Source organism: Centroberyx gerrardi, chromosome 22 (assembly GCF_048128805.1).
Source record: "Centroberyx gerrardi isolate f3 chromosome 22, fCenGer3.hap1.cur.20231027, whole genome shotgun sequence".
In the NCBI taxonomy this organism is placed as follows: domain Eukaryota; kingdom Metazoa; phylum Chordata; class Actinopteri; order Beryciformes; family Berycidae; genus Centroberyx; species Centroberyx gerrardi.
In genome coordinates this window covers 23,568,371-23,829,693 of record NC_136018.1, presented here as the reverse complement: position 1 = coordinate 23,829,693, position 261,323 = coordinate 23,568,371, and the positions used below count along the sequence as shown (strand labels likewise).

At 40.9% G+C, this 261,323-nt stretch overlaps 7 protein-coding genes and 3 pseudogenes across 9 annotated transcripts; 7 read left to right on the top strand and 3 right to left on the bottom strand.

Moving 5' to 3' along the window:
- Nucleotides 1-35,273: 35,273 nt before the first annotated feature.
- Nucleotides 35,274-41,951, top strand: steap2 (STEAP family member 2, metalloreductase). 2 transcript variants are annotated; one of them, XM_071895343.1, is made up of 6 exons: nt 35,274-35,324; nt 35,364-35,688; nt 36,749-36,915; nt 38,332-38,859; nt 40,148-40,312; nt 41,658-41,951. In XM_071895343.1, exons 1-6 carry the CDS (start codon nt 35,274-35,276, stop codon nt 41,949-41,951), a joined length of 1,530 nt encoding a protein of 509 aa, XP_071751444.1. The 2 variants fall into 2 exon arrangements, with proteins under 2 accessions (XP_071751444.1, XP_071751443.1); XM_071895342.1 differs by having other exon boundaries at nt 35,274-35,688.
- A 2,286-nt stretch (nt 41,952-44,237) lies between these two features.
- On the top strand, nt 44,238-47,380 carry LOC139908585 (E3 ubiquitin/ISG15 ligase TRIM25-like; annotated as a pseudogene). Its single transcript, XR_013507937.1, has 2 exons — nt 44,238-46,230; nt 46,268-47,380. The product of XR_013507937.1 is annotated as an E3 ubiquitin/ISG15 ligase TRIM25-like (transcript).
- Nucleotides 47,381-51,799: 4,419 nt separating this feature from the next.
- On the top strand, nt 51,800-73,716 carry ift74 (intraflagellar transport 74). The gene is made up of 19 exons (XM_071895341.2): nt 51,800-51,928; nt 52,232-52,373; nt 52,614-52,662; nt 53,123-53,221; nt 54,400-54,460; nt 55,511-55,570; nt 56,212-56,273; nt 63,583-63,721; nt 63,891-63,953; nt 64,409-64,552; nt 65,841-65,881; nt 66,199-66,278; nt 67,907-67,960; nt 68,252-68,349; nt 68,803-68,929; nt 69,751-69,914; nt 71,594-71,719; nt 72,249-72,309; nt 72,906-73,716. Exons 1-19 carry the CDS (start codon nt 51,800-51,802, stop codon nt 73,019-73,021), a joined length of 1,815 nt encoding a protein of 604 aa, XP_071751442.1. The 3' UTR covers nt 73,022-73,716.
- On the bottom strand, nt 57,072-60,831 carry LOC139908582 (leucine-rich repeat-containing protein 19-like). The gene is made up of 7 exons (XM_078291506.1): nt 60,770-60,831; nt 60,214-60,458; nt 59,822-59,884; nt 59,336-59,472; nt 57,938-58,150; nt 57,279-57,463; nt 57,072-57,248 (listed from the first exon to the last, which is right to left on the bottom strand). Exons 1-7 carry the CDS (start codon nt 60,824-60,826, stop codon nt 57,072-57,074), a joined length of 1,077 nt encoding a protein of 358 aa, XP_078147632.1. The 5' UTR covers nt 60,827-60,831.
- A 2,046-nt stretch (nt 73,717-75,762) lies between the features above and the next one.
- zcchc2 (zinc finger, CCHC domain containing 2) lies at nt 75,763-113,896 on the bottom strand. Its single transcript, XM_071895345.2, has 14 exons — nt 112,893-113,896; nt 102,076-102,196; nt 100,510-100,580; nt 96,707-96,778; nt 95,907-96,007; nt 92,343-92,446; nt 90,791-90,853; nt 88,714-88,774; nt 87,474-87,597; nt 84,717-84,784; nt 83,717-83,790; nt 82,938-83,054; nt 80,576-82,189; nt 75,763-79,356 (listed from the first exon to the last, which is right to left on the bottom strand). The coding sequence occupies exons 1-14, from the start codon at nt 113,694-113,696 to the stop codon at nt 79,295-79,297; spliced, it is 3,456 nt and encodes a 1,151-aa protein (XP_071751446.1). The 5' UTR covers nt 113,697-113,896; the 3' UTR covers nt 75,763-79,294.
- Nucleotides 113,897-117,295: 3,399 nt separating this feature from the next.
- Nucleotides 117,296-190,242, top strand: LOC139908589 (uncharacterized). The gene is made up of 33 exons (XM_078291415.1): nt 117,296-117,403; nt 123,459-123,592; nt 124,231-124,367; nt 125,944-126,063; nt 126,670-126,786; nt 127,254-127,440; nt 130,528-130,693; nt 131,778-132,000; nt 134,960-135,133; nt 139,261-139,338; nt 139,448-139,459; nt 139,952-140,041; nt 141,908-141,961; nt 142,496-142,549; nt 143,488-143,541; nt 143,641-143,694; nt 145,997-146,053; nt 146,744-146,797; nt 147,981-148,034; nt 163,426-163,479; nt 173,644-173,688; nt 173,841-173,894; nt 175,568-175,621; nt 176,223-176,276; nt 180,974-181,045; nt 181,568-181,603; nt 183,556-183,600; nt 184,895-184,927; nt 185,887-186,033; nt 186,299-186,353; nt 186,815-187,009; nt 188,876-188,953; nt 189,441-190,242. The coding sequence occupies exons 2-33, from the start codon at nt 123,508-123,510 to the stop codon at nt 189,629-189,631; spliced, it is 2,883 nt and encodes a 960-aa protein (XP_078147541.1). The 5' UTR covers nt 117,296-117,403; nt 123,459-123,507; the 3' UTR covers nt 189,632-190,242.
- A 6,491-nt stretch (nt 190,243-196,733) lies between these two features.
- Nucleotides 196,734-213,677, top strand: LOC139931635 (C-C chemokine receptor type 3-like). The gene is made up of 3 exons (XM_078291477.1): nt 196,734-196,769; nt 197,068-197,270; nt 212,576-213,677. Exons 2-3 carry the CDS (start codon nt 197,089-197,091, stop codon nt 213,435-213,437), a joined length of 1,044 nt encoding a protein of 347 aa, XP_078147603.1. The 5' UTR covers nt 196,734-196,769; nt 197,068-197,088; the 3' UTR covers nt 213,438-213,677.
- Nucleotides 203,994-207,426, top strand: LOC139931633 (uncharacterized; annotated as a pseudogene).
- Nucleotides 213,678-220,953: 7,276 nt separating the features above from the next.
- LOC139931636 (uncharacterized) lies at nt 220,954-225,295 on the bottom strand (annotated as a pseudogene).
- Nucleotides 225,296-228,988: 3,693 nt separating this feature from the next.
- On the top strand, nt 228,989-232,105 carry LOC139931637 (C-C chemokine receptor type 3-like). Its single transcript, XM_071925191.2, has 3 exons — nt 228,989-228,994; nt 229,110-229,249; nt 231,199-232,105. The coding sequence occupies exons 1-3, from the start codon at nt 228,989-228,991 to the stop codon at nt 232,103-232,105; spliced, it is 1,053 nt and encodes a 350-aa protein (XP_071781292.2).
- The last annotated feature ends 29,218 nt before the right edge of the window (nt 232,106-261,323 follow it).

Here is a 261,323-nt window from a genome sequence, read left to right as displayed (position 1 = left end):
AAGAAAAGAAGGGTTAAATTCTGGCTTTACTGGCAGAGGGATACAGCGAGCGTCCGGTTGCTTCTATCCTTAAAATTTCAAAGACGGCGGTTCATAAGAACAAGGTCAAGCAGCAGACATTGGGGACAACAAAGCTACAGACCGGCAGAGGGCGAAAACGACTTTCCACTGACCGGGATGACCGTCAACTAATTCGAATGTCACTCAACAACCGTAGGATCACATCAAGTGACCTACAAAAAGAATGGCAAACGGCAGCTGGGGTGAAGTGCACAGCGAGGACGGTTCGAAACAGGCTCCTAGGGGCAGGGCTGAAGTTGTGTAAAGCTAGAAAGGAGGATCGGTGATGATCTGGGGGTGCTTCAGCAAGGCTGGAATCGGGCAGATTTGTCTTTGTGAAGGACGCATGACTCAAGCCACGTACAAGGTTGTCCTGGAAGAAAACTTGCTTCCTTCTGCTCTGACAATGTTCCCCAACTCTGAGGATTGGTTTTTACAGCAGGACAATGCTACATGCCACACAGCCAGGTCAATCAAGGTGTGGATGGAGGACCACCAGATCAAGACCCTGTCATGGCCAGCCCAATCTCCAGACCTAAACCCCATTGAAAACCTCTGGAATGTGATCAAGAGGAAGATGGATGGTCACAAGCCATCAAACAAAGCCGAGCTGCTTGAATTTTTGCGCCAGGAGTGGCATAAAGTCACCCAACAGCAATGTGAAAGACTGGTGGAGAGCATGCCAAGACGCATGAAAGCTGTGATTGAAAATCAGGGTTATTCCACCAAATATTGATTTCTGAACTCTTTGTAAGTTAAAACATTAGTATTGTGTTGTTTAGAAATGAATATGAACTTGTTTTCTTTGCATTATTCGAGGTCTGAAAACACTGCATCTTTTTTGTTATTTTGACCAGTTGTCATTTTCTGCAAATAAATGCTCTAAATGACAATATTTTTATTTGGAATTTGGGAGAAATGTTGTCAGTAGTTTATAGAATAAAACAAAAATGTTCATTTTACTCAAACACATACCTATAAATAGTAAAACCAGAGAAACGGATTATTTTGCAGTGGTCTCTTACTTTTTTCCAGAGCTGTAGGTTTGTCAAATTTAATTTATCATTGCTAGTTTTCACCTTCATAATGTATAATGACTTTGCGAGCTGTAACTTATGGAGGACCGTAACTGCCAAAATCAAAAATAAATAAATAAATGACTCAATAAATAAATTAATATGCCATTAAATGCACCAAAAATAATATTAAAAAATGTAGGCATTAATTAATTGATAAAATGTGACATAAATGTATATTTCTGTATATTTCCTTTGCATTAATTCCCCTATTTATTTATATTTCTGTTTTAATTTGCTTCTGTATTTATTTACCTTTGTATTAATTCCCCAATTTATTTATATGTCTGTTTTAATTTGCTTCTGTATTTATTTACCTTTGTATTAATTCCCCTATTTATTTAAATTTCGGTTTTAATTTGCTTCTGTATTTATTTACCTTTTTTATTAATTCCCCTATTTATTTATATTTCTGTTTTAATTTGCTTCTGTATTTATTTACCTTTGTATTAATTCCCCTATTTATTTACATTTCTGTTTTAATTTGCTTCTGTATTTATTTACCTTTGTATTAATTCCCCTATTTATTTATATTTGTTTTAATTTGCTTCTGTATTTATTTACCTTTGTATTAATTCCCCTATTTATTTAAATTTCGGTTTTAATTTGCTTCTGTATTTATTTACCTTTGTATTAATTCCCCTATTTATTTATATGTCTGTTTTAATTTGCTTCTGTATTTATTTACCTTTGTATTAATTCCCCTATTTATTTAAATTTCGGTTTTAATTTGCTTCTGTATTTATTTACCTTTGTATTAATTCCCCTATTTATTTACTTTCCCATTTAATTTTCCATTTTATTTATAAATGTATTCATTTTTACATTTACTTATGTATTTATTTCTGTATTTATGTCTGTATTATTTTCCCTTTGCATTTTCCCCCTATTTATTTCCCCAAACTTATTTATTTCTGTATTTTCTTTTTACATTTACATTTCTTTATGTGTTTCTGCTTCATTATGCAAATAAGGGGGCTGTCATTCAAAGTGTGTCATGGGGTCAACTTTTCGCCTATTGGTTGATCAACATCAGAGTGCCTAGATCGACTATACATGCCTTGCTCCCACACTGGTGGCCAGCAGGTGGCCAGGCTAGGAAGGAGAAGTGTTAACCAACATGGCAGCTCCTTGTAGAAGAAAACTCTGTGACACAACATGTAAAACCGTACATTTTTGAGGCGGAATCTGTCAACCGAACAAGAGGAGGCAGCTGCCGAAGTTTTACAGACACGGTTACAGCAGGATGTCTCTGAACGGTAGGTTGAAATTTCAGTGTGTTGTTCGTACTTTCTCACCATGCGTGTGTATGTGGTTGCGGTGGCTATGTTGTCTTTCTGGACAAATTTGTATCCCATAAAAACAATATCTAACGTTACCTGCTGGAGTGTCTCGCACGGTAACTGTACCATATGGTTTGTTTGTTAGATTCATTTTTAGCCTGCAGTTCACCGGTGCCGGTGGTTTGAGGTTGTCTAGTAAGCTCGTCAACACAGTAGGTGTCTAGCTTTTAGCTGGCTAATGTTACTTGGATAGCTGCTGTAATGTTATTCCATGAAGTGTCTTACAATTGCTGTTGTACTGGCTAGCGATAGGAAACAAATCCATTATGTAGTTATTACGTTCAAATACATCAAATTGATGTGTGATGTGTGCAAAAGAAGAACTCCTCTTCAGGGGATACAAATATAGTCACGACACCGGCAAACATATGGTTATGTCAAATGCTATCTACCATTTAGACATATGACTGCCGTAATGTATGCCAGTGTTATTCAGCTACAGCTCAACAGTTTTAGAACTATAGCTGAAATATTCAAAAATTGCATCTCATGGAGGCCTGCTGGTCATTCCCCCTGTACATAACATCTTACCTCTTTTAGAGTTGACACCTTTGTTTGTCCTGTACATTAGTTTGTACAATACTCACATCTACTCTAAATTGTCTGTGCTAAATAATGTATAACATATAATATAGATAAACGTAATTATCAGTGTAATGTTCTTATGAAGCTAGCAAAATTCATTAAGTTACCCTTTCTCATTCCCTAGGTTACCAGAAGAATGAATCAGCTTCAGAATCCACCTACATGCATGTTGATCATCCTGGTCTGGAGCCTGTATGTTTGAATGTGTTCTCACTACAGAATGCAATGAACATTTATAAAGCAGACTATGGGCCCTTACAGCTTAGAGGTATAGAGCAGTAAGTTTCTTTTATGCATTCTGTGCATGAATTGATATGAACATGTGACTGGATAATACTTTACATAACTATAAATTTGAGTAAAAGAACTGTGTTGTTATACTTTATTACACATCCATGTAGAAAAAACTTCAGCACACCTAAAAGTCTTTTAGTGACAGGGGCATAGGACAAAAGTTACTGAATAAGTAATATAATCCCACACACTGTCTACACTTGCATGGTGCTTCATTACATTTCAGTCATTGAAATGTAATAAAGCACCATATAAGTGTAGACACTGTGTGGGTTTATACGTTTTTCCCTTTACACACCCATGTAAATTAAATGTGAAACCAATAAGTAACCACAACACTGACTGTTCATACAGAATAAAATTATTTCATTTTAGAAAAGGCATAAAAAAGGCACATGTAAAAACATAACACTGCTTATGCTGTGAGTGTACACAGGGGAGTGTTCCACTGTAGCAGTTACTGCAGTGTAGTAAAGTAGTGCAGTATCAATCACCAAAATGATTTATAATTTGATGTTTTTAGTTATCTGTTATGTATTCGTGGAAAACACCCAACTACAACCTGACCTCATGCCAGATAACCAAAACAACAAAAAAAGAGACTAAGTATTCAAATGAAATATATTGACAGTATGTGTACCTTCCTCACAGTGTCTAGCCTACAGATCCTTTGTCAGCTAGTGCTGGGGCTTTCTAGGTCGCAGGGTCAGAGTAGTGATACCAGTGTGTGTGGTGCTGTGCATATGCTGTGAGCTCCCTGATGCTGCCAGCTACGTCGGGTTCAGACTGCCTCTTGACTGAACCGAGACACGTGGCTGCAATGACGTCCTCCTTGGCTGGCCTGTCAGACTGGGCGCACGGGTCTTCTGGGACGGGGATCTTCAAAACCTGGCTCACATAAGGTGCAGGGTCCTGGAAGACGTAATCAAAGATGAGGTCCATCAACTCATCGACGTAATCTGTTGAGTAACAGAAACACAGAAGTCATCAGTTGTTCCATTACAAAAGAATATACATTGGCAAGTAGCAAAATGTGCAATTCTGATTCATAAATTATTTTATACTATAGTTTATACTTTGTTATAACATTTGTATATTTATTTTAATGACTGTCTGAGATGTGCTGGCCTCATAGCAGGGAATAGCAATGTTTAATGCAACCAATTATCTCAAATATTTTTTAGGATATTGCATCATGAGTAATATATAATAATAATAATAATAAAAAAATAATAATACCTACGCCTTACAATATACTGCAATCCAGTAACATTACCACAAACTACAGCCTCAATAATTACTATGTAGTTGATTCTAAACACAGTCTCAAGAAAAAATAGGACATTACAACCTCGAGAAAGGTAGCGTTTATTGTAGTCTCGTTGTTCAGGTTTTCTAGTTATTTTTTGCCACAACCCCAGCTGATTACAAGACTAGAGTTGCCAGACTAGGTGCAAAGACAGAAGATGAAATATTACATCTCATCAGCCAGTAACTTCCTTCCATTCATTTGGCGTTAGAAATGAAATGTTTGCGGTGACCAGAGTCCCCGATAAACAAAGTACTGTTCGAGTTTTGCCACATTACAGGTGCGGCTGTCTAGTAAGGAGATGTGTCCGCAAAGTGAGCCAGAGGAGCTAACCTTAGCTAACGCTAACGCTAGATTAGCATGCCACTAACGGCACTAACTTAGCCCCTAACCTCGATCATAGTAGGTTTGTCCTTTCGGGACCTGGTTAACTAGATGATTGCTAACTGTTGTCGTTGTGGCCAACAGGCTTCCTCGTATTCACAGGCCTGCATCAAACACTTTCTCATTGGGACTGGAGCTAAATCGCTAACGTTACCCGATGCTAATTGGACTGAAATACCATAAACTACCGTATCCATTTCTCATTCTCATGCTACGTTAGCGGACACGTTTTGACGGCACACAGATTTCAGTGTAACACCACTTGCTATAATTTTAAATTCTTACAAATACATAAAATCCTGTAACTTACCGCAACAGCAACCCACCCCTAGACCTCACATGCACACTTACCTTATGCCATACTCTGCCATCCGAAGGTGAATTGTTCTTTCACCAACCCCAAAAAGCCTTGCAATGTCACCGATAGACAAACCCGCAAGCAAAAAACTTTCCAGGGCTTCCGCAGGCAGCATATGAGGAGGGCGCCCAACTGTCCCAGCATTATTTGTGTGGTATACGGACATGTTCAGGCGATGAGCCAAAACAAACAAAAGGGTCAACCTCTGTGTCCGTGTATGCCGCTAATTGAAACACACAGAGCGTCCACACGACAAAGTAAATAGTCCTGACTGACAGTATTATTTTCAGCTAGATTAGCTAAGCACCTCAGTTTTCTAGCGATCTCCTGACTGGAGGTAGCCATTTCTGTAGTGAGTGAGCCTGGCCACCGGTGTGGGAGCAAGGCATGTATAGTCGATCTAGGCACTCTGATGTCGATCAACCAATAGAGAGCCTAAGTCCCTCCCCTTCCGCTGTCCCCCATGGGACCTTATTTCGGAAAAAATATGTATGGTAGTCAACGGCGAGAGACAAATAATTGTTTGATCCCGTTTGAATTGTGCCATGACTTACACATATGATGTTTTGTCAATTTAAAAGATAATTTTGCAAGTCAAGAAAGTCGCAGTTTGTTGTAAAACAGTACAGTAACGTGTAGTTTTGTGTGAAACCGCTCAGTGAACTACATCTCTCGTCTCGCACAATATACGTCACCAACACCAACATGGAACGAAACATAGGAAACACACACAGGAATCGCGTTAACGTTAGCCCCCACTGTACTAAAACTATCCTAAACCAGTTTAAATCCATTCTTACTGTCTACCTTCCAGGTTGTGTATAATACTCCTGCTATCTGAGAGGGACTTAGCTTCAGCGGCTCTGGGTAGCTTGTGGAGAGAGGAAGTTACGTCACTTGCGCGACTTTTGGGTGTGTAGTCTTTCTAATTACGTATTTTTACAGTCTTATAGTTCAACAGTTTTACCACAAACTGCGACTTTCTTGACTTGCAAAATTATCATTTAAATTGACAAAACATCATATGTGTAATTCATGGCACAATTCAAACGGGATCAAACAATTATTTGTCTCTCGCCGTTGACTACCGTACATATTTTTTCCGAAATAAGGTCCCATGGTGGTGCACCGGAAGGGGAGGGACTTAGGCTCTCTATAGGCGAAAAGTTGACCCCATGACACACTTTGAATGACAGCCCCCTTATTTGCATAATGAAGCAGAAACACATAAAGAAATGTAAATGTAAAAAGAAAATACAGAAATAAATAAGTTTGGGGAAATAAATAGGGGGAAAATGCAAAGGGAAAATAATACAGACATAAATACAGAAATAAATACATAAGTAAATGTAAAAATGAATACATTTATAAATAAAATGGAAAATTAAATGGGAAAGTAAATAAATAGGGGAATTAATACAAAGGTAAATAAATACAGAAGCAAATTAAAACCGAAATTTAAATAAATAGGGGAATTAATACAAAGGTAAATAAATACAGAAGCAAATTAAAACAGACATATAAATAAATAGGGGAATTAATACAAAGGTAAATAAATACAGAAGCAAATTAAAACCGAAATTTAAATAAATAGGGGAATTAATACAAAGGTAAATAAATACAGAAGCAAATTAAAACCGAAATTTAAATAAATAGGGGAATTAATACAAAGGTAAATAAATACAGAAGCAAATTAAAACAGACATATAAATAAATAGGGGAATTAATACAAAGGTAAATAAATACAGAAGCAAATTAAAACAGAAATGTAAATAAATAGGGGAATTAATACAAAGGTAAATAAATACAGAAGCAAATTAAAACAGAAATATAAATAAATAGGGGAATTAATACAAAGGTAAATAAATACAGAAGCAAATTAAAACAGAAATGTAAATAAATAGGGGAATTAATACAAAGGTAAATAAATACAGAAGCAAATTAAAACAGAAATATAAATAAATAGGGGAATTAATACAAAGGTAAATAAATACAGAAGCAAATTAAAACAGAAATGTAAATAAATAGGGGAATTAATACGAAGGTAAATAAATACAGAAGCAAATTAAAACAGAAATATAAATTTATGTCACATTTTATCAATTAATGAATGCCTACATTTATTTTTAATATTATTTTTGGTGCATTTAATGGCATATTAATTTATTTATTGAGTCATTTATGTATTTCTTTATTTATTTTTGATTTTGGCAGTTACGGTCCTCCAGAGTAACTTACAATCATGGATGTATTAAACTATGGATGAGGCATTCAAAGATGGCGGCCCATTCATTTCAATGAAAGTTGCTCACTCAGCGCATACCATTGATGTATTAAAATGAGTTGAAAGTCTTAAGGGCTTCCGTTGCCCAGTAGCTCCAAGTAGGCTACCTTTGCTGTGTGTGTTTACAAATATGTTGCGGTTTCTGTCACCCTCTAGTGGTCAGAAAAAATTGCTTAGTGTAGCTTTAAGGGTTGTTGCGCGTGTGATCCGGCAGCATCAGCCAATCAGAGGCCCTGATACCCTTCCATCGGCTTGCAGAAGACTCCCCGCCAGACGTTAGACAGAGGTTAGCCATTCAGCGCCGCACCGTGTAAAAAAAAGCTAGTGGACCGACAACTGTGTGCTATCTGGGTTGCACCTGAATGTAAGGAGCATTTTACCAAAGATAGACGAGATTCGCCTGTTAATTAACAAAACCAAGGTGGGAGTTTTCTGCTTATCTGAAACTTGGCTCGATTCCAGTATTAGTGACACTGAAATTGAAATTGATAACTATTGCCTCTTACGGAAAGATTGAAATGGCATTAGTGATCACTTTCTAACCTACTGTACTAAAAAGTCACAAAAGGACACTATATATAAAACAATCATAAAACAATGAAAATTAGATCCCATAAGCATCACACTCAAGACGGGCTCAGAGAGGGAGTTCATAAGATGGACTGGTCACCGGTTTAATAAAGTATGACACTGATATGGCATGGGAGAATTTTAAGGGTTTATTTCTCTCCATAATTGACTTTGTGGCTCCAATCAGATCAGGATAAAACAAAGGTCTAATTTTTGTACCAACTCTCCTGCCCTTCCTTCTTTTATTTTAGGGGTACCAGAGCTGTGGGTAACCATTACAAGTATGGCTCTTGGAACAGTCATGTATGAGATGATCCTGGCCAGAATAAATATTTTAGTGACCAACCCGAGGGCCAGTGAACATGTGTACAATAGCAAGGTAGAACAAAGCACTTTGCTGACTCACAGTGATTTAATGTCTGTATTGTAGTCACATATCAACCCAGATGTATTTCTCATTATATTCACCGTTTCAACACTGGAGGGCAGTATGAGCATGATGTAGAGAACGCATATGTCAAAGATGCACCTTTTCACCCATGCTTGCACTGGGTTGGTTATGAATAAAAAAGTGTTTCTAAATAATACAACATACTGCCATAAACCAAACAGCAGATTATTATTATTTTTTAAAAATAGCTCTGTGTCATGTTGATGAAGCTTTAGTGCTGTGTAGTCCTTCTTCCTTATGCTTTCCAAAAGATGCTCATTGTGCTTTTGGTAACACATGTTATTAGATATCAATCTCTTAACCTTTCTAACCCTACAGTACAGTGAAATAGCAGAGTACATGAGGCACCATCGTCTGCCCGCAGCACTGCACCACAAGATCACTGAGCACATGGAAAACCGCTAAGTGGCACCGGGCAAGTGGTTTGATGAGGAATCCCTCCTGGACGAGCTCTCTGAGCCACTCAGACGGGTACTGCAACAAAGTTTCCACTGTTGATCTGGCGGACGCGGTGGGGGGCAGTTTCACAAATTCCCTTACCGTGATTTGGGATGAAGAAGCTGTAAACCTGTAAATGGTACCGAGCAGCAGCTTCACCCGTAAAATAGTTTTGCCCTGCAAGTCTTGATTTAGGCCCAAGATTATTTAGTTGTTCCACTCATCTCATCTTGAGTTACCATTTCATTGAATGTTGTCTCTTTCTCTCTCTCCTACTGGTTTAGGGAGTGAGGACTTCCAAAACCAAAACTGGGAGGGGATGTTGGACAAGGTTGTAGCTAAGCTGTCTAAATGCCAATGGTTGTTGCCACTAATGTCCTTTCAGGGGAGAGTTTTGGTGACCAATAACCTGGCTGCCTCAACACTTTGGCACTGGCTGTGTGTGCTAGAGCCCCAAGAGGTCTGCTAGAGGAGTTACAGAAAAAGCTGGTGGACTTCTTCTGATCGGGGCAACATTGGACAAAAGCAGCGCTGTTGTACCTCCCGGTACAGGAAGGGGGCCAAGGGCTGGTCGACCTATGGAGGAGAGTGACTGCTTTTTGTTTACTATCAGCCCAGAGGCTGCTGTACCATCCAGAGCTCAGCTGGAGGGGATTGGCTTGGACTCTCCTGAGGAGGACAGGGGGCTGGGCTATGACCGCCAGCTGTTTCTGTTGAATCCAGAGACACTGGACCTTTCTGCACTCGTGACTTTTTACCTTTCTGTAATGCAGTCATGGTTTAAGTCATTCACCATCACCAAGACCGTGTGCCAATCCCGCTCCACCTGCCCACCGTGGGCAGACTGGTGCAGCAGATTGTGGACGGGGTCCGGGCTTCTCTTCCTGGATCCTTTCGGGCGGCTCTGAGGGGTTAGCGCAGCTTGGCTGGACAGAACTGGCAGAAGAGGGGTGTCCAGCTGTGGCTGTAGCTGCAGCTGTTGACAGTCAGCAGGATGCAGAGAGCTCCATACTTTCCCTCAGCACACCTCAGCTGGGAAAGTTCCAGCAAACTAGCAGGAAGGCTCTGTACTGTGGCAGTGAAGGTTAGGGCTGCCTGTTCTGTGGGGAGGTGGAGACTGTAGAGCACCTCTTCCGTAAATGTGCCAGGCTGGAGCGCTTGGTGGGAACAGTGAGGGGCTGGAGCACGGGCCTGGGGCTGAGCTTCTCCAGAGAGCTGTATAAAGGGGGGCCGAGGTACAAAGTGGCCGAAAAGAGGAAGGTGTGTTTGCCCAACTTTATTTTTGGGCAGGCCAAGTTAGCCACCTGGAAGAGCAGGAAAAACAGGAGGCTGGGGACAGGATCAGTGGAGGCAGAAGGAGGCAGTGTTTTAGAATTTGAATTCCCTCTCCCTCTTGTCCCTCTGTCCCCTGTCTCCCCTCTGTGTTGCTTTCAAATCTCTACAGGAGGCGATATTTGAAACCTGTACCGATCTGGTCTCCAACACACCCATGTTCCAAAAAACAGACGCATTCTTCGTTTTTCAACTTCTGGAGGTGCTGGTATTTGAAATGTTTGAGAAGGATGAGCTGATCATGAGGGAAGGCGAGCTGGGAGAGAGCATGCACAGCAAATTTCTGGGATTCAAAAACACACACATCTGCTCCTGCTGCCTGAGTTATTCCTGGGACCACACTGCCACCTATGGTCCGATTATATTTACACATTCTTGGCCCCCACATTGACAATTTCAACTTAACAAATTAACAATATTTATTTCATTGTTTCTCTATATTAATCACCAAGGTTACTATGTGTTTGTGATTCAAATATTAAGAGTGTAAAGTATGTATGTAGGCTATTCTGCTAAAAGAACGTAGTTCATAGCTATAGCGACTATCCTGACCAGCAATTAGCCACTCGGCTGGGTGCGGGAGAAGACCTTGTTTTTGACGCGCTTCAATGAGTAGATGTCCAGGCAGTCTTCACTGTTGGGTGAGGTTCCCGTTTAATAAAGGTTTCGGTTTACAGCAAAATCACTTAGCTGAATGATATTGACAAACTGATTCTACATTGCAAACAAAACCCGTATGGCGACATGATGGCTGACTTGGCTCTCTGGTGTGGCTGCCGCCGTACAAGCATGCGAGCGGTAAAAACCGTGAGACCTCCCCGTCACCCATGCATGATTAGACCTGTTGCAGCTGTGCCCATATAGATTTCACCTACCACACTAATCTACACTGCCATCCAGTGGTAAACTTGATGTAGGCTACAAATTATAAAGACATAAATACACAGACATAATTAATGGCTCCTACACACCAGCCCCTAATTGTGAAGGTATGAACAATTACATTAAAATCTGATCTTCCTCTGTTTTCTTTCTTCTTTCTTCTCTGAGTCAGGGGTTACTAACACGTGATTCAACGTTGGGTCATGACCTTTACACTGCTTCTTGAAGCAGAAAAAGCTTGGATATGGGCCGCTCCAACTGCCCTGTCTTTGTCTTTAACTGTACTGCACGTACAAGTCCTTTCTTGTCCAGGTAAGTCTTTGTCACTCTTCCCATGATCCATGATTCACGAGGAGCAGTTTGATCCATGACAACGACAATGTCCCCTGTCACGAAACTTCTCCGAGGCTTTGTCCACCTTTGTCGTTCCTGCAATAGCGGCAAGTACTCCCTTGTCCACCTTTTCCAGAACAGATCCGACAGGTACTGAACCTGTCTCCATCGTCTCCTGATGTAAAGATCGTTTTCTTGAAAGAGTCCAGGGGCAAGAATAGGTTTCCCTTTGAGCAAAAGGATATGATTTGGAGTGAGAGCTTCCAAGTCATTGACATCATCAGAAACCTTGGTTATGGGGCGGTCATTGAGAATGGCCTCTACTTCACAAAGGATGGTATGAAGGCTTTCATCATCTAAAAATTGTTGTTGTAGAACAGAAAACAAGACCTTTCTGACCATTCTGATGAGTCGCTCCCAGACACCACTGTGATGGGATGCAGCAGGGGGGTTGAAAGTCCAATCAATGCCTTTTTGCAGGAGAGCACTTTGAATCTTGCTGTGGTCTATGGCAGCTAAGGCTTCTCTTAACTCTCGCTCTGCTCCAACGAAGTTTGTGCCATTATCTGACCTCAAACGACACACTTGGCCTCTGCGACACATGAACCTTCTTATGGCATTAATACAGGAGTCGGTATTCAGAGAGTAGGCAATCTTCAAATGTACGGCTCTGCTAGCCATGCAGGTAAAAATTACTCCATACCTTTTGACCATAGCACGCCCTCTCTTGACCTCAATGGGCCCGAAGTAGTCCACTCCCACGTTGGTAAAAGGAGGCAAGTCTGGACTAATTCTCTCTTTTGGCATGTCGGCCATTTTCTGTTCACTTGGCTGTCCTCGATATCGTCGACAGACCACACAGTCAGATATTATCTTTCGGCAGGCAGAGTTGGCATTTGTGATCCAGTATTTCCGTCGCAAAGTTGAGAGCATATGATTTCTCCCGGCATGTCCAAGCTGTTGGTGAATGTATTGCAAAATGAGATTGGATACATGGTGACCCTTGTAGAGTATTACAGGATGTTTCAGCTCCTCAGGTAAGGCTGCCCGACTGAGTCTTCCACCCACTCTCAACAAATCATCCTTCAACACAGGATCCAATCTGTAGATGGTTTTCCTTACACCAGATGCTCCACTTTTCAACGAAGAGATTTCTTCCCTGAATGTTGCTTGCTGATTGAAGCGGATAATGGCAAATTCTGCTCTGGAGAGGTCACTTACAGATAATGATTGACTACCAACTGCATCTCTGGCCTTTCTCATCTCCTCTTCTACCTTTTCTGGTTGTGTGGATGAGCCAGCAACAATTAAAGAAGCAACGACTTCCTTCCTCCTCCTCCTTAGCTCCAGAAGAATAGTTTTGAGCCTAAGGAACCAAGCGACTGAGCTCTTGAGTTTAGTCCACTCAGAAAAGTAGTTCATGAGTTTGGTGGTTGCACCTTCGGAATGTATGATGATGACATTCGCCATGAGGTCCCTTTTGACCTCTGGATCTTCTGAGGAAATGGGCTGTGGATCGAAGGGTCTTGGCCAATCCACCTCTGGCTTTCGAAGAAAGTCTGGGCCCTCAATCCACCTCCTACATGCTAGGAAGTTATCCGCAGTCAGACCTCTGGAGGCTTTGTCAGCAGGATTGTTCTTTGAGCTGATGTACCTCCACTGAACAACATTTGTTGCTTCCCTTATAGAAGCCACTCTATTTGCCACGAAGGTGTGAAATCGTTTGGTCTCGTTATTGATATACTTCAGCACCGTCTGACTGTCAGTCCAGAAGCACGACTTCTCCAACTGAAGTGGTAGTTCCTTCCTCAGCATTTTGTCGACTTTGACAGCCAGCACAGCAGCGGTAAGTTCAAGGCGAGGAATTGTTGTCTGTTTTAATGGCGCGACTCTGGCTTTGCCCAACATGAATGCAAGATGTACCTTCTTATCCTGGTTCTCCAGCCTCAGGTAGGACACTGTGCCATAACCATGGTCGCTGGCATCTGCAAAATGATGCAGCTGTGCATGTATGGGTCCTCTGAAGTCCTTCGGCTTGATGCAGTGGTCCACTTTAAGTTCCGCCACCTTCTCCAGGTCCAGCAGCCATCCTGTCCATTGTTGTGAGAATGTCTGGGGTATAGGGTCATCCCAGGACATGTTTTTTCGACACATTTCTTGCAACAGCAGTTTTGGTAGCAAGGTGAATGGTGACAAGAATCCTAATGGGTCGTAGATGGAACTGACGATTGAAAGAATCCCACGTCTGGTGTGTGGTCGCTTCTCCACTGCAGGCTTGAATGTGAAAGTGTCACTTTCGGCACACCAATTCAATCCAAGTGCCATCTCCACACGCAGGTTGTCTTGCTCCAAGTGCAGCTGCCTGGTTGTTTTGGACCGCTTTGCCTCAGGAATAGATGACAATACAGCCCGACTGTTGCTTGTCCACTTTAACAACTGAAATCCCCCCTTTGAGCATATGTCAGTAAGGTCCACTACCAACTGCATTGCTTCTTCCTCTGTGGGCAAAGATTTCAGACAATCGTCCACGTAAATTTGTTGTAGATGGTGTCAGTCACTTCCACTTCGAAGTCATCCTTATTGTCCACTGCAGTCCTCCTCAAAGCGTAGTTGGCACAGCTCGGTGATGAAACTGCTCCAAAGATGTGTACCCTCATTCTGTGTTCCACTGGACTCTGTGACATGTCTCCCATGGGCCACCACAGAAAGCAGACCGGTCAGTCTGAACAGTCTTAGAGTCTTGGAGCAATCAATTATTTCATCTGTTAAGATGGTGCATAGACATCAGAGCTTTGTTTTATAATGCACTCATTTGCTTCTGCTGTGTAAGATGTCTGTGGTGTCTATGCAGGATAGATGGAGAATTAATGCATGAAGGGGGGCTTCTACCAAGGCTGTAGCAGATATATTACAGCTGGAGAGAGTAGAGGTAGAGTGGATAAAGTTTCCCTGCTCCCTACATGGCTTTCTACAGCATTGGTTTGACAACATCGCCCTCTTTTGGTGATTGATGACACAGCAAGGAGCAGATGAACAATCTGTATGTAGAAAATGTTTCTCAACTCGCTTGGCAGGATCACAACCCCCCAAAACAAAATGATGCCGATGTCGAAGGCATAAACATACAATATGGTCAAACTTGACACCAAATGATGACTTTTATTTTTGTTTTTTGTAGTTAGTGGAAGAGGCCTAGAGCCTGATACTATAAAACATTTCAAGAAAAGGCGAGTATCACAAAAATAAAAACAGTATCAGAAATATATATGAGAAATGCATCCTACTGATCATTTTGCAATCGCCAAATTCATCTGGCAACCTGCTGTGAACCGCTGGTGGAAGTGAGACACCAACAACATGGCATGTGTGGTATGAAAAGTTTCCAAATTATCATGGTTGTGTGATCCGAAACTTTTCTTCCGGCCAAACCTGTTGAACGGATTCAAATTGTTGTTAAAAAAAACTCCATTTGCTGAAATATAAAACAAAGTTCTTCCTGGTCATTTAGTTCAGTCAGTCACATGCCTGAACACAAATTTCACACCATCAAAATGTTAAAGTTGGGCTTTACATCACTCATTTCACTTGGTTAATGTAGTATTTTCCAAAGAACAAAAATAGGCTAATAATGAACATTTAATCTCATAAAATCACCTTCAGACATGCAAATGTAGCCGGCTTGGCCTGACACTCCGTTTTGCTACGAACTCTGCGTTGTGTTTGTGGATGATGAGGAATGAGGCGAGGAAAACTGCTGCCTTGCCAGCCGGAAGGGATTTATTCTGTGTAAAACACAATAACATCAGTACAGCAACTTGACCGGGTTTCTACATGCACACCTCTCCTCAGCAGGGAATGCAGCCGACTGACCGCATGACTCATGTGCCACTTCATTTACAACATTCAGTCTTCCATTAAATCAATAAAACAAAATACATCTCATTCTGATAGTGTAATTACAATTACAATATCCGTTTAAGAACCTTTTTTTTTCCACCCACCAGTGGCAATTTTTGTATTTTATGGATTTATATTAAATTTAAAATGTGAACAGGAACATACACAGAAATATACACTATGTGTATGAAAAAAAAAAAAATCGAAATTATCAATACAAAACAAATTTACATAACAAAATAGCAAAGAGGGAGCTCACATACCTGTGTAAAACACAATAACATCAGTACAGCAACTTGACCGGGTTTCTACATGCACACCTTTAAAGGAGAAAAGGAAAGAACAGCGGACCGCATGAGAAACCATGTCTGTGCCCCGTTAGCCACACATACACACTGAAATAAACATTATGACAATAAAGAACAGCATTTGTGACCTGTACAAAATAAGATTTGTGCCTCTGTCTAGCATTTTTACCACGTTTGAACCCGCTATTGACGGGAGCACTCGTATAGAGAGCCTAAGTCCCTCCCCTTCCGCTGTCCCCCATGGGACCTTATTTCGGAAAAAATATGTACGGTAGTCAACGGCGAGAGACAAATAATTGTTTGATCCCGTTTGAATTGTGCCATGAATTACACATATGATGTTTTGTCAATTTAAAAGATAATTTTGCAAGTCAAGAAAGTCGCAGTTTGTTGTAAAACAGTAAAGTAACGTTTAGTTTTGTGTGAAACCGCTCAGTGAACTACATCTCTCGTCTCGCACAATATACGTCACCAACACCAACATGGAACGAAACATACGAAACACACAGGCATCGCGTTAACGTTAGCCCCCACTGTACTAAAACTATCCTAAACCAGTTTAAATCCGTTCTTACTGTCTACCTTCTAGGTTGTGTATAATACTCCTGCTATCTGAGAGGGACTTCGCTTCAGCGGCTCTGGGTAGCTTGTAGAGAGAGAAAGTTATGATGTCACTTACGTGACTTTTGGGTGTGTAGTCTTTCTAATTACATATTTTCACAGTCTATAACTTCAACAGTTTTACGACAAACTGCGACTTTCTTGACTTGCAAAATTATCTTTTAAATTGACAAAACATCATGTGTAATTCATGGCACAATTCAAATGGGATCAAACAATTATTTGTCTCTCACCGTTGACTACCGTACATTTTTTTTCCAAAATAAGGTCCCATGGTGGTCCACCGGAAGGGGAGGGACTTAGGCTCTCTATAGGCTTACCTCTCCTCAGCAGGGAATGCAGCCGACTGAGGAGAACGGCGTGAATCCACAGGAAGTGACATCGCCAAAATGTCAAAGGTCACACAACAAAAATACAATTAACAAAAAGCTCCCCAAAAGAAATATATACAGAAACAGGTGTATACATGAAAAACAACAACAAAACGTGAACAGAAATGGAAAATGGATTATTGGTGAAATATAAACCTATTACATTAATACATCGGTTACACAAAGACACATATTTACATCAGGTTTCTCATTCAAAAACATTTCCACCTCGTGTCAGAATACAGATGTGTGAGGACATTCAAAAACAACGGTTCAATAGTTATAAGTTGTAAGTTATACATAACTAAGAAAGTTATGTTACACGTTATAAATAATGACATATTTAATGAATTATATATATATTTTTTCTCAATAATAATACTTTTGATGTTCCCACTAGCTATCACTTCCTAGCTAGCTATCATGGCTGGAACATAGAGATAAAACTCTGAGATAAAACATCAAACATAAAACAAAACAAAACTTCACTCTGCTCACAGACAGAGGAGACAGAGCTGCACCTCCTTCTGAACTGCACCAGCTATAAAAATGCCACAGAGACATATTTTCCCCAATCCAAAACATGTCATTTTGAAAAACTTCCTCCTTCTATTCTTTCTATTGTTCAATTATTGTTATTGGTATTACTACTTTTTTTGATTATCACTGTTTTGCTTTGGCAACATTGATTTGAATTTGAACTTGATCAAACGGTTTGGAACTTCTGGTTGCTAAGTTACACTGACGGTTTCCATTTGATTTTTATCAAGCTATCAAACTATCAGGAAAGCTAGCTAATTAGAAAATCAGTTAGGAAAGTTGGCAAACGGCTAGCTAGAGCTACGGATAGCTAGAGGGCTATCCCCAACAGCAGAGAAGGTAACATGGAAAACGCGGCACAGCAGCCGGCTTCACGTTCCTGCCGTGATGGGTGGAAAAATTTCACCTCCAGACTCCGCTCCGGAGTCCACTCCACACTCCACTCTTGGACGCATCCACAGCTTAACGAGGAGTCGCTGTTCATGTTTGGCAGTGAGAAAGCTGTGGAGAAGGAACTGGCCAGGCAAGAGGAAGGCGGAGTCTGGGTGATTCATCCTCTGAGCGCCTTCAGGTAGTCAACGGTAACGGCAGCTTACCGGTTTTCTTTTGCTAACAACCGTGGTAGCTAGCTAAAGCGGTAGATAACTATAAACCTCCTTGCAGCTAAAGGAACTAACTTAGTTACAGCTAGCTAACGTCTCTTTGGAGTGTTCAGTTATCACTGGCATGAACATTTAACTAGTGATGATGACTTCTGTTATAGAAACACAGGACCATCTTTTAGTATTGGTGTGACTCATTGTCACCCATCAACAGTTAATTTATAGGCTACTTGCTACCAGTTGATCATTACAAATTGCCACTTCACCCTAAACTCACAACAGCTAAATGTGACATCAAACTATTTTCTTTTGCTGTTATCGGTCCTCTAATTTTCAAGTGTTCATCCACAGCCAATACTACTCAATTCTCATGGTCTTCATCACATTTGAGAATCTTGTACAAATTCCTCTGGAAATCGCCTTTACCCAAGAACAACTCAATGAACCTGGCTGGATGATGGGCTGCAGCATTTTCTCAGAAGTCATGTTCCTCATTGACATTTGGATGAACTTCAGAATGGGCATGCTGAGTGATGACAGCGAGGTGAGATGTTTGCTGTAGCAGTGGTTCATTTTGATATGGGTTTATTGGTGCTTCTAATGACATAAACCCATACATTTGCATTTCATTTGTAACTTACTAATCTACAGGATCTAGTTAGGCCCATGGCGGTAAGAAATGGTACATTTTTTATGGTGATGACTATGGATCTGTCTCCATCAGTTTGTCCATTTGTCTGTTTGTTCAATGACTGTCATCTGCAATATCTCGGTTTCAACAGTTCAACAGTTTTGATGAAACTGATGTCACTTAGTTCTGGCATTTACGAAATTGCACCGGTTGGCCCGAGGGGAGCCCAGCATCATCTGTTCGTTCGTCCATCGTGCAATATTTCAGCCACCGCTGGTCTGATTTTGACAGAGAATGGGAAAATGATACATCTTGCCACCGCATTTCAAAATTTACAGAAAGATACTGATTGGCCAAAGGGGGGGCATGTCAAAATTACCAAGCCATATCTCTGACACAGAAGATCGATTGATGTGAAATTTGGTACATATCCAGCTATTCTAGCCTCCATATTTGCCCCTTGGACCAATAATATACGCCATATTGGATTTCTTGAAAAAAAAAAGTTTTTCTACTAAGACTTTTTCATTTTTGACCCACAAAACTGGGTACACAGCCTAAGAAGACTGAGATATGACTATGCTACCTATATGTATACCATTAAGGGGGTTTAATAATACTGCTTGATTATAATTGTTACTGATTGGCCCAAAAAACTGCATCATTTGTGGGGGATGACATATATATAATAATAACTAAATAAACTCACCAAAGTTAACATGCTGTCCTGTTAATCTAGGTCATCCTTGATCTGCAAATGATCAAGATGGCATATTTGAAGACCTGGTTCTCACTTGATCTGGCACTAGTAGTCCCCATTGACACCATCCTCTTCTTTGCAGTAAGCTTGTTTTCTTATACACCAACATGTAATATTACCCAGCACATACTGTACACCAAGAGTCAAACAGTTTTGTCACACCAAAAGTCAGACGGGACTCATTTTTTCTCTTAGGAACAACACATCGCTGACCCGACTGTACTGGTTGCTGGAAAGATCATGCGGATCCTGATGTTTGTGCGCATCATCAGTTCGATCCGTGCAATCCGTGTCTCCAAGCTTGAGAGGTTCTTCAGTGTTTTACAGAGGGTAAGCTTGAAGTGATGTGCAGGCAGGTTTCTTAGGGTCATCACTCATGAAAGGAGTGAAAGGCAAGTGACAGATCTTGCAGTCTCAGGTCAGTTCAAGTCAGATTTTACAACAGTATTACGTGGTTCTCAGGTGAAAACCAAGAATATATACATAAGGATAATTACAAAATGTACTGTTGATACCAGTCTATATACCGTTGATACTCCACATTCTGCTGCACAGTACATTCCTCTATCATTGGTTTTGTTTTACCTTTTGGTTTTATTGTCAATTTCTAGAAATTTACAATTTTCACATATTGAAACGATATTCTTATTCCTTCCAGATGTCAAATTCCGACCTGGAGGGTTTTCACTCGTTCTACAGAATCATACGTCTTATGATGATGACGTTCCTCCTGTGCCACTGGAACGGCTGCCTCCAGATCTTTGTCCCCATGGTGCAGGACTTCCCAGAAGACTGCTGGGTCCGGACACTAAACCTGACGGTAAAGCACAAGCCATCAACAATGACATAATCAGCCCCAGTGGTTTCTGTTTAGCTGTGATGACCACACAGTTGCAAAATTCCCGCCTGAGCTAGAAAATGTAATTACAATTGAAATTCATCAGTTACTGCTCAAAAATGATAATTGAAGTTGCAATTAGACCACAGTCCAGTCTAGTCTAGTCATGTTTATTTATATAGCCTAGCCTTTTATCATAAGCATGTGTCAAAGGGCTTAACATATATCATATACATACTGCATCACTATGCCATACTACATCATACACATACTACATATATGTCATCGACTACATCATATAGTTATCCATATATCATGGTTAAAAAATCCAAATAAGAGCCATTCTTAAACTGCAACACCTACTGGAACTTCTGTTGGAACCCAGGAGTGAAGCAGGGTTTATATCCAGAAACTGGTGGAACAGAAGAACAGCTGACTGTACACAGATCACAGAAACTGATTCTTCTCCTAAACCCTGAATCAAACATGATGTCGACTTTGCATGTACGATATTACTGACAAGACTTGGTTATTTCTACAGAGTGCAACAACTGGAGAGATGTACCTTTTTGGTATTTTCCGTGCTTTCTCCCATATGACCTGCAACTCCTATGGATCCGACGAGCCACCGTCAAGTAGGAGCTCAAATCACCAACATCAGAGGATTCACTCTTTATGTCACAAACGCTGTCATCAGGACTCATGCTACCCCCCTAGATTTCAATAACTATATCTGTTTGGCATCTTCTGATTTTGAATTAATTTTCAAATGAAACTTATATCTGCATTTTGCCTTCACGTTTTTTTCAGATGAAACTGAGATGTGGGTCACCATGGTCAGCGTGGTCTCTGGAGTTGTGATCTTCACTCTGCTGGTGTCCAACTTTTCGGCCATGATGTCTGAAACGGACGTGGTGTCGGTCAAAGCCTACAAGAGCAAGGTGGGAGGGCGGATGAAGTAAAGAGTGCATGGGCTGATTTTGGGTTCAGTGTTCATATTAAGTGGGGCTTAAGTAGCTCTCTAAAATGAGGCATCCACCAACCTGCTCTTACAAAATGATTGCATCAAATCAAAACAAATGATGATTTTGAAAGGATAGTTGGTAACTTAAATCTTTGGTTAACAAAATGATAGCACTTTAACATGTTTTTGAGACACTGACTGGTGAACAAAATGTATATACAGCATTTTAGAATAGAACTGATATTGTTACATATGCTACTTGGCGGAGGCTGTTATCCAAAGCACCTCACAGCACTGTGAGAGCTTACATTTTCTGTGTGGGTGTCCCCAGTAGGACCTGAACCCCTACCACTGGCAGTGCAACGCTGTAGACCAGTTCAGTTCACAACCCCCCCAAACCAAAGTGATGCCTACTTGCAACCCCTTGTTGTAGGCGTGAATTTGCCACCTTTCTGACTTTGCGGTTGAGAACCACTGCTTTACCCAATGAGCAACACGCTCAAGAGATCACTACATCCTCTCTGTTTCAAGAGATCACTCAAACTCAGAGTTCATTTGCTGCTTAGTGGTTTACCAGTCTGATATCCTGACAGTCTGTCTTCCTGTTCTTGTCTTTTGGGCTACAGATAGATGAGGTGGAAGCCTGGATGTCGTTCAGGAACCTTCCCAAGGACCTGCGCCGTCGCATCAGAGAATACTACCAGACACGCTATGATGGACAGTGGTTTGATGAGAAGAACATAGACAGAATGCTCTCCAAGCCTCTGAGAAAGGTAAAAGTGCAAAAGTGTTATGAATAGGGATGGGACGATATGCTTATCTCACGATGCGATTCGTTACTCGATATGGGGTTCACGATTCAATACAACCACCATACCATGTAATAAATAAAAGTTCAATGACAACAAAGTTTGTCTGATTGTGCAGAACAGATCTTTCTAGCGAGGCCATTGGCTGATAGAATGTAAACAACAAATTAAAAATGTCATTACAAAGTGACAATAATCTAATTTGGATGGAGAGCTTGTGAAATTGTGATGTTCAAGCGTCTCATTTGTTATTACAACAGCAGAATAACATGGAGCTGACATCGCGATTCATTTTTCTGGCCCATGATATGTATCGTCACATTTTTGTATTGCGATATATTGAATTGCGATATATCGTCCCATCCCCAGTGATGAATGTTGAGACAATCCTGCGGTATGATTACAACGATAACAAAACAACAATAATAAACAATGCAGTGCAAGATCTTGTCAGAAGGGTTCCTCACAGGAACCAGTGTACAATAAAGAGCAAGACAATAGAACCCCACGTTGCTCCAGTGCAGCTGCTCAGCAGCCAACAGCACTGTGCCAGACTGCTGGGCTGAAGAAGAGCATGCATGCTTAGCCCACGCTCCCTGGGTAAATAGAGGTTAAATAAACATTTATTAGTCGTCCCTGGAATCACACAGGTTCAGAATTATAACATTAGGTTCAATGCAAATTATGACATGAATATAACTGATATCACAGTCGATAAGACCAAGGATTCAAATGAACTATTGAAACTACCAGAGCCTAAAAGAAGATGAAATAATTATGTTGCTAATGGTAACCCTTTTATTGATTAAATGCCATACTGTAGGCTTCAGTCAGTTCAAGAATTTGATATTAAATACATGTTTTACTGTTTGGCTGCTCTGGTGCGTCGATTTCAAACAGGCTTCATTCAAGAACCAAAACGAGAAGATGTGCTCAGTAGAGCCGAATGTGGGCACTATAATTAAAGGTGGAAGTTTTTAACTCAAATGTTCCATCTCAGACACCACTGATCCAATTTTGATTAAACTTGGCTGGATGACGCATTTTGGCACTGTGCTCTGGCGCAAAATTTAAAACTTTGAAAGGCCATAACTGCCACACCACCAGTCCAATTTTGACAACATTTGGAGGGATGATGCATCTTGTCACAGATTGGCCCAAGGAGTGCCTGTGTCATTTGTGAAGGACAGCATGTTTCACTTGTTGTTTCTGTCTCTCTTCTCTCTCTCTCTCCTGTCAGGCTCTGAGTTCGGAGCTGGCCAAGGCGCAACAACACCAAACCCAAAACGACATGCTGCACGCCGACACACACAGAAATAGAGACAGACAGATCAATATAGACACTGACAAAGACATAGAGGGAGACAAACAGAGGTAATGCACACAGAGAGATAGAAATGAATAGATAGAATAGATATATGCATAAACAAAATGAATAGATAGGATAGAATAGATAAATGAAATGAATAGATAGAATAGATAAATGAAATGAATAGGTAAAATAGATATATGAATAGATAAATGAAATGAATAGATAGAATAGATATGAATAGATAAATGAAATGAATAGATAGAATAGATATATGAATAGATAAATGAATAGATATGTATATGAATAGATCAATTAAATGAATAAAGCACCTTGAATTGAAAAATTGAATTGATTTATTTTTATTTGTTTATAGCTAAATTTCATCTGCAGTCCCTGGGCAGGCAAATTTACAAAAAATGACAGTATCAAATGTTAAAAATCATACAGGGTATAGTAAACAAACTAGATAGAATAAAATGCTCTATGTTTGGTATCTAAGTGGTTAATGGTCACATGGTTCTGTTTCAACCATGATTTCCACTGGGATTTAAAACTAGTGAAGGTGGAGCATTGTCTGATAGTGCTAGGTATTGTGTTCCAGAAGTTTTAGCTCTATGTTATCAGAGCATAGTGAAACAAACTGTCAGTGGGGGAGGAGCAAGATTGTGGGTAGTTTTGTACATTAAACTGGAGTTTGATCAAATGATCAAAGGTCAAAAGGTTATACTTTGTAATTATATGACAGTGATGATACCTTGCAGGCTTCTTGTCCAATATTTGGAGTGTTCTTTTGTACAAACTCTGCATGGGCCTAAGAGTGTTTTTTCCTGCTTGGGACCAAGTGGTCATACAATATGACAGATGTGGAGAAATCATAGAATGCATGTACAATTTAGCAGCATCTGCTGACAATTGGTGCCTAATGAATTTGACATTTCTAAGGTTCAGTTTGGCTGTACGGATGATTCTTTACACCTGTTTTTCAAAGGTTAGGTGGGAATGGATAATTATCCCAAGGTCCTTAAAATCTGAGACTATGTGGAGCTTTTCACCCTTAAAGATTTCAGGCTGATAAACATCCAATTAGAGCACAGTCTAGTCTAGTCTAGTCATGTTTATTTATATAGCCTTTTATCATAAGCATGTGTCAAAGGGCTTAACATATCATATCACATACATGTCATATACATACTCCATCAATATACTATACTACATTGTAGCGTGTAAAGTTGAAAATCTCAATTTTAGAATTTAGTAAAGGTATGAAAATATAAGAATTTGATGAAGGTATCAGTTTACACTCGTTTGGGTCACCACTCTCAATAGGAGATCAATCAGTCATCAATCTGAAAATCATGATATATTTTCAGTTCAGGGATTACTTTTCTCTGTAGAGAAGGAAACACAGAACAACCCACTTTATAATGAAGGATAAATATTTATTCAACTACTTACTAGACAAAATGATAAATGAAATGGATGAAATATGTGACAAACGAACAGATGATGAACCAGAATAAAACACTGAAACTATAGGTTGAATAATGAAATGAAAATGAAATGAAGGGAAAATTGGAATGAAATTGAAATGAGAATTAGGAGTAATAATTGACAACAGTAAATAGTGTTATGTCAGTTTAGATCAATAAAATCAGTAAAGCTTTTGCATCAACTCTCAGCAGAAAGACATAGAAAATGTTGTAACTTACTGAAAAGAGAACTGTGGTGGATCCATCATCTTGGAACTATGGCACCCATGGGACTAAATGAGGAATTTGACATCAGACCCTATTTATAAATATGATTCCTGACCTAGGGAGGATCTGAATTTCTCAACATCATATTTGTAAACTCTAATTGTTGAACTTGCAACTTATAAATAGTAGAATATATATTAATACTGAGGACAACAAATAGTCTTAACCTGATATGATATATAATCGAATAGATTTTTCATTGTTCCAGAGGTAGTTTTTTGTAGCCATTTGAGAAGTTTCCTATATTAGGCAATTGTGTCAACTATAGTCATGGCACCTGGCTGACATGCCTTGTACCTCTTAGACCATTTTAATGGGATGAAGTTTGCATCCACTCTGTTATGCAACCAGGACTATTTACCTATGCGAGTGGAATATATGATTCACCTTTGGCAATACCCATATGAACATAGGCCTATTTGATATACATATATGTATATATATATATTTTCTCATATATATTTTTTCTATTTTTTCTACTTTTTTAGATTTTTACTTTTTCTCTACAATGATTGATGTGATAGCCTACATATGATGATTTTTCTAGTGTTATGATGTTGTGCTTTTGTACCTGCTGGAGTGAAATTGGTTTTGGGTCCACCCCTCCACCACCAGGTGGAATTGATTAGTCATCGAAACGTTGTCTATGTAACTAAATACATTTGTTGGGAGCATTCAACAAGAGTTGCGAGCCATTACCAAAGTAATCTACCCACGTTGGTGAATGGTGCTTCGTCAGGTAAGACTCTCTCTTTTGGCAAATCTGCCATCCTTTGTTCTCCCATCTTTCCTCTGTGACGTCTGCACATCACACAATCGGATATTATTTTCCTTGCAGCTGCATTGGCGTTGGTTATCCAATATTTTTCCCTTAAGCAGCACAGCATGCTATTTCTCCCTCCATGGCCTATTTTTTGGTGGATATGGTGCAGAATAAGTGTGGAAACATATAAAGATCCTTTGACAGAATTATTGGATGTTTAGTATCCTCTGGCATTGCTGATTTACGGCCCCCCACTCTAAGGACTCCATTTTCCAACACTGGATCCAGCTTGTAAATCTTTCTTGACATTTTTGATGCCATGTTTCAATACGTCAATTTCCTTTTTGAACTTGTTGCCTTGCACAAAACAAATGATTGTTTTCTCTGCTTTAGCATGATCATCAGAACTCAAGCTTTGGCTGCTGAGAGTGGCTTTAAAATCATGAATCCTCTGCATCTCAGTCCTTTGAACTTCAGGGTCCTTGTCACTGATACTGACAGCAGCGAGGATTTCTTTTCTGTTGCAGCAACATGAGAATCTGCTTCAGAAACCAGGCCACCGCTGTTTTTAGCTTAAAGGATAAGGCTGGTGTTTTTAATGCATTTCTTACCGTCAACAAATCCTATGAAAATAACAAAATCAGCAATTGTTTTGTTTTGCCAACAAGTCTCGTCCATGTAGCCGATACCCAATAAAGCCATGTCCCAGCAGCCATAGAACTCCATTGTATTAAAAAAACTATTAAAAACCCGTCACAGAGCCATGCCGCTGCTCTGGCAGCATATTTCTTCACTGTGATGCACCGGCCCGGTGCACCGGCCGGCCAACTTTTTCCTCAAACAACTTAATAAGCCAAGGAATTTGTTCCCATTTGATTTGGTAATAACTACAATAGCCTGACTTTTCATAGTAACAGTTAGCGATTTTGAAAATAGAAACTATGTCTTTGTGAGCTGTATTTAAAGGTTTTTAGCTGACAATTGGAACCAATGACTTCCGGGTTGAAGGCTAAAAACAGTACGTGGGAAGTCAGAAAGTAACAGGAGTAGAGCAAACACATTGTTGATTTTGTTATTTACATAAGATTTTTTGACAGTAAGAAATGCATTAAAAAACACCAGCTTTATCCTTTAATCCAAGATGAAAAGTGGTTGATCAAGCAGTTGATAGGACTCTCCTTGTCTGTGATAATGGCATTTACAACTAGGTTCTTTTTGACCTCTGGGTCATCAGAAGCAATCACACAGAGATCCAAGTCAGGTTTAGGCCATTCCTCCTCTGGCCTGGAGAGGAATCCTGGTCCATTCATCCATCTCCTGCTAGTCAGAAAGGTATCAGCCCTCATTCGTCTTGATGCCTCATCAGCTGGATTCTCTTTACTGCCCAAGTATCTCCTCTGATGAACATCTGTTGCCGCTCTTATGAAAGCAGTTATATTGGCAACGAAGGTATGGAAACGCTTGGTCTCATTGCTGATGTATTTCAGTCCAAAAGATCGACTTCTCCAACTGAAGTTGCAGCTCCTTGTTCAGCATACGATCCATTCGAACAGCAAGGACAGCAGCAATGAGTTCCATCTGAGGAATTGTGGTCTGCTTAAGTGGTGCAACTCTGGCCTTTCCTAAGATGAATGCAATATGAACCGTCTTTTCTGGATTTTCTAGCCTTAGGTATGACACAGTACCATGGCCATCTTGACTGGCATCAGCAAAGTGGTGTAACTGTGCCATGAAGGGCTTTCCAAAGTCGCTGGCTTTGATACAACGATTCACTCTGAACTTAGCTACTTTCTTGTGCAGCCAATCTGACCACTGCTGAGAGAATGACTGGGGAATTTGTTCATCCCAAGTAAGGTTACTCCTAGACAACTCCTGTAGCAGCAACTTGGCCGGCAGGGTAAAAGGCGTCTTTTAAGCATCTTTAAATCTCTCTCTCTCTCCAGGCCTCCAGGTTTGGAGCACCAGATCCTGCAGTCGTGGATCGTGGTTAACCTGGTGGTGGCGCTGTTGGTCTGCCTGGCCTGGGCCTTTGTCTCCACACGGCCCGAGATAGACTACTATAAAGAAGGTAGGACGCATGAGATGGGTTATATTGTGGGGCTTACAGGTGATGTAATACACCTTCTGGAATGTTGGTATGGTATGAAACAACGTTTTACACGTTGTTTTATACATTAAACAATGCATGCAACAATGCAACTCTGTCTCTCTCTCTCTCTCTCTCTCTCTCATGCTGTTTTAAAATCAGTTTTGTTCTTGTTTAATGTATGTTTTTGTATTATGGGTCATATAGCACTTTGTACTGCAGAGTGTGATTTTTGTAAATAAAGAAATACAGTACATGTACAGTAGTATACTGTCAGCTGTTTGATGTTTTTACAGCTTTTCACCACAGAGTGGCGCTGTTGCCCTAGAAAACACCCAACTGAGGAACACTAACTATTCCTTAGAATTTACTGCTGTTTGTATTTCACTTGTGCTCCACACTTTATATCACACAGCTGATAATGCACAAGTTACTAAATTCTCCCTCCATTGTCACATATAGATTTATACCAAAATGGAACAGAAAGCGCTGGTTAACTGGACCACTTTCCACCTTTAGTAAAAACCTGAAATGAAGAGTTGGAAGAGTTTTGCTGAGCTCCTTGCTCTTTTCCCCTGCCTTGCTTCACATTCATGCAGTTCAACATATTCAGTGTGCTGCAGTAATTAACCATGTTAAATTTAAAGTAGAAATCCTGCAACGTTTTCATATTTTAAAAAAAAGTGGCCATTTTGCTCCTCTCTGTCTGATTGCTGTAACTCAACAGTGATCCAACCTATCTCCAGTTCATAAATCTTCTCCACTGTCTCTTCTAAACAGCCTGAGTCTGGTAGCTCTTTCCTGGGGAAAATCCTCTGCCACACAGGAAGTGCTGCGTTTTACGTTTCCGTTTGCATGAGCAGCGACAGCCACCATGGCTGAACAGACAAAGAAAAGAAAAACTCAAACTGCAGCAACAGGGAATCCGTGGAAGACGTACCACAGTACCGCCCACACTGTTACAGAGGAAAGCAGTTATTAGGTCAGTGTTTCTAAAACTGTGGTTTGGGACTGAAAATGGGTCGCCAGGCTGTGTACATTTACATTTTACATCATTTAGCTGATGCTCTTATCCAGAGAATAAGCTTCAGTTGCTAGATCACCAACATTACAAGCAGCCAACAGTATGGAGGTCAAAATACTTAATTTCTCATCGGAAAAGTGGTAATCTGCATTTTGGACATGATCACATATCTGTGTTACTGTACAACACAACATATATTAATAACTACTGAGATAACAAAACACAAAAACTCTTCAGCATCAGAGTATTGACTGGGCTAGGGGCCCCAGTGTGATATCTTTTCATTATCTACATTATTCTCTAATTCAGAAAATTTTCTACAGTATACACATTTTATATCAACCAAAGATCCACACAATACAAAGGCTCAATGCAGTGCTGATAGCTGTTCTTGGTGTTTTCTGGGTCAGTATAACAGACTAGCCTACCTGACAAATTAGTCTAGTCAGCAGATGACAGTATCTGCTGCTTTGGTTGACTTCCTCAATTTTGGGACTTCATTATTTTCAGAGCTTGAAATTAAACAGCGTCTTAGTGTTGGCAGTTTTGGAAAACTTAGTATAAATGCAACTTGTGAAAATTGTAAAAATGGCATCTTCCTCTTATAAAAATATGGCCGTGAATGTGAAGGGAGGCAGTGTCAACACATTTCAGACACATTTCCATGAGTCTGTCAGTGACAAGTGACAGTCAATGATCAGTTGTTTGTCAATGTTTAGGCCACATAAATAATGATTTATGGTGAAAACATGCAAAAGTCTGTGACATGAAAATCTCGCTTCAGCCAGCTGACCAAAGTTGGCAACCTTGAGATAATGCTAGTGACTGCTATCCCTCAACATAGTTTATGCTAAAGTGTTAGCATGGATGCTGGAACCAATGATCAACCGGCAACACATGGAGGATTTTTGTGTCCGTGTCGTCATCTATTTACCGGTAAGTTGACCAATGAGACAATCTGTACTGTACTCTACTACTGTAGTGTGTGGAAAGAAAACATTCACTTCCTCCCTCAACCACTTCACTCGTGTGAAGTGGTTGAGGGAAAATGGTTCAGCTTCAGATGAATGAAAAGAAGGCTCCATTGATACAGAGGCTTCTAAACTAAATATAATCACCAGTTAGCTCACACACACACACACACACACACACACACACTTTCAAAGTCGTCCAACAAAAAATTCTTCCCATTGTTTGTGTTGCATATCCAAGTGTGTATACAGCAGCCAGTAGTTCACTGCCATGCTACCAGCAGAGCTGAGATTTACTCTTATGTTAACGCATCACTTCTGATTGGTAGAGCTGACTACAGGCTTGACGCTGCTGTTATGCTGCATTCATATGCAGTCGGGATTATCAGATGTATGACTTTCCACCAGGACGTAGGCTACTACTAGAAGTGCAGTGCAGAAACACCACAGAAATGAGGCTGAGCAACAAAGATGTTGCCGAAATATGGAAGTTTTTAGTGGATTTTAATAACTGTAACCCACAGAAGTGCAGCAGATGTGTACCATGTTCCACAAATATTTCAGCATCCACAAACATTTTTCACTTTAAGAATTACCAAGCCTCCACTAAATTGATCATTTAACAGTTTATTAAGAAACGTTGATAACTTATTAGCATACATAGATTTGTTATGTATGTATGTTAGGTGAATCATTTGTCTATTTCCAATAAAAAATAAATGAAAAGAATGATAAGCATGACTTCTGAGATTCAAATAATTGACTTGAAAGACCATTCCATTTCATTTTCCATAGTAGGAGGCCGAAATCTCCTACTTTTCCCACCTGTCCAGAACGCAGCATCAGTCAAACCTGCGCATGGGCTGTGCTGCGACCACATTGCGCGCGGTAAACTGCAGCCGTGCGCGAGCGGTGATTGTCAAGCGCGCGCGGACCTTCATCCGTTGAGCGCTCTGATGCTGCGTTCAACACCGTTCAGGGAAAAACGGTAAGACTTTAGGCTGGAAGAGTTCACGGACTCAAGATTCGTTTGAATCCGTCAAATTGCCACGATTGAAGTTTTCTGTAGACTTTGATTGCAGCATTTTACTCTTAACACACATGAAGCCGAGTTCACAATAAATCCGACATTTCAATGTGAACCACAAAAGAAAAATCCAGCAACTAGTTGGGTCCTGCCGTGGCATTTTAAGAGATGCGATCACAAATGGCTTATGTAATGAAAAATGAGGTGAGGTTAACAGTACTTTCTAGTAGCCTAGTATTTACCATGTGAAAGCTGAGGTGAACGGTATTTTCTAGTGGGGTGGTGATATCTACCGACTCTGCCATAGGACGTGAACGCAGCATGTGTTCCAGACAGCAGAGGATGGCCAGCTGGCAGCTGTTTTGCTTCTATGCAATAGCGGTATCCATAAGGGCTCAATGAAAGGTGGGTACGATTTACCGTGACAGCCCTGTCATAGAGTGTATTATGTCTAATTGTGAACGGTGACAGAATGTGATCCCACCCCCCCACCCCCGCCGGTCGGTAAAAATGTGTGTGCGCGTGAGTCCTGATGTCAACAGCTTGGTTGTGTGTGTTGTGTCGGTAAACGGTTGAGCATCCCCAACCGTGCTGCAGCTCTACAGGTGCAGACATGCTGCAGGCGGACGTTCAGGCGGCTTTGCCCTTCAAAAGCACGCAAACCGGCGGTAGATGTGGAAGGTCATTGGAAGACGCAGCAGCTCCCGGTGAACGGACGTCGCGTACCGCTGACCTGAGAACCGATCCTACGTCCTGATGGGCTGCACAGATGATGGATAGCGAGGACGACAACAGGGAGCAATTTCATTAATTTGAAATGAGAAATCTCGCCTCGTGTCCCTATTGAACTCGATCATTCTAGCCAAAACCTTTACTAACCTAGAACTTTGATAAAGCATTACGCTACTTTTACTGAATATTACAGACTTGGACCATTAGTTTGCTGTCATTAGTATATATAATAATTGAGAGATAATGCATTTTCCCCTAGAGCTCTAACTTCCTTCCCTTTGTGAAATGGCAGGAAATCAACCATCTATGCCCTATTTTAGTCTGGTCCCAGCTGATACTAGTATCTTATAATTTCATATCACATCATATCAGAGCTTCCCTACTGCTGCTGCTGGGTGTCTCCTCAGTTTTGGATCAAGCAGTATCAGATCTCTTCGATTATATAGAACAGAATAGAATAGAATAGAAGCATAATGTGCAGATGTGGAAATTTCCCTTTAGTGTGGTACAAAAAACGGATAAGTTAATAAATACATGTTCAGACACCACAAGACACAGAGACAGCATAATAGAGCTTCCAGTACATATTCATACATGTTCATACTGTGTACAAAAAAATGGAACAAGTGCAATTCCTGGTGAAGACGTGGTAGAAATTCAGATTAAGAATTCAGTAATGGATTACAGGCGATGCTGCAGGTTTTCAGATTCATTCAGAAGGGAGATGATCACCCAAAATTTGAACATGTACATCTCATTTACTGGCTATATTTACAGTCTTTGCCTGCAAAGGTGTTCTTGGCCGCAAGGTTGCCATGCCAAGCTGAACTGTTAAAAGTCACAACACTCTCAATGGGGTCAACTCTAGAATGTCTTGGCTTCTAGCAGATCTATCCAGTCTCCTCGGGAGATGCAAATGTTGCTTTAGCCTCTTTTAAGATGTAGGCCTAGTCTGCTGTGAAACTCAGCTTGTCATTCACAAAAAATCCTCTACTGTTCTACGGCTGGCTGTTAATTATTCTTTTTTAGGGCGGGGTTTACTCACGTGAACAAGCTAGGATAACGTTAGCCTAGCTTGCAGCCAAGTTTACACTGCTTGGAATCATTTAAATCATAAATACTCACCGGTAGCCCCCATAGAGAAGAATGCAGTGATGTTTCCACAAAGTGCGGTACAAGTGATCTGCCCCGCTCTATTTCTATGGGCAAAACAAAAAAAATCAACATTTTCTGTGGTTGCTTTTTCTGTGTTCTGATAATTTATGTGAAATGTAGCCTACATGGTGTAAATAATTTGTCATTACCTTTTCACAGTTATCAACGAACTGCATTATCATTAGAATGTTTTTTTTTCTTCTGTAAGTCACAAAACGCTAACAAGCTAGCAAACGTCCATGCAAACTTCTGTTCAAAAGAGGATGTTAGCATTTTGACACTTAAAGAAAAAAAACATTTTAATGATCATGCTGTTGTTTGACAACCATGAAAAGGTAATGACAAATTATTTACAACATATACGTACATTTCACATCAATTATCAGAACACAGAAGAAGCAACCACAGAAAATGTCGATTTATTGTTTTGCTCATAGAAACTGACTAGGGTTTCGCACTTGTACCGCACTTTGTAGGTGTGGCCTTTGTTGCCGCATCAGCATCATCACCATTGTTATCTATGCCAGCTTTTCCTCCATGTATGTTTTGCAGTCTCTCAGGTTTAACATAAATGTTGATTGGTCGGCTGTGGATGACACTTTAGCTTTAGCTCCATACAAAACAATGAAAAGGATTGTGCTTAAGCGCGTGCAAAGGCGGTCTGAACCTTTTATTTACAGTCTATGTCTGAATGTTGGACTTGCCTAGTACTGCTGATAACCAGTTCCTTAGTTTTATTATCATTTATGACTGTGAGATCGACTTTGACACCAGCAAATCATTACACTTCCCTGTGTGCATCAACCTCGTCAGCTCAAGACCTGTCATCGCCATAATGCAAATAATAAGAATAAACTGAAACTTTAATCTGCATCATTAGTGTAGAGAAGAGCACAGCATCCCTGAGTCTATGGCTGGTCAGAGATCCATAAAATAAGACACTATTAACACAGGTTAAAAAGCATCTGTAGTCAAATGTGTTTTTATTGTATTAAAAGCTGAGCTGAAGTCTATGAATAAAAGTAACCTTCATCTCCAGAGCCTTGGCCATTTTTATAAGTGAATTGAAATAGGTCAAGATGGTTTCATATAGAGATTTTGTAGCCTAATTGTGTCAGATATCTTCTATCAACCAGGTCGGCTCCATCATGGAGGTCCATTGGAGAATTGACTGTGTGCAAGTAATGTCTAGGCCTAAATATAACCAGGCTAGAGAAAGAAAGATAGTCTACCTGAAAAACGATTGTTGTGGTGTGGGTTTAGGTCAATTGAGCAAGTAAAAGTGAATAGTGTGATAAGGTGGATTTGTTCCCAAATGTAGGTTACTGTGACACAGTAAACTGTCTTGTCTTTAGCCCTAGTCTCTACTCCAAAACACTCTGAGTTGTAGCTTGAGAAGAGTCAGCTCAGTTAACCTGAACAAACTGTTAGCTAGCTAACTAGCCAGCAAACACACTGCTGACACAAGCTGACAATATCTAAACCAAGTCAATCAGATGTATCAGTGATGAAATTATCAGTTCCCAGTCAAAAACAGCTAACCCTAACCCTGTTCAATTCTGTTGTGACGGCCAAGTTGTTAGTTTAGAAACACAATCGTTCTCAGCCACTGTTGCCCAAGAGGCCCCCTCTGGCGGCCTCCAATATGGCCGCCAGAGGGGGTGTTACATCACCTGTGTGAGAGTAACTGGTCTATAATCCCTCAGATCCAGTCTTTTTGGGCACAGGGATAATTGTAGATTAATTTCATGACAGTGGTATGGTAAAACATTATTAATAAGCAAATACTAAAACAAAAGGATAAAACAGTTTTAAGTTATATTGAATCAATTTGTATTATATAATTTGCACTGAGTATATAGGCCTAGAGTAGTGCCTACTACTCGAATCAGCCTGATAGTCTTAGTAATTAATATGGTAGCCTACTCACAAAATGTATCTAATTTTTTATAAATGTATCTAATATTTTTGGTATATTTTCATAGCATACATATTCTGCATTCATTCTTTTCTTTGTCTCCGTAAATCCTACTGCTGTTATTTTGCTGTAATCCATACTTAATATAATTATTATACCATAATTTTAATTCATACACTCTACCTTACATGTTCTAGTGTTGAAACTATCGGTTGTGCAAGTTTATGTAACCCCCGTTTGCTCTTTTCTTTTTTTTATAGTTTATATTCTATCTTTACTGTATCCTATTATTTGCTGCTGAAATAGCACAATTCCCCCACTGGGGTCTGTAAAGTTTCTTCTTATCCTATCTTATATCTGAAGAAACAACCAAAAAAGCCATAGCTCTGAATTTTGTACCCCCCTTATCCACCACTCTCTTTCCCCATAGGACCGCTGAAGTCCTCCTAAGCAGAAAACTACAGAGAGAGAAAGGACAGGGAGGAAGGATGGACTCCATCTCCATGATGGGCGGCAGCAGCAGCCCCGTCTTCATCACGGCCTCCTCCTCTTCCTCCCACCACCTCCACCACAGCCAGGCCTCCTTCCTCCCCAACGGCCTGAAGAACGGCGTCCGAGTCGGAGACGTGGGGGTCTTAGGGGGGAACTCCGGCGTCCCCGCTCAGCCCACGGTGGCTATCCTGGGCTCAGGCGACTTCTCCAAGTGCCTGACCATCCGGCTGCTGCGCTGTGGCTTCCATGTGGTGGTGGGCAGCCGGCAGCCCAAACTGGCGGCCCAGTCCTTCCCCCACGTGGTGGACGTGACGCACCATGAGGACGCCGTGGGGAAGGCCAGCGTTGTGTTCTTGGCCATCCGCCGTGAGCACTATCCTGTACTGTGGGACCTCAAGCATCTGCTGGAAGGTATAGATAACCCAACAATGTACCTGCATGGAGATGGTAGAACACCTCACCACAAACATGAAAACAGACACAAGATACTTCAGGGGGGCTGTGTGAGAAATGTTCTATTACTCTATTAACTATAAGCGAATGAAGCTAGCATTAGCTAACTTCTGCACCCTTAGCTGACTATTATACTCCCTAAAACTAAATCTGGCAGTTTTGTGTAGGAGAATGATACAAGTTACACAAATTAAGATAAAACTGACATTGTTTTGAACTAACAGGGACTACTTTCCCTGTTTCCAAGGTTGTTGGCAATGTGAGACTGTACAGCTAAAAGTCACTGCACAGTGGATGAATGAATGAACCTGGCTACATCAGCAATATTGAGTTGATAATATTTGATTTTTAAAATCTAGAATGCCCTGTATGACTCTACTGCTTATATAAAATAACACTAACAGCTTTTTATTACTATAAAAGTAATTACTTTGTATAATGCTTTGTATAGGGCCTACTGAAATGTATGCTAAATTTTTAGCATGGAGCCTACTATCACTCAACATAGTGTATGCTAAAGTGCTAGCACGGACCTACTCAACATATGCTAAAGTGTTAGCATGAACCTACTATCACTCAACATAGTGTATGCTAAAGTGTTAGCATGGAGCCTACTATCACTCAACAGTGTATACTAAAGTGTTATCATGGAGCCTGCTGTCTTATGCTAAAGTGTTAGCATGGAACCTACTATCACTCAACATAGTGTATGCTAAAGTGTTAGCATGGAGCCTACTGTCTTGTGCTAAAGTGTTAGCATGGGGCCCAGTATCACTCAACATAGTGTATGCTAAAGTGTTAGCATGGAGCCTACTATCACTCAACATAGTGTATGCTAACGTGTTATCATGGAGCAGTAGAGCCAACGAGCTACCGGGGACACATGGATGATTTTGGCGTCTGTGTTCTTATCACTTAAGGTAAATTGACACAGGATAATCTAACAAAAACTTGGTATATTCCTTTAAGGTTTTCATTGCAAAAGTCATCTGTTGTCTCTCTGTGTGTTGTCATGTAGGGAAGATCCTGGTGGATGTAAGTAACAACAGGAGGGTGAACCAGTACCCAGAGTCCAACGCTGAGTACCTGGCTTCACTGCTGCCAGACTCCATTGTGGTGAAAGGTTTCAACGTCATCTCAGCCTGGGCCATGCAGCAGACCTGCCCTAAAGACGCTAGCACACAGGTACAACCACAATGAAGCATATTCTATTCTATTGTATTTTTTCTATTCTATTCTATTCTATTCTACACAAGTATAAGAAAATAGTACTTGAAAGAAGTTAAGACATTTCTTGAAAGTTGATTTGCATTGGAAACAAGTGGAACTATCTTACCCCACTAGCAGATTTTTCACTTGCTTGACAAAAATAAGATTTAAAGGCTCAATACTAGACTAAATGACTTGTTAAGACCTCTTTGTCCTCCCCTCTTTAATTCACCTTCATATGGCAAGGGATGGCAGCCAGTAGATCTGACAGAAGCATTAGACAGTTCAGTCTGTACTGCTGCTTTGCCAGTCACTGAGACACTAATTCCTTTATAATTTATGCATGGATTATTAAAAAGCCCTGCCAGCCTTTTCAGCCAGAGCAAATAAAGTCCCACACAATACACTCACTATAATATAGCATCACTGTCTGGTTGAAACAGATTTGATGGCCACAGAACATTTTTTATTTTTATTATTTAACATGCTTCATTTTTATCTTATTCTTATTTTATTTTTTATTTCAGCATCAGAAATAATCATTCAACCTCTCAACTCTCCTCATCAGTGGTATTGGATTGTCAAACTACTGCACACAACTTCAATAAAGAAGCTTCCTTAACCTAAACCTAAAGTCACCTAGGGTACTTAGGTGATTGTAGATTTCATGGATACATTCTAACAATGCTAAGAAGCTGAAGGACAGGTGTAGAAATGTTTTCCCTTAGAGTGACAGTGGCCAGTGAACAAAACCGATAGAATAAAATTCAAAATATCATGGCATAAGAGGGAAAGAGTATGAATGGCAAATGGCAGCGACAGGTAGCTATTTGAAAAATTTGAACTCCAATACCCAGAGATCCTGTAAGGCGACGTCAGTAAACTGCCACAGCCCGAGCCAGTTTATGACGCTGGACTCAACAAGGTCTGACATTGTTTGTTTGTCTGCGCACGTTGCGCTTTCCTGGAAAAACTCCTCCGTTGTCAGGTGAAGCAAAGCAGCTGGCAACTCCATTTGTATCGGAGGAGACACATGGTCGTCTACACTGTCCCTGTCCGACAGGGGGGGGTCACGCAACGATGGCGACCATTGAGCACTTTTTGGAATTGGACATGACAAAATTGGGAGAAAACAGGGAAAAAAGGCCAAAAAAAGAATAGGACATGTTTGGGTGTTCTGGTGGCTCATTTGGGTAAGGTTCATCTCATATATCTGCCATCTTTCTGGGTTCAGATCCATCCTTGGACCATTGTCGTATGTCATCCCCTCTCTCTTATCCTTCCTGTCTCTCTTCATTCAAATAAAGCAGACATGCCATAAAAGCAAAAGCATGTCTTTGCTGGTTTGCATGTCTAACCAGTCCTACTCTTTGTAATCCTGGCCTTGTATAGGTGTTCATCTGCAGTAACTCGGTGGAGGCTCGTCAGCAGATTATCGAACTGGCCCGCCAACTCAACTTCCAGCCGGTGGATATGGGTGCTCTGTCCTCCTCGCGGGACATCGAGAACATGCCCATACGTTTGTTTCCTGCCTGGAGGGGTCCCGTCCTGGCCGCCGTGGCCCTCTCCATCTTCTTTTTTGCTTACTCCTTTGTCAGGGATATCATCCACCCGTATGTGAAACACAGGCAGAGCGACTTCTACAAGATTCCCATGGAGATGGTGAATCGGACGCTGCCCACCGTGGCTATCACGCTCCTGGCCTTAGTGTACCTGGCGGGCCAGCTAGCGGCCGCCCACCAGCTTTACTATGGGACCAAGTACAGACGTTTCCCCCCCTGGCTGGAGGGGTGGCTGCAGAGCCGGAAGCAACTCGGCCTCCTCAGCTTCTTCCTGGCCGCTGTCCACGTCCTCTACAGCCTCTGTCTGCCCATGAGGAGGTCCGAGAGGTACCTGCTCCTCAACATGGCCTACCAACAGGTCAGATAGCTGGGGAGAGGGCTCTGGGACTGTGTGTGTGTCAGTGTGTGGTCTTGCACTTCTACCCTTGTGAGAACCAGTTTTAGACCTTGAGGACATTTTTGCACAGTGATGGTCATTGTGGCTGGTCCTCGCTTCTTCAAGGGGCTAGTTTAGGATTAGGACTTGGGTTTAGGGTGAAAGGTGCTCTGTGTGTCATTTTGATATCAATAAATCATTACCACATCAATGTTGAAACAGATGCAGCCTCTACTCTGCATTTTACTTTGTGCGCCAAGGGTTGGATTTGGTGGGAAATCTGATGGATTGCTTTACAGCACCAAACGGGAAGTAAGCGCAGTTCTTACAGCGCAAACGGAGCTAAAGCTTTCAGAGTTTCTGGCAGTGGCAGATGGTGGAAGGAGTGAAAGGCCAATAGTTTCTAACATGTTTATCATCTTCAGTAAAGACGAAGATACCAGGGAGGGGGTGAGGGTGGGGCAGGAAGCAAAAGGGTTCATGGGAAATGTGGTCTTACCTCTAGCACTAACAATACCACTGGTGTGTGATAGAGGCAACCAGTCGTCTCAACCATGGTCTCATTTGTTTATAGTAATTACCGTATTTCCTCTAATAGTGGCCGGTAGTCAATTAAAAGCCAGGTCTCCGATAATGGCCGGGGCCGTGGTCGACACGAACAAATAAAGGCCGGCCTCAAATACAGGCCGGAGGAAAAAAACAAAGAAAACAAGACTAGGTCAAAACCTAGTATATGGCTGGACCGTGTCCGTCTCCTCTCGCCGCCGCTGCCTCTCCACCGCGCCCACAGCCCGCATTGATCCTCCCGATCCAAGCCCCGGACGCCCGGTGACGCATCGGCTTTGTAACTGTAGTTTGTAGTAACATACAAGTGCCACAAGATGGCTCGGCCAGCGGAAGTCTCTGGAGCATGCCGTCGTTGATTACCGTAATTATCGTAATGCATTGCAGTAACAAAAAAACGGCTACCTAACGTACCCCAACAGAAGCAGATCAGAAAACAAGGAGGCTTTGTACTAAAATATGAGCAAATATACTTATCAAACAGAGGGAATTAGAAATGAAGGCCTGTCTCTAATATAAGCCTGCTTCCAATAAAGGCCTGGTACCCTCTGCAGTTGAGGTAAATAAAGGCCCGGGCCAATATTAGAGGAATTACAGTATACCAAGGTAGCAGTGATCATTTGGTATATTGATGTTTAGAAATGTTACATGTAGCACCTTTAATGTTTAATGAATTCCATTTTGAGCATGCCCTGTGTTGGTATAGGTCCATGCTAACGTGGAGAACGCATGGAATGAGGAGGAGGTGTGGAGGGTGGAGATGTACGTTTCCTTTGGGATCATGAGTCTGGGCCTCCTCTCGCTTCTGGCTGTCACCTCCATCCCGTCTGTCCACAGCGCCCTCAACTGGAGGGAGTTCAGCTTCATACAGGTACTGCCGCCGGGCCCAAAATGTTAATTAACAAATGAACAAATCAAGGGTTTAAAGCGAAAGCAGGCGTAAGTGACATTTTCCTAATTTTGTAGCAGAGCAAAAACAAAACTTTAAATCATTGCATCTTTTTTTATTGAAAACAACATAGGAACCATTCACACTTTTACAGAGATTACGATTCAGAAAATTGATATTCTATAAAAAGCTATTAAAGCTACACTAAGCGATTTTCTGACCACTAGAGGGTGACAGAAACCGCAACACATTTGTAAATACACCACAGCAAAACTACTGGGCTACAGAAGCCCCTAAGGACAAACCGTGCATAAAAGCTAATAGCTAAGCTAAACGTATCTACTACGGAGAAGTGTCAGTGGTTACCAGTCTCGCTTTGCCAGATTTTTCTCCCGCTGAACGTTACATGTCCCACAATGACAAGTGAAGAGGTAGGCAGCAAGTTTACTAGTTTAACAAGTTTGCTAGTTTAACAAGTTTACTCACTCACTTCATCGATTCCGCCATTACGAGAATTTGTTTCAGGGATGGGAGGGGGAGAGCGGCGCTTTTAAACAGCGAGGGAGGAGACAAGCTTGTTTTAAAAAAAGGAAAAGCTACTGTTCAGTCCGACTTTGACAACAAGCTTTAGAAAAGAGGCTGTGGCTATTTGTTTATATCATTACGTCTCATGGAAATCTCCACATAGCACACGTTAGTTTCAGGATTGGTTATAGGGTCTGAAATGGCTTAGTGCAGGTTTAAGTTCCCATTTTACTTTTGTTTATGATCACAAATGTGTTCTTTTGACCATCAGACACAGCTCAAGCACGCCCCTTTCGCACCATAGCCTCGAAATGTTTTGTTCCAAAACACTGCATTTTAATTTTAGGGGGAATAAATGCTAGCATAAATTCATCAGTCAATATTTCAAAGACACAGATAATTCTTTCCTTAAAAGCACAACTATTTTGCAAGCAAAGGTTGTAAGATGACTCATAGCTTTAACCCATATTTAACCTTCAATTAGATGTATTTGATCTAAATTAGGGATGCTCTTCTCTGTTGCGGCCCTACTTTGTGATTTACACTGATAAGACCAGTGTAGGTTTACATAAAATCTTGCCTAGTGCAGCTTTAAGTATATTTATTCTTTAATTAGACAGTGGGAAAACAGTGAGGGAGACAAAGAAAGGTCTGTCAGGAGTTGATCCCAGGTCAGTGGGGGAATACATCTGGTTTCAGAGGCTGCAGACACCCACTCACCATTTCATATGCTAAATGATCAGTTATTGACAGATGTATATTTGGAGTTTGTACCATCATCAGTCCCCCTGTCTTTGCCCAGTCCACGCTCGGCTACATCGCCCTGCTCATCGCCACCTTCCATGGCCTGCTGTTCGGCTGGAAGCGAGCCTTTGAGGAGGAGGCCTACCGCTTCTACCTGCCGCCCAGCTTCGTGGTGGCCTTGGCCCTGCCGGTATGCGTCATACTGGGTAAGGTGCTGCTGCTGCTCCCCTGCGTGGACCGCAAGCTCCACCGGATCCGCCGGGGCTTCGACAACGGCGTCTACCGGTGCCAGCGCCTGGAGCCGGTGGGCTCGGCCGCCCACGTCTCGCCAGAGAGAGTCACCATCATGTGATAGCTGGAGGACAAAACTGTCTGTTCCTTTATCTGGATTTGCACATGAGCTGCCGTGGTTACTTGTTTTGTTTACACAAACGACCAAGATATTACCATTTCCATCTTTCTTTATGCAACTGCATATTATTATATATTATTTTATAACAATATGATCATTATTTTTCCAACATTTGTGTCCTTAGGTTGCAGTTGTGTGTTCATTTGGGCTTAAAGCTAGTAACGCTGCATAATTGCATAATTGATTATGCCTCCCTTGTCAGTACCTTGCCAATGTGCCACCGATACCCATACTTTACCAATATTTTGCCTTTGTCCTGCCAGTCATCGCCCTGAGATACTGATAGTGGGTGACTACTTTAATTCTGTATTTCTGCTCATAGGCTGCCACATGCAGCCTATGTTGTTGCAATAATCCCAGTGCTACCTTCCTTCCTTTTCACAGCTCTCAAACATTCTTGCAAACAAAACACCATTGAACTGGACAATCAGCAAGAGTGACACAGAGGAGATCTCATGTACTTGTCAAGTTGGAGCATTATGGATCATTACCGACAACTATTATCGCATTCAGTGCTTTAAATGTGCCGATCATTGGTGACTAGAAAACACTCCAAACTGCAGTGAGAAATTAGGCATTTAGGTAACTGTTGATTCTGCAAAGTGTGGCGATGTGTTGCTCTTGTTTGTTTTTCTGTCTGACTATTGTAATGTACTATATTGTGCCCATCTGTTGTGTGCTCTAATACATGTGAGACCCATAGCTTTGATGAAGAATTTAACAGACTGACTTTTTGTTTTTACAAACTATTTTTTCCAAGAGTCTTCATTGTGACAGCCTTTTTCATTGAATCCAGTAATGATGAATTACAGCACACCAGTTTGCCGACCTCATTATACACATGATGTCATGATCCCATTCAGTGTCATTAGATATATGCACCTTTTGCATCAACATTGTTGGGTGTTGAGGTTTCATTGTGGTCTGATGTGGTTTTATTGTGGTTTAATGATTCTGTCCAATGCCAACAGCCAACATTTGTTGTATACAATACTTCAATCCCAAACATATGGAGCTGTTTGAACTAATTACACTATGTACATGTTTGTGCATATATGAATATACACACAGTATAATTAGATGACTAAAGGGTCAAAGCCCAAATTACTTTTGCTTGTCTGTGAAGCCTGGTGAGTCTGTGAGGGTGAGTCACTCTATACATGTACATGATCAAACTACATATTTGTTTAAAAAAAATTAAATAAAATCATTTTGTACAAATCAAGTCTGTTATTGAGCAGGATCGAATCAATAAAAGGAAGTAAGAGTTGAATTATTGTGATAATTTGACTTTATCTTCCTATTTTAGCTGTGATTTTTCACACAATCTCATAATCCTCTTCTTGTATGCAAATGAATTTAGATGACTTCAGAATGTACTTCTGTGTTCTTGATATTAATGACAACGCTACATGCTGTATGTAAATGGTTAGATTGAAGGAATTGTTGAATTTTGCCATAGCTTTTGAATGCCACACATTTACAATGCAACAAAGTTATGAATATGACCAAAAAATTTCAAAGCAACAATTTGTGTTCTAAGTTAAAGGGCAGCAAAATTATCACATGATAGAACTTTTTAAAAGTTTATAAGTTTAATACAAGTACAAGTTTTATCTAATACACAATATAAGATTAATTTTTAGGATACTGGATTGCATTATTTTCAATTAAGAAAAATATTTTCATGTGATAAAATGAATGACTGGGAGTTTAGAGTTGCAGACAATACATGAAAAAAAAAACAAATATACCCCTATAACCTGTCTGAAAGTAGATTTTGAAAGTGACAATTTCAGGTCACTCACTCACTCACTGTTTGCATGGCGCCTGCGCAAATCATTTTTGCCTCTTCAAAACCGCTCCTCTTCCTGTAATGAAGCAAAACCTGATAACCTTCAAGAAAAAACACACAACCACCGTCTGACACACTCTCCACACAGCAAACGCCCACGCATAAGTGAGAGAGAGAGAGAGAGAGAGCAAAAAGTGTCTGCTTTTTTAATATCCCACTGAGATCACTGACCCCAAGTTTAACTATTCCATTTTTATTTGTCATAATCTTCACTTCATATTGTAAACGAGGGCTAAACACACACTGCCTCTTCAAAACCGCTCCTCTTCCTGGAATGAAGCAAAACCTGATAACCCCTCCCTCTTCTTCCTGGACTCAAATACAGCCAGTTCCATTCTGTCCACATATTTCCTTCCCCTTTCACAGATCTGCCACTTTAAAGATGGGTGTAAAGAGCATGTTGTGAAGTGCAAGAGCTGACAAGGCCATTCACTGCAGATCAGCAAATGAACATGAAGAAAAGGAACAGAGGTTTGGTTTGGATCAGAACCCAACTTCTTTCTGTTGAGAGAAAGTGAAACTATCTGACATTCACTGTCACTGAGAAGTGAAATGGCACAGCGAGGAATCCAGCTGGGATTCCGGGACAAAATTCTGCTGTTCCATCTGTCTGGATCTACTGAAGGATCCGGTGGCTATTCCCTGTGGGCACAGCTACTGCATGAGCTGTATTAAAAGCTGCTGGGATGAAGAGGATCAGAAGAAAATCCACAGCTGCCCCCAGTGCAGACAGACCTTCACACCAAGGCCTGTCCTGGTGAAAAACACCATGTTAGCAGAGTTGGTGGAGGAACTGAGGAAGACAGGACTTCAAGCTGCTCCTCCTGATCGCTGCTATGCCGGACCTGGAGATGTGGCCTGTGATGTCTGCACTGGGAGAAAGCTGAAAGCCCTCAAGTCCTGTCTGGTGTGTCTGGCCTCTTACTGTGAGCAGCACCTCCAGCCTCACTATGAATCCTCTACCTTTGAAAAACACAAGCTGGTCGACCCCTCCAAGAAGCTTCAGGAGAACATCTGCTCTCGTCATGACGAGGTGATGAAGGTTTTCTGCCGTACTGATCAGCAGTGCATCTGTTATCTCTGCTCCATGGATGAACATGAAGGCCACAAAAAAGTCTCAGCTGCAGCAGAAAGGACCGAGAGGCAGAAAGAGCTCGGGGTGAGTCGGCAACAAATCCAGCAGAGAATCCAGGACAGAGAGAAAGACGTGAAGGTGCTTCAACAGCAGGCGGAGGCTATCAATCGCTCTGCTGATAAAGCAGTGGAGGACAGTGAGAAGATCTTCACTGAGCTGGTCCGGTTCATTGAGAAGAGAAGCTCTGATGTGAAGGAGCGGATCAGATCCCGGCAGAAAGAGGAAGCGAGTCGGGCCGAAGAACTTCAGGAGAAGCTGAAGCAGGAGATCGCTGAGCTGAGGAGGAAAGACTCTGAGCTGGAGCAGCTCTCACACACAGAGGATCACATCCATTTTCTACACAGTTACCCCTCACTGTCACGTCTCAGTGAATCTACAGACTCACCCAGCACCAATATCCGTCCTCTGCGCTACTTTGAGGATGTGACTGCAGCTGTGTCAGAGGCCAGAGATAAACTACAGGGCATTCTTACAGAGGAATGGCCTAAGATCTCATTGACAGTGACTGAAGTGGATGTTTTACTGCCACAACCAGAGCCCAAGACCAGAGCTGAATTCTTACAATATTCACATCAAATCACACTGGATCCAAACACAGCAAACACATGGCTGTCATTATCTGATGAGAACAGAAAAGCAACATGTATGAGAGAAGAACCGTTATATTCTAGTCACCCAGACAGATTCATTTACTGTCAGGTCCTGAGTAGAGAGGGTCTGACTGGACGTTGTTACTGGGAGGTGGAGTGGAGGGGGGGAGGTTCAATAGCAGTCGCATATAAAGATATTAGCAGAACAGGGAATGAAAGTCGATTTGGATACAATGACAAGTCTTGGGCATTAGATTATTACAATAGTTTTGAATTCGGACATAACAATATCAAAACTCCCATCCCAGGCCCTCTGTCCTCCAGAGTAGGATTGTACCTGGATCACAGAGCAGGTATTCTGTCCTTCTACAGCGTCTCTGAAACCATGACTCTCCTCCACAGAGTCCAGACCACATTCACTCAGCCTCTCCATCCTGGATTTAGGCTTCATACTGGAGCCACTGCTGAGTTGTGTAAGCTCAAGTAGACAGGAGGGATTGAAGCAGCAATGTGTGAGATTTTTAAAAAAAAATATTTTTTGTCTCCATCTTTGTTGCTCAGCGCTCATTGCTGTGGTGTTTCTGCACTGCACTTCCCAGAGATCACCTGTCAATCAAACAGTGTGGGCGGGACTGTGACGTCTTTTTCTTTGGATTTTCTGTTGATAAAGTTTGAGTTTCTGTAGGTGGCGCTCTTTTCTTTGCGTTTCCTTTTCTTTGTGTTATATCAGTCAGTGATAGAGAGTATCCGAACTGACATTTATTCATATGAAAACATAAACTGTTGTGTGGTCTATATAGTTCTGTTTGTTGCATATTTGTATTGTTGCTGTAATATTTTCTGCTATTTCTGTTCCACTGCATGGGCCTTAATGGAGCAGCACTAGAAGTTTCCCTTTTATTATAGCTGAATAGTTGTTAATATGTTGATTTTGTTCCCGGCCCCTTGTAACTTTGTTGAGAAAAGTGAACTACAAATGTAATCATTATTATTATTATCAATAGGGAGAGCATTCATTGTTTTCCTCCACAGTGATGACATACTGGTTTAACAGATTGATTGTGTGGATGAAGTTAATATGTAGATGGAAAGAATGAACCAGAGTCCTTTACCAGGCTTTGTGATTGGATGTGTGAACAAAGTGAATGTTTGCAAAAATGAATAAAGTTTTTTTTTTTCCAAGAATGAATGAAATATTTCTTGTGTATTCATTCCAGGAAGTCTATGAAAGCTGCTAGAGAAAATGTGAAACTAATATGACAGTATAACTGAGGCGATTTTCCCCCTAAAACACAACAAAGTGCAGTCTTAATGTTTAGAGCAGATGTGGAATCAAAAGTCAAATCAAGCAGCAGTGTTACCAAAGAAGAAACACTAGTGAAGATGAAAGAATGAAGGACAATCCTGTTGTTAATGGAACTGGTTAAATGTACGAATGAAGTGAATGTTTAGATGGAAAGACTGAAGGAGGTGTGAATGGATAACATTTACCAATCAATCTCTATCCTTGTAACTTTCTTCACTGAAACAGCTTTGTCATGGAGGACTAAGCTCACAACCTCCCACTTTTCAATCATTTGTTGCTTTTTACAAGCAAGATTGTCTTTGTGCACTTGCTCAATAAACAGGTTTTCTTCCGCAGGCCTGAAAAGCCTGGAAAACCATGAAGAATTCATCTGATCATTTCCAGGTCAAGTTTGGGAATCGCATAAAATGTGTGAAAAAGTTTTGTTCAGTCACACATATGAGTGATATGTCATGTGACACACATATGAGCACAGATTTGATGTAGTCGTGGACCTGCTGTCATTTCAGATATTGTGATGAAGAATAAACTTCAAAGTGATATGAGCTAGTTAACAGTCAAACTGCCCAGCCACTATCAGAATATTTCACATTGAACTGAGCAGAATCTTCAAAATCCAGCCAGGAAATGATCTGGAAAAATGATTGAATACTGAAACAGAACATGTGTAGAAACCTTAAAATGTAGTGGAAATATTATTGAGGTTATTTTATAAATCAAGGTCCTTGCCTCCTTCCTTTGATATCTATCTATCTATCTATCTATCTATCTATCTATCTATCTATCTATCTATCTATCTCCAATAGATGGAGTCCTAGGCTACATGTTTCAACAAAGCATCCAAAATAGTTCATCCATTAAAACATACACATACGCACACAGGTCACGTTTGGGAATCGCATAAAATGTGTGAAAAAGTTTTGTTCAGTCACACATGAGTGATATGTCATGTGACACACATATGAGCACAGATTTGATGTAGTCGTGGATAAAGTCAGCCTCCTAGGCAACCGTGTCGCAGTGCTTCAGTGCATGGAACTGAACACACGCGCCGTGGGTCTGTACAGGATCTGTGCTTGTTTTTAAAGAAACGGGGTGGTTAGTTGGGACCGGCTGGGACGTGTGTAGGTAGACTTTTATTACAAGTCTAGAACACAAGATGGCAGTAATGCAACATTAAGGGAAGCCAACTGCCCCAAACCATCAAAGAAGAAGAAGAAGAAGAAGACTGTGTGGACGGTTGCTGGGGCAACGCTTCTTCGGGTAACGCCAACTCGGCTTGCTAGCTTTCTCTACTACTGTCTGTTTCATTTTCTACTCAGGTAACCTAACAAACTTTCGCTATGGTTGGAGCTTTTAGGGGATCATACTGCACTACTGCTGGCAACGAAAATGTGTTTAGTTTAACTTACAAAATCCTGGCTACTGTTGTTGAGGATAAATTCGTGTTAGCTAGCTAGCTGGTTTTAACACTGGCTAACGGTGGTGTGACATTTGGCAAACTCAGTTAACGAATTCAGCTAGCTAATTTAACTAATATACGTAACGTCACATAAAAAACAGTCGAAAATGAATAACGAAGTGCTTAACTACTTGCTCGCTAAAGCTAAAGTTGGCGCAGGTATGTTCATGAGAGCTGCAAACTTGATTAACGTCAACGTTAGGTTAAGTCAACATATTGTTAGCCTAAGCGTTGACATTAACGTTAGCGCTACATTAGCTAAACGTTACGGTAACCCTCTGGAAAACATGACCGTGACATTTTAATTGTCTGTTCACCCAGCTACTGGAAATGGCCCCTTCAAAGGCATGCTAGCATTGTTAGCTTTCCTCATTGAAATCAATGTCAGCAGCAAGCTAGCCAGGTAGCATTAGCACATCAGAACATAGCCTCATGTCATATAACACGGATACATACAAACACAAATGAATTGCAGTGAATCACAGTCACTATCAAAATGTAATAACGTTTCCAGCCTGTTAAAATATTATCATTTTGTCAGTCAAGCTCTTGGGGGCAGTATCAAGCCAGCAGCACAATCTTCAATCTGCTTTTGTATATTTTGTGCTTTTCCTGTTTGTCTTATATCATTCTGTTCTATGGTTGATTGTTGATCAGTTAGATCTAGTAAGGCTCATTCACTGTAAAGTCCTTTGAGACATGCATGTGATAAAGGGCTAACTTACATAAGTAAACAAACTTGAACTTTACATCCGGCCAAGGCGGGTATTTCTTATTTACTTTATGCTGCACATATGCTTAACTACTGCTTCAGGATTTGTTCTTCAGGAGAATTTGTTCCTTTATGTTATGGAGATTTTTTCCTATCTTTAATCAAGAGCGTGGTCTTTCAATTTGAGAGCATGGTTTATTGATTTCACGTTCAGATTTTGTAATGCTTTCCCTCAAACCCTGTCCTCGCACTCAAATATCTCCTGCTTGCACTTAGATTTGCTCTGCTTCTGCTCAAACTGTATGCTTGCACTCAGATATAATGTTGCTTGCACACAGATTTCCTGCGCTCCAGCTTCAGCCCTTCTCCTCGCACTCAGGCTGCTTCTGTACACTCGTGAAACGTCTGCTCTCGGATTTCTGCTCTGCTCTCGGATTTTTTGTGCAACAACCCTGTCAAAATTCCCCAACCAATAGAATGCCAGGTGTAGTGTTGACCAATGAAATGATCCCTGCCTCGTTGCGGGTGCGTTCGCTTTACTTCTTAGAGCATCCCGTACGGGCGGTTACTGTTTAACCGGGTTCATCCACTCCCGCCCTCCGGGGCTTTATTAAATACGACTTTTGGAATAAAAGGACAGTTAATGTATATACCAGCGCCTGTACTTTTTCCTTTTACTATAATAGCTACATAAAATAGTAGCCGTATAGCACACCGGCCTCCCGTCGGTGTGCTAGAGGAGAAAACAACGTCACCTTCATGACTCAGGAGCGGGAGTCTTGCGGATCACTGGCCAATATGGACCGCCAAAGTCAAGGACCTCAAGTAAGTTTTTTATTTTAATGGTGCTATTACTTCCTTCAAATTGAATTGGTTAAGTCATATTTGCGGCATAAGAATACATCCATGATAATATGCTTGGCTTTCAAGTGTTGTACGTTATGGGAACATTGTTGCTAGGCAACTAACAACAAAATGGACGCCGCCGTGTTTCATTTTCTTCCTGTATTTTAGTGTTTAGGAATGGGAAAAGTACCAACAGCAAAAGTAACCAGCTAACACATTAAGACAGTAGAAAACAAAAGTAAATTCAATGAGCAACTACATTTTAAAAACGCAATTGGTGTGTTGTGTATATATCCTTCTCTTCAAATGATGTTTACCGTTGCTGTGTCAAAGTGTGCTCTATCAGAAAGGTTTCACATATTGGAAATACGGTAAACACGTCCCCACTTGCAGGTATCATATTCATATCTGTAACATATCTACAATTAAATCAGTTACATTGCCTATTAATGACTTCTAAATGATTTTCAAAGCATTAGTAAATGATTTATTAAAAATTAATGAAGCCATTAATTAATGCTTATAAACCCAGTCAAACCCAGAGAAATTATGAGTAGCTAAATGTGTATCTCAATCTCCAGTAATCACGCTGTAGCATTAACTGAGATTGGAATAAATTGGAATAATATCTGTGACACAATTTAAGGATTTCCTCAGCTTTAACAGTAACAGACCCCTCGTTGTTCAACTGGAAAGCTAGTGCTTAATGTCTGCAATGTAACTGATTTAATTGTAGATATGTTACAGATATGATACCTGCAAGTGGGGACGTGTTTACCGTATTTCCAATATGTGAAACCTTTCTGATAGAGCACACTTTGACACAGCAACGGTAAACATCATTTGAAGATAAGGATATATACACAACACACCAATTGCGTTTTTAAAATGTAGTTGCTCATTGAATTTACTTTTGTTTTCTACTGTCTTAATGTGTTAGCTGGTTACTTTTGCTGTTGGTACTTTTCCCATTCCTAAACACTAAAATACAGGAAGAAAATGAAACACGGCGGCGTCCATTTTGTTGTTAGTTGCCTAGCAACAATGTTCCCATAACGTACAACACTTGAAAGCCAAGCATATTATCATGGATGTATTCTTATGCCGCAAATATGACTTAACCAATTCAATTTGAAGGAAGTAATAGCACCATTAAAATAAAAAACTTACTTGAGGTCCTTGACTTTGGCGGTCCATATTGGCCAGTGATCCGCAAGACTCCCGCTCCTGAGTCATGAAGGTGACGTTGTTTTCTCCTCTAGCACACCGACGGGAGGCCGGTGTGCTATACGGCTACTATTTTATGTAGCTATTATAGTAAAAGGAAAAAGTACAGGCGCTGGTATATACATTAACTGTCCTTTTATTCCAAAAGTCGTATTTAATAAAGCCCCGGAGGGCGGGAGTGGATGAACCCGGTTAAACAGTAACCGCCCGTACGGGATGCTCTAAGAAGTAAAGCGAACGCACCCGCAACGAGGCAGGGATCATTTCATTGGTCAACACTACACCTGGCATTCTATTGGTTGGGGAATTTTGACAGGGTTGTTGCACAAAAAATCCGAGAGCAGAGCAGAAATCCGAGAGCAGACGTTTCACGAGCGTACAGAAGCAGCCTGAGTGCGAGGAGAAGGGCTGAAGCTGGAGCGCAGGAAATCTGTGTGCAAGCAACATTATATCTGAGTGCAAGCATACAGTTTGAGCAGAAGCAGAGCAAATCTAAGTGCAAGCAGGAGATATTTGAGTGCGAGGACAGGGTTTGAGGGAAAGCATTACAAAATCTGAACGTGAAATCAATAAATCATGCTCTCAAATTGAAAGACCACGCTCTTGATTAAAGATAGGAAAAAATCTCCATATTATGTTCAGGTGTTTTTGTGCCATGGCGAGCCAGCGGCCTCCCTCTGGTCTGGGCAGGCCAGCGAGCCGTGGTGGATCTCTGGTTCCAGGGGCTGGAAGACCCCCGACGGCTGCCAGACCTCCTCCCACAGCTATACGTGTTGCAACTGGGGTAAGTCAGCTACAGTTCTGATACATGTCAGCCATCTTAGTGCAGATCCCCAATGGCCAGTGGTTCCCAAACAGGGACCTTTGAGGTAGTTTCAGGGGGTCCTCCAGCAAAACAAGAACCAGTATTATCAGAGAATGATGGGTGGCATAGGAGCCCACCTGTCAAATATGGTTGCTGTAGGACTTATGGTTTCTGAGCTGCAGACACTTTTAGCAGAGAAAAATAAATAAATAAAGAATAGTAGGAGTAGAATAGTAGGAGGAGGAGCCCTGTCTTATGGTCATTCTTTCCTCTTCCTTCCAGATGGTTCCAGGTACGGGGGGTCATCCTGGTACGAGGGGGGGCGGCCCCATCACCATCCCTGGAGTCCTGTCAGCCCAGATCAAAGTGACGGACAGGCCCGTCACCCAACAGGGGCTCAGTGGGATGAAGACTGGCATGAAGGGTACGTCTGAAGTATAATTACTGTCATTTTTTGGGAATGCTAGGGCAGACTCCCATGGACATTACATCTGGTATATTAGTGTTAGTCATGCTAGCATGGATCGCTCTACACATTTCAGTTGTGAGTCTCAGTTCTCTCTCTCTCTCTGTCTCTCTCTCTCTCTCTCTCTCTCTATCTCTCTCTCTCTCTGTCTATCACTCTATCTCTCTTTCTCTGTCTCTCTCTCTCCCTCCCTACCAGGACCTCAGAGACAGATTCTGGATAAGTCATACTACTTGGGACTCCTTAGGTAACACACGCTACTATTAGTACTGCTTCTGCTTCTGCTTCTGCTACTGCTACTAATACTACCACTATTAGGCCTACTACTTGTGACAGCGGTTCACAGTCTATGGGAAGGGTTTTCTGGTTTCTGTGTTTTCTGACCTAAATACACCACAACTTGAACAGAGCACTATAATAAATAGTCCAACAGTCTATGAGAATTAAAAGGGTTAGGGCTATTCTCTCTTCCAAAGATGGCAAACTACTACTACTACTGCTACTACTACAACTACTACTACTGCTACTAAACCTCTAGGCTACTGCTACCCCCATAATGTGTATATATCACATAATGCTCTTTTAAAGTTTGACTTGCAGTTGGGATATATACGCCTTTTTGAAAGTTTCTTCCCCCGGTCATACCTCTTCCATGCAGGTCCCTCTCACTGTTTAAAAGTGAATATTGTCGCTGTTTTTGTTGTTAGGAGTAAGATCAACGAGTTGACCGCAGAGACCAGCAAACTGCACAAAGAGATCGACAACTTCAACCAGGAGAACTCTGTCTATCTGTCCTATGAGAAGAGGTGAGGAATGGTAGTACTATACAACTGCCATTTTTTGCCATAAAGCCCTAAATTAATAGTCGTATTTTTTTCACCATGCAGCGCAGGCTTATTTTTAAGTTTCATTTTTCAATGCCAAATGTAGCTAGTAGTATTGGTTCTTTACATAGAGTTATATTTAGGTGAGGCAGAGTTGGGAAGTAAAGCGTCAGGAAAATGCCATGAATTGTGTCGTTCACCAAAAGATGTGAATGGGACCGGCAGCTGTGTTGGTTTTATTTTCTCATGTTGTATTACATTACTGACATAGCAAGTTTGACCCACGTGCATGAATCTTAGATTAATACAAGACAGGCTTATACAGTATGCCAAACATGTTGGACATCATGTCACTAAACTTACTGATATCCTTTATGTTCTGCCTATTTATAGTTCAGAACTTGCATGGACTTTCAATCAAATCAACTTTTTTTGTTTTTAAATTGGTCTCAAATCCAATTCTAGGTAGCATTAAAAAGGTCTTAAAAATGTAAATTCACTTTCTGATATCTGCACTGTAAACCTCACCTTGTTTCTGTGGGTCAGCCACTGCACAGTAATTGGGTAAAGGTTTGAATCGAACACTAATACTGTGCAAGACAAAAGTAAGCACATCACTTTTCAGAATGCATACGTTGATTATAGGTCCTCACCGCAGCACCCCCAGACATCCTCAGCATTCAGCATTCACAGCAGTCAGTGACTATGTAACCCTTGCTTGATAGAAAAAGTGTGTTATTGGAATCACATTGGTAGAGCAAACGAACAAATTAGTTTTCTCTTTTCACCTCTCTTTCGCCAACAGTGAAGGAAATGAGATTGTTGAGAACTGTGAGATGAATGTGCGAATATAATCTGTTAGCTCTTGAATGCAATCCCAACAAGAGAAACAATGTTTGCTCTGTTCATCGCTGTCTTTTACTAACAAGAAAAATAGGAGAAGAGATTTAAAACCACTTGTTGAAAACCAATCTGCACTAAAATACGATCATACCATCAAAATGATTGAGGCTTAGCATAATAGAATGTCACACGTCACCAGTGATGACAGGGCGTCTCAAAATTGGGTTTAGAAACGTGGTTGATGCACTGACATGTGCATAATAACTGACGAAAATTTCCTAAATGACCAACCCTTTGTTGTCTTCTGTCCTCTGCAGAGCGGAAGGCCTGGCTGGAGAGATTAAGGATCTGCAAGGCCAGCTTGCCGACTTTAACATGGTAAACAACTGTAAAGTGGTAGATGTTGCCCAACTTTATGATTTCACATTTACATTTCAGCCATTTAACTGATGCTCTCATTCAGAGTTACTAACAAGTAGCCACTGTAGAATAAGCTTCAAGTCCACTAATAGTAAGAACATTTATATTTACACTTTATGCATTTAGCTGATGACATGATATCCAGAGTGACTTAATGAGTGCAACAGTAGAATAAGCCAACATTTTTGAATCACCATCTTCACCAGTGGGTTAGTGCTAAAGGATTGCAAGCAGGGTGGGAAATGGAACCTATCTGGCTCTTAAAGTACAAGGTGTTTGAAAAGTCTTGACTGGTTTATGCAGGACAGCACCCCCCCATTACACACTGCCAGTGCATGGCTGGTTGAATGACACATTTCCTAAGCAATGAATAGGAAGGTGGACTCTAGGAGTGGGTGATATTGCCTAAAAATAACATTCCGATATTTTCAGGCATTTTGACAATATTTTTCAGCTCTATAAAAATGTAATAAAAAACATTTAATTTTCCATCTTGCAACACAATGAGTTAGCTGCGCCACTGTGTGTTATGTTGGCATACAAACTTCACCAGTGTTTCAATTGACATGAGGGTGACAAATATAGTGACAACTTTTTTGGGTGAACATTTCTTGTAATAACGATTTTACTGCAAACAATATCATATTAATTTCATTTTTATAAAGCTGAAAAATATTGTCAAAAGTTGGCTCCCAGATCCCCTTACTTGAATCCTCTCAATTTTGCTCTCTGGTGCTTCCTGAAGGAAAATGTTTTTTCTGTGAAAATCCAAAACCAGCACCATCTGCAGCAGTGAATGACTGACGCCTGCTCTGGATATGCTGAGCCACTTTGGCAGCCAACCAGCCGTCATTTTGAGTCCTATTCTATTCTAGAAATCCAATTGTTTGGTAAAATAGCGAAGATGGCTGGTGAATTTTGAAAACAAAAAGTGTCTTACTACTGCAAGCAAAGCTGGAGGAATAGGTTTACATTGGTGATATTTATTTATTTTTATTGTATATCTAGCTGGTGGACAAGCTCAACACCAGCACCGAGATGGAGGAAATGATCAACGACTTCAACATTGTGAGTACCACTTGTAGACGGAAACATTATCTTCATTCATGAGTGTTCAAGCCACCAGCAACTCTAGGAACCAGCCTCCAGGAGTCGCTGTTTATATTCTGTGACCTGAGAAAAGTTGCCCATGTTGACCTCATTTTGTTGCCACAGAAAATGTTGACCACCAATTTGTGGACATTTCTGATAAAGGTTTTACCATAGGTATTCCTGTGTGGATATAGGTAAATATTTGTAATAATCAATTGTAATCAATTGATGACTTAGAATTTTGATGATATAAAAAAATCTAAACAGTAAAGAAAAGTAAACAATGATTTATTTTGCAATTGGGATTTGAGCTGTTTTACAGAATGAACGTCTGTTTTGAAATATTAAGTGTAAGAAATGTGCCAAATAGAGAAAAATCAGGTTCTAATGCTTGCCACTCTGAGCGCTAAAAACATGGTAAGCTTTCAGTGTTACAGTCCCACTTACAGCACTTCCTTTTTGTTGAAAATGTTGTGAATCAAGAGGGAAACGAGAAGATGTAGGAGAAGGAGATGTGATTCAGTGGGGAGAGGGTCTTCACATAGACTCTGTTCCTGCAGTCTTTCTATTCACGCATAGTGAAAGCAGCCTCTCTCCTTCTCTTTCTTTCCTCCCAGTTGAAAGCCCAGAATGACAGGGAGGCAGAGAGCATTGATGTCATCTTCACTGAGAGGAGGGAGTAAGTACCTGGTGGGAAAGCGTTTGCAGGCTTCTCTTTGCTTTGCCAACCTTTTTTATTCATAGGCTACAGATAATGTAGAAAACGCAAACACAAGCTGTTCCACAATTGACAAGAACATGGTATATGGGTGGCAACATTCTCCCAATAAACAGGCAGTCAGCCCTCCTTTTCACTGTTACATGTTAACAGCGGGGTTAGCAGGTTAATTCAAGTTTACAGAGAAATTAGAATGAGCCTAACTAGGTCTAACTGATCAACAATCAACCATACAGAATGATATAGGACAAACATCAGGAAGAGCAAAACACACAAAAACAGATTTTAAAGAACAGACTATGTTCTTTAATCAAGTTGTCGATCAGCAATGCTTTGTTTGAGTGCGATCTAATGTTAAAGAGCCGCACCCAGCCGCACACGCTCAGTGTCACTAATAGCATTGGGACGTTCAGTAGCAGTGCAAGTAGGTTTAATCTCAATTAGGTTAGGTTGTTTTCAATTCAACAGCACACAGCGTTAGTTCTGTAAACACTACGTCACATCCGTCCTGTCAGGAGAGGTCATGTGACTTTCGTCACCTTTAAAAGACTAAAACATCTTTGTAAGATTAAACATCTTTGTTGATGTTTAATCTCAGTATTGGCTAGAATCTTCTAATGTCAGTATTGGCTCTGTTTGGACCCTAGAAGAAAACCAGAATGAGCTCCTAGTTTTTAGAGTGCAACTGTGGCAAATTTCCCCTTGTGACGTCACTGCCCAGTCCTCTTTCCATTGTTTCACAAGCCACAATGCGCTTCCTCATGCTTCCTCCTCCGTAGCAGCGCTGCTGTACCCCTTCCCTCCTCCAGCATGATAGTCTGCCCTCTCGATGTACAGATCCTCAATGTACCCATCCTCCTCCTCCTCTTCTTTCTCTGCCCTCCCGTTCTCCTGGCCGTAAGTGAACATCTCGGGCTGTTGCGCGTCCAGTCTGTGCTTAGCGTATATCCTGGCCGCCATGAAGACACCTGGCACAACCTCCTCCTCCTCATTGTCCTCTTCGCGAAGTCGCTGATGGCGGTAGCTGGAGAGGAGCTTGTGCCAGGTGGGCCACTTGATGGCACACACGATGACCATGGAGGTGCTCAGCGCAATGGCCGCGACACACAGCGTGAACTTCCAGGTGTTGCCCAGCACTGGAGTCTGGTTTTCTTGGGGGGGGGGGGGGAAGACAGGTTGTTAGATCAGAACACAGTTTAGATTGTTATGTTTTGTTTGTTTGAACATTCACACAAATGATAAAAACTCAGAAACAGTGCATCAGAAAGGTTGACGAATAAGATATTGGGTATGATTACATGCACAGTTTTGTAGTTTTAACCTGATTAAAGAAATACTCTGTACTACTATGAGGATAGCAAATCTTGTGTAAATGCCTTAGTCTGATTATCATCATAATTGGTGTAAGCATGACCCGGATAAAACACTTTTTGCAGTCTTTCCACTTATTAGGCCATGCTAACAGTCTGATCTTTGTCTGATTTCATTCAGTTTTTCAATATTGCGCATGTGTCAAAAAGGTTGCAGAAGAAGTTAACCCAGATACAGTGGCAGTGTGTTTGTTTACACAAATGACAACGTGGTTAATACTCAATACAAGTTTTTCTCTCTCTTCCTTGCCGTACCTTTGTTAGAGATGCTGTGGTTCTGGCTTGACGTGGCCCTTGACATACTGGGTAGGCCCCGAGGTTGCTGGGTGCTGACCGGTCCTGGTGATGTTAGTAGTGGTGGTTTTGCAGTAGAGGAGGGTGGCGGTGATGGGTAGCATATAGCTGTAGCCTCCAGAAGACCGCCACCAGCTTGCTTCTCTGGAGAGGCACACAGGGCCCCGGGCCCCGCTGTAGAGCCAGACAGGACAGCATCACATTTAGCATTTATTTAGTTAGTGTCTATTTTTCTTACTTCCTCTCTTCCTCTCTAAGCTTTCTTTCTAAGCTTAATTTCTCCAGGAAAGGTTTTTTCAGCTCCATCCTGCAGTTCCGCACATTCCTACTATTATGGCCTCACAGATTTGGCTCCATCATAAGAGGGCCGCAGTCATAAGAGGCCGAGTTCCTCCCCTTTAACGACCAAAACAATTATAAGAGACCTAAACCTACAAAACTGCCGGACCCCCTTCCCCAAAAGAAAGGGGGGAAAGAGAAGAACTGTACAAAAAATACAGAAAACAGAAACAAGTCTTGCAGTGAGGCATGCTGTTCCCTCCTGTCATTCCCCAGGGAGCTTTTATAAGCACCACCCAAAGGTGCCAATAAGGCAGCTGATTAGAGCAACTGGGAACATATGAAGAAAAACAGAGAGGGAAAAGGGAGGGAGAGAGAGAGAGGGGAGCACATAACGCCCACATGGGAGCTCCCCAAAAACTAAAAGATGAAAAGGTAAATACAAGTTGTGCCAATGTAACTAGGGTTACTATTACACTACTATATCACTACTACTGTAGTATGGCTAGGTAACATCTGGGCCAGGGATTACATTAGGTTCAGCTTTAGAAATGAATGAGTCACAGCTACTGTTAGGGTTGAAGGGTTGGAAAATAACAAAGTAATTATTAATTAATTCTAAAACTAAAATAATAAACCGGTTACAGTGTCCAATGTCAGTCAGTCAGTCATTAGTCAATGATTGCTGTAAATGTTAAACCCAGGTAAGTCTGTGTATCAGTTTAGTTTGGTTGTGTGTGTGTTGCTACTCCACATATTTACACTTAAATATCTAAATTGGCATTTTACAACTTTAAGCAGTTGGCAACATGAACCAATACAACCTTATTAATCTTACTCAAAAGATAGAAATTGTACAAAAACATTTTAACAGTTGGCACTAAGCCTCAAAAGGCCAATGCCCCACCTTGCCCCCACAACCTGCATCTGTGATGACACATAAGGTCTGCCCTGAGACCAGCAGACCAGCTGCGCCTTCCCCATAATGTCTGCAGTGTAGGAATTGTAAGTGTCTGGATGAGGGTGTCAGCTAAATGACTAAAATTTAGAACTGTAAATTGTAAAACTGCAAAATCTTACCGATGGCAACACCTGATGCATTGAGCTCTCCAATGCTGTGCAGCAACAGACAGGAACAGTTCCAGGGGTTTTCCTGCAGGTCCAATGACCTCAGATGACCCAGATTGTCCGTGGTGTTGCTGTCCAGAACCTCCAGACTGTTGCCCCTCAGGTCCAGCGCCTGATGGAACCACAACTACTGTAACCACTAAGTCCCAGTTTCACCAATCTACAAGATGGGATGAAACTAGCTTCTAGTGCTTGAAAAGAACAATTAACTCATCCCAATTGGTATAGAATAGAACTGTACATATATTCAGTATATACACCACAGACTCTACCAGCACTGACCGACGTACAGAGCCCAGCTCTTATTCAACTGCTCCACCCAGAGTACCTAATAAAATGGAATAGATTGGAACAGAACAAAGTAGAGTAGAAATCTACTGTGGTTTTACCTGTAAGTTGTTTAGCTTTCTGAATAGTTGTGTAGGGAGAGTCATCAACAGGTTGTGGGAGAGGTCCAGCTCTACCAGGTCATCCAGGCCAGAGAAAGCCTCAGGGTCCAGCCTGCAGCGACAACACAGAGTAGTAGCAGTATTAATACTGTAACAGTAACAGTAGTAGGAGTAGCAGTAGTATTATCAGTGGAAGTAGTAGCAGTATAATAATAAAGCAACAGAAAACATGCCATCCTCCACCAATGATGCAGAACATGTCACCTTGTTTTGACCTGTAATTGCAGCGCCTCCTTGGGCCAGTCAGTGTAATTTATAAGATTCTGGAACAGTGATGAGATGCATCATTCCCCCAAGGTTAATCAAAATCCACTGCTGGATTTTGTTGAAACCACAAACGGTCGCTTGAATCACACACTCCCTTTTCCTTTTCTTATTTACCTGCTGATGTTGTTTCTGGAGAGATGCAGTACTCTGAGGTCTGGTACTACAGAGAAGTACTTGGCTGGTATGACGGTCACCAGGTTACTGTCCAGGTGGAGTTCGGCCAGCCCAGAATAGGTAGCCAGGGCTAGCCGGTCGGTCTCATTCAGAATGATCTGGTTCCCCTTGAACACCAGCTTAACACATGGACGATTCCCACCATGAGGAATCACTTGCAGTGCCCTGTTGGTCAAGTTCACTACCTGTTGAAGAATGGATGGATAGATACAATGAAGCAGTTGTGAGAAAAAATGTGTAAACCCTTTGGAATCATTAAACATTAATTTCTCCTACATTGTGGTCTGATCTTCATCTAAGTCATAATAATAGATAAACACAATCTGAATAACCATATAAGGCACAAACAATTGGACTTAAAACATAAAGACATGAAAAAGTATAATTGTAATCTAGGAACTGAAGCTTATACTACCATTTCAACTCATTGTATGTCACTCTGGACGAGCGCTAAATACCCAAAGTGTAAATATAAATGTAATAAATACTTTCCCACCGATTCATCCTCTGCCGCAGCCTTTGTGGAATAGTCCAGGATACTCATGGCTACCATCCCAGTCAGCCATGGTAGTAGGAGCAGTCGCCGCCACATCGCTATGATCCTTCTGTCCTGAAAGGGAACAAACACAAAACCCTCTGGGTAAATATGGGCGTCGCACACATGAACACGAGGGATCACACACTAGCCGATTCTTTTTCCAATTCGTCCGGAATGCTCCATGGTTCAGAACCTACAGGTTACAGTTTACTAAAGTGACATTATTACAATCATAACATTGATGAAGAATTTTGTATGACTTTTGTAATTGTATACTTATCCAGGCACATTGCCATTTTATGCCATTTATATATTCTAGTTGGGAATCATAGAACGGGAGTTGTTGTAAAAGTGACTTCCCCTTCGGTACATTCTCTTTTTCTTCTTCCTCGAGCTAAACTCCCATTGGCTGTTGACAGGATTTCTCTCAGATTTCAGTCTCAGTGAGTCTTTGATCGCTTCACATTACACAAGCCCTGCCAGACTGGGCCTGACAACATCAAACCGAGTCTTGACCGTGTGCACCGACCGCCAGGCCCGAGTGCCACCCTGTCCCTGACTCACCCCGATGATGGGGTTTGGGGCTTAGAATCAGTGCTGTCCATGGCAACTAGCCTCCTCCGTGGTGCTAGGGATGCTTGGCGTGTCTGTCTGTCTATCTATCCTTTAAAAAAACGAAATACTAGCTCCTCCTGACTTAATTAATTAATAAATTTTTCCTCGTGCAATGGCACTGTCATATGTTTCTGCCTCCCACCCCCATTCCCTGTGTAGCTCAATGTATTGAGCAAGACCCTACCACTGCCAGGGTTAGGGGTTCTATTCCATGTGTAGCTCAATAGAGCAAAGCATTAACACTGTTAACGTGAAAAGCACCAACAGCTTTCAATATCTGTTACAGGATCTTAACTAGGGCTGGCGGATTTTGACAAAATTAATATGATAATCATACAAATTATTTCAACATTGATATACAACAATATCTGCTAACATGCAAAATGTTAAATAGTTAAATTGATGTTCATGTCATTGAACTGCATGGTAATATAAAGCATGCTAACTAATTTTCTAATAATATTTCCTAATGTGTCTCAGATCTCATTTTGTGAGATTTTAGTTAATATTTGCTTTTTATCATTAATTTAGACTACAGAATTATGTATCACGATAACCCAATATCACCACTTCATCATGATATGATTCTATTGAAAGATGATAAACGCTAATATTGAATTCTTGCCCAGCCCTAATCGGAACCATTTTAAACTTTTGGCCCAAGATGGCCTACAGGCTACTGAAGAAAATGTAGAATTGTTTCAGAAATCTAGCAAGTGGTTAGTGAGAAGGTCCTATTACCCCCTAATTAATCAAACCCCTAACCTGCTGTCATTGTTAAGTCACTTTGGATACGAGCACTAACTGCATGCCTATAATGTCAAATGTAAATGTCCTTACTGTTGGTTGTTTGTAATGGTGATGTCGGAATTGATGCTCGTTCAACTGTTGCTACTCAATCACTAAGATAAGAGTGTCAGCTAAATGGCTTGTGATCTCCGATTTGAACCATATTCTGTTACTTATCAGTATTATCGAATAATAACCAAAGATTCCTTGAAATTCTTACCTGTAGCTCTACGAATGCTAAGCTGAATTGATGTTAAACTCTGTCACCTTGAAGCAGCCAGCACAGCAAGACCTTTGTTCCTTGTTGTAAAAAGTAACGGCTGACCTAGTCTGTTTTATGCTAGCTAAACATTAATGATTTTACAAGTCACTCTTCCTTCCTTCCTTGCTTCCTTCCTTCCTTCCTTCCTTGCTTTGCTTAGAAATATTCCAGCTTTTGACTGTAAATACCTTTCATTTAATACCTAGAATAATACTTTAGATACTTATTTATAAGAGGTATTTAAAAAGTTGGCTTTCGACTGGTATAACCTATCCTTATGAGGGAATAAATATAGAAGGAAGGAAAGAAAGAAAGAATGCAGAGTAAATAAAGCAAGGGTGAGGGAGAGAAGATGATAGAAGGAAAGAAAAGGGGTTAGAAGGCTGGGAGGAAAGAAGGAACAGAGGGAGGGATGGAGGGAAGATAGGAAGGAAAGGAGGCAGGACAAAAGGAAGGAAGGGAGGAAGGAAGGATGCAAGGAAGGGAGGAGGTAAGGGAGGGAGGAAAGGGGGGTGGAAGGAAAGATAGAAGCAAGGAAATGAGGTAGGAAGGAAGGGAGGGATCCAGTGAGGATGGATGTAAGCAATTTTAGAAGGAAAGAAAGATAGAGGGAAACGAAGGAGATAGGAAAGGAGGAAGGTAGTAATAGAGGAAGCATATAAGGCTTTGAGGCCGGAGAAAGGAATGATAGAAACTCCTCCCCTCCTTTTTTCCTTCCTGTCTTCCCTCTTCTTTCCTTTCCCTCATTCCATTCATTCTTTCTCTCCCCCATCCCTTGTTTCCTGCTTTCCTTCCTTTTTTCCCTCCCACCCTTCCTCCTTATCACCTATCTTCCCTTCCACCCTTCCTTCCTACCAGCTTTTCTTTCTATCTTCTTCTTACCTCCTCCTCCTTCCCTCCCTCCCTTCCCTCCTTCATCCCTCCTATCCTCACTCTCCTTCCTTCCTCCCTACTTTCCGCTCTTCTTCCTTCCTTCTTTCCTTCTTCCTTCCTTCCTCCTACCCTTCCTTCATCCTTCCCATCTTGCCTTTAGCTAAACACCTTAACTGTAAACTTAAGCATTAGCAAATCATCACTTTGTGTGTGTGTGTGTGTGTGTTTGCAGGAGAGAGGAGGCCATCAGGGCGATCGAGGAGGACATCGGGAGAGAAAGGCGAGTTGCTGACGAGGTTGTCAAGGCGATGCCGGCCGCCAAACAGGAGAAGTACATCGCCATGACAACAGCCAATGAGGAACTGCTACAGGTATTACTGTAGTGTTAGTGTAGTTTACTGTTGTATTAGTGTAATATCCTTATGGTGCTGCTGTGTGTACAATAAATGTACATCCCTCTCTTTCTCTCTCTCTTTCTCATCTCCTCGCCTCTCTTCCTCTCTTCTCCTCTCCTCTCTCTTCTCTCTTCCTCTTGTCCAGGAGCTGTCTGTTCGTCAGGAGGAGCTGGATATCCTGCTGACCAGGAAGGAGGCCTACGAAGCCGTGAGTCGGTTCAAAGGTCAAAGGGCAAATGGATGAAGGAAGGAGGGGGAGAATGGAAAGAAGAGAGGGCGAATAGAAGGGAGGGAGGAGGAAGGAATGAAAGAAGTGTGGAAGAATGGAGGGGTGGGAGGAATGAAAGATCGAAGGGAGGAAAAGCAGGAACTTGCAAGTTGCAAGTACATACATCCCGACCCTGTGTGGGCTATGATAGGAGTAGTAGTGGCAGTAGTTGTAGCGGTAGTAGGAGGAGTAGCAGTAGTAGTAGTAGTAGCAGTAGCAGTAGTAGTTGTAGTAGCATTAGTACTAGTAGTAGTAGCAGCAGCAGCAGTAGTAGTAACAGTAGTGGTAGTAGTAGTATTAGTAGTAGCAGTAGTAGCAACAGTAGTGGTAGTAGTAGTGGTAGCAGTAGTAGTAGTAGTAGTATCAGTTGTTTAAATGATATTCCCTGTGTGCAGGAGCTGTCCCACTCCCAGATGAAGCAGGAGGCAGTGCGGCTCCATGAGTCTCTGTCGGTGCTGGAGGCGAGGCGTGACGGCATGGAGGCTGAGGACAAAAGCCTGGGCTCCCCCCAGGAGGAGAGGGAGAAGTTATTTAAACAGGTTGGCTTCACAACTAGCTAAAGGATGGCTAAATATGACTAGAATAGACTATGATAATGATAATGAATTTTTATTTATAGAGCACCTTTCATACAAGGACAGTAGCTCAAAGTGCTTTACAGGATGGCAAAAGAAGGCAGATAAAAGTAACACAGCATCCAGTCAATGTATTTTAAAAACAGGGAAATTAAAAATGGGGAGAGAGAACAGGATGTACAGAGAAATCATGCAAAGAAATGTGTATTATTTCTATACATCAATATATCATTGTCAAATTAATTGTGATAGCTTGGGAAAATTACCATAAACAAATGGGACCATGGCTGAGACGAGTGGTAGCCTCTAACTCATGTCAGTGGTATTGTTAGTGCAAGTGTCAAAATTAAGACCATATTTCCCATAAATCCTGTTGCTTTCTGTCCCTTCTTCCTCTCCCTGCTCTCTTTGGTATTTCCATCAGTCACTCTTTCCACCAGAAACTCTTAAAGCTTTAGCTCAGTTTGTGCTGGGTGCCCTCTTCATGTTTTGTACTGTAAAACAATTCCCTTTGTGCCATAAACCAATCCAGCAGATTTCCTGCTAAACTCAACCTACCAGCACAATGTAAAATGCAGTGTAGAGGCTACCTGATGGTCTCATTTGTTTACTGTAATTATACTGATGTCTCAGAAAAATGGTAATGATTTATTGATGCTAAACTTAGCTAAGATTAAAGCTAAGATAAACTAAGTTGATTGAAACTACACTTGGCTAAACTAAACTAAGGTATAGTTAACTAAGCTAAACCAGACTGGACTGAACTAAACTAAACTAAAATTATTTAAAGTAAACGTACCTAGAATATGCTAAATTAAAGTAAATTAAGCCAAATTAAACTAAGTTAGCCCTTGCAAGCCAAAGTAAAGCCAAACTAAACTTGAGTAGACCTGACAAAACTAAACCAAGTGAATCTAAGATAAACTGAACATCATTACAATAAAATAAAGTAGAACTAGAACTATACCCAATATCAGACTAAGCTAGACTTGATTTGACTAAACTAAATTAGAATCTGGATCAGAATCACTTTAATTTGCCAAATACAAAGCATGTAAATATAGGTTACTGTGACACAGTAAACTGTCTTGTCTAAAGCACTACGAGCTGTAGCTTGAGATCAGCTCAGCTCAGATTTTTGTCTTTGCTAGCTAGCTAACTAGCCAGCAGGCTAACAGCTGCTAACAGCTAACAGCTTTTAAAACCAAACTTCTAGTAAGCACTTGACTTGAGCTCCTGTTATGCTTTCCAGGTGAAGGAAGACAACCAGGAAATCGCCAGCATGGAGAGACAGTAAGTATTAGACTAAACCAGAACACACTGCTGTTGTCACACCAAAGCCACGAATCTGCAAAAAAGCTTCTCAGGAATGATTTTTATTTTAGTTAATTTTATTTATATATTTTTTAAATTGCTTTCGAAACTCACTTTCTGGCCCATGCTCTGTTTTGGAAAAAAAACTTCCCACCCATTGGAGTTTCAAGGCACTCCTTGTAGTTTTGATAATTTAAAAACTGAAGCTCATTGTACTGCTGCATTATCACTGTGTGTGTGTGTGTGTGGTGTGTGTGTGTGTGTGTGTGTGTGTGTGTGTGTGTGTGTGTGTGTAGGCTGGTAGAGACCAGGGAGAGGACCGGTCAGGTGGCTGAGGAGATCCGACGGATGGAGCATGACACAGAGGAAGCTCATGGTAACACACTGGATGACCAGTTTACTCACTGACTGGCTGCTATACTGACTGGTTTACTGACTGACTTTACTGGTTGACCATCTGATTTACTCAGTGACTGACTAATTGACAATTGACTGGTTTACTGACTGATTGGTTAACTGACTAGCTGGCTGACCCCCCCCCCCCCCCCCAGCCTGTATCAAAGTCTTCTATTCTCTTTTTGTCTTCTTCTTTGCTTCCCTCTCTCCTGTTTCCAACAACCAGGCGGTAAGACAATCAACAGTTCCGCAGTTGCAATTAACCAGTTCATCTGGTTTTTAGATGCGAAGCAACTCATGAATCTGTAAAGTAACTCAGTCACTCACTCACTCACTCACTCACTCACTCTCTCAGTGATATTTGTACTACATCAGTGCTACAGTAGTACTACCTCCCCCAGTATCTGCCCTGCATTAGTACTGCAATAGTGCTCCTTCACCCAGTATCTATACAGCATTAGTATTACAGATGTACTACAGTACGTCACCCTGTAGGTGAGGTAGTAGGCTGCTACATTTATCCCTCAGCTACCATGAAAACCACTATTTAGTATTATTAGCATTCCCCATTGAAACCATTGAGGTTGGCTAGCCACAAGCTAGCTTGTTAGCTTGTGAATAGTGCTACATTTGTCTGCCAGGTAACGTAAAAACAGCTTGTGGTGGCCAAACCCGGACAGTGTTCTACTCATCATTTTACCAGGGGTGGAAAGAGTGCTAAAACATCCTCCTCAAATAGAAATACTGTTAACTTGCTGAAATTTTACTTAAGTAGAAGTAAAATCACTGGTGTAAAACTCTAAGTAAAAGTAAAAAGTAGCTAATTTAAAATGTAATCAGAGTAAAAGTTACAAAAGAGAACTTTTCCAGTTCTAACTAGATTCTTTCAAAGGGAAAAATTAGAAATTACAAAATAAAGTGCACAAAGTAAACCCAGATTACTCTTCTCTTGTTTGCTGACTGACCGTTCACTGTGAACGGCTCCACAACTGGCCAATTTACAATGGCCCAGTTTCTGCTGATGGAGAGCCCACAAAATGTTCACTCTGTAATGGATGTAATTTCAAATGTAGCTAAGTTCAATACACAAAACAAACAAACAAAAACGTAGTTTAGTAAGTATTTAAAATTCAGTCAGTAAGTAAAGTCAGTAAGTCAGTAAGTAAAATTACTGACTTTAAAAAATATTATAATAAGTACACAAAAAAGCTACTCAGTTACAGTCATGGGAGTAAATGTAATTAGTTACTTCCACCCTTGCATTTTACCAAAAATTCTCCATCAGTGATAAATGTAACTCACACTACTGTTTAAGTTGAAAGTTGTTTTTAGCGTACCTTTTTGTCCAATGTCCGCTTATGGATGTTAGCACACATCATTTTGCAACATGAATGGCCAAATACAAACACTTAATTCAGTTCACGAAGGACCAGAAACCACACCAAAGAGTGTGTATCCAGGCTTGGCCAGTGATCTTTGAATGTGTCTGTACCTAACCCACTCACACACACACACACTTGGTAGCAATACTACCAGATAACATATACCTTTAATAGATAATATGGTTGCCCTAGTAACAAAATATTTGATTTTTGTCTTTCCTTAAAGGGGAGTGTCACCAGAAGTACAAGGAGCTGAAGAGGAGGGAGGAGGAGATCGACCGTGAGTTCAACTTCTGATATTTTTGGATTGAAGCTACTGATGGCCATAGTCAATATCTCTAAATATGACAATTTTCATGTTAAGTATTCAGTGTTTACCCCACATTTTATTTTTGTCAGGTGGAAAGATTTCTGAAACAGCATTTAGACCATGGGACACTAAAACTCTCCATTGAAACCCAGGATAATAATTTAAAAAAATATTCTTTTCTTTTCTTTTCTTCTTTTCTTTTCTTCTTTTCTTTCTTTCTTTCTTTCTTTCTTTCTTTCTTTCTTTCCTTCTCTCTTTCAGGGTTCCTGGACTCGTTTGAGGAGGCCAGGGCTCAGGAGCGAGAGAAGACGACGCAGACCCAGGAAAACATCGTCTCTCTCCTGGAGCACTGCAGCAGGGTGAGGAGGTGGAGGGAGACGGACGGAGAGAGGAGGGGTACTGAGGGAGAGAGGTGGACTGATAGAGAGAAAGAAGGGAGGGAGCAAGGGATGTAAGTAGAAGAGTAAGGGGGAGAGAGGGAGAGTAAACAACAACGTGGAAGGAGAAAGAAGTGAGGTGGGATACAGAGATGGAGGAGTTAGAGCGAAGGAAGGAAAGAGAGATGAAATAATGGGGGGAGAAACGAGGGAAAGGAAGGCGAGAAAGAGAGGGGAAGTGTGTTAGGGAGGGAGAGGAGATAGGACATAAATGGAAGGAAGGAGAGAAAACGAGAGATGGATAGGGGAAGGGAGTGAAAGGAGGAAGGGACGGAAAGACACAAGGTTTGGATTTGATTGTGTGTGTGTGTGTGTGTGTGTGTGTGTGTGTGTGTGTGTGTGTGTGTGTGTGTGTGTGTGTGTGTGTGTGTGTAGAACATGGCGCGGCTGCGTCAGGTTGACACGGTGACAGCCAGCGAGCTGAGGAGCATGCAGGAGGTGCTGGTCAGCAAGGAGACAGAGGTGGTCCAGTCAGAGAGCACTGCCAGGGGGCTGACGACTGGTCAGTAACACACACACACACACACGCATACACACACACTACCCCCAGTAAATGCTCCCATCACCAACACGCTAAACACAGAACTTGAATAGATAGAGCGGTCTTTCCCATTCAAATCAACGTTCCTAGACGGTCGGAGCGGCGGCCATTTTGATGTGAACTGTTAGACTAGCTTCTGTATAAACCCACTTACGGCAAGTCACTGAGGTGAGAGGTTTTACAACAAGGACCAAAGCAGTGGAACACGTATCGCAGCTGAATGGAGTTGTCACTAGATGGAGCTCTTTTACAAGTTTCTGACATCTGTGCAGTTAGTAGAAGTGGTTATAGTTGAGTTGATCTGTTTCAGCCGATGTCCGTTAGCTGTTTGAAGTTAGCGAATACTAACTTTTCTTCTCCAGTAAAGGTAGGCTAAGCTATGTTAGTTTATATTAAGGGGCTACATTAAGTTAAATGTACGTGTTTGATTATGCTAATATGCTGATTTTGACGAAAAAGAGCTAGAGAGAGAAGCACATCTTTGATAAAGCTACGTTAGCCTCGACGCACACGTTAGCTGCACAGTTCTCAAACAAGTGTGACACACTTTACAGCCTTAATGACCAGACTTGTGTTGTCACCATGGCAATTAACCCTTAAAATTTCATAGTCACCATTTTATGGTGTACTAGCCAAATTACCATGACAAACACTGGAAGGATCCATTCAAGTTCTGGGATGCTAACAAAGAAAATGCTAACTCGATCACCAAGAAAATGATAAACTCTAACCAATAAAATGCTAACTTGCATGCTGTCCTCATCTCCCCCGCCACCATCCAGAATCCCAGCGTCTCCAGCAGGACCTCGACAAGGTACAGCAGCTGGAGGGGAAGATCAGCGGTGAGCTCAGCACCCTGAAGGAGCGCGTCGCCACCATGGACACCGAGCTGGGCACTTACCGCGACCTGGACACCCTGAAGCGCACGGCGGAAGACAAGAAAAAGGTCAGAAAGACTGGCCCGTAAACCAGAAAGGTCCAAAGTTTAATCTGCATCCAGAAATGGAGGAAGTAGCAGGCAGGCAGTTATCAAATTCCTTGGTCATGCATAGTCATGTTAGCACATTGGCTGTGTTGTGGGGAGGTTTGAAAAGAGTCCACTCTTACAAAGGATGTGCCATTTTTAACACATCATATGTTAACGACAATACGTTTCTTCATACACTTCTTGTTGGGATCTGGGACAAGCAATTCCTTGATATAACGGGGAGCAGGGTCATTCAGAGTGTCATATACAAGTAGGAGGATTTAAAAATCAATTCTAGTATTTACTGGAAGCCAATGCAAAGAGTCGATTAGGGTTAGAAGAATGGATGCAATGTGGTCATTGTTCTTGGTCCTGGTTACAATTTGTGCAGCAGCATTCTGTATTAGCTGTAATCGCACTATAGTTTTCTTGGGGAGTCCAGAGAAGAGACCGTTGTTATAGTCAAGTCCAAAGTTCCAGTCTCATTTAGACATTAAGCCTCTACATTTTTTATATATTTTGCAATAAATGATAAAAAGCTAATTTTGTGACATTATTGATCGACAGTGAAAGTTAACACATCATATGTTAACGACAATACGTTTCTTCATACACTTCTTGTTGGGATCTGGGACAAGCAATTCCTTGATATAACGGGGAGCAGGGTCATTCAGAGTGTCATATACAAGTAGGAGGATTTAAAAATCAATTCTAGTATTTACTGGAAGCCAATGCAAAGAGTCGATTAGGGTTAGAAGAATGGATGCAATGTGGTCATTGTTCTTGGTCCTGGTTACAATTTGTGCAGCAGCATTCTGTATTAGCTGTAATCGCACTATAGTTTTCTTGGGGAGTCCAGAGAAGAGACCGTTGTTATAGTCAAGTCCAAAGTTCCAGTCTCATTTAGACATTAAGCCTCTACATTTTTTATATATTTTGCAATAAATGATAAAAAGCTAATTTTGTGACATTATTGATCGACAGTGAAAGTTAAGATCGGCATCTATGATTACACCAAGCATTTATCAACACACAGGTTATGATGTTAATATCCCTTGTGCATAATACAAGGTGAGCGTTCATGTAGAGGCCCAATTCAGAGTTTAACAGAATGATATGCTACCATGCAAATGAGTACCATAGAAACCATCAGGCTATACAGTCATACATCTACAGCACCATAAGACAGGCAGCAACATTCACCAGCTACCTACTCTAGCTTCAGGGTGAGTGAGAGTAGGTGAGTCATTGGGGGACACTAACACTGCTATGGTTTGAGGTTCAATTCCCATTGGTAAGCCGTGCTAAAAATGTATGCAATCATACAATCAAAAACTGTAAGCTAGCTTAGCCTATTCTTTCTGTTTCATCATATATTAAGCTAATACCACTTTGGTTGATATATATGAATGAACTAGCTAATTAGCTCAAAATAAATACAAATAAAACTATAACCTAATCATTTTTGGTTGATGTGTATCAATTGGCTAGCTAGCTGGTGAGCTCAGAATAAATGATTTCAATACAGATAAAACTATAAACCATGTATTTGTGTTTAGTTACACACAGCTTAGCTAAGCTAAGCTAAGCTAAGCTAAGCTAAGCTAAGCTAAGCTAAGCTAAGCTAAGCTAAGCGCTTGTTTGTGGTTACGGTGCAGAGACTGCAGGAGGACCGTGTTTCCCTGACTCAGCGTCGGGATTCGTTTCGACAGCTGTTACAGGAAATGAACCAAAAGCACGAAGCTTTGAAGACCAAACTTCAAGAAAACGAGACCCATGCTCAGGTTCATGCATTTTACACTTTCCATTTACTTACCTGAGCTTCAAACATCAGTCTTAGCTATATACAAGTACAAAAACATTTAACTACAGTTATAAATGATGTTGTTCCAGACACGCTTATTTTACAAGTTGGTTTTTTATATTACCAACATTATTATTGTTATAGATGTATTTCTTCAGATGATGATGATTATTATTGAAACATTTTCATCATATCTTTTTCCATTATTATTAGTATTAGTTTTTAAATTTGGTTGAAATGTACTTTTGTTTTAAATGTTAAAATAACTAATGAAATCATTTTATATTTTTATAATTTTTAAATTGTTTTATTTTTCCATATATTTATCTATCATTTCCTATTTTTTGTGTTATCTTTTTTTAATCTTTTTTATTTTTTTTGTTTTAGGATGTTGTTACAGCAGTTGCAAATTTGTACAGCTCCAGACATGCTTATCTGTGTTCTTGTGTTCTTGTGTTTCTGTGTGTGTGTGTGTGTGTGTGTGTGTGTACGTGTGCTTGTTTTTCCAGTTGGCTAACCTGGAGCGGAAGTGGCAACACTTGGAGCAGAACAACTTTGTCATGAAAGAGTGTATCCTTCTAAAATCTGAGTCATGATCTGCTTGTTAGTCATTGCCTTATTAAAGACATCAGTTCAGTTAGGAATACAAAACTACAATGGTAAAAGTTATTTAATGGTAAAAGTGTTATTCTGCTTTTCTTTCCTTGGCCCCAGTGTGCGGTAGTCTTTGCCTCTAGAAGCAGCAATACAGACCAACAATTGTGCCACTAAACAAACTCTCGAACTCCGTAATTTCAGATGTCATTTGTTTTTGGTGCACAATTTCTTTTTCTTCTTCTAGACGCACGATTTCTGTCTTCCTCCTGACATGAAAAATGGAGGCAGTAGTGGAATCTAGGGGAAGGATTTGAATGAATGAATTTTTGGCACCAACTTCAAGTTTTGCTTTGCTAAATCAGGAAGTGACAAATTGTAGAGTTGTATCCGGGGTACCAGTGATTTCAGCAAATTTCATTATCCCAAATGAATTTAATATTAGTCCTGTGCGAATAGGGCTTTTGTCACTCATCACCTCCAAACATGATAAGGATGCGAAAAGTTGTCCCTATAAAAGCGATCCATTGGCTATCGCGGTGATCTTTCCTTAACTCCAGCATCCATGTTAGTCATCGCCTCCAAATCCCAGGAGAGCGACTACACCTCGGTCGCCAAGAAAGTCACCCAGCAACTGGCCGACTACAACAAGAGCCTCATAGACGCCCTGCAGAACAACAGGAGCTGAACGCAGTCACACATACAACGGACCAACGGATGTGTTATATATAGTATATGATATTTACTACTCAATATGACATGTTTATTTTCATTGACATGGCGTTGTGGATGTGTTTCGTGTTGAAAAGTAGAACAAATGCACGTCTCGCCAAACTAGACAACAGTGAGTCAACAATATATCTATCACACACACACACACACACACACTGAAACACTTCTTCCTTCCCCTGAGGTGCATGTGTAAAAAAAAAATTGATGTAAAATTTAGATGCGCCAAACAATCTAAAAAGATGTTTCATTGAAAAGGACATGAAAAGCTGCATAATACATTTTTGGAAATATATTGTTACGTGTAGTAACAATATATTTGCTACTTTAAATTCAATTGTCTTTAAATTCCTAATAAAGGTTTTTTTTTTACCAAAATGAGTTTTACTCTCAAGTTAGTACTCATTTTACCAGATAAGCATTCAATATATGAAATCTAGAGGATACAGTGTGTAAAAGTGGCACTGTTCTGTCAACTGAACGCTTGAAAAGTACCTTAATTTAGCGGAGGTTCGTGACTATTTCTGAGCTATATTTTGTATGTAAACATATAGAAGATTGCATTGCGTTGGTTGTAAATAGTTTTCTTTGCCAGTGTGAATGTAGCTCCAAGTTCCTCTGTATTAAAGTAAAAAGTTTTGAATAAAGATTTTGAACAAATACTGATGTCATAATGAGTTAGGCACACTGTCAGTCAATGTGAAGCCAGATATTTGGGAGTAATTTTTTGTGATGCTGACAAGGTTTTTATGTAAAAATCCTTGATTCACCAAGTGGGGCTGCAACAGACAAGAGTGTCCCATCCACACTAACTGCATAGATTCCCCCTATTTGCCCACTTTAAATTCTGGTGTTGGTATGGTGGGAAATCTTCTCCACACATTTCCATTTCCACGTGAAAACTGCATATTTATTGCATACATTTTTGTCATATGTGAGTAAACGTGTACATTATCAAGTCCAACATTTACTGAACTGGAAATGTGCACTATACGTTTTCACTATTACATTTCACTGCTTTTTTCCTTCTATATGTTGTGTGCCAATTCTGTAAAAAGAAATGAAAATGGCACTATGGCAAACGAGTATCAGCTCATCAGCCATCAGTAATGCGAGTTCATGAGTGAAGGAATGAGTCAGTCCTGATGTTCATTTATTTTATTGATACCTACTCATTCACTTTCAATCATACTGATGTTGGAGAAATATTTGTGTTCTGAACCATTTTCAAACTTGCCAAAAATGAAAAATGTCTGATCAGTGGGTACTACCTTTAACAATTCACATATAAATTCTAAAAACAATAAGCAACATTTAAACAATTAATTGAAACGGACTCGAGGCAAATTTTCTTTTTTTCATATTTATTGCTTTTAGTTCCAGGAAAACAGATCAACAATTTGCATAAAATCCAAATTCCGCTCTAGAAATATATTTGACCCTTTCCAGTACATAGATATCAAAGAGTACAGTAAACATTACAACTGAGGGTGGCAGCGTAGTGACCCTCTGCAAATATACAGTACAGCATCTTTCAAACCATTTAAAAGGTCAACAAAATGACATTTGGGTTGGTTGTTTCATCCTCATTATGTACACTTGTCTTCCTCTCTTCATCCAATACAATATGTCAAGTGGCCCACATGTAGATGTGGTTTCACTGGATCCAGATCAGTGCTGGATCCCAACTTCAGACCAAAACCGAACCCCAAGTGTTAGGCGCAGTACAAGTGTTCAGTAAAATCTGGAATAGTTTAGTTAAAACCTCCTTAGCTGGATGGAACACACCTTCAAAGCACATCCACGCAGGCCATCAGGTCCGGGTGCTTTGTGGGGCTTGATCCTTGAGAGGCAGCTGCCAACCTCCTCCTCCGTCAGCTGAACTGTGAGCTTCATGGGGACATTGGCGCAGATGGCGTTACTTTTATCTTTAAAATAATGGTATCACATCTTCCATAAAACTGGTGAAGATCATTCACAAAGGAGAGATGATCCATAAAACCATTGTCTTGTCTTTTGGGCCCTCCACCCATCATTGAGTTGAGCCCCTCCCATGTTTGTCTGGGTTTCCCTGAGCAAAACTGTCTCTCTACCTTATTCTTCAAATCATTTTTAGCTCTCTGTATCTTGGCCCTGAGCTCCTTCCTTTTGTCTTTAACACCTTCCATGTCCCCCTTGAGGAATGCTACCTTTTTGTCATTAAGGCACATTCTCAAGTCTTTTGATAGCCAGGGCTTGTTATTAGGGAATGCTTTGATTTTCTTGGTGTTAATGACAGATTCCTCACAGAACTGTGTATATGAAGTGATGCAGTCTGTCAGCTCATGAGGGTCCATACATGAGTCAAAGAACATGCGCCAGTCTGTGGTTTCAAAACAACTCATTAGCCTTTCCTCGCTCTCCTTGTCCCAGACTTGAATTGTCCACCAAAGTCCACCGCCAATAGATTTCCATGATTTGACCTTGTTTCTGTCTGCTCTGATCCTAGTGTGGTTGCAGAGAGATGCGAGCACTCACATTGTCAAGCTGCAACCATTTTCTAAATTGCCAAAATGAAAAATGTCTGATCAGTGGGTACTACCTTTAACTCAAATATTAATTTAAAAAACAATAAGCGACTAGCGGCATATGGTACCCAACCCCATAATAAACAGCATTTAAATAATGAATTGAAACCAACTTTTTTTTTTCCATATTTATTGCTTTTAGTTCCAGGAAAACAGATCAACAATTTGCATAAAATCCAAATTCCGCTCTAGAAATATATTTGACCCTTTCCAGTACATAGATATCAAAGAGTACAGTAAACATTACAACTGAGGGTGGCAGCGTAGTGACCCTCTGCAAATATACAGTACAGCATCTTTCAAACCATTTAAAAGGTCAACAAAATGACATTTGGGTTGGTTGTTTCATCCTCATTATGTACACTTGTCTTCCTCTCTTCATCCAATACAATATGTCAAGTGGCCCACATGTAGATGTGGTTTCACTGGATCCAGATCAGTGCTGGATCCCAACTTCAGATCAACTTCAAGTCTCGAATGAGATCCAAAACCGAACCCGTTTCAACCAAGCACTTGGACAGCTGAGGAAAACAGCTTTCTGGGAGATAAATAGTATTAAAAGTGGGACTGTTCATGAAGCTTGACACAGCTCATCATGTGAACAGAGTGTGTTTTTGATGTGTGTGTGTACACACACACACACATCCTTTATGCATTTTACATCAAGTAGCATCCCATAACCTCCTCAGTCAAGGATCATATTCCAACCATGACATCTTCAAAGCATTCAAACCCACTGACAGGTAAAAGAAGTGTATATGCATAGATTTTCATTGCATTCAGCCAATGCACAGACATGGAGTTCAGCGATAATGGCTCTTATTTGGGATGTAAAATATCAGGACAGAGATAAAACCAAAACAAGTGGAGCTTCCAGCAAGACTTCTGCCATGTCTGGACTGCTGAAGCCCTGAAATGGCAGAAGAACCGCCTGAGCTTTGCCCGTACAGAAACATCACTGCAGCACACGTGTGGAATTATGCAATTAGCCAAAATGATGCAAGCATAGATTAAGGGTGCTACACAACATTTTACCATCAATAAAATATTGCCACGTTAATTTTGAAACGGTATAATTAGAGTAGCCACACAAACAAGAAGATGGAGTGGGGGAATCATTTCCAACATGTTTATCCTCTTCAGTACAGACAAAGATGCTGGTGAAGGGGGGTGGGGGCAGAGGAAGCACTGGGGCTTATGGGAAATGTAGTCTTAATTTGGAGAAACACTAACGATACCACTGGTGTGAGATAAAGGCGACCAATCGTCTTCACCATGGTCTCATTTGTTTATGGTAATTATACCATGGTAGCATTATTCATTTGACAATAATATATTGATGTTTGGAAATGACAGCACCTTTAAAGAATCTAATTGGCTAGTTCAGTGATTGCTAAAGGAGACTGAGAAAAGAGCGATGTCCTCTATAAAGGTATCAGAAAAGAAACCTATTTTCTCAAGGAGTCTTGTCCAGTGTCTAGGTGTCCCTCTTGCACCATCCAGTGGCCAAACACCACACACACACACACTGGACCAGACTACTGCCAGCACCTCCACACTGCTTTACACCCCTGACCCTCACCTGCGTTGTTGAAACACAGGCTCCTTCCTAGTTGGGGAATTACTCCGACCAAAACTTGGTGGCTTAAGTTAGTGAAAGCTGACACTTCAGATTCGAGAAACACATTAAAGGAAAACCCCGTCTCAAATCCTCTAACGGTTAGATATCAATTTGTAATGTTCAGTTCATTGCAGGAGTTTAGTGATGAAGTGTTACAGCTTACTTTTTTTGGTGTACCCACTTTCCCTCAACCTGCCTCATCTATTTCTACTTAGGTTAGTGATTTCCTGTATTTCCCAGAATGCCTTTCGACAACCCCCAGAGAAGGGGGTTGAACTTGTTGCTGTCAGTCAAAGATGGGCGTGTGGACATAAATATAGGTAGCTAGCTAACTAGTTTGTGAACATTAGGGCGTGTCTATGATCACGACCACACCACTTATTCAAAATGCAACAGTTCTTGAGGCTGCATTGCATTCTGGTCTATTGAGGCTACTGTCGGTGGAGAAGTTGGTGTCTCTGCCTCTTTTACGATGGATTTCTCCCTGTATGATTGTTGAACGTCTATTGGTGCAAAATGGCGGCTCTAGAAAGAAGCCCTTGCTCTTCTGATGCTGAGGGACTGACACCAAAACCTGACGTTTACTGCTGATGTTTTAGATCACTGACATTTTCTGCTATCAAACTCCATTGTAGCTGCTGGAAATATCTGGAGGTGACGTGACGTCATCTACGTTTGTCCAATTATCTATGGGAAGAAGAAAAATACACCAAACTACTAAATGGACCCAGAAATGCAAGGTACATTGTTTAAGGTTCTAACAAAACTTCAGTGTTTTAGAGTGGAGTTTTTCTTTAAAGAGCACACCTATTTAAATGTTTCTGAGAAGGATGCTGATCTCAGTTCAGAGGATGATAAAGACAACAGTCAAGAGCATGTTGTCAGTCAGATCCTGGATCAACGATGAATAAGGACTGACTGCTTATGGAGAACCAGTATGGAGAGTAAATGATGCCATGGATCAGTGGTCATTGGGTTTTCAATTCAGGAAATTGAGTAATCTCACTCTCCTAAAAGTGTTTGCCATAAAAAGCCATTTCACTAATAATACTTAAATACTACATGTAAACTAAAATTGTAAAAATGCTGAAAGATTTGCAATTTCATGTAGATTTTGAAACTGTTGAGGTGAAATTGAATGAATCCTTACCTCGGGTTGGTTAGGCTGAGGACTGTTTTAGTGCACTTGTGACACTTCTAGTGTTCCTGCTTTGCTATAGTGCATATCACCAAATAATACAATTTTAAAACTGGAAAAAATAAAATAACACAGAGCAGCATTTACCTTCTGACAAAACAGACATGATGCTTTTCAGAACCTCTTACTTACTATGCACTTCACATTATATATCAAGTGGCAAAAATGCATGAAAACAAAACATTTTTTCCATACAGTCAGATTCCTTAACAATTCTTAAAGAAAAAAACAAAAAAAAAAACAAAAACGAAGACGTACATTCAAAAATGCAGCGAAAAACAAGAAAGAATATGGAACATAAAATCCCAGCGTTTTGCTTACATTACTTTTTTTTATTTGCGTTTTAATCTTCGCAAACTGCCGTACAGTTTGTCGGACGATAAAATCCTAGGAGAAGAAAAGCAATGATGGGGAAGAAGCATAAATATACTGTTGTAGAAAACAGAAGAATAAAAGGGAATAAGAACCTTTTTGAGTTGAGACTAGTCTCGGCTTCCCAAAAAGTTCCTGTCTTCCTAATCGTGAAGTAATAAGTTAATCGTTTCCAACTTTCAGTGCAAAAATACTAAAAATCAAACTGAAAGGGAAGGGACCGGGAGTCGCTGTGTGAGAGAGCGAATCGTCTCAATGGGAGTGAGGCTGCTTCGCTCTCATTGGTCCGTGACAAGGTTTTCTCAGGCACAAGTACTCAGGCTTCATCCGTTGAGCCCTTGGCAGCTCGCTCTTCCTTTTAGATAAATGCTCGATCTAAAAGATCGCCGGATCTCCGAGACGCTACCTGGGAAGAGCGGTGGACCTGCGTTGTGGAGAGCGGAGGTGAAGAAATCCTCGTCCTCCTTTTCTTCTTCAGTCGGCGTTGTCGAGCGCTTCTGAAATGTGAGAGGCTGCGTATTTTAGCCGGAAGCCACCTGCATCCAGACACACGACAGACAGAAGATCAGCGGATAATTCAAGAAACAAAAAAAGTCAAATACTAAAAGCCTGAACATACAGGGAGTAAGGGAATAAGAATCATACAGCGTCCACTGAAGTAACACTTGGAAATGACTTTTAGAACGTACAACCAGCGTTTTCCTTTGTGCAGACAGCTATTACATGTTCCTGAAGATTTACAGAACATTGGGAAGGAGATGATTAATAGTGGCCTTGACAAACTTGTCTGTCTGTGCCTGGCTTGGAATGAGTTTGTTAGCCCATCTGACTGCTTCAGCCTTTGGCCTGAAACGCTGTCTCATTACTAACTTCTCCCTAGAACAGAAGCAAAAAACACACCTACAGTTTGTTTTCGTTGGTCCGAACCATAGTGGAAAAGTTGGCTTTGTTGTACTTGATTTGTTTAGGTTCACACTACCCAATTACAAGGGAACCAGGGCTTGTAAACAAAAGTCACATGACTCACAAGTAGCTTGTTTATTGGACAGAGTTTTGGTGACCTGTCATCCTGCCGGGTTTCGCAGTATGGCGATCAAAACAAATTACAGTTGCTGTAACGTCAGCTAAGCTCTTGTCTGTGCTCTTTGCTGTAATTTGCCTTCTCTGGTGTTCATACCAGTTAAGAACACATGAAGAAGCAGCTGAATATAAGCATCAGTCCAGACTGCGGTTTGCCCTCGCTTCATTTTGTGATGCTAGGCTTTCCAAGAATGAGGAACGGCTCGCTATCAGATGTCAACATCCGTCTCTTTATACCCATAAACCCCAAGTGTTTTGGGGTCATTTCCTGTAGTTGGCTCGATTACGTTCTCACTCAAATGGCATTGTTCTCACCTGGCCAAACTAACTTCAGAGTTCAAATAAAGCGCTCAGAACATGCTTGGTGTGAACGTGCCCTAAGTCAGGGTTCTTCAGTTCTGGTCCTTGTGGGCCGGTGTCCTGCAGACTTTTAGTTCTACATGGTGGTTAATGAGCCACACCTGGTCTGTGTCTACTTGAGACCAAGTGTGCCACATTAACTGCCAGGGAGGAACAAAAACCTACCAGACATGAGGACCAGAATGGAAGAACCTTGCCCTAAGCTTTCAAAGTCTTGGCTGGATGTTGGACTTTCTGATGCCTATGTCTTCTGGGGGTATTGGGGTAGGAACAACCAGGGCTTCCCCTTCTTCCTGTCCTGTATAGTTGCATTACCTTGCTGTGTGGAGTCTATGGAAGGCTGGTTGCAGTCCTGAGCGTAGTGGCCGCTCACGCCGCAGTTATAACAGGACACGTTGCCGTTCTTCTTGTTGATTCCGGCGCCCCCGAGCGTAGCAGCAGGCAGCAGCCCCAGTGCGTTGGGGTAGACGTGCTGGTAGAAGCGCTGGCAGAACGCTGCCGCCGGCGCCATCTGCTGGTGGAGGCTGTAGTTTGCGGCTGCCACCGCCGCCGCCGCCTGGGTGCCCAGCATGTGCGATGGAACGTCCGCGTGGCTGTGGGAGTGAGTATGGAGGGGGCCGTAGGGAGGCGGCGGGGCGGGAGGCGGAGGGGTCGGGAAGAAGGGCGGCAGGGTGGCGGCGCCGTTGGCCTGGTGAGGAGGCTGGGCCTGGGTGAGGTAGCTATTGCTGCACAGGGTGGTGAGCTGGAAGAGAGCCGGTGGAACGCCGAATACCTGCCGCGCCGTTGCCGCCATCTGGTGGGCGGGGAAGAATAAGGGGGCGTGGCTGGCTGACAAACCGCTGGCACTGTTGTTGCTGCTGCTGCCTCTGCTACCACAGTTGTTGTGACAGCCACAAGTCCCACAGCCCATTGGTTGCTGCTGCTGTGGTGGTGTTGGTTGCTGGGGAGCCACTTGTTGCTGGGGTTGCTGCTGGGCAACGGGGTTGCCAGGGGCAACAGGGGCACTTCCACAGGAGGTGCTGCTGTTGATGTAGGATGTACAGTCGCTATGTGCTGTGCTGTGGGTAAGTGCTGGGCTGGGGCTGGGGGCGGGACCGGGGGTATGGGTGGGCACCGCCGGAGGTACAGCTGCCTGAACCTGCCCAGGAGATGGAGCTATTCCCCCAGCACCCACAGGTGCTCCTATAGTGGGCATGACAGAGGTTGGGATAGGTGGCATGGTGTATGGGGAAGGCAGGCCGGAGGGTAAGGTTAGGCCCGGGTGCTTGGCATGTGAAGGCTCCACCAGGCCTGAGCTGACGCTGGCTGGGTCTGGGCTGGGGAACGCCTGCTGGAGAGGAGAGGAGTAGGATGCGGGGCCTGGAGAAATGACACTGATGGCCCCTACAGGGGCTTGGTGAGAAGCCTGGGGAGCAGCTGGAGTAGAACCACCCCCTGAAGCTCCATCAGTACCACCTTGGCTCTGAGACAAAGCCGTTTTGAACCTCTGAGCCACAGGCTGGAGAGCAGGACTTCCCGGAGGGTGGAGGCCCAGGGCTGGAGCCCCAAAGGCGGGGAGCGCTTCCCTCTTCTCCGGGTCTCCCAGAGTTCCAGGGCCCGCGATGGCCGGAGGCACCAGGGGTATCTGCATCATCAGTGTCCCGGAAGAGGGCTTCCCATCAGGGATGACGCTTTGGCCGGGAGGGGGGACCGCTGAAAGCGGAGAGTCGGCGGCCCCGTTGGGGAGCACATAGGGCAGAGAATGCATGAAGGAGAGAGGGGGGAAGTCGGCGCTAGTCTCTGGGCAGAGGCGCTCCATCTGGGCCGGGTGGTTGTTGGAAGACAGAGGGAGGACAGAGGTGACATCCCCCACCACAGCTTCAGTCTGGTGGGGGAAGAAGATGTCAGGGACTGGGCCTTTACTGGAGTCGTCAGAGTGGCTGTCGGTATCTAACAATGAAACAAGGTTAGGTAAGAGGTTATGTCAATGTACCTTCAACAACAGCTGTGGGTATGAGGACAGACAGAGAAATGCACAGCCAAACAACCTGACTACATAGAAGTCACTTAGGGATTCAACACAGGAGAGAAATCTTTGAGCAAGACGATTTGATGCATTCATTTTTGATGTGATTTGATGTGATACGATTGGATTCACTGCCATGAAGAGCAATTCAGACTTTACTCGTTCTGGTGTCTTTATTTTCACACTGGTCGGGACTCATCAACAGTATCCAGCTAACTGATTCAACATTATCCAAATAATTGAATGTTCTGACCAGTTGTTTTTTTTGACAAATTTCTCAATGTCTCAATCTGACATTCTTTCAGCAATAGGGAAATTTGACCCACTGCCAGAAATATGAAAATCTTCCAATCCACCCCACCAAAGAAATGAAAAAAGAGGAGGAAGACATTTTATATTCTCATATAAATTAAATTGATAAATTTAATTGTTCCATTCTAAAATCATATTCTATAGTTATATGCTATATGTTCTGTAATATTATATAAGTATATTCGATAGTTCTATAACATACTTTACACATTCTGTAACATTCTAGTTATATTCAATAGTTATAATGTATTCTACAAATATATTCTGTATCATCTAAAGGAGGTGAAACTTGAAGGTGGTCCAGAAATTTTGTACGTTCAGTGGATTGTGTGTGTGTGTGTGTGTGTGTGTGTGTTCTACCTTTGTTGTTGTCGTCCTCACTGTCCAGGCTCTCTGGTTCATGGTGTTGAGGGCTGGATGGAGAGCTGTAGCTCTCTGATGACGTTTCACCAAACGTATCTGGACCGGAACCGCCATCTACAACAATTTTTGAGTGTTATACTACTGACCCTTAAACTACTACACATCAAACTACTGCGTATTAAATTACTGAACATTAAACTAATGAGTATTAAACTACAGGGTGTTAAACTACTGAGCATCAAACTACTGATTATCAAACCAAGTATTAAACTACTGAGCATCAAAAAAACACTTGAGGGCAGAATTACCCATTTTTCTAGACACAATTATATGTAGGCTAAGTGAAATGATTTCATGGTAATTTCTACAGTCAGCTGGCTATTCTTTAAGTACCCCACTGAGAAAAATGATCGAAAAACGAAAAAGATCTGAATGTGGCTTCAAACAGTTTAACATGATGTACATGATTCATCTTGACAGCCTCAACAAGGACAGCCTCAACAAGGAAATCAAGCCTTCCTTGCATTGTGTAAAGCACATAAACTGACATTTTGACCAGGTCTGATATCAACACATCAACAACTGGCAGCGTAAACATTCAACGACAAACAGCAGCACATAACTCCTATTACAGGAGACCATGTGATTTGTCGTGAATCTTGTAATTTCACATCCATTACATTCATTCACAGTGATCCTGGAATAATTACAGGTTGTTTCTGTTGGTGCATTAACACCCATCCGCCCATCTGTCACAACAGCCATTAGACACCTACCTTTCCCCCGGGGTGTCGGGCGTGGCACCAAACTACCATTAGTCATATAGGCAGCTCCCTTATTCCCCTTCTCCCTGATGAGTGAGAGAGATGGGAAACAAGGACGATTATTACAATTATTATCAACAACAACAAATATCACAGTATGAGGAATAAACGTAAACAGGTACATTTCTGGTGGACGCCAAAGCCTTTTCTTCAAGTGACAAAGTGTTTTTGTTTTGAAGTTTAAGAAAAAACATCTCTTACAATCATTTCACCTTTGCCTCAATGTTGCCATCCAAACAGCAGAGGGCGTGTGTTAATAACACAACTGGGTAATTGGCTAAGCAGAAGAACCAGCATGTACAGGTGGGACTTCCCACTGTGCTGCTTGCTTGACTGAAAGCTGTTGCAGAATGGTGACTGACACTAGCTTCAGGGACTTTTCAGACCCCCTGACTACGTTATTAGTGAGAAATCTAGTTACCTTTTCAGACTATGGGAAAACCCTTCATCTCTGGCATCTAGTGGGAGAAATCAATGTGCTGAGAGGGAAACCTTGCCCTATCCATCAGTGGAATATATGGGATATGATGAGTGAGTCTCTGGCAGATTATAGGCAGATAGGCCTTTTACAGATGCCGTGATCCACTGATATAAGCAGCTTTAGCGTCACTGACAATATGGGCTAGCTTAGTGCTAGCACACGGCTTGTCTCGTATATACAGACTACAGCTTGAGCAGGCTTTCCCCTGATGTGAAAATGCTGAAAACCTCAATCAGTCCTTTTTGGACTCCTAGGATGTGTGGCTTTTACTTTGAAAAACTGCTGCTGATGGCTTCTGGGTGACGCACATCGAGCATCGTGACTTTGTTTTCGCACTTTGTCGCATACGATTTCACAGTTTCAAATGTTAGGGTCATTACTATTATTTCTGTATTTGTAACACATGGAGTTGGCTATCAAAACAAATGATGTGCATTGCCATAAAAATCATAGGAGTCGTCTCTGGCCTACCTCTCGGTGGCCGGAGCTCGGCTCTTGGTTTTGCCGACTGGGTGGCTTCTCTTCTCGCTGTCCTGGTGCTGTGAGGAGGACGGCAAGTGTCAACGACATTTCAGCATCTCAACTTTCATCCCAAACTTCAAAATTGTTAACATAGAGTCCCTCCAGGATTTTGGAGTTTTTTGGTGATTATTGCTCAACTCAAAAACACAATTTTGTGGCGGGTTTTCTCAACGATTATGATGCAATGTGTGGAGTTTTAGGTGTTAATTTAGTAGTAAATTTGCGTGAATTGGTCAAAATCACAAGTCAAGGAAATATGGCACTGAAGTGGCACTAAAAAGATACAGAAAATGGGATATTTATAACTACCTCCCATCAAGAATATTCACTTTGTGTTTATAAGCATACTATATATATCATATAAACTACTAGAAATACAGAAAAAAACATGGAAGGAAAATACTGTGCTTGGATTGTCTCAAATATTGTGGTGACTGTGTGCGCTATTATTGCAATTGTAAAATCACATATTCCTGGAGGGACTGTATAGAGAAAATATGATATTCGGTAATACAGATGACAATGCAACACTGTCCAGCAGCACAGAGAGGCATTTACTATGCTATTACATAACAAGGTTTGACTATACACTTCTACCATCACATGACCAGGGAGTTTGTGTTTGTGTCACATTGGCTGCTCATATTGCTGCTGATTTTCACAGTTACACACACACACACACACAGTCTCATACATACCACGGTTAATATGCCTATCTATTATTCCTGAAATGCCTTCTCATATTGATAATGTAAAATAGCCAGCGTTCACTAGCCCTATTTTTGGTCAAACTATGAATTGTGTGGATCCAGTAGCAAGGTATTCCTGTGTATGGACGGATGAATGGAGCAATGAATGAGCTGTGAATGACTCTATTGTGATAGTGTGTGTGCGTGTGTGTGTGTGTGAGAGAGAGGGAGAGAGAGAGAGAGAGAGAGAGAGACAGAGAGAGAATGTGCTTTGTCAGCAGAGTGCTCTCTCGCTCTCTCTCTCTCACACACACACATACACACAGTCTTGACCTACATCACTAAGCTTAGTGGTGAGTACTCTCATTCACGTGGCTTAGTGCGTGACAGATCCTCTCAACCACACACACACACACACGCACAGAGAGTTGAGTAGTATAGGAGAGAGTTCATATAGGAGTAGTTATGTGAACAAAATCCTGCAGGCCCTCATGTAACTATAACCCATAATCATTAACTAGTGTTCAGAGATTTGTCCTTAAATTTGACTTATGGTGCTGGGCTTCATAGTAAAGTTAATCATTGGCCCGATTCTGCTAGACACCTGTGCTGCTATCACATGCCGAACACCTTATCTTGACCTAGCAAGAACCTTATTTTCCAGTTAAATATGTTTCAGCACTCAGAAAATAGCATTTACACCTGCTTTTTTCTCTTCAGCGAACACCTTATTTCTTAACTTCACTCTCAGCTACCTACTATAATTGTGTACATTTTTAATTGTGATCTTTGTGAATCTACTGAGTTTAGTCCTTAACCTCATCTCCATTACTGATTGACAACTTTATTAATCCCCCAAGTGGGAAACCTGGCCCTTTCCAAGGATGTCATCTAGCCTCAGCCGCTTTAAAGTCCCCATGAAATGAACTCCCATTACTTTTCCCGTGACCTCATGCTGCACCAGCAGGCGTAAATAGAAATTACAACCAATAAAATCATCACAGATTTTTGAGCAGTCCTGCCCACTCTGCCCCTCCCATCAAATCAAACTGCCTTTCTCTCCCTAGCTGATCTCCCATTGGTTTACACTTTTGAATGATCCCTCCCTGCATTATGTCCTGCCCCCAACATCCTGTTTCTCCAGGAAATACGTCAAATCAAGGAAGTAAAAATGCCGTGTCACGGGGTCTTTAAGTTTGCTGGTTGTGTCTGTTTATGTGTGAAGCATGAACCAAAACCCCTACAATTTCTCTGTTAAAACGCACCGTGTCACGCCATGTGATGTGAGCTGCTTAAAGAAGGGCTTCTGGTGCCATTGTATATATTAGTACATTTATTCGCAGCATGTCATACACAGATGAAAAAACAAAGAGCTCATTTCTGCAAGCTGACTCAAGGCTATAGCTGCAGGCATACAGCTAAGAGCTAAACAGCAGCGTTCAGGCACAAGAAAGCTCTGTGAATAGATGGAAATGATTAGGACTTGCAACAACATGGTTCTGTCAAATGAGCCGTTATTTTTGAACAGAGTAAGTGTAAACTACATTCACATGTGGACTTTCTACTGCATGGAGTACAGAAGTAAATGTTAATTCATGGCATGGGGTTTCTTTTGTCACAGGAATAGTTTTGTCAGTTGTAACGTCCTTAACATCATCTTCACCTTTTAGTAAATCTATGTGGTAAACTGTCACTGTTCCAAAATACGACGTGTGTAAATACATGTATCTATCTGAAAGAAGAAAAATTAAACATAGGATGAGAAATGGCGAAGAAAAGCGTCGCAGAAAACAAAGAGGAACCTTTTTCTTCACCTCAAATCAAAACACGCTGTGGAATATGAGGAAAGCAACAAATAAAGCAAGTGAATTGTTGAGCAGCGGTGGGAAGATGAACGCTGGTAAACGCCTTCAGAGGGTTTGTTTGTTTAAATTTTAAGAGAAGCAAATATACCGTGATATATGCTGTCCATGCTTCAAATGATATAGTGACGTGAATTTTAGGCCTCTTTCCTCACCTGTTCAGCATCCTGGCTGCTCTTCAGTGTACAACCCTTCTTCCTCCACTCTGCGGGACCGTTGTGCTCCGAGCTGTGCCCCCCCCTCCGACTCTCCCCCTGGGAACCTTTGGCACTGGAAAGTCTGGTGGAGAGGGGAGGAATTAGGACGTCGACCAAAATAGCGTTCTCAAATCGGCAATGAGAAGTGGGTTTCTTTACTGCTACTGTATTGTATAGAATGACTGTGGAAAAAGCTAAGAGAGTATTGGACGGTATTGAATTCTGCTACAGTAGAATGAATTTTTAGACTAGATCAGCTGCTCAGAAGTTCAGAAAAGTGAGAAAGTAGTAAGTAGAAAAGTGAGAAAAACACCACAGTTTAAAGTCTTATTATGTTCTATTGCTACTACTGCTTAGGGCTGGGTATTGAGAACCGGTTGCAATTTAGTCCCGGTTTTGTCATTATCTTATCACCCTCATGTTAGTCAAAACACAGATTAAGTTTGTATGTCCATAACATACAGCGAGTTTGCTGTTGCAGTTAAAAAAAGACCATAAAATTACTCCAAACAGCTTATGCAGCATAATCCAAATGTTCTGAAGCTGAACGACTGCACTGTGGGTCCAAAAGTCCAATATTTACCTCATTATCTCCTAGATTTTCCCCACTTGTTCTGCACCGCGCCAACAGTCACAACAGCAGCAAGCAGATGCTGCCTTCAAATGCTGTCGGAAATATTATATGTATAGAGTGCGCTCAAATGACCAAAAAAAAATGGTAAATACAAATGGGGAAGTTGAATTTTACATGATACTCAAGATGCGACAATCTCACTCTGTTTAACTTTTAGGTGTCACGCATATTCAGCAACTTTTAGCCAATAAACGTATTAGAAGAATCGAAAATGGCACCAGTAAAATATGTAAAATCCTAACGATACCCAGCCCTACTACTGCTGTTATTTTGCACACACAAATGCTGTCATTGATACTCGATTTATACTTTCATCCATACATTTCTACTTGCTGTAGTGTACATGCTATTGAAATTGTCGGTTGCATATGATAAAACGAACATCTTAGCAATGTTTCTTTGCTCTATTGCATTACTATTTGCTGGTAAACTGTCCCAGTTTACCCATGGGGGTCGACAAAGTTTTATCTTATCTTAGAATAGAATGAACATGCACAACAGAAAAAGTAGAGAAGATAGTCAAAAGAGCAGAAGAGCAGATCAGACCAGAACTGGTCTACTTACCCTAGAGAGGGACTCTTGGTTCCATGCTTTTTCTTGTGCCCCTGAACATACGACTCTAAATCTGAGAGAACAGCAACAAAACACCATTAGCTTTTACCATTAGCAAATAGGGTTAGACCAAACTATTGGGTTGCCAATATATTGGGCTGATATTGTACTTGTACTAATGGGATCGGGTTCAGTGAGCATCGTCCACCTCTGATATGATTCAGTTAATTTGATTACACATTTATTGTAGAATTTATCAATAAGACACCGGTTGTATATGGGAAGCCCTTACCCTGAATTAATTGTAATGAAATATTTTGATCAGATTCCACACAAGTATGCAACAATTTGTTTTCATTATTATTATTATTATTATTATTATCATCGTCATCAAAGAAGAGAGTTTGTGTCCCATGGTCTAAATGCTATTTCAGAGGCTTTTCCACCCTGACAATAATAAATTCTGGGGGAAAATGGACAGATTTACAGATTATTGACAAAAAATACAGCAGTTTCAATTTGAACATGTCTATATCAGTATTTGCCTTTAAAAACCCATTATGGGTTGAACCCTAATTAGAACCCATAGCACACTGTTAAATCATTACACAACACATACTGCACTATACTGTGTCAATGTCTTCAGTCCATAGGAAATTCAGTGGTTTAAGTTAAGGCAGCAGTTAAAGTGAGATATTAGTGTTTAGTATTTTACAGTGCCATATTAGTGTTTAGTATTTTACAGTGTGTGTTGTTGTGGCAAGGCCATGGATCTAGGCCCAGCAACCACAACGCAATGCCAACACATCATCAACAAAACACCAACAAAACGGAAACGCAACGCCAATGCAATGCCAACACATTACCAGCAAAACACAAATGCAATGCCAACACAACGCAGCAGTGGAGCAGCTGTCAGTTATTTCAAAGGAAGCACTCCCTCCATGGGTAATGGGTGTAGTAGAGCTTGGGGGTGAGCCACTCCTCAACACATCTCTCTCTGGTTATCATAAGCGCTTGAGGTGTAACTAAGTGCTACTGCATGCCAAGCTTCTATTCCATTCTGTCACATTCAGTGCTTCGCTCACAGTGTCCGTTTATTTTCCGGAAATATCCCAACCTAAGTTTGACAAGTGGTTAGCCTATATTAGCATAACTGTAGGCTAACATATACAAGTTACTGTAGCATTAGCAATGCTGAAGCTAGTATTAGCCAGGCCAGGGATGTGATTACTGCTGGCCAGGCAGAGCAGAGTCCAGCACACAACCAGGCAAATATAGCCGTGAAATATGAGGGTTGGAGACGGAGTCAGGCACTCAGCCTTTCCCAATGGCCTCCCAAAATAAACACCAGTTAGCTTATCATGTTAGCCATGCAGTTAAAGCTAGCACTGAGGCACCGGTTAGCCAGCCTTTCCTTGCCCTTATTGCTGACACGGTAACTCCATAAAAGGCTTCTCTCACAGATACATAAAGCATTGCTGAAATGCCACCAATGAAGGGCTTGAAACACAACTGTCTGGGCGTTCTTTCCACAAAAAGCCCTATTTAGTCCAATAGCAGCAAATAAACCATTGTCAAAGTGCCAGAGTTGTGTCACTGCTTGTGGGTCTTAATATACCAAGATCAATCAACATTATTAAAATGGCACACATCCACAATTGACATGTTGGTCTACATTCTATTAGTTATTGTGTTCAGATAGCTTATACATGTTAACATTCATGATAACATACACTAACTTTTGATCTAAAGGCTTATGCTTAAATGCTTGAAATGTGTTTCTTAGACAAATATAAATAGTGAAGTTGATGCCTTTGTATGAATTTCTTTCCAAAGCCTTTGCCTTTCCATCAAGGCAAAGGGCGGCTACTTTAAAGAATCTAAAATATAAGACAGTTTTGAATGTTTAACACTTTTTTGGTCGCTGCACAACTGAGCCTCATTCGGTCTTGTGTATTCCTATCCTCGTCTTTGCTGCTCTGTCCTTGTCGCTCCTCTTCTCCCAAGGGAAAACACCTGAATCAGCGGCTAAACGGTCAGCGTCATTGTGGGAAATGCGTTGTAGAATAAGTCCGCCTCTGCTCACCTTCCTCCTGGCTGGAGGCGTCGGAGCAGTCTCCTTGGTAGGCCTTCCCCAGCTGGCAGTTGCCTATAGGGAGAGACACAGTTCACGATGAGTTATCAAGGTCAGACGCATCATTCTGGATGCAGAACTTTGTTGATGTTTTTGATATCTGAAAATCTTTCTGCTGATTCAAGGAACATCGGCAATAGCGGTTCTTTGACAGTGTTGAAGTGTTTTAAGGTGGATTTTCCCTTTAAAATCTGCAAGCATCAGGATTCTGTGAACACTGTTGAGGTTGGCACAGAATGGTGTGAAGGATATTAACTACTACTGGCTTACACATATGCCAGAAACACACACACACGGAAAAAAAACACACCCATAGACAGGCAAGGCACTGCTTCAATACCTTATCAACACATCCTACCTTCATCGCTTTTCCCTTCACACTTTGTAAATTGGTTTCTCTTCCTCCGTTTTCTCTTCCTCCTCTTCTCACATTTTTCCCCTCACTCCCCGCCTCTCTCTCCTCTTATCCGCCCTGCCTTCCTCCTCTTCCTCCCCTTCTCTCCATCCCTCCCCAACTCTACTTTTTAGTACCAATGAGAATGAAATGTAACAAACATCAAAATTAAGAGCACAAACTACAATATTTTTAAGACTCTAAAACGGAATTTGAGATTTAAAATGCCATATTCAACTATTCAAGTCTCTTTAAGACCTTGAGTTTAGATAATACACTTTAAGACTTTTTCAGAACCTGCAGACATCCTGTTTAGCTTTTTTTCACGTTCACTCCCTTTATTTCACTTCCACTTTCACTGGATTCCAGCGTGAACAGGATGTGCGAAATAGCAGCAGTAGTAGCGTAACTTACTATGAGAGAAAAACAATGTGAGATTATGAAAAAAGTCGAGAATCATAAAAAAGATTTAAAAAACAAGTAACTGACTAAAACCAGCAATAGCTGTAGACTTTACCATAACCCCCTTGTGGTGTAACCCCCTCTAATTATTGACCAGTGGAGCTGGTCCAGTAGGACCAGTGTCTTGGCACTGGTCCTGGACTGATCCTGTGTTTCCCAGCCAACGCCCAGCACATCTGCCAGAAACACCGAGAAAGCTCCCTAGTTTCAATGTGGACAAAACTCTGATGACAATATTTATTAATCTGTTTTTGAGTCAGTTCTCAACCTTACATTTACCCGCAGACAATATTGGCTCCAGAGTCAGCTGTCGGTTGAAACGGCGAGAAAGACGCAAACGCAATGCTTTCTATGTAACACAACATTTGACCAATATCAAGATAATGTCGTCCCCTATGAATGATGAAGTCCCCTGTCTGGGCCAATCAGTAACAAATATGTCACCTTGTTTGGAGCTGTAATTGCAGTTACCCCTTGGGCCAATCAGTGTAATAAATGATGAATCATTCCACCGAAGTCTCTGAATAATCCAGCAAGTAAACAAACGTTGCAATGCCAACCTTGGGCCAATCAGTGTAATTTTGAAAATGCCAGAATGAAGCAATGAGATCAGATATTTCTCTCTCTCTCCCTCAGTTTGATACTTACATCTACAGCATGTTGGTTTTGTAGAGTAGCTGGAGTCACAGTTGAAGAAGCTACAGACCTTTCTGGTCTGTCTGAAAACTGGAGGGGCAGAAAGGAACCTTTCCCTGAGAGAGAGAGAGAGAGAGAGAGAGAGAGAGAGAGAGAGAGAGAGAGAGAGAGAGAGAGAAGATCAGTTGTTTTTCAGCAGGCAGTGGAAAAACTAAAATACATTGGTGGTAGGACTTAGTACGCTTATTTAACAAGACAGGTCACAAATTTGACAAATGTTTTTATTTTATATCAAATCCTCATTGCTTTTCCTTCCTGGAAAACAGCATAGGCTAGCATCCATTTCTTCTGAGTCACTTTCCATGTTTGCTCAAAAGAAAAAAACTAAAGCTAAAAACATTTGAACGATCCCTCCCCATGTTGTGTCCTGCCCCCCTCATCCTGTTTCAGCCGGATATACATTGAATTACTCAAGCAACAGACTCTCAAAATGCCGTTTCATGTTGCCTTCAAACCCCCCAGACTTCCATATAGCTCTGGTGGCCTTTTCCCGCTGCCAAAAAAACAAAAACTCTCACGGTGCCGCCTCACTTAAAAGTATAAGAAATGGAGTCTGTTATTTGCTACACTAGACACTTGTCATTGTGGGGAAAAAAAAGGTTCTAAATTTATCTTTCAGTTTTCCTAAAAGGGCTTGTTAGCATTGTTAGCAATTTTAACATTTTAACCAAAGGTCATGGGTGGCCACAAGCTAGCTACCCATTTATAGGGAAGCTGCTTTGAGATAATAAGTCCCGCCAGCACTTGGCAATCCATCTAAAAAAGGAAAAGATGAGTATGGCTGCCTGGTTGGTTTCTAGACTGACATTTGCCAGTCTTGGTTTTGCACTGGGATGCATTTTTAGTTACCAGTTACCACTTGTAGTTTTCTCAGCAAGTCTTTGAAAAACTGGATGAGTGTGACTGCCACGGACTTCTAGACTTCGAAGACCTTTGCCCTTCTGCACAAGCGCTGCATGCAAAGGTCAACTTGGGAAGTCTAAGCCAGCAGGACACTGGAATTTTAAAGGGCTAAATCTGGACATAGAAATGCTTGTGTCTGAGACATAGTAAGATCATTTTGACAGTGAAATTGAGCTTTTATGTGACTTTTCTTGTTTCTATATCTCCAAGGAGGAAGGCATCATATTAGAATCACTTTTAGACAAGCCAGAGTTTTATATTACATCTATGTAGAGACTCTAGATGCAAGTAAATACAAATTAAAGTGAAATCTTGAAGGCGTTTGGACTACACTATGGTGTGAATGGGTGGACTGTTATCCCTGGTCTCAAGCATGAGACCATGAACCACTACCTACATTAAACGTATGGCGTTAACACTAGGTCTACAACTGCTCATTATTTTGTTAACTTGTTAGCGGCCAATTATTCTATCAATTAATTATAATGCCAGAGTTACAAAAAAAAGTATGTGAACGATGACAACAAATCAGACTGATAGATGTGAGAGCAAGTTACAGTAGGAAAGGCCATAATGCAGCTGGGCAGTCAACATAAGGTTCACTGATGAAAAGCTTGTGTTCAGACAGATAGGTTTCACTTTCAGTACTTTCTCTTTACACAAAAATGAAACTGATGGACACTAGGTTGTGTACGTGTGTGTGTGTGTGCATGGTACCAGGAGGGGGCGTAGTTGGCTTTGACAAACAAACACCTGCACCTCCCCTCACTGGCCAACACACACACACGAAAACACACACTACAAGGTCCCTTTCAAACATACTTGCCCTGTTGTTACTAAATGTTGCTCCAGGGCCTTCCAAATATTTGATTTTCTTTCTTCCCCAAATGAAACTGGCTCAAAAACTATCATTCCAAAGATGACTGTAGTTAACACTGAATATATTGTGCTCATTTATTGATGTGATGATAATGGTCATTATTGATGATTAGAGTTAGAACATACACAGGGATGCAAACAAATGTATGGTGAAAAAAGAGAGAGCTACCCGAAGTCAAAAAAAAAAAATGCGACAGCGTAATATATAACCATGTGACGAAGGCCTGTGCTATATGCTTAAATAAATAGGAAATTCTATTTAATATACTCAGATCAATAAGAGACAGGCAGATGTTAAGTAGTAAAATTTTTTATTTTCAGAATTAGAAAAGTATTACTTTTCCTCGCAACAGGTCCTGACAGTTGAGTAGAATTTTTTGCTCAATGCAGCTCACTCATATGAGCGTGACAGAAATACACTGTAGGAATTGTTAAGGAGATTCGTCCGTCATCCACCCCCCCCAATAAAAAAAACCTCTTTGGATCTGGACGATTCACACAAGTCACCCAAATTGATGTGAAAAAAGCGACATTTGCCGAAAAGCGAGTTGTTTGCGTCCCTGATACAGTATTTGAAACAGATAATCATATAATCTTGGTTGAAACTGTCCTCTCTGGCTTGACTCATTTTATTATCTTATCTTGTGTTTTCCTGGTATTGTCACTGTATGTGCACCCTGCCAATATGGAACACTAGCATGAACGCAGCCTACTGGCTGCAGCTTGTTTGACTATAAGGATTACAGTCATGTTGTGTAACCACTGAGGGCGAATTTACATCAACCATGTATGGAGCAGTGTATTCAAACTCTGGAGGGCCTACTCCTTTACTGCTCAGTTGTGTGTGAAAACTGAACAGCTAGAAAAATAGTTGCATCTAGTCAGATGAGCATGTTAAGTTTGGAGTACTTCAAAGTCGAATGACAAATTTGACAAACGACAAGGCTTTATTGCGTTCATTTCTTTCCGTTTTGTTTTGAAATCCAAAATACACCCACACATCTGCCTTGAGACTTGGAGCGAGTTTAATGGGATCCACCATTGTCCATCACTCACTGGAGAGCCAGTGGACAGAGTGGTTTGGTCAAAGGGGCTACCGTACTAATCAAAGCTGAGCTATAACGCCACCACAGGCAGGAGCAGAGTCCAAGATAAAAATGCTAAAAATGAAATGCACTCTTGTTCTTGTTCTATTATTTATTTAGGCATTAGAGTAATAGCTACTAACTTGACCTGTTACATTTTCTGCGGTAAACTCTGACACTGAGATGGGAAAGCACATACAGGGACAAAAACTACATTTCAGTTCAAGTCGTGTGTGTGTGTGTGTGTGTGTGTGTGTGTGTGTGTGTGTGTGTATCTGTGGGTGGATCTGCGAAATTACCACCAGCCACCAGATGCTGGTAAGTCTTGACTGTGGCTGGTAAGTTTGTTTACCATCCAACGGGTAACCAATCATTCGGAGGGCCTATTCTATTCCACAAAAATCTTGTTGGCTGGTAAAACAGTGAAGTGGCAAAAACATTCCTGGCCTATGGCATTAATAGTCAATGTAAGGTATGGTGACTGTGGGACAAGAGCCTCTAAAAACAGTGCATTAGCCTATTCAATAGCTGCAAAATCAATTGTGGGTTACAAAAAAAAAACATCTGAAAATGATTCTGCTGAGAATAAGTTTGAAAACATGTGATATAATGTTATGAGGACGATGTTACATATGAGGATTAGACATACCTGAGGGTCCTCTCCACCTCCCTGCTCTCATACTGGTCTCCCTGGTTCAGGAGCCTCAGGATGCCCTTCTCAAAAGACTCAGTACACTGATCCTTAGGAAGCTGCGGAAAGAAAGAGTTAAATAAACAACAGCATGATACACTGAGGCCCGTGTTTGCACAAGTGACACTTTCCCCATCTGCCTTTAGAAGAGAGCTTGAGCTAAAGTATTTCTGTGTATGAACACTGGTTTCAAATCTAGCTTTAACCTGAGAATTTAGCTTTAGCCTGAGAACCTTGCGTTCGAAATCTAGCTTTGGCCTGAGAAACTGGCTTCAAATATAGCTTTGAACATAAAGAATTTGGCTACAAATATAGTTTTAACCTGACAATCTGGCCTCAAATGTAGCTTCAGTCTGACAATCTAGCCTTGAATCTAGCTTTAGCTACATTCAGTCATTAAATATCCTGCTTTGATCCACCACCTCCAGAGGTAGCAAAGCCAAAGCTAGATTTCACCCCATATTCTGCCAGTTTCTGTTGCCAAAAAGCATTTTCAATAGTGTAAACAAGGTCTAAGTAGGATCTCAGGGAGAGAAAGGCAGTTTTATTTGATGGGAGGGGTGCGGAGGGGCGGGAGTGTTCAAAAATCTGAAGGTTAGAAATTTAGATTTACTCCTCTTGGTGCAGCATGAGGTCACCATTAAAGATACTCTGTTTTCCAGGAGGTAAAAGTAATGGGAGTTCATTTCATGGGTAAATATGAGGCTAAATATGAGTCACTGCATTGCATGGGTGAAAACAAGAACAAGAGTGAGTACCTTGAGCAGGAAGTTCTCTAGTTCCAGGTGGGTTTTAGTCACACTGCTGGACGAAGAGTCTGACCACTTCACCTGAAACACAGCACAGGACATTCTCCATCACTACACAGACTACAATGGGGCACTAATTAGTTATGTATCCATGAAGAGGATAAGACCTCTTCAAGTACAATGACCGCCGAAGCAACACGAATGAACACAAGGTTGCATGGGTGGGAGGTCAACGCTCGGTGTTTAAGTAAGGTCATCACTGTCAGAGATGGCCACTGTTGTGCAAGATGATGCATGCCTGTTTATTTGATAAGGGGTGAGTACTGTGTGCGTGTGTGTGTGTGTATGTGTGTATCCGTGGTTTGGTCCAACACAAACAGATGGAGAGTGGGAGCGACTCGCTGTTGTCTGGCAAAGCTTTTACTCTCCCCTCTCCATCTGTCTTACTAAATTTTCCTTGAGTAAATGAGTGCAAAATATCCCTGCTAGTTACTGTGTGTGTGTGCTTGGGGAGTGTGTTCATTTTTGCAAGAATAATCCACCCTAAAACACTAACACTGTTAAACAATAATTTATACAATAATTAATATTTTCAACGTGGGCTTTATTTTCATAGTTTTTTACCATCATGCCAATAAATTCAGATAAAAAATTTTCAATTACTCCACTGTAGTTTGTAAGGAGCGCTGTTCTACAATACAATTTGAATGGACAAAGGGAAACTCAAACTGCCAAACCTGAAAAGCGATTCAAATGCCCTTTGAAAACAAACGCCCTTTGAACACAATAACACTCACTGCAGTTCCATGTCTTTTAATGGTTGTGATAGAACAATTATCACAAGACTTTTCAGTTATAATAGTTCATTTCATACTTTAGGGCATTGCTCACGCGCTCCCTTGTTTACTCTACTGGCTGCCGTTCTTCATGTGCGCATGATGGGGCGTGGCAGTGTTGTCTATAATCTAGAGTTCTTGAACTTTCTACTAAAATAACTAATCTAATATCGCAATATATTCAAGTTTCAGGCCATGGATAAACAGGCTATTGGATGTAGGCAGGTCCCACAGTTGTTTGAATGCTATTGTGTTGAAAAGGACATGTTTTGGGTGCTTTTGGGTTTGACTGAATTTCCCTTTGCCCCATTGGTTTGCATTGGCGAGCAGCGTTCCCTGCAAACAGAGGTAGGTAGCTCGACGATGAATTGATGCAATTGTGATCAGAATCGATTGGCATGATGGCAAAAACTAGGAAAGTAAGGCCCAGGTTGAAAAGAGCAAAAACAAAAAAAAAGCTACTGATGATGCAACTTGGGCCCATATTGTTGTTTGGTGGTGTATTTTTCTTATATTGGTGGCAGTGTGTAAAGTAGTGTTGTTGGTAGAAAAGGTGCAAATGACAGTGTAGTGGACTTGGGTCTGCTGAGTCTGGGTAAAGAGGGGGGTGTTTCTGGGACGCTGGAATACACTGTTGAGCCTTCTTGAGGTGTCGTGGGCCTAATTCAACGAAACATTGGTGAAGGAGGGTGCCCACTTGATAACCCCAATGATTTGCCCACACTCTCATTCACCCTGAAGCTAGAGTAGGTAGCTGGTGAATGTTGCTGCCTGTCTTATGGTGCTGATTTATGACGGTGTAGCCTGATGTTGTCTAAGGTGGTCATTTGCATGGTAGCATATCACTCTGTTAAACTCTGAATTGGGCCTCTGCATGAATGTTCACCTTGTATTATGGCACAATGGGATATTAACATCATATCCTGTGTGTTGATTGACATTCCTGTGGAGATACAAAGTGATGCCATGCCGACATATTTCCAGATTTCTTCCACTATCTCAATCAGTAAGACTCTCTTACACATTTTGGACAGGTTTTCTTTGATCTCCACGCGGTGAGTAGGTGCTGTAAAGCGTAGGTGTTTGTGTTGCACTCTAAGGCTATAGTCGGATACCCACGTCATTTTGAATATTTGAATAACTGTGCCCATCCCTAGCAGAGATGGTGCACTCTTATAGGTTCCTAGGAGTGCAGCTCAACAACAAACTGGACTGGTCGGACGGAGCGCCTCAGGCATTCCTTTGTGCCGGCAGCCATTGAACTGTTCAACACCATCGGCGACTCCTGTGCCAGTCAGCCGTGACCATCTCTCCCCCACGCAACCTGCACAATAACTTGGCCCCTGGACCCTAGCCCCTTAGACCCCCCTCCCCCTAACCGGCATTAATAACTTAAATCTCTTGACTATGTTGCACATGGATATTATACGTACCTCTGGACTATATCCTTGGACTTATCCAAATCTGGATATTTTATTTGTATTTATTTGCACTGTCACTTATATTTATGTACATTACCTTTTCCATATTATTGTATTTTATTACCTCTTTTTTATTGCCTTTCCTGTACTTGACTTCCTTGGCGTTGTTCCACTAACTGCTGCTGTGGCACCCGAATTTCCCCCAGGGGATCAATAAAGTGCAATCTTATCTTATCTTATCTTACAATGGATAGGAACCTCGTCTTCCATGGGGCTGCCAACATGTCAAAATTGCCTTGTGCAGCTTTAGATTAGGTTTCAACTCTCTTTACCAAAAAAATGTAACTACAGTGTCTACACAGACTGTATGTAGAATGTAATTTACAGTAATGCTTTGCAAACACCCCTAGTGTTGAGTTTCTTTCATTTTGTTAGCCACAATATTCTGTAATTAATAATCTAGCCATAATTCTTAGTAGTCCATTATCAAAATAATTGTTTGTTGCAGGCCTAAAGCCCAGCAAACTGGCCATCTCCCAAAGGCTGAGAGCACACACAAGCAAACACACACACACACAGACACACACACAGGAAGATGTCAGCAGAGCGGAAAGCAGCCAGCGGTATCCTGCCTGGTCCAGACTCAGCAACGACTCTGGCTCTGAGCCATGCACTCTCTCTCTCTCTCACACAAACACACACTTTAACACTATCCTCGATGCATTAGCACACACTCACACACGCAAACTACACACTTTCACCATCACGCACACACGCACGTCATTCTTACTCATGCTCTCTCTTTCACAGTTTATCTCTCTCTCTCTCTCTCCTGGGAATCCCAGGAAACACTCCAGCAGATGTTTATCCTCTGTTCCCACTGCCCGTTTCATCCAGACTGTGTGTGTGTATGTATGCGAGTGTGTGTGGTGCCCAGTAGCAAAGCTAAAGCTACACTAGACCCAACCGGACTGACCAGGGCTTAGTCTAAACACTGAACTAAAGCCTACACACAGAAACACACTCTCTCCCACTAGAAAACAATTCCAGCAGACTTCTTTACCAATTTAGGCCTCAGAATAGAGCTTTGTGTGTGTGTGTGTGTGTGTGTGTGTGTGTACTAGGGATGGGCATTTTAAGTAATTTCAATATTCGAGTACTCGCATTAAATTATTATAGAGTACTCGAGTACTCGCAAAAAAAACTGATGTAAGAATATGGTCCGAAATTAACACCCAAGTGAAAATGCGGGTAGGAGTCCGTGTCCGACTGGAAACACACAAGCGGAACCAAAGTTTGGCTAACGCTAAACAGTTAATTTCGTAGGCTATAGGCCTGTAAGAATATCTATTACTATCTAATGCTTTCACATTTATGTAAATTGGCCAACAACGGAAAACAAGTGCAATTTGAAATTCATTTATTAAACAACCAGGCTACCCTTGTCAGGCAGATCATCCCTCAATTTCACCGCGCTTTCCTCATACATCTTCTCCACTCTCGTAGCTGTTGGCTCAACAAACGCCATCAGCTCGCGGAAGTCTAGTGTACCTACCTCAAAGTTGTATTCCTTGTCTATCCTGGTCCGAGAGATGCCCCTGAGCACGATCCCCTCTATATGCACCGCTGCAAAAGAAGAGACCAACAGCACAGTTAGTACAAATTATAGCAGAATCCTTCAAAACAACCATCCAAGGAAAGCAAAAGTCGACAAATCCGTTCAATTTGCTTTTTGTAATCAATTTTTTTTATAACACAACACAAAAGGGAGCAAAGACAAGCCATCACATACAGAAAAAAGACTGTGCACCTCATCACACTGTTGTTCTGAAGTGGTCAGCAGGATATACATTTTGACCAATTTGCAAACATATTTGCTTTTTTTCAAAGTTAATATGGAAGTGGAAAATTCTTAAGGGGAAAACAAAACAATTATTATTATTCATAATTGCAGATGGCTCCTATAATCGCGATTACTTGATCATTCAATTAGTGCAGCAGTAGTGATCATCACAACCTGCAGAGGGGTAACATCCTAACTCTTCTCCAAATATGTATGTTCACACAAACTGAATCATATGAGAACCAAAAACAATACAGAAAATAAATAAAAAGACATGATATAAGACAAGACTCCCTTGTAGCAAATTAATCAGTCACAAAACATAACTGGAAACCTGAAGGACTTGGCTGAAGAGATATCTTTTGAACCCAAAACACCCTCCCTAGAGATTTAATAAACTTAATAATTAATGCTCAATATTCTTTAAGTTATTCTGTCTCATCTTCCCTCACTTGCCCTAGTTCTTACATACCAAAAACGGAAAAATGTAGCAACTCCACCACTACATGAAGATGACTAATAGGCTTAAGGCCATTGTATATAAGAAAGAAAGAACAGAAAAATGCACCTTGCATATAAAACATGTTTACATTTTAGTTTTACTGTAGACATTTGTGATGTGACTCATCTACTTGATCAAAAACCTTTTTCATGGACTTCTGCATGAAACATCACAACCCTCTCATACAATATATATGTAAATGTGCACATGTATGAGCACGTGCAGTAGGCAGTTTGATAATATAACAGTTTGACAATATAATCTCTTCAATAACCACTTCAATAAAATTGGCCATAAAGGAATAGTTGATCATAGTAAGGTGAAACAAAATAGCTGGCACAACCATAAACAAGTGGGCAAAAGTCTATCATAGTCCTAGGCTTGGGCTGCTATTGGATATTATCGAATATCGAATATTCGATATTATCGAATATCGCAATATTTTGTAAATATATTATATATATATATATATATATAGCGATATTTCCCGTAATATGGGATATCTGTCTTTTTTTCTGTCTAACTCTACTTTGATCGGTCCAATAAAGGCGAAAATGGCAAAAAAAGAAAAAGAAAAAGTAGTTTATTGCAGGTAATTGCATTCATTTTGCATCCAAGGTGTAAAATAGTCCCTGATTAGATGAAAACCAGCAGGGCTGTAAAGCAGTAGTTTAAACTCTGCTTTCAGATAAGTGCCATATGAATTGAGTTTCATTATTATAAGCAGAGATTATGGATATTTGATCATGTACAGTATGTGCATTGTGTCCACTCACCATCCCTCTGCGTGACCCGGCGGCTGGAGCGTCGGCTCTGGCCAGGAGGATGGGAGGCAGTGCATTCCCCCAGACCCAGACCTGGGGGGGGCAGGTAATCCGCCTTCTGGCCCTTCTGCTGCTGGAGGGCGACAAACACAAAGACAACATTAGCATATATTTTCCCTTTATTCAGTGCAGTTTTCTCAGTGTAGCAGCAGCTAGAAAGTATTGTTTTCACTCTTACTGTCTTATCTGTCTTATTGTGGTCCCTACTTACAAAATTCAAATAATAATTGATTACTACTTTATTATTTTGCACAGAATCTGTTCTTGTTTGTGGTCATCTGGTTTGTGGTAATCTGGTTTAAAACCAAAGTATCCATGATGATCCATTTTTAGGAACTAAAACATTGTTTTCAGGATTTTCCTCTCTAACGTTGGGCCGATCCGTTCTTTTCCACTTTGCTCATCTCTGTGTTTTTCCAAAGATGCTCTATGATGCTTTGCCTGCTTCTCTATCTTAACTTTCGTTTTGGTCTCATGGGGCACGTTGCGCATTCAAAGGTTGTGACTGGTCAGGCGTAATGGAAGCACTTAACCACACCAGGACTTTGGGGAATTTTTTCAATTCCCCTGAATTTGTACAAATGTAGATTTGTGCAAATAAAAAAATCTGGCAAATCGGACCATTTCATACATTCTTAAAGGGTTCTTTATAGCACCACATAAAGGTTATAAAGGGGTAATTCCGTGTCAAATCAACCAAATTTCAGGAACTTCGCCGGCTCGAACTTTTGATTTTGATAATTTTTCTCCTGGTGGAAGATATACATAAATGATGAAGAAAGCCCAAATATTAAACCTCACTGATCATTATTTACTGAGTTTCCCCCAATTTTGTAGAGTGAGGGTCAAAACGATAATTTTCGGCTATTATTTGTAGCAAGTTTAGGGGTCTAAAAGCGACACTGAGAAAGGTAGCAGCTCCACTATTTTTCTTTTACAGAGAGGCTTGTAGGTAGACTACAAGATTCTGGCAGTTTCAGCACTTGATTTTGTGATGTGATGAAGTGTTTTTTTAAGAGTTTAAATGCTAATCACTCCAAATCTATCAAAGATACCTCAATATCCTTTTACTTCCTGGTTTAAAATAAAAATATCTTGGTGTCTATGCATTTGCAAGGACCTGGCAGTTATTCTCTGAGATAATGACCTGTGAATATAGCTCCAGAATTAAGTAGTCATTAAGTAGTGCTTGTTTTTTGTCACATTTGCCGTAATTTTTTTTAATGAAGGAAAAAGATACATTTCCAATTTTTATATTATTCTTTACTTCAGAACCTCTTCTTTATGGACACAAAAGACTGGCTTCCTACCATGTGTCACACAGTTGGTTTTTGACATGTCCAATTTGACAATTTCATTCTGGAGTCATATTCACAGGCCATTATCTCAGAGAATAAACCACCCAGGTCCTTGCAAATGCATAGACACCAAGATATTTTTATTTTAAACCAGAAAGTAAAAGGATATTGAGGTATCTTTGATAGATTTGGATTAACATTTAAACTCTTAAAAAAACACTTGTGATGTTTTTTTTTTTTTCATTTTTCAGCTACTGCCATAGGCACACATCACAAAATCAAGTGCTGAAACTGCCAGAATCTAGTAGTCTACCTACAAGTCTCTCTGTAAAAGAAAAATAGTGGAGCTGCTACCTTTCTCAGTGTCGGTTTTAGACCCCTAAACTTGCTCCAAATAATAGGCGAAAATTATTGTTTTGACCCTCACTCTACAAAATTGGGGGAAACTCAGTAAATAATGATCAGTGAGCTTTAATATTTGGGCTTTCTTTTCACCAGGAGAAAATTTATCAAAATCAAAAGTTCGAGCCGTCGAGCTCTGGTTGAGTTGACACGGAATGACCCAAAGTTTCTATAGAGCATGATGTTCTAAAGGGGTTCTTTAAAAACCCTGGTACAAACCTAAAGAGCAATTTACTGGTGCTATATAGAAGCCTTTTTGTTATATGCCCTTTGTTTCACAAAGAATTGAAGTAAGACAAGTGATTCGTGAAGAAAAATAATCAACTAAAATTCAAAGTGTCAAGACAAGTTTTAAGATCATATTTGTTGAATTGATTTTCATATTAACATAATCACTGTGAAATTAGTCGTGTTAGCACATTGGAATGCTAGCAGAAACCTGACATGGTTGACCTAATAACAAAATAAAATGAGTCGGGTCCAGTCTGCTAAGACCAAGTTCAGTGTGAAGTTATTTTTCTGTCAAGGCCAGTGAGCAGTTCTATTATTTTTAGCCTTTATTTATCGAGGGAAAGTCGACCAGAGCTCCATACTCTTTTCCATCAACACCCTGCATCACATTCATACACTTCTATTCATTCACACTGGGAGCTGCCCAGTACGACCACGGTCTTCTACTGTTGGTGTTACTCACTCACTTTCCCCAACCGCATTTTCCCAGCTGGTCCGAAGATTTGAACCGGTAACCTTCTGGTCGTGAGACTGTTTCTCTGACCTCTAAGCGACTGATTTTTATCAATTACCAATGTGTAATCGGCTTAATCAGCACATGTACTTGGAGCAGCAGCTGTAGAACAAAATCTACATGCCGAGAAAAGAGGTACAGTAGTCAAAAGGCCCTCATCTCCCTCTTAACCACTCTCTCAAACACACACATTTTCAAATTCTGGCAGGTGAGTGTGTGGTGGTCTCTCAAAACTACCGCTAAAACACACCATCAGCTAAACCCAAGCAGAGCATGCTGACAGCTATCACACAATGTGCAACATCTACCATTTATGCCGAATGAGACTTTTTAATAAACAGGTCTCATGATGTAGGCCAACACTAGCGATTTGACGTTCTAGTGACAATCAGCATCACTTTATTCACCAAGTTACAAATACAGAGGAATTGGCTTTGGTGATTTTGGTGCAGCGTGGCATACAGTATGGTGATAACCATAGAGGAGCTGTGGTCAGTTTCCAGTATTATACCTGGATTCTTGTATATAGTATACTTTATTATACAAGATACAAGTACCGATCCAAATGCTATTCAATTATAGTAGTCATTCATGGTGCCTTGTGTTGGTTTATTATAAAAAAAATAAAAGATACAGGAAGAAGTGCATCAATTGTTTATTTGTTCATTTGATGAAATTACGCACATTGTCTAACAATCCTCAATGAAGGAAAAATAAAGTGCACTAGCGCTTCTTAGGTGCTTGAGTGTTAGAGTTTGCATTATTGAAGTGAGCGAAACTACATCGACTTTAAAAACTCCACCTATTTCATGAGAAAAAGCACAGCTGTAAAGACTCTGGGACTTTGGGTTGCAATAAACGGTTTTCGGATTGTGATCCTGCATTTCTTTGTGTTGCAGCAAGGGGACAAAATTAATTCCATACCCTCTCTCCCTACTTCCAGCCTTCCTTCCTCTCTCACTCTTTGTCCCTCTGTCCATCTTTCTCTTTAGCAGGTTTGACACAGTCCAGAAACGTTGTGGCAGACTAAATACGGCAAGGGTGATTTTATTTGGGAGCAGTGTGAGTTACCAGGCCAGGCCCTGACTCACGAGGATGAGGTCAGCATCATGGGAGAGTCCTGCCGCCTGTTGCACCAGCTGAACATAATTTGATGGCAAGTTAATGGTGTTAAATCGACAATAAACATTACGTTGAAACTGGTAACTAATTGGATACTAAAGCTGTATTTAGTTACACCATTAGGAACCGCTAGCCACATTGTTGCAGACAGTGACGTTTTCACTTTCTGTTTCTAATAACACGCAAGCCAAAATAAATTTCCTCGTGTCCTAATTAATGGTAGCCTAAGGTAATGTTATCTAACTTGTACGAAGTAATAAGAGAAAAAGGATAAACCTAGCTAATGTAACATCACCAAGCGTCAACAAATAGGTATGTTAACTAATATAACATGTTAGGATAAATTGGTAATTTGTGTCCCAAACCCACTACAACCACAGATATAAATCTATACAACTAGATGTAACTAATACAGACCTCAAAAGTGGCATTGGTTTAACCATTAATTTCAACAGGTTAAAAGCTATGTAATCGGTGCAATTCACCCTATCACCACACCCAGTCAGTGTAAGTTTGAAGTTGTACTGTCCTTATGTCTATGTTGGAACTACTTCAGTTGGGGTAACCGTTAAAATTTTAGTACTGCGTAAACTTGGAATTAGTGAGAATTTATATTCAAACTACCTTTAACTGGGGCAACAGGCAGCTGGACATCATGAGAAGGTTGATCTGTGCAATGCCATGCTGGCAAGCTGGCCAGTTTGATGTGTGGATGCAGAGAGAGATGGAAGGTATTGTCCTCAAGCAACAACAGATGAGTTATGTCCTACTACTTATATTAACGTTGGTGCCATTTGACCTGGAGAGCAGAAGTACAATGGACCACTCCACCACTTATTCCCCTGAGGCCTGAAATGCCTCGTTTTTGTTGGTTACCATATGCAGATGAAAATAAAGAAAGTCTGATTTGATGGATTTTCATTGCAGGCCTCGAGGCAATAAACGTAAGTGTAGACTTTTGATATCTGCTGTAGAAAGAAGAATCAATAGGTAAAATGAATGGACAGAAAAGGCATTTTGATTCCTAATATAACCTTAAATAAACCACGGCATGTTAGTCTCCACTCGGCGCCAACTCTATTCTTGCTGAGTGCCATCTAAATGATAGAGTACTCTTTCAAAACCATAATCTTCAGTTTACCAGTAGCCGTACTGGAGGGATGCTCGCCAGGAGGCCAGTTAAATGACAAAGCAGGCATGCAGCAATCACTCTGCACAATCGCTGATTTACATATAATCACACTTTGAGCCCGTTATATTGAAACAAAACAGATTCATGAATTAAACATATTAATCTGCACCTATAAAGCGTGACTACGCTCTCAAATACCAAGAAGTTGTTTTAAAATATGAAATTATTGGACATTAACTATGGGGCCATTCCAACTATGGCTTTGGTATTGAATTAAGATATTACGATATATATTGAATTCAGAAATCTGTCAAGCCTTTGGTAGCCGCCAAGCTACACTTTAAAGGAAAAATCCAACTTAAAACACTTTAACACCCACTTTGTTGTTTGGTGGTCTATTCTTCTGTATTTTCTGGATAATTAGCCAAATGTCATGTCAAGATATTTCCAGCGCACCTACTATGGAATTTGATAGCAGAACATTTTTCAAACATCAGTCACCATTTTGCACCGATGTTCAACAATCATACAGGGGGAAATCAGTCGTAGAAGAGGCAGAGAACTCCAGGAATGCTCTGAACACATTTTACCTTTGCATACACTCCAAATTCAGGAACAGTAAACATTATTACAACATTAGCTGCCCTGGAAATCTGTAGTCACTTCTAGCATTCTGGTTTATTTCACAGCTCGTAAAAAGCAGGAAATTATTTCTTGAAAAGCAGGACCCTGGAAATAGTGAAGCAATATTACCTGTGTCTACTGATTTTTGGACTCGTTTTTTCAGCACAGGAGGAGTCAATCGCAATCGTTGAACTGTTGCATAGAATTATTTTGCTTTTGCTCAAAACATTAAACGATGGTTCAAAACCGGCATCTCAAATGAAGTTGATGCCTTCACAACTGTTGCAATAATTTTATTTCAAACGTGCGCTACAGTGTAACGATCTCAGAGACGCCTGAGTGTCTGTGTTTGATTTAAGATTATTGTGATTTATTTTAAAATCTTTTTGGAACCCAGGTTCAGGTGAAACCTCAGAGCTCAATGTTTTGTCCTCTGAATATAACACAAATTTAAGAAACTAAGAGAGAGTGTCATATGTTTGACTGGTTTCCAAGGCAACGTAACCCAAGGCAGGGACGCACCAACCAACCCACACAACTTGGAAATGTAGGGAAATTCTAAGCTCTAAAGCTAATCGTGCAGAACAAGTAGCCTAAATAGCCTACATTTATATAGTGAGCAGAGTGGCGCCTCTTCACTTGATCTGATGGAGCACACTAGTCAGGCAAACACTGCGCCCGTGTGTCTGTCCATCATAATGAAGCAATTCACAGCAATCAAACAGCAAGATGTCAAAACAACTCTACTGATCAGGTGCACGAGAGGGGGGAAAAAAGGGAGAAAAAAAGAATGCAAAAGCACAAATTAAAGGTATGCTACTGTGCCATGGATGAATACAATGTATATAAAATTACATTGTTGTTACTGTGCCATGGATGAAGACTATAACTTTTTATATACATTGTATTCATCCATGGCACAGTAACATGGATGAATACAATGTATATAAAAAGTTATAGTCTTCATATATCATGACTGTCAACAACAAAAGGTTAATGGCTTTGTTGCCACTATGTACAACACTGCTTAGGGCCCCCATAGAGCCCAGGACAGTTCTGTGGTCATCACATCTCATAGGTCCATCTTTCTCCAGCACCAACTTTACTTTGTAAATTGATATTACATTCTACCTTTCATATGCTGACCGGATTGTTTTCCGAGAGATAAATGCAGGGTTCCTGCACATTTCCCATTTCAAAATTCCAGACCTAAACTTCCAGACTCCGCAGATGATTTTTTTCCATGTAAGAACTACAACAAACATACCAGTTTACCTACGTTGAGGGCCAGAATTAATGTCATAGAAGAAAAGTACAGTAAAACATTTATTGAATGACCATGTTACTCAATAGCACAGAATTTACTGCATCATGTTTCAACTTCATAAGTGCATAGGGATAGAAATTTTGGTTGACTCTGAGCCCAATCAAACTTCCCATATTTAGAGAGCCAGCTCTCAAAAAGCTTGCGATTCCCATGGCCCAAAGTTAATTTCATGTTTGCCTGCATGCAACTTGCTAAACACCGTCGAGGTAAGTGAATGGTTTGTACCATCTCAGCCAACCAATCATAACTCTTTATCACAAAAATGTGAAAATGTTTTTTCTCCCATATAGCCTAATTAGAACACAAATCTGGGAATATACCATTTTCTACACGCTCACAACATAATCACAGTCTTCTTGTAATTTAGCCTACATACCATTTCAGACCTGCAAATTAAGATAATCATTTTCCATTCTTTTTATGACTTTCCAGACCTGCACAAGAACCCTGTAAATGACCGCACCATTACAACCATGCATAACCAGGCTTCTACAGCGCTACCATTTCAGTAACACATGCTCCTAAAAATGTAATCAATGCTACGTCCTTATTTTGAGAACCACTGCTCTGTCTGACAAGACCACAACCAACTAGTGGCATTGTGAGGCAGGGAAAGGATTGCAATCCCCAAAGCCAGAGAAGGGAATATCTTCCCCAGTTGTGTAAATAGAGTCTCTCTCACACACATGGTCCAGTTCTCAGGCATGCCACTATTTTTACTCATTTATTATCTTTTCTGAACACCAACAATATTTTTGAGAAATGCCAAATCAGGTTTTCGATCACTACATAGCACAGAGACAGCCCTCCTCAAAGTCACTGACCTTCTTTTAAGAACAGATGAAGGAGACAATTTGATTTTATTTCTTTTAGGCCTGAGTGCAGCATTTGACACTGTTAATCATTCAGTGTTATTTGACTGCCTGGAGCACTGGGTGGGTATCTCCAGCTCAGCACTCGGCATCAAATAGAACCTTTTCAGTTACAATAGGCAATTCCTCATCTTTTGCAGCAGACATCACTTGTGGCATCCCTCAGGGCCTAATTCTAGGCCCCATTATTTCCCCCCCCTCTATATACTCCCTCTTGGTAGTATCAGTTTCCTTCCATCGCTATGCAGACGATACCCAGATATACCTCTCATTACAACCGGGTGACCCAAACTCCACTCACACTCTTAAGAAGTGCCTCGCTGACATTAAGGTTGGACGTCTCAGAACATTTTACAACGGAATTACAGCAAATCTGAAATACTCTGGCTCTCCCGACTCCAGACATCTTGTTCTAAAGGATCCTGGTTGTCTGTCTTCCAACACAAAGCAGCGGCTAGAAACCTGGGAGTGACCACCTGTCAAAGCGACTTTTGAGGAACAGATAAAGACTACACAGGAGTCTTGCTTTCTACAATTGAGAAATCTATCTAAAACCAAGTAATTTTTATCCTTCTCAGATCTAGAGAAGGTCATCCATGCTTTTATCTTGTCTCGTTTAGACTACTGAAACTATTCCTGCCCAAGTCAAAAATCACTGTCTCATCTCCAGCTGGTTCAGAATGCAGCAGCTAGGATCTTAACTGGTACCAAACAAAGAAACCATAGCCTATATCCCCAATTATAGCATCTCTCCACTGGTTGCTGGTTAAATATAGACTTGATTTTAATATTTTACTGATCACGTTTACAGCTCAGCTAGGTCCGGCCCCTAGGTACAGCTCAGCCTGAGATCCTGAGGCAGGGCCCTCCTGCCTGTTCCTCAGTCTAAAGACTAAAGGCCCTGACACACCAAACCGACATCAAAGAACCAGCGGCGACGAAGGCCTGTTGCGTCGCCTCACATCGCCTGTGTCTGGTCCAAAAAGTTGCACTTGAACACACCGCAAAGACTACAGCCAACGGCCAACTAGCACGTACATTCTGCGCCTGCGTGAGGGGAAATAACTCTCCATACCAGCAGGTGGCGGTAGTCTGTATTTGTCATTCAAAAAGGGAAACCGGAAGACCTAGGACTGCGGATATACAAACCGTAAACAAAGCAGCGTTTGCTGCTTTGGCCATGTCGTTGTGAAAATATTCGCGTATTGGAATAGAGATGGAGAATGGAGAAGAGCCTTCTGTGTGTGCCCTCTTGACTTCGTCATTTGCTTGCTTTCGTCACTTCCGTTTCTCTTCTCGTGCCAATCAGAGTGATCTCTCTCACCGACAGGCTTCACCGCCGATTCAACACGCTCAATCGGCCGAAAAGCCGCCGACAGGGGTCTGACTAGTGCCAACGGTGTGGGACACACCACAAAAACTAGGGACACAGATGCTTACCAATGGCCCGACATTGGCCGACGTCGGCCTGGTGTGTCAGGGCCTTAAAGGTGACTGTGCTTTTCCCATCAGGGCTCCTAGACGGTGGAACGCCCTGCCTGAGGAACTTAGGCTTGCTGAGTCAGTATAGTCTTTTAAATGACTTCTTCAAACACACTTTTAAAGACTTGCCTTTAGGTAATAGTTTTTTTTTTATCCTGTTCACTTTTAATGTAGTGCTGTTTCTTATGCTTGTTTTTAATTTCTTCAATGTATTTATTTAGCTTCCTTTCAATGTTTGTTTCTATTGCTTATTTTCTGTTTCTTATGCTTGTTTGTAATTTCTTCAATGTATTTATTTAGCTTCCTTTCAATGTTTGTTTCTATTGCTTAAGCTTTTCGTTTTATCCCCCTCATTATGTGTGTTACTTTTGTTTTTATGTCCTCTTGTAAAGCACTTAGTAAACTCTACTTTTTAATAAGTGTTATATAAGTATTATTATTATTATTATTATTATTATTATTATTATTATTGTTAGAATTAAGGGCACCTCTTTCCTTTTTGTCAAAGGCTCTAATAGTATTCCCATGATGTCACATGCATTTCCTATCAGTATGGTACATGACCATATACACAGCTGTGGCAGTCATTTGATTATAATCACCTGTTAATTCATTACAATCACCTGTTAATTCATTACAATCACCTGTTATTTTCCTACCAAGATGGCAGTGTGGTAATGTAACAGAATACTATGAATAGCTTAATCTACTAATTTAGGCAAAAACTTGGTTGGCTAATAACCTAAACAGTTAAGATTATTTAAGCAAGCAAATTTTTTAATGACATATGGCTTTCACCTCTCTCTCTCTTTTTCTGCGTTAGTTTCAGTTCTGCTTTTAATTTCTTATCTGTCTGACATTATCTCTAGATTGTTTGTAAATAACTTGAGCTGAATTCCCTGCTAAATATGCTTACCTCAAGTTTTTAATGTCCTATTCACCATCTAGCATGGAGTGCCAAGTGTCAATTGGTTTACCAACCAAACACTACAGCAGCTGATTTTAATAATTATTCATTGAATTCACATGTGTGAATTCACATTGTATTGAATGTGTGTTAATCAATGTAATGAATTGCAGCAGTGTTTGGTTGGAGTGAAAACCTGCAGACTCTTGGGTCATGATGCACATGGTTAAGAACCACAGGTAAATCAGTACTTTGCAAAACACCTGCTGCAGCAGCTACAGCAAAGACCAGCTGGAATTCAGCATCTGGCTGTTTGGTAATTTGGTAATTGTCAGAGCAGGACTTGGCATTGTATCTGGATATGGCTTTGAAAGGGGCAACGCCTATCATCCAGTAGCCAGTTTGGCTTGAGGGCAAAATGAAGTACTTGAGCTAGCTACTACTTTTACATTGTAGGAGGCGTTTAGCGAGCTAGCTAACCAATGTATGTCGATATATGATCGATGGCACTGACAGATAGCTAGTTACATAACGGGACCCGTCCACGGAGTCACAGCAATATCCCATATACGTGAACCTGGCCAATGTGACCGGTTGGAACCAAGTCGCTAACTTTAGCTGTTAGCTTAGCAAGTTAGCCGGCTAGCTGTCTAGCTAACTAGCATAAGCTGCTCTGCCATGGAGGCCAAGGAAAGGACATTTCCTAATAGAGCCGACCACTTAGCATGGCAGCTAACTAGCCCACACTATGTTATAACGTTAGTAAGCTAAGCTAGAGAACTACCCCTTCCAGCATACAAGTTGGGCAACTTTTGAGCTAAATGGCACTAAAGTTAAACTCACTTGCTCAATCATTACCGTTATCTGGGCGTTTATTCTGAGCTGTATTTGCCGTCTTTCCTCCTCTATGGCAAGATCAATTTTGTCAAGCTGCCCTCGGACCATCTCCCGTTGGTGAAAAGGGAAAGCTGGGTGTAAGGAGGCCATGGTGAAAAGCAGCGCCAACTGCTCCAAGGGTCCTGTCGCTGCTTCGCTACTAGCAAGCCCGCAGTTCTGCTCCGACCTCCCGAATACGTTCCCGTCCTGACACGGTGGATGGGACGAGTGGTGGTGAGAAGGGTCCCTGAATGGAGGAAGGGAGTAGCCGTAATTTTTGTAGAACAAGGCGGGATCTACATGGCTCAGTATCCGAAAGAGTATCCCAGCACATTCCCTGCTGTCAGACCCGAGTAGGGACAGGCAGACTAGCAGTTTAGACCGAACCACAGGATCAATCACGTCCGTTAAAATCCCCAAATCGCTCGGACTATTTGCCCGAATCTCAAAGTCCCGTAGGACATGGAAGTCTTTCCTGGCGAGGTCCTCCAGGTAAGATCCCAAAAAGCGGAGCTCCAGGGGTTGGCACATATGTAGCAGCCCGCACATGAACTCGATCCGCTTAGCAGGGTTTAGATGCAGGCCGAACCACTCGAAAACGGTCTCCTTGTCCAACTGGGATGGATATACACGATGTCTCGGGGAGTCATCCAGTCTGTCGGACACCGATGAGGGAGAGACCGCCCTGGGAATATGCTGGAGCTCGGACTGTTCCAGAAAGTCGTCCTCGGCCGTTTCGTCGCCTCCTTCCTCGCCCGTTCTCATCGGCAGCTTCATTTTCAGCATTATCAGCGCGACGCGAAAGGCTTCAAGGTGTAAATTATGGACCAATATACATTATTGGCGATCTTAACCGTTTCGTAACGCGGAATAGAGTGAGGAACTACCGGTTTACAGTGTTTTAACAATAATAATCTTTGACGCGGCGACGGGACTGTAGTTTTTTCTTGCACTAGATGGGCACTTGGCTGTCCTGTCAATCATTCACAAACTCCTCCCACTGGACAGCGCCTTCCACTGGGTCCTAAACTCCACCTGCCATGTCAGTAGGACTTGCCACATGCTGACAAACAGCTGTGAGATGAGAATCTATGGGACTCCCAATTCATCAGTTTTTTTTCATAATTTAAGTGATGTAATTGATTTAATTGATTATGACATATGTTTTATATTTGTCTGTCTCTAGCGCTTTAGTTCTTCACAGGGATGTAGTGGATGGTAAAGTCACCTAAACTCAATAAACCCACCTTTTTATTTACCAAATGCAGTTGACCCACTGTTTCAGGCTGACATGAGTTTTTATCATGTAAATTCATAATACACATCATAGTAAGCTAATGTAAGTTATGTGATGATGGGGTCTTTAAATGAAAAAAGTGTATATATGTATACACTTTATATACACATATTAGGGCTGTGCATATATATATACAGTATATCAAATTATTTCCCTCAACTTAGAGATAATAACTTACTATCTTACTAACTTAATATCCAACTTGCAAGATACTACGGTATATGCAAGAAATGTGAAATATTCCAACATCAAACCCACTAGGGTCATCTTCCATATGAAACTGTGCTGTAATATTTCACGTTTCTTGCATATACGGTATCCTGCAAGTTGGATATTAAGTTGGTAAGATAGTAAGTTAGTATGTCTAAGTTGAGTGAAATAATTTGCTAGAAATCAATTGGGGGCAGAAAGGGCCTTTCACCACTTTCCTTTAGGCAACACTGTCCTCTGGAGGAGAAAGATGAGCACTGCAAATGAGAGAAACTAGAAGTGGGATGGGTAACTATGTGCCATGGAAGGAGTTCCAGTCCTCTGATTTACATGCCTTCAACCAGTGAAGAGGAACTAATCAGTCAAATGAGCTGCTGTAGAGTTTGGTTGGAAAGAAATCCTGTAAGGTGACATCAATAAACTGCCACAGCTGCACCCAGTCTGTGATGCTTTATACCAAACGATCCCAAAAGGATGAGAGAGGCAAAAGATCTAACGTTGGTGAGTCCAGCTTTCTCTGGACTGGTGCGCTCACTCACTGCTGTTTAGGAGACAGTTTGGATTTCACTCTGAACTTTGGATTCATCACTTTCTGTGTGGAGAAGATTTCCGACCAGTGACCATACCAACACCAGAATTTAATGTGGGCAAATAGGGTGAATCTACAGCATCTAAATCAGGTGCATAGGCATGCTTTGGTGAAGGCAGCCAATGGACAGCCACTTTTTTACAATGCCACCCAAAATTTCTGCTATGAGCTGCTATTAACCAATCAAAGACACAGATCCCGAAATTGTTGAACATTAATGTACCAGATGCAGAACTGTCCGTTTTTATGCAACATATGAATCACAAGTCAAGTCAATCTTGCAGCAAGGTTTAAAAGCATTTAAGACATTTTAAAACATAGAACAGATACAATTAAAATAAATAAATAAATAAATAAACATCAGCTCACAAATAAATCAAAGAATCCATACGTTCTTATTACTTTCTTATCACAATGAGTCACACTAAGGCTGCCAAACCAGATAACTATACACAAGGTTAAAACTGATTCAATACAACTCTTATAAAAAAGACACATCATGGCAGTGCTCACACTGACATGTAATTTTACGTAAAAAAAAGAAAAAAAAAAGATAGATATATATATATATATATATATATATATATAACTGCTGCTGTACCTTTTTACAAATGATCTGTATTGGCCTCAAAATGTAATTGTCTAGAGTGGAAAGGGCTGCTTCTGTTACTCATTGAGGTGTTATGCACAAATTATATTTGGCCACTTAGAAAATCCTGGCTGCGCCGTTGGTCTCAATTAGTGGAGATGGGACGCTTGTCTCTGTTGTAGCCCCACTTTGTAATTTAGGCTGAGAAGACAGCTGGATCTTTACATGAACATCTTGTCTAGTGCAGCTTTGATGACTGTACCTCCTGTCTGGTTGAAGAAGTGTTGATCAGTGCATAGAGCTGCTGCAGTGTTGGAATAAAACTCTGCAGGCTCTTGGCCTTTGGTGACACATTGAATAGAAGAATAGAATAGAATAAAATAGAATAGGATAGAATACCCCATCCACCCCTTGATGTTAGGTGAATGGCTGAAGATAATAATACTGTAGATACATCCCAAACTTAATTCTAGTAATGTTCCCCTAGTCTTCCTCTGAGATAGGCAGAGACTTAGAGCTTATCATACACATATGCTGTATCCGGCCTACGGCACATTTGTGGAAACTATTTTCATCCTACAAGTGTGTCTGAGGACGACTTCACTGTGCTGCTCCAACAGGGGGCAACGGTAGTGCAGAGTTCAGTATCCTTGTATCCACATAGCGCCAGAGAGAGCGCTCTGCACCTCTGTCAAACAGATTCTCTTTTTTTTTTTTAACCTTTATTCATCCAAGGAAAGTCAACTTGAGCTCCATGCTTAAGCACCACTCTACTTAACACTGATACCATTCCACACATTCACACTGGGAGCTGCCCAGTACAACCACAGTCTTCTACTGGTGGCCACTGAGCAGCTCCACTGGAGCGGTTGGGGGTTCAGTGTCTTGCTCAAGGGGAACCTGGACAGTAGTTGTTGAGGGAGAGAGTTACTCATTCACTTCCCCACTCACATTTTCCCAGCTGGTCCTGGGATTCAAACCCTTCCATTCACAAGCCCACTTCGCTACTAGTCCAGTGATTCTCAACCTTTTTCATATCAAGGACCACTAATTTAGTCCACATTAGAGCCACAGACCCCCATTTGATGAAATTTTGTCTCTTGGACCCAAATCTGCAAATATTTTTATTGTTAGATCTGATTTTGTCCAGAATTCCATGACTATCTGTATTGTAGGTAGAGAGATAACAGTGAAACCATTCTTCTACATGCTCTAATTGTGTTAACTTCTTGTAAATTAAATAATGCTGAAGTTTAACAATTCATCAATTTGCTGGGGACCCCCTGGAACCCCCTCAAGGACCCCTGGTGGTCCCTGGACCCCAGGTTGAGAACCACTGACCTAGTCCATCGGTGCCCCTTTCAATGTTAGATCAACCAAAAAAAAAAAGATTAAAATTAAACTTAAATCATGTTGATTTTGTGCCTGTTTTCAGTCCATTTGTAATGTTGCATCAGCGTCAGATGAATGAGCAAGAGCTTGCTGAATCAATGTCAGATTTCAGTGTTTGCTTAACACTGAAACTCACACATTCATACACACAAACACCAATGCAGCTTCACAATCACTGTGACAGCGCACGTCATAACTACACTTATCAAGTGTGTGTGTGTGTGTGAGACAAAACACAGTGTGGCACAGCCAGCCTTTATAAAGGCCGCTGCCCTCCACTGCGCAGACACTCCTACCCACCACTCCCTCTGCCGACCAGAAGGAGGACTGTTACTCCCAAGGAAGGATTCCACTCTCTTCACTCTGTCCCGGGAAAGTGACACTCATCTTTGCCTACTTGCAGCTGAAACAGAAAGGTAAGGCCCTCTTGTCAGTTATTTACCGTATGTGCTGTTATGTACAGGGAGGGTAAACCCACCTAAAGACAGAGCAGAACAGAGTTTATCACCTTTATAGACTGGCATGAATCTATATAACATAAATCCATAGTATACTTCATAGTAAGTAGTATCAAACAGATGTAAGTTATGCGAGGGTTTTTTAAAGGAGAAAACGCCTAAATTGGTGCTTTTCTGGAAGTATGATTGATTTCTGTTTATTTTGATGGTAGTTTGTCTTATGATGATCACCAACTTTACCTTCCTATTTATTTAGCACCACATCACTGGCTGTGTGTATCTGTGTATGTACCTTTTCTACTGTCTTTTCCTCACTTTATTTCACCATGGCACGGTTTTGGTGTGGCCACCCGTGGCCAGCCATCAGGACAAAGAGAAGACATGCTAAATATACAGTACAACTGCATACATCAGACTCTGCCTGTGTGATTATGGGTCAGCGAGGTCCTGCGCTTTAGGAAACGCACCAGTCTCTCCGTCTCTGTCTCTCGCCACGCCAAGGTTACGCTGTTAGTTGGTTCTATAGCCCGAAATAGCTTTGCCCTGCATCCTGATCATGTGCGACGAGTACATGTAGAGGCAGAATGAGATGGAAACGGTGGAGGGGCCGAGTGGGATGGTGTTCAAGAGGATTTAACAGGAATCAGGACACCTGAACTGATATAAAGGTCATTGAGACAAATGTTCCCCCGGTCCAAAAAATTGCATTCGCAGGCTTTGCATGACAGCCAAAAGACAGTTACTTTTGCTTTGGGTGGGAGTTGTTAATCCCTTACATTCGCCATGTTCTTAAATTCTGAAATACTTACATTTAAGGAAGATATTTAAGGGAGTTCTCCATGTTCTTAAATACCAAAATACCTACACTGCCCGTCAAAAGTTTGGGGACACCTCATTGAATGTACTATGTTTTTAATACTCTTAAAGCCATTTTGATCTAAAGGCTTATGCTTAAATGCTTGAAATGTGCTTCTTAGACAAATATAAATAGTGAAGTTGATGCCTATGTATGAATTTCTTTCCAAAGCCTTTGCCTTTCCATCAAGGCAAAGGGCGGCTACTGTAAAAAATCTAAAATATAAGATAGTTTTGATTTGTTGAACACTTTTTTGGTTGCTGCATAATTCCATTTTTGTTATTTCATATTGGAAAATAGTACAAATAAAGAAAAATGTGGTGTCCCCAAACTTTTGACAGGCAGTGTATATTAAAGGAAGATATTTTAGGGAGTTCTCCATGTTCTTAAATACTGAAATAGTTACATTTAAGGAGGATGTTTAACGGAATTATTCATGTTCTTAAATACCATAAATACTGATTGGGCTGTCCTAGAACAGAAGAATAATGTGTGAAGTCAATAGCATGTACTGCTCTGACCAGTATTCCCCTCTACCTGGCAATGATTTTACAGGTGTCATTTGTTTCCTCATGAACTCCCACAGCACACAATGATTACTGTGCCTTGTAAAAACCCCACACAAAGTGAATGTGCATTTACTTGCTATATCTCAATGCGGTTGATTATATAACGAACCCTTAATAAATAGCCAATAGAATGAAGCCAGTCATCCATGGGGGTCAATTGAGTATGATAAGGTGCAGTAATCTCTATGCCTTATCCTGGGGCCAAATTTGACCTTGTAGTTTATTCCAATATAATCAAATGCAAAGATTAAATCACCAGCAATTTATTTAGAAGCCAAATCTGAAATAAAAAATCCCATCAGGAAGCATTCAGGAGCAATGTTCCCTCTAAGCTGATAGTTTGGTGATCTATGTCTAATAATTTATCACACTGACCAAATAATATCTTGTCAGTCATTGGTCAGAAATCTAGTGGACACGTTTTGTGGTAAATTATATTGCCATAGCTTAGAGTTTAGTGACTTGACATCCCTGCAGTCATCCTTGTTCTGTAAACCAGTGGTTCTCAACGTGGGGAGCGGGGACCACCAGGGGCCCTTGAGGGGGTTCCAGGGGGTCCCCAGCAAATTGATGAATTGTTAAACTTCAGCATTACTTCATTTACAAAAAGTTAACACAATTAGAGAATGTAGAAGAATGACTGTTTTGATCATAGTTTCACTGTTATCTCTCTACCTACAATGGAATTCTGGATAAAATCGTATCTAACACTACAAATATTCTCAGATTTGGGTCAGAGAGAAAATATCTCATAAACAGGGGTCCGTGGCCCTAATGTGTACTAAACTAGGGGTCCTTGATATGAAAAAGGTTGAGAATCACTCCTGTAAACCAACCAAAAACGTTGAGCAATCCCAACAACGTCTGTGCACATGGCAGGCTTTGACACTGATGCCAGTGGAAGTGGTTGTTGTACCGCACCGCTGGTTTGCCAAATGTAGCGTGAGGCTCAGAGGAATTCAGGTTCAGCACCCACCTCTCCACACTGTGTGTTTGTAATCGTCTGTGTAATGACTAATATGCTTTAAATGAAAGAGTGAGGAAGGGAGGAAAGGATGGATGGATGGATGGATGGATGGATGGACGTAAGGAAAGATAAGGTCCTTGATAAAATATGGGCCCATATCAGGGATGTAGTGGAGGGTACACCCACCTAAATTCAGTTTACCCACCTTTTTATTTGTAGAACAGAGTTTATCACCTTTATAGACTGACATAAATCTATATGACATAAATCCATAGTATACTTCATAGTAAGTAGTATCAAACAGATGTAAGTTATACGAGGATAGGGTCTTTTAATGGAGAAAACTCATAGGTATGAATGTGGGTGGCTGTCTATCTGTGTTAGCCCTGTGATGGACTGGAGACCTGCCCTGCCTTCCACCCAGTGCATGCTGGGATAGACTCCAGACCCTTCTCATGGATGAATGAAGTTTCTCCACTTGTTTTTCCTCTGAATCACTCGTTTGTTTCCGCATGTTAACTACGTCTACTTTGAATTTTTCGGTGCTTTGTAGGTGTGGTCGCCTCCTGGAGGGGGCCTTGAAGGGGGCAGTCCTGGGATGGGCACTGGGATGTTCTAGCATTTTGATTGGATTGTTCAGTTTGTGGACATTGTCTTGGATGGTGTGAACCTGTATTAAAACCCGAGCAATATACACTTTTAAAAGCAAGATTTGGGACAAGATGCATTTGATGTCTTGCCAACGAGAAGCCTGATTGATCAACTAGTCCCACTTGTACATGAGGAGATGGGTTGCAATGGGCCTGTTGTTTTGGTAGTTTCTCCCCTAATAGCATTTATGGGGGATCAAGTAAAGGAGATGAGCAAGCTTGGAATAACTGCACTGCAGCTTGGGGTCAGTCAAGAGAACGATATTTTGAGTAGCGATTGTTCACTCATGTTTGGGAGCCCGGAAGCATGGCTGCTGAACGATAAGTGGAGGCAGATGCTAGGATCTGTGCTTGTTGGATTTTGAAGCCAAAATAAACAAGCCTGTACAGGCCCACGGCACGTGTTCAATTCCATTCAGTTCTATGCACTGAAGCATTGCGACACGGTTATTGGTTAAATGACCTAATTCCACTAACGTTACTTAAATACCACAAGGTAATAATGTTGCCTACCGTTAAAGTTTGTAGGGCAGCAGAAGATGAGTTATCAAGTTACTGTTTACAAATCCCGTTACTAACACAAGCGAGTTTGGAGCAAATTGTGGAATTTTAAGTTTCACTTTTGTTTTCACACCGGGGAGACTCTGTGGGATTGAATACAATGCTGCTGGTCTGCTGGTCTGTGCTTCTCCAAATGACAGACATGACATGATGTGCACATTAGAGATCGATTTAGATCAATTTCTATACATTGACCAACTTTAGATTTTTGGCGCTGCGCCACAGATGAGCCTATGTATGGGAAACTTCAAGACGCTCTCTAGAGGCCATCTCATGAAGCGTTGATGACTGACTGCCTGGTTGACTGATCTGAATGTGTCTTGCAATATGTGCTAGTTTAGCAAATCAGGATTTGTCCATTTTGGCCATTTTTGGCCATTTAGCAATACATTTTAAAAAAATAAATTAAGCCACTTAAAAAGATGTATTGTATAACAAACACAATCTTTTTTCACACGACAAGTTCTGATCACTGAGAAAATAATTCTCCATTCATTTGCTCCAGATGAACTCGTTTTATGATGATATGATGTTTTTGAAAATGATGAAAGCACTTGAGTGGCCTATTGGCCTTCAAAAACCCATATCAGTCGAACCCTGGTGTCACATTGCTCCAGTAGAGTTCAGTCAGTTGTATACTCTCTGCCAATGTTCACTGAAGCTGTTCTGGTGGCTCATGGTGCCCCAACAGCCTGCTAACACACTTTATGTTGGTGTTTCCTTTATTTAAGCAATCAACTGTACTTTAATGTGCTTTCATAATATCATTCTACAGAAGGAAATTCCATCACTTAGATACAGAGAAAGAAAGGGGGGACAAGAGCTGGGTCTTTGAAGGAGAGGTTGTAAGAGAGGTTGTGGTAGGGCTGTACCCTCTTCAACTTGGTACACTTGAATGTGTATGTTCGTCATTGACCGATCCGCCCCTGTCTTTAAAGCCTCTGCCAGCACACTGCAGCCCTCTCTGCCATGTTTATATTTCTGTTTTCCCATCCCGGCATAGTGCTCACATTGTTATTTTCTCTGGCCCCGGGCTTGTGGTCGGCGGAACCATGTTTGCGCTGCGAAATGAAAGCGGGGAGAGCTCCACAAAAAACACACTCGACCATACGGCGCATGGCACAACATGAAAACCCTCACCGAAAAACAGTTTACAAGGGAGGAGGGGAGGAGGGGAGGAGGGGAGGAGAGCTGCGGGGATAGCGGAGAGGGAAAGAGAGATGTGGTGATTTGACGAGGCAGTGAAGTCTCATTCTTAAGCCGTACATCCTAACACATGCTGGTCTATTTAGGGGACTTTACTGGCTTCCTAGTTGGAACGAGTCTCTCTGACGTGCACACACAGTATGTATTAGTGTGTGTGTGTGAGTGTCTTTATGCGCGTGTGTTGTATATATGTGTTAAGAAATGCAAAGTCTCAAGACATCAAACGTCTTTCTCATGGAAACATACAGTCGGCGTTAGCGCTGGTATATAAATGTGTGGGTGTGATGAGGCTTAACACACACACACACACACACACACACACACACACAAAGCACACAAAATTGCTTCCTGGTGACAGAGAAAAAATAAAAGGCTACATGCTGTTTGCACAAACAGCACAAATATGATGACGCTGTCACAACTCTTCTTCTTTTACTTTTTAATTATTATTCAAGTGGACTGTAAATGTTTATTGGAAAAAGCATGTAATTTCATACAAGAGGCACCCACACTGTCTGTGGACTAACTTTTATTATTTGTAACTTGTCAAGTATTTATATCTTTATTTATTCATTTAGTCACTCACTTTTTAGCCATCAAAGCCTCTTGTGTTCTTATCTGTTGTGTTTTAATGTATTTTGTCATCTGTGTGTCTTGGCTGCTATGACGACTCAATTTCCCTTCTGGGATCAGTAAAGTTTTTCTATCTATCTATTTATCACACTTGTGACAGTATACACTGCTAACTGCTTTGGAAGTCCCTCCATTAGTACTGCAGGATTTACCCATCAATTCCTCTACAAGGCCCCATTCACATGAGCATTTGTGTCAAAATACAATATCCCATGTATTTCAATGAGACCTATGCGTTGACGGATGACATGGATTAACGGAGTGCAGTGCGTGAAAATATCACAACCCAGTCCGTCAAAAAAGTTGAAACTTGAACTTTTGACAGAGCACAGGTGAATCAGCCAATGAAATTTGTACAGACTGCTGACAACAGGTTACAAGACACGCCCACAACAATGCAACCAAGGTGGCATACTTGTGGCATACTTGTCCATGAATTGGACCAATGCCAAATGTCCCATGTGAACGCCGCCTAAGGCAGAGCAGCACCACACCAAGCATGTAAGGACTTCTATGATAACCAAATCTGTATTTTTGGTGTGCTGTACCTTTACATTGGTGTTGTTTTCAGGTGTAGCAGGGTTGGACTGGACAGAGGTGGACTGCTCTGCTACAGAGCCATGTTGCTGTGGTCAGTATGGAGTCTCAGCACACTACTGCTACTGACCCCCATCCAGGCCGTAGAGGAGGAGGACATCCGAGCCGGTAGGGACGACACAGTGACTACAGAAACACTTAGCAGCGTAACAGAGGTCATTAAAGAGTAGCTAAACCCCAACCCAAATTTGTGGTGAAGCCTCATATCTAATAGTGAAAACTAGGGGACTGAACTGGCCATCTGCTATAGGCTGATCTTTGGTACCAGGTGATGTCACCACCTGTCAGGCTTCACCACAGATTTGGGTTGGGGTTTAGTTACTCTTTAATGTCTCAATGAATATCCATATAACCTATTTAACAATAAATGGCACCAAAAAAATGTATTTTTTTTATTTTCTCATATTTTATATCAAAATTCCATTACTTTTACTTCTTGGAAAACAGTGTATTTTTAGTGGTTACATGGTGTACCGGGAGACGTACATAAAAAAAATAGTGACAGAGGTGAAAACCTGTTTCCTTTTCCTAAGACATATTTTGAAGAATCTGTAATTTGTGAGGCTGAAGATTACAAACAAATCATTTCACAGAGGATTGTTTCATCAGAAGTGTAGATTTTAGATTCTGTATCAATTCAAATAAATGAGATCTTTCACCTTGCATCTCATGTGTGTGCGTTTGTGTGTTTGCATATGTACCCATGTGCATATATATGTGGTATGAATGCATGTATGTGTGTGTAGGTTGTAGCACAGCAGTAAATGACTTGGTGTATATCGTTGATGGGTCGTGGAGTGTGGGCTACACAGACTTCGACACAGCCAAGCGGTGGCTGGTCAACATTACCAGCAGATTCGACATCAGTTCCCACTACACACAGGTACTATAAAGCACATCATATATACTGAGCATGCATTTTAATCTCATCTGTGTACAAGATTGAGAGGTTTGGTGGTTGCATAGTCAAACATCAAACCCCAGTTCAAATTCAGATTGTAATTCCCGTTCAAATTTAGCCAGTGGTGTCCAGTCCTGTAGCATGGAAGAGTTTGCAGGTTTTTAATTCCAACCAAACACTACAGCAACTGATTTCACTAGGAGGCATATTAATCAGTGAAATCATCCTCTGTAGTGTTTGGTTGGAATGAAAACCTGCAAACACATGGCTCTCGAGGGAGTCCACTGGCTTAGGCCATAAAGTTCCAGTGGTCATGAAATCTGACCAGCAATAGAAGATCAGTGCTCTATTCTTAATGCCTACAGCCACTCATTTTGATTCTGACTGTGCTATGGTGCTGGGAATGGGCCAGACTTCTTATTGAGTTTGGTGACTGATATGGTGAGTGAGCCTGCCACGGTAAACGATTTGCTGAGGAAAGCCAATGAGGGTCCGGTGGTGGTAAAAGAGAACTCCTGCCTAGGAGGCTGGCTACTCTCTCTTGTAGGCTAACTATTCACTCTCCTATCTCTGCTATTAAAGTCCCCTCTGACCATGCATTTGACATCATAGACATATAAATAGATAGTGATCAGGCTTATGGTATCAGTACAGCATTATATATATATTTTTTTCTGTTTTTGACTACACGTTTCACTACACCCTATTTATCTAAGTTATAGTCCCAGTCACTTCAGTAGCCACTGCAACAGAATTAAACAATGAATTGGCCCAGCTACAACTGTCCATGACCAGTCATCGGCTGTGTTTTGCTGCTGTTGAAATGCCCTGCACACTGAAGACACTTAAGTGTTCATTTATTGAAGATAAATAGACCCACTTTTTCTGTATGCAGTTAAACAAATTCGGAGTTGTAAAACAACTGGCTAATTCTCACTTAATTAATGTTTGTAAACTAAGGAGTTGGCTATGACCTATCCCGGTTGGGGTTAGGGTTAGTTTACAGCTAGTTTTAGTTAGGTAGCACGCTAGCTAGTAAATTTATGAAGCACTGTCACATTTTGCTAGCTAATGTTAATGCTAATGTTAGCCCAGGATAGCAGTTGCCCTAAAGTAGAACAACCAGTTGCCAGGTAAGAAGAGCACAGTAACTAGCCAAGTCAGCCGCCAACCTCAGTAAGTGAGTTACCAAGCAGCCAAATCTGTCACAGCCTTTTTAGTCTATATTACAGACAGCAAGCTGATAGGCCTATTGAATCAACCTAGAATTCTTTTACATCTCAGTTATCAGCATTGACTCTTGCCACTTTTTAATAAAGCTAACATTGATAAAATCTTCAACAATCAAGGTTGATTGTTGCTTTTTCAACCTCAACCAACACTGATGATCCTGATCAAATTTCAGTGTTGGAACAGTGAAGTCTTGCTATCATATCAGTTGGCAGCCTCAATAAGAACCTAGGCTCCTCCAGCCTTTTTACCCATTCCAAGTAGCATTGAGCAGCAGTAAATCAGCACTACACCTTCAGTAGATTGTGTGCCTGTTGTGTTGCTGTAGGTGGCTGTGGTCCAGTACAGTGATACTCCTCGTCTGGAGATTCCTCTTGGGAAACACCAGGGTGGAGCTGAGCTCATCCAAGCCATAGAGAGCATCTCTTACCTGGGAGGGAACACACAGGCAGGAAAACTTTTTTGTCTCTGACAACAACTCTATCATTCATAGGTGTACACAAACATGCATGCACACAAATTGCCTGCTCTTACTGTGTGTTCACACTGTCAGCAACTTGGTTGATGTGTCGTTTATTCCTGTAGTCTTTCAAATAGAAGTTGCAGAGAACTGGGTCACTTTGAATAGCTCTAATCAACTTCTCATCCTTTTTTCACTTGCCAGAAAGAACTATTATTCATCAAACAAAATCACATCGGTATAGGGAAACAAGGAAGTGACGAAATGTGATGTTGTCTGGCTCTTGACGGCCAATGACCATGAAAAGACAAGCTTGTTCAGCATCCACACATTGGCCGAATTTACGATTGCTCAGCTCTATAAGAAATGAATGGACTTCTGCTGACTTGATTGTGTTGCTCACAGTGTGAACACGTGGTTCATCTTATATATGTTTGTATATAATTTCACACTCACTTGCACTCTCTGCCCTGCAGTGATCCATGCCTGGAAGCTGGTGAACAGACCGATTCACAAGCATGATCCCTAACAGCATCATGGTGTTTTCATTCACTCCCAGCAGGGGATCATCATTGTTTTCTGACTGTGTTGCAGACGGGCAGAGCCATTAAGTTTGCTGTGGACCACGTCTTCTCCTCCTCCCAGCGGGCCAGCCAAGTCAAGAACCGCATAGCCGTGGTGGTGACTGACGGCAAGTCTCAGGACGATGTGGTAAATGTTACATTGCCATGCTCAAGGGCACAGGTCAAGCCAAGTCAAGTTTATTTGTATAGCCCTTAATTACAGTTACAGTCTCAAAGGGCTTCACAACGTCCACATTATCAAAACTGCAAATGAAAACGACACCCCCAACCTTAGACCCTCAATGAGAACAAGGAAAAACTCCCACAGTAACCTCATGAGGAAAAACAATGGAAGAAACCTTGAGAAGGACCATCACAGAGAAGGTTCCGCTTCCAGGACGGTCAATGGCTGCAATGGATGCTGAGAGTGGGCAGACAAAGATTAAATGTTGATAACAAAATGAGCATTAGTACACAGAATAAACACAATAAGGAAGCTTGGGTAAAGAGTCTGGATCAGGTGCAGGACATTCGGTCACCATTGTCCTTATCAGAAGTCTTTTGCCATTCCTATAGAAGGTTTGTTTTCACCACAGACACCCTATCTTTCTGTAGGTGGACGCAAGTGTGGAGGCGCGAGCTCAGGGCATCATAGTGTTTGCCGTCGGAGTTGGCAGTGAGATCACCACCTCGGAGCTGGTATCCATCGCCAATAAACCGTCATCCACCTACGTGCTGTATGCCGAAGATTACACCACCATCGACCGCATCCGAGACTCCATGGAGCAGAAGCTCTGTGAAGGTGAGAGAATATCTAGTTAATGTGTGCTGTTTGTCATCTGTTTCCTCAATTCTCCTGGCTCCAGTAGTACCATTGTTTTATGCTGTGATTGTACCTTCAACTTCCAAAATATTTTTATGTCCCTATGGTGCTTTTAGATATAAACTAAGGAATATGAATAAAACAATGCTCATTGTCAGTGGAAGAGCTTCAGGGTTTGCCTCTTGAAGTCTTGGCTCTCTTGTTTCTTGCTTTGAGAGAGACCTGTTCATGTTAACAAACTAAGACTAAACTGTCCACTGATCATAGCCATAACGTATGCCAGCGGTTCTCAAAGTATGGTTTGGAAACCTCCAAGGGTCCTTGAGGGAGTTCCAGGGGGTTCTTGAGGGGGTTCACTAGACATGTCCTAATTAGATAATGTATAATATTGACTATTGTAATCCTAGGTTTCACTCTCACCACTGTCACACAATTCAATACTAAATCAGCCAAGTTTATTTTATTTATTTATATAGCCCTTTATCACAAGCATGTCTCAGAGGGCTTTACAGAGAATGTGTCTAGCTAGGTCTAACTAAACACAATCAGTGGTAAACAAAATTTTGTAGGACAGCATGATGAAAAACACAAGGTAGGTAGGAGCAGATTTAGCGAGACAAACAATCTACCTATTCTATATAGCCTAACCTACCCGGCACCCCAGCCTTAGACCCTAAATGCACACAAGGAAAAACTCCCAGGAAAAAATTTGGAAGAAACCTTGGGCGGGCTGAGGCAGATAGGGATCCCCCCCCGGGACGGCTTAGCGTGCAATAGGTGCCGGGCAAAACATTGACAGAGTCATGGGCAACAATGATGACAAGAGAAAACAGAGAGAGACAAAAGAAGGGGAGGAGCATGCGGCGGTGGGGGGGGCTGAGGCCAGCAGTAAAGGAGCGAGGGCAGCAGTCGTAAATCAGCGTCCAGGAGGGAGCAGCAGAAAGGAAGAGCAAGGCAGCACTGACGACGAAGAGCCAGGGCAGCACCCGTCACTGCCAGGTAGAACACTGACCTGGAGTCAGAGAGGAGGAGAGAGAGGAAGCCGCGTACACACACACAACACACCCAGACACACACACACACGTAAAGAAGAAGGGGGGAAACAGCTGCAAACAGAACACACAGGGTCAGAGACACACGGGGGGCAGCAGTATCAGGGATGTGGGAAGGGACCGAGGCCGGCGCTGACGACCACTGGACTGCACCGGAGTCTGAAGGGGGGAGAGAGTAAGGGGAGAAGCAGCAGCAGCAGAACACAAGACAGACACGTTGGGTGGGAGCAGGACCAAGGCCGGCGCCAACGACCGGCCGGAGCAACACCTGGCCACTGGCAGGTGGAGCACTGGACCGGAGTCTGAGGAAGGGGAGAGAAGCAGCTGCACACAGAACACACGGAGTCAGAGCACATCGGGTGGGAGCAGCAGCAGGGATGGGACTAAGGCATGCACTGGCGACCACTGCACTGCACCGGAGTCTGAGAAAGGGGGGAGAGACACAGAAAGACAGCGAACACACGGAGAGAGAGAGATCCAGGTGGGAGCAGCGTCAGGGATGGGGCTAAGGCCAGCACCGAAGACCATCAGGGTCAGAGGAATCTGAGAAAGGGAGGAGAAAACCAGCCGCGCACACACACACACACACACACAGAGCTGTGCAGAAGCAGCACAAGACCCAGATGTATTTGGGCACAGACACGCTCATACAGACAGCAGATAGGAAGTGATTAGACACAGTGTAGCCAGAGGGCATCCCTATGCTTATGTTCCCAACGGCAAATTTCTATATAAATACTGTCTAGGCTAGGGTAAGAGAAAAGACTGTGTCGAGCCCAGGCCAGCGGTGCTAAGGTAGGTCGTAAGATTGCGAGAAAAGATAGGTTTTGAGTCTAGATTTGAAGATTTCGACAGAATTAGCTTCCCTGACTGTAAGAGGTAGCTGGTTCCAGAGATAGGGAGCTCGGTAGGAGAAAGCTCTACTGCCTGCTGATTTTTTCTTGATTCTAGGGACAATAAGGTAGCCAGCGTCCTGCGAACGGAGGGCACGAGATGGAATATAAGGGATGATGAGGTCGGATAGATATGATGGTGCAAGCCCATGTAACGAGGTTTAGTTGACTACTAAATCAGCAACAACTAAAGTCTTCCCATATGGATCCCTGGCACTAAATTGAATCAAATTGGGGTCTATGGTCTAATGTGTGTCTATGTGGGTGTCCGTGACATGAAAAAGCTGAGGAACCCCTGACATATATTATTTATTTTTTAGACTAAATATTTCCATTTAAGCCATAAATATTTAGTCACCTTAAAGGGAAAATCCACCCTTGGATCCTCTTACACTGTTATATATCATTAGTCGTTGATGTTCAATGCATTCCAGGAGTTATTTTGTGATGAAGTGTTGTACTTTCCATCAAGCTGCCTCATCTACTTCTACTATTTTTCCCAGAATACCTTTTGACAACCCCCAGAGAAAAGGTGTGAACTTGTTGCACTTGTTTCAGTCAAAGGTGGCCATATGGGCATGTAAATATACTGTAGCTAGCTAGCCAGCTAGTTCATGAACATTGGCGTGTGTCGTGCCTTCTGCTACTCAAAACACAACATGCCTTGTGGCTGCGTTGCATTCTGGTCTATTTTCTGCTACTGTGGGTGGAGAAATTGGTCTCTCTGCCTCTTCTATGATGGATTTCTCCCTGTATGATTGTTGAACATCAGTGCAAAATGGCAGCTCTAGAAAGAAGCCCTTGCTCTTCTGATGCTGAGGGACTGACATCAAAACCTGACGTTTACCATTGATGTTTTAGATCGCTGAAACATTTTCAGCTATCAAACTCCATTATAGCTGCTGGAAATATGTCAATGTGACGTCACATTGTCATATTATCCACCAGAATAAGAACAATACACCACCAAACAACAAAATGGACCCAGCTGTTTTTCAGTTCAGTAAAGTGTTCTTTGTCATGCCTCTTCACCCTCTCTTACTCCCAATGAAAACTACAGTCGTTTTTTGAATGTCTATTTAGAGCTGAGCTGTCTCAACACATGACCCTTCTCCTTTTAGAGTCTGTGTGTCCAACGCGAATCCCAGTGGCGTCTCGCGATGAGAAAGGCTTTGAGCTGATGGTAGGCATGAACATCCAGAAGAAGGCCCAGAAGATCGCTGGCTCTCTGGTATCTGAGGCAGCCTACACCCTCACCGCCTCCACGGACATCACTGAGAACACCAGGTAGGACACGGTTACAGGGCATGTGGGCCTTTAAAGAGTCTGAAAAATGTTTAGAATAAATTATCTAAATTCAAGGCTATAAAGTGATGTGGAACTTTGGTAGTACTGTACTTTGGGTTGTGGCCAAAATTGCTGATTCTCTGTTATGAGTGTCTGTGGTAGAGACAACTGGAGAATTGTGTTTTTTTTCTTGACCAACTCGTTTACTTTCTCCTTCCGCGTTCGCAGTCGGTCCTGGGTTTCAAACCAGCAACCATCTAGCCACAAGCCTGCCTCTTTAAGGTTGCTCCTGGAAGTGCTTTAGTTTTTGTTCATTTCCTGCATCCTACACACTTACACAAATGTCCGCCAATGCATGCAACACCTCTCATACTTACTGATATCCGCATCCTATTCTCTTCAGGGTTTGTGATTGATTTTGCTTGATGCAAGCAATGATTTATTGTAGATTAACAAGTGCTCATAACACTCTCAAGGAAACTGGTGTATTTCACAAGACGTTCTCAAGACGTTTTCCTTTGCAGACTTCCAGAGTCACAGACAGTCTTCCAAAAATGCTCAGGTTATTTTCCATCCAGTGACAGATGCTTGAGGTCTTCACAAAATACACAACATAACTATAAACACTGAGCATAGAGCATAGTAGAATATTGTCCGAGCTCTCTGGAATTGTGTGTTTAAGCCTGGCATCCATGAGAGAAATACTGGCAAAGTGGACCAGTGTGAGTTTGCCAGTCCAAAAGTAGTTTTACAGGCTCCAAGTTGTTTATGTGTAAGCACTTAGAATATTGGTTGTAAATTTTTAAGGGGTTGTTATGAATTTGCGATGCCTGTCAACAATCACTAAAAGCAAGGGTAGGTAAAACTGAAAAATATCAACATGTAGAGATCAGAAATAAATGTATTATATATATATATTTATATTTATATTCTATTCTAGTTAACAACTGTGAGGCTAAGAGGCTTTAATTACAAGCCCAAAAGAGTCAGTTAATGTCATGAAATTTGACCATCGCTTCATGATTTTGACCCATATCCTATAAGCTTATTTTTTTTATTTATTTTCCTCCCATCTTACCGTCAGAGACATTTTCCCAGAGGGTCTTCCTCCATCCTATGTGTTTGTAACCACCCTGCGTCTGAAGGGGTCTTCCAGCAACATGGCCTTTGACCTTTGGAGGGTGCTGTCGAAGGAACGGGAGACGCAGGCCGCAGTGACGCTGAGCGGGGTGGACAAGACTGTCACCTTCACCACCACCAGCATAGCAAACCTGGAGCAGACAGTCACCTTTAGAGCCGGCTTCCAGGTTGGTGTTAGGATAGAGAGATTGACGTTTGACGTTTTTGTTTCTTTTTCCAATACGTTTACAGAGAACTCTTGTTGCTACGGAAGATGATTAGGGCCACATGTGAAAATTTTATTTGAGTTCTGAGTTTAAAGTCAGAATTCTGAGTTTAAAGTCAGAATTCTGAGAATAAAGTTAGACCTCCGAATTCTGAGTTGTAACTAATTTTCTTTCTAATTCTCTTCTAATTCGTTTTTTCAAAACTCTGCAACCCATGCAAAGCAGAAAACATGGATGTATGAGTAAATGATGTGCCTCTTCTGTCTGTATTTATTTTCCCTTATTTTATTCTGTGAAAGCCTTACTTCAGTTGGTGCGATGTAGTCTGGAATAGTTTCATTTTATAAGGTTAGCTTGAGGCTTCCTAAATCAAGCTAATTGACGTCTGTCCTGGCCAAGTAGAGGAATGCCAAGTGTAGCATTCAGTAGCAGAGAATTGCGATGGCAGTCAGGTAAAGTTGATAATATTCCAAGGTGGCGCTCTGGACGGCTGCCACAGTGTGTTCCCTCCACCTGTTTTGTTTTTGAGTTCTTTGACCCAGTAATGTGGGTCACCCAAACACTCAGAACCCAGTGCAATATTCTCTACATCTGTTATATATAGTTATTATATTAGTATGGATGGGACGATATGCTTATCTCAGGATACGATTCGATACGCGATATGGGGTTCATGATTCAATACAACCACGATACGATGTAATAAATAAAAGTTCAATGACAACAAAGTCTGACTGTGCAGAATTAAGTTTATTTCTGACACAAATCTTTCTAGCGATGGCATTGTCTTGCTAGAATGTAAACAACAATTTAAAAATGTCACTCCAAAGTGCAAATAATATAAGTTGGATGCAGAGCTTGTGAAATTGTGATGGTCAAGCCGTCTCATTTGTGATTACTACAGCAGAATAAAATGTATTTTTCTGCCCCACGATACGTATTGTCAAGTTTTTATATCGCGATATATTGAATTTCGATATATCGTCCCATCCCTATATATTATATATTAGGTTATTTTTTCTGTCACTGACATCCGTAGCTTCGACTCTAACAAAGACCATGTGCATGTTCTGTAGAAAACAGACCTTTTATTTTTTTCATTTACTACTTTTAGAATTTTGTGTTGTTTTATGTTTAATGTGACCGATGTGAGCAACCTACCTAGTCGAATCCCTTTTATATGCAAACCAATAAAACTGATTCTGATTTTGAAATCAAGCTAAACCGTAACCTGACCAGGATTGGATGAATGCATAAGTTTCCTTAGTAACATAACTTGCATCCATTCAACTTAACCAGCCTTAATGAAATAAAACTGGTGTACTGCGTAATCTCACTGTGTTAAATCCCTCCTCCCCCGCCATTTGTTAAAGTGCATTATAATTAAGATTAAGATTAAGATTCATTTTATTGATCCCCAAGGGGAAAATACACTGCCCGTCAAAAGTTTGATGACACGTCATTGAATGCACTATGTTTTTCATTCTCTTAAAGCCATTTTGATCTAAAGGCTTATGCTTAAATGCTTGAAATGAGTTTCTCAGACAAATATAAATAGTGAAGTTGATGCCTATGTATGAATTTTTTTCCAAAGACTGTGCCTTTCCATCAAGGCAAAGGGTGGCTACTTTATATAATCTAAAACATAAGATAGTTTTGATTTGTTTAACACTTTTTTGGTCGCTGCATGATTCCATTTGTGTTATTTCATAGTTTTGATGTCTTTACTATTATTCTAAAATGTGGAAAATAGGTAGAAATGAAGAAAAATGTGATGTCCCCAAACTTGACGGGCAGTGTAAATAATAACGATGGTGATGAATATGACTTGAAAAGAATAGATGAATACTGAAGCAGCATATGATGGATAGTATAAAGGGTGTAGTGTGCTGTGCTATCCTTTGGTCTTCTACTGGATTGCAACTGAAAGCACATATTGTGCCATTAGAGTGTATTCTGTCGCTTCCAATCCCGGTTTCCCGTCATGTTCACTGATATAAATGAGTCCTACTGTGATGACTCACAAAGAGCTAAACTCTCAGTCATTTAAACATCACTCCCTGTTGAGTTCAATATGCAGTTGAACTGCTGAAGACGTAATCCTATGGATGCCAGGAGGCTCAAAAACGATGTTTCCTACTCTAAACCACAGTATTTCCCTAGTGGAAATTAGTTGGTGGACGTCTAGTACTTGGAGCGCACGCCTCTGTTTCCATGGCAGCAGAAGGTAGTAATACATCCTGCTGGACACGCCGGCTTGTTTTTTCCACAAACACTCACCACCCTCCATCCTAACACACACCTATAGCATGGTGCATTGGACAGAGCTGTGCTTTTTTTTGTTTTGTTTGCACGTGTTTGATTTGATTTGGCTGGATGTGGCACGAGCTACAAGTCTGTGATTTGTCATTTGGAAATGATGGCTGCAGCTCAGGCCCAATGAAACCATAGCTTCTCTGTTTCTCTCTCTCTGTATGGGTTGTGCTTCAAAGAGAAGACTGTGTTATGGAAAAAGGAAGAAGGTCATAATACCTCGCTGGCCAGTACCAATTTTGGAGCATTTTGAGCACACAATTTTTTGGCATTGCTAGCTTAGACAAACCTTTAATGATTTTTTAAATGAATATATATATATATATATACACACACACACACACCCACACACTGGCAACAGGAATGGAAGGCTGAGTAAATGATTTGACAAATTGATAATTGTACGTTTTCACATCCAACAGTGCTGATTGGCCGGGAGCTTGAACAAAGATGCGTTTCAGTCTCAGAATTAAACAAACCAACCCAATCACAGCATGCAGGACCTTATTAAATGTCTCTTTTCTATGGAGGTCATCTAGAAAAAATAAATAAATTCATATATACGCCTTCTCTCTTCTAAATCTACTCTCTACTCTCTTTCTCTCAGACTCTATTCGATGGACGTTGGCACCAGGTCAAACTCCTGGTGCGGCCTCACCAGGTTACCAGTTTCCTTGATGATCAACAGATCCAGGAAGTAATGTTGGAGCCTGCGGAGCCCATTTACATTAATGGGAAGACGCAGGTGGCTAAGAGGCGAGGCACAGATATCACTGTACCTGTGAGTACAAATCATACCTCTAATTACTACACTGTGTTGCTTTTCTTAGGTTGACTGATGCTACCTGGCAACAAAAGTCTCAAGTCAAGAACAGCAAGTCAAGTCAGAACAAATCAAGAGTCCAATTTAATATCTTAAAGAAAACTAAATATCTAGGACTTTTCAATGTAACTTGGTAAGTGCATCATGAGTTTTATTTCTATAATCAAGTTAAATTCAATCATTCCATACATATTTAGAAAACAGAATTTAAATTCAGTCGTCTGGTGGAACAAATCTCATCACTTTCAATCTAAGTCATTTACACAAACACAAGATCTCAAGTCAAGACTTTAGAAACCTTTTCAAGTCATCAAAGCACAAGTCAAAGTCAAGTCCCAAGTCTTCTCTTCATGCATCAAGTCGAGTTTCAAGCAATTGAAACTGTGACTGAAGAGTCTGACTCGAGTCCAAGTCATGTGACTCGAGTCCCTACCTCTGGATGAAGCAAATGCTGAAATGTTGACAGATACTATTTTGTTGTTTTGTACTGACTCCCGAGGAGGAACTTTTCTCCTGCCGACCACAAGAACACTGCACGGTCAGATGTGACTGAACCTCACGCCACTGATTTTTAATCTTGTACCATTGTGACCCAAGAATCTGCAGGGTTTCAACCAGAGAGGAGGAACTAGTCAGTGAAATGAGCCGCTGTAGTGTTGGAATGGAAACCTGCAGACTCTTTGGTCACTCACGACAGCACATGGTTGAAAACCACTGTCAGCAACTTGGTTGATGGCCGCTATATTCTGACCAATTGTGGGCGGGGGCGGACTTTTATTCCTGTAGTCTTTCGAATAAAAGTTGTAGAGAACTCGGAAGATTTGTATGGCTAGAATCAACTTCTCATCCATTTTGCACTCGTCACTGACAGTTTCCCTGGTCATTCAGCTCTATAGGAAATGAATGGACTTCTGGAGACTTGTTGATCATGTTGCTTGCAGTGTAATCACACAGTAGCCAAAAGGCCATTCTGCTGCTGTACTTTGTTTAGAGTTTATCAAGGTGATCTGTAGATCTTATACATTCATCAACAAACTAAGCAGTGATTCTCAACCTTTTTCATATCATTAATATGAAATACTAATTTAGTCCACATTAGGGCAACAGACGCCCATTTGATGAGATTTTGCCTCTCGAACACAAATCTGAGAATATTTTTATTGTTAGGTACGATTTTATCCAGAATTCCATGATTATCTGTATAGTAGGTAAAGAGATAACAGTGAAAGTATGATAAATAATCTATTTTCTTGTGTTCTCTAATTCTCTAATTGTGTTAACTTATTGTAAATGAAATAATGGTGAAGTTTAACAATTCATCAATTTACTGGGGACCCCCTGGAATCCCCTCAAGGACCCCTGGTGGTCCCCGGACCCCGCGTTGAGAACCACTGAAGTAGAGGATATTGTCTGCTCTCCTACTGTCATTGAACAGCTACACACTATGTATATAATATACAGATGTTTTATTAGCAATTACCTTTCAACCAGTTAAAGCATCTCAAAATAGGCCAGCCTCAACAAGTCTAGGTGGAAGGCACTGAAGTCATGCCAAGTGACACTTTACATTATATCCATCTGTGTGTATGTGACCATGGTATTGCAAATGACTAAACTTAGAGCAGTGTGTTTGCTCAGTGCCTAATGAAACTTATGAGACCTAGCAGAGGTGGGGACTCAAGTCACATGACTTGGACTCGAGTCAGACTCAAGTCACATTTTTAATTGCTTGAGACTTGAGTTGATGCATGAAGAGAAGACTTAAGACTTGACTTGACTTGGGCTCTGGTGACTTGGGACTTGACTTTGACTTTGATGACTTGAAAAGGTTTCCAAAGGTTTTGTTCCACCAGACGACTGAATTTAAATTATGTTTTCTGAATTTGTATGGAATGATTGAATTTATTGAAGTTGAAACTGATTCTAGAAATCAAACTCATGATGCTCTTACCAAGTTTTTATCCTATTAAAACCATATTGCATTGAAAAGTCCTAGATATTAGTTTTCTTTAAGATATTAAATTGATACTGGACTCTTTATTTGTTTTGACTTGACTTGCTGTTCTACATTTAGACTTGAGACTTGACATTAATGACGTGGACTTGACTTGGACTTAACTTGGTAATCTACATTTAGACTTGAGACTTGACTTGAGGCTTGTGCCTCAAGACTTGAGACTGACTTGAGACACGAGCAAAGTTGACTTGGTCACACCTCTGAGACCTATGCATGCATGTCATGTAAAATGTTTTATGGAAGCCATCAGCAGGGCTGATTTTCACCCTTTAACAGCAATGAAATGGACATTCGTTTTTTCAATGAACTAGGTTAGAAACAGTGGGAAGATATACCTACATATCAGAGGTGTGACCAAGTCAACTTTGCTCGAGTCCCAAGTCAGTCTCAAGTCTTGAGGCACAAGTCTCAAGTCAAGTCCCAAGTCTACATGTAGATTACCAAGTCAAGTCTAAGTCAAGTCTCAAGTCTAAATGTAGAACAGCAAGTCAAGTCAGAACAAATCGAGAGTCCAGTATCAATTTAATATCTTAAATAAAAGTAAATATCTAGGACTTTTCAATGCAATATGGTTTTAATAGGATAAAAACTTGGTAAGAGCATCATGAGTTTGATTTCTATAATCAGTTTCAACTTCAATAAATTAAATCATTCCATACAAATTCAGAAAACATAATTTAAATTCAGTTGTCTGCCCGGATCTACTAACATGTCGTAATTCCAGGCGCAGCACAAAAGCAATTGCGGGTGAAATTTGTACCGCCAGCGCATGGTATTTACTAAAGTAGCGCACGCAAATGAGCGGAGGCGCAGATAATTAATTATAATTGCGACTGCGCAAATATAAGGGCCAAACAATGCACACAATAGCCTATTTGCGGCAACGTAATGATGGGCAAAAGAAGCGCAAATGTCTCTCCAGTGGAGCTGGAAGTGTTGGTGGCAGAGAAAACCACAAAGAGCTGCAAAGAAGAGATGTTTTACTCGCGCGTAAAAAGTCACTCTGGAACGATATAACAAATAAAGTGAATGCAGTTGGGCACCACAAGCGGGATTTAGCGGAGGTAAAAACGCTGGTATGATATGAGGAGGTGAACCAAAATGCTTACTACAAATAACGTATAAATAAAATAAAGAGGAGCCTTAATTCCCTTGGAGGAGCAGCAGGAAAGCCTGACTGAGACACAGGTACCAGTGTGGGAGGGATGGAGACCTGGTGAAGGTATGAAGCCGCACACACACCTCTCCACGGAGAGGTTATTACGCACACGTTTTAGCTGCATTGTTTACATCAAGGCTACGCCGCTCAGATATTGGCTCATAATAAGTGTCAGCAAATCCAGAGAAGAGTGTGCGAGCGTGCGTTTTCCTTTTTGTATATTTAGGTAATAGTCTGCATATTGAGTGCGCATTCTGCTACTCTGCCAATGACGCGTAAATGGTGTATTTTTAATCAGCATACCCGTTTAAACCTGATTAGAATTATAATAGGGATGCGATCTAATGTCTAATGTGTAGATGACTGTGTCACCTTGATCTTAGAGCCAGTTCCAGAGCCAGTCTCGTTGGAGCCATTCTGTGCGCAAAATTTTCCTAGGTCTTAAATTCCATGCGCAATCAACAGGTGTTAATGGCTACCGCCTCTTGATAAATCACGTCCTCTGTCAATTTCCATAAAACCCTCCCTTAATTTTGCGCTTCATCCTTAGAACACCCACAAATGCATATGCAATTATATCAAACCGCAAAAAAGGCGCACCCAGATCCACCCATGATTTCAGGCGCAAAATGCGCTGTGCAGAGAACAAGGTTTTAGCACGTTTAGTAGATCCGGGCCAAGATCTTTTGTCAAGACTTTAGAAATCTTTTCAAGTCATCAAAGCAGAAGTCAAAGTCAAGTCCCAAGTCAGCAGAACCCAAGTCAAGTCTCAAGTCTTCTCTTCATGCATCAAGTCAAGTCTCAAGCAATTAAAACTGTGACTCGAGTCTGACTCGAGTCCAAGTCATGTGACTCGAGTCCCCACCTCTGATATATATATATATATATGTATATATAATTTTATTTCAGGTTGAGATTCAGAAGCTGCGACTGTACTGTGATCCTCATCAGAGCGAGAGAGAAACTGCTTGTGAGATCTACTCAGTGGTAAGATCCCTTCCATCACTTACCATCATCTTGTTTTTAATATTATGTATAAGGCTAGACTGATAATAACCATCATTTTGTCTCTTTTCCTCTCTCTTACTGTATACAGGATGATGAAAGGGTAAGTGCTACTTTACTTTACTTACTGAGTTAATACAAAAACATTGCATAATATGGAAGTCACTGGCTACATTTATTTCCCCCAAAATAAACCCAAGATTGTGAAATGGTTCAATCATAAAAAGCTAATTTGAAATCCCAAAGTAACACACATAATGAGGGGATAAAATGAGAAGCTAAGCAATAGAAAAAAAACATTAAAAGGACGATAAATAAATACATTGATGATATTAGTTAAAAGAAACATAAGAAACAGCATTGATCAGGATCAACTATTGCCCTTTTAATGACATGATATATTAAATTGAATATAATTTTCTGATGTTTGTCTGATGATTATATTGTAAACATTTATCTATGCTTTTAATGGGCTTATAATCTGTTTGAAATACATCACAATGAGAACGGTTTTGAGAGGAACCACTGGTGTACTATATGCATATCTATATCTCATATATATGCTGTAGATATCAGTGTGTTTGTGTTTCCTCAGTGTCCTCTGAATCGAACTGCCACAGTAGAGGACGAGGACTGCAACTGTTCAACCGGACCACCAGGACCCACCGGCCCTCCAGGACCCACGGTAACAACACGCACACACACACACATGCACACACATACATACACACATACACACACACACACACACACACACACACACACACACACACACACACACACTTCTGCTTCTTCCCATAAGACTCAAAGGACGTTTGATAAATGGTTTGGTCTCTTGATCTCTGGTGGTTTTGACAACAGGGCCTTAAACATTTCAATTACCAAAGACAAGGTCCTGACTACACAGTATATCTCCTCTGATTCATTACACTGTACAAAATGTGTGTGTGTGTGTGTGTGTGTGTGTGTCTCGGTGTGTGCATCATCAATCATGATATAGCCCCATCCATTATTTCTACTGTATCTATTTTAGGGGTTCACACAACAAACTCAAAAGAAAATGAGAGAGAAGGGTCTGTGGTTCTTGGTTTATGGCACTGAACTTAATCAGGTTGTCAGCTCAATTTTGTGGGATCTACAATGGATTAAAAAATATACACTCACTGAGCACTTTATTAGGAACACCTGTACACCTGCTTATTCATGCAATTATCCATTCAGACAATCATGTGGCAGCAGTGCAATGCATAAGATCATGCAGATACAGGCCAGCAGCTTCAGTTCGTCTTCACATCAAACATCAGAATGGGGAAATAATGTGATCTCATTGACTTTGACCGTGGCATGGTTGTTGGTGCCAGACGGGCTGGCTTGAGTATTTCTGAAACTGCTGATCTCCTGGGATTTTCACGCACAACAGTCTCTAGAGTTTACACAGAATGGTACGAAAAACAAAAAACATCCAGTGAGCGGCAGTTCTGCGGACGGAAACGCCTTGTTGATGAGAGAGGTCAGAGGAGAATGGCCAGAGTGGTTGGAGCTGACAGAAAGGCTTCAGTAACTCAGATAACCTCTTTACAACTGTGGTGAGCAGAAAAGCATCTCAGAATGCAACACGTCGAACCTTGAGGCGGATGTCACTTTGGTAGCCGGTTGACACTGAGCTGAAAGCTGATACCTACCCAGTATTAGTAAGGTGTTCCTAATAAAGTGCTCGGTGAGTGTATATAAATATGAAATTATGAATATACTAATTATGGCAAAGCCACCACGTATGAATGTATCTGGGACCACTACTTGGCATTAGCCTACTTGACATTAAAGGAGTAAACCAACTTTTTGGTCAACTTAGTGGTGATAGACATCAAAATCATCCATGTATCCCTGGTAGATAGTTGGCCATGATGCTCCATGCTAACACTTTAACATACACTATATTGAGTGATAGTAGGCTCCATGCTAACACTTTAGCATACACTATGTGTGATAGTAGGCTCCATGCTAACACTTTAGCATACACTATGTGTGATAGTAGGCTCCATGCTAACACTTTAGCATACACTATGTATGATAGTAGGCTCCATGCTAGCACTTTAACATACACTAGGCCTATGTTGAGGGATATAGGCTCCATGCTAACACTTTAACGTACACTATATTGAGTGATAGTAGGCTCCATGCTAATCCTTTAACATACACTATGTGTGATAGTAGGCTCCATGCTAATCCTTTAACATACACTATGTGTGATAGTAGGCTCCATGCTAATCCTTTAACATACACTATGTGTGATAGTAGGCTCCATGCTAACCCTTTAACATACACTATGTTGAATGATAGTAGCTCCATGCTGACACTTTAGCATACACAATGTTGATTGGCAGCAGGCTCCATGATAACACTTTAGCATACACTATGTTGAGTCACAATCTACCAAAAACTTGGTGTATTCCTATAAGCCTGTGTGTTGTGATTAACTATACTACCATACAATGTGTTGATGTGGAAAGGATTTAATTCTGTGTCGTGATTGAGTGGTTTGATGCTACAGGGTTTCCGAGGGGAGAAAGGGTGGGCAGGACCACCGGGCTCTGACGGTAAGCCTGTAAGTACAGCTTCACCTTCATCACACCTTCATCAGGGTGCATCCAAACATCAAGCAAATTTCATGGAAACTACTGAAATGTCTCAAATAAACTCCATCAGCTGGACTGAAGTGAAGAAAAATGCTTCCTGAATGTAACACATCCAGCAGAAAAATGGGAAGTATTTAAAAAATTGATTAGTATCAGGCAAGTTGTTATTGTTCTTAGCCTAAGTGTCAGCTAATAACATGATATTCTAATGTACCAACTAATAGTCATACAACCATGATGGAGACTTATACATGGGCGAGACAAATGCTTTTGAATCGCTATTTATCGCTATTTTCTTTATCAACAAAAACAAATTCCCCATCAAGTGAGCATATTTTTTCTTTTCTTTTTGCTATATTGTGGATTTTTTTCAAATTTGTATCCAATTTTTAAGTTTCTCTTCATTTTTTTTTTATTTGACTGGAGCTGTAATCACGATGGAACATCCTTCACTCCTTCATTGTTAAGTTCCTGATCAGTGTATGTTCTGTCTCTTTTCCCAGGGTAAAGATGGGAAGCCTGGGGAATCAGGCGCTCCTGGATTACCAGGGGACAAGGTAATGAACGCCGATATTTCATCACCTCTGTCTAGCCACTGTACAAGTCGTACTTTTTACATGCACTTCTACTGCAGATTACAGCGTCCCATCTTCACTAACTGAGATGCTGTAGATTCACCCTATTTGCCCACATTAAATTCTGGTGCTGGTATCATCACTGGTGGAAAGTCTTCTCCACACAGGAAGTGACAAATCCAAACTTAAGAGTGAAATCCAAAAGTGTTTCCTAAACAGCAGGGAGTGAACGCTCTAAGAAGAAGACATTTCGTTTACTGACATTACCTTACTGGATTTCATGGTAAACAAGTCCTCAAAAGTCAAGGAGTTACCTCTTGCTACCATTTGGGGGCGCCAATGTGCAAAGTTACCTGGTGCAGCATTAAGCAATCAAAGTAAAGGAGGGATTCATGAATTTAGGCACTCTTAAGATCAAAGGAGGTGACCAGCAGCCTGTTACACCAGTTAAACTTGAGTTCAAACTTAGGCTAGTTTGAACATAAAGTCGCACCAAGTCTGAGTTTACGCATTCGTAAATTTTAACTGTTGCACCAACTGAAATAGTTCCAACGTAAACTTAAGTTTCAACTTAAAACTTACACCTACCCCCTAGCAGGTGTAAGGCCTTCCATAAACTAGCCGTTGGTGGGAAAACTTAATGGAGGTCCCCAGCAAAGTATGGAATAGTCCTTTACTATGCATTCGCTAGAAGTACTCCCAATAAAAAAATGTATAAATTATAGACGTTGGAAGTAGAGGTCCATGCGCAATTACACATTATCCAGAATAAATAGTTGCCTAACTTATATAGCAATTTCATAAAGTCTGTCATGCATATTTTAATAATCCAAAGATTTCAGTTTCCTAGATGTCATGATGGTAAATGGGTTTGCTGTTGCTATTGCATGATGTAACTACTGTCTTCCCTGACTGGACAGGGTGAGGGTGGCCCACCAGGACTAAGAGGGGAGCCTGGTCTAATGGGTGGCAAGGTAAGTCCTAAATGAAGGAGCTGTATCAGTACTGGGAAAGTTCTAATCTACAACCAGGACTTACAGTACCTGGCACTGACACTGTCCTTCTCTACCTAGGGAGACAGAGGGGAACCAGGCTTACGAGGAGAACCAGGGCCCCCGGGACCCAAGGTGAGGAATTGCTGCTGTTCAGTGCATCTCAGTTTGTTGATGAAACTGGCCAAGTTATAACCTGCTTTGGATAAATTTAGTGCTAAACAATATCAGCTTTCACTGCCTTAGTTTGGCTCTCTCTGTTAAAGTGATAATCAGCAAGGCTTTCATATAAATAAATGTATGTCAGTAGTGATTTAACCTCTATCCAGTCCATGAAAGCTTTTCCATTTACTGTTCTAAACACCCGGTGTCTGGTAGGTCTTCTGCTGCTGCATAGAAAGCGAGGCATTTTATGTCTCCAGCTTGTTTGGAATAAATAGAACTGGGTAATTAGTATGTGCAGCAATAGCCACCATGGCTGAACAGACAAAGAAAACAGTGGTGCTATACAGAAACTCAAACCTCATCAACTGAAAATACAATGAATCAGACGTCACAGTACTGGAGTGATCTCTGGGAAGTGCAATACAAAAACACCACAGCAATGCCCGCTTAGCACCAAGATGGAGACAAAATAAAAACCCACCACAGCAATGACTGCTTACTGTAGCACCAAAGATGGAGACAAAATAAAAAAAGAAAAACACTACAGCAATATACCACTTAGCACCAAAGATGGAGCACCAAATATAACATTTACAAGATGAAGTAGCTAACTGCTAACATTAACTAATATAATGTCATTGATAGGTGAACAGCTGGAATGGGCAGGTCTTCAGTATCATGTTCACTTAAACTTTGCTATAGGTTTTTTTTATTTAGGGCATCTTAGCTGGGGCAGCAGTTCATTTCAAGCTAGGTTTGCCACTGTAAAGTTTGTATTTTAACAAGACTAAGAGTCTTGGGTCTCCCGATTGAGAGTCTGCAATCTAACTCCCTGTGGCACACTGTCACCCATGTGACCAAAAGTGGTGAACAAAGCGACCGATCGACAATGCAACCCACAGAGCCCCTGCTGTTACGGGACTAAAAACAATGAAAATGTTAAATGTTAAAAAAATCGAATTGCATACGGCATGCATTGCAAAATGATTGGGGAAATGTAAACGTAGACAGTAGTAGATGGGTTATAACTCTAAATGACACCTGTATTCTCCTTTCCACACCTCCAATTTCTCTGTTAGCTAAAGCTAGCAAGCTTCGATAGCAAAGAATTCAATAAAAGAATGCTAACGGACATGGATAATATTACTATGGTTTACCGCGTATCACTGATAAATTGATCATTATGTTATTTAATGTCAGCATTATTGGCAATATTAATATAGTAGTCAAAACTATTCAAACATCTGAACTTATGTTTAGCCTATGCTACGCTAACGTAGCCAGAAGACCCTCCCTGTTTCAGGCAGCAAGCCAAAGATGGATGAGCCATGCGTACAGGCATCATGGGCCCTGGTTGGACCAGGAGCCTAAGTTTGAACTCAATATGCTTAACATTTTATTACTGTTTTAAACTGACACACAGGTTCAGGATCCCTGATGATGCATCAAATCAAACAGCATGTCTCATGGCTTCCGCTGTCAAAGATGACAGCTCAGATTTCAAACTAAAAAATCCAGGGAAGAGCCATATTTTACCACAGATCTTTGTCATCTGACAAAATAAAGTCGGCCTGCTTTAGAGTTTTCATGACAGTATAAAGCAAACTAAACTCTGGACACTGTGGATGACAGACGTATTCTATTCTATTCTATTCTATTCTACCGAAAGATTACTAAAAACTCAATCAATAACCTAATTTGTAGAGCTGCCTGTATCATTCTAGCTGTGTGCCCCTGTGTGTTAGCTCAGCCAACTTCTGGCTTTGCAGCTGCATCCTCAGGCTTTAAACGGAGAGTTTTGGTGTGTGCGTGTCTGTGTGCATATATGTGTGTGTAAATGTCAACCTCCCAGAGTCCTTTTATAGAAAGACTCACGCCCTCCACACCAGATGTGGAAAGGGAGTGATTTATTTTCCCTTGCAGCATATTGAAAGGAAGACGCTCCTGCACACTTGCCAATTCGCTTGCAATTAAAATAGGTTTTATTGGGCACAATGTTTCAGTACAAAGATTTTTAGCGTATCTGTGATAACCTAAACCAGTGTGCGGGAGATTTCAGTCCTCTCCTACGCACCTGTCTTTGGAACATTCAGGTGTGCAAAAGTTCTATTGTAAGCTATCTAACTAGCATATGAAAATCTCTGATAAGTAGTAGGGAGACAGAAAAGAGAAATGTAAATGGTGTGGTGGAAAAGTACAAAGATTTTCTTAATGGTCCATTGTATGGTATCTGTAAAGAAGATGTGTGGTTGTGCCTTTTCTATAACTGCAGGGTCCCGTTGCCTCACGGCTGAACCTTGGTGCATCAGTGGGAATGCCAGGAAAACGGGTAAGAAGACAAGGAAACATTAGGTGATTCTCTGACTGAGTGTACTGAACAAGAAGGCACCCTCAGTATAGAGACAGTCCGGTGAATATTGTCTGAAACCTCAATTACTCTGGGAAATCCTGGACAGAAAATGTATCTGGAGGATACAGAGACAGAGCTATGTAATTTCATAAACTTTAACTTCTTCTTTACAGCTTCATGCAACTGTCAAAATACAGGAAACACTTAGCACACAGCATGGATGGTAAACCCTATGGTCATCTCAGCCAAGCCAATTAGACACTGATGCAGAGATTCTGGAGTGGTGCTTCAAACAGTGGTGCTTCACCATTAATTAGAAACCAGACAATGGAATACTGGAAAACTGTTTTGCATCCCTCCAATAGAATACCAGGGTTAGACCGCTATATGGGGCCAATATTGTCCTTTTATTAAAAATAACATATGCTGTAGTCACTGCACAGTTTGATGGATTACATATTTATTGTGGAATTGATCAATACTACACTGGTTGTCTATGGGAAACCCTTAACCTGAATTGACATTTTGATCAGATTCCACACAAGTATGCATGAATATGTTTTAATCATTTATTTAATTAGGGGTTCGAGCACGTAATGCTAGAAACTAGTACTTTGTTTTGATAGTGCATCATGTTTTCTGGAACCTGTCTCTTGTTTTTCCATGTAGGGTCTTACTGGTGAGAAAGGGGAGCCAGGACTTCGAGGAGAGGTTGGACCAATGGTAAGATCTATTAGGTCCTCATGTGCCTAAGATGTGCTTTAATCAGCATTACTGACAGTTACAGGATGATAACCATTCAATCCAATCTAACCATTCAATCCAATCTGGACAATTACTCAATTGATTGTCATGTAAAAAAAAAAGTTCATATCCTGGAGAAAATGTGTGGTTTAGTTTGAAAGCAGCTGAAGTGGGATGACTTCAGTGTTAAAAGGGTGAATCCATTCTATTAAAAGTGACCAATTTGACCACCTGTCAATATTCACAATAAAAATTAAATATCTTAAAAAGTAAAAGAGTATCAAAAACTTAAATATATTAGCTCATCTCCTAAAGTACCTGAACATTTTATAGTTTGAGCAGATTCTGTAACTCAAAGTATATGGAAGCAGTTAGTCTCACTTTTTGGAGAGAATACTATTACCACTACTACTACTACTACTACAATTACTGCTACTACTATTATGACTACTACAACTACTACTGCTACTGCTACTACTACTAGTACTACTGCTACTACTGCTGCTACTACTACTGCTATTACTACTGCTTCTGCTATTACTACTGCTACTACAATAGGCCTACTACCACTACTAACGCAACTACTACTGTTATTATTACTGCTACTGCTGCTGCTGCTGCTGCTGCTACTACTGCTACTACTACTATTGCTACAACTGCTACTACTACTACTACTACTACTACAAGGCTACTACTACTAGGCTACTACTACTACTATTGCTACAGCCACTACTGGTACTACTACTACTGCTACTACTACTACTGGTACTGCTGCTACTACTACTAATAATAATAATAAGGAAATAGAGGGAAGAATGTGCATACTAGCTTTCAGGAAGCCCTCTAAAAATAGTGACAGCTTTGACTCAGGAGTTCTGTACAACAGCTTGACAGCAGCTTTACTCCCTTAATGACGGAGAGTGGGCTTTCTAGCTGTGCTGTGTGTGTGTGTGTGTGTGTGTGTGTGTGTGTGTGTGTGTGTTCTTCCAGTCCCTCCAGTATCTGCTGTCCTAGCAGTACAGTGTTTGAAGTGAGGGTAAAGGCAGATAATTACTGTAATAGTGTTTGATTTGGCTGCTGCTGAGGGGAAAGGATCTGCTGCTGCCTCTTGTTCCTGTTCTGCTCCATTTTGCCTCTCAAGAGGTGTTTGTTTTCTACCTAGGGGCAGCCAGGACTTCCAGGCACTGACGGGCCAGCTGGGCCACCGGGACCAAAGGTCAGTGTGGACTTTGGCTACTGGGAGATGGGATGGGAGAGAGTGAAAGTTGATGACATGCAACAAAGATCATGAGCTAAATCGTGGCCTCGAAATATAAACTTTATTCTCCTGTGGCCACTCCTGGGCTCCCGGGAACTGCAAGTATACATCTTAACCTGCTGAGTCATCAGGACACCCAGCCTTATTGCTTTTTACGCTGCTACACAAAGAGAAAGCGAGTATAGAAGCATGCCGTGTTAAAACAAAGTAATCTCTTACCATGATAGGCAGGAAAAGAAATCTGTAACAACAGGCTGACAAGCTTTCCAAAGAGACTTACAGCAGTGTAAAAGTCATACAGTAAATCTAAAAACACTTTCCACTTCTCTCAGATAATTAAATTAACACCACTGCCCGAACACTGGCCACATATGAGGGATCTTACCATGTGGCGACATGAAAAGAATAACTGGCTAATTGAAGGAACATGCACACCCACACAGACACACACACACACTACAAGTATGTGATTCTATTTCCACTCTTCTAGGAACTATGAGTGTTATACCAGTTTGACTTCCAGCCACCCTGCGCAGTAATTTGGCGCTCTTCCTGTTATTATAATGAAATTGCTTTGCCTAGGACTCTGGAGCTGTAAAGCACCAACTAGAGCTTGGCAGACAGTGAGGCGACCACAATGCACAGTCAGTGTGAGTGCGTGTTGGTATATATATATATATATATATATGTGTGTGTGTGTGTGTGCTTGTATTGATGGATGTGTGCGTGTGGAGAGACGACAGCAAGCAGACTAACTGTTGAGGTATTGTAGTTAGACACACATTAGACTGAGCCATGAAAACAAACTGGAGGGTAATTCTGCAATATCTGAGGTCCAAACGAGGTGCAAACAAGCCCTCTAAAAGCAAATAACCCCCTTCATCATCAAGATTTACATATCATTTACATATGTATGATTGTGGCAGGTGTAAAGAGGCTTTATTTTTTGATCTGTTAGGCAGCTTTCCACCCACTGCACATGGTTAGTGAATAGCCTGGCATTCTGATTTGGTCATTTCGGTAATATAGCACACTCTTTCCTGTGCAAACCTTTAGCGAGTCTGGGTCTGAGTCCCCATACTGTTAGAATCCTCTTGCCTTGAGATGAGTTGACTCAAACATTTACATTCTGCATTAAGTTCTGTGTATGCCTTAAGTTCTTTATTTGCTATAGAGGAAGACGTTGCATACTGTATATGCTTGCTATTTCGTTTCATTGCATTAATTTCTACCTATTCATTACATTCAAATTCAATACACAACAAAACAAAACATAATGTAATATCTGCTAAATTGCCAGATGGTACATTTATACAGAGAACCTTGACCGATTCTTGGAACAAGCCAGTGTTGACCAGGGGTTATGTCTCTCGGACGCCGCAAGACCAATAAACAAACAGCATTTCTCCCCGTTACAGTTTCAGGGAACACTGAACTTCCTAATGATTAACAGGATCAGTCTCCCTCTGAAGCAACACAGCAGTGTGTGCAATTACATGACTAGAGAGAGAAAACAAATACTATAAGAGGGAGGAGATGTACGCCGAAACGAAGCATTAAGCTTGAAAGGACAGAATTTAAATCAATGCAATCAATGCATTTTCCCAGATTTTATTCGGACAATGTCTTATTTGTTACAGTGCAATGTAGCTATAGATGAAGTAGGTCTGATCGTTCCAGTTATTTGAGAATATTTTGAGTTTATGTGTCAAAGAACCTTTTCTTTTCATAAGATTGAGACATTTTGTTCTGTTGGGGAAGCATTGAGAAATCTCAATAATTCTTCTCATGTCTCTTTCTCTCATGTTTTTTCTGGAGTTACTACACTGCAAACCACATGAGATGCAATATTTTCTCTCCATCAAATATTTTTCCCCTGCTTTAACCGAAAATTGGTTGAATATGAGTCCCTGTAGCAAACATCATGAGTATTTTTGGTGCATAGTTTTCTTTGGACAGAGAGCAAGAAGTCTGACAAGGGCATTTAGTATGAGGCAGTCCAAATATACACCAAGGGTGAGATGAAAGTGTCACAAGTCTGTGGTAAAGACTGGATTTGAATTCAGGTCTAGCACAAGAACTCACTAATGCCTTTCTCAAGTCAAAATAAGGTAAGTTTGACTTTCTAGGAGTTTGGCCCATTGGTCACCTTACCCAACATCTGACCAACATCCTCTCTCTGTCTCCAATAGATAGTTCTGTCAGGTGTGCATGCTTTAGTATAAGTATGTTCAGTAATCGTAGGCGACTAGCATTATCCAAAGTATGAAGAAAAACTTTTATTACACATAAAGAAGTCATCACTTTTGCTATCACTGGATGTGTTTCTCTACCTGCTGTGAAGGTTTCTGTATAGTAACAGTCTGTATCTGCTGTAAATACAACAACAAAAAACTCAATTTCCACATTAGTCTTATGGTCTTTTACATTTCTGCCAAGGTTGACTGAAGCCACACAGCATAGATCACCTTCATGAATATGCATGATGTGGTGCCTACATAGTCCCTATGGAGTAAAGTACACATCCATTGCATGTCTTCCTCCACCTCAGTAGCTCAGATTGGCAAGTGCTAGACCAATTATTAAATTAATCCATGTAAACCATGTTATTAGAGAAGCTGCGTTACTTCGACTGTGTTAACATTTTAATTGAAATAAGGTGATTACTGATTGAGAGTTGGCACGCTGCGTTGGCTGTCATTGTGGAGCTTCATTGAGACTACTGTTCTTTACTTTTTGTGCTGTTCTGTTGTTCACTTGCTACAATGCTGCATGCAGCCCAGGACAGACCTTAGCATTCCAGTAGGGATGGGGCGATATATTGAAATTCAATACATCGCGATACAAAAATGTGACAATACGTATCGTGGGGCAGAAAAATGAATCGCGATATTAGCTCCATTTTATTCTGCTGTAGTAATCACAAATGAGACGATTGACCATCAAAATTTCACAAGCTCTCCATCCAAATTATATTATTTGCTCTTTGTAATGACATTTTTTAATTGTTGTTTACATTCTAGCAAGACAATGCCATCGCTAGAAAGATTTGTGACTCAGAAATAAATCTGCAGAGTCAGACTTTGTCGTCATTGGACTTTTATTTATTACATCGTATCGCGGTTGTATTGAATCGTGAACTCCATATCGCGTATCGAATCATATCGTGAGATAAGCATATCGTCCCATCACTACATTCCAGGGATCAGATTGGCAGGAGGTTCAAACTGGCACATTCATATTATACTCTATGTTCAACAGTGACACTGTGTAAGGAGAAGCTGCTCTAAGGGACGCTGGGCTTTGAATTCATTACAAAGTATTTATTGACGGTTGCAACAGAAAGGGAAGCCTCCCTCTCTTTCCCGCATCTCCCACTCACTCAGTTTTTTCAACTCTCCTTCCCCTAATCCCTTAATCCATCTAACCATGCTGTTCCTCTTCATTTTCTCTGTTGCTGATGTAGATCAGAAAGTTGGAGAATATTCTGCTTATTCATAGGCCTCCATTGCAGCACCACTATCTTGAGGAGAATGTAATCAAATTGGCTCTGTGGCTGGTGAGGTTTCTCTTTTAAAGATTATTTTTTGGGCATTTTTGCCTTTTATTAGAGAGATCAAAGTGGAGTTTTACATGGTACACACCTGGGGAAAAACCAATGAAACAATTTATGTACAGTGCTGTGTGTTCACAGACTGTAATTACACACAAACACTATTGCGGCCATATGCATACACATAACACACATGCACACACAGAACCTACACACACTTTGTCGCAGACTCGTAAACTCGCTGGTAGGATTAAAGCTCCACTGCTCTGCAATTAAGGCGAGACGCTACAAGTGAATAGGGGAAACAAATCCTTTCATCCTATCAGAATGAAATTTTATATGTTGAATATGAACACAAATACACTTCTGACTTTTTGTTATATTATACTTTGTGGCGGTTTATTATTATTATCATTGACCTAAGTTATGTATGTAGTTCTTTATTTATTTGGTTGGCTCATGTAAAATAGCTCATAATATAGAAATCACAAAAGATATCAAAACTTTTTTTTTTTTTTTTTTTAGATAATTTGACTCTTTTTTCTTCTACTCTATTTCCTATTCCTATCTATTTATATTTCATGAAACCGCAGTAGTAATAGAAGCAAAAAATATTGTAATATCTCAAAATTGACCCATCCAGCCAAAATTGTAATTTCTACCTGTGGTGCTTCACCTTAACAAATCTCCCATCAACTTTAACAATTTCTGATATTCATAGAATGGTCTCACAACTCCCATTGAATGCCAATGCCAATGAGACCTATAGTTAGACATATAAGGCTTCACACAACTAAAGGCAATGCAGACAGTAAAGTGATTTCCTTGCCAGGGATAAAATACAGTACAGTCGATGTATTTTCTACTTTGTCAAGAAACCTCATGTCAAAACCAGCTGGGTTTTAACTCGGCATCCCGCCTGCACATCCTGTGCATTCATGAGTGGACTGCGTGTGTGTGTGTGTGTATGGATATCATAATCGACATATCTGGTATGCTCTTTATGTTGGGTTGTAGATGAGTTCAATTGTATAATGAGCTGTACATGTGTATATGCCCACACGTGCACAACACACACACCCAAACTGCTCTCTTTCAATAACACACACCGACTGTAAGACAGCCCCGGATCTGATATTTAACCTTCAAATTAAGGTAGTTAGAAGGATATCACCCTTGCAGTAGATTTCAGCCTGTTATTATCAGTAATTGAGTTAATATTGTGGGCGCAGCAGTGTGTTTTGACGTCACAGAGGGGGAAAGGGCTTCTCATATATCGGCCATTACTTCTCCTTATTAATTGTTAATAGTAGTATTAGCAGTCAGTCCATAAGTGGCCTTTTGGAAAGGTGTTTTAGTGATCAAAATGAGAAATATCTGTCACTTGTGTGCTTTTGGGTCAAGCTGAGCAGGTCCTTACTGAAGGAGTTTTAAACATTTTCTTGAGGAATTCTAGGGGGAAAAAAACCCCTAAAAAGAATAATAAATGTCAGTATGAGTTATCAAATTCAAAAAAATGCTTGGTGCTCTGAATGCCGTTGCTTCACAACAAGCAGGCAGTCGAACATCCCCACTTTCCATTTACAAACCAAAAGGTTTGCCCATGTGGGCGTGACATGGGTCTATTTATAACTCCATGCTTGTAATTTAGTAGCAAGAGCAGGAACTTCAGAACTACACATGCTGGTTACACACAACGTCTCTACTCTGCAGGCTGCTTGGACCCTTAATCATGAGGTATAGACCACAAGCATATGTGCCGTGTTGCTGGCTGTGGGGATGGTCAAAGTTCCTATAGGGCTTGTTCTTGTGTATACATAATAATCTGATATCAGAATTAGTGAGATTGAAAACCAGTAAGAGTGTATGGGCTGTACAGCAACAGTATATTCCAGTTTTTAAGCACAAAGCTCACTTTATTCATTGCCATGCTGTGTTAATGGACCCATATTATTGGAATGAAAGTTTTCCTTTATTTATATATGTATATGATCAAAGATGTTTAACTTAGATATTGTTAAAATTAGATTTTGTATGAGTGGTTAAATTTAAAGTTATTGCAATTTCAAAAGTCCACCCATTTTTACTGGCTGACACCAGGAAACGCATCACAGCTGGACTTGATCCTGATTGGCTCCCTCACTAAAGATCTACTGAAATCTGTCCAATCAGGCCAGTTTGCAGCATTTGAACTGGAAAGCCTTCACTCAGCAGGTTTACCTCATTTGAATTAGAGGAGCTGCTGTTTTCGGCCAAAGTATATTTATTTGCAAAACATCATGAAGAACATTATTCTTATTCTGAGTCATAGCATATTTGAAAACAAAATCATGAAAACTGAAAAATATAAGTTTCTTTCGTGTGGTGGAACAGAGCACAAGAATACGGATTGTTCCACAACGCTAAAAATGTAATAAAATATCCCTCTAAATAGGTTGAAGATGTAATCAAACCTGTTAATGTAATAAATAACATCACGCTATTACTTTAATCGGCCTTTATTACTTCAGGCAATGCTCAAATATTTTCAAAAATCCAAATCTATACAAAAAAGGTATGCTAATAATCAAGGGCGTAGGTTTGATTTTGACATTGGTAGGGACACAAATGGGGGAGGTCCGGAGGGGATGTAACCCCCACTGGAAGCTGAGGCGTTTTGCATTTATGATAGACTTCTGACCGCCATTTCATGTCATCTAGATCAGTGATTCTCAACCTTTTTCATATCGAGGACCCCTAGTTTAGTCCACATTAGAGCCATCGACCCCCATTTGATGAGATTTTGTCTCTCGGACCCAAATCTGAGAATACTTTTATTGTTAGATATGATTTTGATCCAGAATCCCATGACTGTCTGTATTGTAGGTAAAGAGATAACAGTGAAACTAAGATCAAAATAGTCATTCTTCTACATTCTGTAATTGTGTTAACTATTTGTAAATTAAATAATGCTGAAGTTTAACAATTCATCAATTTGCTGGGGACCCCCTGGAACCCCCTCAAGGACCGCTGGTGGTCCCCGGACCCCACGTTGAGAACCACTGATCTAGATAGTTATGGTAGCCAATACACTCATTAACAGACACACAGACACAGGGGTGTAGCACATTAATGAATCCTTTACTCAAATTTGCCAGCTGAATGGGACTTTGAAGAGCACATTTTGTTTTAAGGCAGGTACTGTAGTACTGTTGCCTATTCAAACCAACGATCTGTATTTACATTTAAAATAATAATAATAATAATAATAATAAGATATTGTAAACTATATCCAAACCCTACATACAAACAGCTGAGTGTCCACTGCCTTGCTCCGATTTGAAGGAGCCAAACACATGCCTACGCCTGTCATTAACAGAGATGAACTGTTGGCATATTTGTTTTAGTGTTGTCCAGTGTGGCACACAGCAGCATTGTTCAATCTCACTTGTGACATGTAGGCTACTTACGGTCGTCACTCGTCACAAACACACGCGACACGGTACTTAAATAAACTAACTTTAATGGCTAAACACAACTGTTACTAATATAAAATAGGATGGAGTCTTCACTCGCATGCTCGCCGGTAGGCGGAGCTTTGGCTCTTCTTGCCCACAGCATTTCATACGTTAGCAAGAAATGGCAAAGCCAATCAGCGATTTTTTGGGGGGGTTAGGGAGGCGGTGTGACGCCAATTTTTATCCGGGTGACGCAATAACATTCTAAAACAGCTGTTATACTAAAGTTTCGTTACAGCGTCCGTTGCTATGCCGACACGGGACACCGATGCACTACACCAATGCAGCGGGACTCGTAGCAGAGAACGCGATCTGTTAACATTGACTAGACTCTGACGGACAAAACAACGTTTATTGTCAATCAAAATAATTGCTAGGGACATTTCAGAGTCGCTTGATATTGGTAGGGACACGTCCCTACCGTCCCTACCCAATTCTACGCCCTTGCTAATAATACAGTACAATATCTTAAAAGTGTACAATTACTGTGTGTGTGCATGCATATGAGTGTACATGCATTAAACATGAAATCCGTAAAAAATAATTCACATAATGATTAGATATTGCTGTCTGGTTTGATTTACTACACATTTTAAGCTTAGATTTAAAGCCAGAAAAAGGGGGGAATTTTCATATTACTCATTATTCATAAAAGGTATGACATTTTGAACCAATTTGCTAATAATAATATTGATGAATAATGTGATTAACTCCTAAGAATAAGAAGAATGTACTAACTTGAGTACGACAGTATTAGTTAATATTATTACATCATCAATTAAAAACATGTTATACTCCTAATGATGTAATAATGAATAATGTAAAAATGTAATGTTATTTTTTGCATAAACAAGTTTTATTAAATTTTTGACCCATTTAGAGGGACATTTTATTACATGTTGAAAAGTTATTACATGATCAGTTGCTACTGCACATGTAGCCCATTAGCAGGGACAACAACTGTATTTCAAACCCCATTCAGTGTGTGTGTGTGTGTGTGTGTGTGTGTGTGTGTGTAGTTGCATGAACCAACACCAGCTGCTGGGATGGAGAGAGCCTCAGGGTTTCCTTATAATCATAACAGTACACCTGTGGTGCCAAAGGAGAACACACTGTATGATTTGTAGTTACCGAAAGAGAACTTCAAGCAGTTCATGAAGGAACATTTGAAGAATTCCGCTCCAAAATTAGATATCCAACCTCTGAAAAAAGTGACACTCTTTAAAGAAAATAAGCTCAGGCTGACTGGTGTGTAATTACATCGCAATACGAGCCCATCCACTGGTGAAGCTCCAGTCAGAGAGCGGATGGTAAAGCAGAGGCAGAGGCAGGCAGTTTCGATTAAGTTGAATGTTTAATATTTCACTTGAGCTGCAGAATTACAGTCACATGACAAGAATATCAGTTGATCTGGGCAGACAAAGGTAACAGTGACCAGCAGTTTGTAGTCGCAGTAGCAGAAAGTGTATAGTTCTATAGGGAACAAGAGAGGAGATGCTAGTGGCAATCAAGTTAGGCAATTACACAGTGTACTCAGAATATTAAAATAATTACTAATATTATCAAGCGTTCATATATATGTAATAACAGATAATAAGCATTGTCAATAACATATCATAGAGGTGTGCATTAGCATTGGTAATGAATCAACAGTAGAGTAAATCTGGATGCATGACTGGACTTGGACCTGAATTAGGATCAAAGATCAGAAGGATTAGAGTCTAAACGGGTCTATATACATACTGTATATATGCAGTATATATATGTACTGTATAAGATATTTGGCCAGAAGATACATTGTATTGTAGTATTCTAGTTGCATGTCAGAGTACAGTAAGGGAGTAAACAATAGTGCAACATTAAAATGGCAAATAAATAACTTAAATCACACATTTCTCTAACATGGCAATCTGGTAACGTAGAGGACTGCTATTGGCTGATCTTTGTTGCCAGGTGATGTCACCACCTCTTCTACTCTATAGAAGGTGACATCATCTGACGCCAAAGATCAGCCAATAGCAGATGGCAATTTCAGTAGCATGCTTTTTACTATTACAGGTTTCAGAAAGTATTCAGACCCTTTCACTTTTTTCACACTTTGTGTTACTGACTTAATTTAAAATGGATTTAATGTTTTTTTCCCTACACACAATGCCCCATAATGACAAAGCAAAAACACATTTTTAGATTTTTTTTTTTGCAAATTCATTAAAAACAAAAACTTAAATATCTCATTTACATAAGTATTCAGACCCTTTACTATGACACTTATCCAATAGTAAATTTTCATGAACTTCCTTCCTCCTCTTCTTCTTTCTCTTCTTCCTTCCTCCACCTTCTTTTTACTTTTTCCCTCAATTTTTCCCCCTTTTTTCTCATAACTATATGGCTAAGCTGTTCCTAGCCATCACATTGCTGCTAGCCGCTATAGTTTGAATCTATTTCTAATCAACCAGTCATGACAATTTATTTCTTTGCACATTTTGTTAATTCATTTAGTTGTTCAGTACCGTTTTTGTGAACAAATTCTTCATTTAAAGGCAGGATGAGTTTTTATACCATTGAATGTGTGTGTGTGTGTGTGTGTGTGTGTGTGGTGGACGGGTATGTTGAATGCTAGTTCAAACCCATGCAGCACTGATACATGGACCTTGTGGACTCATGAGCTGAACTACTTCAGAGGTGAAGCTATTCTTGTACTCTAAGGAACTTATTTTCCAATACATATTCTCCTTTTTCCGTTGCTACCATATATTTTACATCCAAATTGAGCTATTCTGGTTTCTCTATTTATGTCCAATTACTTCATATTTTTATGCTCATTCCGTTTATGGGTGGTTTAGAAGGAGACTAACTGACTCTATAGGTTTGACATGTTCACTGTTTTTTGTCACGTAGCATATGCTGAAGTGATGTTTCCACTGTTTTCATTGCAAAATTACAGGTTTTATAGAAAACAGTGACTTTACATGCATAGAGCTGACTGCTATCTGCTGATACATGAAAATTAGACCAACACTGTACTTTACATGAATTTGAGTGTATGGATGTGTTCATGCTTGTGTCCCTGTGTGTATGTATTGACATTATGATGTGTGTGCAGTGTTTGAATTTAACTTTTTGGCTCACGTGCCAAGGGCTGGTAAACTAAAAAAAATTACCTGCCAAGAATATTTTTTTACCGACCAAAAGAAACCTGCTTTCAATGCTGTATAATGTATAGAATCAGATACTGTGTGAAACATTCAATAAAGAAACAAGCAGATTTAGAGTTTTCATTTAAAACTTGCTCACGCACTTATATAATGGATCTTTTTGTCTTCATTTTCCTCTTAACTTTTTTCTTTTTGGTGGCCTCCTTTCGACCATAGACTGTAAAAAAAGATGGAGGTAGTGAGTGTGACGTCACCCATAGGTTTCTGAAGGGCCGTTTTGAAGCCTAAAGATTGGGTTTACGATTGCCACCATGTTGACATTTTTTGGAGCCAGCTCAGCCAAAGCGAGCCTGAGCTGCAGCTCCGCCTACTATTGGCCCGTAATCGGCCACCTGTTGACCACTGGACAGGCGACCTGTCAATCACTAGGCAAACAACACCGTTTTATATCTGTTATATCCCATTAATTATTTTGAAAATAGCCATAAGGACACACATTAGAAGAAGTGAAATTCCCTACTGAGACCATAACCTCTTGTCGAAAATATTTATTGACTTTATATTTTGAGTGAGAAGTTGGCTTGTGGTCCCATTGAGTTGGGCTAGATTTGGAGTCTCTTTGGCGCCGGCCTCTAGCGGACGTTAGAGGAATTGCCATCTGCTGCCACTTCCTTATTGGCTTCCAAATTCACCTGTGGTTTTGGCTGCTTGGTTTCAACTAATGTTGGGCTAGTTAACCATCCAGACAGTGGAGAAACAAAAGTGTAGATGCTACTGATTTATGTGGCCAATCAGGAGCCTGTTATAGTCATCTGACGGTCAGAGAGAGTGTACAGTGGCCAGCAGAGACAAAGTTAAAGAACAGGCAAAGACCAAAGACTGTATATAACCTAGGCATTCGAATGTTAGCATTTATTATTAGCCCTTATTGATTTGAAATTTTAGCGTCATTTGCTGTTTGGTGGGTGGTAATGTCAGACCCTGTGTGTGTGTGTATTTTCTCTGAAACACAACTTGATTGATTCTTTATTAGAAAATGATCTTTCCAGACACAGGCTGTATTGTGTATTATTGTATTTTCCTGTTAGCTGCCTCTATCTTTTATTGACTCCTCTGTCAGATCTCCAACCAGAATTCATCCAAGTGCAGTGTGGCTTAGAGACAAGTAACAGTCACTTCAGCCTTTAACAGTATGTGGCAGGGTGAAGCGGCAGGTCACTCCGCCTACATAGAGGGCCGATGTCAGTCCCAACCAGCCACTCTGCACTTGTCTATTTTCTCTCAGTTGTAATGTCCAGAGATTTATGTCATCTTGTTTATTGGGCCGTGGTGGGCGTCTTGGCTGTGTAATTACGAGGTCTGCTGCTCGTATGGTTTTATGTGCGTAGTGTGGCAGGACACTTCAAAAGAAAACAGACGCAGTGGAGAGCTAATTCACTTGTTTCCTCGCCGCCAACATACAGAGCTTGGCACTTCAAATATACGTTGGTGGGACCTGGTAGCCTCTGTGTCTGCGAAGGAACTTGAATAGAAGGAAGCGCTTTGTTCCACATGTTGTCATACTTGAAGCCTGGAGTCGAGACCACCTTAGTCGAGTCAAGTGCAACAGGCTCAGTCAAATTTGAGTCAAGACCGCGTCCAAAGGGGTCAAGACCAAGACCGAGGCCAGAGCAAGAGCAAGACCAAAATAGGCAATAAACAATGTAAATGTCTTTCCAAATGTAGAATTAATGATTAAGGATGGACACAGATGTAGATCTATTCGCAGGACCTCTGTACTATACCCTTCAGCATCCGACTAATCAATGCATTCAAGTTTGAGGACCATTACAGGCTACACACAGGTCCTTTAAATTCTTTGCAGTACTAGGCAGAAAATAAACCAAAGTGGACCAGGGTTAGAGAAGAAGTCTTAGAAATCTTTAGGCAAGTCAACATCCAGTAGAGGCCGAGACCAAGACTAGTCCAAGACATCGGAAAAGTGTTGGAGACTAGACTCAAGACGTACAACCCTGCGCTGAACTGTTGAACTGCTTAAGGTGCATGCTCAACACAAAATATGGTGGCATGATGTAAAAGCCAGCAGATATGGCATATTGACGAGAAGCCCATTATAATGCTGTATTGTTTTAAATAGTAGCCTGGGAAGTTTCTGCATACCATCATTCATTTAAGTGTTGTTTTAAATACATAGTGCAGTATATTGTAGGCCAGGAAGTCTAGAGACGAGCCATATCTAAGTACATATTGTACTGCGAGCCGAGCCTTTCAATCCAAACAGCCAGCTGTACTGAGCCACATTCCGTACTTGACTGTAATGCACTGTCCCAAGCTACAATAGTCTTCTCTTTGAGGCCAGGCGATTCTTTGAAATGAATTTTACAGTTTATACTGGATGTTGGGAATGGCTCATCTACAAAAGCAACAAGAAAAGTGTTCCCAGATCCCTGGATGAAACTTAATGAGGCTGGTATAGGGACGGCTAGACAGCTACAGTATTAGCTGGGCTGTCTCACTAGGACAGACCAGTGGAACAATACTGACAGCACTACTAATGGATCATTAAATATATCCACAAGAGAAGCAAAGATGACCACTTCTGGTCTTTTTTTAGATGAGCTCTCTTCATTTCTTATGTTTTCAACGAGGCTTACAGAGTTCCGGCTGGTCAAGGAATTTCTGGGATATCATGGAATTTTGAGAGGCGTATTCCACACAGGGAAAAGCCAGGGAATGTGATGTATTCTCTGGGAACGTCAGGGAATGTCATTAAGTTTTGAGAGGTGTTTTCCAGACAGTCAATGTATTTGAGTCAGGGAATGTAATACATTCTCTGAGGAAGTCAGAAATAGGGTTCCTACAGTTTCAATTTCAAAATTCCATACTGTTTTCAGTCTTTAAATTCTTGATTTTAAGGTTTTCATTGGTGTTCATGATGATTTATGCCAATAGTCAACTATGCCATATCACTCTAGAGATGAAGGTTATTGTTCATAGCAACAGATATCAGAACATGTCAGATGACAGGGGTCTAAACCCAAAGATAATGTGTAGTTATATGTTCATCAGGACAGTACAACAGCATTTTTCTATCCTTTTTTTTTGTGGAAATTACTTGGAAATTACCAAATTCTTTTTGGTAATGTGTAGGAACCCTGCAGGGAATATCAGGGAATTTTACAAATGGGTCACTTTAAAGTAATATACCAGAATGTATTTTACATCTTCTTTTACACATTCATGGCATGCTGTTTACCCCTTTATAATTTTTCTGAGCTTAAAAACAACAACAACAACAACATTTCTATAGCAAGTGGGTCTTGGAAAGATCATGAATATTTCCATTTTAAATTCAAAACATTTATGTTGGCATTTGACAAATGATAATGCTTTAACTTAAATGATGTACATTTAAGGCCTTAGAAAGTATTAAAATGTCTTCAATTCAGATATTAGAGGTTATTTTTTCACCATGTAGTTTTGACACCTTTGTGCTGCATGTCCACTCTTAATACAGAACAGGGTTAGTAGTACAGTATGCATCCTATCTGTTTTACCAAACACAGTAGGTTTATGTGCAATTCAATTTTAACAATTCATTTCCTGGCGTCCTTTTCTCATTCTGCCCATTTATAGTTTCACAACTTTCATTAGCTATGTTCAATCAGAACTAGGCTGGTTTTAGCAGCTTTGTTTCTTTGTTTTGGTTTTTTAATTGGTCATAAATTCAATTCCAAGTAGCATTTAATAAGGTTTTAAAGTTTTAAATGTGGCTTTTTGAAACTTAGTCTGTAGTGTAATGGTACCTAGCGGCCTTAGGTTACCTGATATGATGAGCTTTATAGGTCCAAGTACGTACAAAGCTGATATCCACATGGTGAGTTTTTACTGAACATGACTGATCTATGTCCTTGATGACTTTAGAATCTGAATCTGAATTACTTTAGTTGCCAATCACAGTAAATATACAATAAGTGTCCTGCTGATATTGCTAGAGAGATATGCTGCACGGCAAATTTTCCAGTGTGTTGATAGCAGGGGTGGAAAGAGTACCACAATATTCTACTCAAGTTTAAGTACTGTTAATTTGCTGAAATGTTACTTTAGTGGAATCAAAATTACCGCTGTAAAAACCTACTTCATTAAAAGTAAAAAGTAACTAATTTAAAATGCGCTCAGAGTAAAAGTTCCATAAAAAACATTACATTGTCATCTTCCCCATGCAATGCAAAAAGGATGAAAGAACAGTTGTTTTTTCAACTCTTGTTGGGCTTTATAAAATAATATTATGAAAGTCATGCCATTATTCAATCTGTGATTAAATAACATGAAAATACCCATCCCCATTATTGTGTTACTACAGTGATGTTTCTATTTTCTACTAGCTATCCAACTAGCTAGCAAGGCTAGCAAACTAGCTAGACAACAACCAGGCTAACACAAACCAATAATATTGTAGCTGGATGGATGTTAACTAAGCTACTATCATGGATACATTTGAGCATTTAATGTTACAGTTAGTTAACTTAACGTTTACTTCACATGTTTGTACAGGTTTGATGTATATGTAATTTAAGATTAGCCAGTTTCTGGGGCATTGCCTATGGAGAGCCTACATTTGTACGCTGTAATGGATGTGATTTAAAATGTAGTGTACAATAGGCTACTTCAGTCATAACATACTTAACTAAAAGTGAAATTAGTGACTTCCAAAACTACTCAAAAAAGTACACAAAAAAGCTACTCAAATACAGTAACAAGAGTAAGTGTTACATTATTTTGTTACTTCCACCCGTGGTTGATTTCTTGCAGTACTATGCTGGCACACATGGTATCAACAAACTTTTAGACGGTGTAAAAATAATAGTATTATGTTTGCTCCTTTCAACTGATGGCTTGTTGGCCTTCTCTTAGACATCCATTGACCTTTCTAGCGTTAATTTATGTCAATATGCAACAGCAATAAAATTTAATTCCAGATTGTTTTCTAATGAACTGCTGAAATTTTCTTATCATACCCTCTATTCTGTGGTGTCCTATTTCACAGGGATATTTTACTGAATGATGATTATCAGATAATATGGGACAATTATACTGTATGACTTCTAAAGCTCCTTGTAATGATTTTTGTGTCGTCTCCCCAGGGAGAGAAGGGAGATACCGGGCTGACTGGTGCTGATGGAGTTCAGGGCGTCCCGGTGAGTTGACACTGATGACATGTTAATCCCATTCATATTATACCTGCCTGTGTGACAGCACTGCATGAAGAGCTGACAGATTTCATGTTTACACAGTAAAATACTGTGTAAACATGAAATCTGTCAGCTGTTAAAGGGTTTTAGTCATCTGATATTGAAGCTAAAACAACGTGCTGTAATCAAAATGCAGTCACTATATTATTAGCCAGATATTAACACATTGAATATGTTTCGTAATTTTGCAGCAATGCCAGTAGCAACAATCATGGATGAGTCTTAGTGTATTAATTCAAGTTATTAGGCTGTAATTCATTACATGCTTAGTATTACAGCTGCCGACGAGTGCGGAGACTGCTTACAAAATATGTTTCTTGTTAACTAGGCACTCCGTGGCTATAATCTGCAACTAGGTTTTAAGTGGCCCTATAAAGAATTAAGGGAAAGAGCAATCAGGAAATAAACATGCAACCTCGAATTCACTGCTGCTTTAAAACGCTGCTGCTGTGCTGGGTAAACTCACTGCACTCATACACACACACACACGTAACCTCACTACAGATACACACATGCACACACAAGCACACGGACAGTACATACACACGCACGCATTCTTGTCACCAGAGATGTAGTAGAGGTAAACCTAGCTAAATCCACTTTTTTAGACTAACATAAATCTGTTTGACATAAATTCACAGTATACACAGTATATCATAATAAGTAGTGTCAAACTGATATTAGTTATGCTTGGTCTTTTAAGGTGATAAGATGCGTAAATGCTTTGAAAATATAATTTATTTTTTTCCACATTGGTGGTTGTTTGCCATATGATGATCACTGACTGGAGGTCATAGTTGACCCTCCTTTGTATTTACCACTACATCACTGCTTGTTGCAAACACATGAACCATTGCAACACATTGCAATCCAGCAAAAACAAAAAGAAACTTCAGATTAGATGAAAATGTATGTTCCCCATAGGAGTTGTCACAGAATCAAAGAATACGATATAGCACTGGCTATGATATAGATAACAAAAGAACAATAGAGTCTGTAAAAACACAGTGTGGCCGATAATTACAAGAAATAGAGCAGACTGAGAGGAAAAAATATATATGAAATATGAAAATGTATGAATTTGGTTCTGTGCATTATTAAATTTACAAGTGTGCGTCGTTACCGATTCACATTATCAAGTGTAGATAGGACCACACATATGTAGAAATGTGCAAAACTATTTACATTTCATATATTTACAGATGTCTGTAACATATGAACCTCATCAATTTTCCAGATGGAGTCCATATCAACACAAAGGTGACCAATTGCAAATGTACTGTTTTATCAGATCATATTTACAGATGAAAGTACAGTATGTACCAGTTCATATATAGATTTTTACAGAAATCTCAGGAAGCATTGTACAGTCTGATGGCTGTTGGTACAAAAGAGCCTAACTGTGCGTTCACACTGCAAGCAACTTGGTTGATGGTGTCTCTATTCTGACCAATCGTCGACTGTGTGAGAGACTCTGATTGCATCTATGTAGCGGTCTTCAGGCAAATCATGTATTGTTCGCTGCTTTGGTATTGCCTTTCATAACGTTGATGAGCTTGTTAACAAGCAGTAGGTAAAAAACTCAAAATAAAAGTTGTTTAGGATGGAGCCAGCCTTTAACCAGTTTGTACTTTCATAGTTACAGACAGTAGAGGTTGTGTACTTTCATAGTTACTGAAAGTAGAAATTGTGTATGATGTAGAATATTCACCCTCCCCAAAGGATTTGAATGGATGGTACAATGTCAAGTATGTCGGCTGTAACAGCTTCAGTTTGATATTTACTTTAATTCACTTGAAGTGGTAATCCTCGGGATTCTGTTGTTGTTGTCTTTTTTATTTTATTTTATTTTGTTTCCATCTTTGGTGCTAAGTATATTGCTGTGGTGTTTTTTTTACCCAGCTCTTCTTCTATTTATTGCAAACAAACTGGAAACATAAAACGCATCACTTCCTGTGTGCCAGAGGATTTTTCCCCAGGAAAGACCTAACAGACACCGGGTGTGTAGAACAGCAAATGTAAAAGCTTTCATGAAGTGGCTATAGGTTGAGTCACTATTGTGTTATAGCAATCAGTGATAGAGAGCAGCAAAACATGACATGACAAGACATTTATTTATATGAAAATGTTGCCAATTATGACTTTAAATCCACAAGCTAAAAGGCCGGCCTCAGGCCCGACGTGAACTTTTCAATGCAGTGTGTTTAATTGCTTTAAATGTTCACGGTTATGCAGCTTGTAAAAATGGCTCTAAAGTGTCAGTCTGGTAAACTCATCATTGTCTCACACCCACACACACACACACACACTTTATAGGAGGCAGTGTGTATAGCAAGGCGCACACACACAAATGCACACGTGCAACACACGTATACACAAACATATCGCAGGAGGCCGTGCACACTCATACACACACACACACACACACACACACACACACACATAAAAAGCCATACACATTCTTTATAGACAATGAAGCTGGTCTTGCCTGTCTCTACTAATTATACAACAATCCTCATTACTCACATCCACATAGTAAAATACTGTACGTTGCTGAACCGTGTTTGTACGTAGTACACACACACACACACACACACACACACACACACATCCTGCTGTTTGAGGACAGATAGGCAAAGCCTCACAGTCTTTATATTAACAGTAGCAGACAGCATTGCGTGCTGAGCAGGTCCTCACCGCACCCCAAAACCAAACCCTCCCTTCCTAATCAAGCTGATGTTTGCATGCAACGCTAGAAAAACACCCCCAAAAAACAATGGATACATGTTTTATTATCCTAAATAGTTTTACTATACTAAATTTAATCGCCTTGTAACTAAGGCTGCATAAAACCCCCTCTATATTAATACAAACCACAGAACACTAACCAATAGACACAGATAGACACTAACAGACACAAACACATGCATGCATACACAGGTATTCAGGAACAAGCGTGTACATACACAAATACACTTTGTTTCCAACGCGAGTGAATTTGAACAAACTTGAAATGTCGCAAAAAATAAAAAGTGAACAAATCTGTTTCCTGAATGTCAAAACACATCCACCAGAAAAATGGAAAGAACCTTTCAAGAATTGATTAGTATTGCGCAAGTACTGTATTGGGTATTAGTATTTGGTTATTGTTCTTTAGTGTCAGATAATGTTGGCCATATTTCATCTAAAGACGAAAAAAAAGAAATGCACTTGATATTCTAATGATATTCTAATGTACCAACTAATTGTCATATAACCACTATGGAGACATAAACATGGTAGAAACAACAAATATGATATTCCAAATTACCAACTAATGGTCATACAACCACAATGGGCACCTTATATATGGTAGAACCAACATGTATGACATTTCTTGAGCCAGTCAAAGCCACTTTTGAACTGTTGAATTGCTGAGTGATCAGTGAGGTTTTTTTTCTTTTGCGATATTGAGTACATTTTATCAAATCTTCTGTTTCTATTCAGCTTTTCAAATTTGGTCCGCATAAAAGTACTTGGATGAAAACCCAGCTATAGATGTACATAGTGTGGCATTCCAGCAGCAGTGATGAGGGCCTCTTCTGATAAAGTGAGTGATTAAAGTAGATCAGAATGCAAAACAGAACAGATTAAAGAGACCAAAGTCCTTTAATCCTACATCCTCCTCTCTCATCTCCTACCCTTAACTTTCCTGGGCATGCGGGAATCCCTCATTCACTCCCTTTCCCCTCTTTTCCCCCTTCACTCTCTTTTCCTCTCTTGCAACCTTCCTATTTATCTTCATTTGATTTATCTACAGTATTTTCAACCTCTTGACCCTGTTTAAGATAATCCATGACATTTACATATAAATAAATGTCAGTTTTGCTACTCTCTATGTGATTGCTATAACACAATAGTGATTCAACTAGCCAGTTCATGAAAGCTTTTGCATTTGCTGTTCTAAACACCTGGTGTTTGGTAGCTCTTTGTGGGAAAAAACCTCTGGTGCACAGGAAGTGATGCATTTTTGTTTATAATAAATAGAAGAAGAACTGGGTATTTAGCATGAGCAGTGATAGGCCAGTGGTACAGCCTCCATGTCTGAACCATTGGCCTATCATAAAGTAGACACAGTCAACCGGGCTCTGCCTATGGGAGTGAGTGAATTAAGCCAATTCTCTTTGCCACTTCCTGCTACCTCCCATAATTCCCAGCGTGTGATGTCACTGCACCATCAGTAGGATTCTGGGTAAGATACCCACTCAGCCAATCAGATGCTGTGACGTGGAGCCAATCAGGATGTATTGCGTCAGTCCAAGATGGCTATTTCTGTGACCAACAGGATGTAAACAAAGGCAACGGCTATTTGTCTCCTCTTGCAGTAAGCGAACATTCAGAACTATTTACCTGAACATTGTAATTGTAAAATGTTCATGTGTTACCTCAGTGTGTGCTAGAAAGATGACGTTAACATAATGTTGTCCAAACTTGGAAAAGCCTCCATTACCCATGTGCTAATTTAACTAGCTAGCTGCTGGCTGTCTAATGTTGACATTTTGATAATATTATCACAAAATGCTCACCAGATTATTTTATATGGGAGCCTGATTGGGACATTTTCCTTAGGTAGTTGCAGGGAAAGCATATGCAGTCAACGTATCCAAAGCTATGCTCATCTATGTCAGGGTATTATGGGAATTCACTTCATTCATTTCTAACCTATCGATATTATAGAGGTTCTCTACGGGGAAACTGGCCTTACTGCACCATTAGCTAGAGGCTGGCCGTGGTAGTGCAACTACCTTACCAGAATGACATAGACAGACAAAGAAAGGAGCACCACATACAGAAACTCAAACTTCATCAACGGAAAGTCCAAGGAAAAAGACGTCAAGTGATCTCTGGCAAGTGCAGTGCAGTGCAGAAACACCACTGATGAGCACTTAGCAGCAAAGACGGAGACAAAATTAAAAAAACACAGCAATGAGCGCTTAGCACCAAAAGTAGAGTAGAGTAGAGACAGAATTAAAAAAACAATACAAAACACGATCTCGAGGATTAACGGGCTAAAAAGGAGGAGATGAGGCTAGCTTCTTCAGCGTCTTCTTTTAAATCACTCCTAAAAACATACATTTATAAACTTGCATCTATTTTAGTTAGTTACTCAATACAGTTCTAAGTGAGCCAACATGCTTGCAAACACAAAACGAACATTCAGGACAATTATCATCTGCATACCTTGGCTATGACTTGAATGTTGGCTAGCTACTCTTTATAATGGGTGTAATTAACCACAATCGCGACAAACAAACACATTTTAAAACTTAACAAGTCTCGTCCATGTAGCCGATGCCCAATAAAGCCATGTCTCAGTAGCCATAGAACTCTATTGTATTAAAAAAACTATTAAAAACACGTCACAGAGCCATGCTGCTGCTCTGGCAGCATATTTCATCATCGTGATGCACCGGGCCAGCCGACTTTTTCCTCAAACAACTTAATAAGCTGGCTGTAGACACGTTTTCCATCTCAGGAAAGTAGTTCCACCGAAAATATTCCCCGGTGTAATGAAGAATTTGTTCCCATTTGAATTTGATTTGGTAATAACTACAACAGCCTGACTTTTCATGGTAACAGTTAGCGATTTTTAAAATTGAAACTATGTCTTTGTGAGCTGTATTTAAAGGTTTTTAGCTTACAATTGGAGCCAATGATTTCCGGTTTGAAGGCTAAAAAGGTATGAAGTCAGAAAGTAATGGGAGTAGAGCAAACGCATTGTTGATTCCGTTATTTTCATAGGATTTGTTGACGATAAGAAATGTATTTAAAAACACCAGCCGTAACCTTTAACCTCTTATTAGACTATCAGCTATTTTAGTTGTGTTTCAAAGGTTCTTATCAGTGGAAATGTTTTAGACTATTTGTCTTGTTTTGCGATGGTATTGCTCTTTGTTCGTCATGTTGTTGGGGTGGCGGTCCTGCGTCGATTCACTACTGTTGGACATCCCGAAAGAATCAAGTTTATTGAAAGAATCAGTCTTCATCGTCTCTTTTCCTACCCTTCCCTGTTCTGCCCTCTCCTCACCTCAAGGTAAGGTGAAGGCCTGATGAGGGTGGGGAAGAGAAACTGTGGTGTGATGATAGCCAGGATCCACTAAAGTCAGATCATATATCCACATCCATCTGCAGACTTGCGGGTGTGCTGCTGAGAGATGGATGAGTAAGAGGCCTATTTCGATGCAGGGCCCGCCTCATAATATACCACCTCTCAAAGCGACTAGTGTGTTTATGAGTGTTTTCTTTGCCAAGGTTAGGGTTGTTTGGGGGGAAAATATTTGTTATCACACCCTGATTGGTGCTCTTGTTTTCACCAGGAAATTGATGTCGCTCAATTTTCACTTTTTATCGGTACCGACATCAAGCCACAAAACATCAAATATTATATATATAAACAACATAAAATATTGTTTCTTTTCATGACAAGATATCCACCTGACAAAAAAAAACCAAAACACTGCCATGAAAGTAAAATTTACACTCAAATTCCATGGAATATTGAGCTATTAGCTATTTAAAGGGCAATTCCACTGAATTCCAGCTGTGAAATCTGTTGTTCCTTTGCTTTTGGATAATCTTCTCTGTATTAGTGATCATTCACTACTTTTACCTTTTCCTAGAAACAAGAGAAAATAGTTTGTCTCACATTGACAATGATGGCTTGCCAACAGCTCCAATGAGATTGATTAGGTAAAGACTGAAAAGCTCCCCCCAGACAGCAAACTGAGATTGAATCAACCGAGAATCAATGTTAGCGCTTCAATGTTAATTACATTGAATCAACTGGAATCTGACATTGATTCAACATCTTGCTCAATGATCTGACACTGATACAACTTTAAAAATGGACTGAAAACAGACACAAAATGAACATAGTTTCAATTAAATTTCAATAATCTGTTTGGTTGATCTAACATTGAAAACTGACATTGATTCAACACCTTTAACAGATAGACAGATAGGAAGAGGAAAACAGAGAGAGTACACAGGATGTCTTCTTGGTGTTCGCAGAGAAACAGCCCTGATGTTGTCGGTAAAGCCACCATGTCAGACCCCAGCTGATATCTGCATCCATTAGACATATTTAAACCACAAGGAATACACACACACGCACACACACGTGTGCGCGCGTGCGCACACACACGCACACACACACACACACACACACACACACACACACACACACAGAAAACTAATCTTCAGTGCGCCCCTAACCCCTTTAAGGGGTTAGCCTTAACCAAAATGTATCATTCTATATACAGCGTTTTAGGCTTCGTTGCAGTGCTACTACAAATAGAAATCTACTCCCAAAGTGTGTTATATTAGTTTCATTTGATATAACACTCATCTGGAGGATACAAGCCTGACCTGGCATGTTCCCGCAGTGTTTGGCTCTTCACCCAGTCCAGGGAAACTATCTAATGTAATATATAAAAAAGCCATTAATAGCATTAAACTGTGATTACAATAATAATTTATTTGTGTTAAACATTTTTGTATAGTACATTTACATTTGCATAGTACATTTGCTGCTGGACAGGGTTTAGCATGAAAAGCACAAGTATACAAAATCTAAGAATGCAAGAAATGTCTGTTACACACCTTGAATCAAGACGCACCATGGCTGAAACCATCAGACATATGGATGCATTCGACAAATCTGGGGTACAATGGGCAACCTACAATGCATTTGTAGGTTGCTGCTTAGTGTAGTGTGCTCAAAAACATATGGATTGCTATCCAGGTTGACTGCACGCGCCAAGCCTGAGGATAAGAATACAAACACTTTGAGTATAAAGTTGGATTTCTGCCATTATCCTGGAGGACCAGTACCCGCAACGCCTGCGCTGTACTTGACATAGGTTCATGTCTTTATGCATTAGAGGATTTTGCCTCTTTGATAGTTATCTCCTTAGAAACATCTACACGTCTACACATGTAAACACCTGCCAAAAAAATTCAACAGCTTGGCTTTTCACTGTGTCAGCTTTCCTTAGGGTCTTAGCAAGCTCGGTGAAGCATTCTCAAGGGTATTTGACAATTCTATTATTGAGCCTGGAGTTAAGCTATTTTCTAAGGCAGACATTTACACATGCAAACATCAGCCATTTCTAAGAAGAAAACGAAACTACGTAGTGATTTAACGCGTAAACGCATGAACTTGTCCATAATAAATCTAGTGTAGCATAGGTGTAGCACAGGTGTCATTTACATGATCTCATAAAAAGTTGTGAAATGAGCAACTCTGAAACACAGATTTACATGCTGTGGATACAAATTATGTGAAATTTATTATCTACCGCAAACTGGCTTTTTGTGACAATAAAACAAAGTGGATGCTGTGGCAACAACACAAATTGGACACAGCATTTTCAGTTAAAGGTTGGCCAATGGTTAAGTTTAGACAAGTAAAACAACTTTGATTAAGGTTTGGGTTAAGGTTATGGTTAGGCAACTAAAACAATTTGGTTAAGGTTAGGAAAAGGCTTTGGTCATGGTTAAATAAGACAAACAAAATTACCCAAATTTACTCATTCGGCCATCTCCCACCCCGACCACAACACCCTTATTTTCCACTACACTACTTCAATGTGAGACTACTTCCTGTTTACCGTCGAGGCCACTTCACGTAACCGTTTCATGCTTGACACATAATGCGCAGTGAAGCTGTGGCGAGCTAATGTCTGCTATGTTGCATCAACAAGAAATGTTAGCTAGCTAGCTTGTGTGGCTAACGTTAGCTACATCATAGGTTGCTTACCTGTCCAACAAATGTAAGGCCAACTCGGCGGTCTTGAGGTTTTTCAGAGTCCTAAGCTACTTCCACCTTTGAAGTTGCTGCAGTAATGTTCACTCCAGTTTTGGAGCGGGCTCGTCGTTGGCCTTTTTGGCTTCAGAATGAGGCTTTTTAGGCTTCACAGCAGAGGTGTCTTGCAAAGCTGATCATTTGGTCGCTGTATGTTCTTCCATGGTTGTCCAAGTGAAACTGAAAGAAGGTCTGAACACAAAGGGGGTAGCTGGGGGCAGAGCTTGGGCATATATTGAAGTGCCTGGGCTGGGGGTGTGGATAATTTCCACCAAAACAGAGAGTACGGACCGGACTGCTTGTTTAGAAAGCTTGAAATCTCAGCTGCCATTGAGGTAACAGTGGCACAACAACACTTGCAAACCTCCACTGATATATTATGGTTATCCTCCTCCCCCTCAGTTGGTCAAGTTCCCGCCCCAGCACTTGTCACTCATCTTGATGAGCTGTCATCCAGCCTGAGGCTGAGGTAATCAGCATCGGTAAAGCCGCCACAGGCGTTGAAGAGGCAGCCAATCTGCATTAAAAAAATCGATGCGGATGTTCCTTATGTTTTTGAGCGTTTAGTTGTTCTTTCCTTTCTTACTGCTTCCCACCATTGCTGTTGTTGCTATGACTTCCCTGCTCTGTGGCCAGTAGCCTCACCTTGATAGCCACAACAACACCGCTGACTACACCTATGCAACACAAAATGGTTTACACCCCAAAATGTCCCAACATTCAGGCAAACAGGGATTTAGGCAGTAACACACAGGGTCACAGACAGACAATGTAATGTATAATATATATACTATTTAATTATTGTTATTTTAATGTAAAAAAAGTTGCACATTGCAGCTTTAATGTTCAACTCAGTGTGGCTTTAGTATTTTATTCGAAGGACAGTTCTGAAGTTCAGATAATTCATTATTATTTTTAATAATAATAATAATAATAATAATAATAATAATAATATATTTTATTTGTATAGCGCTTTTCTAAATACTCAAAGATGCTTTACATAGTAAACGAGATACACAAAACACATAACAGACAATATCAATGAATAATACAACGAATAAAACATTTTAAGTAGGGAGAAAGACAAGAAAGTTGCAAATTAAAAGACCAAGAGGCTGAAAGAGAGTTAGAGATTAAAAGCAGTTTTAAAAAGGTGTGTGTTAAGGGATTTTTTGAATGTGGAGAGTGCAGAAGAGTCTCTAAAAGACCACAAAAATGAAATTTCTGTGCAAATTGACATACTGTATGCACTTTGTCATCTGCAGGGTATCCGGGGACTTCCTGGAGAGGTGGGGCCAAGGGGACCTCAGGTAAAATCTGAGCAGTTACACTTAAGATGGGAGTCTCCTGCGCTCTTTACTTCGTGCTCACTTTATATCGGCAACATTACATCAATATCACCATTGACTTCAAGTCAGTCCCATCCGCTGTTTATTTTCCATGTTCTTTAATGTGTTTTCAGGGAGAGACGGGGATGCCTGGGCAGGACGGAGCACCTGGAATAAAAGGACATTCGGTTGGTGACATATTTTACCAACATAAACACTTCAACCTCTGCTGAAATGACAATATATAGTTGACTATTCAAGTTTCTGTCACTGTTCCTCACAGTTGGCTACACAGTTCAGAAAGTGAACAGGAAAGGGCTTGTGAGTTTGCTGCTGCTTTTATTTAATTTGAATTGACGTTTATTGAATATTGATGTCTTGTTTTCACATTTGTCTTGGAGAAACGCAGTCTTATCTAGTGTTCCCTAGATTAGAATTTCAAACATCAAGCTACTCACATTAACAGTCACTGCAGTAGGCCCATAATGAAATCATTAATTTAGACCAGGCACAATATGAGTCCATTTGATTTATTTAGTAATGCCATTAAGGCAGTGAGTGACTCTTAATTTAGAGGCGAAGTCAGATGAGTGAATGGGGCAATGACTGTACACAGAGGAAGGGCACCCCCCTCTGGTAAACAAGCTTACACACAGTCAGACTCAATCACAGCAAAGCAGCATGAATATGTGGTCCTCCATAGTGATGACTGGGCCGCATGTTGATGTCACTGCTGCCCTCTCCTGGGCAAACTGAGGCTGTACAAATACGTGGAGTGAGGAATAATTGGAGTGAATCATGAAGAGAAGGGCATATAAGGGCATATATTCCCCTCATTTTCAGGTTAGTAGCTGTATTAAATGAGGAAGCAGATACAAATACACACTGTATATGCCCATAAACAAAGAAAATGGCTTGTTTAGATCGATACACAGATGGATAGGTGGATGATATTGTAGATACTGTCGATCAACATTGAAACCAGACACTGATTCAACATCCTCTTGCTCAATTGATATGACATTGATAGGAAGGAAGGGAAGGAAGGAAGGGGTAAGTTTAGCCTGTGGATAAGTTGAGCCTCGTATCTAGACAACCAAACACAAAATGAATCATGTGATCACAGATTTAGGAAGAGTCATTCAATTCCCTGAATCTGATGGAGGACACGGAGAAAATGAGAATTATGTCAGGTCAAAAGATACGATTTTCACAATGCAATGTCATTTCATCACGGTAAAGATCTAAAAGGAAGGAGATGTGTTTTGTCAAAATGGTAGTTGTGGGGTAAAATGTGTCACTAGCACTTTAATGGGTAATGGGAATTCGAAAACTGTATTAGCTACAGATTTTTTGTTATTTCCATGGATGACCAACAACCTTAAGTATACATAGCGATTATTGTTTGAAATAAATTCACATTTATTTTGCTTTTATTAGTTCTGCAAAATGTAAACAGGGGCTCATTTTACCCTGCTCTCTCCTACATCCTGCCACTTACTAGGCAATAGATTTGTTTGTATATTGTTCTCTGGTGAAGGCATGTGGGAAGATAGAGTGACTAACACACAGCTTCAGCTGGGCTCTTGATACAGTAGAATGCTGTGTTGAATATGCAAACATTGTGTGTGTGTGTGTGTGTGTGTGTGTGTGTGTGTGTGTGTGTGTGTGTGTGTGTGCGTGCATGTGTTTGTGTGTGAGTGGACCTGAGCCATCTCATTTCTCCCTCAGTGCTTCCTGACTAAGCCGTCACGCACTCTGTCACATTCAGCCCAAAGCACTCTGTCTGACTCTTTCATCTCATTCTCTCTCTCCCCCCCCCTCTCTCTCTCCCTCTCTCCCTCTATATCGCTCCGTCCAGGGGATCCAGGGCCCCCCGGGGCCACCCGGAGAGAACGGTCGAGATGGTCCCAAGGTCTGTGCGTTGAACGTTATAATTAGTTATTATGCTAATGGCCTCCTGCTCCCCAGCCGCTTGGCTATTCTCAGCCCGTTATAATGTTGTACACTCCTCCCTCCCTCTTCACTTGATGTTCCCGTGGAGAAAACTGCAGTTTGTTGAGAGGGAATGAACTTGTTAGGAATCACTTTAGCAATTGTAGGTGTTTCTGAATATTTGATAGCCACAAAGGAGAGTTCACATTCGGTTCACGTTCTTGTACGTCTATCATAGTGGGAACTGTAATTTTTGCAAAGAGAGGGCTTTTTGGCCCGTCCTCACTTCTTCAAGGGTCTAGTTTAGGATTAGGACTTGGGTTTAGGGTTAAGATTAGAATTAGGATTAAGTTTAGGTCAGGGTAAGGATTAAGGTTAATGTTAGATTAGGATTTAGGGATAAGATTAGATTTAAGATTATGTTTATGTTTGGGTAAAGGTTAAGGTTAGTTTAGGGTTAGGGAATGCATGTAGTCAATAGAATGTCCTCACAAGTAGAGTATGACGACGTGTGTGTGTGTGTGTGTGTGTGTGTGTGTGTGTGTGTGTGTGTGGGTGTGTGTGTGTGGGGGGTTATTCAGGGGAGCTTTGGAGAACCAGGGGTTGCTGGTCTTCATGGTGTACCAGGCTTAAAGGTGAGTGCAGCAGCGGATTATCAATCAGATTAGATTGTCTTCTTCTACTGTACCTCTGTCTCTGTCTGTTCACCACTCTAGCACTTAATCTTCCTTTCCTCTGTTTGTCTTTCTCTCTCTCTGCCTCTGTGTCTTTCTGTTTTTTTGTTTTTTGTATTGGATTTATTCACACAGCGTCCATATTTGATTTAGGCCATATCATACTCTTACTTGAAGGACAGTGAAGCAGATGTAACCAAACTCACTGGAGTCAAATTCAACCCGTTAATGGACACAAAAATCTAAATCTACTCCAAAATTGTCCTTAAATATGGTGGAGAGATGAACAGAGCTGGATAAGGTCCAAATCAAAGGCTACAGCTACTGGTTTGATGGACTTGATCTCCCACATATACGTGAAATGAACACAACTTAACACTTTATGTGCCACCAACATGTACAATTGCGTGTTCCCAACATGAAATGGTTATGTGAAGGAGGCACAACTATAAACAGGAAGTACTGTTAGATTGAAGTAGCGTGGTGGAAAGTAAGGGTGTTGTGGTTGGGGTAAGTGGCCAAAACCACAGGTAAATTTTGAAGCCAATAAGGAAGTGGCGGCAGGCGGCAATTCCTCTAACGTCCACTAGGGGCTGACTCCAAACCGCCCAACGCCATGCAAGTCAATGGGACCTCAAGCCAACTTCTCACTCAAAATATAGAGTCAATAAATATTTTCGACAAGAGGTTATGGTCTCAGTAGCTAATTTCACTTCTGCTAATGTGTGTCCTTTTTCAAAATAATTATCATTAACATTATATCCCGTTAATAGTCATTAATGGGATATAACGGACATAAAATGGTGTTGTTTGCCTAGTGATTGACAGGTCTCCTGTCCAGTGGTCAACAGGTGGCTGATTACGAGCCAGTAGTAGGCGGAGCTGCAGCTCTGTGGACGACCCTCAGGCTCGCTTTGGCTGAGCTGGCTCCAAAACATGTCAACATGGTGGCAATCGTAAACCCAATCTTTTGGCTTCAAAACGGCCCTTCAGAAACCTATGGGTGACGTCACACTCACTACCTCCATCTTTTTTTTTACAGTCTATGGGTTGGGTTGGGTTGGGTTGGGTTGGGTTGGGGTGGTGTATGGGCAGAAGTGTTTGCCTTCAAGACCGGTGACTGGGGTTCAGCTTGCTTGTTCAGCTTGCTTGTTCAGCTTCCCAGCTTGTACGAAATTTGTACCATGGGTGGAATTTTAATTTTTAGCTAAAGTTTTTCTTTTTTAACCATGGCCAAAGCCTTTTCCCAACGGTAACCAAGTTGTTTAGTTGCCTAACCATAACTTTAATCATAACCTTAACCAAAGTTGTTTTAATTGCCTAAACTTAACCATTAGCCGATCTTTAGCTGACAATGCCGTGTCAAATTGTTACTGTTGCCACAGAATCCAAGTTGTGTTATTGTCACAGAATTCAATTCATTGTGGAGGAATGTAATTTTCACATAACTTGTGTACAGAGCACATATATCACGTTTCAGAGTTCATGCTCATTTCACAACTTTTTATGAAATCATGTTGTCCATAAAGTTAGCTATGTTAGCAGTCAGCTACTTCATGTTGTTAATGTTATATTTATCTCCAAACTAACCAAGTGTAATTCTTATTAATTAATTATTAATTTTACTTATTAATTTTCAGAATCAACGGTCTTTATTTTTAGTATTAGTAATATGCTAACAATCATACCCTTGCTTCATATTCTTAGTGTTTATGTTAGCTTTGTCTGCTAGCTAACATTAGCATTAGGTGACTTTAGCTGTTTAAAAAATGCTACTGTTAAAACTAGTTATCGGCTACAACTTACACAATAAGACCATTCATTCGGAGATAAATACAATGTTAATAAATGTCAACAATAACATGAATTAGTTGACTGCTAACATTATGAATCAACATCATGGATGTTCCCCTAATCCAGTAGCGTTTGATTTGGGTCTTCTCCAGCTCTGCTCATCTCTTGACGATATCAAAGGTAATTTTGTTGAATATTTAAATTTTTTGGTTCAAAGACCATTTGAGTTTGCCTCTATTTCCATCTGATTCACTGTTTTCTAGGTAGAGTTGACATAAATAAAATATTCATTAGATTCATCTTCACCATTTGATTCATCCATTCATTTGTTCATCTTTCCTTTCATCATGCATGATATCTAAGACACCACCGATGGGATTTTTATGACACTTGGGGAATGATGCATCTCACCATTTTCCCACTGCTGCCTTATCAGTATCTATCTGTCTCTCTCCCATTGACTCTATCTGGTACTCTTCTTCTCCTGCCTTCCACTATCTCTCTGCCAACTCACCATCTCCCTTCTCTCTCCCTTATTCTCTCTCTTTCCTCTCATCCTGTCCGCCAGTTCTTATTTAATCATCCTGCAGTTTCGATCCTCCTAATGAATGACAACTACAATTTAAACACCACTCGTTTTAAGTGATATGTTTCTGAGCAATTACGCCCGTAAATACCAACCGGTTCCATTGTGATTTAAAAACGCAGCAGGTCGCCTCTGTTGTGCTAGTTCATTACAAGATTGCAAAAGATTACCTCAATTATGTACTTTAAGATGTCATCCTTCAAACCAGATGCTATTTTAACTTTTTGGAATTGATGACTTAATGAGTAAAGGGGAGCTGGGGGAGTTGTCAGTCTGCCATCTTTCTTAACCTGTATTTAGCCAGGCTTGATTGTTGACTGAGAACATTTTCTTATTCACAGCAATAGCCTGGGGGAGTAGTTGCAAGGGGATAGAATAGACACAAACACGCACGCACACACACACACACATGCACACGCACATGCACGCACACACACACACACACACACACACACACCCACACACACACACACACACACACACACACGCACACACACAGAGACACCTGGGAACTGCCCTAGCTTTCTATTTTTGGCCACCTTTTTAAGATTGTTTTGGCATTTTTCTTTTATCTGATAGTTAACAGTAGAGAGAGCGATAGAGAGACAGGAAAGATGGGAGAGAGAAGGATCAACATAAGGGGGGGTTTGTGCTCTTAACTAAAGGCTTACCAAAGTGTAGGTCAGGTGCGTAGGCCAAAAAATAGTCCAATGAGATGAAGAAAGAAGGACGCACACTGGTATCATACTAAAGAGGCTCTTCGGATACAACAAGCACGGATCCTGTACAGGCCCACGGTACGTCTTCAATCCAGTTCAATTCAATGCATTTAAGCATTGCGACACGGTTATCTGTTAAAATAAACAATATTTCTCCACAAACTTTAAATACTACATGGTAATAACGTAACCTATACCGTTACAGTTTGTAGGGCAGCAGAAGACGAGTTATCAAGTTACTGTTTACAAATCCCATTACTAACACATGCGAGTTTGGAGCAAGTTGTGGAATTTTAAGTTTCACTTTAGTTTTTACAACGGGAGGCTCTGTCAGATTGAGTGCAATGCTACTGGTCTGCTGGTCTGTGCTTCTCCAAATGACAAACATCACGTGATGCGCATAAGGCGTATTAGAGATCGATTTAGAATAGATCAATTTCTATACATTCTATACTATTTATTCTGTGGCATTGCCCCACAGATGAGCCTATGTATGGGAAACACTGCATCTTACGGACAAAGACGCCCTCTAGAGGTCATCTCATGAAGCGTTGATGACTGACTGACTGACTGACTGACTGACCGACCTGAATTTACCCTGTGATGCCCTCGGCTGCGCCATGGGAAAAAAGGGTGGTTTATTTACATAGTGTAAAAATGAAAAGTGACAACAGTGTAGTGACAAAAACTGAACGTTTCAGCCCTCAGACCATCCTCAGCACAATTGAAGTTCTGCACACAAAGACTCCTACTGGAGGCACCTACTCAATTAAGAGCAACCACTAGGACCTAGATGGTCTTTTGCTTGCTTTTTGTAATCCTTTTGTCTTCTCTTTTGTCTCTTTGTGCTACATTGTGCCTTTTGGGTCCATCATGTGCTCATGCTACCATACCTTTCATTTTCACGTGTGGAATTGTACCTCTGATGTTGATTGTCTGAATAGTCTGGGTAACTAGTTATCAGGCTCATTGTTGGCACACCTTGCCTATCAGAAGCCCTCTTCCTATTGGTTCCTCTTAATTGAGTAGGTGCCTATATAAATCTTTGTGTGCAGAACTTTAATTGTGCTGAGGATGATTCTGAGGATCAAAACGTTTACTTTTGGTCCTTCATTTTTGTAAATGTATGTAAATAAACCACCCTTTGTTGCATCTGAAGAGCCTCGTTAGTTCTTTCTTCATGTCAGATTGAGGAGGATGGCATGCAACTAAGGTCCCAGGTCTGATTGAAACCCAAGATATCAAGACGTGACCGAAGCTGATGGGGACCCAAGACATGCCTTAGTCAGTTAGCCACCAGGACGCCCCTAATTTTGGCCACTGGTGCTTCCCTGGGGTGGTTTTGAGTTAAGTGCCTCAACAGCACTTTGACCTTAGTTTGAACAGGCAACCTCGTTGTCACAGGCCTCCTTCTCTAATCATCAGGCAACTGCATTCCATCCAGTGTGAAATAAATGGCCAGTCTAAGGAATACTGTTCCTAGGTCTGTTTATGAAGTGCCTCTGTTTTTAAATCCCATCAAGTGATTCCCAAAGATCGATAACCTTTCACCTTTCCAGGGCGTACCGGGGGAGCCGGGGTTTCCTGGGCTGCCAGGTACTATGGGCATGCCGGGGTTCAAAGGTCATAAGGTGAGGGTCAACTGCTTGGGGTGTTGCTGTTTATGCTTTGTAACAACAAAGCATAAACAAAACAAACCAAATTACCTGCGGGGCTTCACTTGGACTTAATGAGGTCTGAATTTTGCAGCGAAAGCGACACTTTATGAATGATTTATGGCGGTGGGTGTCAGGAGCTTGCACTTTTCCATGTTTTGCCGTTAAAAACATTGACAACTTTCCATAATACATATTTGTCAATGTATTATTCATTTTTGCTTACATGATATGATTAATTTGAATGTAGCTGAAGGTTGTCCTTCACACTTCAAAAGTAGTACTCCCAGGCACCTAAATATAAACCATGCTAATGTGGATAAATATGTTAAACATGCTGTATTTTGCTTACATTTGCTGAATTGTGTTCACCCGACCATGTACGCTATTTCTCTGTTATTATTCCTTCACATAGCATGTCACACAGTCAGCGTGAAGACAAAATCATGAATCTAAGTTGAGTGTGTATATCGTCTAATGTTCAATGTTGTGTTTCAGGGGGAGATTGGAGAGTCAGGGCCTAAAGGAAACCAGGTATTGTTTTTTCTATTCCTTTCTAATAAGCTTCACAGCCAAATACCCCATCATTCTGCACAGTTACTTGCACTTGGAAGTACTGTACATAGAGAGTCCGTTAGTTTAGTGAATTAAATGGAACAGAATAGCCTCTTTTGTGTATATGCATAATAATAGTTACAAGGCCCATCAGTTCATACATTGCCATTCATTTCCTTAATATACCTTTCATTTTTACTGAATTACGTCGCATATTTAATGTTGTCTCACAAATCTGCCTGCATGTACTATACCCTCAAATGTGTTTTCCCATTAAAACTGACAAGACCATTGCAGATCTATTTAAGCACTGACTAGATTTTATGCTTCCTACCCTTACACAACAGGAAATAATGTTAGACAAGTAAAGCAAAGAGAAGAGAAGGGAGGGAAGAGAGCATACATTTAGAAATTGGCTTAGAGCTATTGGTTAAGTGTAGCCGAGGATTACCCAGCATCCACACTGCAAGCAACTTGGAGGAGCCAGTTACTGGAAGTCCATTAGTTTGCTGTGAATTGAGCAGCTGAGACAAGATGTCACTTTGCTGGCAAGGAAGAGCGGGCTGCATTTTAACTTTGGGGCAACATCGCTTATCAGTAAAAGTCATGTCATAACACTAGTTGTATATGTCTCGCCTATCACTGCAGCACAACTGCTCCACCGACACTTAATGAGAGATTGACATTGATACGGGATGCTTGAACATTTGCACTCAAGTGTGACTGATGACAGTCTTGGTATTTATTCATTTTACTTTTTATTTCTCAAGGGGAAGTCATCAGAGCTCCATGCTCTTTTTCAGCTCCAGCTTCACATTCACACAGACACATTCACACTGGGAGCTGCACAAAGTAACCACAGTCTAATACTGTCAGCCACTGGGAGCTGCCCAGTACAACCACAGTCTTTTACTGGTGGCCACTGAGCAGCTCCACTCGAGCAGTTATGGGTTCAGTGTCTTGCTCAAGGGTAACCTGGACAGTAGTTGTTTAGGGAGGAGAGAGTGTTACTCATTCATTTTGCCCACCCACATTTTCCCATAGTAGTGCACCAGTGATAGTAGTGATTTGACAATATTGTTTTTTTCTTGGCTGACATAAGTTAAATGCAATATGCCACATTCACATCATATTGGATTTACCATAAACACGTGCTGCCAACTGGGAGAAGCCACTCACGTCAGCCTCCTAGTAGTGATTAGCCTACAAGTAGGACAGGCTCCGATATCTCCCACTTAGTGAAAGTGTGTCAACACAGGCAGCAAACATGGCAGCGAATCCACTGATGTCAGCAGTCCAAAATAGTAAGAATCAAAATTACCTACTGACTAAAGTGAGCAATATCTGCTGCAGTTTGTTCATGGTTTATTTTGGATGTGGGTGTTTCAACGAGTTAAACACGTTAAACACTTCCGAGTTGCAGCGACGAGATGTCATCCTGTTCCTCTGCCCCCTTCCGACATGACTCGAACGCAGCATTAATCACAAATTGAAAAAAAAAGCCAAGGGTGTGATAAATGCTGTAGTTCAGTTGCTTTCCTTTACCTGCACTAATGGAAAACGGTGTGATAGCCCAGAGGAGCGGAGAAAGGACAGCAGTGTGTTAGACAGGTGGAAAAGCGGCATACAGGATAGAAAGTCAGGTTTGTTAAAGGTCACCGCTAGCCAACTCCTATCCCCTCTCTCCCTGGGTTTCTCTTATTGGCTGCTGGTGGTAATCATGACCTTTTCCTGGGATGATGCCCCCCCACCCCCCGCACCCCCTCCTCCCCGCTAGCCAATAACACACACACGCACACGCACATACACACATACACACACACACACTAGATGAAGACTTGCACCAATACAACCGTTTTTACCCACATTCATGCTCGCACTTACACACACACACACACACACACACCTCATCATGATATATCTCTTTGCAGGGCGAGCGAGGCAGCGATGGAGCCCCAGGGACTCCGGGCATACCTGTGAGTGCATTCACTGATTCCTGATTCCACTGGGTGGCAGTAGAGCTTACTTTACCATAGATTCATCAGAGAGACTGGTGTTTGTGTGTGTGTGTGTGTGTGTGTGTGTGTGTGTGTTATGAGGACCAAACGTCCTGACAAGGATTGAACGATGAGGAAAATCCTCCAAAGTGAGGACATTTTGGCCAGTCTTCACTTCTACAAGGGGTTCGTTTAGGATTAGGACTTGGGTTTAGGGTTAAGATTAGAATTAGGTTTAGTTTAGGAAAAGGGTTAAGTTCAGGGTTAGAGGTTAGGGAATGAATGTAGTCAATGAAGGTAGTTTTGTGTTGTCTATGACAGTGGTTCTCAACACGGGGTCCACCAGGGGTCCTTGAGGGAGTACCAGGGGGTCCCCAGCAAATTGATGAATTGTTAAATTTCAGCATTATTTCATTTACAAGAAGTTAACACAATTAGAGAATGCAGAAGAATGACTGTTTTGATCATAGTTTCACTGTTATCTCTCTACCTACAATACAGATAGTCATGGAATTCTGGATAAAATCATATCTAACAATACAAATATTTTCAGATTTGGGTCCAAGAGACAAAATCTCATCCAATAGGGGGTCTGTGGTCCTAATGTGTACTAAATTAAAGGTCCTTGATATGAAAAAGATTGAGAATCACTGGTCTATGACACTGACCATATGAAATTATTGTGATTTCTCAGTGTGAAGCTTACAGGACACACTCTGTAACTCTACAGTGTCCAAAGCAGCCCTGCTTCCATGTGACATGCTCTCAAGGCTAAAACCATCAGACGTGATTCATAAGTGTGTCACCGCTGAAATAAATATGACATGTGTTCAAGTCTCAGAGAAACTTCCTAATTCTGGGTAACATAAATATGACACTGCGTTGGTGTTCAGCCGGGCCTCAGATATACTTCCTAGTTCCTAATTCCACATAAAAATGGGTACAGAATGAGTGTTACCACTGTATGGTGTTTTTGAAGGACTAACAGATCCGCAGATGCATTTTTCATTACATTTCAACAAGTTGCACAAAAGCATTAGAGAACGCACATCGGGAGCCGACGCGGAATGTTTTGTAAGCCTCCGGTTTTCGACAGAAAAACAGCGGCTCAGCATCAGCAATGCAGAGCAGTGAGCATAGCTCTTCTGACACACTGTCTCAGCCTTTGATATGTAAGCAGAAGTTTCTAACTGTCTCTCTCTCTCTCTCTCCTCCCCCCATCTTTTCTTTTCTCCCCTCCCGTTCCCCCCTCTCTCTTTCTTTCCTCCGTCAGGGCGAAGCGGGACCCAGGGGAGGGAAAGGAGAGGTTTGTCGAATTAGACTTTGCGGTATTAGATATAATCCATTCTGTCTTATTCTGCGCGGCAGCGAGAAGCCCTGTCAAGCCTGCGCGGCTGCTATAGAAGACTTACAGAGCCAATACCTCCAGGCCCGGGGAAATCTCGCCCCCGGGGCAAAAATATACATCACAAAAACCCTCTTTTCTAAGGCGCGCAGATCTGCAATATCAAACACTTACAGTACTGTCTGCAGAATGACAATTTAATGGAGGTGTGGCTCTCCCCCGGTTATGTAAGTGCTCCGATACTGTATCATTTGCATGGTTTCATCATATCTAAGTCCAAACTGCATTCCCATGTTTTTTTATTGACTATTTCAGACCCTTTGAAGGGGGAAGACATTTTGGGATGCACAGTATGTAGATATAATTGATATAATTCATCTTTTTGTGTGGGATAATGTTCAGTGAGCCAGTCATTATTGCAAAATAAGCCCGACAGAGTGAATCAAGACCCTGACACAAATGACCCCGTTCACGGTCCTGCTTGTTACACTGCTACTTATCAAAGAGATGAAACATTTGACATGAAGTATTGATTTTATTACAAGCTAGGCTAGTCCACCATGGCTGTTTGCAGTAATCTTAAGGAGTGTGTTTTTTTTTTTGTGGCAGCAGTTAATTTGATAAGAAATCAACAAAATTGACTGGACTTGGACTTCTTGACTGCTGGGAGATATGATTAGATGTGAAACAGCGGTCTGTTATTCATTAATACTGCATTCACTGGCCTATCAGAATTGATTATTCAATAAAGCTATGTAATAATCTTTGAATACTGTATGTAAACTTTAAAAACTTTCTCTATTATTCTTTCACAGTATTGTTGCAGGTGCACACTATTTTGCCTTATTTTGACTTTTCTCTCTGACTTGGGTCAAATTTTCATTCTGTGACATTATCTGTCCTTCCTTGTGCTCCCTCAGAGAGGAGTGGTGGGGGAGATGGGCACCAAGGGACATGAAGGGAAGAAAGGCGACATGGGACACATGGGTGCTGTGGGTCCCAGGGGATTTCCCGGCCAGGACGGGTTGCCGGGACAACCAGGCCAGCCGGGCTATCCTGGGAAACCTGTGAGTGAACCTCCTGACCATTTCCTCTGAGCAGCTTAAAAAAAAAAACAGGTTTAAAAGATGCAGATGGTTTCTTACTTGGATTTGAAGTGTTAAGTTTGGAAGTAATGGGGGCATGGCTGTCAGTGTGTGGGCTATGTGAAGGCAGACAGCGGAGCGTTGAGAAGATCCTGTAAATCTGCAGGCATACTCAATCACACACTGAGTCTGTTTTCAGAGTCCCAGAGTGGATTCAGCTGAATGAAGGTGTAATCGTGTCTTTCAGGGGAAGCCTCCCTCAGATGAACACCTCATAAAGCTCTGCACTGATGTGCTGCGTAGTAAGTGTCGGTCTGTCTGTTTGTCTGTCTGTTTTTTTTTTGTTTTTTTTTGTTTTTTTGTTGTTTTTTTGTCACTTTGCTGAGAACCAGAATATGGAAGCCAGGGTCTGAGCGCCAAATAAAAGTCAATTTTATCTTTGGTGGATAAATCAAAAAGGTTTACTGCCACACTGGCCAGTAACTTCCAGACAATAACATTTGAATGTCCCAGTTGTATACAGTCTTGGGTCTTTTCAACTTGTAAAACAAGTTGGTAACATAGCAGGTATAAGGGCACCTACCAGAAAAAAAGGGTGACACATTTCTATGGTAAAAATTATTCATGGCAAGTACATTTTTTTGTTTACCAGCCCTTGGCAGGTGAACCAAACAGTTAATTTCAGACACTGATGAAAGCAACTTTGACATGCTATTTAACTTACAAATGGATTAACTCAATACTCTCTGGCTTTGTCCCCCAGACCAGCTCCCAGCGTTGCTCCAGACCCTGGCTCCCCCATCTAGCTGTGAACCCTGTCAGAGCCTGAAGGGACCTCCGGGCCAGCCGGGAACGCCAGGACCCAAAGGCTCCACAGGGCCCCCAGGCTACCCTGGCAGGACCGGCTCTCAGGGTTACCAGGGACCGCCTGGAGAGCAGGGTCGTCCCGGCCTCAAAGGTGATGTGACCGACCAATGGTGTGCATACGCTGCGGCACCTGCCGTTTTGTCGTAAGATCTAGAAGCGCCCTTTTGATTCGTATCTTTTCCCCCTTACAGTCAAACCCAGAAAGCGATTAAAACACGTTGTTTCCACACAATAACGCTCACACTGCAGTTACACGCCTTTAAATAACTGTAATTGAACAATTATCACAACATTTCAGTTGCTTCAGTTTGAAAGCATTCTTTACGTGTTTTACTCGTTGGAATGTGCACATTCAAAATCATATGTATTTATGAATTTAAAATCAACCATCAATGAACAACCGCAGATATTTCTCACTTTTCGTGTGTGCGGTTGACTGTATTATTGTGAATATAACTGATAACTTAAATACCTTGGACTGACAAAACAGGTAGATTTCCTGTTTACCGCTTGTGCTGACACACTTCCGCAACTTGTGATGCCAGGTGGGAGATATCAGAGACTACCAAAAATTCCCCACTTTCCCCACTATCCTACTTATGATTACCACTGGGAGGTTGATGTAAACACGTTTTCCCACTGGGCAGTTCGTATTTACAGAACATCTGATGCAGCATCAGCGTACTTGGAACGGTCTACTTACTTGCCAATGACCTCATGCGAGTTTAAACAACATATCTAATTTAATACTGCAGTAAACACAAGTTTCACGCAGTGGGTAATCACAAATTGGATGTATTATTTCAGAGTGTTGGAAGGGCGTGTTTTAATTGCTTTTTGGATTCCACTGTTGGAGATTATGCTGCCCTGTGTGTGAGAGAGCAGTGCTGCCTGCTAACTGGAGCTAGGTAAAGCTCTAACCACAGTGTAGTAATTTTTTTTACATTTTGTACACAATCAATCGTCACTGATGGGAAAAACCAGGAAAATAAGGCCCAGGTTGAACATAACCGGAATTATTGCTATAAAACTATGATCATTGTGACCCAGAGGTGATCACAGACAGTACAGAATGTACTAGGTACAGTATTAATGATCCATTCATAAATTACTTTTTGGAGCATTGGTGCAGCAACATTGGAGCAGCGACTGTATCCTTTAAAAAATGAATAAAATGTGAAAAAGCGCAGCTGAAGGTGTAATGTATAAATGTGCAAGTGAAAAAGCATGTTGTATCAAAAGTCTCTTAAATTGTTGGATTCAATTGCATACAACTGAATGAAGAGTTTAATACGATTTACATTGTCAATTTGATTACTGCTAGCAATCAGGACCACATTAGACCATTTTCTCTACTGTTAAGCTATTTGAGGATCAGTGCATTGGGGTCACTTAGATGGAACAGCAGATTTTGGGAAAGCAAAAGACTCAGATACTAGATGCTAGCAAACTAGCAAAATAGTAGGCCTATTGTTACAACATATCTATCACGTTTTGTCTTAAGTGCCCCTTTTATAGCTTGGCAGCACCTGTCCTGGTGATAGTCTGTGCACACCACTGTAACCAACATTGTAAATTTCGTCTGAGGTCCAGAGTCTAAAGGAATATACCTGAGGCCAGCTTAATTCACTCATAGCAGAGGTTGCTGTAGAAAATCTTATGTTACCTGTAGGCAATGTACTATAAGCAGAGATTAGTGCCACCAGAAACTGAACTGCATTCATTTGAATCATTGTATGCAAAAATTGAATTTGTATTGTCAAATTTGAGACTGAATGGAATGGCTTGAATTAGATCATTTTTGCTTTCAACTTTCAACTTTTATTTCAAACCAAACAAAGCAAAAATGACCAAATTTAAATTCAAATTAGGTTTCAAATTTGACAATACAAATTCAAATTCTGCAATTGAGTTTATCCGGTGATCTTTCCTGATAGTGAACATATTATGTCCTCAGGTGACATGGGGCCAAAAGGGTTCAAAGGCAGCAAAGGGGAAGGTAGGCCTGGGACCCCGGGACCACCTGGACAGCCAGGTAAGTAAAGAGAATCCACCTATCAGCCTTTCTTCTCGAAGATCTTCACCCATTACCCATTTGAAAGAGTTGCAGCTGTTTCGGCAACTTGACCACAATGTACTTACATCTGTGCTTTCAAATCTGTGCATATTATGTGCATGAGTTAATTTTTGGGAAAATGCATCAAAGCTGTTCGTAGTCTTACATTTTTAATATGAATGTTGATGGTAAAACAAATTTAATAACTATGAACAAACTTACACTGAGTAAAAAAAAACCTACTCAGAGATCAGCAATATACATCAAAGTTGTTTACTGGGGATAGCTTCTAATAACTGAAAACAATATAACAATCTGATTTAGATGGAGTAGAAAGTAATTGTACCTGCTTTTTAAGTATTTAAACCAAAGCTTTATTCTTTAACTTTAGTTCTTTAAGAAGTTTTTTTTTTATTTAAATCCAATTTTATCTTTTTAATTCTTTATTCATCACCTATCACTTCAGGAGTTCAAGGTCCTCATGGCTCTGATGGAATTGGCCATCCAGGCAACCAGGGAATGCCCGGGAAACCAGGAACCCCAGGAGGTCCCGGTAAACGGGGCACTCCAGGGCTACCGGGGGTTTGTGATGTTTCCATATGTTATCAGATTTACAACCTCAGGGATGATGGCTTCAGCAAAGGACCCAACATATGATGATACAGCAGCAAGGGAGAGGCTGCTATTGGCTAAAACGTCCAAAGACTGTGTTTGGTTCCAGGAAGTTTTTTACTGTATCTCTACTTGACTGGGTTGGGCTTGACTGTTGACTCCTCTATGAGCACATTGGAGATTTAGTTTAGTTTTTGGAGGCAGAGCTGCTCTGGAGGCACAAATAATCTCATTGGTTGAGTTAGACTTCAGTGGGCTGAGCCAAAGAACCACTGTTTTTTGGAACAGGACATGACTAAATGGCTAATATTGTTCATTGTATTATTAGCCTACATAGTTGTTAGCCTGAAGGAAATTTTAAGTGGTGACATCTTGTCAGTGTGGCTAAATATAAATATAAATAAAAATATAAATGGAAATGACTCATGGTCATTTATTCATGATCATGGCATTCATGATCTTAGAAGGTCAGCAGGCTAGCTAACTAGCTTACCTAGATAGCTATAGGCTAGCATTACTACTTTGAACTTGGAAGGTCAGCTTGGCTAACTAGCTAACTTAGTATGGCTAGATTGCATTTTTTTTTTCAGATTCATAATATAATAGCTACCTCCTCTCTTCCTTCTTGGCCATTCAAGTTTGCCCGTTAGCTAACTTGCCCACTGAAAAATTGTTGTTCTTTGACTTTAACTCAACCAATGAGATTATTTCTGCCTCCAGAGCAGCTTTGTCTCCAAGAAATGTTTGTAGAACTAAAACTCCAATCTGCCTTCTATGATTAATCTGAGCTCAATTTGCTCCCTCTGCCTGATGTACAGTAATCATCAGGGGGGAAATATTGTATTGATTTTAATAAACAAAAGAACACAGGCAGCAAAGAGGAAGTTAGAAAAAGCTGATATTCTCAGTCACGTCAGGTATGTGGGGGAAAAGAACAAAGACACATGAGAGGGAACAAGCTGATGGAGCCAAAGAGACCGACAATTTAGGATCCAGGTAGAGGGGTTTGCACACATCTATACTACAGGCCTCACATCAGCTGATACTGGCAAAGCAATAAGCATACAAACACATAAATATGCAATGAAACAGGGATGTTTACATGCAGCAGGAAGAGATATGTTTATTTTTAACACAAATTCAGAAGGTCAACTGTAGTTCGACAGCCACCTGAAGAAAGCATTGGTTGTTTAGTGGGAAAAAGGCTTGTTGTCCCAGGAAATAAGTTCCATGTGGTTGGAACCAATAAGGAATAAACATGTCAAACATGTCCTTAACCAACCATTAACCAACCATGTCAAATACTTAGGTGGGTTTTTATTTTGTCAGCAAATGTTTCTTGTTTTCAGACTTGTGCATGCAATAATAACTATTAAAGACTAAAGATTCCTCTCTTCTAATGCTAGGATTTCTACATGTGAAGTTCATGCTTTGTATTAAAAATTCTGTTAAATATAATTGGACTAAATCCTGTTGATGATGATGCATTGACATGATCCCTTGAGGATGAGATTGACATCACAAGGTGTTTTTTTTAGGCCTCGTCTATTGCTCTACTATGAGGATACTTGGGCTCTTTTCAAGTGAGTCATGGTCTAAAAAGGCAGAGGCATACGAAGACATTACACAACACAAAAAATTTGAATAAATGTATCAAACTTGAATGGATAGAACGGTCCTTCCACTGTTTGCCATGGTAATTTGTCTAGTACAGCATAAAATGGCGATTATGCAATTTTAAGGGTTAGTTACTATGGTGACAACACAAGCCTGGGCATTAAGGCCGTAAAGTGTGTCACACTTGCTTGAGAACTGTGCAGATGTGTCTGTTGCACGAGTGCTTAGCAAACTGTCAAAACTCAACTGAAAGCTAACGTTAGCGATGACGCTAACGTAGCTTTATCAAAGACTGTACTTCTCTCTCTAGCTCTTCTAGTCAACATTAGCATGTTAGCAATCCATGGCAGCAAGGCAGCAAAACCTCTCACCTCAGCGACTTGCCGTAAATACGGAAGCTAGCCTAATGGTAAAAATATAAAAATGGCCGCCACTCTGACCATCCTGGAACGTTGATTTGAATAGGAATGACCGTTCTATACATTCAAGTTCTGTGGTATCAAAGAACTTGAGGATGGCAGTTTCCAAACAAGTATAGATCTGCCATTGAAGAGCTACCAACTATTGTCAGAGCTAGTAAGATTGCCAGGTTTCAAAGATATAGCACTGCTGTTAGCGTAGCAAGCCATGATGTACATTGTGGCCGCATTGAAAACAATCATTCAAGTTCCTGCAGGGCTATTGACACAAGGCCAACATCCCTGCAGGAAGGAGTAATAATTTCAGGGTGACCATCCTACTATTTATTACTACTACTATTATTTTTACAGTGCATTTTTTTTTTTTTTTTTTTGTACAACTTTTTGCTACAAATATGATTTTACTGTGCAAACATATTACACTGCTTTACTGTATATCCCATTGCGCTAAAGTACATCTGTTCTGGGCTTACGGCTTTTCAGTTTCCTGATGGTCCACAGCCATAAAGTGCTTCAAATTCAAAGTGTTTTCACAAAAGCATTTAATCACTTACTACTCAACATGCTTGCTGCAGAAGATTTCCGTCTTAAGCAAAGCCTTGTTCACAGATATAAGACCAAAACTGAAAACTGCAAACATGTTCTCAGGAACAATTTTGAAAGTAAAAAGGCTGTTGATAAGGCCAGGGAAAAAAATCACATCTGTATATGAAGATGAAAAAAACAACCAGATTTAATGCTGTGGTGATAGTCCATGAGGTCAGGTTTATCTTTTTTTTCTCCCCTCATTGTAATGTGTTGATGTTTACGCACATGCACAGTGTGAAAAACTTTTTGTGGTGCTGTTTCTGCTCCATCTCCATTTCCGAGAAGTGACATCCACCAGTTGGTGATTGCTCAATACTTCCTTCTGTATACTAATCTTAACCATCTTCACTGCAGAAATAGTACATGCTGTTTGAACATCATTTTTTTTAATCCTTCAGATTGCAACATGTTTTGTCACATTTAGCTGTTTTGAGTTTTTCTTTATATAGATTTTTTACAAAAACATATTTGTAATATATTCCAAGATGCATCCAATTATAATCGTCAAATGTTTTTCTAACGTCAATTAAATGCTGGGAAAATGAAATATGTGTGCACAATGGTATTGTTGTATATATGGTTACAATATTGTGCTAATACATTGCATTAGTACTTACTTTTGTTGGAAAATGATTTCATGGTCAAATAAACCACAATTATGACACCTTATTCCACCTTTCATTCTTTCAGTACAGGTTTTGGATAGAACATACAGATTCAGTTAAAGGGGTCCTATCATAGGAATCCAAATTTTCCTATAGTTATATGCATGTGTGTTGATCAAAGATGTTTAATGAAGACACTGTTAAAAGCAAGGGTGGAAGTAACTAATTACATTTACTCACGTTACTGTAATTGAGTTGTTTGTGTACTTGTACTTTTTTGAGTATGTTTTAAAGTCAGTAATTTTACTTTTCCGAACTTGCCTGAGTGGTTGTTAAGATTCAGGCACCCTGAGATTTTCTAGTGGCTGATTACAGGACTTTTTGTCAGAGCATTTGATTTATTGAATTTATTGATAGCTCTCAACTATTGATAGTCGAGATGTAAAGACAATTCCACCAAATATTACCAAAACGGTTCTACAAAATTGCCTACCCCGGCTTTAAATTTAAAGTTACTGCATTTTCAAAAATGCGAACTTAGTCTTCAAGCAATAGTAGATTTAAAAACAAAATCATAGAGATGGGATAGTATGGGAACTTTAAGAGTTATTTGCTGTAAAAGTGAGTAGTTGTACAGTATGAGCAGGCTCTTCACTGAATAATTACATACAGAACAGGTTCAAGGTTCAACCTGAAGTAGGGTGAAGATTAGAGTAAGGTTGCTGGTCCAAATCCCCTGACCTGCCAAAAGAATCTGAGCGGGTTAAGTGAATGTGTGTTCATCTCCCTACCCTCATTAAACATTGTTAATGTGCCTTCAGAAAGACACACAATGCCCAAATCCCCAAGCAGCACTGTACCAACAGCCTCTGCACCCCCAGCCCCTCCCCCTCCTTCACACACACACACACACACACACACACACACACACACACACACACACACACACACACACACACACAGCCTGGCTGCTAATATCAGTGTGTTCTTAATAAACCTGTCTGTTGCAATGAAGGCTAATAATGTTCAGTGGGGAGGCAATCTTATTCGCTTCCACATCAATCTGACATGATTCTACACTCTGCATATCATTATTTTGCTGCACTTTTTGACGAAACAAAAATAATAGATTCTCTTACAGTACATGCTCAATAAAAATACACACATTCACTATTTTCCTCAGATGCTTCCTGACGCTTCACAGGCCAGGCAGAAGCAGTAATGTAGAACTGTGGGAATATGAACCAGTAGTGGCACAACTGGAAATAATAATAATAATTTGTATGTTATATGTTAATTGCAAAAACAATGTTAACTTTTATGACTTTTTGACATCCCCCAAGATTAACTGTATGATGTTTTGTTGACAGTGAGAGAAACCTTTTCTTAGGAATTCATTGAGAAAAACATTTTCTTAGGAATTCAGTACACAGACCACAGCAGGTTTATGTTAGGCTGGTTATTTTTAATGTGGTTCTTGGTGTATATTGTTTGTTTTTGGTAGCGTTGTTAGGGATGTTGGGGTTGGTAAAAAATTGGTATTGTGATTGAGGTCTGAGATAGAAACAGTTTTTTTGAAAGTAGGCAATTCAATGGTATTATGAGTAGATGTGAGAGAGAATAAGGGTTAGAAGGTAAGAATTGTCTCCTGAAGACAGAGGCTATTGAAACAAGTGGCTATTGGCATTGACAGGCAATTGACCTAAAAGTGAAACCATGATTTCATAGCTATTTCATAGCACGTTGTGTCAGAATGCGTCTTTCAATAGTGTGCAGCATCGGAAACACTGCAAGCCAATCGTTTGTCCTTATCCTCCTTATGGCTTAGCACTCGCAGATCAAGGGTAGTTGATAATAATGCAAGACCATATAAATAACCAGGGATTTGGAAAAACAACACAAGATTTCCAATTGAACCCTCATTGAAATCAGGGAAAGCAGTAATGCAAGACCAGACAAACGTCTCTGCAGCCCTGTCCACAAGCCCATTTTACAACAGTAGTAACAGAGTATCAGGTTATTTACTCAAAATACAAACTTTTAATCCAATGGAATATTACTGTTAGTGTTACTCTTATTTCTTACTTGATGTGGAAAAAGAGATTTCAGAGTGATATTACGTTATTGGTAGATGTTATTGCATTATTCAACTAAAAAATGGTTAGCAAGCAATGTAAAGTCAATAACGTGGTAAAGTGGTAATGCTTGAGATCCTGTTTTTTTTGCCGGGCCCATGTGCCCAGCCTAGAAGAGTGAGAGCTAACTGACTGACTGACTACGCATTGTTGAAAGTTGCGTGAGAAGTGGCGTTGTGGTGGTATACGTGATATTGCGTTGTTTGAACTGTTAGTGTTTGCTCACATTATGACGTGCCTTCGCTGTTCCCTATGAAAAAATTTAATTCAATAAGCACAGATCCTGAACAGACCCATGGTTCGTGTGTGTAAAATTCAATTCAATTTAGACCATAGGTGAGAGGCATCTCCTAGTCAAAGATACCCTCTAGAGGCCATCTCACGAAGCGACATCTCACTAAGCGTTACCTGACTGACTGACTGCATGACCTGAATTTGCCTCGGGATGCCCTCAGCTGCGCTGTGGGAAAAATGCAATCCCGACACAAAAACATATTGACTCAACTTTTTTCTCTCTGTTGCTTTCACAAACTATTGTGGTTTGCAGATAATTCTATGAACAAACGAGAAGTGATTCCAAAAACAGTGACCACTACATGCAGCCAAATGCTACTTTTTACCTTCTGGAACAGCCAAATTGTTGACACCATCTGCAAGTAACTTTGGGTATACCTAATAACACCTGGACCTGCACCTGTACCTGGGAGTGCACAACTACCTTTCATTGTATGTGTACCTGTGCACTTTACAATAAAAGTTGAATTGAATTGAATTGAATTGAATATCAAAATGTTTGTTTACACACACTTCCCAGGCAGGAACCCTTAAAATTGTACAAAGTGCCACTTATATAGTGTATCACTACAACGCAGAGGGCAGTGCAGAACACGTATTATAATAGGGTGTGAAAGCCAAGAGGAGGCGAGACATCAATGGCCCGGCTTGCACTAGGTCAACCTAGCCTTGTTTTTTTTTTTATTTTGTCTCCATCTCATCTCTTGCTGTGGTGTTTCTGCACTGCTCTTCCCAGAGATCACTTGTCAATCAAACAGTGTGTCCAGTACTGTGACATCTTTTTCCTTGGATTTTCTGTTGATGAAGTTTGAGTTTCTGTAGGTGGCGCTCTTTTCTTTGTCTGTTCAGCCATGGTGGCTATCACTGCTCATGCTAACTACCCAGTTCTTCTTCTATTTATTCAGAATAAACCAGAAACATGACATGCATCCCTTCCTGTGCGCCAGAGGGTTTTTCCAGGAAAGATCACAGGGTGTTTACAGCAAGTGTAAAAGCTTTCATGAACTGGCTATAGGTTAAATCACTATTGTTTTATAGAGATCAGTGATAGAGAGTAGCAAAACAGGCATTTATTCATATGAAAAAGTCACAAATTATTACTTTAAGTTAACAAGCTACTATTACTGACAAAAATGATATTGCATTATCAATTAAACATTTTATTACATTATTGGCTTTTTATTACGTGAAAGGCTTTATTACAGTTAGTTTTATTACATTATTGTCATTTGCTACACTATAGGCAGTTATTACGTTAAAGGCCTCTCTACAGGGTGAATATTAGAATGTGAACTGAAAAGTCCAGGGAGGGAGATCACTGATTCAGAGGGTGTGCTGCCTTGTTCTCTTGGCCAATCCTCCCCCCTCTTACACACACACACACACACACACACACACACACACATCTCTAGTACTTCCTTCCCCTGGGCTGACTTATCTTGGGGTGACTTGAACTCACTCTGAGTCAAACAGCTCTGGCCTTGAGAGTCAGGCAACAGGCAGAAGCTGTTCAGCTAGCCAAGTGGTAAGTCACTTCAGCTTAGCGTGTTCCTCATTCCTGCAAACGTCTGGCTTTACATCATGGAGGTGGGTACTGTACCTTGGAGGTTTTCAGTTAAAAACATTGTTTTCTGGCTGTTCTTATTTGTATGCCTTACAGGAGCATAAATAAGTAGTAGAATTGATTTGATATAGCTCCTGTATCCTTTCAAACATTTTCAAAGGATTGATCATTTTGCAAATGCATACCAACAACATCATGTTGTTGTTGTGAATCCTCTGATTAATGATCTGTATGACAGCTGCGATGATGTTTTTAACAGGTTTTCCAGATAACATTCGAGATGAACACCACAACTGCCGAGTATGATTATGACTTATACACAGGGGAGTACGGTGAAAAGCCAGTTCATCCATGTGCTAGGGATGGTGACAACTACCTGGGAGCTCAGCTATCATACCTATACTTCCTCATGTCTCTCCTCAGTCTGCTCGGCAATGGACTGGTCCTGGCCATCATCTACCGGTGAGTGGCCTTGCAAACTCAAAGCAAAGATGAAACCAACAATTTCAACACTGGAACATATTAAGTAAAAAAAAAATACACCAATGCTGCTGTATTCAAGCACTATTGTCCACATAATATCAGTGTTCATAATGATTTGATATACTGTATATACTTGAGATACTGTCCTACTGCACCAGCGTCAGTCTCCATTACCATGTAGTGCCTCAAGCACCACAAACCAAATTTAATTGATAAATCTTGATTATTGTCAAATTGTTAGTACACATTTCACTGTTTTGTAGTGCTAATTTACATTATGAACATTGTTTTTACTCTACATTTTAAACATCAGCAAGTATGTTTAGCATATAACAGCACTATAACAATGACATGTATTAATTCTCTCACACAATGGCAAGCCATGGGTATTTCTGCTTCATATTCACTGCCATGTTTTTATAAGAGGAAGATGCCATTTTTACAGTTTTCACAATTGGTTGAAAGCATTTGTACTGAGTTTTCAAAACCCTTGATGCAATGTCAATACTGAGACACTGTTTAACCAAATAGTTAATTTCATGCACAAAATGCAATCAAGCTCTCAAGCTCAACCTCAATTGTTCACTCATTAGTCTAGGTGATTTTACCTCAAATGAACTGCTGAGTTTTGTCATCAGAGGTAAATCTCAGATTTTATGTATTTTAATTTATAGACCTCCTAAATCTGTTTCTGGCTTCCTAGAATAATTCTCAGATCTTCTCTCAATAGTCATGCCCAAGTACGACAAACTCCTCATCATGGGGGATTTTAACATACATGTGTGTTGCCCTGACAAACCCTTAGCCACAGAGTTTTTAAACATTGTCGAAACTTTTAAAACCAGTTCTACCCGAAGGTCCCGCCGCCACCCCCCCCTGTGACCTAAGTGTTGGGCTTTGATAGGGGCAGGTTTGGTTATTAGCAATTAATAATTAATAATCGTGAAATTATTAATATTCATAAAATTATTGACGGGAGTCAATATTAACGGGGCACCACATTGGAATCAGGGACCAATAACCGAACCTTCAATACAGTCTCAAAATGGCTGTTCACCCCCAAATGACAGTGTTTAAGTACTGTACATTTATGAGTGAACAGTGAAGGGTGAATTGGTACACAGGCCCTCACAACCAGCTGTTATTACAGCACATATGCACAAGGAATCACAGACAACTTCTCTTTAAGAGTATAACAGAGTTTATTTAACTTTAGCAATATCAATCAATAATCAATAACACTGCAGTTAATCAACAACTATTATACAACTATAACTATCAGTCTAACTAACAAGCATAAAGGCACAAACAGCATATGGCACGTATGGATGCGTGCGTGTGTGTGTGTGTGTGTGTGTGTGTGTGTGTGAGAGAGAGAGAGAGAGAGAGAGAGCAAGATGGCGAACGTGACCAAGTGAGTGGGACATCTCGCGAGAGTTCAAGATGGCGGCTGTGACCGTGCAGTTTGAACAAAGGGGGTTTTGGAACCAAGATGGAGATGGAGTTAGGCAGCTAAACCAACACCATCTAATTCTTAGGTAGCAATGAATGTGTAATGAGATGTGGGTGTGTGTGTGTGTGTGTGTGGGTTAGTAAGGGAGAGAGAGAGAGAGAGAGAGAGAGAGAAAGGGGGAAACACTCAGGGTAAACCTAGAGGTTCTACTTGCCGTCTAGAGACACAACAATAGCCTTTTACCACACAGGAACTCGGGGTACGACTTGGAAATAGTACGCCGGGTTACTGGTCTTTGAACTGGTAAAATGCAGTATATTGGCTTTATACGGTGGCTTCTAACATGGATGCAAGCTCAGCGGCATGCAATTGAACACAAATCAGCTTCACATTAACACAATCAAATTAAGCAGCAAGCATAATGATTGAGGTATTATTCATACAGCATAATATGGACGCGGCGGTCCGATGCGCTTCCCAATACGCACAAATACAGCTTCTGATCAGTAAGCTTATTTAACACACCTATTCTAGTCTCTGCCCAGAACCAAAGCCTCTTACTTGGGAATCACTCTCGAGTGATCGGTGTGTGGTTGAGTCCGTCTTATCGATCCGAGGGGTTTTCCCAGGATATCTGTGGGACCGTTATCTCTCTGTGCACGGAACAACGGCCAGCTGGCTTTCCTCGTAGGCAGCCAGGAGTCGACTTGGTTGAAGAAACGTATCCTTACGTTGTCTTCTTGGAGGGAAGGAGTGTCCTTAGCTGTATTCTCTTCCAGTCCACTTCTGCAGGTCTGCTACCCACGGCAGTGCGTGTAAGGAGTTAGAATGCCGGATGCACAAACAGCTAATCTAATCCTTCTGGATCCAACAGTGTTATGGCTAACACTAAACAGTCTGGTCTCGTCCCGCGAGTTGAAGACTGCGCCTCGGCTAAACAAAAGAACAGTTTGAACGTTTCAGGTACCACCTTGTTCAGCAATGGGGTCACAATAAGGGGCGATGAGGAAAGGTATCTCTGGAATTTATACTCTTGGTGACGTCATGGGGACATCCCGGGGTTCTCCCGAGTCTCGTCCAATGAGAGACCAGAGGTTGGGTTTCAGCCAGTTCGCACCTAGGTGTGAACTTCAGGGCCTGTTGGAATTTTGGCGCTGCTTTCCTTTGTTTAAGGTCCCAGCCCAGCGGGTGGGCTAGAGTTCAGGTTTCTGATTCCCTTGTTAGGCCGGTGTTTTAGGCTTTCAATCTTACATGTAGGCCTTTCCTTTGTTTGACCACATGGCCTGGCCCAACATAAGGATAGGTCACATGACACGGAGGACCCAAGCGTTCTCCATAAATCTGTTTGTATTGAATGGAGCTCTGTGGCCCTGATTCAGTCATATATGAATATTGATCAAACTTGATCAATATTCATTGTGTTTATTACTATTTCAATGTTTTTGGGCGATTTCTGTTATTTATAACATGGCTATATGGAAATAAATAGTATTTTGAAGTAAAATTCCCAGTAAGCTGTCAGAAAACACAGAAAGCACAGATGGACACTTCCAAAACCAAACCATGGAGACCGCCTGAGTATATCTTTATAAATTGTATCATAAATGTTGTATTTTAGTGTATTTTCATTAAATTTACAGTTACAGTTGTAGTCAAGCCATTTTGGGTATGTCATTTTAGGCGTTTTTTCCTGAATTTTGGCCTGGGTCTAATTAACCTTTGTAGAGCCATCACAGGGCCTACACACAACAGGGGTCACATTCTCGATCTTGTCTTGTCACATGGGTTATCCCTGAATAATGTGTTGTGTGTAGATGTCAGTTTCACAGATCACAAATGCATCTTGTTTAACTCAATGATCTTAAACCACATCAGTATTAATCCTCATACAGTATACTCACATACTATCAATGCCTCGACTGCTACAAATTTCTCTGCTGCTATCATGTCCTCCTCATTAGAAATGGGGCCTATTCAAGATGTTGACTTAGGCCTGGATCTACTAAAGGTTTGCGCCAGTGCAAATCGCATTGCGGGTGCTAAAATCTTGTTTTCTGATCTACTAAGCCAGCACACAGGGCATTTGCGGCTGAAATCATGGGTTCATCTGTGTGCGCCGTTTTTTGCGGTTTGGTCTAATTGCATATGCATTTGTATGTGTTCCAAGGCTGGGCCGCAAAATAAAGGGAGGGATTTATGGAAATTGGCAGTGGATGTGATTTATCAAGAGGTGGTGGCCGTTATCATCTGTTGATTGCGCACGGAATTTAAGACCTAGGAAAAGCGTCTTATCATTTTGCGCATAGGATAGCTCTGCTGAAACGGTCTCTGGAACCGGCTCGAAGATCAAAGTGAAAGTCATCTACACAGCATAACATGCAGTCATTAGATTGCAGGGTTTAAACGAATATGCTGACTTAAAAATGTACAATTTAAGCCTCACTGGCAGCATAGCAGAATGCACACTCAATATTCAGACTATTACCTAAATATACAAAAGGGAAAAGTCGCAGGCTCTTCTCTGGATTTGCTGACACTTATTATGAGCCAATGTCTCCGCGACATTGCCTTGATGAAAACAATGCATCTAAAACATGTGTGCGTAATAACTGTCACAACAGTGGAGAGGTGTGTGCGCGGCTTCTCCAGCTATATGTAACCGTACCTTCACCAGGTATCCCTCCCTCCCACACTGGCACCTGCGTCTCAGTCAGGCTCCCCTGCACAAGGGAGTTAAGGCTCCTCTTTGGCTTTATTTGTGGTAAACATTTTGGTTCACCTCCTCATGTCATACCAGCGGTTTTTACCTCCACTAAATTGCGCTTGTGGTGCCCAACTGCATTCACTTTATGTTGTTCCAGAGTGACTTTTTATGCGCAGGTAAAACATCTCCTCTCTGCAGCTCTTTGGGGTTTTGTTTGCCACCAACACTTCCACTGGAGAGACGTTGCCGTTAATAGGCTATTGTGCGCATTGCTTGGCCCTTATATTAGCGCAGTCACAATTCAAATTAATTATCTGCGCCTCCGCTCATTTGCGTGCCCTACTTTAGTAAATACCTTGCGCTGGCGGTACCAATTGCAACCGCAATTGCTTTTGTGCTGCACCTGGGATTGCGACATGTTAGTAGATCCGGGCCTTAATGTTAAACAGCTTTAACAGCACCTGCTCCATGATTCTGGACCATATTGCCCCATTTAAACATACAAAAATCTCCAAGTCCTCACATCCAAGGTTATCTGAGGATCTGCGTGCCTTAAAGAGGGAGTGCTGCAAGGCTGAGCAGAGGTGGAGAAGGTCTAGACTCACAGTCCATTTTTTAACCTTAAAAGATTTAATGAAAAGTTTCAATGCTGAGGTCAAGAATGCCAGAGCGTTTTATTTCTCTGATCTTATTCTTAAAAATTGTAATAACCTAAGAGTCCTATTTAATGTGATCAGTTGTACCCCCCCCTCCAGTATCAGATTGCACATATCTCCCCCAGTACAAGACGGATCCTTGCCAGTTATGGCGGTTGCCATAACTGGTATATCCATCTATCTGCCCATTTATTTTATCTATAATTAATGCATCTCTTATGTCTGGCACTGTCCCAACATCTTTTAAAAAAGCTATCGTTCAGCTGCTATTGAAGAAGCCATCCCTAGATCCTAACTCATTAAACAACTACAGACTTATTTCTAAACTACCCTTTCTCTCTAAGGTTCTAGAAAAGATTGTAGCAGAGCAATTGGTTGTATTTTTTTGCAAGAATGGTCTGTTTGAGACCTGTCAGTCTGGTTTTAGAGCACATCATAGTACAGAGACTGTACTCCTCAAAGTGTTGAATGACCTGCTTTTAGCTGCTGATGCTGGGAAATCCTCTGTTTTAGTTCTTTTAGATCTTAGTGCGGCCTTCGACACAGTCGACCACACAATTTTATTGGATCGTCTTAAAAACTGGGTGGGCATCTTCGGTACTGTTTTAAAATGGTTTTATTCCTATTTACATGACAGGTCTTTTAGTGTAGCCATCTAATTTTCTTGAAGCCCCACTTCAAGATCCTCTTGTGCGAAAATTAGATGTGGGGTCCCTCAGGGGTCTGTCCTTGGACCACTCCTATTCTCTATCTACATGTTACCTCTAGACCAGGGGTCTTCAACCTTTTTCAGCCCAAGGACCCCTTGGTCGATATAGAAACAGAGCAGGGACCCCCTAGATTTAAAAAAAATAAAATTGTGTTGCATTTTAAGCCTGGCCTATAATAACATATTTATAATCCCTTATTAACCTATTTATATACTCAGTTATTATGCTTATGGTTGCTAAAACGTTTATACATCATTATTATTGATGATTATTATTATTATGATTATTATTGATGAGGCTTATACTTTTTTTTTTTTTTTTTTTTTTACAATGTAACATTTAGCTTAACTTTAGCTTCAGGATGACACATAGGCCTACCTCAGTGAGATGACTGACCCTGGTGAGTGGCACACAGCTTGTCTATTCTGGGGGAGATGGAGGTTGTCAGGCAGAGCATCAAATCATCCTCAGGCTGCAGTCTTGAACTGTATTTACTCTTCAGGTAGGTGAGGGAGGAGAATCCACTTTCACAAAGATTAGTTGTTGCAAAAGGCTCACCATTGCCTTTGCTGTCAGCTGGTGGAAGGCTTTCTGGCAATAGATCCAGAACTGGATGAGAGGCCTTGACTCATACACATTCTTGTGCGTACTGTCTGTGGATAGGTCGATCAGCTGATCTTCCTCAGAGGCTGTCAAGTTTGAGCCGTCCGATGCATTGTGTTTGAATGGAAACTGTATCCATGTCTTGTCCCTTCTCCAGGACTCAGCCTCAGAAAAGTATTTTTCAAATTGAGTTTTGAGTGCCTCCAAGTGTCCAACAACTGCGCGTTTCACGTCAGGCGAGAGCACCGCAGAATCAGCCAACTCCTCCATTGACGGAAACATGGAAATGTTACCTCCCCTGATTCGCTCTCTCCATCTTTTTGTTTTCTTCAGAAAGCCTTCCATCTTGTCATACAGCTGAATGGCATGTGTATTGCGGCCCTGCATAGAACTGTTCAGTCTGTTCAACTCTGAGAAAACGTCCGCCAGATATGCCAGTTTAGTGACCCAGACATTGTCATTGAAATCTGCAGCCAGCTCCACGCGGTTTTGACCAACTAAAAACTCGTGGATAGCTGTGCGTAACTCGAACACGCATGCCAATACTGATCCACGAGTAAGCCATCTGACCTCAGAATGGTAAAGGAGCGCATTGTGTTCCTCTCCCGTAGCATCGCAGAGAGAAGCAAAGAGACGCGTTTGTAAGGCACTCTTCTTAATAAAATTGACAGCCTTCACAACAGTGTCCATAACGTCAGCAAATTCAGCACTCATTTCTTTGGCAGCGAGAGATTCTCTGTGTAACATGCAATGAGTCCACAGAACTTGTGGGGCGAAGCGCAATCAGTCCACTTTTTTGACCAGTCATAGCTTGCGCACCGTCAGTACAAATCGCAACACATTTTGCCCAGATTATGTCATTTTCTCTGAAAAAGTAATCAATCACTTTGAAAATTTCAGAACTTGTGCGTTCAGGAAGCTTCTTACAAAACAAAAATTCCTCACACATTTCATTTTGGTCAACAAAATGCACAAATGCCAAGAGCTGTGCGTCTTTGGACATGTCCACAGATTCATCCAACTGTAATGCAAACGCCTCCGCCAATTTTAGTTTCTTGATTAATTGCACCCTCACATCAGATGCCATTTCACCAATTCGCCGAGCAATCGTTGTGTCTGACAACGGGATAGTCTTCAGTTTATTTACATATTCATCATTCCCAAACATTGTCTTGCACATATCACTGGCCGCGGGCAATATCAAATCTTCTGCAATTGTATATGTTTTTTTACATTGAGCAATGAGAAGAGCAACTTGATATGAGGCTTTCAAAGCAAGCTCTCCAACTTTCGCTGATTTTCTCATCATTGTCTGTTGGCATTGGAGAGAGTTCAGACGAGCCTGAAAGTATTCCAGTGTTTTATCTTGCAAGTGGCCGTGATTCTTGCCGTGAAGTGTCGCTGCAGCTTTGATGGCTTCATGCTTTCGTTTGAGAGCGTCGCCGAACAAACAACACACACCGGCAATTCAATCCCTTCGGTTTCTTTGAAGGTAAATCCAAACTTTAGGTAGGTTTCAGAATATTTTTAGGACTTCTCTCTTTTGCGTTTACCCTCTGCCGCTGGGGCAGGTGCTGCTGGGGCAGCCCCATCACCTGTGGTCTCGGATGAGGTGGAAGGAGTAACGGTAGGATCCCGAGCTCGAGGCCTAGTTACTGTTACAAAGCGATCCATTCTACTTCACATATTAACCTAGTAGTAGGCTAGTTATTAATTATTTTAGCACCGAACTGCATTTTAGCCAACACTATTTTTTTTCAATGGCGGTTGGTCACGTGTTAGGCTCTGCATCACGCACCGTGGTTGCATGGGAATCATTCATTTTGTAAATCGTTTTTGTCAAAAGTAGCTTATTATTGCCTATTAATGCTTGGAGTTTACTCAGTATTATTATTTTTGTTTAAAATACATTTTTAAATTTTTCACATAAATTATTTTGACGAAAATTGGCGGACCCCCTGCAGTACCTCCGCGGACCCCCTAGGGGTCGCGGACCCCCGGTTGAAGACCACTGCTCTAGACCATGTCATTCGCAAGCACAATGTCAGTTTTGATTCCTATGCCACAATGAGGCTACAGACACACTCTGCTCCTCTCTAGCCGCCTCTCTAAACAATCTCTGCCCACTCTCATCCAAACCTAACACCCCCACTAGTCCATGGCTCACCGGTGTCATCAGAGAGCAACGAGCGGGGCTCAGAGCAGCTGAGAGGAAATGGCGCAAATCCAGAGATCACTGACCTCAGTGACTATCAGTCTCTCCTATCAGCATTCTCCTCCCATTTAAAAAGTGCCAAGACCACTTATTATCAGGAGAAAATCAGCAGTGCCAAAGACGCTCGAAAATTATTTTCAGCTTTTAACTCACTCCTCAACCCTCCACCACCTCCACCCTCAACTTTGCTCACTGCTGACCTCTTCGCATCCTTCTTTACTGATAAGGTTTCTGCCATCAGTAATCGGTTCTCTGAGCCTGACCAGCTCAGTCTGCTGCCGCCAGCTAACAGGGCCTCACTCCTCCATACCCCATACCTTCCAACCTCCTGCAGACCATTTCGCCCACACTTATCCCTGCAGTCACGCACATCATCAACTCCTCACTTACAACGGGTGTGTTCCCCACTGCTTTTAAGCAAGCTCGGGTTACCCTGCTGCTAAAGAAACCTACACTCAACCCATCTCAGGTTGAAAATTACAGACCTTCTTTTCCAAGACACTTGAGCGCTCAGTCTTTAATCAAGTCTCTGAATTCCTTTCTGAGAACAACCTGTATGATCCTAACCAGTCTGGCTTCAAACGCGGACACTCTACCGAGACTGCGCTCTTGTCTGTAGTGGAAACACTGCGATCAGCTAGAGCTGCCGGTCAGTCCTCTGTTCTAATATTGCTTGACCTATCGGCTGCCTTTGACACGGTTAACCACCAAATCCTCCTCTCCACACTCGCTGAGCTTGGCTTCTCAGGATCTGCTCTGCGCTGGTTTGAGTCCTACTTCTCAGGGAGATCCTTTAGAGTGTCTTGGAGGGGGAAGTGTCTAAATCCCACTGCTTGTCCACAGGGTTACCTCAAGGGTCAGTGCTTGGACCCCTTCTCTTTTCAATATACACCACCTCACTTGGTGCAGTCATCCACTCACATGGCTTCTCATACCATTTATATGCTGACGACACCCAGCTCTTCTTATCGTTCCCGCCACAAGACCCCACAGTCTCGGCACGGATATCGGCATGCCTCGCCGATATCTCGGCATGGATGAAGGAACGCCACCTTCAGCTTAACCTGTCAAAGACTGAGCTCCTTGTCATCCCAGCCAGTCCCTCTGTACAACAACAGATCAGTATCCAGCTCGAATCAGCTCAGCTCATTCCCGTAAAGTCTGCCAGAAACTTGGGTGTCATGATTGATGACCAACTAACCTTTAAGGAGCATGTGGCTTCTGTTGCTCGGTCATGTCGATTTGCCCTGTACAACATCAGGAAGATCAGACCCTACCTGTCTGAACATGCAGCACAACTCCTAGTACAGGCGCTTATAATATCACGCCTTGACTACTGCAACTCCTTACTGGCAGGGCTCCCGGCATGTACGCTCAAACCTCTGTAGATGATCCAGAACGCGGCGGCGCATCTGGTATTCAACCAGCCCAAAAGAGCACGTCACTCCGCTGTTCATATCCCTCCACTGGCTCCCAGTTGCTGCCCACATCAAGTTCAAGTCCTTGATGCTCGCCTACAAAGCAGCAACCAAAACGGCTCCCACCTACCTGAACTCCCTCATTCAGGTCTACGCTCCCTCCCGCCCACTACGCTCTGCCAAGGAGCGGCGCCTGGTGCTGCCACCACAACAAGGCCCTAAGTCTCTATCCAGACTCTTCTGTGGTTCCTCGGTGGTGGAACGAGTTACCAAACTCCATTCGATCCACAGAGTCCCTCTCAATCTTTAAGAACAGGCTAAAGACCCAGCTCTTTAGTGAACACCTTCTCACCTGATGGACTGTGTAATCTAAAAAAAAAAAATAAAAAAAAATCTTTACCTGCTTCTATGCACTCTATGCATTGCCTCTATGCACTGCCTCGTAGCACCTATGTCCTGTCAGACCAGAACTTAGCTTTATGGCACTTACTCTCGTTGTTCTCTCCTGACTAGATCCTTGCTTGTGTTGTATTAAAATCTCATATGTACGTCGCTTTGGATAAAAGCGTCTGCCAAATGGGAAATTCTCTTGGGAAAATGGGAAAACACTCTTAAGATCAATATGAAGTGATTGACCGGCCTTAGTCTTGTCCCTAATCTCATTAATTTGTTTTGTACTAACGTATACGTTATGTTGGTGGTGGAGTAATCAACAATAGACAAATTATCAGTTTAACTGCTTTTACTGAACTCTTCGATCAGGAACGGGTTACAGGCCAACTCGTCTACATTGCTATTCACACACCCAGATGTCATGAATAGTCATGCACTGGCGCCTACACCATTAGGCAGGTTAGGCAGATGCCCCTCCACTTGGAAATTAGGAGGGGCAAAATTGTCTTTTTGCCCCTCCACTTTTCACCCCTTTTAAAAGTCAATTTAAAAAAAAAAATCTAATATTTAATATTTAATCTTCAATCTTTCGATCTTTTCAATCTAATATTAAATTAAAAACAAAGTAAATACATATCTGCTCTGTCTGCATTTCGATAGCATAGTGGCATTTGAATGCTACACCCCCTTTCCAAACCAAGTGGTAAATTCCATGAGCTAAAAATAGTCTGCACTACATACCATAGACGATGGGACGATGCGATCATGAATCGAGTGAGAGCAGCAGCATAATTGTTTGAACCATTGTTTGAAATGGTTTTAAAGTTAAAAAACAGTACAGGTATGTTTCTCTGAAGACCTTAAAACTGTGTAACCACCAGAGGTGAAAGGGAAAAAGTTATGTGAACTAACGTTTAGCTAGCGAGCTAACAACTGTTGTTTTTTTTTTAGAGTAAACAGGTTGGCTAAGCTTCCATTTTGTGTTCTGTGTGCCGAAGGTTTCTCTCTTTCTCTCTGAAACTGTTTAACATTTGGCAAGCTCTCTAGCAAAGCTAAAATTAGATTTTTTCAACAGATTATTGAAGATGAAACTGTTAGCAGTGTCGGCACAGCAGAGGAACAGCAACAAGTAGGATGCCAAAGCAAAAGGGTAATGTTAGAGAAAAAAAAAAAGAACTATGATATTCAAAATGAATTTGTGTTTATAGCATGTCTTTAAATGAATTGGGCTCTTTAATGTAGCATTGAGAAACAAGCATCACAGGATACAAACCAAATGTATAAAAATATATATGTAAAATTGCAGGAAATAATCTTGTTCTCTGGGATATGACTTGGACTTTCCCTAACATTTTAATATTACCATTTCACCATTTAACTGGAACATGAATAGGTTGGAAGTTTATACCTCTCAATTTTCCCAATTTTAGAACAGAACATTTATCGTAATTTGGTATTAATCCTGATCCTGTCATAAAGAACCGTAATTAAAGCAGCTAATGAAGATTGTGATGGTTGTAAAGCAAATGTTGTATCATCAGCAAATAAAGAAATTTTGGTTTCAAATCCATTGATTTTAAGACCTTTTATATTTGAATTATTTTGAATACAAATACCTAATGTTTCAATAGCTAAATAAATAAATATGGAGACCATGGGCAACCCTGTCATACGCCTCTAGAGGGCTCAAAGCTGTCCGATAGCCATTGTTCAACACTCTAAACTTCGGAGCATGATAAACCACCTTAAACCACTGGAAAGTCCAAGTCATGTGACTCGAGTCCCCACCTCTGGTGTGGTACTTTGAGAGGATGTGCTGTATAGTCCAATTCCCCTCGACTGGCTGTGATTGTTTTTGCGAGCTGACAAACTGTTTTGCAACTTCGTACTTTGCCTCAATTATAGGCGATCGTGACAGGTCCATAACATGCTTCACAGCCTTTACATCAAGAAATGTATCACTTTCTGGATTCAGTGCAACAAGTCCACTAGCCAGCTGTGTGTTGCGCTCGCTGAATCTGTGATCCATCTCTCCAAGCACTGAATCAATAGTGCTATAGTACAGTCTCTGAAGTTCTGTTTTGTTGTCATCATCCCTGTGTCCTGTAGTTCCCTCAACGACATACCCATCCATATTCATGTTCGCTTTGTGTCTCCATTTGGGGATCGCGGGTCTCAGCGATGCGCTGGCAGCCGTGGCCATGTCCCACACCTTATTAAATTCCTCGCCATAATGGAGTTTTCGTACACAAGCTGTTGCACTAGCCAAGTCAGTGTCCTCTCTCTGTAAAAGCTTGTTTGGTGGGTCCAGCAGGGCAAGAACTGTGTGCACTAACTTAGCAATGAATGAGAAACTGGGCTTGGTCATCTCACGCAGCAGGCCTACAGCCTCCATTCGTATCTCTGCGCCATGGGCCAGCACAGAATCAATCTCAGTCGAAAGAGATGTTATGTCATTGAAGGATTTTAGAATTACAGACACGGTGGCAAGATGTCCTGTCCATCTCTGTTCCAGAAGGTGTTTAAGATGCACACCCTTATAGTGCACAGCAATTGTGGGCTTCTTGCAGAATTTGTAGAGGGCATTACCCACATGAAAAAAGCCCACTACAGCTGTCTCTGCTGACATAGTGTGTACTACCACTAAATGTAGCTGGTGGTTAAGACAGTGTACATAAGGTATCTCACAACCTAGTTTCTCTTGCAGTAGCTTCTGGATGCCACCACCACAGACATCAGAGCAGCCCCATCAAATACCTGGCTTAGAATCTTTGATGTGTCCAGTCCAACTTCCTTTAGCTCTGCCAAAACTGTGTCTGTTAATGTCTGTGCATCACCTTTGTCAGCTGTCGCTATGGTTAGCAGGTGCTCTGTGACCTCATATGACTCATTTACAAATCGAATGACAATTGATATATTTTCGCATCCGGTGGGGTCACGGGTTCCATCTACTTTCAATGTGTAATAGGGGTCGCCTACTTCCTCCACTATAGCCTCAGTCACCACACTGCTGAGTGTAATTATGAGTTCATTTTGCATGTCGTGACAGGTGTAAGTGGTGTTTCGAGGGATCGATTTCACTACATCAGCCAATTCAGGGTCCTTTTTAATCGTATAGTCCAGCAGGGAGAGGAAAAGCCCACTCCCTCCCTCCGACATGTTATCAAAAGCCTCTATCTTCCCTCGTAAAGGCAGCTGGTTTTCCACCAGAAATCCGACAACATCTATGAGAGAGGAAACATAATACCTGTTCTTTCGTAGTTGGTCTGCGTTAACAAGTGTTGAAATCTCCTTTCCAGTATTGACACACCTCTCTCGCTCCTTCCGCAGTGTATAGCAAGAGAGATACTCCTTTGAAGATTCATGTTTATGAAATCCCCGATCTCTCTCCACAACATTTTTCCAGTTACGGAAGCCAACACTCACAAAGGCATCCAGTGTCTGGGACCTCCGGGTGGTGCTAGACTGCTGACAGCAAAAACAAAATGCTGCATCGGCCTTGACACTGTATTCAAGCCAGTCTTGGTTATGATACCAAGTGGAGACAAATTAACGTTTCCTACCACTGAAAATGCTGGCAGGGTACTGTTGTAAAACAATTTGGTTGGGCTGGTCAGTCCCAAGGTCATCTATGGGTTGTCTTCCACAGCTAACGTTAGCTTCTTTAGGCCTGTCGCTTACGCTAGCATGGGCATGGCTAGTAGGTGTATCATGGCTGCTCACCGAAGGAGGCTCTTGCTCTTCAGAGGTGGCGGTGCTGGGCGCATTTGCTTCCTCTTCAGTTGGTGGAGCTGGAGGAGGCCGCGAAGAAGCAGCACCGTGCAGCCATTTTCTTATATCCATTTTTCTCTGTTCAAAGTAGTCTGATAATTGCTTGCTCTCACTGAAACGTATTAACGCTGTCTGACTTGCTAACTGCACGCACATTATCTTGATGTAATGACAACAAATCAAACCAATAGGTCATAGGTCAAGCACCACACCAAAGAGCACACCCGACAGGGTGTGTTTTTTTATCATTATTTTTTAACTCATAACTCAATAATTCATTTGGGGGGGCATGGCCCGCGAATGCCCCCCCATGACGCCGACCCTGTAACTTCAACACCTTACAAAAAATCTTCATGGAGATTGAAAACAAGCAAATGATGCTCAGCGTGTACAGCCTGAGTGTCAAGCTGAAAACCTCTGACTCTGACTAAACTGGAACTTTCTGATTTCTGAAATTTATGAGTTACTAATCTGGATTTCAGCCAAGTGGAGGTGTTGTAGAATTCTGGTGAACTTGTGAGAGTTAATGTTGCAGTGCATATGAGCACAGCAGGGATATATTTTATTTACCTCAAGGATTGCAGGTTTTTTCTTTTATTTTTGACTACCAAGCTTGTCTATTTCTGTTGTACTCCCTTGCTTTTTCTACCATTCACTGCATTTGATTGTCCTGATCACATCACTACTTATACATTGTCAGATAGTGCTTGGATAGTGCTTTTCCTTGCTTTTGAAAGCATATTGTAACCCACTCCTGGGTAAGTACACCTCGCTCTAGGTTCGAAAGGAGCTAAGTTTGGAGTGCAATAACCATAGACACAACACAAGTGAATTTAGTTAACTGCAACTTTAGTTTGCCTATGAATAGCAAAACAATGCAACTTGCATCACATTTACATGAACATGAAAAATAACTTAAAAAATAATAATAAACTGGGCCCTTTAAACCAAAGAAAATTGTCCTTAGTTGTATCAATTGTCCTTATGTGGGATTTCTCCACAGTTTCAAGTAACTTCCAAGTCAGTGTCTGATGACCATAGAGGAAAATTGGTCAAAGTCAACTTTGTTTGAGTTCAGATCAGATGGGTAGATGCAATTCTTTTCCTTCAAACTAACTCGTAGCAGGTGTAAGTAAGATACTGGTTTGAAAATGTACTACAGAAAAAGTATGAAGTTTCTTAGTAGTTAATATTAACGTGAAGTATAGCACTTTAAAGCAGTACTTGAGTAAATGTACTTAGTCACTCTATCTGGATATGTTCTTCTAACGGATACTGGATACTGCTTTAGTCTTGATATATGAATAGTAGTCTTAGTCTCTGTTTTACTCTCCATCTCAATGATCCATGACTTCTTCTAGGTTTGAGAAGCTGACCACGGTGACCAACATTTTCCTGCTGAACCTGGTGGTGTCTGACCTGATCTTCATGTGCAGCCTTCCCTTCTGGGGCATCTACCAACAGCTCTCCAACTGGATCTTTGGCACAACCATGTGTAAGATTGTAGGCAGCACCTACTACCTGGGCTTCTACAGTTCTGTCCTCTTCCTAGCTCTTTTGACCTTTGACCGACACCTCGCAGTTGTTTACTCTCTGGCTGCACCACGACTGAGGAGACGAAGCTATGCAGTAGCCTCCTGTGCTGGGGTGTGGCTGGTCAGTGGCCTGGCGTGTATCAAACCAATGATTCTCTACACCAGTTACACTGATTACAACGGAAAGGTGTTCTGTGAGGAGTATCCTGGCAATACCTTGAATAACATTATCAATGCGCCCCTTCTGAAGGCAGCAGGGATGTACCTCCAGCTTTTCCTTTTCTTCCTCTTTCCTTTGACTGTAATTGTGTACTGCTACATCAGAATTACCATCACCGTTATATCATCCAGGATGGTCACCAAGTTCAAGACAGTCAGGCTGATATTCGTCATTGTCCTGCTGTTTTTTGTGTGCTGGACCCCGTACAACATTGTATTACTGATGCATGATAAAGCCTCCACCTGTGAGCAAATGCAGAAAGTTGGTAATGCACTTCAGGTCACCCGTAACATTGCCTACCTTTACTTTTGCATCAGTCCCATCTTCTATACATTTGTTGGGAAAAAGTTCCAGAACCACTTTAGACAGCTGCTGGTGAAACGCTTCCCATGCTTAAAGAAGCATGTTGCTGTCAGTCAAACCAGCAGAACCAATCTGACCACAAAGAGTACACCAAATGAGATTTAGTCATGGGAACCCTTTTCTTTCTCAGGACTGCCATGTATTCATGATATTCAAGCCATGGTTGATACATCAATGATGAGTCACCATTAAAAATTATTTTTGTCTACAAATAAGATTGCTACTTGCCCAAGATGTCACCACTTTCAAACCTCTGTTAAACCATTTTGCAACATATCCAGGCAACTTCATATATTCTGATCCTCATATATTTCTGATGTTTAATATGCTTCTATTCTATTAAGGAGTATTTATCTGTAGAATTAATACTATTTAGGCGCAACTGAAGGAAGTGCTGTGTGAGTTGTTTTGTTTTTGGACTGTCTTAAGACGTCAGGTGGAGAGCAATGGAATCAGAGATGTATGGTATTGTCTGAATGGGGATTAAATGTGATTTGATGAAGCTGATGTTGCTCCCACAAACTTCCTGAAAGATGTCTTGGATATCACTGGTTCCTCTAGTTTCAAGCATGTGATAGTTCAACCCCTCTGGAAGAAACCTAGTCTAGATTCCTCAACCTATACAAACTATAGGTATTGCTAGTCACATTTTTATTTTATTTTTGAAAAAGTAGTTGTTCCTCAGTTGATATCTTTTTTGAAAAACTCCAATCAGGCTTCAGCCAAAAACATAGCATTGAGACAATCCTTCCATTGACTTCCTTTGAACTGTAGATGCAGAAGAATGCTTGATTCTACTCCTTTTAGACCTTAGTGCAGCATTTAAAACTGTAGCTCATGCAGTTTTAATTTACCCCCTTAAGCACTTGGTGGACATCTCAGGCTCAGCACTGAGCTGGCTCAGATTGTAGCTTTCTATTAGCACCTTCTATCATTATAGATGATTCATCATTTTCCTCTGCAGACCTTCACCTGAGGTGTCCAAGGGCTCATTTCTAGGCCCAATCCTTTTATCCTTGTACATTCTCCCACTAAACATAATGTCTCTTTCCATTGCTATGCACACATAACCAGTTATAAATCCCATAAAAACCTAATACTCTTGAGAACTGCCTCACAAACATAAAGTGCTGGATGTCTCAAAACTTTTTACAGCTCAATGAAAGCAAAAAAATGTGGTGCACAACCTCATGTGTGACTCCAATGTGCCTGGTTGTTTTGGCCATAACTGTCATTTTGACCATGCACACTCTGTTGCGTCCTCTGTATGATGATTGAACCAGCTTTTAAGGTGATTAGTCTAGACTCAAGACTAAAGGTGATTGATTCTGACTGTCCCTTAGTCTAGACTCAAGACTAAAGGTGATTGATGCTTATTCCTCAGTCTAGCCTTGAGACTTAAGGTAAATTTACCATCAAGACGTCAACACTGTGAAATGCCCTGCCTGAAGAACTTAGGCTAGCTAACTTAATATTAAAATCACTGCTTAAAATGCACTTTTACAGACTTTTTTTTGATTGAATTGTTTTTGCTTTTGTCCAATTTTCTAATCTTGTGTTGTTTCTTAGGTTTTCATTTTTAACCATTTTTTCTTAGGATGTGTTTCTGAATCTCCATCTCCCTTTTTAATTGCTTTAAGTTCTGTATAAATAAAGTTGTTGTTGATGATGGTGATGATAATGATGATGATGATGATGATGATTATTATTATTATTATTATTATTGCAATGTGCTTATCTATTGTCCAGTAATTCACCTCTCAAGGCCATATAGCCTCAAGTTTCTAACCAATTTCTGATGCAAAATATTAATTTGCTGTGCTCTGTGAGATATTAATATATTGCTATATAGATTGTTTTTTGTGTGTATGTTTTTAGCTGTTTTTGCATTGATAAATGCCATGTAGTTTCATCAGTCCATGTTTCTATTTTTCACATACCCCAGACATTTCCAGAAAAATATACAAGCCTCTTTAAGTAATCCTTTTTATGTGTTAGCTGAAAATCCCCATTTCAGAGAGTAGTTCATTGGCTGTTTTTGGATTTGTGTGGAAATTCAAACAGTAAACTTAAACATTTTAGCGGAAATTTACATTTACACACAAAAATGTTTGGACAGGGACAGAACCATAATCAAAGATGTTCAATGAAGACACTATTAAAAGCAAGGGTGGAAGAAACTAATTACATTTAATCACGTCACTATAACTGAGTAGGTTTTTTGTGTACTTGTACTCGACTATATTTGTAAGTCAGCAATTACTTACTTTTCTGAGCTCACCTAATTGGTTGTTAAGATTCAAGGACCCTGAAATTTTTTATTACAGGGCCTGGGATAGTCACAGAGACTGGATTTTTTTTTTTTTTTTGATTTATTGATAGCTGTCGAGATATGAAGAGAATTTCACCAAATATTAAGACACTGTTCTTTGTATCGTATCTCTTATCTTAATAAGAGATACAATAGCACTTTATTAATCCCCTTGGGGAAATTCAGGTGCCACAGCAGCAACTGGCAGACAGTACCATGGAAAACAAGTACAGTAAGTACAATAAGATAATAAAAAGAAGAGGTACTAAGATAAAACAATAGAGGTAATGTACATAATATAGGGACTATGGAGACAATGCAGTGCAAAAATGCAAATAATAATAATAATAATAATAATAAATGCATATTCTTACATATATATTCTGTATATATACATAATCAGGAGTCATTAGTGCGGATGAGGGAATGGGGGGGGGCTCTGAGGGGCTAGGGTCCAAGTCCAGGTCTGAGTCATGTGCAGGGTGTGGGTGTGTGTGTGTGTGTGTGTGTGTGTGTGTGTGTGTGTGTGTGTGGGGGGGGGGTCAGGAGTTATGACTGGCTGGCACCGGGGTCGCTGATGTTGTTGAACAGTCCAATGGTCGCCAGCACAAAGGAACGCCTGAGCCGCTCTGTCCTGCATCATGGGAGGAGGAGCCTGTGGCTGAAGCTGCTCCTCATCAGCCTCAGCTCGTCGTAGAGAGGGTGAGAGCGGTTCTCCAGGATGGCATTGATCTTTCCCCTCATCCTCCTTTCTGCCACTGCCTCCAGAGTGTCCAGTTTGAGTCCAACAACAGAGCTGGCCTTCTTTACCAGCTTGTTCAGTCTGTTGGCTTCCCCCTGCCTTGATGCCTCCCCAGCACACCACAGCAAAGAACAGTGCACTGGCTACTACAGACTGGTAGAACATCTGCAGCAGCCTGTTGCACACGTTGAAGGACCTGAGTCTCATCAGGAAGTACAGCCTGCTCTGTCCTTTCCTGCAGAGGGCCTCAGTGTTGTCCGACCAGTCCAGTTTATTGTTGAGCTGCACTCCTAGGAACCGATAGGAGTTCACCTTCTCCACCTCCTCCCCCTGGATGGTGACAGGGATTGGGGGCCTCCTACTCCTTCTGAAGTCCACCACCAGCTCCTTGGTCTTCGTGATGTTGAGCTGGAGGTGGTTGTTGTCGCACCAACCTGCAAAGCTCTCTACCAGCTCTCTATATTCCTCCTCATTGTCCTCCGTGATGCAGCCGACAATGGAGGAGTCGTCAGAGAACTTCTGTAGGTGGCGGGAACTTCTGGCACGATCCAGAGTTGAAGCGGAAGTCCGAGGTGTAGAGGGTGAAAAGAAATGGTGACAGTACAGTTCCTTGGGGTGCACCGGTGTTGCCCACCACCACGTCTGACAGGCTGCCCTGCAGCCGGACGTACTGTGGCCTGCCAGTGAAGTAGTCTGTAATCCAGTCCACCAGGTTGTGGTCTACCTGCATCTCAGAGAGCTTCTCTGCCAGCAGGGGGGGCCGGATAGTGTTGAAGGCACTGGAGAAGTCAAAGATTCTCACAGTACCCCCCCTGGCCTCTCCAGGTGCGAGTAAGCTCTGTGGAGCAGGTAGATGATGGTGTCCTCCACTCCAATGTGGGCCTTAGGGATGTGCAGAGAGCCCAGTATTTGTATTTGTATTTGTGTTTGTTGAGGCAGCAAAATTATTTGTATTTGTATTCGAATAAAAGTGGAAATAGGCGTAACAATCCTATTTTTGTTGTTATTACACTTCTAATTTTAGGATATTAAAGTGTTAAAATAAGTGTTCTTCAATAAACTATTTTGCAAAGGAGGGTTCCCACAGCGGGTCTTGACCCCGGTCTCCCAGACCACGGACGACTGTGCTGACTACTCAGCCAAAGATCAGCTCCACCAGATACACAGACCTGCAGCTATTTATACACCCATGACACATAGACAGACAGCGGAGCAGAGGGGAGAGACGGAGACAGCGATGTAACCTCGCTACGCTACGAGTCCCGACCTGCGTGCTGTTATTTGACATGGCAGCAGCAGAGGTGTGGATGGGAGCAGAGGTGGTGGTGGTTGGGGGGCGAGACTGACTTCCTGAGTCAAACCTATTGAAAAAGCTCATTTGCATGTTCCTGGCTCCCCTCCACTGATGGACCCGATTGTTTGTAGCCAGTAATCCTTTTCATCCCCTTCCACACCTCCTTAGCATCATTCTGCTGGAGCTTCCTCTCCAGTCTCCCCTGTAGCTGTTCTTGGCCTCCCTCAACTCCCTCTTCAGCTCCCTCTAGACAGACTTGACTTCCTCCCTGTCTCCAGCCATGAAAGCTCTCTTCTTTCTGTTGAGAAGGGCTTTAATGTCCTTTGTGATCCACGACTTGTTTGGAAAGCAGCGCACCCTCTTTGTGGAGATGACGCTGCTCTCACAGAAGCGGATGTAGTCTGTGATGCAATGGGAGAGACCCTCGATGTCCTCCCCGTAGATCTTCTGGAACAGCTCCCAGTCCGTGGTCTGGAAACAGTCCTGAAGGGCCTCCTCAGCCTCCTCAGACCACACCATCACAGTCCAGACTGCTGCCTGACAACAGGCTTGTATGTCGGTACAAGGTGTATCAGGTTGTGGTCTGATCTGCCAAGTGGGGGGAGGGCAGTGCAGCTGTATGCTTCCTTAGCATTGGCATACAGCAGGTCCAAGGTCTTGCTCTCCCTTGTTTTGCAGGTCACATACATGTGAAGTTGGTCACATGTATGTGATGTAATGTCCCACTTGACATGGTTGAAGTCTCCATTAACTGTCATGAAGGCGCTAGGGTGATTTGTCTGTAATCCCGCTACTGTAGAGTGGATGACATCACTTGTGCGCTCCGCCACTGCAGATGATGGGATGTAAACAACAGCAACAATTACAATTACAATTTCCCATTTGGCAGACACTTTTATCCAAAGCGACGTATATATGGGATTTTTATACAACACAAGCAAGTATCTATTCAGGCGAGATTAAGTGCCATAAAGCTAAATTCTGGTCCAACAGGACATAGGTGCTACGAGGCAGTGCATAGAGGCGGTGCATAGAGGCAGATAAAGATTTTTTATTTTTTTTGGATTACACAATCCATCAGGTGAGAAGGTGTTCACTAAAGAGCTGGGTCTTTAGCCTTATCTTAAAGATTGAGAGGGACTCTGCGGATTGAATAGAGTTTGGTAACTCGTTCCACCACCGAAGAACTACAGAAGAGAAGAGTCTGGCTAGAGACTTAGGGCCTTGTTGTGGTGGCAGCACCAGGTGCCGTTCCTTGTCAGAGCGAAGTGGGCGGGAGGGAGCATAGACCTGAATGAGGGAGTTCAGGTAGGTAGGAGCCGTTTTGGTTGCTGCTTTGTAGGCGAGCATCAAGGACTTAAACTTGATGCGAGCAGTAACTGGGAGCCAGTGGAGGGATATGAACAGCGGAGTGACATGTGCTCTTTTGGGCTGGTTGAAGACCAGATGCGCCGCCGCGTTCTGGATCATCTGCAGAGGTTTGAGCGTACATGCTGGGAGCCCTGCCAGTAAGGAGTTGCAGTAGTCAAGGCGTGATATTACATGTGCCTGTACTAGAAGTTGTGCTGCATGTTCAGACAGGTAGGGTCTGATCTTCCTGATGTTGTACAGGGCAAATCAGCATGACCGAGCAACTGAAGCCACATGCTCCTTAGAGGTTAGTTGGTCATCAATCATGACACCCAAGTTTCTGGCAGATTTTGTGGGAATGAGCTGAGCTGATTCGAGCTGGATACTGATCTGTTGTTGTACAGAGGGACTGGCTGGGATGACAAGGAGCTCAGTCTTTGTCAGGTTAAGCTGAAGGTGGCGTTCCTTCATCCATGCCGAGATATCGGCGAAGCATGCCGATATCCGTGCCGAGACTGTGGGGTCGTCTGGCGGGAACGATAGGAGGAGCTGGGTATCGTCAGCATATGAATGGTATGAGAAGCCATGTGAGTGGATGACTGCACCAAGTGAGGTGGTGTATATTGAAAAGAGAAGGGGTCCAAGCACTGACCCTTGAGGTACCCCTGTGGACAAGCAGTGGGATTTAGACACTTCCCCTCTCCAAGACACTCTAAAGGATCTCCCTGAGAGGTAGGACTCAAACCAGCGGAGAGCAGATCCTGAGAAGCCAAGCTCAGCAAGTGTGGAGAGGGGGATTTGGTGGTTAACCGTGTCAAAGGCAGCCGATAGGTCAAGCAACATTAGAACAGAGGACTGACCGGCAGCTCTAGCTGATCGCAGTGTTTCCACTACAGACAAGAGCGCAGTCTCGGTAGAGTGTCCATGTTTGAAGCCAGACTGGTTAGGATCATACAGGTTGTTCTCAGAAAGGAATTCAGAGACTTGATTAAAGACTGTGCGCTCAAGTGTCTTGGAAAAGAAGGTGAGGAGTGAAACCGGCCTGTAATTTTCAACCTGAGATGGGTTGAGTGTAGGTTTCTTTAGCAGCGGGGTAACCCGAGCTTGCTTAAAAGCAGTGGGGAACACACCCGTTGTAAATGAGGTGTGCGAAAACTCCCGGGGAAGATAGTATGGCCGCAACCCCACCGCCAACAGCTCAATATCTGGAGTACAGATGCATGCCTTCACAGTAATGTGTCCTGGGTTACACCACCTGGAGTTAACAAAGACGGCCAGACCTCCTCCTTTCTTCTTACCGCTTTGTTTCTCCCTGTCCGCGCGCACTAGCGTGAAGCCGGCTAGTTCGACCGAACAGTCCGGGATATTCCGATTCAGCCATGTCTCCATGAAGCACACAACACACTGCTCTCCCGGTACTGACATTGGCTGCTCACCAGGGCTGAGAGTTCATCCGTCTTGTTGGCCAGCGATCTCACGTTCCCCATGATGACCGATGGAAGGCAAGGTTTGAATCTCCTATTCCTCTCCCTCTTGTTCCTCACCCTCACACCGGCTCTCGTTCCCCATTGGTGTCTCCTTATCTCCACTGGTATTCCTGCCGGCGGAGCGGCTGCTTTAGCCTGGAGCGCAAGAAGCGCCTCTTGCGTATAATAATAATAATAAATAATAAACTTTATTTATAGAGCACTTTTTTTAACACGTTACAAAGTGCTTTACAAGATTAAAACAAATTATAATAAAAATGAAATGAGAGTAAAAGAGAAACCACACAATTTAAAAGAGCACAGTACCAGAGGGTTAACGAAGTAAAACCATTAAAATAAAAATAAAAGAATCAACACAATTTAAAAGAGTACAGCATAAAGAGGATTTACAAAAGAAAGGCTAAAAATCTAAAGCAATATTATAAACAAGTATGTAATCAAGAGAGATTTAAAAGATAACGCAACACAGATAAGGTGATTGAAGAAACAGCCACAGGATTAAGGAAAGGCTTTTTTAAACAAGTGTGTTTTAAAAATGATTTAAAAGATGATACAGAATCAGCTCGTCGGATAGCTCTCAGGTAGGGCATTCCAGAGTCTTGGAGCTCGGACAGCAAAAGCCTGATCGCCTTTACTCACTAATTGTGACCGTGGGACATCCAGGAGGGCCCCACCTGAGGACCTCAGGCTGCGCACAGGCTCATAGGGAGACAGAAGCTCAATGATATATTAAGGTGCAAGACCCTTTTGAGCCTTAAAAGTTAATAATAGAATCTTAAAATCAATTCTAAAAACAATAGGCAACCAGCGAAGAGAGGCCAGGACAGGGGTAATATGGGCATGTCTCTTGGAGTTAGTCAGAACCCTAGCAGCATTTTGGACTAGTTGCAATTGCGGGAAATGGATTTCTGGTTTAAACATGTGTAGAGAGCATTGCAGTAGTCCAGACGAGATGAGATAAATGCATGGATGACCTTCTGCAGATCAGCAACGGATAGAAAAGACCTAATTTTTGAAATGTTTCTCAGTTGGTGGAAACAAGACTGAACAACTCTTTTAACTTGTTCATTAAAACTAAGATCTGAGTCAAAGAAAACACCAAAATGTTTGGCAACTAGTTTCACATTGGCGGACAAACTACCCAGATCATCTTTGAGTAAGCTAGTGGACTTTGGTGGGCCAAAGAGGACAATCTCCGTTTTGTCAGTATTTAACTGGAGAAAATTTTGTGACATCCAGGAATTTATATCAGCAAGGCAGGACTTTAAGCAATCCAGACTACCAGAAATTGGGGGTTTGATCGGGACATACAGTTGTGAATCATCCGCATAACAGTGAAAATGGACGTTATGATTACGGATGACATGGCCCAGAGGGAGCATATAAATTGAAAACAGTAAGGGTCCCAGAATAGACCCTTGAGGAACACCACATGTAAGAGGAGCCGAAGAGGAGGAGTCATCTCCAGCAACAACAGAGAAGGTTCTATTTACAAGGTAGGAACGCAACATTTCCAGGGCAGTTCCATGTAAGCCAACCCATTTCTCCAAGCGATTCAACAGGATGGAATGGTCAACAGTGTCAAATGCAGCGCTTAAATCTAAAAGAACCAGTATTGCACAGTCACCGGCATCAGTTGCAAGGAGTAAATCATTTGTGAAGGGCGCTCTCTGTGCTGTGGAGGGCTCTAAAACCTGATTGAAAATTTTCATAGATACCATTATTGTTCATGAAAGTAGTCAGCTGTGAGGATATAACTTTTTCTAGAACCTTGGACAAAAATGATAATTTAGAAATGGGCCTGTAATTAGTAAGAACAGAGGGGTCCAGGTTTGGTTTCTTTAACAAGGGCTGGACTATGGCATGCTTAAAGACAGAGGGGAAACTACCAGTGGCTAAGGAAACATTTACAATAGATAAAATGTACGGGCAAACTGTACTAAGCACTTCCTTTAGGACTTTTGTCGGAATAGCATCCAATTGGCAGGTAGACGATTTCATTGAAAGTATAGTTTTTTCTAAAGTCAGAGAGGTAACAGGTTCAAAATGTGTTAGTAAAACTAAAATGTTTGAGGAGATAGAGAGATCATGGGTGTCAGGATTGATCTGAGTCCTGATATTCTCAACTTTATTCACAAAGTAATTAAGAAATTCTTCACATTTTTCTTGGGAAAGTTCGATATTATGGGAAGGGGAGGGATTAGTGACTGAATCTATTACCTTGAACAACGTCCTGGGGTTATGGCTATTCTTTGTAACAATGTTGGAAAAATACTCAGATCTTGCATCCTTAACTGCGCACTGATAGTCTGCCATGTGAGTTTTTAGGATATCTAATGAGATTTGTAGTTTGTCAGCTTTCCATTTCTGCTCAGCTTTTCTACACAGTCTCTTATGAGCCGGGTATGATCATTTAGCCACAGTGCAGATTTTTTGAGAGATTTTACAGCTTTAAGTGGTGCTATCGAATCAAGAATGGCTGAGCAGGTATTGTTAAAAGTTTCAATGAGCTCATCAGGGTGTTGAAAAGGACATAACTTTGAATGTAGTGCAGAAGTCTGAAAGCTCAGCAAAATTACTAGCAGTCTTGGAATTAATGATGTGAGAGTAGCGGACTGGGTGACAGATATTAGAGGTCGCGTAAGGAAGGGGCACATTGAAAGTAATGGCCTTGTGGTCAGATACACAGACATCTAAAATATCCAACATGGTAGGGGAAACACCAAGTGAGAGCGCAAGGTCAAGGGTATGTCCTTTACTATGTGTGGGTTCTTTGACAGACTGGACCATATTGAAAGACTCAATAACATTAATAAAATCATTAACGAGCGCATGGGAAGGGCAGCAGACGTGAATGTTAAAATCTCCAAGAATGACAATATTGTCATATTTGGGGATTATCAGGGATAATAGCTCTGAGAACTCATTTATGAACAAATTGTTTATCTTGGGCGGCCTATAAATTGCAACACATAATAAAGGGACCTTACCATTTACCATGAAACTAAGCATTTCAAATGAATTAAAAACACCAAAAGAATTTACAGGAGAGCATTTGAAACTATCTTTATGTATTACTGCTATTCCACCACCACGACCAGAAAGCCTGGCTTTATGGAAGAAGGAGTACTTTACAGGGGTTGTCTCAATCAAGGGTATAGTGTCTGTTTGGTTAAGCCAAGTCTCTGTTATCAAGAAAAAGTCTAAGTTGTTTGCCAGAATGAAGTCATGGAAAATAAAGGTTTTATTTGAGAGGGATCTAGCATTTAGCAGCCCAAACCTAGTGGGTATGTTCAAGGTGGTGCGTAGAGGTGGTAGTGGTTGAATAGCAACTAAATTTTCATGATTTATAGAGTTAGGCCTACTCCCAGAGTGAGGTAGTCTAACCTTAGTGCAAAATGCCGCTATTGGTTCATAGATTGGCTCTAACTGAACCCCTGAAGTGTTATACAAGAGTCAATCCCGTGTACACTTTTCAATATTGCTGGATAGCATTACAGTGCCGGCCTGGCTGGGATATAGTCCATCTGATCTGAAAAATAAGTCATGTAACCAGAAAAGGTTGAAATTCTGATTCTGTGATTGTTAAGGCACCAGTTGTTTAACCAGTCATTCAGAGCAAATATGCGACTAAACACCTCAGTTCCCCGACACTTAAGCAGGGGAAGGGGTCCTGAGATGAACACATTGATGTCATGGGCTTTGAGATACTTCACCACCGATTCGAAGTGATTCTTTAGTATCTCCAATCCCTGACGGGACAGGATATCGTTGATACCGGCATGAATCACAATAGACTTGATGTGAGGGTACTTCAGCATGGGAGAAGGTAGCTGCAAGCTGATATCAGATAGGTGAGCACCCGGAAAACACTCAACTACTGCCTTAGGGAACTTTACCTTCCTCACAACTGAATCGCCTACAATGAGGATGTTATCTTCAGCATTTGGCTGGAGGCCAGACACCTGAGAGAGGGGGAAACTGGCATGAAACACACCAGCAGTCCGACGGTGAGGCCCAGGAGCAGGGGGTGAAGGTGTACCAGGTCGACGTTGGGTGTCCAGGGGAGCACTGGGGCCACTGTCCACAGCCATGGCAGCAGGAGCTACTGGAGCAGCAGGAGCAGGGGTAGGAGCAGCAGGAGCAGGAGCAGGAGCAGTAGAAGGAGCAGCAGCAGCAGCAGCAGCAGCAGGAGCAGGAGCAGGAGCAGCAGTAGCAAGAGCAGGGGCAGAAGCAGCAGGAGCAGGAGCAGCAGCAGCGAAGCCAGCATCTAGAACAGCAGAAGTAGGACCAGCTGGGACGGCAGCAGCATCCCCAGCCACCCTCTTCTTGTGAGGGACTGCCTGCAGGTGATAGGCAGAGGAGAAGCAGAGAAGCAGAGGAGAAGTCAGGACCATGGCTACTTTGGTCCTGACTTTGGGGTTGAAGATGAGCACAGTCAGTATCCTCTCCCACCAGGCTCTCCAGGACCAAAAAGCGATTAGATGTAGAGATCAGGGGGACAGGTGGAATAGCCTGGTGGCCAACTCTCCTCGGCTTACCCCTAGCCACAACCTCTGACCAGGGGGCACGTAAGCGTGGAGTGGAGCAGCGATCTGGGGGTTCGCCATTCCAAGGTAAGGTGGTATCATTAGTAGCTGTAATCTCTGCAGCATCTTTAGACAGCAGCTTTTTTATGGAGATGAGCTCCCGGGAAAGAGAGGCAACCCTGCCCACTAGATATTTACAGCCAGAGCAGCGGGCGGGGGAGAGTGTGGGGAGCGGAGCAGTCGAGTTCATGGTGGCAGCAAGGGCTTGGAAGTATGGGCCAATAGGGCAATCCAATAAAAGCCTGTTAAAAGACGGTAGACAAAGTAATGTAAGATGGCATAAAATCAAGTTCAAACAAAAATTGATTAAAAATAAATAAATAAATGAGTATTTAAAACAAAATTTGAAATATACTAAAATGCAGTACCAAATGTGATAGTCCTCAATAAAAATTCAGCTGAATCAAAAGAAAGCCAAACGGTAAAATCCAATGGGAGCCAGGACGGGGAAGACAAGCATTGTCTGTCCGTCTGCTGTCCGGTTAAAACTTTGCAGATAAATTGCTAGCACTAAGCATAGAGCTAGAACGTTGAAAAGTTAAGTAGTGCAAAATAATTCAAAGTAGTGCAATAAATAGCAAAAAAAAAAAAGTAGCAAAGTTAAATAGAAAATTAGAAAAAGTAGCAAAAAAGTAGAAAAAGTGGGAGCTGCTGTGACTGGCTGCCACTCTCAACGACGGCGCCACGACGGCGGCACTACTATTAAAAAATTGCCTACCCCAGCTTTAAATTTAAAGTTACTGCATTTTCAAAAATGTGAACTTAGACTTCAAATCCACAATAAATACCCTTTTAACTAAACTACATTTATTTGCTAAACATCATGAAGAACATTAACTGAGCCATAGTAGATTTAAAAACAAAATCATGGAAACGGGATGGTATAGGAACTTTAAGAGTTATTTGCTGTAAAAGTGAGTAGTTGTATGAGCCCTGTTGTTCCCTGTAGTTATGGAGTAAGTACAAGAGGGGAACAAGCACTGCTTTATTTTACAGCCCGCACAGCTTGTATTTACTCTATAACTACAATGAATAAGAGGGGAACAAGTACTGCTTTATTTTACAGCCTGCACACTTTGTACTTACTCCATAACTACAGGGAACAAGCACCAATAACATTTGTTTTGCATTGCTCGGACTGTCCGACAGTGGTGAATCGATTCAGGATTGGTTAATTTGATTCCTTTTTTGTTTGTTATTTTATCTTGACTAGTTACCCTTCTAGATAGCAATAAGTGGAGTTTAAATATGGCATTACTGAATATGTTAGCCAACCTCGATATACAAACATTTCCTACATATTTTTTCATTCATTATCTCGTTATTGTGCTCAACGTTAGCCTTTGTTATAGCTAATGCCTCTGCACAGCTTGTGGAGAGAATGTCAGGCCAAGCCTGTAGGATGTTCTGGAAAATTCAGAATGTATATAATTTGCCAAATAGCTCACACATTAATAAAATCAAAATTTTTCAGTTCATGCTTGCTGAGAAGACTGTGGGAATAAGATAAGATAAGATACTTGTATTGTCCCTGTGGGTAAATTTGTCCTGGAATAAATGCAGTTTGGTGGGTAATATGTATGTAATTGAAGAGTGGCATTGAAAATACATAAAACGTCTTGAGTCATGTTTAATGAGGGATGCTATTTTACTGATAAGCGAAAATAAGCATGAAACAGGCTGATTTTTGTTTGCCATGAGGTTTTCTGATCTCATTATATCATTATACACTCCCTGGGCAGCTAACTTATTAATACTTCGCTAAAAATACGATGAACTCTCACAACAAAGTAATAACCATAGACCCTAATAATTACCCTAACGCTATTTCTAAATTGCCCTGTCAACCAAAACTCCTGGAATCTCTAGTATATGATCAACTTAAAAGATTTCTTTTGAAATACTTAGTCTTGCGCCCTTGTCAGTCTGATTTTAGGGCAAATCATAGTACAGTAACTGCCACCTTGATTGCAAATGACTTTGTGCATTGGACAGTAAACAACATTGTGCTGCTCTTTTCGTAGACCTGTCAAAACCTTTCGAAACTGTCAACCATTTTCTACCTTTGCAAAAGCTGCTATCCATATAGGTTTTGACTCATCTGGATGGTTTCAAAATTATCTAGCTGATAGATACCAGTGCATAAAGGTGGGGAATGTTGTCTGTTGTTTTATGAATATCTTCATATAATTGTATGGTGTCTCCCAAGGTTCAATATTAGGTCCAGTACTATTCACTGTTTATGTTAACGATATTGATTCAGCCTTACACACCTGCCATGTCTAACTTTATGCGGATGACACTATCTTGTATTGCTTCACTGACTCTGTACATTCAGCCACTAAGAAGCTACAACTCTCCTTTATGTTTTTATTACATTGTATTGCTTTATTGCATTTTATTTATTTTATTATTTTTATTATTTTATTTTATTAATTTTTGAATTGTTAGTTTTATGAATTGCTTGTTAGTTTTATGAGTTTTTTTTATGTAATTTAGGTCTCTCTTGCAAATGAGATATTGATCTCAATGGGATTTTACCTGAATAAATAAAGATTGAGAAATTAGGGAAAGCAGTAATGCAGGACCAGACAAACGGCTCTTGACATGCAGTCCCGTCCACAACACCATTTTAGAACAGTCAAGTATCAGGTTATTTATCAAAAAATACAAACTTTTAAACCAATTGAATATTACTGCTAGTGTTACTCTTATTTCTTACTTGATGTGGAAAAAACATTTAAAGAGATTTCAGAGTGATATTACATTACATGGTAGATGTTATTGCATAATTCACTAGGTCTCTCTTGAAAAAGAGATTGCATCTCAATGAGACAACCTGGTAAATAAATAAATAAATGAATAAATAAATTAATAAATAAAGGTTAAATAAATTCAACAAAAATGGTTACCAAGCAATGTAAAGTCACTTACGTAACAAGTTATCTTAAAGTGGTAATGCTTGAGATCCTGTTTTATTTTTTTTTATTATTTTGTCTCCATCTTATGGTGATGTTTCTGCACTGCACTTCCATGGATTTTCTGTTTGTGCAGTTTGAGTTTCTGTAGGTGGCGCTCTTGTTTTTGTCTGCTATCGCTGCTCATGCTAACAACCCAGTTCTTTATTCCAAAAAAAACAGAAACATAAAATGCATCACTTCCTGTGCACCAGAGGATTTTTCCAGGAAAGACCACAGGGTGTTTACAGCAAGTGTAAAAGCTTTCATGAACTGGCTATAGGTTAAATCACTATTGTTTTATAGAGATCAGTGATAGAGAGTAGCAAAACAGGCATTTATTCATATGAAAAAGTCACAAATTATTACTTTAAGTTAACAAGCTACTATTACTGACAAAAATGATATTGCATTATCAATTAAACATTTTATTACATTATTGGCTTTTTATTACGTGAAAGGCTTTATTACAGTTAGTTTTATTACATTATTGTCATTTGCTACACTATAGGCAGTTATTACGTTAAAGGCCTCTCTACAGGGTGAATATTAGAATGTGAACTGAAAAGTCCAGGGAGGGAGATCACTGATTCAGAGGGCGTGCTGCCTTGTTCTCTTGGCCAATCCTTCCCCCTCTTACACACACACACACACACACACACACACACACACACACACACACACACACAGACACACACACACACACATACACACATGCACGCACACACACACACACACACACACACACACACACACACACACACACACACACGCACACATTTCACATCTCTAGTACTTCCTTCCCCTGAGTCAAACAGCTCTGGCCTTGAGAGTCAGGCAACAGGCAGAAGCTGTTCAGCTAGCCAAGTGGTAAGTCACTTCAGCTTAGCGTGTTCCTCATTCCTGCAAAAGTCTGGCTTTACATCATGGAGGTGGGTACTGTACATTGGAGGTTTTCAGTTAAAAGCATTGTTTTAACGTTGTTTTAACATTGTTGTAACATTCTAGATGAACACCATAACTGCCATATGTGATAATGACACACAGGTAGAGCCAAGCAACAATGACGGTGGTCCGTGTGCTAGGGATGGTGACAACTACCTGGGAGCTCAGCTATCATACCTATACTTCCTCATGTCTCTCCTCAGTCTGCTCGGCAATGGACTGGTCCTGGCCATCATCTACCGGTGAGTGGCCTCACAAACCCAAAGCAAAGATGAAACCAACAATTTCAATACTGGAACATATTAAGTAAAAAAAAAAAAAAAACACCAATCACAAAGAATATCATTTACAAGTAGTGTTAGTTTTAGGTTTGTACCATGTCATGTGATAAACCACCACCAATGCTGCTGTATTCAAGTACTATATTCCACATAATATCAGTGCTCATAATGATTTGATATACTCCTGTCCTACTGCACCAGCGTCAGTCTCAATGACCATGTAGTGCCTCAAAGTACCACAAACCAAATTTAATGGATAAATCTTGACTATTGTCAAATTGTTAGTACACATTTCACTGTTATCACTGTTTCACTGTTAACACATGATTCAAAAATCTTTTTCAGGTGTAAATTAAATAGACAATGAAGTGATCCTCCCATCATGACTACTGGGACCCCATGAACAAAATTTCATAGTCTTCCATGCAAGAAAATCAAAATCAACATATGTGTAAAAAATGTCATTTGTTATTTAGCAATTTCTACCATCCACTTCTTGCCACACAGTATTTTCTCTCAGTATTTCCTCCTAGGTTTTACAGTGGTTATGCTCAAACTCAAAATGCAAGTGAATACAACTGATTTGAGGCAACATCTTTAGACCATTTGGACTACCTCCGGCCCTGCAGTGTAATAATGGTGGCAAGACTGATTGTTTTTATTTACTTGATTTGTTTGGACTGTCCGACAGTGGTGAATCGATTCAGGATTGGTTAATTTGATTCCTCTTTAGTTTGTTATTCTATCTTGACTAGTTACCCTTCTAGATAGCAGTAAGTGGTGTGTAAATACGGCATTACTGAATATGTTAGCCAACCTCGATAGAAACATTTCCTACATATTTTTTCATTAATTATCTCGTTATTGTGCTCAACGTTAGCCTTTGTTACAGCTAATGCCTCTGCACAGCTTGTGGAGAGAACATCAGGCCAAGCCTGTTCAAAAATCTGTAAATTTTTTTCTGCCTGGTACATCGGCAAAAAGCATACCTTGGATTTTTTTTATGGTAGGGTGATCTGGTAAATTATTTGCCAAACAGCTCACACTTTATTAAAATCAAAATTTTTACATTCAGTTCATGCTTGCTGAGAAGAAGAAGTGGGAATAAAATAAGATATACTTTTATTGTCCCAGTAGGAAAATTTGTCCTAGACTTTGGCATGAGTTTTTCTGATCTTACTATATCATTATACACTACCTGGGTGTTGGGTATCCACAACCTAAATTTGCTGTTCTTGCTTGCTGGGGACGGAGGGGAGAGAGAGAAAGGGGGTATGGCGTTCACAGCTGGCATGTGCTTGATTTGTTGTTGTATTCAATCACTGAATGATAGAGGTCAGCATTGTCAGAAATTACACCTTAACTGAAGCTAACTACCTTTCTTTGCTGTTCCAAGTAATGTTAGGCTTAGTCAAGTCCAGTCTTAATGATAAACTTGGTTGACTTGAGTTTATCAAAGAAGCGATGAAGCAATCGAGTAAACATTTTCAACTAAACTTGCTACCTACCTCTTCACTTGTCATTGTGGGACATGTAACCTTGAGCGGGAGAAAAATCTGGCAAAGCGAGACTGGTAACCAGCGATATTTCTCCGTAGGTACATTTATTTTAGCCATTAGCCTTTATGCACGGTTTGTCCTTAAGGGCTGCCGTCGCCCAATAGCTTTGCTGTGTGTTTTTACAAAATGTGTTGCGGTTTCTGTCACCCTCTAGTGGTCAGAAACAATCGCTTAGTGTAGCTTTAACATGAAGTACATTACTTGAAAGCAGTACTTGAGTAAATGTATTTAGTCACTCTATCTGGATATGTTCTTCTATAGGATACTGGATACTCTGATGGTACAATATTAGCCTTAGGCTCTGTTTTACTCTCCATCTCAATGTTGAAGTGAATCCATGACTTCTTCTAGGTTTGAGAAGCTGACCACGGTGACCAACATTTTCCTGCTGAACCTCGTGCTGTCTGACCTGATCTTCATGTGCAGCCTTCCCTTCTGGGGCATCTACCTACTCTCCGACTGGATCTTTGGCAAAATCATGTGTAAGATTGTAGGCAGCACCTACTACCTGGGCTTCTACAGTTCTGTCCTCTTCCTAACTCTTTTGACCTTTGACCGACACCTCGCAGTTGTTTACTCTCTGGCTGCACCACGACTGAGGAGACGAAGCTATGCAGTAGCCTCCTGTGCTGGGGTGTGGCTGGTCAGTGGCCTGGCGTGTATCAAACCAATGATTCTCTACACCAGTTACACTGATTACGAGGACATTAAGTACTGTGAGGAGGATCCTGGCTATACTTTGAATAACATTATCGATGTGCCCCTCCTGAAGGAAGTAGGGATGTACCTTCAGCTTTTCCTTTTCTTCCTCTTTCCTTTGGCTGTAATTGTGTACTGCTACATCAGAATTACCATCACCGTTATATCATCCAGGATGGTCACCAAGTTCAAGACAGTCAGGCTGATATTCGTCATTGTCCTGCTGTTTTTTGTGTGCTGGACCCCGTACAACATTGTATTAGTGATGCACAATAAAGCCTCCACCTGTGAGCAAATGCAGAAAGTTGGTAATGCACTTCACGTCACCCGTAACATTGCCTACCTTTACTTTTGCATCAGTCCCATCTTCTATACATTTGTTGGGAAAAAGTTCCAGAACCACTTTAGACAGCTGCTGGTGAAACGCTTCCCATGCTTAAAGAAGCATGTTGCTGTCAGTCAAACCAGCGGAACCAATCTGACCAGGAGTAGGAGTACACAGCCATGTATTGCTGATAATCATGCCATGGTTGATACATCAATGAGGAGTCACCATTAAAAATTATTTTTGTCCACAAATAAGATTGCTACTTGCCCAAGATGTCACCACTTTCAAACCTCTGTTAAACCATTTTGCAACATATCCAGGCAACTTCATATATTCTGATCCTCATATATTTCTGATGTTTAATATGCTTCTATTCTATTAAGGAGTATTTATCTGTAGAATTAATACTATTTAGGCGCAACTGAAGGAAGTGCTGTGTGAGTTGTTTTGTTTTTGGACTGTCTTAAGACGTCAGGTGGAGAGCAATGGAATCAGAGATGTATGGTATTGTCTGAATGGGGATTAAATGTGATTTGATGAAGCTGATGTTGCTCCCACAAACTTCCTGAAAGATGTCTTGGATATCACTGGTTCCTCTAGTTTCAAGCATGTGATAGTTCAACCCCTCTGGAAGAAACCTAGTCTAGATTCCTCAACCTATACAAACTATAGGTATTGCTAGTCACATTTTTATTTTATTTTTGAAAAAGTAGTTGTTCCTCAGTTGATATCTTTTTTGAAAAACTCCAATCAGGCTTCAGCCCAAAACAGCATAGAGACAAACCTTCCATTGACTTCCTTTGAACTGTAGATGCAGAAGAGTGCTTGATTCTACTCCTTTTAGACCTTAGTGCAGTATTTAAAACTGTAGCTCATGCAATTTTAATTTACAGCCTTAAGCACTTGGTGGACATCTCAGGCTCAGCACTGAGCTGGCTCAGATTGTAGCTTTCTATTAGCACCTTCTATCATTATAGATGATTCATCGTTTTCCTCTGCAGACATCACCTGAGGTGTCCAAGGGCTCATTTCTAGGCCCAATCCTTTTCTCCTACATGCTCCCACTTGGCAACATTATTCATAATGTCTCATTCCATTGCTATGCACACAATAACCAGTTATAAATCCCATAAAAACCTAATACTCTTGAGAACTGCCTCACAAACAAAGTGCTGGATGTTTCAAAACTTTTTACAGCTCAATGAAAGCAAATCCAAAATTATGTTATTTGGCACTACCAAAGTGAGCCTGGTCGTTTTGGCCTTAACAATGTCATTTTGACCATGCACACTCTGTTGCGTCCTTTTCCGTGTGATGATTGAACCAGCTTTTACGGTGATTAGTCTAGACTCAAGACTAAAGGTGGTTGATTCTGACTGTCCCTTAGTCTAGACTCAAGACTAAAGGTGGTTGATTCTGACTGTCCCTCAGTCTAGACTCAAGACTAAAGGTGGTTGATTCTGACTGTCCCTCAGTCTAGACTCAAGACTAAAGGTGGTTGATTCTAACTGTCCCTTAGTCTAGACTCAAGACTAAAGGTGATTGATGCTTATTCCTCAGTGTAGAATCAAGGCTAAAGGTGATTTTACCATCAGGACGTCAAAGGTCCTGTATAAATAAATTGGTCATGATGATAATGATGATGATTATTATTATTGCAATGTGCTTATCTATTGTCCAGTAATTCACCTCTCAAGGCCATATAGCCTCAAGTTTCTAACCAATTTCTGATGTAAAATATTAATCTGAGATATTAATATATTGCCATTTGCTTGTTTTTTACGTGTATATTTTTGCTACCTGTTTCCATTGCCTGTGTGAATGTATATTGTTTTGATTAAACCTACCATTTTTCTACTGTTATCATTTAGTTACTGTAGTCCATTTCATGCACATAAATGACATGTGGTTTCATCAGTCCATGTTTCTATTTTTCACATACCCCAGACATTTGCAGAAAAATATACAAGCCTCTTTAAGTATTCTTTTTTATTTGTTAGCTGAAAATCCCCATTTCAGAGAGTAGTTCATTAGCTGTTTGTGGATTTGAGCTGAAATTCAAACAGTAAACTTAAATATTTTAGCAGAAATTTACATTTACACACACAAATGTTTAGACAGGGACAAGACCACCTGATAGTATTAATCATCAGTACAGGGATGGTCTTTGTCAAGTAACTTAGTGTTCACGTGCGCAGCTAAAAAATAAGTCATGAAGGAAATTAGTCATCATTTTTTTCTCAAATAGCCTGATTGCTATCTGCACTCCAGATTTAAGATTTATAATACATGTTGGCCCAGAACTTTTTGAAATCTTAATAACCTTCTCTTTATTCAATCTGCTCTTTATTTTTTACAAGGAAATACACTTTAGACCAGAGTTACAAAGAGCTACAGATCTGGTTCTATTAGAGTCAGTGGCAAAAATAGTGAGTCAGTGAGACAAATGTTGTCTTTTTAGCTGTTGACTTACATACAGTTTTAAATGGATTTCAATTCAAAAGTGAATATGACCCCAAATCCGGGTCAGCTATTGACTATGGCCTCCATGTTAAAAAACAACAAAGACAAACTTTAGCTTACTGTCACGGTAGCTAAATCATTACTTATTCCTTAATTCATTACATTCCTTAAATTTCAGTTTCCTCCTAGAAATGGCTCTGTTCATTGCATGGGCACTAATCCAAGATCATCTACCAGACTTCCCTGTCTCAATGGCAAAATGTTCCCCTACTGGCAATTCCTTGCCCTCATACTGTATGGTGCTTAATGATATATGAATCCCTTCCCTTCTGCCCTTCTTTTCCATTGGACGGGAAGGAGAAAAGTCAAGCAGCCAAGGACCGACAGGAGGTTCACCACAAAGCCATGCCTTCAGATAAGATCTATCTTTCCTGTATTTTTTTCACTGACATGTCATGAGCAAGGTGAGAAGATACAGAAGAGATTAGGCAGAGCCTGACATTCATTTAGAACATTTAGATCAAACATGTTACTAGACTGATATAAAACTGATGAAAAGAGGAAGTGGAATTGTGCAATACTCAAATTCACTAGAAGCAAGGGAGTGACTGATATAGTGATAGAGGAAGCGCACACACATGGGCACACCTTGTGTGAGGAGATGATACTATTTATGCTACGATCCCTTTGTATTTGTGTCTGTATTTGTTCAGACAATCAAGTTATTTGTATTTATTTGGATAAATTCGGGGGGATAGGGCTTAAACCAGAAGTGGGTGTGGTTTACAAACTCCTCAAACAAAACAAACAAAATCCCCCAAATTCGTATTTTTTTCCCCCCTTGTAATCATTGGCATTGCTTTTATTTAGACATAAAACTCATGATTTACAATGACCTATCAATAATAATGAATTATAAAAACAGATAATTTGCTTTCTTAAGCTGCATTTAACAAATAACAACCTAGATGTTATGTAATCATAAACACAGGCTTTTATAAACACAGCCATAAACAACTATAGCCATAAACAATGTATGCTAGTATTTAGTGTTAGTGTTAATTTAGCGTCCAAGTTTATATATAGTTCTGTAGTCTTCTATACTAGTCTACTACGGTAGACTGTAGTTAAGTGCAGTTTTTTAGAACTGCTTCTTTTGGCTATTTTCCATTACATTGTACTGGGAAATTGCTTTATTCACCTCAACGCCACATTTCTGTACGATTTGCATTGTTCTGCGTTGTTCTAATGACAACGTGATCGAAGACCCCAACGTTAGCTTGAAGAATTGTTTCAAGTTCCACAACGTTAAGGTTCTTGGCTTTCTTGAAAAGGTAAGTTTGGGGCGTCCTGGTGTCTCAGTGGTCTAAGGCACGTAACGTAACCATGACATCCTGGGTTTAAATCCAGTCCACGACCTTTGTTGCATGTCATCCCCCTCTCTTTCCTAATCTTTCCCATCTATCTCTACTGTAAAACTATGTTGGCTAATTTTAGCTATCATTGTTTTAAGTTGTAATGTTAGCTAGCAAGCTAAATTACCTTTGTTACCGCTATTGCGTTTCTCTTAGTAATGTTAGGCCATGGAGGGTGGTAACAATAGTAGACCTTGTTTTGTGTGATTTGGCTAACATTTCACTATTTATCTAGGTTGTTTATCAAAATTTGATATTGGAGTGCTTATTTATTTATTTTTTGTGTGTTTGCTGTGGGTAGCCTTGAAATAAGAGAGACATGCAATGGGAGCTGTGTGTTTGTGTGTGTGTGTGTGTGTGTGTGTGTGTGTGTGTGTGTTTGTGCAAGAGAGAGAGAGTTGATGCTTTCTTTTTTTCCTGGTGCTTGTGGATGTCATGCACTTAAAGATTCACCCCCTCTGAAACTAAAATCATTTGCAGGCCTAAGTAGGTTGCCTTGGGTCTTCTTAATTTTTGTTGTCTGTGTGATTGATGTACTTGGTTTGATACTTTACGTTATATTGGTCAGATTTACAGACCTCTACTTTTTGTTTAATTTGCATATTCTGGTGTAAAAGAAAAATCAAAAGCCTCCCTGGGAGGCTACTGTGCCCCTATTCAAATTTTTCTAAGTTGTATTTTGTGAAGACCAGTAGTCTGGAGCGATCGGGAGACACCACATTCTGCGATACTGAACAGACACAGACAGAGGACAGAAAGTCTTCATCCACTCCCGGTCAAACCAACTCCCCCTTGCAAAGTCTATCAGCAGAAGAGAGGACCACACACCCACAGGGACAAGAAAAAGAGAAAACATTGGCCTCACTCATGGTAAATTAGACTTTATCAAAATAATTAGACTATTCCCGGAGCAAACAAAAAGCATATGAACATGCAACTCTCTGTCTCTGTTGCGGCACCAGCAGGCCAGCAAACCCGGCCTCCTTCTCCTCTGACATCAATGTGAAAAAACAGTCAAGTGATTTTCAGTTGAATATGTTTTCTCCACATCTATGGGCATACTATAAAAACATCTGAATAATTCTGAAAAAATTCAGAAGGAACAAATTTTCGTTTAAAATGCATTACGTGAATCGTATGCATTCATTTCAGTCATCCTGTCCTAACCAAAACCGTGCATCAACAAATACAGCGAGTGACGTCTCACTCTAGTGAATAATCAGTCACCTTGTTTCTATTTATGTGAACTTTCACGACCATACCCCACCTCCAAACTGGCTAGATATATACGATTTTTACGTAATCTCAGCCACACTGTATCTGTTTTTTGTCTGTTTGTATGTTTGTTTGTTTTGGGGGGTTTTTCTAGCGTTGCATGCAAACATCAGCTTGATTAGGAAGAGAGGTTTTGTTTTTGGTATGCGGTGAGGACCTGCTCAGCACGCAATGCTGTCTGCTACTGTTACGTAATATAAAGACTGTGAGGCTTTGCCTGTCTGTCCTCAAACAGCAGGATGTGTGTGTGTGCGTGTGTAGTAATTGTCCAGAGATGTATTAAGCAACAACAGTGACACATACAAAACAGGCCAATTCTCGTGGTATAAAATCTATTGCGCTCTCAATACCAGCTCCCTCTCTCGCTCTCTTTCCCTCTTGAATACGAGGGGGAAAAAACAAAGTATATCCGATATGGTTATAAAACTTTCCTCTCCATGGAGATGTGCAAAAGGAGGAAATCTCTCTGGCTTCACCTTCATGCTGTACTTCATTTGTACTTTTTAATAGAAGTGTCAAGCAGCTCTCAGGGGCCCTGCACTTGTGGGGAATGAGACTTAATTGGAGGATTAGAGCTACATGCACCCTGTCTTGACTTATATCACGCCCTCAGGGTCTGCAGTACCGATTTTTCTAACACTGTGTGTGTGTGTGTGTGTGTGTGTGTGTGTGCGTGCATATTTGTAAATGGATCAAGAGACCTGTGTTTGTGTATGTGCATATGGGTGTGTAGACGAGTGTTCTCGTGCATACATGTGATCACATTTCCTTGTTTTTGTGTGTGTGCGTCTGTGTGTGTACATGCATCTGAGTGTGCGAGTCTGTCTGAATGTGTGTGTGTGTGTGTGTGTGTGTGTGTGTGTGTGTGTGTGTGTGTGCAAATGTATCAGAGTCCCATGTTTGTGTATGTGCACATGGGTGTGTGTACACGACAGTGTCCTTCTGCGTACATGCAATCGTGTTTCCTTGTTTGTGTGTGTGTGTGTGTGCATGCATCTGAGTGTGTGAGTCTTCTTGAATTTGTTTCTGTGTGCATATTACTGTGATAGTTGTCCCTCCCTTAAGCTGTTTCGCAGTCAAATGCATTTAAGATTGGGCGCCTGCTTTTTGAAAGCATGAGCAGAGATCCAGCAGAAACATCTAGTGAAGATGTAATATATCACCATACCAAATGTGGGGGGGATTGGGTGTGTCTTGAAACTCCAGTGGGCAGGGAGCTTGAGTACGGGAAAGTGAGTTCTGAAAGCCAGAAATCTCAGCAGCTGGCCAAGTAGTCGTTGAGTCATTGGCACTGATCAACATCCCTATCAACCTCCCACAGATATGTTATGGTCAGTTTGCGCTATGTGCAGTAAAAACCTTACTTATTGCACCTTTAAGGGGAAAAAAAATCAATATATTGATAGGAAAGAAGGGAAAGAAATTCCAATACATTGATGACCATGGCCACAAAGCATTTAGCAATAAAGAAACATGGTCAAGTAACACCTTAAAGGATAGTAAGTTTGTGCCAATCATCTAGATTGCCCCTTGCCTTTAAATTATTCCTGATGGTGTCTGCACACAGTCAGCATAGTTGGAGATATCAGGGCGTTTTCCTCCCTTCAGAAGAAGCCATTTGCTGCCATTCATTCTTGTACAGTATGAAAAACAATTTCCACAGAGCAATAGAATACAGTACAGTACAGTACAGTAAACACGAAGGCTTCATTGGGTTCAGTTTCTGTTTTATCGTTATTTCATTGTGCCTAAGTTGAGTGTTTTCATATCAATGAGGACATTATGTTACGCTCTGCATACTGTCAATCACCTGAAATTATCCCTCAAAAACATGTTGCCTTACAAACTTTATTGTCACATCTGTGTTTTTATTTTGGGTGTCTTTGTTAGCAGTTAATTTCAAGCTAGGTTTTGACGTAAAGTTTGTCTTTTAAAAACAACGAAAAATGACGACAGTGCAAAATGATTGGGGAAAATGTAAACTACATGTTAACAGTAGTAAATGGGCTATAACTGTATTCCCCTTTAACACACCCGATCACATCTTAAATTTTATTTACATACCTTTGGTTAGGTTGCTATAGGCCTTAGGTATTAAGTTTTCACCAGTGTATTTCAAGTGTAAAGTAATGCAGGGTGACAGAGCAGATTCCAGCCACATCACTTTTAGCTGGTGCAGCCGACTAGTGATAGCAACAACTCACTTCAGAGATGAAAACCTTCTGTAGTGTCATGATACTTGACCTCATTTAGGGTTTTCTGCTACACAAAAAAAGAGTAGGAGATGGATCTTTTTCCTTTTACTTGTTCATGTCAATGGATGGTTTTGGCGTTTCCATTCTCAAGCACTGGTTTTTCACTGAGGTGACTCTGCCATGCAGATTAAAGGAGATCATTATGGGATTAGATCCTAGGCCAGAAGGACTATGGGGGCCTCCAGGGGCTAGGGGCTTTTCTTTAGTACTTCTTTCAGTGTAGCCAAATGTAAATTGTGCTGGGTGCTTTGGCAGCGCCTTGGGACATTTCGTCATCCACAACATTATCTCACAACATTTTGTCTGTTTTTCTGTGGAATCTGGCCAATGTGACACCATGCACACATTACATAAGCACAGACCCAGGGTCAGGAGCTGAAAATATTTTCATTTCCTTAGAGATGAACTATAATTTTTGTGCTTGGCAACAGTGCTGGCAAGTATGTACATGATGGCAGATCAGTGACTAGCTCATTAGGCTAATGGTTTGACTTATCCTTGCCTGTGTCTAGACCTACATTGTAAGGAAGTGATATGTTTATTGTGAACATGGTCCTCTTATAATTTATTTAGACTTTAAAGGGTCTATGTGTCTATGTGGTCCAATGCTGGCCTCTATCGTTCAGCATTGTCATTGCAACAACACTCATCTTCAGCACGGTGCCACCGTTTAGCCAGTTTCAGAATCAACAACAATGAACATTCTATCATGTTTTACCGAGTTAGCGCAGTTTGACGGACGCTTGCCATAATTAAGATACCGACATTACCACTATTCCTGTTGTCTATGAATTTTTGGAACATATTGAAGGTCCATTAAAATTTGAGCTGTTTGGAGGATATATACATGCCGAATTTACCAGAACACTCTACCAATTAGTAATAAATTCAAATTATATTTTCCGATGTGTGTTTTTTACAGATAATTAAGGCAAAAAAAAATTTACTCGTGTGCAGAGATGGTATGACGTATGAAATAGGTGTTGTTCCCTCATTTTGGTTCTTTGTACCCTCGTTTTCATTATTTTGTGCGCACAATTTAATAATTTGTAAATTAACACGTTAATAAAAAATGCACGTTTTTCAAAGCGTGTGCTCGATTTAGCTCCTGCAGCAAGTTTCAAACTTATTTCACTCACTTGCCATAATTAGTTGAATTTACTTGATTGCACTTATTTATTTAGTGTAATTTGCCTGTCATTTTTTGAATAAAGATGTATTTTAGTTGAATGAGGCTTTTGATAAGGCATAATGGATAGATTTGTTGATTAAATTCTACTTCAGGTAAAATACTACTGACAACAGTGCCATGCAAGTGGCATGGACAAGTATGCGTAGAAACCACCTAGGTTGCGCTGTTGTGGGTGTGTCTCAAAACCTGTTGAAGCAGTCTGAACAAATTTCATTGGCTGATGAAGTCCGTTAGCAGATGACGTTTACCTGTGCTCTGTCAAAAGTCCATCAGCTTTTTTTGACAGACTGGGTTGTGATATTTTCACGCATTGCACACACTGCACTCCGTCAATCCATGTCATACGTCGACGCATAGGTAACACATATGATTTAATGTATCACAAATGCTCATGTGAACGGGGCCTTAAAGCTGCAATAAGCAATTTTACAACCACTAGATGGTGACAGAAACATTTGTAAATAAAGCACAGCAAAGCTGCTGGAATACGAAGTGCCCCTAAACACAAACCTCTTTCTCCCGCTGAAGGTTACATGTCCCACAATGACAAGTGAAGAGGTAGGTAGCAAGTTTACTAGTTTATCAAGTTCACTAGTTTAACAAGTTAACTTGCTCACTTCATCGATTCCAAAATTTAGAGAATTTTTTCAAGAATGGGAGGGAGTGAGCCCCGCTTTTAAACAGCGAGGGAGGAGCCAAGCTAGTTTTATAAAACATGAAAAGCTACTGAATGGACCAGGAGGAGCTTCGTTCCGGTGCGGAATTTGACAACAAGCTTTAGAAAAGAGGTGAAAACAGCAACACAGCTGGCCCGCGTGTGTGGATATTGGTTTATATCATTATGCCTCAATAAAATCCCTGTATAGCACACATTAGTTTCAGGATTTGTTATAAGGTACTTTGTTATCACAAAATACACTTTTTTCCTTACAGGATGGGCCTAGCTTGGCTAGACTCCAACATTCCAACATTGTACAAGCATCTTAAAGTTAGATCAGAAGTTACCAGTGGCATCTCCTATCCTCTAAGTCTGCTGACTCAGTTGGCATTATCCATCCACTACTGCACAGATCTACAACACCAGGCTGAATATTATTTCAGAAACTTACTTAGCTAAGTAATTAATTACAACTGTTCTGAAATATCTTATAGTCTAAAAACATAATAACCCTTGGCCAACACCTCAATGAAGTGCTGTGGGAAATTTCCTCATTACCATTGCTTAACATCCTTATGCAGGCTGCAAAATGGTAGACTATAGAAAAAATGGTAACACTTTCTATGACGCCCATGTCTATAATGCATTATAAACATACTTATAATGCGTTATAATCTGCTTATAGCACTGTATAATTATAGTTATAAGCACCCATAAATATTCATAATGCTTTATAACAATAATCATAACACATTATAAAGCATTTTATAATGACTTATAAGGTCAAGTATCATAATACTTCATAATTGCTGGTCACTCACTGACATTTTTTTTTTGCAAGGATCATAGTGTATTATAATTCTCAGAGTTGTAATACATTATAATCATTTTATAATTATATACTTATAATGTGCACCTGAGTTATGATGAACCTGGAAAACCAATAAACAAACCATTAATCATTATACATAGAGGTATGGTGATACAAATTAGCTATGATCTGCAGACCAAGGAAACCCCTGACCTACCTTCGGACAGTGTCCCATGACTATGTAGTCTAATTGTTTTGCTCATTATTCATTGAAGAACATAGTGCAAGTCCTATGTATAAGAAGTCTGATGAGGACATCTAGATGGTTAGAAGGGGGAGGGTGTAGCCCTGTTGAAGTTCCAAAGAGTTGTATAGTTTGGTAGTAACATACATGCCTTGCACACATGGCTTGCACATGTAAAAATGTGTACAACCTACCTTGTTCTCATGTATGCAGCCTTTTATTCATTAGATGACAGTCACTTACCTTTTTCCTGTAATGCTATTGGTGGAGGCGGGACTTACAGAGAGAGCAGGCTAGAGTTTGAGGAGAGGCTGACAGAGCGAGAGAGCGACAGAGAGAGAGACGGAGTTCGGAGGCTGAGCGAGTAGAGGCTGAGAGTTGAGCTGAGACAAGAGAGTCAGAAGCCACTAGAGACAATCAGACGCAGAGTCTAAACTGTCAGTGTTTAATAGTATTTTGTCTAAGTGAGTTGGTAACGTGATATGCTCACAGAGAGCCCGTTTTGTTGCCGCTTATTACTGCGTGAATACTTGTTAGCACCAGCACTGAAGCTAAGTAGCCTCCTAGCTAACACCAGTACCGAAGCTAAACAGCTAACTAGCTAACACCAGCGCTGAAGCTAAGTAGCCTCCTAGCTAACACCAGTACCGAAGCTAAACATCTAACTAGCTAACACCAGCGCTGAAGCTAAGTAGCCTCCTAGCTAACACCAGTACCGAAGCTAAACAGCTAACTAGCTAACACCAGCGCTGAAGCTAAGTAGCCTCCTAGCTAACACCAGTACCGAAGCTAAACAGCTAACTAGCTAACACCAGCGCTGAAGCTAAGTAGCCTCCTAGCTAACACCAGTACCGAAGCTAAACAGCTAACTAGCTAACACCAGCGCTGAAGCTAAGTAGCCTCCTAGCTAACACCAGTACCGAAGCTAAACAGCTAACTAGCTAACACCAGCACTGAAGCTAAGTAGCCTCCTAGCTAACACCAGTACCGAAGCTAAACAGCTAACTAGCTAACACCAGCGCTGAAGCTAAGTGATTTTCGTTAGTGAACAGTTTAACGTTTGTAAAGAGACTGTGTAGTTTCTTCTTCTCAACCGTGAAGGAAGAGAGTCTTTAGAGTGAGTTTTTTGGGGAAACATTACATTAGTGAAATGTCCATCACATTATACACATTATAATGCATTATAACAGTGATTATAATGCATTATAAAATGATTATAATGTATTACAACGCTGAGAATTATAATACACTATGATCCTTGCAAAAAAAAATGTCAGTGAGTGACCAGCAATTATGAAGTATTACGATACTTGACCTTATAAGTCATTATAAAATGCTTTATAATGTGTTATGATTATTGTTATAAAGCATTTGTGAATATTTATGGGTGCTAATAACTATAATTATACAGTGCTATAAGCAGATTATAACGCATTATAAGTATGTTTATAATGCATTATAGACATGGGCGTCATAGAAAGTGTTGCCGAAAAAATAATACCATTCAAAAACTTTCCAAAGATGTTTTCTCAGTAACTTGTCCAAACATGCACAAACACACATACGCACGCACGCAAACACACACAGACAGACAGGCATGTAATGATGTGGGTGTATGGGGGGTGCACAACTATGTTGACACATCCTGATGTGTGGTGTCACTCTGATGTCGTCTTTGAATAGGCTTCTGTGCTTCACCAATTTTCACGTATTTAGAATTTTCGCTTATGAACAAAATGCACAAGTGGTCCAGACCTGTCGTACGAGTCACATACAATCAACCTGCTGTTCTCCAAAGCAAAAAAAAAAAGCTTTGTTGTTGACTATTGGATTGTGTCTCTGTCACTTTGAAGAAATTTTGAATTTGAATATATAAATGACACTGTAAAGTAATGTATAATATTTTTTTCAAAAGAAGGTAGTACATAATTTATTTTACAAGAGCCGCATAAAATCTCATAAGTATCCATGTGGGTTACATAGTAGCCTATAAGTGCGCTCAATACAAAGACAAAACAAAAAACACTAATAATTGCCAGGTTATTTGACAAACACTCAGATGACACAAAGGCAAGGTTAGATTGTATTGGGGGAAATACATTATAGAGGGAGATAAATCTGATTTCTAGGCTATATTACTCCAGTTGATAACGTTAATGTGGGTAAGTGCAAGTGAATCTAAATTTAGGTCTTTGGTTGAGGTGCTGTCCAGGGCGACATCCTCTGCTGAACACCTGCCACTGCCATATCGCCAATTATGGCAGGTATAGGCCTATTCTTTCATCTGTCTGTGTAACGGAGAATTCCTCCTGGCCCCCTCCTGTTACAGTCATGTGTCGCCTTGCATTTTGCATCTATTTTCATGTCTTTTTTTATTTCTGTGACGGTGCCCTAACGACAAATCACTATAGTCCTATAATATTCCTATAATACTCCGATAGGGACATAAGGGGTGATCACACTGAGAAGCATCGTTACAGGCGCAGCCGCGTCAAAAACGCCTAGGCAGACTGCGTCGGGCAAAACAGCTTGGTGCGCCTGTGGAGCAGAGCTGCGCGTGCGACCGGTTAAAGACCGCTAATATCAGCTTTTCATCTGTGTTTGCCAGTGTCCCACCGGTCACACCACATCAAACGGCATCAAAACAGGAAGGAAAGCCCGCCTTCTGCTTGATTTGATTGGATGCCTGGCCAAACTGTGACATTGACGAGTGGCACGACTCCGCGCCTTGCGCTGAAAAGTTGAGAATATTTTAACTTTTATGTGCGCCTAAAAACCGCCAGAAAAACGCGACGCGCATCACAAGAGAAGAGCGCGCGCCAGGCGTGCCGTACCATAGGAAAACAATGGTTTTGGTGGTGACACGTTTCTAGCAACGCTTCTCTGTGTGATCACCCCCTTAGAGTCTCTGTGGTACTCAGTAGTTAGTTTATAGTGACACGTGACGCGTTCATTTAGAACAGGTGCCATTCATCATGTTTACGCAGGTCAGAGAGGTCAGAGGTCAGGTAAGAGAAATTTAAGATGAGAATACGAAAATGTTCTTGCATGAGGCCCAATGTGTGGTGTGGCTAAAGTTGAGCCATCTCCAGGAACTTATTGCAAGCCTTACCAGCTCTTCTGTGGAACTGGTCTTTTCTCACTTCTGCATTTTGTGACCGTGAGATTTTGTGGTCTCTAAGTGGATTGTCATCAGAGCTTGTTGTAGCATTACTATTTACCACTAAACAGGCAAAAATTGCTTGGCTATGCATACCGGTAATCACATTATATCCTGACATGTTGCATAATACCAAAACATGTGTTTCAGAGTTAAAAGGATTTACGGTATGGGTGATATACGTCTTTATTGTTTCTATTCATTTCCAATATTAAAACCTATACAGTAATTTAAATGTTAATTATGTCCTCAAATATTATCACTGATTAGGGACATGATCTTCAAATTTACATTTGCTTCCAATTCCATAATTAATTGTCCTTGCACACATGGGCAATTAATTATGGAATTGGCAATGAATTTTAATTTGAGGATCATGTCCATGCGTGTAGAATAACAGTACTTGTCCATGGACTGAATGCACCCACTTGTGTACCATCTTGTTTTCCCTATTCCCTTTCACCACAAAAATACACCTGAAAAGTTCAAAAACACTAGACCAATACAAACAAATTTTTTAAGACCGCAGAAACTACAGTTGTCATATTATTCCCATTTTTTTGGGTTTACTATTTGTTTTCTTATTCATTATCAAGTTAATATTATTAGATGTGTGTTAAGTGTAACCTGAATAATAAATGAATCATAAAAACAACACTTTCACTTTTTTTTTCCAAGTGTTTCTTCATTAGCCAAAAGCCCTCCTCTTTTTTACTGTTCTCTTTTCCTTTAGCTGTAGCTGAGGCATTTGCTCGAGTAACGAAATACAGCTGAAAAAACAACAACTTTTTAACACTGTTAAACACGCTGTGTGTCTTTCCTCTCACCTTTACCCTAACCTCCTTGCTTCTAAAATCTTTCTTGTTTTCTTCAGTACTTTCATTGCTAACTCTCTCCCTCCATCGTTCTCTCCCATCAGCACTCCCCCTGTACCACAGGCCTGTAGGCAGTTAAAACTGTGCGGAGCACCTTTGGGGGCTGAAGACACATCACCTCCTCAGGCACAGTAATTATTTGGCTCCTTTATTGTTGAATGTGCTGCTGACGGTGGGCCTGAGGGGAGTCAAATATCTTTTTTGACACAAAGTTTCTTGGAGGAGACTCAACAGCTGCCAGCTGCTCTGAACACTGGCTTCCAAAATTACCTGAGGTGCTGGAAAGTAAGGACAAAGGCATTCTGAGACTGTCAAACTCAAAGTTGGCTGCAAAATTAAATTGATTTTATTTTTTGAATACATTTCTGCAGTATGCAGTAGAAAGAGAGAGAAAGGGTGGAAGAGAATAACGGGCAACAGAGCAACAGAGGTCTTGAAATCACCACATTGCAGTTACATGGTGTGTGCACTGTTTTACTTCATCAGGAAGCATCGCAGTTATGGTGGCATTTCCATGACAAAACTCACGATAAGAGAACTCGTGCAAGGAAATGACAGTGTCGCTAGTGCAGGTACTTCCAGAGAGTGCAGTGACAGCTCTCATGCCAGAAGGAACTTTGTGAAGGAACTTTGTGTGCAATATTGCAGTCTCAGACAAGGGCGGGGACTTAACCGTAAATGATGAAATTTATGGACACGGCGGCCCAGCCATGAGCCCGCCCCACCTGTCTAAACTAAATGAAATGAGTGTAGAAAAAAGCTTGGAGAGCTCACAGAGTGTCTGGGGAATTAACTTTGCTTGCTCCTTTAGGTTGTGTGTACGCTCAAATATGGATTTCTGCTTGCAAGCTGTAATATTGCTCACATAGATTAAGTTCTATCTCGAGTCTGCAACAGTACATACTGGTTCCTCCCACTTCGAGTTTCCATCAAAGCTCATTGAGCAAGTTCGGCTAGGTGCCTTTCTCCCCATCTGCTCGCTTTCAAGCCTATGCACTCAGACAAATGGCTTCTGCAAATTATCAAAGTACGTGCTACAGCGAGCCACAGTACCACTCGCCATGTACCTATACTTAATTCTCAATTTTCTTAATTCTTAATTTTCTGATGAGATTTATTGTTGGGGCCCAGCCTACATCATCCATGTCATACAACACACTTGGACACCCTAAAGAAAGACATCACTTTTGAGCTGCCCGTAAAGCAAATGAAACAACGAATGAATCTATCAAGAGGGTAAATAAAAACGTAGTCAGCCACAGGGACTGCAAAACACTGTGATTTTAGCAAAATGCCAACGCTTATGAGCATATCAACAACTAGCAACCGTGATACAACAAAGTGTGACACTCAGCATTGGCATCTCCTACTGTTGTGCCCTTGCAGGGAAAGTGGTCAAGTGGTCGTTGCATATTGGCATGTTGGGATTCTATAAGACACAAGTTTGCCAGCCATTTCTCCTGACATTTTTTGGAGGTTGTCATTTTTCCCCCTAGTGCAGTTTTACTCGATAAAAACTCTTGTTTGTCTCTCGGTTAGATCGGTTTGAACAACCATATACAGCGCAAGCACATGGCATTTGGAGTATGAATATAACTCCACTCCAATGCAGAGTCTCGGCACAACGGACGTGACGTCATGTGAAAACAACCTATATCAGGGCAATGTGGAGGCGTGTCTTTGTTTTGATTTAGATTCATCATTCATCTTTGCACCTGCAGGGGGTGCTATTTTACAAATAATTACATAGTGTACCAAGCTGCTCAAAAATTAGAGACAAGGCAAACTTTATTTATATAGCACATTTCATACACAAGGCAAATTCACTGATTCACATAAAACACAAAAAATACATAACTTGTCTAGTAAAATGACCTTAAAAAAAACCAAACCAAACCAAAACAAACCAATGTTAGTTGTTGCCAGGTTTACCTACCTCTCTAACTGGATTGAGGCAAACAAAAATAACTCTTTCTGGTGCTACTGACCGCTCCCTACCATTGGGCCATCTCTATTGAATGTTATAAATAGTTTTCTCTCTTCTAGCATTGTTCCAGACGTATTCAAAGTCGCAAATATCCAGCCACTTTTAAAAATGATCAGCCTCGACCCTGAAGATTTCAAAAAAATTACACACCGATTGCCAATCTTCCAATCCTCTCAAAAATACTGGAAAAGTTGTAATCCAGCAGCTCACACACTTTCTCAATTAAAACAATATCTGTGATCTCCTGCAATCTGGCTTCAGACCTCAGCACAGCTTTAATCAAAGTAACAAATGACCTGCTATTAACCAAGGATGAGGGCTCTGAATCAGTCCTTGTTCATCTTGACTTAAAGGAAAAATCCCCCCTCGGATACACTTGTACTGTTAGATATCATACATTTGCAATGTTCAGTGCATTCCAGGTAGTGGTGGACTAGGGGAAAAAAAAAAAAAAAAAATTGGAAGTTTGATATTTGGCCCAAACTGGCCCATAGATACTCCATCCACCATCCCACTTCTCACAATATGGACACATGTAGAACAAAGTAGCCTCTTATAAGAGAACAAAGCCTTTAAAAATGATGTTGCATTTTATATATGGGGTGATATTATTTGATTTAAAATATAATAAAAAGCATCACTTTTACCATCAGTTGTTGACAAAGTTTCCATGCTCTCTGCCCATGAACTTCATATCTTGGCAACTTCGTATCGTACAAAATGCCAACTCTCCCTGTCATATTGACCCGTGTTTATATTGTTCATGCGCACTCAACTATTTCAGATAGCACCAGCATAATTTGTTATAATTTATACAAAATCAGTCTGTCATTGTCAGCTCAGCATATGAAAAAGTACAGTACAAAAAAAGTAAAGTACAGAAGGAGTTGGCGGAAATATGGACTTACTGCGAACATAAAGTGACATAAAACAGTGCAAAGTGACAGAAAAGACATACAAATAGCACAAACGTAAAAATTGTTCAGACATACAAATAATACATAGTGACAGAAAAATTAGACAAAGGCGAAATTATCTGTCAAAAAGAGTTGAGTCCGGGGTGAGAGTAGATAACAGTAGGATACAGATGTTGATTGCAGTGTTGGAAAGGGGTGAATTATGGAATGAACAGGTGCTGGGCAGGTGATGATCACTCATACACACACACACAAACCTCTATGGAGCCAGTCCACTGTTTTGGTGTACCCACTTTCCCTCAACCTGCCTCATCTACTTCTACCTCAGTTAGTGATTTCCTACATTTCCCAGAATGCCTTTTGACAGCCTCCAGACAAGAGGCATGAACTTGTTGCTTTCAATCAAAGGTGGGCATATGGACTTATCAATATAGCTAGGTAGGCTGGGTTCAAGAGTCAAACTATATTTAAATAGTTAGAAATGTGTTTATTTGTGCCATTTGAAAACAACAATTATATACAATAGTATACAATGCACAAGTGGTATAAAAAAAACCTTTAGCACTTAAAACCACACAACATATACACATTATATAAATTCACATACATATATCATAGATATACAAACACATCCACATATATACACTTGCACAGATGAACACACACACACATACACATACATACAAATACAAATACATAACCTACACAAACAGTCCACTGCCCTATAAAGTGAGCAAAAGCACCAGTGTGGCTGCTTGAGGAACTTAAAGTTATTGTGTCTCTATATCCCATGGCTCCATATGCAGTGGGGTTTTGCAGGGGAACTGACAGACCAACTGACAGAGCGACTTACACTAGCTGCTCGTCATAACTAAAAGCACACCACCAAACAAAATGGGCCCAGAAATGCAAGGTTTGCAAGGCAATATCACCAATAGCTGTTTTTTTTTAACAGCGTTTCAGTTTTTTAGGATGGATTTCTCTCTTGCCATCTGCAACAGTTCTCTCTACGGAAGAGTATTAGGGCCATTTTAGGGCCATTTTTTTTGGTACCACAGCTGGGGGAGGGGGTAAATATTCTGAGAAAAAACTCTAAAATTCTGAGATTAAAGTGAGAAATTTTGTTTTTTTCTTGTGAATTTCTGAGTTTAATCTCAGAAATTCTGGGTTTTTGTAGCAAATTTCTGAGCTTTTTTCTTGCAAACTTCTGACTTTAATCTCAGAATTTCAGAGTTTTTTCTCGCTAAATTACCCTCCCCCCGACTGCAGCAAAAAAAAAAACAAGCACAGATCCTGTACAGACCCCATGGCGCATGGGTTCAGTTCTATGCACTGAAGCACTGCAACACGACCTAGTTCCCTAGTTACTTAAATACCACAAGATGACGTCACCTACCGTTAAAGTTTGTAGGGCAGCGAAGACGAGTTACTGTCTGCAAATCCTCGTTACTTACTGTGGAAGTTTCACTTTTCTTTTCACACTGGGGGACTCTGTGGATTGAGTTCAATGCTGCTGGTCTGCGCCCTCTAGAGGCCATCTGACGTAGCTCATCATCTCACTAAGCGTTACCTGACTGACTGAGTGACTGACTGACTGACTAACTGACTGACTGACCTGAATTTGGCTCATGATGCCCTCGGCTGCACTGAGGGAAAAATTCACCTACAATGGCTCTAATACTCTTCCGTAACTCTCAAATGATTTTGTTCATATACCTGACAAACAAATTCCAATCTGTTATTCTAGATGGTAATATATCTGCCAGTCCCTAGGTCTATTTTGGCATCCCCAGGGTTCAGTTCTCAGTACTCTCTTATTCCCACTGTATATGCTCCCCCTACTACCATACTTGTGATGTTCTCTTCCACTCTTAATGCAGATGATGCAGATGGAGCACAAGTTAACAGCAAAAAAAATGGTGATACAACTCTGCCAAATAAACTTGAATCTTGTTTTGTATAAATTAAAAGATAGGTGACAACTTTCTCCTTCTTAATGCAGATAAAATTGAAATGCTCATTTTAGGATCTAAGCTGCAAAGATCGCATCTATCAGACCTCTCTAAATTCAAAGTCAAAAATCTTTGTGTTAGCTTTGATTAGGACATTTCCTTTGAGAATCACGTCAAAACAACATGTCTTCATATGAGAAATGTCTCCAGGATCACACATTCCCTCTCTTTTACCACCCTAGAAAAACTGACCCATGCGTTTGTCCCCTCCAGAATTGAATACTGCAAATGCATGACTCTCCCCAACTCCAAAAATATACATCTTATTCAGAATTCAGAAACCCAAGTACTTATGCAAACCAGAAAACATGAGGATATTACTTCAGTCTTGGTGTCTTTTCACTGGCTCTCTTTAAATGCACATATTGATTATAAAGTCCTACTCCTAGCTTACAAGGTGTTATATTGCGTTGCACCTCAATACATCACTGATTTACTTACTCTATAAGCCCACCCATACTCGCCACTCTCAGGATGCAGGACTCCTTGCTAATCCATCCATTAGAAAGAAATCAGCTGGGGATAGAGCCTTCTCCTATAGCGCCTCCTGCCTCTGGAATAAGCTTCCTACCATTGTCAGGGAATCAGACACTGTGTCAGTATTTAAACCCAGACTCAATACACACACACACACACACACACACACACACACACACACACACACAAGCTCTGGCACTGTTTCTTGGAGTTTGTGATGTACTTGGTCTGCTTTTGTTTTTTATTATGTTTTTTCTTTTTATCTGTTTTGTGTCCTTTGTTTTCTGTAAAGCACTTTCTGACAATCCTGTTAAAAGCGCACTTGACTTGAATTGACTCACCAGATCTATACAAACATGTGACATGCTAATTGAGTAAAAGTCAATGAGATGAAACAGTGTTCTTTGTCAGTGATGGGGCACTCCTGCACAGTAGCAATTAGGTTGTACACACTTTATGCGGTCAGGAAAAAAAAAATCTAGTGGGAATGATGTCAATACCAAGCAGCTTCTGCAAAATCTTGCCAATAACAAATTGCCAATGCCTTTTTGACACACATTCCCTCATATCTGCCATGTCTGAATGACACACACAGTCGTTACATAAATATGTGATGAAAGTTATAAAATTAAAACATTCATGAGTGTGTGATGAAGTATTCATGTTTTATGTAATGAATATGTTATGGATACCCGTATCAGATCAAGCACGACAAGTCTCGCTGCTTTATGTGCAAGACGCTGTGTTTCAGTTATAAGGGAATCCTGCTGGGTTTCTGCATTACTACATGATATTCCTATGCCTCATGACATTCATCACTCCCCAGCCGCCAGACATGACAGAAGAGAACTTTGTACTATCGACTGATGGACCATACCAATGTACAGCTTAATTTTCGAATTTGGCTGATATGACTGGGACAGTACCCATTTCCCAGTGCTATGGATACTTTTGCTGGTTCAGAACCCATAGTGCTTCTATAGGGTTGGGAAAGGACTGTTATAGAATTATTTTAGGGCTGATTTAGGATTTTTCTAGCATTCTTTTCAGGGCTGTTATATGGCTTTTATTGGACTGATATTGAACTGTTTTAGGGCCATTACGGACTGCTCTGCAGCAGTTGTAGGATTGATATTGGGCCGTTAACACACTGTTGTAAGAGTGCTATGGAATCGTTATAGGGCTGATAAAGGGCTATTATAGGGATGTCATAGGAAAAGCTTGTTGTAAAAGCACATTGAGATACACTTTCATGCATCATTTTAAAACTAGTAATTTCACTTAACAGGCACATTTATTGGTAGACTTCATAGGCTACATAAAAAAAACATTTTTCATCACTAATATGTTTCCTCTTTAATGAAAATGGTCTAGAAAGAAATCAACTGTCTGCAATGCCATTGCTACAGACAAGTCCATGGTGAAATACCTCCCATTCATGGAGTTAGAAATTACATTAGGATGCATATATCAAGTGCAATGATGATCATATTGAAATTGACCCAGTTTAGTAGGAAAATAAGGCCTATGTTGAAAATAACCATAATTAATTTGGTGTAAAACAGGATTCCCCTTGCCTCTGTGATTATAAAGGAGTTGGATGGTCTATCTAAACATGGTGAAAGTATCAAAACGCACGGTCGCCAACTAAATCCACACAATCCATATTAGAAAAGCGAGCCTCTAAACGAGCCGTTTGGACTTCTGTAACTTTGTGGCGTCACAAAGGTTCGCTCATTATCATTTTTGTAAGAAATAATAGACTAACAAAGTGTTTTTTTCAAAGCGGTTGAGCGGTTGTCATTGCTTATTACTGGAGAGTTTTCCCTACCTGTAGCTGCCGGGCTGCGGCGTCTCACGTTTCACTCTTGAAACGGTTAGCCAATCAGAACAGAGGGTCGTTAATATTAATGAGCCTTAAAGACACAGCGACAGAAACAGCCTGTTCTTGGTAAGGCTCAGAGAGATGCTGGAAAATGAACGTGTAAAAATGGATTGAAAGTGTTTTTGGTACATGTCACCACACACGCAGCTTTGAATGGACCTCAAGACATAAAATAAAACACTGGAAAGTGTAGAATATGGGACCTTTGACCACCAAATTTGACCTGCTGCATCTTAACAAAATAGCTCATAATTTATATAGGCTTTTCTTGACATCTTTTGTCACTTCTATTTTATGGGGTATTTTACATGAAAAAATACCATAGTATTTTGAAGGGCACTATAATTTTAATAATCTAAGCTTTCCCATAGTTTCATCTTCACTTAAAAAAAAACAAAAAAAAACAATGTGAGACAAGTTACAGTAAACACCATTATCACAGCATCTCTCTTATAAGTGTAATCAAAATATATAAGACTTATTGTCTGGGGGTTTTTTTTCCCCAGTTATTTTGAATTACCAATGAACTGCTTGATGAGCATTCACAGAGCACAGGTGTATAGTTTAACAGCCTCCAGATGGAATTAAATTGAATGTGTTGTTTGCATTTTTTGTGCTGTAATTCACCTCAAGTAAAAATACATCACTAACTACTCTTTATAAGAAAAAGGAAAAAGGTATTATTGTATATTGTAATTAAACACACTACAGTAAATGTTAAGATTAAATGGATTTGGCATTTCACAATTTCTCATCCTTTATTATGAGTTTTTATTCAAGAACTAGAAGTATAGTCTAGCTTCTTTCCTCTCTCCCTCTTTCTCCACATCCTTCCCTTCTCTTGTTCAGTTTTAAGTTTCGATACTTGAATAAACATGTCAAAAAGAAATCAATATGAGCTGCCAGGGTGAAGAAAAACAGAAAACGTGTATTATCTTTCCCCTTCAAGGGATGCTTGATGACATATTGATTTAACAGTATGTCTGAGAAAATACAACCCACATGTCATGCTGTATTTTCTTATTGTTTGCCATTTGGTTTTATGGGTTTGGGTGTATTTTGTCTCATTGCACATTTGTTAATTAAATTCTGACAGGGGTACTTTTCCAGCGAGAGAGAGAGAGCGAGATAGAGAGTGGGAGAGAGAGAGAGAGAGAGAGAGAGAGAGAGAGAGAGAGAGAGAGAGAGAGAGAGAGAAAGAGAGAGAATTTTGCTGTACGATTCATGGCTGGGGTTTAGGTGCCAGGGTCAAACACCACAGCACTTTTAAAAATGAGCTGAGTGATTTAATGTGGTGTTGTACTGACTGTTCATCACTCCAGCCTTCTAGGAACAGGACACTGGAAGTAATGACTGGAGCATAATGGGATACATTAGTTGCTCACTTGTTATTCATTAATTCTTTGTTCATATGAGATTTGAACACAGTACATGGTTCCAATACAGGAAAACTTTCTTGACAGAATTGGAGGAACTTATAATGGTTTGTTACAAGGTAAAATCATTTTAAGAGTAGGTCCCAAATATGATAGATTTAAAGTAATCATCCATAACATTTTCATATGAATAAAATAAAGTTCATGAAAGCCATTATATTAGCTGTTTTAAACACCTGGTGTCAGGTATACCTGGGACTGGGACTAGGACTTTAGTAAAAAACAACTTTGTTTAGCAGCTGCTGCCATGGCTATTCACTCTGAATATCAGGCATATCCTACCTTTATTCTAGGACATCAAATCAAATTTTTACTAGGACATCAATTCATGTGTGTACAGTAATAAAAGCACAGAGCTAAAAGCTAAACAAAAAAAGACAGGTAGTGTTATTCAAATACTTTTGGATCTCACTGTGTTGTGCAGTACCCAGTAAATATTAGGTATTTGGAAAAGTCCTAATTCTGACACCGGAAGTGATATGGATGGTAAGTGATGTGTTTTACGCTAAGAAGAACTGGGTAGTTACCATGAGCAGTGATAGCCGCCATGGCTGAACAGACAAAAACAGGAGCGCCACCTACAGAAACTCAAACTTCATCAACAAAAAAATACATGGAAAAAAAGGTCTGACTGACAAGTGGTCATTGGGAAGTGAAGTGCAAAAACACCACAGCAATGAGCGCTAAGCACCAAAGATGGAGGCAGAATAAAGGTAGGATATGCCTGATATTCAGAGTGAATGGCCATTTTGTTTTTTAAACTTCATTATCAACTGCAAACGGGAGCAGCTGCAGCTGTAAAAACCAGTCTGGATCTCACACTACTATCTGTAGCTTACCAAGACCTTACACATGACGCTGTTTTGCCTAAATCAAACAAGCCTCTGGCAAAAAAGGAGATATTGGTCTGAATGTGGGACTCTCTCAGTGACTCACAGCCAAAAGAGAAGCAGTGTAGTCTGCCTAATGGTGTTTTCAGTGAAGATGGAAGTAGTCGGAAGGGAGAACTGACAATCATGGGAGTAATGTAACCACGGAGACTGCATTTTTGGTGTAATGTATTTTGTTGACTGTTCTGAAACAGCAGTGATATATTAGTACTGTATTGTGTTATTATTTCTAACAAATATAGTAAATGGGCAGATCAAAATATTGGAGAAAATCAGGAGATATGAGACCTTGGGAGAACACCAGGAGAGGCCCATGAAAATTGGGATTCTTCTGGGAAAATCAGGGGGGTTGGCAAGTATGCTCTTCTCTGTTGCAGCTTCACTTCCTAATTTAGGCTGATAAGATGGCTGTATTATTACATAAATTGTAAAAATGTTGGCCAGTACAGCTTTAATTATTATGACTGCCAAATCACAAATTCCTGGATGGACAAGTTAAGGGATTCATTGACTTTGACGCTTCTGTGTGCTCAGCACTCAAGCATTTCCAATCACAGTAACCAAGGAAGATACACAATGTTTTCAATGACTTGCATACATCTGCAAACTACTAAGCATATGGGAGTAACCTGACCAACACAGTCTGTACAGGAATAGAAACTGGTCACCAGCATGCTGCAGGTGCCTCAGGAAAACACACACCTCTGATAGCATTCCACACATCTGTGTGTGTGTGTGTGTGTGTGAGAGAGAGAGAGAGAGCTCTGTCTACATCGCATAAATGCCTGCATGGGTTTGTGTGAATGTGTGTGTGTGTGTGTGTGTATCACTTTGTGAGTGTGTGTGTGTGTGTCTGCTTACATAGCAAATGCTCGTAGATTGCTTTACTTGGGCCCAGTCTGATTATATTGCAGCAGATGTTTGCGTCACATTACATATTTTTGGCCTACACATTTTGCTACGCAAGGACGCGAGAAACGTCGTTGCATTGCGTTGACCTTTGCATGCGTTGCTTACATAGAGTATGTTAGACCCCTAAGACTACAGCCTGTACTACCCAGCCAAGCTCACCATCTCCCTGAATGGCATCAGACATTCCTTCAACACACCACAGGCTGCCAAGGAACAGGACGACTCACAACAACTTGACTGTGGCCAGCTCTTGGTCATAACAGCTGAGGAGGTTTGTAGAACCTTTAAATTGATCAATCCAAGAAAGGCAGCTGGTCCTGACAGGATTAGAGGTAGGGCTCTGAAGGAGTGTAGGGAACAATTTAGCCCTGTGTACCATTTTCAAATGTCACTTGATACACACCATATTCCCACAGCATCACTCATAATGCCTGTGCCAAAAATGTTAATACCGTCTGTTTTAAATTATTATTGACCAGTTGCTTTAACATCAATTATGATGAAGAGCCTGGAGAGGATCGTTTTAAACCATATCCTTAGGGAAGTGCAACATGAACTTGACCCCTTATAATTTGCATATAAGAGTGCTGCATAATATTTATTGTCATCTTGATTGGCCCAAACAATATGCTTGTGCTCTTTTTATAGATTTTCATCGCCATTTAATACTATCAGATCCCATATTAAGATGGAGCGATTACTGCAGCTAGGACTAAATAGTAATATCATCAGATGGGTAGAGTCTTTTTTGACTGACCGGTTACAGTGTGTCAGAGTAAATGGTGCGGCATCTTCTCCTATTATTACTAACACGGGGGCTCCACAAGGGAGCACCATTTCTCCAGTTTTATTTACCTTCTACACAAATTAATGTAGAAGCAACACATCTGATAATTTTACTATTAAATTTGCTGACGACACGGCAATCATGGGTTTGATTGAGGATGATGATGAAACCAGCTACTGTGTTTGGGTAAATCAGTTTGTTGGTTTGTGAAAGTCCAGTTTTCTTTATTTGAACACCAAGAAAACTCTTGTTCTCATCAGCATCATCTTTGACTTCAGGACTAGCATTAACACCCACAAACATAAGTATCGATGGGGAGGGTACTGAAGTAGTAGATAATACAAATAGAGACAGTTTACTTAGGAATAATAGATGCTATATTTCATGCGTAAACTGAGACAGTTCAGAGTGGACAGAGACATAATGGTCCTCTTCTATTGCTCCTTTGCCATCCCTCCGAACCAACTGGGCTTGCAGTTCCTACCAGTATTGCGCTACTGAAGAAACTGTGAAATAAAAATGAGTAAACCTCTGTGTGTGGGGATGCTGCACCTTACAATATGGAGAGCACTCTGATATGTGATTTGATATGATATAATGTTGGGGTGTCCTGTTGCTGCGGTTGGGTGGTGGTGCTGTTGTAGTTGTCTGTTTATTTATCTGACGATTGCTGTATGGCACATGATGAATTCCGAAAGGACCAATATATAAATATCTATATCTATAACTAATGGTTGTTTATAGCTACCTGACCTGCTAACATAGGCTAACTAGTCACCGGGCTCATGGACTTTGGAAACACACTGAGTAAAGGCAACGTCTAGTGCGAGGTAACATGATTCATATTATGAGAGGCTGCCCAAGTTCACTTACACGGCATTAAGTGACTGATATACACCAGTGTTTCTACTTACACCTGGCAGCTATCATACAGCTACGTGCCTCCCTCTAGCCCTAATTGAATGGGTATCCAATGAAATTTTTCCAGTGCTGTTTTTTTTGTCATGTTGACAACTCATACAGACGCATACAGTCTCCTCGATGTGGACACAAAATTGTTAGCTAAAATTTTAGCTACCCAACAAGAGAGAATTCTCCCAAAAGTAGGCTAATATCCTGGGATCAAACAGGATTTATTAAAAATAGACTTCTATTTTTCAGCCTTCACAGACTATTCAATATTATCTACTCGCCTAGCACTAATCCCCATGAATTTAGTTGCTCATTTCGTTCGGACGCTGAGAAGGCTTTTGACAGGGTTGAGTGGGATTATCTCTTCTTGAACCTGTCAAGGTTTGGTTTCGCTTCCGATTTCATCTCATGGGTCAAATTACTTCACACTTCGCCTTTGGCTTCTGTGCACACAAATGGGTTAAAATCCAATTATTTGCCACTTAGTCACTCTACCAGGCAAGGTTGGCTTTTCTCTCCCCTCTTTTTTGCACTGGCTACTGAACCTTTCTTTGAGCCTCAGATACTTAAAGTGGAGTCATCAGGGGAGAAAAAAAACAACGTCTTATTATATGCGGACAATTTATTATTGTATATCTCTAAACCCTCATTGTCGATATCTGCTATTATGTCCATCCTGGAAGGGTTTGGGAAGGTATCAGGGTACAAGTGCAATCTAACCAAAAGCGTATAGTTACATTAATACATAGTTCCATAACATTAATTCCCTAGCCCAACAACAGGCCTTCCTTTCACCATTTCAAACCAATTGAAATATTTGGCTCACTGTCATTAAATCATGCACAAATTCGCTCAAACAAAACTCAATTAAATAATAATAATAATTAAAACCTCAATTAATGTAATCATAATGAATGTCCTTCCTAAGTTTTTGTTTTTATTTCAATGTATTCCAATTTTTATTAATAACACTTCCTTCAGGAACTTAGGCAAAGCCATACCTCACTTTGCACTGGAACAAAAAGACACACAAATAACGAAGGACTTCGTACAGAGGCCAAAGTCAGTGGGGGGAATGGGGCTACCCCATTTCTAGCTCAATTACTGGGCATGTAATCTGCTTGCCCTCTCTTACTGGCTGCAAGATCAGATACCTGCCTGGCTATATATTGAAAAAGAATGTTGTTCCTGTTCCTTTTTACCAGTGCTGTTCTTCTCTACACTACCCATTGCACACTTATACTCAGACAGTCCAATCTCTTACTCACTTAAAATCTGGTCCCAGATTAGGAAATATTTTGGATGGCAATCTGGTTTACTCTTGGCTCTCATCACTGCCAGTCACTCATTTGCTCCATCTCTCTCAGACACTGCTTTTCACTTATGGTATAAAAAAGGCATACATTCCTTCAAAGACCTATTTATTGATAAAGTATTAACATCATTTCAACAGTTGCAAGTTAAATTTGACCTGCTTCACACATTTTTTCACATATTTACAATTATGCTTTTGTTAGACAAAATATGACATCCTTCCCTAATGCTCCGGATTGTTACCTCCGCCAAGGAGGTTATGTATTCGGTGCTGTTTGTTTGTTTGTTTGTTTGTGTGTCTGTTTGTCATCAGGATTACGGAAAAACTACTGGCCCGATTTTCATGAAACTTCGTGGAAGGGTGTAGCATGGGCCAAGGAAGAACCCATTAAATTTTGGAGCGGATCCGGATCCAACTCACGAACAAGCAATTGGCCTTGGCGGAGGTCTGCGCTCTCCGAGTGCCCCTCTGCTTTAGCAATGTAATCTATCTTTTTACCCAATTCATTTATCAAAGGATGCACATTAATTATATACACTATAAATAGTACTTAATACTAAGACCTCCCTAGAACACTTAAAAGCTGCCTAGCAAGAAGACCTGGGAGTGGAAATTACTGAGTGACGTTGGATAGAAATGCAGGTGTTCAGTCTGTGCTATACATGGATTCTTACAGTTCTGATGCATTGGTTACATTTATCTAAGAAAAAGCTCTGCAGAATGTTTCATAATGTAGATCCTTCATGTGACCGATGCGGGCAGACACCAGCATCACTAGCTCATATGTTTTGGCACTGCCCTAGATTACAAACATATTGGCATAGTATATTTCAGTCATTGTCAGATATCATTGACAGACCCATCGGTCTGGATACTCTGATGGCCGTTTTTGGTTTCAGTGGATCTGACTTCAGACTATCTAACTCTCAGCGTAATATGATATCATTTGTTACGCTTTTAGCATGTAGATTGATTTCGCTGGAAACATGCACAAGCCCCAACACATTCTTCCCTCATGAGATATGTGATTCAGCACCTTCAACCGGAAAAAAATAATTTTGTTATCAGGGGTGTGACAGCAAATTTTATCAGATTTGGTAATCCTTTATAAACACTTTAACCGCAGCGTACTAACACCTCCCCAAAACTAGCCTGGCCCTGCTCATTATTTTCAATGGTACAGATATGCTGTTTAAGAACTTCTAGACACCCATTCTTTTGTTGTGTCTTGTATGTACACGCATGAAGTATTTGTATGTGTATATGTATGCTTCATTATTGTATTATATATTCCCTTCATTTAAGTAATTTATTCACAGTTTCTCAGGCACTGTAATTAGTAGGGGTTCACTACTACGTAGTGAAACCCATTATTTAAGTAATAGGCATGATATCTTTGGGTGAAACAAATTGAAATGAATTGTTCAGACGTTGGCGGTTTTCACTCTCTTCTCATTTACTTTGTGTTCAGTAGTCTACCCCAACAAACATGAGAGAGATGTTTGAAATCGAGGTGTTTAGATGTGACAGGAGTCACACTGTAGCAGTTAATTTTCCCCCTTTGTTTTACT

Excerpts from the sequence above, each read along its gene's own strand:
- LOC139908589 (XM_078291415.1), top strand. The coding sequence starts at position 123,508 with ATGTTGCTGTGGTCAGTATGGAGTCTCAGCACACTACTGCTACTGACC. Across the intron at positions 124,368-125,943 it reads TCAGTTCCCACTACACACAG|GTGGCTGTGGTCCAGTACAG; the intron begins GTACTATAAAGC and ends GTGTTGCTGTAG. Across the intron at positions 140,042-141,907 it reads CCGGCCCTCCAGGACCCACG|GGTTTCCGAGGGGAGAAAGG; the intron begins GTAACAACACGC and ends TTGATGCTACAG.
- LOC139931635 (XM_078291477.1), top strand. The coding sequence starts at position 197,089 with ATGAACACCACAACTGCCGAGTATGATTATGACTTATACACAGGGGAG. Across the intron at positions 197,271-212,575 it reads GTCCTGGCCATCATCTACCG|GTTTGAGAAGCTGACCACGG; the intron begins GTGAGTGGCCTT and ends GACTTCTTCTAG.
- LOC139908582 (XM_078291506.1), bottom strand. The coding sequence starts at position 60,826 with ATGGTAGCCATGAGTATCCTGGACTATTCCACAAAGGCTGCGGCAGAG. Across the intron at positions 59,885-60,213 it reads TCCAGAAACAACATCAGCAG|GCTGGACCCTGAGGCTTTCT; the intron begins GTAAATAAGAAA and ends TTGTCGCTGCAG. Across the intron at positions 57,464-57,937 it reads CCACAGCATCTCTAACAAAG|AAAACCAGACTCCAGTGCTG; the intron begins GTACGGCAAGGA and ends CCCCCCCCCAAG.
- ift74 (XM_071895341.2), top strand. The coding sequence starts at position 51,800 with ATGGCGAGCCAGCGGCCTCCCTCTGGTCTGGGCAGGCCAGCGAGCCGT. Across the intron at positions 68,350-68,802 it reads TCCTGGAGCACTGCAGCAGG|AACATGGCGCGGCTGCGTCA; the intron begins GTGAGGAGGTGG and ends GTGTGTGTGTAG. Across the intron at positions 71,720-72,248 it reads AAAACGAGACCCATGCTCAG|TTGGCTAACCTGGAGCGGAA; the intron begins GTTCATGCATTT and ends TTGTTTTTCCAG.
- steap2 (XM_071895342.1), top strand. The coding sequence starts at position 35,274 with ATGGACTCCATCTCCATGATGGGCGGCAGCAGCAGCCCCGTCTTCATC. Across the intron at positions 38,860-40,147 it reads TCAACATGGCCTACCAACAG|GTCCATGCTAACGTGGAGAA; the intron begins GTCAGATAGCTG and ends GTGTTGGTATAG. Across the intron at positions 40,313-41,657 it reads GGGAGTTCAGCTTCATACAG|TCCACGCTCGGCTACATCGC; the intron begins GTACTGCCGCCG and ends GTCTTTGCCCAG.
- zcchc2 (XM_071895345.2), bottom strand. The coding sequence starts at position 113,696 with ATGCTGAAAATGAAGCTGCCGATGAGAACGGGCGAGGAAGGAGGCGAC. Across the intron at positions 96,008-96,706 it reads TAGAGAACTTCCTGCTCAAG|CTTCCTAAGGATCAGTGTAC; the intron begins GTACTCACTCTT and ends TTCTTTCCGCAG. Across the intron at positions 88,775-90,790 it reads CGCCTCCAGCCAGGAGGAAG|ATTTAGAGTCGTATGTTCAG; the intron begins GTGAGCAGAGGC and ends CTGTTCTCTCAG.
- LOC139931637 (XM_071925191.2), top strand. Across the intron at positions 229,250-231,198 it reads GTCCTGGCCATCATCTACCG|GTTTGAGAAGCTGACCACGG; the intron begins GTGAGTGGCCTC and ends GACTTCTTCTAG.